Source organism: Pezoporus wallicus, unplaced genomic scaffold, assembly GCF_028554395.1.
Source record: "Pezoporus wallicus isolate ANWC-B61680 ecotype Strahan unplaced genomic scaffold, APGP_CSIRO_Pwel_v1 scaffold_7392, whole genome shotgun sequence".
Classification (NCBI taxonomy): domain Eukaryota; kingdom Metazoa; phylum Chordata; class Aves; order Psittaciformes; family Psittacidae; genus Pezoporus; species Pezoporus wallicus.
In genome coordinates this window covers 3,560,745-3,849,102 of record NW_026639923.1, presented here as the reverse complement: position 1 = coordinate 3,849,102, position 288,358 = coordinate 3,560,745, and the positions used below count along the sequence as shown (strand labels likewise).

At 40.5% G+C, this 288,358-nt stretch overlaps 3 long non-coding RNA genes across 6 annotated transcripts; 1 reads left to right on the top strand and 2 right to left on the bottom strand.

Annotated features, from left to right (window-relative positions):
- Positions 1–23,741: 23,741 nt before the first annotated feature.
- LOC130603333 (uncharacterized) lies at positions 23,742–27,725 on the bottom strand. Its single transcript, XR_008973131.1, has 3 exons — positions 27,603–27,725; positions 24,158–24,217; positions 23,742–23,996 (listed from the first exon to the last, which is right to left on the bottom strand). It is a non-coding gene; the product is annotated as an uncharacterized LOC130603333 (long non-coding RNA).
- A 58,367-nt stretch (positions 27,726–86,092) lies between these two features.
- On the top strand, positions 86,093–260,552 carry LOC130603272 (uncharacterized). Of its 3 annotated transcripts, XR_008973110.1 has the most exons (9): positions 86,093–86,318; positions 224,877–224,994; positions 232,761–232,875; positions 242,597–242,643; positions 243,538–243,687; positions 246,186–246,328; positions 257,772–257,827; positions 258,204–258,302; positions 260,382–260,552. It is a non-coding gene; the product is annotated as an uncharacterized LOC130603272 (long non-coding RNA). The 3 variants fall into 3 exon arrangements; XR_008973112.1 differs by lacking the exon at positions 246,186–246,328 and having other exon boundaries at positions 258,229–258,302; XR_008973111.1 differs by lacking the exon at positions 246,186–246,328.
- A 12,044-nt stretch (positions 260,553–272,596) lies between these two features.
- On the bottom strand, positions 272,597–286,013 carry LOC130603325 (uncharacterized). Of its 2 annotated transcripts, none has more exons than XR_008973129.1 (3): positions 285,894–286,013; positions 273,244–273,578; positions 272,597–272,734 (listed from the first exon to the last, which is right to left on the bottom strand). It is a non-coding gene; the product is annotated as an uncharacterized LOC130603325 (long non-coding RNA). The 2 variants fall into 2 exon arrangements; XR_008973130.1 differs by lacking the exon at positions 285,894–286,013 and adding an exon at positions 277,772–277,881.
- Between the last annotated feature and the right edge of the window lie 2,345 nt (positions 286,014–288,358).

Genomic DNA, 288,358 nt, shown 5'->3' with positions numbered 1-288,358 from the left:
TGTATCAAAGATGAAAACATAAGTTTGGTTGCTTTTTCCCTTGATTTAAAGGCTTACAATTTGTTGTTAAGTCTCATGCAGGCTGTGAGTGGTTTGGGAGAGTTCCATACACTTCCCTTTTTTCTCACATTCCTTTTAGACTTGCATAAATCCCAAATCCCAGACCTGTTTGGCACTGCCCAAGTGTGTTGCTTAGGTACAGATAAAGTGGGCTAGGCCTGGGACTCATGATCATGATCAAATGTTTACATACAATAAAGTTTAGATGTAATATGAAGATAACCAGTATGAGCTCTCCTTAGATCTGTAGGCTGAGTAAAAAATGGTCGGTAAGGTTGTTTCAATGGCAAAAGCAAGTATCTCAGTGTTTCCAGGATTGTATTTCTATTTTTACTGTATGCAGGTTGCCAGGTGAGTGACGGTTTTCCTGTGGGAGCTGTTTCGCTCTGTGCTTACCTTTCCCCCTTAGACATCTGCTTTCTGGTACAAATGGGCTTTTGGATGATTTGTATCTAATCTGAGAAGCTAACTTCCTCTTACAGGATTTTTTTTTTTATTTTTGTTTCTTTTTTTTTTTTTATATTTCTTTTCTCCTAACCTGGGCAAGAAGAGTTTTGCCTTGTTCAGGGTCAGATCTTTGGAGGGGAATGTTTTATCTATGGTTATTTGAGGATTTTAAAGCAGTAATTCAGGGCATATTTAAAAAGAATGTTATTTTCCTGAGAGAAGGAAGCAATGCCTGAGCAAGGTTGCTAAGCTCTGCCTTCCCAGGCCGAGGCTGCATGTGTCTTTGTCTCATTTTTGTTATTGCATATGCGTCTTTTTCAGACTTCTTTGGTAGTGATCAGTGTTTCCTGACTCAAAATTTGTTGCCCAGCCCTTAGTCATCCTTAGAAATGCAGCCCTGCCATTTAATCACCAGTGATGGTCTCCACAGTTAGTGTAAAGCTGAAACCAGCTGCCTGCTTGTTTGCATGTCAGCTTTGCTCGCTGTGATCCTTGGGCCTTATGGGCACTGCACAAGGGATCATAATGCCCTTTGGTCTGTGAGAGGTTTAAAGCAGAAGTCTTGTGTCAGTGACTGCTAAAGCAGTCTTTAACACAAATCAACAGACCACTGTTTTACCAAAGGCTGAGTCAAGTCTCCCTCAATGCCAACCCTGATCTAACACTCTGTGTGCTGGTGGCCTCAGGCAGTGCCAGACGCGAGGCTGTGAATGTTTTACACTGGTGAGCGCCTTGCTCACATACTTGGACTGGGATGGCATCCACGAGCAGTTGCTCCTCAAGGTGAATAAGGGCATCTTTCTCAGACGTGTCTGGTTGGATGTTAACTTTGCTCTAGCATAGCTGTGCTTGGCACCAGGGCGCTTTCTGCTTCTGGACTTGTAGTTTGGAAATTGCCTCACTGAGGTACACTACATGAGTAATGAGAAGTGTCCAAGAAGTCCCTGAGCTTTAAATAGGAGACAAAGTGCTTTTAGTAGTTCTATCACATACTGAAATACCTTTGTGAATCTAAATTTTGGTTCTTGAGAGCCATGTTTCCTTGAACTCCTTGAAAGACCCTGGAGCCTAGCTCAACTTTACTATGCTTCCAATGGAGCTAAGGTATTACATGCTGTAGTTTCACAGTTTCACAGTATGCTAGAGATTGGAAGGGACCTCAAAAGATCATCTAGTCCAATCCCCCTGCTGGGAGCAGGAACACCTAGATAATGTTACACAGGAATGTGTCCAGGCGGGTTTTGAATGTCTCCAGGGAAGGAGACTCCACAGCCTCCCTGGGCAGCCCATTCCAGTGTTCTGTCACCCTCACTGAGAAGAAGTTTCATACCTATGAAAGTTCTACAGGTCTACCCGCCTAAGCAGGGTATAACACTGATGATGATAAATGAAACTTGTGTTTAAAAACAACAAAAAAAGTACTTTCAAAAAGCACATTAGGAGACCTAGCAGTTGTATAAAAGGAAAGAAGTTGAGGAAGAGAATGGATCTGGTAGACAACATCACATACGTTTCTGGCAAATGGCTCAAAATGGAGTACAGCAGCATGTTCTAACCCAACAGGAGCAGAGAAAAGGCTTTCAGCTCCCTGCTTTTAGCACTTACTTACATGTTGTGGCTTGGCTTTATACTTAAATTCAAATAATTTAACATTTAGCTGATAGTATGTCTTTGGAAGTATGAAGATGACAATGGCAGCCTGCAAACTGGAAGGCTTGGTGGTTTATGCCTGATTTTAATTTGATTTTTGAATGTAATGAAGTACTCTTGATAGACTGATAGCCAGTGACTGAGCTTCTTAAATAAAAAAGATGAGTAGAGGTTCTGCAGAATGACAGCTTGTGCATGCACAACTTTTCTTTGGATGGTTTTCCCCTTTGTCATTTATATCTCACATGGTTAGCTGAAATACTGCCATTGTTTCGGAAGATGAAGAATTTTTTCCTTCCAGATTGTTCCTGCTTATGCTACTTCACTTAATTTTGCTTAAAGACATCAGCGTATTGACTTACTAACTGTGTAGTCATTAGAAAGAGGGACCAATCCTGTGAACACCAAAGGATATATCTATCACGCAAAGAAACAGGACTTTGTGTTAAAGAGAAGTCAATATGTGACTGTTGTCCTGAAGTCCATAATCCATTTACACTCTTTTCTCAACACACATTAGTATGTAGGTTTTCCTGTTGAGTCATCGGTGTTTGCCTTGAGCTGTGTGTATGGACCTCATTGTGTAGGGACGTCTGAGCAGTGCTGTCTCCTGCTCCCTGAGCGTAGGGCCAAGGTCGTGTGTGGTTGGTGTAGGTACCTGTTCCTCACTGGCTTCCTTATTTGACTCCCAGTTATTCTTGTGCTGCCTTAGTAAAACTTGAGAAGAAAATCACTGGGTAGTAGTATTTCCAATGTGACAAACTTACTTGGCAAGTTTTTATTAAAAAAGCTTATAAATTGACCCATTAGTTTTCTTAATCTCAAGGTGATGAAGAGATTCTGTCTCTATTCCAAACCCGTGCGCACAAAGAGACTGTTCCCTTGTGGAAATCTGGAAAGCAGTGGGCAAGTTTTCTTGAAAGGATTTATTTTTATAAATTCTGTAAAGGAGTTTCAAATACTCTTTATATCTTCCCTCTGCGAGGAGGTGCTGTTTATTGCTTTGTTGTTGTTCTGTTACTGTATCCCTGCTTTGCACCAGTAGCTTTTGGTATGTTATCTTCATGAGCTAGTGTTATATTCCCACTTCTCCCTCCTGTTCACCACAAATGGAGACTCTAGTTAAAAATCTGCTCACTTCTCTCCTTAAACATTTCCAGCTGAGAGACAAATCGGGCCTATGTTGGTTTCATTTGGTAGCAGTCAATGTCATTTTCCTCTGAGGTGCTTTTTGTAAACTCTGACCATGATTGTTTTGTAGCTATTGCTTTCAGACATGTCATATACTTCATCTGTCAAAGGCAGGAAATATGTTTTAGCCTAATTATAGTGTTTGTGAGGAACAAACTAATCAACTGAGTTCTAGTTTATTATTTCCAAATATAGACTTAAATAGATGTATGTACATAATCTGGTGGCTTTTTGTGTGGTCAGGGGAGCTGACAGTAAAACTTGGGAGAGAGGAAGTGGCGTGTGGATGTTACAGCTCTTGCTCTGGCTTGTATCTGGGACTGACCAAAGGAAATGGGTGAAAGGTATTTGATGTTTTGCCCTGCTTTACTTAACCAGACGTGTTTTGACCTGTGGTTTTTCTGAGGTGATTAAATTGTAACACTTGTACGCAGCTCTTTACACAGACACAGTGCTTATAGATGATGTAGTATAGACACAAGGCTAGCTTTTAATCATAAAGATGAGTTGCCTTGTGGAGGTTGATATTTCTGTTTCTCTTTAGAAATGGCTCTTAAAATGCCCAATTGCTGTATGCTGAAGAGCCAGTACTCAACGAATAGGGCATCATTTGTTAAATCGCCTAGTCTGGGATTTGGCCATTGCATTCCCTGCTATCACAGAACCTCCTTTTCTTCCCTGTAGGTCATGAGGAGTAGCTGGAGAGTCTTGCTTGGGTGACCCTTTCCCCAGCAGAAAGGAATAAATAAAATCTATAGGGAGTGTTGTCAGAGTCCTTCTGGGAAAAAGGGCTTTACAACATGGAGAACTCAGCTGGATTAAAGGATCAAGACAGCTTTATGAAATTCAAGGGCTTGAGAGTTCTTTTCTGACTGTAAATAACCTATTACAAGCTTATTACAAAGGAATATACTACATAATGAATACTAGTGAAGATCCAGCCATCAAATTACTGAATTAAATAAATAATCTCCAGAAAAATAAAAACCTGATATGTTTTCAAAGGGTTATAACTAGAAGAAAATGCTTTATCAGTTAGTTTTGTCTTTCAGTGTGTTCTTTAATGAAACAACTTTTCTGTGGAATCAATGCACTGTATGTCCTCATACACAGTGACAGTTTATTGAGCTGGAGTTGAGGTCTTTTCTGGAAATGTTGACACAAGAGTGAGTCAACTTACCAGAAAAACATGAACCACCTACATTTGGGTTCTGTATTTGCAGTGGAGCTCCGACATACAAGAGTGCCCCATATATATATATATATGAGTTCAACCTTCTTCTCAGTGTCTTCTCTTTCATTATGGATATTTCTAGTGTGTTTCATGTCTAAGGATGAGTAAGCACTGTTTGCAAAGTTCTGCTGCTCATATTTGTCTTGTGCTATTTAATGAGAACTTTTTCACATGGCTGTGCTAATTGAGTTAGCTCAGGTTCCCTCTGTGCCAGGGCAGAGTCCTGATGGAGGCTGTGTAATAAAGTGCACCTCGTGTCAAAGCTGGTCATTGGAAAAGCAGAACAACAGAACTGTGTGAGTGTCACTTACCCAAGAAAAAGTAAACCCAGCCTACGCAGGAATAAGAGCTTCTCTATTAGTGGTTATTTCAGAACAAAATTCCAGTCTGAAATAAAAAGCTGGAATATCAAGATTTTCTGCAGTTTGGAAATGGAAAAAAATGTGTCAGACCAGCCCTACCAGTTCTTATTTAGACAATACCGGAATAGTTATTCCAAGTAAAATTCTTTTGAAACACTGATTTTAACTTGTTTTGATTTTTTGTGTGTTTAACTTTTATGCTTAAATATTAACTTCTGAATCTGTACTAAAATATACAAAAATGAAACAGATCTTGCATATTGAAGTATAGATGTTCTCATAGCCTTGCACCAAATAAGGGAGGTAAAAAAATATATTCAACTCTTAACCTGTATCTCTGAAAGTGAATTTCACAATATCTCCTCTTCATAAATAGAATATGAGGGTTGTAGAAAGCTTCATTCTAAACCAGTGTCCTTGAATCCAGATGAGGTGGTATGTTGTACTGTGAGGTTATTGGGGTGTCAAGTGTATAAGAGTGATTCTTTCTTTTCCACTTTGGGGAAATGTCTCTTGCCTAACTGTCCTGGGTTCAGCAGTAGCAGTCATTTTTCTCCTTAATAGCTGTTGCAGGGCTGTGTTTTTGACTTTCGGCCTGGGAACAGCGCTGATAACACCGATGTTTTTAGTTGCTGCTCAGTAGTGTTTGCTCTCACCAAGGACTTTCTGAGTGTCATGCTCTGCCAGGGAGGAGGGAAAAGCATAGCTGCCTTCCAAGCAGTTGACCCTCATTCGTTTCCCAGCCAACACACCAGAGGGGAAGCCGGGAGGAAGCAGAGACAGGACACCTGACCCAAACTAGTCAGAGGTATTCCATACCACAGCACGTCATGCCCACTATATAAACTGGGGGCAGTTACCCGGAAGAGTTAGATCACTGCTTGGTTGGGCTGGGTATCGTTCAGCAGGTGATGAGCAGTTGTATTCTCTTCCCTTGTTATTTCCCTTATCATTATTATTACTGGTGGTAGCAGCAGTGGTTTGTGTTATACCTTAGTTACTGGACTGTTCCTATCTCAACCCGTGGGAGTTACATTCTTTCAATTCTCCTCTCCATCCCTCCGGGAGTGGTGGGGGAAAAGTGAGAGAGAGACTGCACGGCTGACTGTGTTTAAACCATGACACTAACTCAGGTCTGAACCATTTGGATCTGGTTTGTACAGTGTACAGTGCAGGTGTATGGAACAAAGCAGCAGTCTCTGACTCCTTGGCTCTGAGCAACTATGAAGGAATGTCACGTTTGGTTTCTCTGCAGAAAACAACTGTTCTATTTGTCAGGAGACACTCAAGCTGTGGACAAATTTTAAGGAATCAGTGATTTCTACACCTCTCAGTTCTAGTAGCGTTAAATAGAAAAGTTGATACTCAAGTGAAAATTGCTCTCTCTTTTCCCTACCTAGATATTTCTATTCTCTTTTCTTTCTGACTATTTCACCAGATCTCTTCCACTGACTCATCTTGGCCTTTCAAGGACTTGTGTTACAGCTTCCTTTCCCCCTTAATAAATCTTCCTGTGGTTCTGAACAATGGGAGAGAAGTGGTAGCCAAGACAGCTTGGACCATTAGTGATCACCTGTCATATTTTATCATTGGCAATTTTTCTCTGGCCTAGCTCCTTTGGTTTTTGTCTCATTGCTGTTCCCAGAGTACAGGTGTAAGCAGTGAGCTGGAAAGTCTTCAGGGGTGGTGGTTGTATTGAGTAGGAACATTCTGCTTGTTTCAGCTTCAAATTTAGGCTAAGTGGGGTGTCTTCCAGTTTTTGGCAGCCTCAGTCCCATTTTGTGAATGCAAGGGGATTAATAGTGAATGAGGCCAATATATATAAAGCTTTTCTGTTGTTTCTCCTCAGAAAACACATCTGCAGACAACAGCTTCATTGTGTCATGTCTGGGATTCTGATTAAATCAAAGTTAATATCCTTTTTTGATTCCTTACATTTAGGACACAGAGAGCCAGACCTGGCATCTGTGAACTGATTGCTTGCTGTATCTGGTGTATTGGGATTTTATTTAATGGCATCACTAAAATTAAAAAACTCCACACATTATCATCCTAAGACAAACCAAAGTGAATTCAGGCTTTCCATAAAGCAGCTTTATGAATTGTCTCTTTAACTTGATCAGACTTCACATTGTCTTTACCTCAGATTGCAGTTGGTATTTAGTGCCCCAGTTCTGCTGCTTTGTTTTCTTTAAGAATCTCATTATTTCACCTGCCAAACTGAAACTCAAGCTGAAGGGTATTCACTTAAAGTATCCAAATTCTACCACAGTTTGGACTAATGACATTGAAGATTTGCTGTGAAGTCCACTGGATAACAGCATGAATCGAAGCAGATAGTTCGGTATGGTGGCTGATGGTAATCCAGCCATATCCTCCTTTTACTTTGATTACCTAAAAATAAAAATACCCTAAGCAGGAAACATGCAGTGAATCTTCTTTGCCCAGTGAACCTGCTCATCAAATGCTGTGGACATAAATCAACAATTATCAGTGGCAATTTTTTGAGAACTGCAGAGCTTGGAGCATGTGTACAGAATTTCAAGGCTGATGCAAACAAACCTCAGGGCCGTTCCCAGAGAGCTAGGAAGGCTTTTCTCATGCTGTGGTGACTGCCAGGCAGTGGTCTATCCACCTCAGTGTTGATACTGTGTTCATTCTTGTTTTCTCTGTGTGTCGTGGTTTAAACCCAGTCAGGCAACTTGTTCACTCACTCCCAGTGAGTGGTGCCGGGCTGACAGCAATTGAGGGCCCCCCTTCCCTGGGGCTCTCCCCTTCCCCACTCCTGGAGGAATGGGGAGGAGGATCAAAAGAGTGCAACCCCCACAGGTTGAGACAAGAACAGTCCAGCAACCAATGTACAACACAAATCACCACTGCTACTACCAACGACAACAATGATAAGAGAAAATAAAAAGGGAAGAGAATACGATACCACCGGCCAAGAAATGAGTGCCACCCAGAAGCCCGTGTCCTTCCGGGTAACTCCCAGTTACCCCCCACTCCGGGCATGACGTGCTGTGGTATGGAATACCTCCCTGGCCAGCCCGGGTCAGGCGCCCCATCTCTGCTTCCTCACGGCTTCCCCTCCTCCCTGGCAGAGCATGAGCCTCACAAAGTCTTTGGTCAGGGTAAACATCACTTAGCAACAACTGAAAACATCGTTTTCACCAACACTGTTCCCAGGCTGGAAGTCAAAACACTGCACTGCACCAGCTACCACGAAGGAGAAACATGACTGCTACTGCTGAACCCAGGACACTGTGGTGCTTAAAAAAAATAATCCAAGCCCCAAAACTTAACTTTTGTTTTGGCGTTGTTATGGAAGAATGTTTTTTATAAATGCAGTAGTTCAAGGGATGTGGCTTCTGGCATGGATATGGCCTCAGGGAGGAAGAACTCAGGAGTTTGGACCTGTGCCTCTACACGTGCATTTCAGGACAATTATATCTGTGTTCCAAGCAGAAGGGAAAGTAGTAACTTCCCAGCTATCTGAATGGTTGGACCATTCTGCATCTTCATTATAACTGCTCTTGCAGCCTGACCCTAATACAAGGCAGCTGCCTGCTAGCAGCTGGCATGAAATCTTCACAACCAACCTGTTTCATAAATAGGTTTGTGTTCGGTAAAGTTGAACCAGAAAGTTTCCCTTTGTGATTTTCTCCATATCCTTGTTCTCTTTCTCTTTAGTCAGAGGAGCTTTGAGTCATGTTCCTATTTGGCTATTCTGCTTCCAGCTCAAATGGAATAGATTACTCCTTGGCATTGGGTATTTACTAAATAAGTTTCAAGTAATTCCATGCTAAGAACCAGGAGTATGTCTGCAGAGAGTGATGGTGTAATTAAAAAAAATACAGTGGGGTTGTATGACAGCAGTGCAAAACACTGCAGTAATAAGAATGCACTGAGTGAGTTCTGGGATTGAGAGTTTCTGAGTGAGTTCCCGAGTTAAGCACCTAAACCAGTGACTTCCCTTTCAAAACAAATGAGCCTTTTGACAGATTTCATTACCTTTAATTCTCCTTTCCCTCAGTTTGCCTGTCTGTCATATGAATGGGATGCTTCAGCTCACTGCTGGGACATGTCAGGGCTTGATTCTTTTGTAGTTTTTAACAGTGAAGTAATAGTCTAAGGCTAAAGCACTGGCATGAAACTGAGGCTGCTGGGATTTAATTTCTGGCTATACGACAGAGTACACAATTTTATTTAGTGGCATCACTAAAATTAAAAGAACCTACACATTGTTATCCTAAGACAAACCAAAGTGAATTCAGGCTTTTCATAAAGAAACTTTATGAAGTGTCTCTTTAACTGTCAGACTTCGCACTGTCTTTGCCTCAGATGGCAGTTGGTATTTAGTGCCCCACTTCTGCTGCTTTGTTTTCTGTTCCTGGGCAACTCATTTCATCTGTCTGTGCCATGGTTTTCAATTCCATAACAGGGTAAATCTTATCTTTTACACAGATTTTTCCCCACAGCTTTAGTTTGTCACCTCTCCAGGCCAGAGGACTATTCCTTACTGTGCATACATCAGTCCCTCATACACTGTGTGTGACCTAAATATTATTCTGCTGCTAGCAGAATAAAGGACAAACCATTTCAGAGAATCTAAAGCACTTGGGGCTTACTTTGCTGCCATTTAAGTTTGTGGAAGTTTCTCTTCTGTATTAACTGAAGTATTAACTACAGCTCACTTGGACTTTTTCAGTGCCTTGTTAGAAAGTGATTCAGAAACACAAAAGATAAACATACTCCAGTGATGAGTTCTGTATTAAAATCCCCTACACCTCCTTTCTCCCTGTTAAAGAGATCTCCATGGCTACTCTGCAACAGGCGCTCAGCACTTTTCTAAAGCTCCTTTACTTTTTTGCTATTATTTCCTTCCTCCAGGATTTTCTTAAGTTTGAAGCATTCCATTTAATCGAGTTAGACTTGCACCCTTGCTGGTGGCCATGCTAACTATGTTTAATTAAAAAGACCAGCTTCTTTGCCAAGGAATAACTTTCTGACTTATTTCCACCTCAGTGTTCATATTTTCCAAGACAATATTTTATTTACAAACACCACAAAAGTAATTTCCTTTGCTTTTGATTTTCTAGCTATCTAAATGAAAGCCACCTTTTGCCATTTTTTCAGTGGGTGCCTTTCTATCAGGGGACTCCTTTTTCTGCCTGTAGGTGGTTTATGGTGATACTTTGCTTAGTCAGAATATTTTTTCCAAGTTAGGAAAAGGAATCATTTACTAACCTGACTTTTATTGCTGCTCTGAGCCAAACATTACCCATAAATTGAGCATCCTCTAACTTTTATCTGAATGAAATGCTGTAAATCTTATTAAACATTTTACCATTTCTCTCTTGCAAGACTGTTGGAGTGCCATCCAACCCAGAGGAATAGTTTAATTTTTGTTATTAAATAATTTGGTCCTGTTTCTTTATCAACCCTATTTTAAATGAGTTTGGTTAAATTAAATGACTCTTGATAATGGCTAGCAAGAGTGGTTTAGTGCTCTGGCCTTTTATCTCCAGAGAGCTGAAGGCCATGCTTTTGGTCCAGATAAGGCTGCTTTGCACCTCTGAAGCAGTCTGAAGTGACATTTGGCTGGCCTCAGAGAGCTCTTAGCGGGATACTTGCAGCTTGAGACCACTGCACAGAGACTTTTTAAGAAAGTTCCTTTCCAGTCATATCAGTATACCAGGGTAGTGCAAAAAGCTGGTTGGAGAACTCTTGACTTACCTTCAAGAACAGAGTCTTCTGCTGATTTCCTGCTTAACGTCACAAGCAATCAGTATGTGTTTGGAATTATCTGAGTCTAGTGGGTGCTAGCCATGTCACTGGAACACGTTGCAGGTTGCTCAGTGTAGCAGCTCCTGCTGCCAGCCCCTAAACAGACCTGCCATCCTGGGCAGTGCCTGCAACTAGAGCTGTTCATTGCTTTTCACTATGTCAAACCCTAAATCCCCAGGAATTCCTTTCACGTAGAGGGTAATACGTTTGTTTTTATGTGTTGAGCCCAGTCCAGCATTCTCTGCTGGTGTTGAGGTTTCTTGACTTTAGCACACATACACCAGGCCAGACTGGGATTTTATAATGTCTATGGGAAGAGCACACGGTTCTGTTGGAACATCTACAGCACAGGCGTACAGAGGTGTAATGTTCTACACAGGTTTGCCCCATGCTAGCAAAACTTGAGTCGTTGTAAGAATAACTGAATTGCTCAACCCCACGCTCTCTGTGTTGAATATCTGTCTTGCTGGAAACTTTCGACTTTTATGAATATTTTACCAGTCTTGTGTGGTTTGATGAAAAGGCAGTTACTTTCTGGATTTTTATTGCTGTAAGTTCAATGAGAAAGTTATTTTGATAATGTAGAATTAGAAAAGTTTTAAAAAGTAGTTGCAGAATGAAAGGCTTGCCAAGAACACTAAGCCTTCAAAAATCTAGGGGGGATCTAATGTAATTGTCAGAAGTGTGTAAAGTGACATTGGATGCTGTTATATTAAGGTAAGTGAACCTGCATTTGGTTCTCCAGCGGGCAAGTATCAGTCTGTCTCCAGGAGCCTTTTCAGACCCATAAATTCAGCTGCTTCCATGGTGGCCTGGCTTTATTCTAATATTTGTGGAAGCCTTGTTGAAATTTAGGAGCCTTGGTACTGGATTTTATGTGGTTCAGGAAAAATGTTCTACTATTTTTCTCTCCCTCTGATAACCACTACAAAAGTTACTCATGCAAGTGTAGCAGAATTGCCTCAGGTAACAATGCAGTGGTTGAATGCTGAAAAAGGGCTGGGTAAGGAAGCAGTTGGATTTATACTATGCTGATATAGCAGCATTTGATGGGGACTGGAGGAACCCCCAGATCTGCAAACTTAGAATTGTCCCTTTCAGGAATGTTCAGATCTTTGGCTTCTTCCCTTTGTGTTGCTGTTGTTGCACTTCTCTGTGCTGGGCTGGACTCTGCTGAACTCAGCTGAGCCCATTTGAGGTAGTAGGAGCACTGTGTGCTCCTATTCTCGGCTCTAGAATCAAGGCTTTAGTGGTCAATCTCCAATTTGATTTAAAAAAGGAAGAGAAGAAAAAAGAAAAGGTAAAAAAAGAAGTTGCAGTTACAGAACAGTCTCAATGAACTTTCTAGCTGTCATAATAACCTCTATTGCATTATGTTTGAAATTGCATTATGCTCTAGCCTGGCACTGCTTCACCTAGCTAGTGAGAGGGTATTAAGACCAGCTTGTCAAACAGTCTCAGTAATGAAATAGTTCCAGCCTTTCTGTGGAGAGCTTTACGGAATTAAGGCTAAGGTAGTACAACCGATGAGGGCTTCATCATGCTTTATACCCCAAGTGCTTTCTGTGTGTCTCTCTATTTCACAGTTAGTATCAGATTTCACAGATAAAAGGCTAATTTTGTTGCTTTTGGGGCTTAATTTGTTTTGTCTGCTTTGTGCAAGTTGGTCATTTAAATGGTCCACAAGTGAGAGATACCTTGGGGACAAAACCTAGCTTTATGCTTCATATTATTCAGGCTCTAAAGCTCAAAGTAATTGAATCTCTACTCAGAAATGAAGATTGAGTATTTTTATTTTAAATTTAAGTGTCTATATAAACATGATGCCTCAGGGCTTTGATGATTTATAATACATGTGATTTGAAGGGTGCCTTAGTGGCTTCAGCAGAACCCTTTTCATTATATTAGTCTTTGGTAAAAAATATGCAGCCCATAATTCTTTTTTTTCCTGCACTATAATATTGCTAATGCTCTTTCCTTCATGATCCTGTGTAATGCTACTAGCTAAGCAGCTGTTCTATACCTCAGACACATGACAAAACACCTTACAATATTGGTTCCTCTGTGCACTAATGATAATCTCCATGCAGTTTTCTCCCTCTTTTTGTGTTTGCCTCCTTCCTGCCACTGCCTCTCAGCCAGGTGTCTTCAAGCCTAATGGCCATAATAATAGATGAGCTCATGATACCAGAGCCCACTAACGTCAGACCACCGCTCCTTTGAAGCCTGTATGGTATTACTGTAAACAGTAGGATGGCTGTCTTCATCCTGGAGCCTCTTCAGTTTGATAGGCAGGGCCTGAAGGCCTGTGTGATGTCTCACTGACTTCTGTGCAGCCCTGCCTGGGTCTTGAGGGTGACTGATCAGATTCCCAGCATATGGTTTGGCTGCTTCTTGCCAGAGCACAAGATCAGAGGTATGAAGCATGTTGAGTGATTTCAGTCATCCTTTTTTTGTGATGAGAACCCCATGGCAGCAGGTGCTGAGATTGTGTCACCCACAGCAGCAGTGGCTGAGGCAGAAGGTCGGTTTGATCTTTTCTATCCAGCTGGCAGTCTGTACTATGGCTTAATCTATGTCAGATGTTTCCAGACACAATGAGTTCAAAATAAATTCCTTTAAATTAAAAACCATGACAGGTTAGAGAGAGCTGCAGTTGGAATGATCAGAGAAAAGTCCTCAAGATGCCCTAGTGGGGATCAGAGTGAATACTACCTTGTAAAGACATCCACTTCAGTTTTATTTGAGACCCAAAATAAAGCTTGATAGCTGCAGAATTGGCATTTTTAATGTGATATCCAGCTCAGCCTGACTCTGATAAGGTTTCATTACTGTATTTTCATGTGAGGACCTCTTGCCTCTTCTTTCACTGCATGGATGGCCAATGGTCCGTCCTTTTAAAGGCAGCCCAAGGCTGGAATTTGGAATTGCCACGTTTAAGTGGTACTCTCATAAATGCAGCAATTTATGTACTGTAACCTGATGGTGAGACCATAGTGTTGCTTGAAGAAGTATGTTGTTTCCCCTGGGGAGCAACACAATAAATTTGCTACAGATTTGGTTTGACTTTTTGGTGCCACTGTTGATGTCTCCCGGTAATGTGCCATGAACTGGGGAGTTAGACCAGGATAAGTGCTCCAAATCACCACTTTCTATTTGGGAATTTACTCTTGTCAGTCAGGCAAGGACAGTGGCCAGAAGTGTCTAGGGTTTGGGATAAACCCCTCAGCCTCTGCAGAAATGGAGCAGATACAAATTAATTTTTTTCCTTCTAGACTCCTTGGACATTGAGATACAAACTGGCCTCTTCCTCACTGCAGGAAGCAAGAGTCCTTTTGTAAAGGATAAATTCCATGCTTTTTAAAAAACCTTTTTCTATGGGCTCCATAGAAGAACATTAATTTTGTAAGGAACTGACAAGAAAATTGGCTTAAAAATTGTTCAGACTATTCAAGAATGGTGTTTTCATTGCTGGTACTTAGATATTGGTGTAATAGGTCCCTTAGAAAAACATGGGAAAGTGAGACCTGCTATAGACAGGGGAGGATTAACATTTTCGTTGCCATTTTCCAGCATGGACTGAAAATGCTTATGCTTAAAGAGGTTATAATTTTGCATACTTGCTGCAAGCTTCTACCCAGACCTCTTTTTGAGCTCTGTGCAAGTATCCATGTAGGCATATGTACAAAAGAACCTATTATTTTGTCTTTTCTTTGCTGGAACAAAGTTAGTTGCTTTCCGTACCCTATTGTGCATATGTGATATGGATCTGATTGCAAAACAATGTGTTGGGACCTGTAGATTCTGACAGTGCAAGGTCTAATCCTATTTTAAGGAGCAGGTGCTAGTTGCTGCATATGTGCAAGCACAGGCTATTTCAGCATGCTGCACAGTGCTGCATCCACAGCTTTTCATGTCCAAAAGGGAATGCTAGCATTTGGAAAATGAGGTCTGTAAATTATGGTGTTTTGTTGTGGTTTTGTGCTTTTTTTTTTTTTTTTTGGACTCTTTCTGTGTCCCAAACATCTCTCAGACCATTTGGTATGAATTCTCCCACATTGTTGGCCTAGGCTTTCTTCATCTTCACAGTTCTACAGTTCTACGTGTTACCTAAATACACTGGATACCTCAGGAAGAACATTTTATTTGTTATTTTGGCTACTATTTCATTTCCTAGTATGCTTCTTTTTTCCTCAGGACCTATAGAGTAACAACTGGGGCACAAGATGTACTTCCAACAGATTAGTAAGTGTATATGTGGCTTTAGTTCCTCAGAAAACAAACATTTTAATTACTATTTCCACAAGCAGCCTCTTTCCACTCAGAACAAATATAATAAAGTATTTCTTGCTCTGAATACTTCTGGGAAGCCTTTGGATAGTAATTCAGGGGAAGTGTTCCCAGTTCTGCCAACTTCACAGGTGAAAGGAAGGGAAAAAGAAAGGCAATGCTGTCAATTTGAAGAAAATCTACTGTGCCTGGACTGTGTGACATCAATGAAGAGTTTAAAAAATCCACCTTTACATCAGCTGTTTGATTTCTTCACTTTGCTTTGATTTCCAGTCCCACTTTGGAGTTCCAGAAAGATGTGCCCCCTCCCACCATGCCCCTGCTTTTTCAGCAGCACAGTTATAGAAAGGGAAAATCACTTGATGAAATTAGGATACAAATGCCAAACTTTTCCATTTTGGTGTAGTGATTCGTGGGGCAGACAGATACGTGGTACTTCCTATGGAACCCTGGGTAGGCTTTCTACTCTTCCTTCCCCAATGATTTTGGTTTCTTTCTTGTGGAAGACAGATTGCCTGGTAAAAGGAATCTGTAATGTCCATGGAATGATGAAATTGATAGGTGGATTGTGACTTGTCAGTGAAGAGGTATGTGGTAGAGCAAGGCATTGCTTTGGATTGGTCTTTTCCTTGTTATTCTTTCTTGGCCAAAGTTCTTTGCTGGTTTGGCCGCATCCCATCTGCATTCTGATAAGACATCTGAGAGATGAATGAAAAATAAATTCATACAATCAAAACAGCAGTCAACCATTTCAATGACAATAAGAAAAGGTGTGTGTGTGCATGTAAACCAAAACCCCTCAAACCTCTCCTAGAATAAACCCATCACTATTCATGAGCCATTACTGAACTTTTCTTTCTAACATCTCATTTATTATTTTTTTTAATAGCTTCTCTGAGGAAGAAAGAAAATAGGATCAGAGCAGCAAAGCAAAATGACAAGTGTTTAGTTTGTTATTGGTTCCAACTAATAAATGTGAATAGTGCTATGAGCCTCTTTCAAACTGGTGGGCATAACAACTGAAATACCATTCAAGCTAAATAAGAGAGCAGTTAAAAACATCTTTATTTAGTGAGGACTAAAACAATAGAGGCTGCTGCCAAAAGCATCAAATGGTAAAGCACAGTCTGGTTGGATTCAGGCATTTCTTTGGATTAATAAAGCAAATGAGAGATTTGGGTGCTGGAGATGAGAAGCATGTTTTGGGAGATGGAAGCAGTACTAGAAAAGCTGAGGAGATGGTCATAACAATCACTACCACCCTTTGGAGTATGCCTTTGAGAAACAGGATAGGAGACATTTTTCTCGGAGGAAAGCGGGGTATTATTTCCTCTTTATTTCCAATAAATCAACAACAACAAAAAAGCAAATAAACTGAAATAAAAAAGCACACAGAACCCCCCCCCCCCCCCCAAACTACCAAACAAAAAAGCCCTCCAATCCAAAACCCCAAACAAAACCCCTGAAATTTTTGATGATTGCATGAAAAAATGGTCTTGTCTCCCAGCATCTGTTTCTCTTTTAGATATGGGTGACAGTTCAAGTTTGGCCGAGGGCTGAGCTGAAAAGGGAGGTATCTTCTAGGAGGATTCTCAGCTAATGTAAGTGAGCACAACTCTGTGCTCATGACCCTTTGTAAGGAAAAGATGTGCAGGAGCAAGTGGGAAAGGTGAACCAGTTCTGTTCTCCTTTGTTTAGGGCAAATTGGACGTCATTGGACACAGGATGGTTTCCAATTTTGTCATATTTTACTGCCAAAAAATGATGCTAGGATGAAAATAGAACTGCTGGAAAGAAGTAACATTCATCCCTCATCCGACCAAACTGCAGAAAACAGGATAATTGCAGGTGTGTGTGGGATGAGGAAGCTTCTGAAAGTTGCCATTTTCCCTGTAAACAGTAATCCCACTGAAACTCATCCAGACTCTGTCTGGAAGTAAACAGTGGGCGTTCATTGCTGTGGGGAGGTTAGGGTGTGAAAGGCAGTTCTCTGGCTTGTTTTCATCTTTTAGGTGAGGAGATAGTAACTTTAAACTGGACGTATGGTCCCCAGCTGATGTCCGCATACCATGGATGTGATGAGGTCGAGTGCTGTGGTTGGGATATTTAGATTATCACAAGGCAAGTAATATTTGGGATGAACACCCTGCTTAGAAGCATTTCTGTGGTGTTAAGTTTATGTGCATAGGAAATATTTTGAAATATTTCAGCTGAGCACATTCTGAGAAGAAACCTTGCTGGCTCCCTCAGCAGTGAGGGCTGGGAAAGCCTGGCTATTGAGTCGGAACCTCTTACCCTCTCAGCACCAGGCGATGGGGCTGTTTGTGAGACATCTCACGTTGCCACTGTTTTCCATTTACCACCTTCTCTCTAGGCTGCAGTTGCTGTTTATTTAAAATATGTGACAAATACCCAGGAAACTGTTTTGTTTCAGCTGTAACTCTGTACCCTCAGTTTTGCCCACTGCCTGAATGCTTCCTTATATGCACCTGTCATCCACATGGGACGGCTGATGAGGGACCTGAGCATATATCTTGAATATATCTCCTTCCTGCCATTAAAGGTTTGAAGAGACTGTTCTGATCGCTTCATCAGATTCAGATCAGTGAGATTGTCTGGTAGACTCTTATAGGGAGCACTTCCAGTGGGAGTCCACATGGGAAGAAGTATGGAGATCCTGCTTTGAAAATGTAAGAGCTCAGTCCTTTCAATACACCCTGCAATTCATACTGAGAAGTAGAGGGCAGGCAAGGTCTCATCTTGTTTGACATATTAATGGGTGTTTGGTGTCTACTTGCTATAAGGCATTCCTGTTGTATTCACATATTAGTAAAAGCACAGATGTTACAGACACTCATATATCCACTCACAAGAAAAAGTACAAATATGGTGCTTATCTATCTCCAGGTTTGTTCTTCCCAGCACAAATCTTTTTCTGCAATAGAAATGACTTGGCTTTGCCCTTGAGAGATTTACAATTGACTATCTGAGAGCTGATTTTGTCCTCACTTCCATTCCTTAAACAGTATTCTCCTCTACTGTGAGCCTTCACAGCAAATGTTTTCTTTCTGTGGCATGATCTTGCCTGTTTGAGGAAGCCATGTTCTCTCCTTTTGTGATTGAATAATACAAGCAGAACTTCTTCATCTACTGACTGTTGTAGTTACACAGTGTCAGCAGGAAGAGCTGTAAGGACTTGAAGGGACCAGACGCTCTGGGAGGAAAGAGTTACTGATCCATAGAGAAGTACTGTTGTGGTTAGAATAACTCCAAAGCAAGAAATTCACCTCAGAATGTGTGTGATAACCTCCATCCTTTAAAGCTTGCTTTGACTGCAGTTAAAATCTTGTAAGGTCTGTCATTATGATAAGACACAGAAAGACTCTATTATTGACTCATCTGTACTGAATTGGCTTCTTTGCTGTAAGAGAAATTGGTTTATAGCACTTCTAGCTTTCTCAGCATCCCCATGTGCCTAGGACTGCTGAATGAATGTAGGAGCATGAGCCCAGGAGGAGGACAAACATCACGGAAGAGTAGAGAGAAACTCTAGGGAGCAGGTGTGGTGTAAAGGTGTGGAAAGGTGACAGTAAACAGATCCAGGAATGTGTCTTGTCAAGAGTTATTCTAGCATCCTGCAAGTGTACTTGGCAACTTCTGCTATATTTCTAGCCTAATAAGAAAGAGTGGTGTTCCTTGTTTATTGTTTTTTTTTTGGTTGTTTTTTCTGGCTTAGGTTTTGTGGTTTTTTTTTTTGAGGCCAAGAGTTCTGTTGAACTTAAACTCTTCTCATTCTGGAGTCTTATGTCTACGTGTATTAAAAGAAGTGTATTAAAAAAACCCACATGTATCAAAAATACCCATTCTGTAATGTCAGGCCCACAGCTAACCGGGTTTCACCTCTGGGAAGAGGTTAGCCTTCCTCATCTTTTCTTTTTTTAGCCTCAAAAGAGCAACTGTTCTGCTTTTGCATGGCAGAATGTTTCTCAAAGATTTATAATAAATATGGCACACTGATTATAAATGAATAGTGCCACCACAGTAAATTCCACTCAGACATGGTTCATAAAACAGTGGGAAGTTACCTAGCCTGTGATTTCAGTCACTTGCCTTTTCCTTCTGTTTTAGTGACTAAATTCCAGACCCACGGAACCTATGCTACTGTAGTCATCCCACACGCTGTAGTTATTTCTCACTTTTTATGGATGGTGTCAACATTATTTCCTATTTGACTGCAGAGCAGCTAATTTAACTTAGATAAATGAGTTCTAATGAAACCATAGTGTCACTGCAGCCTCGTTTTATTTTTATTAAAAAAGGCAAAACCCCCTCTATTTCTCAAACCAAGAAGTGTATCTGCAGGATGTGCAATTAGCTCCAGACTGTGGAGCCCCTTGAAGAAGGTGCTGTGAGAGTTACCCATCGCTTTTGTCACTTCTCACTCAGTATGTACCATATGGAAACATTCAGCAGAGGGTTTGTGTGGAGGTAAACATAATCTTTTTGCAGCAGCTCACCCATGGAGCAAGGTTTGACAGGCAGCAGGCTCACATCTATCTAAAGACTTGTACTTCAGTCTGAAAACCTTCTACCCATCTGATTTGCTTTGCTGAATATTTGGGTTGCGTTGAATTGGAGAGGTAAAGTGAACTCCACACTGAGTTCTTTACCCATTGGAGTCTCTTACAAGGCAGCTACTATTTCAGAAGACCTGCCTGGTTAACTTGTTAACTTTCAGTTTGCTTACAGCATGAGTGTAACTGAAACACAGCCATGTCACCAGTTCTTGCAAATAGCCTGGGTTCCTTGAAAGCTTTGGCAGTCCTCAGAAGAATGATAAATCCTGGAAGATAGGTGGGTTTGGTGAATAGTTGTTCTGTGTTTGAAGGTTTATCTCTAATAGTAAAATGGAACTTACCGTAAGGGAACACACAGTCACAAGTGATTGCTTTGCCTTAGCTTAACAAGTTACTGCTTGCAGGCTGACATGATGTGTCTGAGCTCCTTGCTGGATGAAAGTGTGAAGTAAGATGCATTAGCTGACATCAACAGAGTACCAGTTCAGGGTAAATGAGTAGTAGGAGTCACCTTCTGTTCTGGAATCTAATTTGGTTTGTGTAACCCAGAGGCTTCATTATTTTTATTTACTTTTTTAAAAGTAGCATAGGTATAATAGAAGCATGACTAAAGTTTTCCTGAAGAATAGAGGTATAAGTATCCTTTCACCAAGATAAGGAACGTTTTTTTCCAAAGCATGAGTTGTTAACTGCTGTTTCCTATTTAGATACCTGTATTTATTATTCCATTGGTTGTAAAGCTTGAAGAATGGTGCTAAAGGATTCCAGGAAGCCCTCCTGATATTAATGCCTGTAAACCTTAGGCAGCAGCTTTCACCCTGCAAGGAAAAAAATTGCTTGCATAGCATCTAACTGATGTTGGGATGACAAGGGACTGCTTGGGCAAGTATCACAGTAAAAGTGAGTTAAACCAGCATTTCTAACAGAAAAATTACATAAAATACTTTACCCCGATTCATAATAAGGCAGCAAAGGTTCGAGAAATTCTTAAATTAGAAAAAGCCTGATTTAGCTTCATCTGCTTTTTGGCCAGTTCTTAGATAGTCCTGATGAGTCTGTAGTGCACAAACTCTTCTAAGAAATACCCAAGTCTTTTCCTGTGTTGTCTACACTTTTTGTCTGAAGTGTTCCTCTCACATACTGTTAAATCACCTCCTATGTGCCAACATAGTTCTTGGTCTTCTGACCTTTTCAAGCAAATTAAAAAGACACTCACATACATCTCTTTAGCCACATCTTTCTGTTGATAAGAATTTTGAGTGCTCATCTAACACTTTTAACTTCAAAGCTCTTCAGAAATGAGGGGACTGATCCAGAGTCCATTGAAGTAAGGTAATAGTATTTTGGTTAACTTCACAGAGACTTAAACTCTAAATTGTGCTCTAATTTTTGTAATTTTTCCCCCATCTGCTCTCTGAAGACCTATCTTTTGCACTTCCTTAAGTTTTAGACTCTCAGTACTAACTCTCCTTTTGGGCTCCTGTTTGGCACTGGCATAATGAGACTATTTCTGACAGTAGCTTTCTGAGAGATGCTCAAAATTGGGGTATATATATAATCTCATAAGCCCTTTGTAACTAAAAGATGTCCATATATATTAACCTCTAGCCTGTCATTCACAGCAATTTATTCATATGAGATGGCAATTAGGTCACTTTTTTGGTAACAAAACAAGCCATCCAAGTTTCCAAGTGGTTCCATGTTTCTTCCCCTAAGCCCCTCTCACTGTTAAGAGAAACCTTGCTTTTCTCCTGTTGACAAGCTGAATGGGTAATTACACTTCTTTAAGGACTATAGGAGGCTTTATTGTTGTAAAACTGTTTCAAAGGTCCTGAAACCCTTTGCTGTCCACAGCTTGGTTGGGGCTGTCTCTGTGCAAGGATGTAGGTAGAGACTGTTCTTTTAACAGCTTCACTTTGGCTTTCACAGTGCCTCCACATTGGCTTCCTTTAGAACTCTTTGGCTTCTTTCTTTCTGGCAGACTTTGCTTTCTCTGTGCTGGCAAAATGCTTCTGCATTAGTTCTTTCCCCGTTCATGTTTTCTTTTTCTTGTCTGTTGCATGCATTTAGTTTCTGTGTTTTATCAGTTTTCCTGTCTATTTGTTTGTTTATTCATTCCCAGTATTTTTTTTTTCTTTTCCCTATGGAATATTGTGCTTATGTAGAGGCGATTGGAACATTGTTAGCTGATAATGTGTAGGCAGGTGGTAAGTAGTAGGAATTACTGATACCAAAAATAGTCCTCCTGCAGTCTGTTAACAATATGCTATTGCTGCTTTCATTGTTGATTCTTCTGCAAGTCAGCCAGAGCTGTTTAAGATCTCTGTGTGACAGTCAGTGTATGCAACTTGCAGGTCTGAGGGCTCCTTGGGCACTAGGGTTGTGATTTACCTTGTTGCTGCCAGTGTTTTTGAGCACCACAGAACCCACATCCAACAAAGCACACAAGCAGTGCTTTTACATGCCTGGGTAACCTTCTGTTCCTACCACAGGTAGGCTCTCCATTACCTCCAATTATCTGTGTTTTTGCTAGGTTGGAGCTTGCATTAAATCGGCTCTCAGTTCTACTTATTCCTGCATTTGACTTCTTGGGCTATACTCAATTCACATTTTCATTTCTCCTTGAACAGCATGACCACTTAGATCTGGTACAATGGTTATTCGTAAACCATCCTCATCTTGCCATTACAATTAGATAATGCTGCAGCTGAATTACCTCTAATTCTCTGGTTTTAATGTAAGAAAAATAGATTCTGCCAAGGCAGCCAGATTGCCTTTTGCTTGTTTGCTTTCCTCACAAGTATCTTGGCACTGTCTCCCATTTCTCTTTCTTTGAACTGATGTTTAGTCCAGATTCATTACAAACAAGATGCAGGTTTTATTTGGCGACCAAAGTAATTAAACATTAGAGCATGCTGCTGTAAGAGGTGGTGGAAATGCTCCTCCTAGAAAATCAACATGCATCAGAGACTTTAACAGCAGCTTCTCTGGGTGAAATTCAGTGTTGTTTGGTATATGAAATGGCAATCTACAGGGTGTCATTTTCCCTCTTGTATCCCTGGTATGCTAGATGCACTGAGAACCATGCTCTTGTTACTCAGCGTCTAGTGGAACTGCTGATGTGAGATCTGGGCTCCTACCTCTTTCAGAGATGTGTATCAACAGTTTCTACAAGCTGTGTGGGTTTGCTTAACACACTGTTTAATGATCACTGTCTTCCACATGGTATGTAACAAAATGTTTCAGGAAAAAACAATTCAGGGAAATCTTAAAGCTGTGAAAAACATATGTTTGAATGCAGCATTTAGACTTCTGTGCTTTTCTTTAAACATCATCTCAAATCCTTTCCCAAAGGCTAGCACTAGACGTGTTTATATGTGCTGTGTATGCTCAGCTTCTATTTAAACATATACAACACTGTGTTCCAAATCTGCATTTCCTGACTGAAACTAGCACCACTACATAGAGATGGGATAACACAGCAAAAGAAATACGTATATAACATATACTATACTTCCTAGATAAAGCAGAACCCATGCACATACAAGCAAAGCAAAACAAGAAATCCATTTGCCACTTCCCATTGGCAAGGAGGTGTTCAGCCATACGCGGGGAAGCAGGGCTCCATCACACCTAGTAGTTACTTGGGAAGACAAACTCCACCACTCTGAAAGTCCCTCCCTTCCTTCTTCTCCCCCCATCTCTATATGCTGAGTATGACATCATACGGTATGGGATATCCCTGGTGTTCAGCTGTCCCTGGTGTTCAGCTGTCCCTGCTGTGTCCCCTCCCAGCTTCTTGTGCACCCCCAGCCTACTCGCTGGTGGGGCAAGAAGCAGAAAAGGCCTTGACTCTGTGTAAGCACTGCTCAGGAATAAGGAAAACAGCCCTGAGGTATCAACATGGTTTCCAAGACAAATACAAACACAGCCCCATTCCAGCTACAGTGAAGAAAATTAACTTGACCCCAGCTGAAACCAGCACAGGCTGTATCACACCCTGCCTGTAAGGTTAAAAAAGACCAGTATTTGGCTTCAAAGATTTGTTTTCAGCAATTCTTACTTATTTGTTAAACAGTGAATGTTTTATGAGCAGCTAAGGTGTTTGGCAATAGTTTAATATGGTATTTTGGTTGTGATTTGTGTTTCTTGCAGCTGCCAGCATTTTAAGACTTGTGAGCAGAAAGCTGGATATCAGACATCAGTTCTTCAGGACCAAGGTTGGCAAGGAGAGAACCTACATAGAAACAGGGAAGATGACAGCTACTGGTGTAATTACTGGATAAGTGGTGATAGACTATGGAGATCTTCTATATCCTTCAGCTTTTTTCTCATTCATCATAACGATTAATCTCAAAAGCTCTACACCTCTTTCTTCAACCACATCTCTCCTTGGTACTCTAGCAAAGAAATAGGATTTCTCTAAGGCAATTTTCTTCCAAGAAACAACACATACCATTTCTTTTTGGACTTCATTGCTGGCAAAAAAATTTCACCCTAGTAATCTTGACAGCAAATTGAAGAATTTATAACACAAAAATGAAAGCAATTAAATTCACCTTGGCATTGAGGAGCAGGTAAATGTTTTCAGTTTCCATGTGCATTCAGATGAAACAGACCTGGTAGAAAAATGGAAAAGGCCTTAGCATAGAATGTAATAAAAAGATAATTGGCTCTTCTGTGTTTTTAATAACTGTCTTGGGTTACTGTCTCTGTTGGGGAAACAAACACATCTGTCCATTACATATTTCATTGTAATCACAGGGCTCTGTGTGTGTGTGCATGTATTATATATGATTCATTTGGTTTTGCTTACTCTGAGTTGATAACCAGCATTGCATTTACAGGCATCCTATAACTGATACTGTTGCTGTTATCCCATAACTCTTATCCCATAACTGATAGTGTTGTAAGGCCCTGGTGGTATGGCCTGTAGTTTTCTGCAGACTTGAGCAAGAATCACCTGTGTCATTCTGGAAGGTAAATAGTACTGAAGTGAATACTGTGGGTTAGATCATACCTTGAATAAATTTGAGGACATAAATGGTGTCACCTGGACCTTGAGCAGTAGCTCCTTGTGCCCTAAGATACCCCTTTTACTAGCAATTATTGGCTCTCCTTCCTCTCCAGGAGCAGGATGAGTAATATCCCATCACAGCACCAAATGTTAACGTGCCCCTTTATGTCTAGTGAAAGGATATATATAATCAAGGGTCTGCATTTCCCCTACCCCTGTCAACCTCTCCTCCTGAGCTGCTGACCTGTGCAGAGGATGTGAAGAAGGAATTTCAGACTCTCAGCTCCTGTGCAGGTCAATTATGTATATTAAAAATAGTCTTAAAATGTGGTACCTTAAAGATGTTAACTGTAAGAAGTTCTAAATGGTTTGACCCTATCATAGAAGTAATTGCTGGAAAGATGGTGCTTCATCCTGGCAACATCATGTTAGAGTGAATGATGACTAAGTATATCGCAATGACTGAGTGAGGAGCGCTTATTTAAGCTTCATCCCTTGTTCCTTCAGTGTTTTATTAGATCACATTTGCTTTTCTTGGATGTTGGATTTAAACCTGAATTCTCTTGTATGAACCACAGTTTGTTCAACTCAGTTTGTTGTTTCCACTTGCAGGGAGATAGTTGGTGGTTGATTCACAGAACTAGAAGAGGATATTGCCCTCATCTACTGAAATGGAGAGAGGTGCTAGTTTTCAGAACAATAATTAATTTAATTTGCATGGTTTCAGTAGTTAAACCAGCCCAGGTATTTGTTGTTAGGTCACAGCCTGAAGAAAGAGCTGCCATTTCTTTTTTGGTGATTTAAATGTAAGTATTTTGTATGCCTCTCAACTTTACTGACCCAGTCTGTAAGTGTGCTTTTGAAGAGCATGGTACTCTAGAGCCTAAATGGGAGTGAAAATTGGATAGATGTCTGAATCACTGTGGAGGGCTTGTAACCTGAAACCTTTACGTGCTTTACAAGTTGTATTTGTCTGTCGGAGATCAAGGATCGACCGGAATCAAGAGAACAACTCAATATGAGTTATGCTTCTTGTTCATTTTATACAAATCCTTAACCCCTTATATACTATTTCTTACATGCACTTACTCTGATTTGGCATATTATGATTGGATACATGCCCTGAAGACCCTTAGTGACTAACATATAATTGGTTAAACACAGGTGTGAGAACTCGACCTCGAAAGCTTGCCAACAGTCCACAGTTCTCATTAACTCGGTGAATTCCAGCCTCTTATCTTGCTTGCTTAAGCTTCTTTGGGCCTCTCATGGCCTTGCTGTATCTTTCAGGATTATTCAGAGTTTATGTACCAATTATGCATTCTCTCGTGAGAACACTGTCTCCACATTTGTCTAATGAAAATGGACCAACTTCCTACAGACTTTGCCCTACTCCTATTGCAGTTCTAAACCTACAGCTATGTAATAGTTAGACAAAATGTTCTTTGGTCTGAGCTTGTTTCCACTCCAAGCCAAACTGAGGTAAAGGGACAGGTATTTTCTGTTTTGATGACTCTTCTGATTACTCCTGCTATTTTGTGTCATTTTTTACCATTTATTGACATAGTGGCATGCTTGACTGAAGGATGAAAAAGGTATCTTATCCTGTCACATATTTCTTACTTTGTTGGAGATGGACCTTCACTTTACTCCTGGCTCTACCTGAAGCATACTGCTTCCTGAGAATCCGTCATTTACAATGTGATTTTATAAGGTCATATGTGAAACAACCCCACCAAATACATCATCTGACCTGTTTTCATGTGAGGTGATGTAAGTCATAAAAATTGCTGTTTTTTTTTTGCTGTTGGTACAGTCACTTTAAGAGCACTACCTGCATTACCTATGAAACAGCAGTTTAACCTGTTTGCTGACAATACACATTACTTTGGGGATTTTAAGCATATCGTTACTTTCCACTCTACTTTAGGAAATCTGAAGCATTCTAAGGGATATATTTGCAGTGTGATTTCTTGGGATTTGTTGCACACCTATTTCTGTAGAGGGAAATTATGTTGTTGTCAGCACATTCATCTCATGAAAGATGAGCCAGTATTCACTAGGCAATGTTATAGAAGCACATAAGCAAAAGGGGGTGAAAATCCCCAAACCCTCATCACTTCTTTTTCAGAATTAATTATATACATTTTTCAAAACTCTTTTTGCATTGAGCAATCAGAACAATATTTAACAAAGCTTTGTAAGCAGAAAAGATCAAAATACACCAAGATATCTGCTCACATTGTAAGCTTTCCAGTGAAAATTAAAACACTCTCGCTTACAAGACTCTGATCCATATTGAGCAGGTTTAGCAATAGTGGTTTATCTAATGGAGAAAAGCTCTCTAATAATTCTCTAATGGAGAATTATTAAAATGCCCACTTATTCAGCATCACTTCTTCTAAAAGACAGCCTGTGCTTCCACAAATTCATAATTTGCGCTTTTTCAGTGCCTAAAATAATAGGATCCTGACATGTGACCTCTTATGGGACACTGCAATCTGGTAAAAACAGTCTATTTAACAGCAAAATATGAATAAATACTAATTACACACGTTACCAGCAATATCCACCTTTAAGGCCTTACAGGTGTATAAATACCTTTGGTACAGTGATGTGCAAATGTATATCAATTAATTTCATCTTTGAACAGTTCAAACCATGCATAGCTAAATTTTACCAGAATTTAGGCACAAGCTCAGGGTCCTTTGAAAGTGGGTCCAAGCGTTTTCAAATATGTTTGGGCTTTCAGCCAGTCTTGGCTGAGTTATGACTTTATAGCAAAACTGCAAACCCAGGCAAGCTTTAGGGAGGCTGTGGTTTCACTGTGAACATTTTATTCAAGCCTGAAATCTGATGAGATGAAGCTTAGTGGGGAGGGTTTTTTTCCTTCTGAAGCTTCTGATGAAAGTTATTTACTTGATCTCTTTGCAAAATCCCCATAGGTACTACACTGTAATGTACCTTTATTATTGCTCCTCTCTTACCTGTAACACAACCACGGAGGCTGCAGATTGCCTGGAGACTCCCAGCATCAGGGATGATGCCCCAGGCATTGTTACATGTCTTGTGTGTTTAAGTCAGAGGGTGGAGGGAAAAACAAAAAAGAAGCCCAAGTGTAGTGTTCTCTGTATGCAGGAATTTTTGTTAGATACTTCAGGGGAATGTGTAAGTGAGAAAGAAGCCTGTGTCATCATGTTTTAGCAGTTTAATTATGTCTGTGTTAATAATTTGAAGGGGACTAGGAGTTACAGTTTAAGGGATCTGCTCATGGATTGTAGTGAAAGGCAATGGATGGCTGTAAAACCTGGCCAGAGAATTTCAAGAACAGATCAGAAATGGCTCACTGAAGGAAAATGGTTTTGTCTTGCTCTGGACTTGGGGCAGCAGTCAGTTGAGTGGCATGAAAAGGGGCTCTGGATCATGCTGGTGGTGTGTATGTGCATGAGTGGAGAGGGTTTCTCTACTTAAACAGCACTATTAAAAAATGTATTTTTCACAAATGCCATTTTTCTAAGCAGTGAATTCTGTGCAGCCAGGATTTATCCTGGTTTTATCTCTACTCCTGTAGCCAGTCAGGTGCTAGGTACTGAGTATCCCATAACTCAGATACCTGTGTCCCTCGATCCATACAGGCAACTGCTGGAAAAGATGAAACCCCTTTTCCTTTTAATTGCAAAACTGTACAATGCTGGTTCTTGTTCTGTAGTGCCTTGCTGGGTACATTTCTTTCAATAATGACTTCTGTATCAAAAATAGCATACATATCACATAACAGGGTGCTTCTTTTGAACTTGGCTTTGACTGAATAGCAGTTTCTTACAAAATTCAACATGAATGTCTGGAATTTGTATCAGAAGTGACCTTAGGCAATAGTCTTTGAAATACCCCCGCTTTGAAATTTGTAATAATGTAGCCTCCTTTCGAGGTCAGTCCATCCCTCTTCAGCTTTGTTGGTAACAAGAAGGTGAACAAAGGTGCTATATGCAGTGAATGAATACAGATTTAATGAACAGCAGAAAAACAGATGACAAAATCAGCTGACATTTATTATACCGTGAGCTGTTTTGAACAAAGTCCTTGGAAACCATATGCAAATAAAGGAACTATTTTATCAAACGGGCTTTGGGTCAGCTGCAAAAGTGGACAAAGCTGATGTTTGTATGTTCAAGAGGAAATTCTTTGGAACAACAATCCTGTTCCTAGGGGAAGGTACAGTAATTCTCGGGAGTAGCCTGGGAGATCAAAATATTTTGCAGTATGAAAATCAGGAGGGCTTTATTGGTGTGGTGCTCTTTTACAGTAAACTTTCTAGCCTTAGCAACTGATTACTGCCGTGCTCTCAGGTTGTGCTCTGTAATTGTCTCCACTGTGACTCTGATCTTTGGCTGTATGCATGAAGAACATTTGCAATGACCACCAGGCCAAAATGTTACTGAGAAAAGCACCTTTTGGATGTTATACTCCTGCCCTTGCAGTAGGATTTGGCTTCCTGTGATGTTTCTTTTTATGTAAATTTCCCAGCAGATTATTTATTTTTTTTTTTAACTATAGAATCCGCATGAAAATAACCATAGTTTTGTACTTCATAAATTATTAATCTGGCAGCAGTTGCTTGCTAAACAACTCTCTCCCACACTAAAAGTGCTGTTCTGCAGTATAGTAGGGACTTATTTTGAGCTCCTGTTTAGAGACAAAGAAGTTCATACCAGCTTCAAAGTTAATGCATGTGACAGTACATATCTGATAGCAACTGAAATGCCACCTCTACCCACTGACTCAGTTTTGTTTACTTAGTTTGTTGGCTGTTGTAATTAGAGGGGAGCATACCATGATTTCTGCATTCTTGGCTTCTGTCTGTGATCTTTGACTCTTCAAGCCTTACTGAAGGGTTTGTGCTTCTTGCAGTGAGCTGCTGGAAACAACTGACATTCATTTGTCTTTGGAGGATTTAATGGAAGACCTTTATTTTAAAGTGGGGTTTGGAGACCTCTGAAGCTGTAAAGCTAAAGCCAACCCAACTGTTAATACCACTGAACTGAAGTTAGCCCTACAGATAGCCAGTAGGACTTCAGTGTGAAGTTATAGTCATGTGTTTTGAATAAGGTCACTTCAATTACTTCAGCAACATTAATCCTAAATTAACAAGGCTTATGTATGGCAAATGACTTATCTGTATTAAAGAGAGCACACATTTTCACCCAGCAAAATTAGGATGTTTGAAAATGATATTCTGTCAATAAAAAGGATAAAGAAAGAAAAGATCTTATTATACATTTCCTTCCAGTAGGCATTTGAAAGTCTTCCTTCTTACTACAAATTTATAACATATTGCAGCATTTTCTTTTAAGTTGAAGTTTCTTACTTGGCTCCTCTTAGTCCCAAGAACATCTGTACCCTAGACCCAGTTAAACATAGTTACGCAGGTTGCACACAATCCTGAGCTGGAAAGAAGTGAGCATATCCTGAAAGGAGAGCTTGTTACATCTACTCTCTTCCTGGGATGGGTGCTGAGTGTTGGCAGGTAAGGATAGCACTGATCAATGGATTCCAGGAGTAAGGATACAGTTCCCTTTATTCTGTTTTGGGGAGAAGTGTACAGAGACCTTGGGCTGGTCACTCTGCCAGTCTGGCTGTAGAGAATGGCAAGGTTTTTGGCCCAGTATACCAGGGATTTTTGTCCAGAATTAGGTTATAATGATTGCATGTGTGATGGTTTAGAACTCAAAGCAGAGGTTCTATTGGAGGCTTAACATGTAATTCAGAAGATAGTTTGGCCTCTTTCAGCTAGTAAAACAGAAGCCTGGAAGAGTTGTGATTTGTCTCTAAATATAGCACAGGCATGAGTACTAGAGGAGAAGACCTTGCCTGGCATAAGAGTGAAGGGTGAGAGTTGTCCAGGGGTGCATCTGGGTTTGTAATTAGAAGAGTTTTTCTCAGACCAGTGAAGCAGTGGACTCCTGCAACAGCCTTCCAGGAGAAATCATCAGGGTGAAAATCTAAGCTTCTAAGTTCTATTAAAGCTGACAGGAGTCAAGAGCAGCTTCCCATTGCAAAGGAGAACTTAACACATGTGCTCTAATAAGTTATTGAAACACTTCTAGCCAGAGTATTAGAAATGCAGGGCATCACTTGTAAATTGTTATCATGCTTATTACTATTGTATGTAAGTGTGGTTGGTACCTTCTTGGCTGGATATGCTGACAATGCAAAGAGCACTTCTGCTTCAGATTTCTTTAGTTGGACAAGACAAACCAAAGCAGCAAAGAAGACAGGCTGTGTAAGAGTTGGGGTTGTTCAGCCTGGAGAAGAGAAGGCTGCGGGGAGACCTTAGAGCAACTTCCAGTGCCTAAAGGGGCTGCAAGAAACCTGGAGAAGGGCTTTTGACAAGGGCAGGTAGTGACAGGATAAAGGGGAATGGCTTTGAACTGACAGAGTGGAGGTTGAGATTGGATATTAGGAAGAAATTCTTCCCTGTGAGAGTGGTGAGAATCTGGCACAGGTTGCCCAGAGAAGCTGTGGCTGCCCCATCCCTGATAGGGTTCAGTGCCAGGCTGGACAGAGCTTGGAGCAGCCTGGTCTACTGGAAGTGTCCCTGCCTGTGGCATAGGGGTTGGAACTAGATGAGCCTTAAGGTCCCTTCGAACCCAAACCATTCTGTGAGTGTATGAAGATGGCAGCAAAGAGAAACAAAGAAATGAAGTGACTTGCCCAAGGTCACCTGGCGTTTCTCATTTCTGTTTCTGTCTCCCTGTGCACACATTTTCTCTTCCTGGAATAAACTAGGTGAATTCTGCAAGGCATGTCTCATTTGTTATGAGTAGTCAGGTGAGAATTCTTATCTTGCCGATTCAGGAGCTGCTGCTACTTCAGTGAAAGGAACATTTTCCTTACTGCAGAACAGAAGCTATAAAATAAAAGGTGAAGTGAAAAATGGTTAAGGTACTGTAACTTACACAATTAAAATCCAGCACTGAACAACAATAGGAAGCAGAGAATTTGCTGAACAGCAGTGAATTTCCCCTTTTGTTGTTGTGCATTTCAACTTGCATGCAAAACTTAATTTTGTCCTATATACCAAATAATTAACACAGACCATAAAATTAAAGAATAGTTATGGTAATGTCTCTAATTTTAGCTGAGAAAAAACATAGCGTACATTGTCCATGCTCCACCATAAAGAAATTGGCTCCTCTTTTCTCTTCTTCCTATTGTTAGTGTCCTAAACCTACCTGACATCCTCTTACATCCTCTTTCTTCTCAGCTCTGGACCCTCCCATACGTGAAAATAACCCAATAGTCTTTCAGAAATCTTATTTTTAATTAGCTGTAGTTATACAAAACCTCTTAATATATGATTTTGCTCAAAATAGCACCTAAGTGCAGTCTAAAGTTGCAGATCTTGAATACCTAGATACTAAGATATTTAAGTTTTTTTTTTCTCTGTTGTATATGCAAAAAAAGGACATGGATATGGAGAAGTAATGTGGACTCCATTGCCAACATCACATGTAAAGTGTGTGATGGAAACATGGAAGGATAAAAATAACACTTGGATTTTCTTGTAAAGAAAGGTTCCTATTTATTTCTTCTAAGTCAATGAATATTTCATTCGGATACCACCATCAACATGCTTTCTGCTTTTTGGTGGTTTTGTTTTTTTTTTTAATGATAGTGCTTTGCCTGGAGCGTTTCATGAACAGATAAGTAGCAATAAAGCATTGTGTTCTCTGAGATATGAAGCAAACTCTTCACCTTTAAAAGATACATTCTCTGTACTGTTTTAATTACTATCACCCTTCTGGTCTAGAGATATTGCCCACATAGGTCAGGAAAACTGAATGACCTCTTTACTGTGCTTGGAGCAGTTGCACCTCTTCACAACCTGTTTTACACCCACCCCTTTTAAGTTTTCGAAATGAAATTTGCGTGTAAAGCCTCTTGACAAGCTTTGAATCAAAAAACAGCAGGCGTATACAAGGATCTGAACTGATAAAATTGTTTATTACAGGGTCAAAAGGGATGCAACTTTGAACAACCATGGCTAAAAGAATGAGCCTCTCTTGCTTTGTTAAGATAACAACCTTTCCAGGGTGGGCTTACTTCTCCAACTCTGATGTAGGGCACAGCACTCAGTGTGGACTGACTGTGGCTTGGGACGCTTCTGGGATGCATCCAAGTGTAATGTCTTACTAGTGAGAAAGCGTTCTACTCCCTGGTCCTTCAACTTTCTAGTTTCTCGCAGTGTCATAAAAACTTGGAGTTTAACTCTGGATTTCTCTATATTGTTTTTTTTCTTGGAAGATTGTTGATAATTCTTGAGGCAGGTCAGTTTGAATTACAGGTTTGCTCTAGTAACTTTCTCATTATTTTTTCTTAGAAGTGTAATTAATGATTTGCAGTGATTGATTGGTGAAATTCGGCTAAAATAGTGATCTGACTGCAAGGAACTACATCTTGCAGTTCCTTGAGCTGCAAGATGAGATGAGTGGCGTGTTTTACTATGTGCTTCAAGGTTAGTCTCAGCTTTTCTTTGGTAAAGTGGGGAAAATAAAACCAATTTACACTGGTTATATATTTTTGATTATAATTCACTATGAGGTGTCATCTTCTAGCAGACATGTTAGAAAAAAGTGAAGTGCTCAAGAAGGTCCAAATACATTCTCTAGATGGGAAATTCTCTACAAGTTGAGCAAGGGGAGGAGAGGAATGTTTTTCAAAGTTTATTCCCTAGATGAAGAATTTCCACCCGACTTGCTAAAATGAGATGTAGCATTTACTGGATACTACAGACATTCAAAGTATCTTTGTACAGTTTTCTGTGACCACAAACATGGCTCTCTTCTGTGAAGGTGCCACATCCTTGAGCTCTGCCAAGATCCTGAGCTTTCCCAAGGTAAAATTAAATGTCAGCTTTCTCAAATAATGTTACAGTAAATGATCTTTCACTTTGTGCTGAGTGTCAATTTGTGCTATTAGGGACAGTAAATGGGGCAGAGAGAGTGATAAAACTTGACCGGGTTTCTTGGTTGTCAGTTCTGGGCTCATGATACCTGAGTTTCCTTCCCTTTGCTGTACAAGGAATGAAATGATCACAAGTGCTGACATATAATTTATCATCATTGGACACTTCACTGAATTGAACAGGGCACTTTGTTTCTGAGTCATATTCCAGATGTGTTCTTGACACCTCTGAATTGTTACACTGTGTTTTTGTTAATGATCATTGAATTCCAAATGATAGAAATATACTTTTTCTAATAATAATAAATAAACTCTGGAGAGGCAGGAGAACAGCTAAAAGAAATAGCTGTTGGGGTTTGCTGATTTTAATACTAAAGACAAACTTTGTAGGATGGAGCTCAGAAGTTCCTTATATATCTCCATGCAAAGGGATCGTACTGTTTTATACACCTAATTTAGAAGTGATTTGAAAATCAGGGCTCTGTTGTAGAACCTAATGAAATCAAACACTTCACATTTGGCAATGAGTATTTCAAGAATTCCTTGGCTTGGATAGTGCTTTAATGTAAGCCACTCCATTTGTTGACTTGATACTCACTAAGGTGTGTGTAAGAATTCGTTGTTGAATAGAGAAATATACTTGACTTTTTCCTTTATTGTCTCATGAGCATTTGCTCCAGGTTTCACTTGGGGGGAAAAGTAATGCATGGGATCCAAGGAGAGGTTATATTTTTTGGTGGCTATGAGTTTTGGAGAGTACTGTGATCCCTTGGTTATTGCTTGCTGTTACATTGAGCCTTAAGCCAGAAAACCCATGAGCAAAGCCCCACTAAATTAAAAAAGAGACAGTTCTTTTACGGATAAGCCACTGTGTGCCTGGCTGAAGTTACCCGTTAGCTCTGTACAAAGGATAGCCCTTCAGCAGTCACTTATTGCACACAAGTTCCTCTTGGTTTATCAAGAAGAATCAATTGGAAAGGCAGCCGGAGTATCACTGTGGGTCATAGTAATTTAAACATTGTTTTCTGCAGTTGAAAACTTTATATTAATCAGTAACTTGTTTGATATATCCCTCCTCCCCCATCCTCCAAGTCTCTGATGCACAAAATTAAACTTAATTTGGTTTCTCTGGACACTTCTAATTTCTCCGAAGTTATTGCAATTATACAATGCCCATAGCTCATTTATTTTTTGTTTCCTGGTGATTAAAACTCAAGACACTGAAAAATATTATGTGTGTTTTCCTTTTCATCACTAATCCTTTTCTGTCCCCTACATTCAAGACACATTCTGTGATCATGAATCATTAAAGTGGCAAAATTTATAGACAGACATAATTTGTAGCTAAGTATAGGAAAAGCAGAAATCTTGAACCATTTTTTAATAATATATTTTGGTTGTGTTTCAGAGTATGTTTTACTTAACAGTGAAGGCATTCCTGTATGTCTTACGTCAGATTGAAGTAAAAATTGGGTTACTACAGAGAATCATAGAAGCTGGAGAAGGGAAGTGACCTGTGGATATAACCACACTGCATTGTGTAGTGATATCCCAGTGAGTGCCTGTCTCCTCCTGCTGTGATACTATAGGTCTCCACATGGTTTATCCTGAGGAGGGGAGACCCGAGTTGGACATTTTGCTTAGCTCTCCGGATTCAGAGAGGAATTTCCTTTTTGAGTGTCACTTAGCCTCTGTGTATAATGACTAGTCACACAAACTTGCTCTAAAATGTGTTTAGGTACCTGCACAGGACTGAGAAGAGAGTAGCTAAATTCATTAAATGAAGCATATCTATGAAGAGCTCCTAAGCCCAGAGATTCTGCTGCTGAGCTACTGCTTTTTCAAGGCTGAGCAGTGTTCCATGGAAACACCATCACATGCTCACTCTGGTTTTATCCTCTTTCTAAGCAGCTGGCTATTAGCAATGTTCTTAAAACTAGTTATTCAGTGAGCAACACTGAGTGATATGGTTACACCCAAGCAAGATACAAGGAGAGGAAAGGAGGGGAGGTAAAAGTGATGGAAACTCTTTGGGTTTCACAAACTGGTGCTAGTCTTGATTATCTCTACGTTTTCTGTGAAGGGCTAGTTCTACTCGTCTTTACCCAGGAGGCAGAGGCTGTGTTTCTACCTGGGCTTGTTCAGCCCCTGCCATGTTACCTGTAGCTGCTTGGTCAACATCCCACTGATTGTGTTGCTTTCTGGGACAAGGAACACTTCTCAGGATGTGTGTTTGGATGAAGTCCTCATGTTGCAGGTGTAAATGTCCCAACTCATTCACCTCCATCTCTAGTCTTGGCTCTGTTGCTCCTCCCAGAGGTGACTGAGCCCAGTTGCCTACTCTGCTCTGAGTGCTTTCCTGACAGTGACGCTGGCTGAGCCTTCCCTGAGTGATCTTTGTCACCTTTCCCCCACACTGACTCAGGGAACTGGGCTAGATCGTCTTTTGGTGTGAACCAGGATAGCTGTTCTGTCATTTTTATGTCAGGAGGTGTTTGGAGGACCCTCGAGGATTTCATTCTGCATAGGCAATATTTGTTCCATGCTGAGATGTTGCTTTTGTCATGTTGGTAGGTGAGTGATGAAGGTGAAGGGGGAATAATTGATACCATTAGAACAACTAGTGGTGTTTTTAGCATTAGCTAAAGCAGGAGTGAAGTAGGAGGCACAAATATTTCTTCAGGCAGAAAAACTCCCTAGATAATGCAGAACAGTGTGTGTGACAGGGCAGTGGTAGCTTTTTGGGGCAGTGCAGAGTATGTTTATTTGCTATATACTCAAACCATGTAGAGTCCTTCCCAGCTGAAACAGCAGCAAAACTATTCAAAGCAAATATATGCAGTGGCTGAACTTCCTTTAGCACTTTGTGAATGGAGTTCAAGTACCAAGAGGTTGGCCTACTTCCAGAAAGCAGGGCTTCTGTTTCCAGTGCTGGCAAGCAACGTTTGGGAAATAAACTTGCATCTGAAATGCAAACACATCCTCTAGTTCACCAGACTTCTGAAATCAGCTAAAGTGAGTTAAAACAGTTAAGTACCGTGAGATGGAAGTGTGGTACTTGAAGATACTGTAGAGCAGTAATTTGAAATGTTCATCTCTCTGGAGCTGAGGAGCGCCTTTGTAGACAGAGATGGGCCTGTGGTGTGTTTTCTTTCTGATTCTACTTGAAAAGCCCACAAAGTTCAGCCCACAAAGGTACCAATCATTCTTGCTCTCAGTGTTAACAGAGGAAATCAGTATGCAGACATTTATCTCCGGAAAGATTCATTGTCTTCTTCCTCTTCTTGTCTCTATGGTGAAAGATGGGTGAAAGCCAAGGCAAATAGCAGACATCTATTTGTAAGCTGTTTTAGAGACCTTGTTTATAAGTAATTGCTATAGGCTTTTTAGTCCAAATCTTGCTCACATGACAGCCAATGGAATACACTCCTTTTGACCTGAATAGGAAATGAGTCAGGTTTCTCATATTTTTATAAGGTCTATAAAATGTTGGCTTTCCTTTTAGATATTTTGTTGAGTGAGTGAGAAAAATAATAAAGAAGTGTTTCATTTCTGTCATGTCTTCTAGCTTAAGCTCTCTAGGTGCTTTAGAACCTGTGCGGATTTAACTTCACAGCATCCCTTTAATTCCGCTAACACTCATTTCAGCATTATAGATGGGGAGGTGAGAGAAGCTACTTGACATTCTCAGGCCAAATCTGAATGAGTACCACTCTTCTCTTCTGGCTCTGTTCCCACAAAGTTATTTTTCTCTTTAGCTATAATAGGTCTGCACCAGCAAGCTGGATTTTTTCCTCTAGTATGAGCACTTGAAACAGCTGAATAAAGTGTCTCAAAATCATAACTAAGCCTGAGCTGCACAGACTTCAGCCCTACCTAACCTTTAAGTGCTGTCAAGGAGTCTTGCAGAGAAAGGTGGTCTGTTCACTTGTGAGGCCAGTTTGCAGCAGGAAATAAAACAGGTTTTGGTGATTATTGGACATGCCACACTCTCACCAAATTCTAAGTAGCACCCCAGTACACATTCTGTCATCTGCCTGGAAACTCCCTGCTAATATTAAAAATCACTGCTGTTTAAAATATGAAACAATATCCTTTACTAGTATTAAATGAAAATCAAGACTCTCATACCTTAGATCTCCTTGATTTCAAAATTTCTTTGTATGTATCAGCCATCATTCAGCTCTCCCAGATTTTTGTCATCTTCCTGCTATCCAATGGGCAGTTCTCTTTATTTAAACACATAAGGAGAGAAAAGATGTGCATTCTTTAATCAGGTTATTTGGTGTCATTGAGGTGATAATCTGATGACAAATGCCACAGTGACTGAGCTGAATCTGGTCGCATTTCAGTTGCTGGCAAAACACATAACAATTGTGATGGATAAGGTAAAGTAGAAAGGCTGAGAGCTTGAGTTTTCAGGCTGAGAACCAGCTATGGATGTGACTGCCTACAGTGGTTTCAAAATATGACTACTCAGCTGCCTTATCCAAATTCATTCTATGAACCAATGAGGTTAATGGGCTTAAACTCCCCACCTTTCTCTTTCATTTGCCTGACAGGCTTCTGTCAACTCAGATTTTGATTGTCACTTTGTGCTGACAGTGAAGGAGAAGTCAGGCTACATTTTATATTAGTGTTGGCTGGAAAACTTCAATGGACATTGTCCACACCTGAGACTCCATTTCCTGGAAGACAGAGTTTCCAAATGCTGGGTTTTCATCCAATGTCAAAATAGCAAACAGGGTCTGCAAAGTGGCATCATCTCTTCCCTTTGTATAGCTGAACAAAGCAGCACACAAGATCTCCAGTCTGAGATTAGAGGAGCTGAGATCACAGGGCAATAAACAATAAGCTTACAAGAGGACCATGTCTAATTAAAAGGTGAATGACATATGAAATGGATGATTATGGGTGCTATAGCATTTAGTTTCCTGGAAGTGTCTAGCATCTGGTAACACATAATTATTTACAGCTTATAAAAGACCTCTGGAGTTTACACTGACCTTGTTTTTTCCTTTGTAGAGCTGGAAGCTAACTTATTCATCAATCATTTCATTGTGACTTAGCCTGTGCAGTCCTTAATCACAGGATTCTTGTAAAAAAGCATTTTGGATGCATTTCATCAAAGCATTATAATTGTGCTCAGGTGGTGGAGAAATCAATGAGCTTTATGCACCTGCTTAACTTTAAGCATGCAGGAGAGGTGATGTTTCAGAGGGGATGCAAAACCATCTTCATGTTCTGGGGAAGATGCAACCCCACTTGCAGGTGTCGTTCTTAAACTGAAATAGTAATGAAATGATTGCTGAATGTTTTGTTCCAAGTTTTTATTGTTAAGTCTTGAGTTGTTCTTTTTTTGCTATCATTAACAGTTTTCTAAAAAAAATATCACATTGAAACACAAGCTTTCAAATATGTCAGAATTCCTACTGTCACATACTGACCTTCTGGCAGCATGAGCAATCTTGAGCTGAAGCTTCTTTGTCTGGAGATCGGCCCATCTGTAGGCAGGCAGACACTAAAGTCACATGAAAGGGGTTAAATAGAAGGGAAACAGAGGGGAATTTTGACTTGCTCATGCTTCTGGAGTAAAAACTGTTAAAAGTTAAAGTTGTCCAGCCCAGGTCTGTGAAGTCCTACAACCAAATTGGTTTCCATGCAGGCAGAGCTGCCTTTTGAATTCAGGAAATGAGCACATGCATCATAGCAGAGGAGAGAGTGGGAGGATAACAGGCAAATTTAATTTCACTCTGAACCTGATCCTGCTGTGACACTGTGGGATCACTCTGTCCCTTTTTCTCCTGCTGAACAGTGAGAACTCACACAGACGACAATAGCAAAACATCTGTTAGAGAGGCTAGTGTGACTGCATGTGCAGATGCATGGTGGTTTAACCAGGCAGCTGAACGCCACACAGCCACTCACTCACAGCCTCTTACCCCCAGTGGAGTGGGAGAGAGGAAAAACGAAGTAAATTTTGGAAGTTTAATAGGACAGAAATGGAAGTGATAATAATAAGAATAAAATATACAAAACAAGTGATGCACACAATGCAATTGCTCACAACCTGCTGGGCAATGCCCAGGTGGTTCCCAGGCAGTAGCCATCAGCCAGCTTTTCCCTTTGTTTATATACTGAGCATGATGCCATACGGTCTGGAATATCCCTTTGGCCAGTCAGGGTCAGCTGTCCTGGCTGTGTCTCCCCTCAACTTCTTGTGCTCTTCCAGCCTTCTCACTGGTGGGGTGGGGCAAGAAGCTGAAATGTTCTCAACTTAGTGTAAACGCTGCTTAGCAACAACTAAAACATCAGTGCGTTGTCAACATTATTCTCATCCTAAATCCAAAACACAGCACTATTCCAGCTACTGGGAAGAAAATTAACTCTATCCTAGCTGAAACCAGGACAAAACATGAGACACAACTTGATAGAAGAAATAGAAAAGTTATTGATTCAATGCTGTGTATCCACAGTTTGCAGTGATGTGTAAAAGTAGATATAACACAGTGGTGGCCCGGGGCTGCTCTGTTTTGTTATCGCTGGTGAGGCAAAGCGGAAGGCAGAGAAGTGGGGTTCCATTTATTTTCTTTCAGCTGGAAAGAACATTCTCCTTGAAAAAAGACCTCAACACTAGATTAAAAGAACATCCTGGAAATGATTCAGTGAAGCAACTTGTGAAATAGTCTTCAGCTTGCTCTCTCACAGGTGTGTTGCCATTACAGTTACATTCAATCCCTAAGGAAGTTGTCTCCTTGCAGCAGCGTGTATTAACAACAGGTTGCTCTGGGTTAGTAATGAACATGCTTTCAGAACAACTGTGTGAGGGGAAAAAACTGTTTCAACAGTTCTTCAGAAAACCCCCATCAAGTCTCAGCATCTCCTGTGGCTGATGTACGCAGGTGTTACACGTGCAGTGTTACTGGAAGTGCAGTCTTTGGTGTATCCTTAAGGAAATGAGATTATAGTCACATTCTGAGCATATATAGGAGAGGATAATGCCTTGCCTTAAAACTTTTGAACCTAGGGATTGATTTCTGTCACATTTGATGGAGAGGTGGACATGTACAAAGTATTTAAAGTTCATACGTGTTTTCATGAAAATAGATGCTGTTAGATGGGTGAAACCTTAGAAGTACCTTTTGTATGCTCCTCAACCATGGGAAGTGGTTTACTTGCAGGTTATAAAACATGCATAAAGATTCCCAGAGGAAGGGGTGATCTGTACAGACTCCAGCCATGTGTATCTTTGCACTCGATTTGTTAGAAGAAAGGGAAAAGAGCAGCTGTGATTTAGATATCTTATTCTGCAGAGCTGGATGAGAAATGGAATGTTATCCAAAAACATCAAAAGAATTTATTTGTCCTTTTTTCTTTGAAATTCAAAATAGTGATGGCAAACAGTAAACTTCAGCTAATGTAGTTATTAAGCAATTAATGCAACTTGCTTAGCTATGCTAAGTCAAATCCTTTTTCTCTCATGAGTCCATTTTTTGGCTGTTCAGATTCATTGCTTGAGGATGATCTCATGCCATGATATGAGTAATACAGACATATCAGCTATCCAGGTCTGACCTCTACCTCATCCTTTGCTCTGACTATTGATTTCTCTGGGTGTTTTATTTCTGCATCATGTGATAAGATAGCAATCTTATTAGGAGGTGATGAGAAACTGAAATATGTTGATACACAATAACTTCAAAAGAAGCTAATTGAGAAATAGAAGTGAAACATAGAAGCCAACTCTTCACATTGACATACATCTTCTAAAATACAGAAAATCTTTTAAGTCCCTCCAAATCTTGTTAGCTAACAGAGGCCAGATCAGTCACTTTAGATGTAAGATTGAACCCGTGTCATTTTTTTTTCTGTGGTTCTTTGAGATTGTTAAGGGATCTGTTGGTTAGTGGAATACAGTTGATTCATTGTTTTTGTGCTATTAATAGCCAAATGAATTCTTTTGAAACACAGTGTGTGTTTCTGAAGGAATTATCTTTAAAAATGACAATACTTATTTAGTGTACCTTTTAGGAAGATAGAGAATGTGCCCTTCATTTTGTGCCCTCATAAAAATGTTGCTAAGGTGACAAGCAGGATCACTCTTTCATGTGTACTGACTTCCTTAAACCTACTGGTGTGAGAAAGGTGCTGCTTAATAGCTCTGTCTTTTAAGCTTTAAATAATTCAATTCCTTGGGCTACTACATAACCTACTTAAAACTTGGCAATCATAGAATCATAGAATAGTTATGGTTGGAAAGGACCTTAAGATCATCCAGTTCCAACCCCCCTGCCATGGGCAGGGACACCTCACACTAAACCATGTCACCCAAGGCCTCATCCAACCTGGCCTTGAACCCTGCCAGGGATGGAGCATTCACAACCTCCCTGGGCAACCCATTCCAGTGCCTCACCGCCCTAACAGGAAAGAATTTCCTCCTTATATTCAATCTAAACTTCCCCTGTTTAAGTTTTAACCTGTTACCCTTTGTCCTATTGCTATAGTCCCTAATGAAGAGTCCCTCCCCAGCATCTCTCTCTATATATGGCAATGTTTGAGCCTTTTAGCAAACCTGATATGAAAAGCACATTTTCTAAATAGCTGAATTTGAACAAAACTCCTCATGGTTTGATGGTCAGTTCTGGGTAAAAAAAAATAAATATATATATATATATATCAAATGGCAACATTTTCTCTGTTGTCAACTGCTTGAGTTTTTGGGGGGGGAGGTGCAGTGCTATTGCCAAGAAATGAAGCACGAAATCTAGCCCTGGATCTTTGGGAAATGCTTAGAAAACCAAATCAGTTGCATTCTCTGCTCACACTAGCAAATGAATTGCTGCCAAATCCATGAGAAATCAAAGAGACTCCACAGAACAAAGCAATGGCACTGGGAAGCCAGCACTTGTCGATGCTGTATGAGGATGTGTTTGAAGGAATATGATCGTACCTGTGAAACTGAGGGCAATGCCCCAAGGCAGTGAGAACCTGCTTAGTTCTTCAGCAATGAAGTACACGGTGAATCTTCTAAGGAGCAAGATGATCCTAGTTAGCTTTGTAGGAGTAATACATTTTCCTGTGCTTAATTATTTAAAGAAACCTGTATGGGTCTTTGGAATTGTGTGACCCACTAGTCAATCCGTCCACTTTTGCATAATGCATGTGGCATCAATGTTATTCCATTTCAAGATCACTTAGGAAAAAACTTGCCAATCTGCTCATTGCTCCTCTGCAGTGCAAATACAAACACACAGCTTGCAATGCCATTTGCCTTCTGTGCTTATTTAGAGCCAGCTGTAAATGTTCCCAATGATTAGCATTTAAAGAAAAAAGAAGCCTGTAAATTCCTACCTTTGAGTGAGATCAGGCGCCTGACCTTTGGATCTGTGAGAGGTTCCATTCATAGTGCCAAGGTACATTAGATCCTCACTGTGAGATCCTGAAGAAGAGTACTCTGAGCCTTGCTGTCCAGCTGGGGTTCTTCACCTGAAACCTTTTCTTCATCATATGTTTGGGGAGCAAACCTTTCAGACTACTGAGCAGGACTTGCCCTTGCCTTTTAAATCCCAATTGTTGCCATGTTGCAAACTTAATGAAAGGGCTACCCATACTTACTGCCTGAGCAGAGCTCAAATCCACTTCTTCCACCTTTGGAGAAACTCCTTCAAATGATTTTTTTTCTGCTGAGGTGGAAAAGGGTTTTCTTCACCCTCTGGATGAAGAAGAACAGTAGGAAAGAAAGAAGCACAAAGGAGACTGTGCTTCTGTAGCTTCAAAAGTAGTCATGTGGGCAAAAGAAATCCTATGACCTGGTCTGCAAACTGTTCACCTGCTGCTTGACCAGTGTGATCTGTACACTGGGTGCTGAGACTTTCTGTTCTGCTTACAGGGAGTCTTGCCTCCATCTGGGCAGATCTCAAGTAAGAAAGACCAGCTTGGCCAAACCCCATTGTTTCAGGAATTGCTGTAGGATTTTCCATTATACAGTCAGGATGTATTTTTATGGACAATAATGCAATTTGTTGTTATGCAAGCTAAAAAAGCTCTATCAAATATAATGCTTGAGAATATAAGCCACAGAGGACAGAAAAGAATTTTCCCTCTTTGCATGTCTATCATTATGCTGTTCTATAAGTGCTTCATGAGACTTTGGGATAAACAGGATCTTGGAACAAAATATGTGCCCCTCTAGAATATGTGCTACTGCTTTTTTAATTGTATTGTTTTCAAAGCCTGCACAATCGTACATCATAGTGCCAGGAGGCTGAGTTAGAAAATCAGCTATGGGGTGTTTATAGGGTATATCTGTTTTCAAAACTACTTGTGAAGTGTGCACATGGTTCCTGCACCCCCCTGGGAGCAGCAGAGTGTATCTTTGCAAAATATGCAGGAAAACTTATGAAGGGAGAGCCATGTTTGATGGAGTATTGTGACCCTCTTGCCAATGAACTGTTTCAAACACAATACTGGAGAGCCATTGATGTGGGGAATGGAGGAAAACTTACAACCTGGCAATCTTCTCTGCCATATCTTTAAATATGTTTTCCTCCTGTGTCTGTTTTCAAGGGAATAGTGTTTGGAGATTTTCTTCCAGAATATGATGCCTTTTATTTTTGTTTCCTTTACCTGTGTTTTGATAGTAAAGATACATTGCCATATACATTATGAGTGCTGTTGCCTGATTAAACGAGCTGTTCACACCACAACAGAGCAAATAGGAAAGAAGGAAAGAGGCTTCAGGAATGTAAGAAAGCCTCTGTGTGACATGAGGTTTGGTAATGCTCCCTGTAGTTGTTTACTGATGTTTTGAGATACATGGTGTTTGTGTTTTAATCATTGCTGTATACATCTAGGATAAAGTGAGGTGTGTGTAAATGCTTGCACATGCATATATCATTAGGGATTGACAGGCTTTTAGTTTCAGAGGGAAGCAGAACACACTGTTGTTAAAAAACTGCTTTGCTGTGGCTATTGCTTCATCAGTTTTGCTGAGTTTGTTTTCTTTTGGTGTTTCAGTTGGCTTCATCATCTCCTTCCTGGGCTCTGGTCTGTAGGAACAGACTGTTTCCTTTTCAATTAGGGTCAGTGCTGACTCTTTCCTTGAGAAGGAGTTTTCTTAATTCTTTTAGAGAGAGACGTGGTAACATGGTCTTGCCCATGGATATGGTACTTTACCTTGCGAGAGGGACTTTACACCCAAAATGGTTCACTTGGTACTACAAGAACAGTTTTGGGAAGTGATCTATCTCTGTGTTTGAATGAACTATTGAGTTTCTGTGGGCAAATCTGTCTTTGACACAAAGTGTTGAAGCCATGTTTGTAGCTGTGCAAACATGACTTATTCTCTACTGCCTCGTTTTCTGTGCTTGGTTACATTTCTAGACTCTGTGTCAACTGAACTTTGTCAAATTCTGTTATATTCTGCAAAATTTCATAAGGAAGTGTAGCTCCTCAAAGTTCTATACACAACTTTCAATTAGAGGTATATATATGTGTGTGTATATATATATATATATATATATATATATATATAAAACTTTTTTCAGTATTGCCAGGAGGGGCTGTGGTGTCAGCAGTCAGGGTAAGCTACAGGTCCCATTCATGAGAAAATGAGCATTTCCATTATCTTAGACAAGGGTGTGTGGCGGTTGAATGTGTGTTTCTGAAGTATATGTCAGCATAAGCGTGGCCTTGATAACAGTTCTGTGGCTAATCAAAACCTGTTTACTAGCAATGTCTATGGGAACAGAATAGCTGTCCCTCTTTTGGTGTCCAATGAGTTGCAATAGAGCAAGCACAGTATCATTACAGTCTGGTGCTCGTCACCTCACCTTGTGAGCACAGTACTTCCAGAGCTCTGCATCTAATTGTACCAGAATTAGGAGGAAGCTTTGCTTTGGAAAACATTTTGTTTTGAAGGATGTGCACAGGGTCTTGGACCTGATGTGGTCTGGACTTTCTTCTTTATACTTGAGGCTGGGTAAGGACAAAATGAGAAACAGATCCAACTCCAAAACTGGAGCCTCAGGCCCTACAACAGATACTAGCTGAGATTTTCTGAAGTTAAAAAGAAATTGGGCATTACCCATTCCCTTTTTCTTCCAGCAGGGCCTGCCCTTACAAATACACGAAAAGATTTTTTTATAGCAATATTCATCTGAATCAATTTAATTTTACAGGGCTTTTCAATGCTGTTTCCTCTTTAAAGAGGTTCAGATTAAGTCTTTATTGTTTTGATGCCTTACTTCAATCAAACTGAACTACACCAAAGCTTTACATTTGGTTATTTTGCTTTCTTTCTCTTTCTTTCTTCCTGCAAGTGTTATGCAGGAATGTTCCTGTTCTTCAAGTCACAGCCCCTTGGCTGTTTTCACAGTACCCCCATTTTAATGTATTTCCTGAGCACAGATGAAAGCAGAATAAAGGTACTGTACTGATGGGCCCTGTGTTAAGACTAACCTAATGAGTGTGTGTATCTTTAGGGTTATTCTATTGATTCATATAAAAGAATTATTTACTTAAGGTTGATTGTTCCTAGGTATGGACTGGATAAATAAATTCAAATACACTGACTTCCTCCCACCCCACCCCATGTGCTACAGAGCTGTGCATGTTGGAAGAAGGCTTGTCATACCAAGATGTATGTGCGATCTCACAGATGATACAAAGAATATAGCTTGATTTATATTTGTCTATGTTGGTCCATTTTAAAACTGTTGTTACAATGATTAGTTCCTGAACTGCACGTCTTCAGAGTTTGAATTATTTGAATGTATACTTTTTAATTTAAGAATATCTGTGTTGAGTAATTATTTCATGTGAAATCCTGGTCCTCACTGAGGAAGGAGTGGAGTTTTGTCATTGACTTTGTAAGAACTAAGACTTTATCCATTGTATCTAGGAAAATGATAGGTAGGTGAATGTTGGCTTTTTAAGAAGAATGCCCTGCAGGGTTTCTTCTGCAAAGCAAGACACACACAAATATATTGTAAATTTAATGATTTGTTCAATGAATGTAAAAGCTGGTTGCATAAAGGGGATTTATTTTTAAGTGATTATTACCATCTGTCACTAGGTTTCACTGTGCTGCAATAAAAGTGTGTTTCAGATTCTGAGCAGTTCAGTCATATAAAAATCCAGAAGGACTAGTTTCTTCTGATGGCATTCCCCAGCTCTGCCCTTAGAATTGACTCTCCAGATGGTGGGTATGTGAGGATGGAAATGCACAAAACATGGAAAACTATTCAGGGAGAAGGGGTTGACCTGGAATTTGGAAGGTGGGTATATTCCATATCTGACTTCTGTAGTCCCTCAGTCATCTTCCATCCTGCAAAAATATGGGGACATGTATTTGCCTGTGGCTATTGCTGCTTTTCCTCTTCAGTCTATGTTCTTTCCTAAAGATTACTGGAGAGAAAAAAGATAAAATGGAACGATTAAACAGGTGCAAGGGTTTTTTCTTCTTCCTTTCACTGTTCAGTCTTTGAGGGTAATCCCATCATATGGAAAAATGGATGTCTGCCAGAAGTGGACAATTAGACAGACAGGCAGAGCAGCTTGGAATTTGTTGGTGATGTGATTTTTGTCACCCCAAGACTACACATCAGTCAGGATGTAATCAGGAGGTAAATACAGTATGTTGTAACTAAATTTGCAGTAGTTTGTTAGAGAATGTAATGGAGCCCTTTTCTAGCTAAGGGATCATAGCATTTGTTATTCAAGCCTTAGATTTTAACCTCTTTCTTCTGTCTGTCAGGCTTGAATGTAAGTCTCCCCTCTCTTAGGAGCACAGGCTGGGTGAACGTTTCTGTATTCTCTACAACTTTGAGTCATCTCCAGTAGGAGGAGCAGTCACCTCCCAGAGTACCCTAAATTTGAAGCTTACTGCTTAGCATATAGAAGGTTCAAAGATTCACTGAATTCACTCTGATTCAGTGTATTCAGGTATGTCCAGACACTGGGAAAGTGCCCACTACCAAATCTGTTTCCTTGCTAATATAGTTAATTTCTGTGGTTCCTGCTCTTGTGAATTCCTTTTTTCTCAGTGCCTCCTGAATGAATCTATAGTTTGCTCCTTTAGCCTATGGCACCATCACACTGAATGAGTGACAGGAGCTGACATACTCCTCTATGCCCCTTTACCCTGTGAAAGCTCGAAGCATTTTACAACCCCCAAACCATTTTCAGGTAGAAGCTGAGGGGCTTCTACAGAGTTTGGAAGGAAATCTGTACAATTTCCAGGAGAATGTTTTTGCCTGCAAGGCCCTGCCTAAGCACTGCTGTGCAAAGCTAGGTAGCTGGTAGCCTGATAAATATGTTACTGTCTCTTCAGCCTTTGCAATTGGTGTGGACTTTTTTAAAGAGCCCTGATATCTATTGGCACACAAGAGAATTCTTTCCTTAGTGTTGTTGCTTCTCTTAACAGTAACTAGCTAACTTGCAAGTTTAAAGCATGTAAAAGGTTAGAAAGGCCAACTTGCTTGGACAGCTGTATTTCTCATTTTAGTATGAGAAATATCTATCTCTCCTGCTTCTTTTTGTCTCGTTGCATTGCTTTAATATTCTTTTTCCTTCCCTGTTTTGTGAGCTCTTTCTCAGAACTAAATACAGTTTAGGGTAGGAGCTCATAGCAGAGACCTGAGCTTCTGGGTCAGTCTGCTGAGCTACTCTACCAGCCCCCTTAAGACCTGCCTTCCTCCTGGTTGCCATGAAAATGTAAAACACAGAGAAAGTAAAAGGAACGGGAAGACTAGCACTGACAGGAATGACACTGTGGTGCACTCCTTATTCAAATATAGCTCTTTTGGGTTTTCCCTTCTATCTTTTTCTGAATCTTCCCCCTGTGGTTCCCTGTAGTCACTGGCAGAAATTCACCTTTCCTGAACTATGGTTGTATTTATATATTTATTTATTTGTAATTAACTAATACTCTCATTATCTCCTTTTTTCCTTCCTCTGACATGGAATCTGAAATATCTTTACTATGGCAAGAAGAAAAAGAAATGAAAATATTAACTATTTTATTTTATTATTAACTAATGTTGGCGTTTTTCCCATCTCAGATCAAAATTAGCAATACAAAAGGTTAGTATTTTGCTATAAGCAAGTGATCAGGACATCAATCATGTTCTCTCTCTGTGCCCTGGGAAAACCAAAGGAGGAGAGTCTGATTTGCAATCTTGCTGAAGACTGTTAATGAGTAACAAAAAAAAGAAACATGAAAGAAAGAAAAGGTAAAGTAATGCTAACAATGTTAGAAATAACTGACAGCAGAATGAAACAGAAACCCTCACAGTTTTCAAATATATTTTCATTATCTTTTTAGCAGCATCATGCAGGGGGTTAGAACTAGATGATCTTAAGGTCCTTTCCAACCCTAACTATTCTATGATTCTATGATTCTATAATGGCATTATTTCCACAATCACACAGTATCACAGTATCACAGTATGCTAGAGATTGGAAGGGACCTCGAAAGATCACCTAGTCCAATCCCCCTGCCGAGCAGGAACACCTAGATAATGTTACACAGGAATGTGTCCAGGCGGGTTTTGAATGTCTCCAGGGAAGGAGACTCCACAACCTCCCTGGGCAGCCTGTTCCAGTGTTCCGTCACCCTCACTGAGAAGAAGTTTCTTCTCAAGTTTAAGTGGAACCTCTTGTGTTCCAGTTTGTACCCATTACCCCTTGTCCTATCATTGTTTGCCACTGAGTAGAGCCTGGCTCCATCCTCGTGACACTCCCCCTTTATATATTTATAGACACTTATAAGATCACCCCTCAGTCTCCTCTTCTCCAAACTATTGAGACCCAGCTCCCTCAGTCTTTCCTCATAAGGGAGATGCTCCACTCCCTTAATCATCTTCGTTGCCCTGCGCTGGACTCTCTCCAGCAGCTCCCTGTCCTTCTTGAACTGAGGGGCCCAGAACTGGACACAATATTCCAGATGCGGTCTCACCAGGGCAGAGTAGAGGGGAAGGAGGACCTCTCTCGACCTACTAACCACCGCCCTTCTAATACACCCCAGGATGCCATTGGCCTTCTTAGCCACAAGGGCACAGTGTTGGCTCATGGTCATCCTGTTGTCCACTAGTACCCCCAGGTCCCTCTCCCCTACACTGCTCTCTAACAGGTCGTTCCCCAACCTATACTGGAACCTGGGGTTGTTCCTGCCCAGATGCAGGACTCTACACTTTCCCTTGTTATATTTCATCAAGTTACTCCCTGCCCAACTCTCCAGCCTATTCAGGTCTCGCTGGATGGCAGCACAGCCTTCTGGCGTATCAGCCACTCCTCCCAGCTTAGTGTCATCAGCAAACTTGCTGATAGTACACTCAATTCCCTCATCTAAATCGTTGATGAATATATTAAATAATACCGGTCCCAGTACTGACCCTTGAGGCACTCCACTAGTTACAGGCCTCCAACTAGACTCAGCCCCATAGACTACAACTCTCTGGCTTCTCTCCTTCAGCCAGTTCGCAGTCCACCTCACTACCTGATCATCCAGTCCACACTTCCTCAATTTAGCCGTGAGGATGCTGTGGGAGACTGTGTCAAATGCTTTGCTGAAGTCAAGGTAGACCACATCCACCGCTCTGCCATCATCCATCCACCATGTTATTTCCTTATAAAAGGCTAAGAGATTGGTCAAACATGATTTCCCCCTGGTGAAGCCATGTTGACTGCCCCTCATAACCCTCTTATCCTTGATATGCCTTAAGATGGCACCAAGGATAAGGTGTTCCATCACTTTCCCAGGGATGGAGGTGAGGCTGACCGGTCTATAGTTACCCGGGTCCTCCTATTTCCCTCCGTAATAGGTTCGAGGCCCTGGATCTTGAAGGAGAGGTAGGTGAGAATGTGGGGCAAGGCCAGCCCACAAGGCCACATAGGAAAAGGGGGTCAAATCAAAGGAAAGAGGTTAGAAAGTTTTGAAAGGAGGATGGTATTTTTCATTAGCTGTGGTGCTCTGTAGTTATGTATTTGTCTTACTCTTCATGAAGGTGTAGTGGAAATGTGTACATAAATGGTTTTGTCTCGATATACACTACTTGATGCTTGAGAAGCACTGTCCAGATGTTCTGTACTTTCTAATTAATTTGAAATAGTTAAAATCAAACCTAGAGAGTCTCAGGTATAGAACACACCCCCAAAATTTCTTTGAGTTGAGGGGATCTAAGCGTCTTATAATCTCATGTTTCTTTGGATGGCTGTGGCCACACTGTACCCCAGAGAAGCTCTCTGAACCCCACAGACTCCTGAGACCCAGTGTCTCAGCCCATTTGCACCATATTCTTGAGCCAATGATATTAGGGCATTGGTGACAGCCTCCAAGGCCTTGGTTCCAGTGAATGCCTAGATGAGTTTTTAAACTTCATCTCACATATTCATAGGTACATAGGACTGACTTCATTGTTTAGTACGAGCCTTTGTGAGGACGGAGTGCTTCTCTTTGGAAGTGCCTTAATTTTTATTGCCTTGAAAGTGGAGGAAAGAGAGGAAGATGAAGGACTCTTTCTATGACTAGTACAAGTAGAGTATTAATAGTATTGTTATTCTTGTATGGTCTGTTTACTCAGCTGTCTGGAGTATATATTGATTAAATATATCTTATTTTTGTTATTTGTTGAAAGCTTGTTACTATCAAAAGATGCTGTAGTGCTCCTATGCTAAGAACAGCTCCATTTATCATGCTTCATTATTTTTTAAATGCTTTAGCAAAGCTGCACTCAAGAATGGAAGGAAAAGGTAAAGAGGCATGAAAACCAGGATGGTTCATTTTTATGGAATTCTATTTTCCCTCTTCAGATACTTGTCATCAATTTTGTGTGCATATTTTGTTTCTTGTGATAAGTTTCAAGGGGCAGAGCACCAAACATTGTGCCTTTCATGTGGAAAATCATTTCTACGAAGAGCGGTCATAAAAGGTTCAGAAAAGTTGGAAGAGAAGCTTGCTCCCCCAGAATCTGCCTCTGCATGTATTTGGTTGACTTCTCAGTCAGACTAGAGCTGCTCCATTCAACACAGGCACTTTTTCACTAGCTGGAAGATTGATGTCCTACTTAATGTAGCACATACATACTTCAACCAATACCTGATTGAAAAGGAGCATGAGAAAAAGTTACAGGAGAAGGGAAGAGATCCAATAAAAAGAGAGACATGTTAAATCATTATCTGTCATCTCCCTAACCGAGAGTCCTGGTCGGTGTGAAATCGAAGATATTTTTATCTTTGAGAAAATGACAGTAGGTCAAGGGAAATGTTAACCTTGAAGTCTGTTGTCTAAGTCAGCTGGACAACGATCAATGCTTCAAGTGTGACTTAAGAAGTATTTCCAAATTGGCTTTGGGAGAATGTTTTTATGTTCCTTCTTGTTTAGTTATATTCCACCCAGGAATGCAAACGTTTCAATAGTTCCCAAATAGGTCACTGGAAGCCTTGGACACTGCCCAAGAGGCAAAAAAAGATCAGATCCTCAGCTGGGGTAGATCTCTGTATCTTCACTGTAGCAAGAGTCACAATATTCTTTGTTAAAATACTTTGGAGTTGATGATGTAACAGGTATAAGGCTAGGTAGGAATTTGTGCAAGTCAGCAATGCTAAATGCTTACATGTATGCTGGAGAATATTGTGTGTATATTTGCTTTGGTGGTTTCCTGCTGTCAAATCTGAGTTTGCTCAAACTTCACCATCGAGAAATTGCCTTTGAAAACAGTCAGCACTACCTGTCATGGTGTAGTATGTAATCCTGGAAATTAGAGAGAGAGACACCAACAAACTGAGTAGTATCTTGTTTTCTTTGTTGCAGTGCACAGCTCCACAACAGTGACAGTCAGGAAGTAACAGTGAATTAAGCTGTGGAGTAAGGTGGGGATTGTAAATTATACAAGTGTCTGATCACTTGAATGTTCTTTCTAGGTAACTCACTCTTTTTATGTGTAGACTTCCTTTGTAATCAGCATCACATGTTGGTCAGGGTTAAGTAAATATTTTTGGATGAAGCTGGCTAAAAAATGAGGTATATAGGAAAAAGGTACCGAAATGCCAGATCAGTTCAGGGAAATGTAAATCCACTATCTTGTCTCTGATAATGCCAGGGACCAGTTACTGCAGAGAAGATGGACAGTGCTATGGCAACCTGTAAGGGTGGTTTTCTAGCCCATGTCAGTTCACACTTGACAATGAAGATTGAAAGCTTATGCTCTTGTAGTGTTTTTGGATGACACTTGCTGTCATTTTTATGTTGTCACGTAGAAATCTGTAGACTTAATGCTGGTTTTCCTTCTGTTTGCTTTTAGACTTCCTGTTGATATTCTTTTTCTCTGCCTCACTCCTAAGCAATGCACTTTTCTTGGTTTATGGTATTACCATTTTGATATTTTCTTCCCAGTCACCAGCTGCATATCAAATGAGAAGTTTCTATTATATATAGTAATGCACTGCCATCATTGAGCCAGTGATGACTTCATGAACTCACCAGTGATATTCTATGGGTTTGAAAATAGAAGCTGGTGATTATGTAAATAAGAAAGTGAAAAAAAGGGCTATAAATAGGATGGATTTGTTTGAATTCTCACTTAAATATAACGAAGAAAAGGCAAATCTTTTCTACATGATACAAAGGTACTCAGTTTAGAAAAGTGGTGAATGAAATAGCTGTGCTGATCATGCTCCATGGTAGTAGTTGCGCCAAAGGGCTGTCTTTAAGATAGAGCTGGTAAGGCATCCCTTGTTAGAAATAATATGCTTGTACAATTTAGGAGCTGCAGAAAACGGATGAATAGCAAGTCACGGCTCAGTGTAAGCATCAGGTTTACTGTGGTGCCTGGAGAAAAGTTTTTCTATCTCGCATAGCAGAGAGTGATTTCTGAAAATCCTGCCAAGTGGGCTTCTGATGGCTTTTGTAGAAACTGGTTTGTAAACAGAGCCATTTGTCCAGTGGGAGAGTGTACACTGGGGGATTTCCCACTGGAACTTGCATGGGCTACAGTAGAAAATCCATTCATCAAGTAATGGGCTTGACTGAGCAGTGCTCTAGCAGAGACGTGGCTGGGCTTGGTGTGGCTAAAAGTGAGCATGAGGATAATCTACTTCAAATCTTACAGACTTGCCTGCAAGGGGTAAATGGACTTGCCATCAGGCAAAAAGAACAGAAGAATTATAGTTACCCTATTGATATTCCAGTAGTGTGTTGTATTCAGTATACCTTTGTTCACGCAGAGTTAAGCAGCTGTCTGAATACACACAGCACAGGAAAATGCTGAGCTGCAGTTTTTACTATTTGTCACAATATTTGGGTTGTAGCTCAATAGCTTTTCCATTGTACTGGAAAATTCCCACTTTGGTAAGACAGCGCAAATTGCTAGGAATATACTTTGCTTATCTTCTACACGAACAGCATTATTCTTGCTGGAAAAGGTCTCTCATTTTGAGATGTACATTTAGGTTTGGGCCAGAGATAGTTTTCTGACGGCTTTATGAAATTAATACTTCTTTATGGCAGAGCGTATTACTGCTTGCTGTATGTAATAGTTTCTTTCATTGCCACATATGTCCTTTGCAGGGAAGGGAATTCGCCTCTATATGACAGTAAGCTTTGAGTGCCACTGGCTTTCATATTATCTATTAAAAGAGATAATTGTGAGGAGCAGATCAGACCTCAAGGAGGCCTCCTGGACTGAACCCATTTCAAGGGGAGAAGCCACAGCTGTCAAAACTTTGCCTTTCTAATTCCTGAAAAGACGTTAATTCGCTTGGCTGCATGATCTACTGGGAGTAGAAATGAAGCTCCACTTGCACGACCTCTGGTGTCAATCATTATGGGAGGCATCTGCATTTATATTGTCAAAGCACAAACTTTCTTTACTTCCTGAAGCATGAAATCACCTTTCAGATGAAGAAAGAAATATAATCCCCATTCTCGAGAGATGTGGCAGTTCTGTGCGAGGCTTCAGTTACACAGAGAGATGTTTAAACACTATATTCTGACTTCAATATCAAGCAATCTCTTGGAAGTTGCTTTGCAAGTGGAAGTTATACTATGTTTTTCAAGAGATCTATTGCTACTTTGTATTATTTTAGGCTTCTAATTCTCCATCTCTAAACCAAAGGGAGGTTCATCACTGACTGACATTGTCAGCAGCACTTGGCCCACATTGTCCCACATTTTACGCCTGTATTCACGTGGCACAGAAAAAAATATGGAGGTATGTGTTTTAATGAAACTTTATAAACCAGAAGAGATTAGGTGGTAAACTGCAGCAGCAGGGTGGCTGCTAATGCATTTGATGTACAGTTGTTTAATGTCATTGAATTCGTATCTTTGGGCTGTTTTAGGGTGTTTTGTGCTAGGTCTTTATCGTCTATGCTGACTTTCATTTTGTTGGTGGACTCACACTGAGAGTTCTGTGGAATCCCATGGAATTATTTTGTGACAAAGTCAACAAGATGAGACATACTCATACATTTGATTACAGTGTTTGGCCAGAGATCATCAATTGCTTACTAGGGCAGTGGCTTGTTTCTTGCTGGTTCTGCTAACCCTCTTGACAAAGTTCTTGTCCATCACCTGAGTGAGTCAGAGACTTCATATTTAGCCGGAGTTTATGTGCAGCTCAGAAGAGAATTTCTGACCTCAAAGAAAACAATATGTGTTTGATAAACTTCTGAAAAGGTTAGCTTTTGTTTTCAAAATTGATGAGATCACAAACCAGACGTTAACTTTCTCACTCTTTGAAGTATAGAATACTTTTCTTCCCTCTAAATGTGCAAATTTAAAGCACAAACTTAGTTTGTCTGTGTTGGTACAGCCTGTTGTAACTACTTCTCCATGTCTGTGACTGCCACAGCCTTGCAGGTACAGTCATAAGATGTGTCAACCCTCTAAAAGCAGAGGGTTTTAGAACAGTCTGGTGCCTTCTTTCACCATCAGAACAGTCTGGTGCCTTCTTTCCTATCTCATCTATCACAAGCTTTACTGACTGACACTCATTGGCTTTTCCTGCAAGATGGCAAGTGTAAAGATACAGACAGTATGTTAATTTGATGAGGGTCATGTTTCCATGGCAGCAGCAGCAGCAGTACAGCACGAGCAAAAAGCAAAAAGCCAAACTGCAAACAGCTGTACCAAACCTGGATGCTTCTTTCTCATCTTAACCATCCAAACTACCTGTGTCCAAAGCAAAGAATGCTGTGAGCATTCCTGCATAACAGTTGGCAGGATAGAGCCCTACATGGATGGCAGCCTGGTCTGAAGGGCTTTGGGAGGATGCTGGAAAGTAAGGCCCTCAGGTTCCCTGCCTGGAGCATCCCAGCAGATGCCATTGTCTCTGCAACTTGATGAGCCCTTCCCATGACAAGGTTGGCAATTAAACAGGAAAAAGAAGACAAAAACCAGTACCGAAGACATTCTTGGAGGTAAAAAGAGCCAGTTTTCCTCCTTCTCTTATAGTTCATGATGCACAGAAACTGGGAGGCAGGCAGCAACCGAGAGGATGGTAGGATTTGAAAGCAGGTTGTTTTTGCCTCTGTGAGCAGACTGCAATTTTGTTTATGAACTGACATGAACCCAGTAGCACTGTGCCATGAAGCCCTTTGCAAGACCAAAAGCTCTCTGAAGCCTGGATTTCTCTCTCTACCCCAAGAAACATAGTAAAAACCTAGAAGGGAGATGATTATAATTAAAAATTGAGGCCTGAAATAAAATTTATTCTTTATTCTTCAAAGCAGCAACCAAATGGATGATCTGCTTTCTTTTTTTTTTGATATTCAGTAGGATTTGAATATAGGTAAGTGTAATCCTTTCTTTGCAAAGGTAGCATAACAAAATACAAGACAAAAAAGCATCTAGACTGCAGGATTAATGTTTACTTTTTTTCCCTGTGAGTATGGTGTCTTTCCATGCCAGTTTTATAAAAGTTGTTTTCACCATATTGCATTGCAGTTATTCTGTTCAAGGACCAGTTTCGTGCCAGATGTAAGATGTCCTGCATTTCACATGACACATGTTTTGGCAGCTCTTGCCACATTTCTGTATTGTTAGCACAGCTTCTGTTGTCTTATTGGCATAATGAAGATGTTAGCACGCTTCCCAGCTGTTCTTGGATAATTCTGTGTGTATCTTAGCCTAATATCTGTCAAGTTTAGTGTGACTCCATGTTCTATCTACATTGTTTTACAAAAGACCTATTGTTCCCAGTCAGACAGTCTTGGTTATATGCTTATTAGCACATTAAATAACCTGCTGAAAATGTCACCTGAAGCAGTGCAGAAAATTATCAATACCAACTGTGAATTTAGCCCAAATGCTTTGAACTTTTATCTGATATGCCTCATGTCTAATATGTTGCACAGAAAAATTCAGCAAAACATCAAAGTGGTGCTTTGGCATGAGCCTTCACATCCTGAAGAGCCAAGGCAATGGAAAGCAGCCAAGGGAGTTCATACTGCAAAGTCGTAACTCACTTTTCATTGAGTGATGAGTCCGTCATCTCTCGCTTCTCACAGGTTTAAGAAGCAGGAATCCTTCAGCCAGACCCCAGGAGTACAAGCCAGTGACCCTGTTAATCTCTTCTATACTTCAGTGTCATCTGTCCCTTTTTATTTTTCTCTCTCTCCCTTTTTCAAACAAAACCCATCTGTACATCCTGGCCAGCAGGAAATCAAAAGAGCAAAAAAGTAACTTGTCTTCTCAGTAAGTAGGGCACCTTTCATCGTGTGAAACAAAGTAGGGTTTTATTTAAACTAGAGCCTGAACTGGAAACTTGAACACATCATGGAGAAACTTTATCTGCTGAAATCTCTCTGAAAAGCATTTATCACACCTAATATTTGAACACCTAAGTGCAAGATGGGCTGTTTGTGCTGTCTATTGTTCTATTGGAGATGGCTGGTATATTAGACAAGAGAAATGATGGTGCACCATCTGGGTTTGAAAAACCTATAAATATGTATGGGTAAATTAATATATAATGGTACCATACAATTATATGCCTCCTCTGTGCATACTAGGAAATAGGGGTATGGCCCTTCAGAATTCTTCTGCTGGCCACTGCTGAGATCTCTTGGTAGAAGACGTGAAAAACTCTGCAAGCCATCTTTAAGATGGCTTTGAGCAGTCCCAGATCTATCTCGGCTGCAAGTATCCATTTCATAATGCTGTCTATTGCATCCAGAAGAGGGATCAAAGGTCCACACCATGTGCGGCTCACTGTGGCTTGTTGGGGGTTTTTTTGGTCATGGTAGACCATGGCTTGGGAGAGCAACGCTGCCTTATAATGTGTTCCAGTGTGCTTACTACACTGAAGATTAATGCTATGTGAATGCAAGGTAGGTGTGTGATGTACATGTGTGCCTCTATATGCATGTGTATATAAACAGTCTGAACAGCAGCATCTCAAATGCCTTCAGTAACATTGTGAGTTTTCTGATTTAGAAAGACTGTATGGTCTAATTTGCTAAAATGATTAAATCTCTTCCGCTTCTATTGAGTTTAGGAAGATTGTCTTTTGGTGTTTGAAAGAGAAAGCAAACAAAGGCCAGCTTTTATAATTAGTAACTTCTAAAAGCTGTATTTTCTGTAATGATCTCCCATATTGGTATAGAATACAGATTTGAGGTCTTTCAATGCAGTCAGGTTCAGGTTGACTACTTGGGCCTATGTTATCTTTTCAGGCCGAAGAACCTGCTGATCAAAGACACAGACTAAATACAGATTTCCTATTCAGGCCTTTTGAGCTGAGAACTTGGCTTAGCCAGTAACTGCTCTGTGACATGGCTGAAGGTTATTCTAGCACAGGCTGTTTAAAAATGCTGCAGCTGAAGAAGTAGAGAGCTGTGAGATTCTTGGAGGTACACGTTTGTAAAGGAAAGTAGGAAAGTGAATGGAAACCAAATCTTAACATGAAGGTTTTTGTGCAAAAGAAAACATTTGTCTAGGCAAGTAACGAGAAGAAACTTGTGTGTAAGAGCATGCTAGGTGCTCATGAGCTTAGTAGCACCCAGAAGAGCAAGGATACTAGCCTGATTCTTCGTATAAGTGTTTATGAAGATGGCTGCTCGTATGAAACCTCTAAATGCAATACAAAAGGCATGTAGTATTCAGAATGATGCTGTTCTTGAAAGCATATTCCTGACCAGAAGCTGAACATAAAACTTCAGCATCATCAGTTAAAGCAGAAGAAAAATTTCTCACTCAGGTGAAAAAAAAAACAAACCAAAACCATGCATTTTTCCTTCCTTTCAAAGTGAAAATGGAAAATAATTTGATGGATTTGTTTGATTGGTTTTTCTTATTCTTCAGTACCTTTCTCTCTGGCTGTCCTTTATGTACCTTTGTTTTTGCTGTTGCCTTACTTAGAAATCATAGGGATTGAGAACCCCAGAAAAACATGTGTAGTTCAGGAACCTTCCGTGCTCCTTGTCGTAATTTCCAGATGATTTTTTGTCTTTGTTAGTTTTCATTATGCCATGTAGAAGGTTCTTGAAATCGGCGAGAAAACAATAACTGGGCAAGGACTGAACACACACTTCTTAGCACTTATTGGTCCAGACTTGTTCTAGACACAGGAGGCAAATAAGGAAATCAGAGCCCCTGTAGTCATCCTCCTGTAGCCCCAGAGGCTTAAAGGTCTTTTTATGAAGATCACAATTCTGAATGTTGAAGCATGTATGGAAAAAAATTCCTGGAGAGAGAGAGAGAGAATGCTTAGTTGTAGCTTTTGTAATTAGCAGCTGATATTGTGTGTTTGTAATAGAGTCTTACTGACAAAGCTAAAACCATTTCTTAAGATCCAGATGGCTGCTTTTCTTTATGACTTGCTGTAGGGTACAGACTTTGATTTTATATATTTTGATAATCTATCCTGATTATTCAACTAATACTCATTGTTCTCCCTATGCTGCAGCAATACCCTTTGAGAAACTGCAGCATATGGCTTGGTAAGGGAAATTTCAAGGTTAAGAAAATCTTCTTTAGCTATGTCTCTAACTTCTTTGTTTCCCCTTCTCGAGGCTAGGACCTGTAACTTTTAAAATAGCTCTTTAAATGTTTCCTGGTGACAAGACTCTCATTCAAAGCAGTGTCTTTCAATGGGTGGGGAAAGGTCTTAAAACATTCCCTCATCTTCAGAAGTGTCTTCTAAAGTCAGCCACTATGTGGGATCAAGTTCCAATCCAAAACAAGCCAACGACAACAATAAAAAAATACATGGGAGAATTTGGTGGAAAGAAAATACAGAGGGCAAAGCTGCGCTTGTGGGTGGCAGAGGAAATGGAAACAGAGAACTCAAAATCCTTGTACTGCTGCATGAGATTACTATGTCAGGAGGTGAGTCGGCAGGATGCAGTACAATGTAATTGCAACACCTTCAGAATCAGAATATCATCATTATATAGGCGGAGGAAATAAGGAGCTTTAAAGACAGGTGAATATTCGACTTGTCTAGGTCATTGGCATTTTGATTTTATTCATTCTCTCTTTATCCAGGTTAAAATGTATCTAACTACCTGGAGATCAGGTTTTGCCCACAGAAGTGTTGTTTTAAGAAGAACGCATCATCTTAACAGTTACAAAGCAAGAAACATGGGACTGCACCCTCCCTAGAAACATGCCCACCTTACAGTCTCTCTGGAAAGCTGTCTTGAACAGGCTGTGGTTTGAAAAGAAAGAACTTGCCTGGTTACCCATGAGATATGTGATCTCCTTCTCTTCCCTGGACATGCCCTGTTGCAAATAAAACTCCAGTGAAACTATTTCATATTAACTGTGAGGTGCCCCAGGGTTTTCTTAGAGGGAGGAAAATGTATGGATCAAGTTACCAGAAAGCATCCACAACACCCTCTGTCTTTTGTTCATTTGAAAGCAAAGGTATTTTGTGAGATGTAAAAATGCTCCTTGCTGCAAAGATTTCCTCAGCCCTAACCAGCATTTTTTTTTTCTGGAAAAACAGAAAAAACAGTGAATCATAGCAAATTCTGAACCAAGACTAAGCACAGGTATCCTGTGGGAATTTCCTGGTTGCTGGACTGGGATGAGTCCAGTGGGCAGAATTAGTTAACCTTTTAAAAGTCAGGAGTGCTAAAAGGGAGTCTGTTCCAGAGAGCAGAATAGCACAGATTTAAGCCTCTGATCTAAATCAGAATGAACTGAGACAAAGAATTGAAAGATTTTTTGTGGTCATCTTCAGTTCAGAAGCTGTGGCTGCCCCATCCCTGGCAGTGTTCAAGGCCAGATTGGACAGGACTTGAAGCAGCCTGGTCTAGTGGAAGGTGTCCCTGCCCATGGTAGGGGATTAGAACTGGATGAGCTTTAAGGTCCATTCCAACCCAAACCGTTCTGTGATTTCACGATTCCAGTGAGCACATCAGCCTGTTGGCTGTATGCAAGGTCCCTCTGTTTATGACGGGTGTAGAGTTCTGTGCCATTTCTCAAATGTTTTTAAAAAATTCTACAACAGAACACAAAAAGAATACTGAAACTCAAAAATCTAAGTGGAAGTGGGTTTTGCTTTCTTTTGTTGGCTCACGTGACTTCTTAGACTCGTTTAAGGTGTCAAAAGAGGGCAGTTAAATTTGTCCTAATTCAGAGGTTCAGCTGTGCTTGGAGTTGCACTGATTTTTCTTTAAGATACTTCTAAATAAGTGACATTATAACAGGAAAATTATTTCTGTTCAGAATTGTCTCTATTACTTTGCTGTATTTAACTACGTTCATAGCAAAACTAGAAGACAATCAGCCTGCTAATTCTGGTTTACAGAAAATACTTGCTTGAGCTTTGTTAGCGTGTCCCAAACTAAGAAGCAATTTTCCCAACTGCTTCTAAATCCAACTGTTTCCTAATACAACTTTCTCTTTCCTCAGTGAGTTACAATGTTAAAACTATCCCCTGATTAAAAGCACCAATCGCATTACTAACAAATGGATGTGTGGTGTGGACAGACATGCAGGAGAGAGCACGCAGTGTAAACTTGTCATTTGTTTGGTTTATGAAAAATGAAGTGGAGCCAACAAGGAATGTGCAAAATATTTCTTGTTCTTAAGGTCCTCAGTGCTGCTGTCAAATTTGTTGTCAAAGCAATCAAAAACTAATGACTGTGATTAGCTGCTGAAATTGGGTCTGTGAGTTATGGGCCATATAAATATTTCGGCATTAGTTCTGTATTCATACCATGGAATAAATTTATTGAAACTCTGCACTGGAACTCAAGTAAAAGGGAACATAAGGAATGTTTTACATGGATATTGTTTTTCTTAGGGAAAAGTATTTCATTTATATCCCTATTTTTCATATTTTATACATGGTTCCTACATAAATACAAATCCCACTTCCTCTCAATTTAAAATACAGCATAAAGAAAAATAGACAGCTGTTTAAGAAAAATGTTTCACTTAACTAGGCTTAAGGGGTTGTCTTGACCATAAGAAATCAATAGAGCTATTTACTGGGGAAAGATACATTCTCTGTTGTATGGGGTTTCACAAAGCTATTCTGCACTGCTCAGCTACCATTTAATTGCATAAACTTTTGCCAGCTGTCTGCAAAGAGGAGAATTCGATTACAGAAGACATGAATGACACTGGTCATGTTACTGATGTGACTACGGTGTGGCCCAGAGAAACCTGCAAGGTTAACAATTTGGGAAGCAATTTCCTCCAAGAGAAGAGTGATAAAGAAATGATAAGGCAAGTAAAATTCAATGGCATAGGCACCATGCATTTGTTAAAATGATCTGTATTGCTTACAAGCGGGGCAACGTAAAGTGCAAGACCCCTTGAATGTTCATCACCTGTGAAGATACTATATCTCTGTTCATCTATATTCTCTAGCTGCCTTTGCCTTCAAAGGGCTGGATGCTGTGATTGTGTCTTTTGATGAGTTGAAAAGCTTCCTGCCATCCATAATTTCCATTGAGGGAACAAAGAAGTGAATTTGGTCAATCTTAAGCACTGCTTGGCTCCTGAGTACTTCCTGCTGCACTCTGCAGTAGTGCCAGCTATCAGAAAGCTGAGCCCAAATATGCAAACTATGACTAAAATTCTCTTTTCACATTGACCTTGCTGGTATTACTCTTCATTTATATTCCTGTGGGTGAAAGAAGAAACTGTGTGTGATTCATACATGGGGTAGACTAAGTGTGGACTTTCCCCAAATGACTTATTCAGAGACATCTGTGTAGCTTTGACTTCAGGAAAAAACTTATAAACAAGGTGTAAATGAGCGTGCAGTTTACTCGATTGATCTATGTGTACAGTTTAATGCTGAGGTTTTTCACTTAGTGTTCACTTCATAAATGAGAGACATAAAATGTTTAAATTAAATGAAGCAGAAATTAAAAAAAAAAAATTGATTCTCTCCTTTCCCCTCATCCTTCTCACTAAAAGTTTTTTGCTTTTTTCATTAGTGGCTGTGCTATATATTGGCATTTATGCTAATGAAAAGCCCACGATGTTTCCTAAGTGTTCCACTACAAGGACCTAGTTAATAGCTTTCATTTATCCAGCAAAAGAAAAGCTCCTGCAATCTCAAATCCATTGTGCAGTAAACTAAAGACATAAAAGGGTCATGAAACTGGAGTCTCTCCATAACTGTGCCATCTTTTATTCCACTGCTGCCAAATGCTTTCTTCAGGGAAATAAAACTTGGAACTGCAGGTTAAAATAAGCTCTGTGGTTCGTATCACAGCAGTTACTGGTAATCTCAGGGATTCCTGTGGAGGTGATACTATACTTAATACAAAGGTGGGGCACTGATTTTGATATTTGCTTTCTTAACTTGCTACTGGTCTTCATTCAAAAAAGTGTAAACCACACTACTTGTGGCTATACTGGAAGTTTTGATCTGGGTGATCTTAGCCAAGTCCAGTAAGGTTACAGCAGCAAGTATGCGTGTATGGTTCATCTCCCAGCCTGTGCTCTAATAGCTATTAAGCTGAAGAATAAAGATTCTTTTCATAGTTTAAATGCAATACTTAGTCACAAAGAATAAGAGTAATTATTTTATCTATTTTTTAACAATTTGGTTTTTGTGACACATTATAACCATTTCTGTAGTCTTCATCTAATCAGCATTTTTTAAACGGTCATTTAAATACTGTGAGCCATAAAGATTAAAAAATACAAATACTAATAACTTCCCAAGATTTAAAAAAAAAAAATCAATTGGTTGGGAAATTAGTTTTATCTCTGTGAAATTGCAGCGTCTGAGTAGTCATAAAAATACACAAATGTAATCGATGCCAAATTTAAAGCATCTTTAGGGGACATTAATATTATTTGCATATATTTTCATTAATTTGTCTGTCTTTATTATACTGCAGAGTGCAGTCTTTTAAAATCCTCCAAATAATGTTAAAGGGTTTCACTAAGATTGCTGCTTTATAAATATTTGTAATTTCTCCTTGGAAATAAAAGTAGTTAGAAATTTGAGTTCTGCCTGGCCACTGTGTAAACCTCTGTTTTCCTAAAACCAGGAAAAAAATAATTAAAGGCTCTCTAGCTTGATTTTTTCAACATAATTAAAATAGAAAGACAAACCTCTCTGTTTTGAAATTAGTCCTTCAAAGAGAGTGAAATACTCAGATACGCCACTGTGACTTCCACATTGTCTTTATTTTTGGTGTAAGCTGGGCATCACTGTGAGGTGTGCAGACACAGTGAGAACGTAGAACTGCATTGCTGTAAACTGACCTGTGATAGCCCTCTGGCTCTTCTATAGTAATACATAGAAGATTTCAATTCCCTGTCTTCTTTACTGTGAGGGTGGTGAGGCACTAGAACAGGATGACCAAAGAAGTGGTAACTGCTCCATCCCTGGCAGTGTTCAAGGCTAGGTTGGACAGAGCCTTGGGTGACATGGTGTAGTGAGGCATGGTGTAGTGAGGTGTCCCTGCCCGTGGCAGGAGGCTGGAAACAGATGATCTTAAGGTCCTTTTCAACCCAAACCATTCTATGATTCTGTGATTCTATTCTGAAATTAAATCCAAGCCATGGGGTTATTTGTAGTCAGGGGATGAGTTGGATTTTCCTGTGCTCAGAAAGTAGACAGCATTGGGATTGAATAAAGGGATGCCTGTTGCAACATCTTAAAAAAGTTTATTCATAATGTAGTGGTAATTGGCACATAATTATTTTGCAATGCATCGATAACAGTAATAAATCCTCAGTAAAAAAGAAAAAACTGCCACAGAATATTGGCATTGCATTAAAAACAGCAGGAACAATTGCTGGAAGCACTAACAGGTATCCCCAAAGATTTCCGCTACCTTCAATACATGCACTAATTTGAAAATGGAATTGATGCTTCATGCATTCTAACTCTCTCTTTTGCAAAACTATCTAAAAGGTTCATGTTTTGCTATGTATCAAACATAAGACAGCTCTCTGAGGCTATGACATTGTTTTCTCAAATCTAGTCAGTACTTCAGATCATTTAAATTAATATAAGCTGACTGTTGGAACAGAGAATTCTCTGAAAGCCAACAGAACCCAAACAGAATGAGATCTATCATGTCCTTGGATGTTTTCCGTTGGCAGATAATCTGCTTTTCTTGGGTCAAAAAGTCTTAAAGAACAAAAAATACAAAGACTTGCAGGAGCAGTCTCTTCATTTTCTACCTGCAGTAGCACTTTAACATCAGCTTTGCTGAATTGGTTATTCTTGAATGCTGCTGAAAGCCGGCTGTTTTAATAAATGCACAGATCTAAACAAAACCCCCAAACCAAGATTAATACTGAATCAGTTGAATGTTTTCACAGGCTCCTTTAGCATCAGTTTGGTCTCTTAGTGGATCTCCATAACCACTGTTGCGTATGAACGCATTCCAGACTTGAGCTGTCTTAGGGAATTAACTCTAGAAAACTGGCATTTTCCTCCCAAAGACTTGGTTGTCACCAGTTGTCCAAAATTGGCCTTGGGATACAGGAATTCTCTTCCAATTGTGTTTCTGTACAAGTGTAATGAAACATTGCCTCTGTGGAGATATTTCCACACTTGAGCTGTGTTTCAAATGCTTATAGAAGTCTCAATTATATGCAGTGTAATATATGAAATTCCTGACTATAACCCAAACAACTGTTAAGTGTGTTGGAATTAGGGTATTTTCTTGATTCGTTTTTCTAAATTGTTTTCCTGTGTTTCTGCTCTTTTTCTCTCTGTCACTCTCTTGTGTTCACTGTGCAGCAGTTTGGTTATAAAAATAGGTCACAGGGAAATAGTTTTACAGCAGCACTCCCTTAAACTCACCAATTGTACTTGCATAAAGAGATTGAGTTACTTCCTGGCTTTCTGTTTCCAAACATGCCTCCTGTGGGCTGAAAGGAGTAGCTACACCTCCCAAAGGTGCTCTGCAAGAAGAGGCACTGACCAGTCAGATAGACACAACAGGCTTGAAATAGTGGTGGCTGGAATACATACAACACTGCACTAGAAAGACCTACCAAAGTGCATTTCTTTCCTTTCTCAGGATGACCATGAGATTTTTGCTGTTCCAAATGTAGGGAAAGCACAGCAAAATGCAGGACATTGTCCTAAAGCCAAATGGTGCATGTGTGGGGAGCAGCAGGGTTGTGCTAAGGTTTTATCTTTTGTGCAGAAGATACTCTGCTGCTTTAAAGAAGGTACTTCTTTGCACATCCTGCTATATATATAAATGCAGTAACACAAACTGAGCTGAAAGTAAATTTCAGCTGGAAAGTAAATTTCAGCTGGAAGTAAATGAGCTGATTCCATTTTTGACTAGGTTAAATCTAAATCAATCCTAGCTAAGCACTAATTAGGTCAGAGCCTGTTTATCTCTTGAGGCCAAATACCACGTATCACTCTGATATGCTGACTTTAGAGTTACTGTTCCTGTTAACTGGTGAATGGGATTTGATACTCCAGCTGCAACGTTTGTCAGTGACTGCAAAAACCACTGTGAGTGTGAGACATTTATTGACTAATGAACATCCTGATTATCTCAAATACTCCATTAGTAACCTGATGGACAAGGTTTGGCTAGCAATTCAAGTAGTTTTCCCATAATATTAAACTACTTTTCAGATAGCCTTGCACCACAGTCCTGTAAAAGAGACAGAAGATTTATTTTTAGTGCAAGTAGCTTCTGAAGTTGCTCATTAGCAGTTATTGATATCATAACACTTTTTGCTATAACAGACTTCCTTTTGGTTATTAGAACTTTTTACTTTGGGTTCTCAAGAGCTTACTCAAAGCAGCCTAATGTTTTGGTGTCTCAAATGTGGTGTTTTGGGGTTTTCCTTATAATTTGTCCTATTTCTCTTTATTTCCTAGAATGTCTGGGAACCAAAAGAACTATTCCTTCATTTTTTTTCTCCCAGATGAGATTTTTTTTTTAGAAGTTTCAGTGATTCTTTTCTATAGGTAGGAATATGAAGTTCTATGTATGCTGTTTCTTGGATACCTCTTTGAAATTCTTGCAGAACTCAGAAGTTATTATGTACAGTGTCATCAAGCAGTGTGCAAATAACATACAGGATGAATCCAAAATATTGTGATAGTCATAACTGACTTTGACAACCAGGCTGTTTTCCAGATCCTAAAACCTAAACCAAAACGTGTTCAGCACAGCAGGTTTTTCCCACTAAGCACTAATCTAATCAGTAATAACTTTTAGGTTATTTTTATTTGTGTTTGGTCTGACTTCTGGTTAAAAAAATGTTTAGCATTTTCCCATCCATTTAAATGGGAACAGGGTTGGACTAATAGCTAGTGTTTTTGTAAGAAGCTTGCATACAACTAATTTGCCTGCAAGAAACCTGGCTTTTTACAAGGGTAAGTAGTGACAGGATGGGGGGGAATGGCTTTAAAGTGAAAGATGATAGATTTAGATTAGATATTAGGAAGAATTTCTTCCCTGTGAGTGTGGTGAGGCACTGGAACAAATTGCCCAGGGAAGCTGTGGCTGCCCCTTCCCAATCGATGTTCAAGGCCAAGTTAGGTTTCCATATGAACTTTCTTGATGGATTGAACCACAATTGTTTTAAGGCTTATTTCCAACTATTCCAACCTTATCCTACGGGAAGAAGTTTGGTTTTCAGCCAGCCTAACAATGAGAAGACATAAAGATGGCTTAATGACGCCTTTGTTCATCAGGGTCACAATTTTACTATGTACTGGGGTGTGACTGGAGGTGAAAATTTCACTTCTAGTTCTGTCAGACAACAAAACCTCTCTTACGAAACAGACATTGGTTTTATTTTAGAGAATGACGATGGTGTGGGATGAATATTTGAAATCCTAATAAGACTGAATGAATTGCTCATTATTGTTCAATATTTGAACAAGAGACAGGTTTTTTTGTTCCCCCAATGAAACACTGGAAGGCTCTGTAAGGAAGCCAGTGAAACATTGCCACTCTAAGGTCCCCCTGAACAATATTTCCCATTGCTGTCCTGCTTTGTTATGAATTATTTTCTTTTTCCCTGAAAGAAATTTTATACTTCTTTTGCGAAAGATTTTCTAAATTGAATTAGTCCATTACAAGAGCAGAGGGAAATTTGGGTTTGTTTTGGGTTTGTTTTTTTTTTAAATAATCTTAGAGTATTAGGCTGAGAAAGTTGGGGCTGTTCAGCCTGGAGAAGAGAAGGCTGCGTGGAGACCTCATAGCAGCCTTCCAGTATCTGAAGGGGGCTATAGGGATGCTGGGGATGGACTCTTCATTAGGGACTGTAGTGAGAGGACAAGGGGTAACGGGTTCAAACTTAAACAGGGAAGCTTAGATTGGATATAAGGAGGAAGTTCTTTACTGTGAGGGTGGTGAGGCACTGGAATGGGTTGCCCACGGAGGTTGTGAATGCTCCATCCCTGGCGGTGTTCAAGGCCAGGTTGGATGAAGCCTTGGGAGACATGGTTTAGTGTGAGGTGTCCCTGCCCATGGCAGGGGGTTGGAACTGGATGATCTTAAGGTCCTTTCCAACCCTAACTATTCTATGATTCTATTGAGTCTAATCCTTAGATCTCTGAAGTTGATAATCGGATGTGTTTCCCAGTCCACAGTACCGTCTGCTTAAGCCTTTCTAGAGAATTATCCAAATAGGGTTTGAAACAGGTGAATATTCCCTTCAAGCTTCACATTATCTAAATGTTCATCTTCTTCAGGATTTACTTTTTTTTTCTTCAGCAGCAGTAAGGCAGAGGGGAGCCCAATGCATTTCAAGGACTGCTGTATCTGTCTGGACTTTTTGAAAATCACACCTCAAGTAATAGCAGGACAAGGTACATCGGACGCAACTTTTTAGACAAGTCGGATTGCTTATTTCATGAAGAACCCCTTTCTCACATTTCCATGCGTTCTTGCCACCAGGGAACCTACTGATCCCAAGCTGCTCTGCAAACGTTTTTATTTACAGGGGACTGAATTTGGCTTGTGTGTCAAGCTTGTGACATACGTCTCTGAGAGTTTTGGTGTGAATGGCTTGCTGGCTGACAAGAAGTAGGTCTATTGCAAAAAGATTAGGACAGAATTGTTATGCCTCATGGTCCAGGCTTTTAACTACCTGAGAAAGCAACGATCTTCCCCATTCTCTAAAGGTGTTATAAAAAGTCTCTGTATCTTTTTACTTTTTTTCCAAAGCTGTCAAAATGGTACTTAGTAGGTTTATCCAACAGGCTGTGAACTACAAGTGCAGTCACTGAGCTGATCCTGTTTTCATCACTGACCTTAAGCGGAAAGAAGGGAAAGATCAAACAAATATTTTTTTCTGATCTTTGAAAAGCTGCCAAAACTAATGAAGTTGAATTCATCTGGGACAAAGGAGATGCTTTTGTTTTTCAGCCTCTTTCAGCTTAGTCGCATTTTGGATGGCACTCAGCTATTGCAACTGGAATATAAAAGAACTTGGCATCAAATCCCTCTGAAAGATGGGTCTATCTCATGTAATTACAATGCCACCAAGAGAATACTTGCTTGTGTCTTACATGTGTAGACTTCTTATCTTCTTGGTAAACAGTTCAAATTCACGCAGTGGATTTTTTGTTGTTGGGAAGGTGGTTTGTCCTTCCTGCATTTCTTCAGCTTGACCATAAGAGATTAACCTCAATGAAAGTTTGATCCAAATGCACCTACTTTTTAGAATGACAGAGGTGAGGTTTTATATACGAATCTCAGGGGGTTGGTATTGGACAGCCTGCTGACATGGAAACCCATGGAACTGTTATTTGTATCCATGTGTTCAGTGCTCTGAGTGACACACATTCACAGTTCAGCAGCTTCATGTACATACAGGTTGCACAGCCTATCCAGTATTTATGTATTCTTCAGGTTAAGTACCCTGGGAATAAACCTTAATGCAAAATCATTTTTCTTAAAAGGCCATTAAAGTCTTCCAGAGGCCAGAACTGTTGAGTAAGGTTCATGTAGTGAGTAAAGCAGTGCCACACTGGTGATTAACGTCACTTAGAAGATAGTGTTTGCTGATCTTGTGTAATCTGAACCCGTATTGTCTGTTGTGGGACTTTGCTGCAACTTTGGCTCTGGCTGTGGGCTGTTGTCTCCTCTCAAGCTAAGATTATAGATTAGGAAGGTAATTTGCTAAGACCAAGAGGTGAGTTGTTTATTATCAGAGAGGTTGTTATATTCTTTGTGCATCAGTCAGTGTGGCCCAGAATATTTTATTCAATGAATTAAAGGGGAGCAAACCCACACGAACAAAAATGAGATTGGCTGGGCCAGCTTTGTTTCATTAGGCGTGTTACTCTGTGTGCTGGTCCTGTGATAGAATAATTTGCTTTCACAGGAGTATAAACATGTACAGGATTAAATAAAACCAGCATTAACACTAATAAGTGGAAAGCAAGTAACTCCCTAGAAGTTTGGTGGATATTAAAATACAATGGCATGTGCCCTATAAGTCGTTCTACAGGGCATTTGCACTTTGGCAGTTATTTATATTATGGGCAGTTCAGAGCAGGAGTGGCCTCGCTACGGGTTCTTAGCTGGGTGTAAAACAGAGCTTTGCCACCACTGTTGTGGATGCTGGGCTGGCTCTAGAAATGGAGGGTCAGCTTGTTTTTGAAGGCGGAGGGAGAGCTCTGGAGACTGCTGCTAGGAAAGGGTGGTGACAGCTCTTCTGCAGCAGCTGCCACCTTCAGAATCCTTGAAGGCAGGTCTCCTGTCATTCCTTTAGCAGTCTGTTTCCTAAAGCATTTGCCTGCTCTGCCTTTTCCGTATATGATCTGCTGAGGCCTAGTCCTGCAGCCAGACATGCTGTCATCTTGTCAGGTACCATATTGTCTAAGAAAGTGTGTTGAAAGTGTCAATTACCCAAATTTAAATGGGGACCTTGGATTAAGCTAGGACTAAAATACCACAGTAGTAATTTCCTTATTTACCTATTCAGAAGTGACTGAATATACTTCCTCCCACCTGAACTGTAAGCTACAAGGAAGGAAGGAGAGGATTTGGATTTAAATATTAACTGGAATTCCTTCTCTCCCCTGTCTCCTTTGGGTATGGCTCTGAATCATATTGTGAAGACTACAGGGACTCATATGTAAGTCAGGCCTTTCCTTTCATTAAAGCACATGCACAGCCCTGTGTTAAAGGACAAGATGAATACTGTTTTGAAATCTGTCACATTCACCCTGAAATGTAAGGCCATTCACCAGTATTTGATGCAGGAAACAATTTTCACTCACCAAGGACAGAACTCATACACATAAAAGAATAATTTGAACAGATGATACTTCAAAAATCTGATAAAATGCATATTTCCAACTAGAATTTGGGATGTTATTAAACAAGTGCCTGCAAATTTATTCTTTTATGTAACTTTTATAAAGAGATGGAGGCATTTTTTTCCTCTTTTCTGACCTGTTCACTTTTGTTTTTATCTTTTTGTATTGCACATGAAGTCCAAACGGGGCAATATCTTTCAGTTGTATTGAAGCCAGCATGCTGGGTGATAGGTATCGCTGCTTCTTTTCCTCATATTAGATCATTTATTCATAAAGACTGCAGCTTGGGGGAAAGCAATTATGTTAGAATGGTTTTAGCTGAGTTGTATGGGGAAAAACAGTTTTTAAAAATCTTGAAGGCTTTCCATTAAAAGTAGCACTTCAGTTTTGTGAAGCTATGAACGTCTTTTCGAAACATTCCAGTGTTTGTTGAAAAGAAAATCTAAGACATGATTTTTTCACACAGGTCTGTAGTCAGATTGCTTGCCTCCAGTTGCTGATAATAGTTATTCTGAGTCTTCTTTCTAGGCTCTCCTCTTTAATTTTCAGCCTAAATATTACACTAGTTTTTACTTATGCCAACATTGTCCTTTATTAGAAATAGTTCTTCTGCCTCCATAATGCTTACTCCCCTAGGAATATTTATAGAAGGAAATTACATTATTTCTTATCCTTCATTGTGCTAAGCTAAACAAGCTAAGCTCATAGTTGTTTCATGTAAGTTGAGGTCTGTGTCCCAATCATGCTTATACATCCAGTTTGCCCTCTTCTATCTTGAAGAAGAACGAACACAACTGTTTCTCAGTATTACCAATAATGCTGTGAAAATGTCTTGCAAAACCTGCTAATATGACCCTCGTTTCTGGAAATTATTTTCCCAATTCATGCTAAGCCTTAGTTTGCCATTTCTTTGAGGCAGGGATGACAAAACTTAGTGGCTCATGGCCATTTTGATACCCTTCAGGGCCTTCTTTTCCTCTGTCATGTGGAAATCAAAATGTTTTATGGAGCTGATGAAAGTGAACACCAAATGTTTTCTGATCAGCCCATGCAGTTGTTTTGTTATCAGGCTTCTTGACTTCTCCAGATTTTACTGACTGTTGAGCTCTACTTCTGGGGCAACATTGCCAGACAGAGTCCAGACAGGTGTATTAGAGTTCCCATAATGGATAATGAATTCAGAAGACAAGTCTCAAGCAAGTAATCACCAAATCCAGGGATTCTAGTTCTCACTTACCTTGGTCTGAGGTAAACCCCAAGCCATAGCTTAGCCATCTCATGGCTGTTGGCACATGTGTACTAGGATTCTCTGTGGTCCACATTTATAATGAAATAAAATGAACTATTTCCAAATTAAATTTGAATTTCCCTTGAATGATTATTTCTTTTGTTTATTTCTCATTCTCAGGTGTTCCCCAGAACAGAATTCTTTCTCTAGAAATAGTAAAAAGCAGCTCTTCTGGAATAGTGTGTTAAAAGAGAAAGCCTATCTATATTTATCTTTGAGATTGGACTAAGACATTAGCAATGAGTACAGCCATTTCTGTGCCTCTTCATGGCTCTGCTTTTCTTAGCTGTCAGCATTTTCTTGAAGGATATCTCCATTGAACATTGTCACCTGCAGTATTTTTTGGTCTAACCACACTTTTCAGCTGAAAAGCAAGAATCAGATATTTAAGAAGAACTTTTTTGCTTCCACTCTTAACCTTTCAAAGCAATGCCTTATCTTATTTTTAATAACCTTAAAATATTTGACTTTGTTCTGTGGTAGATTGATCATAACTTTTATGCTAGTGGTGATTGGGCAAATGAGTTACATCTTAGAAACACACGAAACAGTTGTCTGTGATGAATCTCTAGTGCTTTTTCTCTCTCACTACCCTTCCCTCAAAACCTGGTTTGATAAGAAAGATCGCACTGCATGATGGTCTGTCCTACTGAGTAAATTTAAAGTTGATACATAGTACAGTGAAGCCCAGTTTAACGTTGAATGTATTTATTTTCTATAGTGCATTACTGTCAACCTACAAGAAGCGTTGCTGAAGAGTGAAAGTCAGTTAATTCAGTTACAGGAATAGGCAGGTTTTCATTTTATAGTTCACATTCCCACATTCCTAAATTATTGCCTACCAGTTAAAAGTCAGGTTGCCCTCCACTGCCTCCTTCAAGGAGTGATTGTACATGAGTGGCAAACCATAGTGCCTGCGACTGCAGAATGCAGCATCACTGGAAATGTGATTGACTTTTTCATTGCCTCATTGGGTTGCCTCTTTCATGGTTTCTTTTCTCTGCTTTCCCCCTCTCCTTTCCTCCTTCTAGTCAGCATTAATGTGTTTTTTTTAGTTAGAACCCACAAAATCAAATGCACAGCTTTCTCTAGAGCTCAACTTTATCTCTGTGTTTCATGACTCATTTATGTTCATGAAGGAAATGATTTGAACTGTCTGCTTTTATGAAGGCTTGAGCCTTTTTGTATGGCAATAAGAGATAAATTGACTCGTATAATTGAGAGAAGGATGTGATAGATTCAGCTGCTCTGTGAGAGCATAGAACTTTGCTCTCTACTAATACAGACAGTATTTTCATAATTGTGATGTCAATTTGAAAAGACCTCTGACTTTTTCAAGGGAGTGCCTGCTCTGCTTATTCTTAAATTGGGATACTTTCAAGATATACAGAACTGAGCCTCCTCAGTACCTGCACAGAATAATCATCTGTGAAGTTGGTTGTTCCGACAGGTTTACCGGGGCCAGAGAGACAAAGCAGTACAGACCATAGATAACATTTTTTCCTATACAGATACAACAAAATAATACAGGTTTCGCTGTTTTTCACAGATCAAAGTTGTTAGTTTTTTACAAGTTACAGAATTTACAGTTAAAGTAACTGTATCAAGTTCTTTTATCTCCGAGTACCAAGTTCTTCATAAGAACCTAGGCTTATGTGAGCTTGGGCTACACGTTGTATTTCCATCAAATAATTACCTACCTTTGTCTTGTCTTGTGTACTTCTGAGCATAGGGGCTGCTGTGCCATTGTACAGCATCATTCCACTCTTGTCTGCCAAAAATAGACAAAGATCTTACAATCTGGCATGAGACAAAGAGACTTCAGTTGTGGTGGATTTCAGCCTTTACTGTAACATTGCATTCCTTGGAAAACCCTAGCAATAATGATCATCATAATTTGTGATGACCACCAAAATGAAACAATGGGACTACAACAAGGGCCTCACAGCAGTAGAGAAAATTATTTAGGAAAAGATTCTAGGAAAGTAGCCAAAGTTCTTCCATTTCTATTTCTTTGGTAACAAGACCAAGCTCATTTGAGTCTGAATTTCAGCCTGATTTTTCCTGCAATAAATCTCAGTCTTGTCTCTCTGTGGGCTTATGGCAGTTGTGCAACCTTTACTATGCTAATGTTGCAAAATCTTGGGATTTTAATACGAACTTCATTAGAGTGAAGGGAAAATGATAGTTTCTCATTCAGGATTTATGGTGTGTGAGTCCTCTGTGCAGGTTTTAGTTTGGAAATTCATTATATTTTTATTTCATTTGTTGGTTAATGACTTTTATGTGTTTTCCAGGAGGTGTTTTATGAAATTTTTTAGTGTAACAAAACTGTTACTATATGAAGGCAAAGCAATATGGGCTATTTCTTAAACCAGTTATCCTTTTCCTATACATGTAATCCCACACTTGCTGGGCTCTGTAGCAATAAAATGGTTCCATATCTATCAGTGAAACTTAAGGCTAGGTAAGTAAGAGCTTTAGTGTTTCAAATTGACAAACAAGGGATTATTTTTTTTCAAAATGAAGATAGAAAATGGATGGTGGGAAAAGGATGCACTGCCTTAAAAGCACTGCTTTGCCCTTAATAAGAGCTGTGAAATGTTTACCTCATTACTTTTGCTCTGTTACTGTTGAGAGTTTGTTGAATACTACAGGAAAATAAAGCACCATCTGTTAGAAATAGACTATATATCAATCCAGGCTTCCCTATAGGATGTCCTCTTTTCTGTGACACTACACATAGTCTATCTCATAATAAATAGCACAGTGTATGAATTCAACCTGACCTGCAGAGGTCCTGATCTGGGGATCTTCTGTCCCTTCCACAGTACATGCACCCAATGACTTTACAGTATATGTGCGCTGAGCCCACCAAGCGTGCTGCATTAACTAGACCAAAAAGCACACATGGCAGAGAAAGCAGTGTCTGCTATGGAAGTAGTTGACTTATATCTCTTTTTACCAGTGAAAAAGACTAATGAAAACTCAATATACTTGGAAAGGCAAAGTACATTGGGGTTTACAGCTATACCAATGTTTTCATTTGTTTGTTCTAGAAAAAATGATGGCAAACTCTGTATGGGAATGATTTAAAACTACTAAAGATAAAGCTGCTGGGTGACCTGGGACTTCCCAGCTCCCAGTGATGTGAGACACTGTGTAGGTGCAATATCTGTATCTGTGGTACAATGTTCAGAGGCAGGATATATCAGTAGGACAAGGACAAAGGCCTGTGTTACTATTGTAATGTAACAGCTAGCTCTGTATGGCTCTGTCCTCTACTGTATGATCTTAACATCAGATTGTAGATTCTTTGTATGTTCCTGCTGAGTTTTCCCCTGAAAGTGCTAAAAAGTTATCTTTAGTTATCCTTCTCTTTGGGTATAGTGTGCAAAGCTCTGGAAATGGATACGTTGTGAACTACTGAAATTAAAGTAGTTTCTTCCATGTGTGGAAAGACCAATAGAGAAATTCATTTCACTTGCTACCCTGTGTGTGCTGTGTAATCTTGGAATGTTCTCTTAGTGCATTTCTGCCTATTTAATTGAAAAGTTCATACTGAAGTTACACATAGGAATTGTTATTGGAAAGTGATTTCATTTTTCTTGTGCTCAATAACTAAAATTCCCAAGCAATTAAACTTTTTTTTCTATTATAAAACCATAGAATCTCTGCTACAACTTCCACAGGAACATGTTGCAGCTACAGAAGAAATAAAACCTTTGAAAAATGGGATATTTTTCATTAAGGCCAACCAAATATGTAAACATTAAAAATTGTGTCTTGTCTTTGGACAGCAAACTGGGAAATATTTCATACAGGGCTCAATCTTTTTCTGAGTCCATAGAATTTGATACTTACAGGCAGTGACCTTGTTTAGAGGAATGGAAGCATAGGGCTGTGATGATTGATGGGGTTTGGAATAAGCTTGTATATCTGCAGGTATTACTGTTTCCTGAAAATGTGTACAAAATGAATGTATTTTATACACTTATTTTTGTTTATTTGTTTGGTTTCAACTTGAAAAATGACAGAAATTTAGTGACGTTCTCCTGCCCTAAATAACCTTTCCTGACATTCAGCATGGTCATGCAGTTCGGAGGTTTCCAGAATACCTATTGCCCTCATCCTTATGGCCTGCAACATTGTTTTGTTTATAAACTTGCAATCAGCTGGTTCTATTTCAAATGGTTTAAATTATGCCTTTAACATAAAAAAGCTGAGATTCTTGTTCTTGCCTTTGTGCTGTTCCAGTGGCACAAAGGGGACTTTAAACCTGTGTTACCCTGCTCAGAGGAGAAGATTTGAGTTCGTGTTCAAGTTAACTACATATCATCACTACTTAATGTGCTTTAATCTAAGACTATGTTTACACGTTTTACTGGATCATACACTTAGTGCTGATCACACGAATCCAAAGTTCTGTAAGCACTAGAAAACAGACTGAAAGCCAGGAGCACGAAGACAGTATTACAGATTGAAAAAGTGCTTTTTTTATGGTAGATTTCTGCTGAATGCAGGAATACTACAATTATTCTAGATGCTAGATTTTGAAAACAAATATGGAAAATAGTAAGTGCTGGGGTTTACACTTTTATTTTCCTTTTAAAAAGTTAGAATTACAAGTACAGTTTTGCAACTAGTTAATATGCAGGATACCTGCACAGTATTTTGTTGGGCTTTTTACAGAATACTGTATACCTTGTCAGGAATATCCATTTCCTTTACCTTGGTCTTGCTATTAAATGCCAGAAATGGCTGGAAAAGTACCTAGAGAGAGGAACTGGGATGATAAAATCAGAGTTATGCCTGAATAATCTGCCACTTCTACTTTTGTGTCCACTGTAATTGCCTCCCTGGTACTCGCATCACCCTTTTGTATCTGCCTTGTCCACAAGTCCCACCTGACATAAGGATTCTGAGTTATCTGACTCCCTGTGAGGTGCACAACATAAGAGGGTCTTTACTGAGGCTACTGGTTGCTTATATACACTGATGGTTATATGTTCTGTTCCAGAGAAATTCTTGGGTCTCTTAGGGTGACTGTATGCTCACTTCTGGATCTTCGGCATGTAGCATCAAACCTCTGCACTGAGGATTCCTGCTTAGTTCTTTACTTTCTACATTATTCTTAAAAAAACCCAAACCACATCATTAATTTAAACGCATGATCTGAAAGACTGTCTCCTACTGCTGTAAAATGTAACGTCAAAGTCTCTGTGTTGAAAATTTACTTCATATTTTAGATTCCTCTGTTTGTACCAGTGGTGGTGTTTACAGCACTCCTCCTTTTTACTTATGGTTTTCCTGAGATTTTATGACAAATAACCATGTCCTTTCTTGTTTTACCCAAGACATTACAGGGTTCTCAACAGCACTTAGTCACAGGGAGCATTTAATGTGGGTGCTGGTGTTTTGGATTAATTCATTACTTTATGAGAGTCAAAGTTTGCCTTTGGATATATATGCGTGGGCACCAAAGGAAGACAGATACATTTAAAAGAAAACATAATTTAAGGTTTGATAGAAAGTGTCTCAGGGCAATAGGAGACCTTCTGTGGATTTCAGTGGATTGACAAACCCCCAACCCAATAGGTAATTAACTAATTTTTGTGGTATTTGATCATGTGTCGTTTACTTACGATAGCTTCAGAAACTCTGCATCTGTTGGTGTTTATTGAGTTTCATTTGCTCTAGTCTATCTGATTCTTTGCTTTTCAAAGTTGAAGGGCGAACCAAGAAGTTCAGGAGTCTCATCATGAAAGCTGTACAACATAAAGAAACTGCCACCTATAAAAACAAGCAGAGTTAAACAGGATTTGACAGGTTGCAGAAAAAAAAAGAAGGCAAAAAAGATGGGAACAGTGAACAGCAACTAATTATTATTTCACTGGTCACCACAACACATTAAAACCTTCCAAAGGCTGTGAAATTAATTGCATGCAGAACAGCACTCAAGGTGCTTAATATTTTGTCTCTCTGGGACAATTTTCTGGAGCTATCTTTTGAACTACAAATACAAAGCAGGAAAGACAGGGTTCTCTCTGGCTGTGTCATTCTTCATTTTAATGAGGAAGAAATGTCACACAGAGCAGTGTGAATTTGAAATATTATAATGTGCTTCAGTTTTATGTCAGAGAAAGTATGTTTCTTTAAAAGAGCCCTAATGATTCTAAATTCTAGACCTTGTTGACAAGACATCTGCTTACTTGGCCTGTGGTTTGTGTCTCATCTATAAGCTCATTATCATATATATTAAAAGAAACTTATTAAAATATTTGTATTTTAAAATGAATTGTAACCCCCCTTCCCACCCATCTTTCAGAAATGTTTTGTCGTGCAAAACATTCCACTAGGGAGAGAGAAATAATTTAGTTGTTTTCAAGCCATATAACATTTGGGCAATTCTTATAATTACTTTTCTCTTTAATTGTTAAAGCTGGAAGGCTTCTATAATATTACTTTTAAAATTCATAGTTCAATGTAAATAATCTTTTCTGTACCCACAAACCTCTCAGCTGGATGCTGACTACAGCCCTAAGGGTGCTTATTCTTTCTTTTGGTCTTATTTATTATTTTCTTCTCATCAGTTTTCTATTATTCTCTTTCCTGCCTCTTCAGCTGTCTAGCTGCACATGTAATGGGTGAGATGGCACTTGAAGCCATGCTGGTTGTTTATTTAAACAAATCATATTGAGATGAAAAGAGCAAATGATTGCAAAGATAGAATAAATCTGATCTAGAAGCTCAACAGGCTCTTGAGAGGTCTTCACATCTTAGAAAATCTCCCACCTGGCCTTGTGGCTCTGAGATCTTTAGTGTCAGCACTCCTGGTCCAGCACAGAGTGCAGAAGGTTCCTTTTGTTTTGGCTGTCTGGGTCTGGTCCTTAGTTGTCACTGTGTCAGGACAGGCTTGGATGAGTTTGGCTGCTCAGCCCTATCTCAGCTCTAGTATGTTCCTCTGAAAGGAAGCTGCCGGCTTGCAAGTTGCAAGCAATTCTTTGGGTTCTCCTTCTGTGGTAGGACTGGCAAAAGTAAGGAAAACATTAGAATATACCCCCAGCCTAGGGGCTGCCTATTTACTGCACAAGCTATTTCTAGGTCCTGTTGTCAGGAAACCTGAACAAATGATGAGGGGGTGGTACTGCAAGTAACAAGGAAACAGCCAGCTGAGAAGATTCAGCTGCTGTCTAGGACCTACTTAGCACAAAAAAGCATCCTCAGAGCAGGATGTTTTTCTCAGAAATCTCAGCTACTGGAAACTGAAGAGGAGATGAAGCTGTCTTCATCAGCAAACCCAGAAAGGTGGTGTTCTCTGAAGGTGTACAGCAGCTCCTGTCACCTCTGCTGGAAGCTTTGCGTGGCTTGGATGGAGCGGGTCTCTTATGCTCCCTCTGTGACTACCATCCACTATCACCACACTATGATTCAGGAAACAGATTTCTCAGAAGGAAATCTGTAGCAAAGATGAGATAAATTTACTGTGGAGTACCACAGGTACTCTGAGAAGAGTATTTCTTGGTGACAAGACTAGCAGAGAACAATTTTGGCAGCTAATGTTCTCATAGCTAACAAGGAGGCATCTTTATTGCTTGGTACTCCTCTTCCAGTCTCCGCTCTTAAAAAAATATCTTTCCTGTGACAGTCTCTTAAAACAGCCTTAGTGCCTTCTCAGGCTTTTAAACCACTTTGTTGCATATTGAAAGCAGCTGAATGGGGAAAGGAAAGCTCCTGCTGCTTCTCAAAAGCAGTATGTATAACATCACAGCTGGAAATAACATGTTTTATGAACCTGATTCATCCCCTCTGCTGTGTGGTATAAATCCTGCTTCCTCACTGCATGGACCGCACATGCATTTTGGAGGGCCTCATCCTGCCAGGTCCTGAACAAGGTACAGAGGAAGAATTTAATTAAAAGCAAACATTGGTTTGGGGATTGCTAACTCCTACACACCCTCTGCTGCCTAGCAGGGGGAAGCACTAAGCAGAATGGGAGGAATGGGTAAAAATATTCCCTTACGCTGGAAAGATGAAGTACTTGCAGTAACTGATACATTATTTCAAGATCAGAAGTATAACAAATGCAAAGCAGTACATGACAGTGCCTCACTTAAGGCAGCATGGGCTGATTGTTCTGTTCCGTAACAGCTGGTGGAGGACAGAGTTCCATGACTTCCATTTTATGGTGTTTTTTCCTCTCAGACAATGCTTTTGGTTGCCAATTTTAATAGACTGACAAGTTCTTTTTATTTTCAATGGGCAGCTGCACAGTCCTATTCCCTAGAATAGCTGAGTCCCTCACAGCCCTTAGCTTAATTTCTGTCTGCAGTCCCTGTGTTAGGAAAGTTTATAGGTAACTGAAACAGAAAAATGAGGTATGCAAGCACCCTAAATGGTTGAAATCTGTAGGAGTTAAATGTTTGTGACTGAGTTGCTTGCTGTCATGCAGGACTAGAAGGTAGTAAACCCAAGATGGAGCCGTGTTCCTAGCTTCTGGCCAGGCTGCCATTTACTCTCACTTGTGCTGCTTGTTGTCTTTGGATGTGATAGACTTATTGAGTGTTAAAAGTCAGGGAAGCTGTTTCCTGTTTATTATCTCAGAAAATCTGGTTATTGATTTACATGCCCAAACATCTAGTCCTGTAACAAACATTAAATACTAAACTACAAAACCTTGAGTAGCTTTCTGCCCTAATTGTATGTACAATGTGATTATTTTTATGAAGGTAGTAGCACTTACACAGTGATCAGAAGCCTGTTATGGTTGTTACTGGACAAACCCATAAAGAGATGTCCCTCTCCTGCAATTGGAAGTATCTGAGATGTTTGAGAGGTAGGAAGCTTTGTTTGAACAATGTGGGAACTGAAGCACACTTATTAAATACTTCACCCGGCATCACCCAGGCAGCCTGTGGTGGGTCTGGAAAACACTTCTGCCTTCAGTCGCATGTCTCTATCTTAACAACAAGGCTCCTGTCACTTCTGTATGCAAACCTAATAGATATACAGCCCAGTGACAGTTACTGATTAACAAAAAATGCTGTTATGCTGTATGAAGTCTTGGAGTATTTTACCTTTTCATGTCTGCTGTGGTGTCCTTCCCTCTCAGCAAGACAGAAAGGGAGTAAGATCATCCAGATAGCAGTGTCCTTACTAATGAGAAGTTCAGCCAACCATGTGCTACTTTTTCCATCACTCTGTGCTGCAGTTATCTGCAGAAGAGGAATAGAAAACTAATGTCTAATCTTTAAAAAGGGCTTTGGAAGATTACTTCAACCTTTACTCTGCCCCAGCTGAGCTCTGCTTAGATCCTAAAATGATCTAAATAACTTTTGTTTCAAAGATGGACGTTAATGTGCCATGCTGGAACCATGCAAAAGCAGCCAGTAGGAGATAGCTGGCGAAAGAGATTTTCACATGAAAACAAAACTGGAGAGTGTTGCCTTCTCAGATTTCTTTCTTTTTCTTTTTTCTTTTCCTAACAAAGAGAAGTGGAACTGTGCATGTTGGAACAAACCAGTGGGAGCAAGTGAAGGTCAGACAAGGAGGACTGTTCCTTGAACATTAACACGAAACACTAACTCCTAATTCAGTGTAGGCTCAACTCTCTCCCTATGTCATTTCGACTTCATGGGCTCCTGAAGAATTACTTGGATCTCGATTTTCACTGAAACTTTTAGGAGAGAGTAAATAACTTTTCAGCAGTCTGTGGGGATTCCACGTGGATCAGCAACAGGCTTAATTAGTTGTGCTGCTGGAACACGTTTAGTCACAGTCTCCTAAGACACTCTTGTTCCTTCAGGAGTGTCCTGAAAATACGACCTGAGTTTAGGGTGGAAGAGGATGATACTCTATAACCTTGGGATATTGGATTGCACATACAGTCTGACACTGCATTTAAACCCCAGGAGTCACCTGGTGGGAAAGAGAAGGTGTAAAAAAGCCATTTTCCAGTAAAGAGTGTTTCCTTTGGCATTGTAGTCAGTGAGTGGGCAAAGGTTATGCAATTGGAGAGTTTTTTCTTTAACCTCAATTCCTACCATAAAAAATGGTTGATTTATAACCCTATTTATTAGGTTTAAACTCATTTACCTGAACATTCCCTTCAGTTTGGACTGTGCTGTCATACAGAACAGAACAGATGCCACATCCAGATCACGCTCTCTGCCCTTTCAGAGCTGGAAGAGCTCCCTCAGCAGGTGAAATGGAAATAGCAGAACCTGGGCTACTCCCTGGCTTGCACACCTCTGTTGTCAAGTAGTCAGGAAGGAGAAGCTGGCTTATTATTAACCACAACAAGATGTAAGAAGTGGGCTGTGCAACGCTGGCCTGCTGTAATATTCCAGGATATTTCAGTGCGATTTGTCTCAGCTGAACACAAAGTGCCTCTGGCTGCTCCACTTCATTAGGTATCTACACACAGTCTGGATGATATTCCTAATGGATCAAGGTTGCTCTAACTGTAATAGAAACTTAATTTGCTTTCATGTATATACTTTTGGATTCAAAACACTGTCTTTCCTCTTCCTCAAACAAAGGCAGTATAATGAAAATAACTACTAGTTACCAGGTATAGAGGAGAGTGGGAACAGTGTTAGCTGTTCTCCCATCACACCACAGCCCTTAGAGATAGGAACTGGGGAGTGCCTGCCACCACTCTCAGCTTGATTGCTCCATACCACCATAGGAGTCAAAGGCACTTAATACTTCACAGGACGTGTTTATGGCATCAATCTCCAGGGCACCATGTGAATTAGAAAAAGGATCAGGTGTGTACCTGTCATTGCTATTAATTACCTTGCCATTGAATAGAGACAAAGCAACATAAAATGGCCTTAGGAAATATTTAGGCTAGCTGGAACATAAGGTTAAAGGCTTCTAATTTTCTTTATGATGAATGGTCCCAGGGGTGCTTGGAGGGAGGGATGAGGCATGGAAGAGCAGTTCTTTCTCTTTTGGGTTATAATATGGCTAGCAAATTTTCAGAGTGTAAACTAACTGCAAACTTCCAGCACCTTCCCATCTGCAGTGCAGCTGCAGTCCCTCTCCCTGATGTTTGCACAATATTGCAGCATTCTCTTGTTGCTGGAAGAACAGAAGTAAGCTGAGTGAAGCAGGGCCAGATATTGTGCCTCTGTATATTTTCCTGATAAGTGTATATTGCAGATGCTTTTTTCTTTAGCATCCATAAAGTTAAATTATTCACAGCCAATTTCACTCTAAAGAGCTCTCATGTACATGTCAAAAATAGAACATATTTAAATGAAAATGAAATCTTGTTTTTAATTTATACAAGGGTTAGTGCTTCTGCTCCTAAGAGATGTCTTTGAATTACGTGAGAAGGTTACCTTGTGCCTTCTAACATGCACCTTTATCTGACAGCTGGTCCCCCTCAAAGCCACTCTTTCCAGCTCAGTGATTTCATTGTACAAAATAATATGCTATGAAAATATTGTCTTTTTTAAGACTTCATTTTCTTTTTAATTCTTGGGTCTTTATGTGGATAAATCTATGTACCTATAAACAAGCACTTCAGTAGTGAAATAATCTTCCCCACTACACTGAACTCCAGGGTCCTTGTAGATCCTAAAAAACTATTCTAAATTCTAAAATACATTAGAAATAACTGTGCAAAGAACTGGTACTCTGACTGTGAAAGTATCTAAGGTCAAGGGGAGAAGGGTCTACCAAGTAATATAAGGCAGCATTTTGCTACTCAAAATGCTTGAATATTCACAATGCAGAATGTCAGCTAATCCCTTTCCTCCTCTACTCTTTTCTCTTCCTCTTTTTCCATCAGCAGTTTTTAACTAATAATCTTGAGAGCCCAGTGATTAAAAGGCTTTTCTTGTGAGCAGTGTGAAGACATCACCATTCTTCACACTACGCCATGAACATCAGCGGCGATCATCTCTATGAAAATGTGCACATTGTGTTAAATGCTGTCATTTATTTCAGTGGTTTTATTGCCATAAAACATCAGTGACAGTTCAATTAAAAGCTTAAATTTTTTGTACTGCAAAGTAGAAATATTTATGAAGGAGCTTGTCAGAGGCAGAATATTAAAACAAAACAGGTGCTTTTGCAGAAACACAAATAAAATGTCTAACAGTAAACATTAAACAAATCAATTATTAATCACGGTTCTTTTCATTCCGCTTGAGTTGCCTTCAAAAGATTTTGTGTCTAACAGTCTATGTAACATTACCTCATCCCACCACTTGGTTTTGCTGTTTGTATCCTGTGGTGCAGCTGGATAGATTATTTGCTTCTTCAGAAAAAATCTTGGGACCAAAATAAGATGAAGGCTGTAAACCAATGGGGTCAAGTATCTGAATTCAGTCTTTGCCATTTCCTTGGTACAAGCAAATTCTTACTGTTAATGTCAGTATTTCATCACTGTTACTGACACCAAGCACAGGAACTTCATTACAAACCTTTTGGTGGACTGTCAAGTGGCATGATGTTTGCTGGCTTTGTCTCATGTTTCCTTTGTTAGAATGAAATCAGATGAAGTTGTCTATCATCAGAAATACCTTAGGTGTCTTACCCAGAGATGTCTGGGAGGCTGGAGTGAGAGGTGGGGTTGCAATGTCACCCCTTAGTGAGGCAGACTCTACCTTTTGCTTCATCAGGGCTGAAATTGCTCCCTTTGGCCCCCTTTTCCTTACCTCTGCTGGCAGATTCTGCCACGTTCAGCACTCTACTTTTATGTCAACATCTGAAAGTTTCTAGGCCCTTGACTTACTGCAGTCTGTAGGTTTCCTTCAACTCAGTTCCTTTCTGGTGATATCGTTGTGAAATTTACACCCTCCTGCCTCTTTAATACAACACTGGGGGTTTATTACAGAAAGCTATAAACTACATATTATTTATGGATTGCTCACATACATTATGCAAAAGTCTTGCTATTGGTTCCACTGAAAGACTGGGTTGTAACAGGGTGCAGGTTACAAAATCTTTGCTATATTTTTTGGAAGGAAAAATACATGTTTAATTGACTCTCAGGTTTCTGATTCTCTCCAGACTTGTGAGTGCACACCTACCTTTGTACCTAGTGTTGAGCAGCAAAGCATCGTCAGCTGTGCTGAAGTTACCTGAATCACAGTAGGTGGCAATATGGAAAGGAAGCAATCATGGTCAGTAGCAGGAGGGTGAGAGATGTTTTACTTTTTATAACTTTAAGAACATACTCCCAGGATGTCCAGACTTCCCTTGGTGAAGGGAAGCATAATGCTAGTGAGAGGACACATGTTAGTAAAACTTACAAAGAGACATCAGGCAGGAGTTGTTTCCCTTGTGCAGGGAAAGATGGAGAACCAGGAAGAGCAGGCCAGGTGTGTGCCATCACCTATTAAAAGCTCTGAGGAGGTGGGGAAGGCACCTGAATTGCAGGGAGGCAGTTTTTTTGTTGCTGTAGGTGAATGTGGGTATTTGGCAAGGGGTACTGGGCTAAGATGTTAATACTTGGTATGGAAATCTGCTTCATCCTAGTAGGGGTTAACTTACTTCCTGCAGCTAGCTGAAAGGTAATGAAGAGAAATGGATTAACCATGAGACTGTGCACATCTGTGATGTAATCAAACCAGAAGTGGATTATAGGTATCTGCTTTGCAAGAGGTGAGGGTAAAAAAAGAAGACAGCTTGTTTGGGGAGGAAGTCAGAAGTATGTCTTTCTGGAAAGCTTTTCCACATCGCTTTGGATCAAAGAAAACAGATTCATGTGGACACTAGGTGTGGCTGGTCTACTAAAGGTAAGTGAATTGTTCCTGCTGTTGTGACAACTCCCCCACCCTGCAGAGAGGAAGGTGATGAGGGCAGGTGGTTTGGCATAGTTGGAGACTGAGGTTGAACATTCGAGAAAGAGGAGTTTGCTTACATGTTGGTATGTGCCTTAGAATGGAGCTTTCTTTGAGTGACCCCTGACTTGATCTGGAGCCCTTTGCCTTCTGCCCTTTATAATAAAACACAAGATGAAATGCTATCTAAAGGCTTTATTCCCACAGTTAAACTCTATGATTTCCTGCCAGGTCTTTTCTGAAACATTAGTTTATCTCCATAGTCTTACTCTTTCCACATCTTTACACTGATGACAGTGTTATTGTTGCAAAACTTAGTGTGCCAGGTAAATATCCTCTGTTTCACTGACCTACCATTCTGTTCTACTGTAATCAGCTGCCAAGTGACTTTGTTTTCTCCCTCCAAACTCCTAATGGAGCTATTCGTGTTTTTTCCAACAACTTGTTAAACTCAGTGGGTGAACTTGGCTGGCAGAAGTCCCGTTGGTTGCAGCGGAGGCCAGATTCCACATATTACTGTTTCTCTGTTAATTAGTGGATTTACGCTTTTTCCCTTTCCAGTCTTTACAAACAATGGAAAGAACTGCAGTGGGCGCTTCTCGTGCTGTCTGCTGCCTAGGAGAGTGAGGGCAGAAATTAAACTGTTTAAAACACGTTTATTCTTTGTAATGTAAATTTGATGACTTAATTCTAGATACAGAATGGCTAGCGAGTTGGTCTGCCAGCTTTGCCAAGATTGCAGTACATGAAAATAATGAGTGCCTCAAATATAGAGGGCTCCAGTAACTCAAACAGCTGAAACAATTTTGTTGTAACTCTTTGATTAGATGCTCAACACTCTGTATCCAGTGCTGGCTGTAATAGCAATCCTGTGCATCTCAAGTTAGCAAAGAAATGGAGCTAATTCTTAACCTATGTTAAGAAGCAGAGCATATTTTCTCTTAATTCTTCCTTCCAGGGAAGGTTTTACACTAATGCTGCGACTTTTTTCTTTTGCTGAGCTCCCCTTAACTTTCAAATTATAGAAATACTAATCTTTCTTCTGCTCTAGTGCCCCAAATTTTTGCATACTGGAAGCCACAGAGAGCAAGTTGTGTGACTCAAAACACAGGCAAAGCTCTGGTTTTGCTAGTGAGGGAAGGAGGAGAAAAAAATAGCCCTTGTCAGAGTAGCCCCTGCTTGGTTAGAAATAGAACACCCCATAGTTCTTCCTCAAGTGTTCCCTCTAGCTTCTTACGCATTTTATTCATCTACTTTAAGTCATTCAGTAAACTAATGTGGAAAAGTCGTGTGCCAGCTCAGAATCATTTATCCTATGGAAAACATGATCAAAACTCCCTCAGGGTGTCATTAACCTTTGTATTGATTCAATCAAAGAGCCTCACGCGATTTCATGATTTCTCAGACTGCTGTGAGGTGTGAAAGGAGGGCAGTTGAATATTATTAATCTTGTAGCAGTGTAATTAATTCAGCAGTGTTTTGGTAAAAGTGATACAGAAAAGATACTCTGCTATAATAGGTTGTACTTTTATAATTATAGAACATTATACTGGATTTTCTTTCATCTTGCCTCTGCCTTTTAAAGTTTGGAAGTTATCATAGTAAAAAGTATGTCCTTCTCTCCCTTCCTTCCCTAATCAGCTGCTGTTTTAATTTCCCATCAGCACTTGCTTGACCAGCATGAAGGATATTTGTTCTTGTCTTGTGACATTTTGGATCATGTCTTATTAAATAAACGAATAAAGGAAAGCCTGTTGTGCATTGCAAAGTGTTGAATTCATGTCTCTGGATCCCAGCAGGAGAACAGTAATGTTACAGTAATGCTACAGGGCAAGATGTCCACTAGAATGAAAAGGAATAGTGGGCTAAAATGAGTAGATACCAGTATGTGCCTTTACTAATGCTGCTGCTGCTCCTTCACCACCATGTTTTTAATGCAAAGGCCTTTACTGGTTGCTTGAACCTATCAAATACTGTATTTAGGTAGTCCTATCTCTGTTAGAGAAGGCTTGCTTTACAAATGTTGCCTGCAGTAAAAGTAAACTCCTTTGGTGGAGTGTGCCTGGGGAACAGTGGTGTGATCTAGTTAACAGAAACAGCTGTTTCTAGTACTTCCACACACTATCAGAGCCATAAGCTATAGTGTACCCTCCTTCTAGCAGAAGATATAGCAGAGTCTAATTGGTCAGAAATTATCTAAAGTATGAATTGGCTACAGCAATAGATTTACTCCTGTAAATTCTAAATACATCATAGAGATCACTGCAGAAGGTTGCTTTGAATTTCCTGGCTTCCTTTCAGAGAGCTCTCACTTAGGGGCTTCCTTTCAAGTCCGCTATATGCAAGTTTGGATTATGGCCCCATGTTGTGTAAGAGGTGAGCAGCTACAGGTCCTAGAAGTCTCTGCCTTGCTTCTGGAAGTTGTGAGGTTTGTTGTTGTCATCTCAGTCCTCGTTGCTCTGCCCTAAAACCAAAGAACATTCCTAGCCCTGGGAATATTTAGTTGTCAGTAGAGTGTGTTCATCGTACTTGGTGGGGTTTTTAATGAGGGCTTTTTAGAGGGGAAAAAAAAAGCAACACAAAGCCCCAACCCAAACCTCCCTCACTATTGTGTGTGATTTATGGTGTCAGAGGAGCTAATTAAAAATAATAAGGAGGAGACCTCACAGAAGAGTATAATTGGAATCCAAATGGCAATCTCAGTTTCGGCATTTCTTCTACTTTCTCCTCAATTTTGTAGCTCTTATTTGAGCATTGTGGGGTGAAATTTATTTTATAATATGCCTAAACTAGAACTCAGAATCCAACAGTGACCTAAGTATAGGTTAAGTATAAACTCTTGTAGTTTGTTTCTGCAGAACTGCAAACTTTTCAAGGTGTTTTTAACTATTTGTGTACTTCTTTTTGAACTTACGTACTTGAAAAATACAATTTTACAGTAGTTTTTGTGTTTTATGACAGCAATCTAAATATTATCTTTAGAAAACTTTCTATTCCTAAATCATTAGCAATAGCTGCTCCTTACTTTCCTTGTTGCAATTCATGTATAATCTCGCAGTTTGTCTTTGCAAGCCTTTTGTTTGTGCTTTATACAGAGGAACGTTAGGTGGTTTGTGGACTGAAAAGACAAGGTTCTATCCTCTTTACTTTAGTTCTGAGAGTCTATTTTAGATGTTTTACGAACAGAGAAAGCTGTATTTAACAATGCTAGTAAAACAAACTGAGAAGCTCTCGGGCATGTAGACAGAATACCACAGGTTATAAATATCTGCCCAAGACTTATTTCAGACGAGAGAACAGTGTGGACTCTTTTGCAGTTAAACAAGAAATTCTTGTGGCCAGTGGTAAATGATCCAGCTGGCATTTTGATGAGCTCTAGATGAGAAAGTTGCAGTCATGGCTTTTATTGTCATTTATACAAGCTGTCCAAGTGTTTATGCCACATCCCCATGGTAAACAAAGAACGATGTATATTTTGGTTCTGGTGGGTTTGCTGCTACAATGAGTGCATGTGCTGGCTCAAAAAAGAAGAAGAGACATTGAAAGGTTAGTATTTAAAAACATTACTTAATAAGAATAACCCTTTTTCATCAGTACAGTAAAAGGCAATAGCGGGCTTTTGCAGTCTGTGGTCTTGTCAGTGCTTTCTCCTTTGTGATAACACTCTGATGCCTTTCACATTCAAAGATTCAGTAAAGGTGTCCATTAACCTCAAAGCCCTTTCATTCTGTTAGTTGTCCCCCTCAGCACTTTCCTGACTTTTTGCCCTAGTAAGGCTGTGTTTTGGACACAACTGGAACCCTTCTCTCATGCACTCCTTGCTCTCCACTGCCTTTGTAATCCCATAAAGGAGCAAACTCCTCTTCTGAGGACAACCCCAACTAAAGTTTAAATGTGTTACATGGATGAGGAAGGAGGAGGTAATGGCAAGCTGGCAACTTAGCTTGTCCCACAGGGTATACCACAGTGTGCAGCATGCCCTCCAATCGCCATTTGACTTGGTGTTGTTATCACCCAGGAATGGAGTGAAGGACAGTGGGCAGAAAAGAAGGTTGGGTGGGATTTTCTGAGCCATACTTGTGCTTCTGCCCTTCTCACTCCAGAAAGATTTGCAGCATCACTTGTCCACTCTGCTTTGCAGGAGAGCCATGCTGTAGCTCAGCTCTGTTTTGTTATAAAGCTGAACTTAGAAATTTACTTTTTTTTTCCAGGTTGATGTCAGAATGAGTGTGACCTGCAGTCTCCTGAGGACTGTATATAATACAGTGTGTTGTCACTTGTCTGTGAATAACATACTGCTAAAGTACCTGCTGCGCTCCGAGGCAAAACCTGGCATTTTTCCCCTTAAGCAGGGTGGGGATGTAATAAAGAATTTAACCTACCAATTTGTGCATCCTCTGTATATCCGGAGTGTCAGGTCATCTATGTAAGAGATGTGAGTAATAAAGTCCCCAAACGTTGTTACCTGTGGGTATCCATTAAAAATCCTGGGCTGATAAATCAACTTTTTGTACAGTGTGAACTGAATTCCATAGCTGCTTCCTCCATCTATTCTATCTGAACACAGTCAAACCAGTATTGTCTTGCACTGCCTGTACTCAGAAATGTACCAGAATAACTGGCAAGCAGGAGCTGAAATATTCATGCTTATTGGCTTTGAGGCAGTGAAGATTTCACTCTTAAATTGGTACTTTCTTGGCGGTGTGGTCAAAAGCTAGCTGGCCTATTGTGAAGTTTGGAGTATATCTTCCTTGTCCATCTTATGTGGGTAGCTCTCACCATTGTGAGTTGATGAGAGATCATGGGAGCGTGATTAGTGTGGTAGCTGGCCAGAACTAATGCCCCAAAGGGGGGATGATGTGCACCTGAGTACAGCTTAGAGCATAGCTGAGCACAGTTATGCAGAGGGAACTTGCTTGTGTCTGCAGTAGATGATGTGGATGCAAGAAATGACTCAAGGTTCTGGTTCTGGAGCAGTAGTCATTGAGGAACTTGGAGGTTTTCTGTTAAGAGCTGTCTAATAATAGGTGTATGTAAGGATGGTATGTTTAACCACTGATACCAAGTTGAAGCAGTTCTAGTGGCAGCATTAGGAAATGGTGTTATCTAAATTGGTTTGTGGATGGCTTCATGGGAACCCTTTCCTACACTGTGGATTGAAGCAGAAAGTCATGTTCCTAAGTTGTCACTTGATGGCTCTTCATCAAGTGATGCCATATAGTCTATATATATGCAGCAGAACAGTATAAATTATCTGTTCTAACCACTCTTTCACATTGGTGGGTGACCACCTTGTGTCAGTCATGACCATTGCACTTCTCTCTCCATAGAAAATATGAGGTTAGATGCTGTCTTGAAATATTTTTTTCTATTTTCAGAACAGTGGATAAGCTGGTATTTAAAATCTAAGACTATTTTTATTTTTTTTTGATAGCCCGGTACTCCCCAGCAGTGTGCTCAGAATGCAAATTAATCGAGGGTCCTGGGGATATAATATTGTGTGATCATGGAATTAAAACCATGTGTGTATACGGTGGGGCCAAATTGAAGTTGCATGGGCAGTTCTAATTCCAGCAATTTTTAATTTTGGAGTGCTTGGCTCAGCCATAAAATGCTATTTTATTGTAGTTCTTGGATGTAATTGGAAATATACTGGGAGATGAACAAGTGAAGTAGGAAACAACACTGAAGATAATTACAAGCAGATCTTCATTTCAAGCAGAGAAGTTAATCTTCCTTTGGGCTCTTGGGCCTGTTTTAACAGGGTAATTAGCCATAGACCCTGTGGCTTTTGACTCCCAGTCCCAGTTCAAATCTCTGTGTCCTAATAAATGAGGACACACAGTTCTGTGACTGGGAGAAGCTGTCAGAGGCACACACATTATGCATGTTTGAACCATAGGGAAAGCAGTCTGTGTGCAGCTGGACTGCTTCCTTCAGCAAGGACATACATCCAACTGGTTTCAATGAAGCAAAGAACCACTGAATCAATTCAGTTCATGTGAATGCATGAATTATATTAGCCCTCTTTCTTTCCTTTTCCTTTACATTGTCTTTTACTTGCGAAAGTATACAGTCATAGCTGAATTCAGCCTGGCAGAGCTGTAAAACAAATGAATTTGTTTTCTTCTTTAAATTTTTCCACACTTCGGTTTTGGGTCACTGTGTTGAGCTCTTCTGTTTCCTCTAATTAGATAGGCATTGCCAGAGGAGGGTCACACTCGAATGTCCTCTTGCAATGAGTCTGCTGCAGATGATTATTTGCTATCTCTTCTTCAAAAGCAGATCCTGTCTTCTAGGAGCAGGCCCTTGATGTGTTTTCACTTATTCATTCCCTTTGTCTTTTAAGGCTCAAACACTCTTCCAGCAGAGTCTCCTTCAGAAGACATTTGGGAGGAGATAGGGCTCTAGCTACCATTGCTGCTGTAAAAGGCGAGTTTATGGGTTTGCAGTAGCAGGGAAAGGTTTTCTGCTCTGACAGTGGTTTTCTGGGCCATTTCATATGATCAAATCCAGCCCTTTTAAAAACCGAAGGGGTCTAACAATGCGGGGAAATATGAGTATAGAGGTCCTGGGCTGAACTGTGTTACCGTGGGCCTGATGGCTACAGCCTGGGGTGCCAAGCCCTGCAGCATCACTCCGAAAAATCTATTGACCTCAAAGTTCTTTTCCTGAATACTTATAATAAGAATTGATAAAGATTAAACAGAAAAAGTGCAGGATAACTTGTGACGTGTATTTCTTCCAGGCAACGGGAAAGGAAGGCTTTTGCCGAGCTACTAAGATAAATAGCGAGTCCAACTTCTGGAAGTTGAAAGGGCAATCTAATAGGGTAGAAAAATAAACACTACTCTCTGCTTCTTGTGGAAGTTAACGTTTTTTTGAGGTTTACACAGTGATAAGTATTTAACACTGGATGATCCTTTCTGTGGAACTGTTGACATGAGCATGCGATGCAGGGCTTGCTATTAATGTCAGTTAGTGCTGAGCTCAAACAGGCTCAAACAGCTGTCACTGCTCCTTTTTTTGCACAGTTTCTTGGAGGGGAGATGAAGTCAATGTTAAAGCCTCTCAATGAGGCCATTGAAGTGAAAACCAAAAAAGCTGCTTGTTCTATGGGAAGATCTTTCCCTCTGGCAAAACGCGTGTGCATTGACTAATCTACAGTTCAGTCTTATTCTGTTTCCAGTTTTCTATCATACTTGCAGAGAGCTTACTGGGCTGTTCATTAACACTTTTCCTTTCCCATTTCTTTGTGGGTAATGCTGCTGTCAGTCCTTCAGCTAAACCAATGTGATATCAAAAGGTGATCAGCAATGCAGAAGCCTGCACGTCATGCTCCCCACTCTCTCTGGGGAATTTCTTACCCTTCTATTTCTTAGACATGTCAAATATTTTGTTCTGTAGGTAGAACACTTCAGCACGTTTTTTTCTTCCCCTGAAGAAGCTGTGTGTACAACTGTATTCTCTCACTGTGAGACTGCAGCAATGCCAACATGACACAGTTTGAAGCTAAAGAAGTATTAAGCTGCTCACTTGTGTCTGTGCGCTATAAATGGAGGAGGGAGGATTAAAACTTTACACAGTCTGGAGGTAGCTAAATCTGTTAAATATTGTATAACTGTCTTTACCATCAATAATTTAAACCAACCCTGAGTCCAGATGACAAAAATCTCACTTGGGCAGCAGTAGCTGCAGGAAGAACAGAAAGGTTTTGAGCCAATTGTGGGCTTGGTGCTTTGTTGACTAAAAAGGTTGAAGAGCACCTGAGGTCCCTGCGCTCATTAAAAGAAAAGAGCAGAAGAAAGCAGAATATTGCTGCAGAAAAGGCAAAGTATGTTTTAACATTCACCACAATTGTATTGATAGATGTAAGGGTGCTGAATATCTGCTGCAGCACAAGTAATGCTACCCTGAAATGCTAGGTTTAGTTAGGAATGTACTGAACATGATTTTATCCTATTTGTGTAGAGAGGTCGCTTAACCCCTGCCCTTTTAACTACTGGATTGGATGCAGAGACAGGAAGGTAGAACGTGGTTTTCTCTCACCTAGAGGATGCAGGTATGATCCTTGTGCACACAGTGTGAGCAGGAAGGAGCAAGAGTTGTGACAATACTCCAGTGCAGGACCGGAGTAACAGTACTATTACAGTTGCAGGACTGGCCTCAGTGTGGTGCCCCACGATGCCGGGCTGTGCCTTGCCTTTTGGGTTTCCTCAGCCTTTGCTGGAGGATATGATGTTAGAGCAATGACTGCCCAAACCCTTGTGGACCAAACAAACAGTGGTATGAGGAACTCATTTCTCCAAACCTTTTGGACCGCTGTCTTGGAGGCTTCAGATCTAGCACAGTTGCAGGATACTGAAAGTTAGGTCTTCTTCCACTGAGAGCTTGAGAAACTACCATGAAAAACTGAAATCACGAACTGAATTAACTGGAGCTCAGGTGAAAGTTTTCTGGTTGTGCTAGATGGAGGCTTTTAAAAAAGCATTTGAAGTTTGTGAGGGGGTTTTGATGTCTTTGCTCCCTTTTAAAATGATTTTTAGTTTTACACTAACATTTTGAGCAAGAAAACAACTCTAGTATTTCAGCAGTTCTAAGTGAATTTTGTCTGTTTTTCTGGATGGAAAATATACTGAAAGTGATTCTCTTCCTTAGAGGGGAACACCTACCCCCCCCCCCCCCCCCAATAAAAAAAAAAACAAAACAGCAGCTTTGCTCCATATCTGATAAATTTTGGTATAAGGTGCAGTTGTCCTGGGGGTCTCTAAGTTTGGTAGAGATTTTTCTTCAATCCTTGTGTTACCCTCAGGAGGATGTATTCCTGATTCTCCCTTCTTTTCAGAAAAAGAAGGTAGTTCAGGTGAAAGAGCAAAGGGGTAGTTTTGTTAGTAAAATGCCTGTTGATGTATGGAAAGAGATGTCAATCACTTTGCTTTTCACCTGCTATTATTCGTGTCCTCAAATGAATGTAGTCCAGTGCTCATGGAAATGGATAGATTTCTTTCTAAAAGATTTCAGTGACCTTCATTTGTTGTCTTTTCTCATGTAATGAGGCTCAGAAATGACTTATCTTATTTCTGTGAGGTTTCCCTAACAAGGAAAGGTGCCAAAGCCACCTTGACAGTAAGGGTCTGTTGCTTGTATTATGAGAGAAGGTGCACTACTTGTTCATGTGCCCCATCTTATTCAGTAATGTTACTGTTGAGAGTTTGAAATAACACCATGAGAAACTGAATGAATGCTAGGAAGAGGATGAAATTAATTGAAGGCTATTACTAAGGAGATGTGGTATTTTTCTGTTAAGAACCTGACCAAGATTCAGTCCTTAATGACTCAAGGACGGAAGTATTTAACTTGGGCAACTCTTTCTGAAACTGGTTATTGACAGATGCAAATTTAACTTCTTTCTCGAATGGGTTCATGAATTGGCCCTTAAAATCCTCAGGCTGTAAATTTGAGAATCTCTTCCTTCAAATTTCCTTTATTTCTAGAATTTCAAATTAATTTAGTGCCCAAAAGAGCAGAATACTCAGTTCACAGCTCTGGTCTTCATAATCACAAATTGTTCTCACAATACTTCTGGCTGAAATGAGCAGATCATAAAAGCCTCATCTCATGAGATTTTCAGCCCAGTTTTATGCTGCTTTATAGTCTGGAGCAAAAATTCTCCTTTTCTTGAATTCTTATCTGAACTACCCTGATACAAAGGCTTTTACTGACTACTAACCTGCAAACCTCTGATGTATACATGAGCAATTCTATTAAATTTAAACATCAGTGATATTACCCAGGTGAATAACTGTTAAAATATCAGTCCTTTAAAGTGTGCAGATAAAATTCTGATCATTTCTCAGAGCTCTGTTTGAACTCAGTGATGCTTCTGAGAGCAGAGGATGAAATCTTGGTTGGACATGATTGACATTTTGATACCCTGTATTGTCAGACTCCTTCCAGTTGCTGCACACAAAGCCCGTAGAAATAACTGAATCAATTTTTAGGTGAGGAGGGCATAGACCACAGACCCAAGCTCTTGCTCTGCTTCAGGCTGGGAGTGAGTTCAAATTGTTCTCCTAGAACCTGGCCCACGTCCTGTGAAGTCATTTGGACTTTAAGGAAGTTCTGTCTGTGAAAAGGTCAGGATTATGCCAGGCTGTTACCCAATGCACTCTGAGGCTAACTACTGCCTTTGCAACTGGCCCTTGGGGGTTTTTACTTTAGATTAAGAAGTAATATGTTTAAAACTCAAATTGTCAAAGCTTCTTTTTTAATGTAGTTTAGATTAAGGCCTTTACTACTGCTCACATACTGCTAGCTTTTAAATAAATCTGTTATGTGAGTAGTTAATGCAAATAGTTAGTTTAATATAAAATGTTTTCCTTTAAGCAACATGGCTAAGGATGTAAGTATATTTCCTTTAATGTGTTGTAGCTGCACTATATATTTTGCTAATGTTTTAATGTAATTATAGGTACAAATTGTTCACATTTGGTCTTATGAAGCCTTGAAAAGTTATGTCTCATGAGTCAGCATGTAATTTCCTTCTGCACAAATTGCAGAATTATGCATTGAAACTAAGTACATTGAATAATGGTAATTTACAATTGAATTCCTATGGATTTACATATTACAATTACATTAATGCCAAAAGAATCCACAATATTGTCAAATAGGCTAATAATGGTTACTGTTAACACAGAGAATACCAGTGGAATTGATAATGATTAACTACTTACTTTAAGTGCATGTAAAATTATGCAGCTACCTTGAAATTATGAGAATTACAAAAACGCGACGGAAAGGAAATGAATTCAATGTCTCTGTTCTGAAGGGTTGCCCATCCACAACTCTGTTCACATCTGAAAACTGATGGAAACTTGACACTCCTGAAACTGTAGATTTCTTTTCCTGCTTTCCAAAGGACTTTTTGTCATTTAGGCTCACAGTTCTGGTATCGGCTCCATTCATCTTTCCCACGCCTTTCTTGCAACCCACAATGCCAGACTGACAAAATTATGTGCTTATTCATGTGTACTGTTCTAAAAGTTCCTTTTCATCAGCTCTTCACTGTTAAGACCACTGTTCATGAAGCCCTGTAAGAGACTCCCAGTGTCTTTGAACTGGTTCATAAATTACCTGGCTGTCTTCACTTTAATCTTTCCTAAAATACAGCTTGTCCATGGGAGACTTCAGAGATAAGCAACCAAAAATAGATGTTGAGAAATTGGTACTACTGGGAGATTAAGCTATAAATCTAAACACACTGTGGTGTCAACTTGGGAGCTTCCAGTGCAGGCTGCTTTCACTGGCTGTTTCCTCTTGGTTGCATATGGCCAGGGTAACTGAGCCTAGACAAGAGTAATCTTTTCTGCTGCGGACTGGGATGGGCCTGCAAGTGTCTTTGAGCAGAGGTGACTGGAACCTCAGTTCCACAATTAAACGTTGTTAATCCAGCTAGCGTGTGGACATGTTCAGCCTTGCACCCATTTCGGAGTGCGGTAAGGACCTCTCCTTTGGGGGCTATGTCCAGGAGAGGAGCAGAGTCTGAGCAAGGCACAGGGGCTCCTACAGCAGGAAACTAGCACTAATGTGCTTATCTGTGTTCAAAGTCTTTAAGCTATTGTGACACAGTGTCAGCATTCAGGTCCTCCTGTCTGATCATTCATGCGTATGCCAGCAACATTAAAAACTTGGTGGTATTCTAACTGCTTATGCACTGGTGTCAGAAGCCTTACTTAGGTCTCCTCTAAGAAGAGAAGTCAAATACATTCTGGAGTGTGTGGAGGAGGGAAATAAATGGCACTGCAAATGGATGAGGCTTGTTATTTGTGTAGTCATTAATATTTAACTGTCCTCTTTCACAGGCTATTACCATTTGAATTTATAGGATGTCAAAGCTTTCCTGCTTTGGACAAGACAGATTTGATCCTAGCAGACTTGAAAGGTGCTCAGATTTTATTTGCTGGCTCACAATACATATAGTGTATTTGAGACACATTTACAACTAAGAAGCATTCAGCCCTGGGCCTTTGGCAACCTGGGCTTTGCAATGGGCGTTGTGTTTCACCCTGCCTGAGTAGCTGGAGGAAGACTTGGCCTTATAGAGAAGTTTGGAGGTGGTTTTGGTGTGGTTTTGTCTTACCCTCCTGCTCAGAATGAGTTAATGGTGTTGGAGCTCTAGGAATATGTATTCATAGTTCAGTCAAAGAAGGAACTGTTGTTGCTGCTGTTTCAGCATTCTCAGAGGGGATGGCCAAATTCACAAAACAATGAGGCTGAACAACACATTGAGACTTCACACCTGCTTTTAAAAAGAGAGAAAGAAAGAATGAAATAAAAGATGTTTGTTTCCTCCCTCTTGGAGCAAACATTTGCTGTCTGTTAAAAAGGTTGCTACATAAGAATGCCTTATGTTGGTCTTAAAAAACTAAAACTATGAATTAGCATTTTGTGAAATAGGAAAAGAATTAATCCATGACACCACCTGGTCTCTGTATAAGCAAATGGCTAATAAGCCAGGTACAGAAAGCAGCTGGTTTGCTTTCTTCACCAGGAAAACAAAAGCATGCTTAAGCTGTGATTTAGGACAACCTTTTGATGAACAAGAACAGTGTAAGAAAAAAATATTCTTCTAGTCAATTGGCACATTTTATGGGGATCTGTCTAGAAGGTGGCTGTTACAGTGAGATAAGGATTCTAATTTTGTAATTGAGTGCACTCTGAAAAGACAATTAGGAGCTAATGTGATAAGTACTTGTAAATTATAACAGCAGAAGAAACCAGATTCACAGTCCTCAGTGGAAACTGTATTTGTGTGTATTCAGATGATACATCTGTACTTTTATTTCTTCTGCATGTATGTTTCATTTAATAAGGCTAGAAAAATATTTCTGTACAGTTTTGATTTTTAGAAAACAGGAATCCAAAAAATGCTGGAATGCAGATGCAGTTCAGCCTCATGCTAATCCCAGTGCAGTACTGGAACAATGCTAGGTAGGATAATAATTTGGCAGCTTTGCCACTTGTAAGAAATTATATGGGTATGGTGCCTGGTGTCTCTAGTCTTATGGGTTTTACAGGATTTGATCTATGTCTCTTTGTCAGGGACAAATGCCCAAGTTAGTGGAGAGCAGGCGGAAGTTTTAGTGCCTTTGTTATGGCAGGAGAGCTGCACTGAGCTCTGGCTGTGTGAATCCTTATGGTACATGTTGCAGTAACAGTTCCAACACTGTGGAGCTGAAGCCTCAGGCTAAGGAAAGATGCTGCTTTGATTATAGTGCTGCCTTATTGCTTGGCAGAGATGTGCACAGTTTCTTGATATGCTCTGTGGTTTTTGCCTTGCTGTAGACTTCCCACATGGTATTGTTTCTACTTCTGATCGTTAAGATAGGGATAATATTTTTACTCCACCAGGGAAACACTGTGATTTTTAGGGAACTAAGTACTCTCTGCCCATGGGCAAGGTGTCCAATGTGCTCTAACAGTGTCCTTCTATAATTGTAGAATCACAGAATGGGTTAGGTTGGAAAAGACTTAAAAGCTCATCCAGTTCCCACAGCAGGGGCACCTTCCACTAGACCAGGCTGCTCAAAGAGCAGCCTGGCCTTGAACACATCCTGGGGTGGGGCACTGGCCCTGTGTGTGGTTTTGCTGTAAAAAGGTGTCAGTGACACCTACCTCATCATGCTTACTGCTCTAGGCAGGTTAAAAAACTTCCAGGAGCAGTGTCAAGCACCGCAGGAGCCGGCACTGTTTGGGATCTAGGTAACTGTGAGCTCTTTCTGCACTCTGCTCTAACTTCTTATTTATTTATTTATACATTCTGCTTAAGTCTATGAACAGACTACCTGTGTATCACCTCCCAAGGGGGTTAACGTAAGTTAGAAAGGTTGCTAACCTCATTTAAATGAAATCCAGCTTTAAAAAAAACCTATTTTAATGCCTTATTATGCTGATGTTAATCATCTCAATGTGATTCCATTTTAGGATCGTATTATTTGGGACTTTTCATTTCCTTGTAATGAAATGAAATACTTTATGTGAATGAGTGCTTAGTGTTAGGAAGAGGTCCATCAGAAAAGATCTTTTCCCATTGAAAAGAAACAGAGTAAAATTGCTCTGCAGTTGTCCCATACTGGCAGCCAAGTCATAATACTGAACTGTGAAATTCGTTTTAGAAAAATCCTATTCTTGGGTAGGGAAGAGGGAGACTGATTCATTTACTGCTGCTGAAATCAGCCTAGTGCTTAAATCAATCAAACCTGTCATATCACTTCTCTCAATCTCCCCATTCTACAGACTTGGAACTGCTGCAGATACAGCAATGCCAATTTAGCAGGTGCTAAACCTACAGTAATTTTGTGTATCAGCGTTTTTTCACTTGGTAATAAAACTTCAACACTTGTGGAAGCTGCTAGTACATGGAGACTTGAGTGCCACCATAAAAAAAGCATTGTAGCAAAATAGCCTTAAGCTGAGAATGGATGAGTAGTTTCAAAGTTGTTACACCATATCTCCAAACAGAGCCAGGATGGGAGATCTGAACAGAATCCCAAATGTTATCCTTCTCTCAAGTTTTGTTGATTTATGGCAAAGGACCAAGCTGTGGTTTAGTTGAAAATACGCTGCTATGGTGCAATCTGTCATAAAAAGCCAAACTTCCCGGGTATTGCATATAGTTCTCTATTCAAAGCTCACTAAACTGGTGTTTACTGGCAGTAACTGTCCTCACACCAGGCTGTTTTCTCCAAGCTTGCATCATTTGTCCTCGTGCATCCAGGTTCTCTTTTGGTAAATGTGCACTACAAGAAAAAGTAATATAAAGCTAAACCAGAACAGCAAAGCTGCTTTTGCTAAAAAAAATTTAAAGATACAGGCAGGCTTGACTAAAAGGAATCAGTGTTTATGAAGGATTCTGAAATCTGTTTGTGATTTACCCAGCTGGGGACTGTTAACCCCAATTCTGGTTATTTCTTGATCTGACCTCAAGATATTTCAAAGGTAACTAACTTATATTGTGTAGTCTGGCAGACTTGTTCCTGTAACTATTGTGATGGTCCATACTGATCAGAATTCAGTATTAACACTCCCATGGGCTTTTCAGTCTGCCCTGGGTGTCTGCAAAGGAATAAATGCATACATTCAAAAGTGCAGTTAGCAGGTTAGATGTATGCAAAGCGAATAAAACCCCATTGTCATCTTCCAAAGAGCATATTAATATTGAACAACATAAATGCTGTTGTGCTCTGGAAGTCAGGTTCAAGCTTAGATTATTTTTCCTGGAGTGTATCTTCTTTATTTATGTAGAAATGCTCAGATTTTTTTATTAAATGTCACTTTTTCTATTAAATATAAATCATGACCTCATACAATATCGAATCAAATCCGGCACTAAGTGGAGATGTCAGGTATCTGTATTTATACTTCATTCAATAGCACTCTGTTCTTGTAATGTAATCACCTAATGTGGTGACCTGCATTAAAATATAATTTTAAATGTATTTTAGTTAGTCTCATTGCTCTACTCTGAACAATGAGCTAAATGCTTTCTGGATTGGTGTTTAATATCTGTAGATTGACTGAAGAAGCATTTGGGTTTTCTCTGTTGGGGACATCAAGTTTTAGGCTTCTGGAAGGAGAGCAAGAGGCTGTGAGTAACACTTGAATTTTGGTCTGGGCCAGTAGTGGGGGAGTCAAGTACCTGAATTGCTAGGATTTCTATGTATAAGTAGAAATGCAATATAGAGGCCATGTTTGCAAAAAAGATGTGGTTGTAGCTTTGAAAGCTTCTGCATGTATTAACGCCTATGACATAACAGCATTAAGGTTTTAGATGTCTCCTTTGAAAACTGGGGACAGATTTGTGTGTGTTGATTGCTATTGAGTTAGTGTAATGAAAATTACACAAGTCTTGGTGACAGTTACTGAGTAACAAAGTACAAGTTAACAGGGCTCTCCTGTAGCTGGAGTCAGAATAAAAGTGGTAGTGGTGCAAATCTTAGTGGGTTCATAATTACATGCAGTAATGTTAACCAGAGGAATTAATACATATCAGTCTCACCTGAACTAGACAGGCAATTTAAATAAAGAACCACAAAACAACACAAACTTTCATCACATCGTTCCTGAATGTTATTCCTAATTCCTGCTGATGTGGAAATTGCGGTGTGCACCTGAGAGCTGGGGCCATCGCCTGCTGCATTTCTCAGAGGCTTTTGGCTAACAATATTTTATGAAGCTCATCAAGGAGCACTCTGCTATTAAAACCTCTCTTGGCTGTAGAGTGATTTAATTACATCCAATTAAATATCTCTTGCTTAAAAATAAAACAAAAAAGAGGTTTATCTCATTGATGAGAAGAATTGCAAATGTCATCTAAAAATGGTGCTGAATCAGATTCCTCTGGGACATTAATTTCATTCAGAGGAGCTATCTGGGTTACAGGGATGTTGTTTATTAGACAATAATGGCTCTGTTATTTCTTTCTGGAGCAGGTAAAAGCCTTTCGGCAGTTTTACACTGCTGAAATTCCTGTCACGTCCAAAACCTCTTACAGGAAGCTAAAATGTCAGTACGAGATTAAGCATTGGAATTTAAAAGCTTTTAGGTTTGTCAAGGTACTGCAATGGTGATTCTTGTGAAAATATAGATATATTATCACACACATGCTTATGTGTATATGCATATATGTGTTCACAAGGAATACCCAAATTCCCTTGTGAAAATATACATAGAAGTATAGACCTATATAATTAAAAAGTCATGGTTGAGAGTAGGTTGATTCCCATATTTCTTTTCTATACTCAAATTCCTAAAGCTAACTGCCTAATTACTATGAAACATTTTTTATTCTCTACAAAAATAATTGCTGGAGACTTATCACTAAGAATATGGCGCAGCACAAATTACCTTCAGCCTCCCTGAAGTCTTTGATGTGCTGGTTGTTTGGAGCTTGTGCTCGCCAGAGGGATGCGATGTGAATAACACATAGATGAATTTCCTGATGTGGATGGCCAGCAGCTGCTTCTCTTATGACTTTAAAACACAATGATTCACTGTCAAGCCAACAAAACCCATCAATATGCTTATTACTCAAACCAGGAGCTAACTAATGTAGAAGGTGGTAGACATCTGGCTATATTAAGCACCAAGGAGGATTTCAACTCTCCTCCCCCACCCCCCCCCCCCGAAAAACCCCCACCACAAACCAAACAACCCAGAACCCAAACAAGTATTTTTCCTTTAGAATTCAAAGATGGGGTTTATGTTTCCAGTAGCTCTAATTAATATGACAGGTTCTCAGGATGTTTAACAGCTATGATCTATCTCCTATCCCATAATTAGTTGTTTGCTGTGACTCATCAGGACACTTTTTCTTGCTGTTCACATATTTTTAGTGATATTTGTAACTGAAACAAAAAGCCGGTTTCACCAAGCTGGGAGTCATCTCTGATTTCTAACAACATGGAGCTTTTATATTGCCTGTCAGTTGTCATCAAAAAAGAGCACCAGGCTACCACGGACAAGATGGCATTAGTGCCATTGAGTTGGGTGTGAATGTACGGCGTTTTCTCCTGGGCAAAAATATTAATTTATGTTGTTTATTAAGTTATGTTTATTAACATTTATTTAAAATGTTACTTGTCATTATCCTGCTGGAGACTAGAAAGTATACGTGATCAGAAGATCTGGCCAGTTAGCAAGCTGCTTATGAAAATCAATAATAGACATTATGGATGAATCTTTGAAAATCAATCTCTTATTTGTGTCTGTTCTTCTTTTGTTTTAGCCTTTAAATTGTGCTTGGACAAAGCTTCTCTAGTTTTTAGTAGGCATCGTTAAAGAAAAGTTTATTGAAGCTTGTTAAAATAGTTAAGTTTTCTTTCAATTAGCATGCTATCTTTTTAGGTGGGGTTTTGTTAAGAAAAGGTGAGTATAGTATGTTGTAACACTGTAGTGGCTCATTCTGTAGTTGAATATTCTTTTTATTTGATACAAATGAAAGCTCCTGATGCTGTAGACCTCTATTTTATACCTGAAAGCATATGAATCCTATGAATACAATTTATCATTGCTATGAGATTAATATTTAGCAAACATGACTGTAATTGCTGTTCCTCCAATGCTAAATATAACGTCTGTAAAGGATCTGGAAATGTTAAATGTGTAAACGCTACCTATAAAATGCTTAATATAAACATTTTAGTAATGCTTTGTTATTATTATCTTTTTGCCTTTTCTCAGTTCTAAGGTTGGATTTTGCGGTAACCTATTTGCGATTGCTGGTTTGGCTGAGAAGGAGTTAAAGGGTCAATTGTGTTTCATGCTGAAAGTTCAGAGAACAAGTAGTAGTTTGGGAGATACAGGATGTGACCTGAGAGAGAACTAGAAACAACCCTATTCAAAGATAAGCTGAACAGATTTATATATGATTTTACTATTCCCTTTAGTAACAATGCCAATTCTTGCAAATTAGTGAAGTTTGACTATGCATGATGTGCAGACTCTGACAGTTGAAGAGGTCTGGGAAGCCTCCTGATTACAGATCTGGTTTGAAGTGTTGTTTTTGATAAACTGAGCCAAAGTCAGAAAGCACAGTCGCTTCTGCTTCTCTCAAGGGTTCAGTTACTTGTGTCCTGATTCAGGATGCGCTTGTGAAATGACTTTCTGGTGCTTTATGACAAACACTCAGTTACACTGTTCATAGTTAAAGGAAGTGTTTTGGTGAAAGGGATGAATTAATTATATTTAATATGATGTAGAATTTTATGAAAAGTCATCTTTTACAAAACTTATGTGCCCACACTCTGATTTTTCTCCATTTTTGAGGAGCTACGTGCCCTGTATGCAAAGCCAGCTGGAGAATAAGCAGTCCTCCCAGTCTGTGCAGAGCCCCGGGGCTGTATCTTATTTTTTTGCAAGGCAAGATCATAATAATATTGATTTGTTTTACACATTTGCAAGCTCTAGCTAAAACAATGATGTTTTGCACAACAAAACATTTCCAAAGTTGTAAATGTTTTCTAGAGAAGTTCCTTTTTTTGAAAGGAATCGCTTCGCTCTATAGTGTATAATTAAGAACGGGCTGTTGCTATTTTCAGGATTTGGTGGAATGGAGGCAGACATTTGGAGGGAGGAGGTTGAAGAGAAGCAAACGAATGTATAAATTTTCACCTTTAGAAGACAAACACTCTGTTTCCAAATCAGATGTTTTGGCCTTCTGAGGCTTATCACAGCCATTGCAGTTGGTGGTGAGAGAAGGGCACTTCCAGGAGGTCACTGCTCCTGCTCTCAGTGGTGATGAAGGGAATCCACCCTGCAAATGAAGGCATTGGACTTCAAAGTAGCTCAGGGAAAGGTCCTGTCCATAAAAGATGGATTGATTCCCTTGAGGAACTTGCAGAAGTGTATCCTGGGTGTTACCTACTCCTGAGATCCAGCAGCAGGAGGCAGAGGGGTTGATCTCTTCTTAAAGAAATCATTTTACTAAAGTAATTCTGTTCAAAGACATTAGTTTTATTTCTGTTGGGTTTTACAAAAGTATTATTGGGTACTGAGAGAGAATTATGACCCCAGTCATAGCTGCCCTTGATTTATCTAAACACAGTGGTCATCCTGGTCACCATTCTCCTTTGCTCTGTAACGGTGTGGAGTTCAGAAAAGTTGAAGTCGTTTTAAAGGAGTGAAAAATAAGTTTCCTTTAAACTATGAGAGTCAAAGCTGTAAATTTTGAGGGATTATTTTTGCTTTGTTTCTCTTTTTAAAAAGCACTGGAGATTATACTTCTTTAGAAAGTGTCGCAAAGATGCTCCATTAGGCACAGTGGCTGATCTAAGTAAGAGTTAAATCATGAGATTATAGCTGGTAGCACGTTAGAGTCCTGTGTCCATGTGAGTTGGCAGGCAGGGTGTTACAGGAAAGCCCTCTGGCCTCTTACTTTTCAGACCACACAGCTACAGTTTCATGGCAAAATATTTTCAGTGCTGTGTGAATGCCAGCGCTCTGTGATTCCTGTGACCGCTCTCAGAGGTTGTGTGTGATTTGGCTCAAGCTGATGTTCGACATGTTTTTCTATTCACACTGAGCAAGAAGGAGAGTCACCGGGGGTCAGGAGATAGGAATGCAGCTGTCCTGGGTTTCCGTGCTGCCTTGTTACTTGCGCATAGACTATGTGGATATTCTGAGGCAAAGACTTTTCCAAGCCATCAGTTGGGCAAGAAAGGCCAAACTGTGGTACTGAAAGTATGGGTAATGAAAGTACTAAGCTGGTTGCGTTGCCGAAAAAACCTAAATAATAAAATCGGTTCCAGAGGTGCCAATGGTATGGTAGGGTTTTCCCAAACAGTGGATCTATTTGTTACCAGAAAATTCAGATCAGAGAAAAAAATGGAGGGAAATAGAAGAGAAACAGTGAATAAAATGTTTTAGGTGACAACTGGCTATTCCCTACTAACACAGGTTTATGTTAACATATTTTAGTTTAATAGGTCTTTTAAATGTCAGCCAATTACTCCTTGGTATTATTAGTGGTTTAGTGCTCTGAACATAAATTAGGGTGTATTAAAATGTGAAGCTCATGAAGGGCTACACAGATTATTTGTTCAGGGTTTCATGAGCATCAATTTGGTGCACACATCTAATTATAATCATCATAAGCAAGAGTGTATGGAATGTTCCAGTGCATGAATCTCTAATATTGAGTAATTCCTTATAAAAATGAGGCAGCCCATATGGGTGAACAGATGAAACGCTGTGAAATAGAGCAGATGTATGAGTTATGCAAAAGGTTCTTCATGCCTAATATTTACTGTCCATGAGGAGAGAGAATTTGTTATAAATCTCTGGAATTCTAGTTACTGAATACAACAATGGCATATAAAGCTGAGTCACCAGAGGTACTGCTGTAGAAGGAGATCCTGGTTTAAGGCTGTATTTGTAGAGGATGGTGTAGTGCTCTCTTTAGAGCAGTCATGAATGGAGTGCTGGATTCCTGTCCTGGTGAATGCCATCTAAATAATGGAGTGGACTGTTACTTGGACAGTGCTCTCAGTAATAACTTTGTATCTATTGTTCAAAATAATTGATTTATATTGAATAATTTCAGCTAATTCATGTTGCAGCTGGAGGGAGACAGTTGCTTATTATAGCCTGATTGACTTGAAATACTAATTCTGGATGGGATAGGCTGTAGCTGAAAAAAAAAAAGCATAGGTACTTAACTGATTATGAATGACTGTTTATTTGTGGTGAGTTACTTAAGGCAAATATAGTGGCTGGGTACACAGATTCTTGGCTTGTGTGTAAAGGATAAGAGATTCATTTCAAATGTTCATGAAACTTAGGTTTTGCATGATTAGGCTTTGTCATAAAGCCCAATACTTTACGAGATGATAAATAACTTTAAGAGCTTTTTAGTGGGAACAGCATCATGATGTATGAGTAAGTGTTGCTCCCTCTTCCTCTGCCCATGACTCCCTGGGCTTTGGACTCAGGTGCACCCCTGAGCAGAGCTGAGTTTCACCTTTTATTCTTTGCTACAGTGAGGAATAGCTTATTCATTGAAGCCCAGCACCTTTGGACCTCAGTTGTCACACACTTAGACCCATAAATAAATTGATATTGGTTTAGGCTTAGTTAAGTTAGCTATATATTTCCTTGTAACACCAAAACTGTACTACCTCGTGTGACACACATAGGTGTTAAGATTACAGGTAACAGAGATGGAGTCAATGGCTAATTCTGCTGGTTTAGAGCCAGAGGAAACCCAGGCTGCTTACTGCAGCCAGACACAGGCTTCTTAATGCAGTCACACGATTGACTGTATTCAATGTTGCTCAGGAAGGCTTTGTCACAAAACTGGAAATGGTGTTTTGGCATGTAGATATTGAAAGTGTCTCACAGCACACTCAGCTAGTGTTTCTATAAGTGTTAGAGTCAACAAGATTTATTTCAAAGATATAAATTCTTAGAGAACCCCAGCCTATTAAATGTCAAATATCAATAATGGCATTTAGGAGATGGAATTGGATGTGCTGGGCAAAGAAATGAAACCTAGATTGCTATATAGGCTACGACAGGTACCGATATCTTAGCATAAATACTGCTTGGTTACTTGGGATTTGTTACTGGTTAGTTAAAATATATTGAATGAAAAGCTTGGTCTGTCCAAATGATTTTGCAAGTGAAAGAGATGAAAGTGTATCTTACTGAAACGAATGAAAAGCAATGGGCAGATGACTTGTAGTGAATAATTTATTCATGAAACTTCCTATTTGCTCAGGAATTTGTTGCAAGCAGCTGGCAATAGTCTAGAAAGCATTTGAACTTGTTCTTATTCAGAGAGGTTATAATTTAGAGAAGTTAAAAAGTTGAATTGTTCACTGGGGGCTCCCTGGTAAGTTGGACACACTTTGTATAATTCGAGCAATTTTGGCTCACCTGTGTCACCTGAGATCCTGCTCCCTGATTAGAGAAATGAAACTCCTGGAGCAGTGCTCTTCATTCAAACCCAGGCTAATTCCCTGCGGTGTTTTGCCAACTTCCTGTATAGAGATAACATTTATGTGAGGGCCAGGCAGGGATCAGCAGAGCAAAAGCAACTAAACTTGATGTGCTGAAGAGGAAACTTCTTTATTTCAGTTCTTTACAGATTTCTCTGAGGGTGAAAACAGGTGAGCAATACCAGTTTCTGCTTAATCTATACCTTGCAAAACAAAAAGGTAATCTGGCCCATCTTCCTGGGAGCATTGCATTGCCTCTTCTTCTGCCAATCAGTGCAAGATAGGTAGCTAGTGAAGTGCCTTTTATAACCTCCTTAGGTATCATAGCCCTCTGCTCCATTACTATGTGTTTGAAAGCAAATGAATCCTGGGAATATGCCAGCCATTGACTTAAGTGTATGCTTAAGTAGCTTGTAAGATCATTTGAGGCCAAGTTTTTCAATAAAGGGGAAAGAAATGAGCATACAATGTCAAAAACAACAATCAGCATTGTTGTTTGTTTGTTTGTTTTTTTTCTGTAGCAATGTGTGCACAATCAGGATGCTCTGTCATACTAGGTTGTTTGCAGCCACTTCCATATACTGTCTAGTAATAACTATGTCAATATTGCTGGAGACACATTCATTTTGTTTTCCTGGAGGCACTTAGGGTGTACTCGGGAGTAAGTAATGTTTCCATGAGCTAAAATAATGCTCTATCCAATAGGGTTGTGTCTAAGGTACATAGAATTATGTTTCACAAATTGTCTTTATTGCTATAACTATCTTTTTTATATTTTTATAGTTCATTTGCTAAGCTAAGTAATGGTGTATAGCTGCTTACATTAAGGTAATAACAATTGTTTCACATTCTTCATTCTTACAATCTCTTCCCCTCTAAATACTCACTGAAGGCTTTATCAAAAGAATTATAAGTGCCATTGAAATTCAGACCTTCAGAAAACACTAATGCCATAGGAAGAATTTGTCTGTAGTCTGAAATAAAAATTAATTGTAAGAGGATTGTCACTTTTGAAAAGGACTGCAGTAGAAATTGCTTGGTAGTATCTGACTTTTTAATTTAGTGACAGATACAAAACCTGGCGACTGCATCTTCAGCCACCATAAAGGAATCCAGCCAGTACTTCGCTTTTCTGTTTGTAGATCACTTCTATATGATACTGAGTGTAATAATGCCTGAATTTCAGAAACCACATAGTGGAAATCCTTCCCTTCTAATACAGGGTTGTTTTTTTGATCCAGTTGGGAGCTTATGAGGTTCTGTGAGTATTTCTCTGTGTCTGAGCAAGAGTGTGTGGTTGCTTGGGAAGAGCTGATGTTAGCTGCTCATTTATTCCTTTGGTTCTTTTTCCTGTTGAAGATTTATGTGGCATAAATGTTAGCTTAAATACAAGTTTGATAAAATTGGAGTCCTGAAGCTTTCAGACCTGTTAAGGCAATGGTATATGACTGTGTGATGACAAGGCACATCAGTATTGTGGCATGATAACATAGGCATCCCAAAGGAGTAATTAATTTTCTTAAAGCTTATTTTCATAGAAGAGTTCAGTCTGGTTTTTAAAGTCCTTGTGTTGCAATAGAAAAGTACATGTGAAGCCTTCCGTGTTTTTGAAGAATGCAAAATTGCTCAGATTGGTTCTTACATGGTCCTTACAAGGAAATCCCCCAGAGAGAATCTTTTACTTGTTCCCCCATCCTTGTTCTAATGCCTTTGTTTCCTCCTTTGTTTGCTGTTGTGATGAGTTACAGTGAGGTCCTTCAGATGTCCCAAACTGAGTGGCACTGAGGAGAGTAGTTCTCAGCAATTGATGCTTTCAGAATATGGTGTATGACAACAGCAATAAATATGCAGTTGCTTCTGAGGCAGCTCATGGAAACAGGAGTGTTTTAACTGACACTGTTTTCAGTAGCACAGGCCCTGGGGAGTCTCAGACAAAGGAAGTATTCCACAAGATTTTAGGAAACAGAGTTCTGTTCAATTATTCATATTTTCACTGGGTTTCCATTTTTTGAGACTGGCATAAATTACTTGTCACTGATTTGGTTTTGAGGACTTTTGTGTGATTACTTCTGTTTAAAGAATATTAGAAACACTATTTGAAATGGTAACTATGCTGCAAATTTCAAAGGGGTTGGGGACTGCCTGGAAGTCAGATGGAGTTGGGAACTCGAACCCTTGGGCAAAATCTTGGTTCTCATGTCCATCATTAAAATTGACCTGTAAATAGCTTAAGGGCAAAGAGAAGGCATATTAAGTTTTTCCATTTATGTGCTAAAGCGCACACACAATTCAGGAAGGTGATGCATAGGCTGAAAGGAGAAGTCTGGATAGCAGGATACTGAAGTTTTGTGGAAGAAAGAGACTTGTCACATATCCTGTTTTGGAAAAGACAGTTTGGGGATTGACCCTTTTCAACAGAGACATAAAAAATAAGATTAGTTCTGGGGCAGTTGTGGTGGTAGCAGGTAATAACTAGGAAATACCCATTGCCATGGCCAACATGCAGTTTTTACTGTATGAATACAGGAGTTTACTTAAAGGATGGAAGGAGAAAAATATGCTTGAGATGGCGAATGCTTGCTGTGAAACAAAGAGAGGTCTTGAGTTTCCTAGAGTTTCTAGACTGACCTTCTGTTGAATTCATCCCACTTTGGTTGAGGAGGAGAAAACCATGAGCAGTGATGTTTATGAAAGGTGTCGGTCCCTCTCTTGAGGACAGTCATTAAGAGGACTTGCCCAACAGGATGGAGTCCTGATGGGAGCAGTGCTAGATGTGCAGACACTCTGGTCTCTTGGAAAATTAAGGCTGCCTTGATTATCCCCAGGAGACTGTAATCTTCAAGTAAGAGAGACATATGTTAACACTGTCTGTTTTAATATCGTCTTTTTGTTGTCTTGCTCCTACTGGGAGAATAAACTATTTTGAGTATGAACAGATTGTTTATGGTGTGCAGCAGGAAGAGCAGCATCTATCAAACATAAAATGTGCAAGAAGCTTGCAGGATGTGGCCCAGGAGCGGTATTAGGATCAAATGCTGGCACAGCATAGTGGGAAGGGAGAGACAAGCATGGAGAGGAGTACATAACTCTCAAAAAAATTGATTGCAACCCAAACTTGTTTGCAAGTCCCAGTAGGCCTCACCCAAGGTCTCGCCAGGTGAGATGCAGGGTGGAAGTAGAGGTCCCCTCAGATCCCAAGAGTTAAGTCATTTTTGACTTGATAGTTTTAAAGCTGTTTCTCTACTTTATAAAGGGTAACTTTCAAATAACTATTTATTTTAAAATCATAGAATCATAGAATAGTTAGGGTTGGAAAGGACCTTAAGATCATCAAGTTCCAACCCCCCTGCCATGGGCAGGGACACCTCCCATTAAAGCATGCCACCCAAGGCTCTGTCCAAACTGGCCTTGAACACCGCCAGGGATGGAGCATTCACAACTTCCCTGAGCAACCCATTCCAGTGCCTCATCACCCTCACAGTAAAGAACTTCCTCCTTATATCCAATCTAAACTTCCCCTGTTTAAGTTTTAACCCATTACCCCTTGTCCTATCACTACAGACCCTAGTGAAGAGTCCCTCTCCAGCATCCTTATAGGCCCCCTTCAGATACTGGAAGGCTGCTATGAGGTCTCCATGCAGCCTTCCCTTCTCCAGGCTGAACAGCCCCAACTTCCTCAGCCTGTCTTCATATGGGAGGTGCTCCAGTCCCCTGATCATCCTCGTGGCCCTCCTCTGGACTTGTTCCAACAGTTCCATGTCCTTTTTATGTGAGGACACCAGAACTGCACACAAAATAAGGGATGGTGATATCTTAATGATGTTCCCCGGTAATTTATTCAGAAAATGAACCCAATATGAAAGCATGGAAACCTTTGTTTACAATATTTGCATGCTGACATACAGTTCAGTAGCTGTATTGTTTTGATTTTTTTTTTCTTTTTTCTATTCAAACTTACAATGTTCTTACTTCCCAGAACAGCTGTACTAAACCAATTACGGTGCAGTGGTTTCCTGGAGTTTGATTTTGGCAGAAAATTTATTTATTATGGTAGAACAAATACAAATATCATACCTTACAGTGCTGCTACCTATTTATGTGTTATGGTCTAACTACTTAAGAAACTGAGTCCAGTTCAGTTTCTAACTCAGCAGTCACTATTCCTGAAGTAACTTACAAATTATTTATTATCCCAGGAGTTAAATACTTCACTTCCAGATGGGTGGTAGAGCTGTGTAAATATCACAAGATCGTGCGTAGCCTTTCTTCTTCTAGTAGATTAGATATTCCAGTCATAGATGTGACAGAAGATTTTGAAAGACTTGAGATATGATTATGGAAATATTTCTTATGTGTAAATTGGTTATCTTGCAAAAGGAATCTTTCTTCCTGTCCACTTCAGGCAAGAACCACGTAGGTTGAGATTTATGTAGTTCCTTTGGTCTGACTCAAGTGCAGTGTAAATAGGAAGGCTCTGGGGAGTCACAAACTACACATCAAGATTTGCACAATATAAATTTTCCTGGATGATTTCTAAGTTTTCCATAGTCCAACACAAGAGACATCTCCCAGTAACCACACTGTAAAGGGATTGGGAATGCAGACTGATAAAATAATAGGTCCTATGAGTCTCTGTGAAAGCATTTGAGAAGCAAAGTATCTCGAGTATTGGCTAAAATGTGATTCCTCACAATTTAAACAGCATTGTTTCCTGGTATGAGTCTCAAAATACTGGAAGAAATAAGAATAACCCAGGAAAGGTACATCTGCATTCAACTAGGATTTGACTGCTGTGGAAATCGGGGAAATAGGATATATGATTTCTCCTATGTTACAACAGTTAAAACTGTGCTGCTTTGGATGTTAAGACCTGACAGAGTTTAGCAAATACGGGTGGGACAGGCACTGTGCAAAGCATAACGGCGATGTTTTATTTCCAAGTTAGGGTGGCCTAAGGGTATACAAGGAGCAAGAAATTGGTTTACAGCTGTTCAGTGTATGCTTAAGGATGAAATTGCGAGAGGCTATCTCCATGCGCAGATTTCTAATGTCTGAAGTGTTGTCAAAAGATTAGAACAGGGATAGAGGAAGGGAAGACGATGGAGAGATGCAGAGATGGAAGAGAAAGGGTGGGAGGGAGAGAAGGATGGAGCAAAGAAGAAAAAGTTGGGAAGCGGTGTTGAAAATTTTCTTGGTAAATACCATAAGGTGTTGCTGCATAAATACTTAATCATTTATTGTGAAAGCTGTGGTCTCTTCTTCAAGAACATGGGAGCTGAAGGGAGTATGCTGTCCTGAATTAATACTTAAGCCCATAGGCCATAATTAAATATGGAATTTGCCATCCAAATGAGTTTGATACCTGTGCCCGGAGCACCAACATCTATGAAGTCAATCAAATGTGGTGCCATTATCATACTTATCATGCTAAGCAGTAATGATGAGAAATGATGCACTGATTTTGCTTGAGGTATCCATTACTTGTGTGACTGGTACTTACTTTTTACATATAGGCAGCATCATAATCAACTTTCATTAAGACTCATGTTGACTGCTGATTTAGTACAAAGAGTATTTCGACTAAATTTAGCATTTTGGATAGGACATGATAATTATCTGGTGTTGACATTCAATTTTGTAGGCCTGAAGTTTACAAACAAATCCCACATCTTTGTTAGGTGCATTAGCAATTGAAATACCCTCCTAAATCACTGTCTGTGTAAATGGTTAATCTCTGCAATCAATCTTCCTTTTCTTCAAAAATAAATTTCTGAGAAATTTGCATAATTGGCCGTGCTTGGTAAAAGTCTGATGTATAATGTTGTCTTTTAAATGCACTGCTACCTGGAATCGTGATGAAGTGTCAACATGCAGGAGGTAAATATAAAACAAGCATTTAGTAAAAGATGCAGCTGATCTCGTGAGGTGAGAAATATGTAACATCTAGTTAATAATTTGAAGTGACTTTATATTTTGATGTAGGGCTTTCACAATGACGGATGCGAGAGAAAAGGACAGAACTCTATTGCATCAAGAAGCTTTAATTTGCATTGAACTTTGAAGTGAAATTTACACTGAAAAGTGCTTTTAAAATGCAGTGAGGGTGATGCAAATGAATGTCCTCACTTCTGTTTGCAAATATATGAAGATCACTGTAAGGAGTTAGTATGGGCTGATGCCTCTGTAAAGGCATAGGTTTCTCAGTAGCTTGATAGCTGCTGCCTGGCCCTGCAAACTGCTATGATTAAATTAGCCAGCAGGATTTTACCTGCATTTCCTCTCATAGGTTATGCTGGAGTCATGTCACTTTGCTATTTAAATTCTGGGTGGCATGGCCATCGTTGTCCCACTCTTCAGCATGTGTTCCTAAAGCTGTCCTTGTCAGCAGTGTGGGCTCACTGACACCACTGTGGTCAGGCCCACAGATCTAACTACAGCATGGTATGTTACAAAACCTGCAGTCTCAAGCAAGTGCTATGTATCATACTGCTGCTCTTTTTGTCTGAGGTATGTTTCATACAAGGTGAACATCCACTATTACCTGAGCCCCGTTAGTGGGACAAGGCATTATGGGATGACTTAAGGCTGTCCGAAGGATATGACCCAGAACTAGATCCGGAGATGTGGATTTGACTGTTGCTGGCTCTCCAGTATGTAATGTTGTCCAGCCCAGGGTGAAGTACACTCCTTGGGTGGTGAAAGCTTGGAGTCTTGTGATGACAAAATAAACCAAGGAAACTTTGCCCTGGAATGTTATTCAGTAGCTGAGTTGGTGGGGTACCTTATATCTATGTACTGTGTTTCTATATTACATTATTAGTACAGATGCAGTAGTAGATTATGATCTTGTATTTTGCAGCTATCTGAGGATTCATTCCCTTTAAGAGGGAAATGTGCAGTCATTCCTCTGATAAAATAAACAGGCATTGTTTCAATAATATATATGCATTCACCCTATTAATGCCTCAGGACATGCTTGTAGTGCCCTATTCCAATGTTCCCAGGATAGGGAGCAGTAGCAGTGATAGTCCAGAGTAGGCAGAGCCTGCTGGAGATGGCTCTCCTCATCTTGTTTCCTCTTTATTGCTTCCTTGCCCAAGCTTTTAACAACTTATGTCAGAGAGAGCCTGAATTTTCAGGGAGGGCCTATGTGTGCAGCTTCAGGTAATTTTATCTCTGAAATACAATTTAGTTTTGTCTTTTGTAGACACATGGAGTCAAACCAACAAATACAGCAACACTACTGTAAATAATAAAGAATGCAGTTCTGCTTTTAGGCACTGGTGTGTGAGACAGCACTGCTTTGCACAGGGACAGCATCTTCCCTTAAAATACAAGGTTTATGAGGAAAGAAATACTCTGTTGTCCCAGAAACGACATGCTTGTTGCAAGCTACTTCAGAATCTCTGCATAGCTCTATAGTAGAGCTTGATTTATTTATTTATTTGTAAAGTAAATTTTGAACATTGCTTTTTCACTGGATTGGAAAGTAGTGAAATTCCTCTGTTACCATCAGAGTTGTATAGACTTATCTGCAGTAAGCACCCAAGAAGTAGGTCAGTTTTGCTTCTCTGCTATGGTACAAAGAGTTCAGATTCCCTAAGACTGCTGACAGCTCTGCCATAACATAAAGCCCTGTAGTAACCCCAGGGCTGTGGAGGATATTGCATGCCCTGAAAACTACTGTTGGGGCAGCTGTGATGTGAAAATGACCTGGCCACACCACTGGTAGTGTCTCTAGCATGTCCTTCAGATGTGCAGCTTTTGTGTTTGCCTCTCCTTTCCCTGGAAATAGATGTAACGAGTGATATCCGCTTTCTAGCGTGTTCTATGCTCTGTGTGATAGATGTCTTATGACCTCATCTCTGCAGGTGCTATGATGAGGCTACTGTGATATGTCTTGGGCTTTTACGGTACAAAAACCTGTTGGTATGTTTAAGAATCTGTATTTACCCTCTCTAAATAGTGATGCTTGCTATATCGAATGCTTCCTTCATTCCAGCAGTTCCTTTGGAGAAGATAGCAGGTATATCTTGCAGCACCCTGGCCATTTTGTAAGTCATGACTCATGGGCCAGAACCAACTAATGTAATCTGAGCAATGATATGTAATATCTGCAGCTGTCAACTGGGGAGGAAAGAAGTTCAAGTGAGGGTGCAAGTGTGATGAGAGGATTGGTAATGCTAACAGTGTGCTGCACGTGGTGTCAGTGTGGATCTTAAGTTACAGAAGCATGAGGTATCAAATTTCCATTCTTCTCTATGTTCGTTATTCTTCTCTATGTTTGTTAGAGAATTTAAATTCTTGTGAATGGTGTTCACACTGTGGACAGGGTGTTCACTACTACTTGAAAAAAAAAAAAAAAGAATTACCATGTAGCACTACACACAGCCAGAGATGGGATTGTTTTCCTCTTATGTTTGAACCATGACTGTACCATTAATGACAAACTTAATTCATCATCTTTTTCTAGTTGAAAGAATTAGCCATGCTTGTTTTGTATTCTAATTCCAGTTTGTTCTTTATTTTCGATCTGCTGGGGTTTTGATGTACACAACACACTGAAGAACCGAGTTGATGAGATTTCTGTCACTTTTTTAACACAATGCATTGTACAGACTAATTTAATCTGTTTCTTCATTGTATATAATATGCTGTAAAATTTTACTGTCATCCTGCCATGGTAAATGCTGACATGTACGAACTCAGTGTTATGCTTTGGGGTGGAAGATCTTAGGACAAAAGAGTTGTGTGCAGTCAGATGGTGGGCAAAGCCCACTACAGTGAGTGCTGCTGGTTTTGGTATGCCTTTTGGTTTTTCTGTACATGTGCAGTGAGGAATCAGGAAGGCTTGTAAGTCTTTGGGGATTCTCCAGAGCCTTGGCTACGGCTTTTTTTCAAGCCCTTTCATTCTGTTCCCATGAGAATGAGACGATCCACAAGAAGCACACTGCATTTTAAAGGCAGGTGAATTTTTATTTCTGCTGAAACTGCAGACAAAACTGTCTGGACTTGGGTACAGGCAAGTTTACTTTCCTTTTATTTTTTCCCTTAAAATCAGCAGCTGATTAGGCTGGTGATGTCCACAGATATAGGTGTGAGAGCCATGGAGGTCAGCAGCACTGTTCTTCGTAGTCACGTGCACTCACATTCATTTTGCAGCTCTGTCACTTTGCCCTCTGCGTGAGCAGGGCCAGAGCATATCGAAGGGATGGGGTTTGGGTGGCAGAAGTTGTACAGTCTTATTGATCAGTGATTTCATTAGTTCTGTAGATAGAAACACTGATGGCTTCGCTGAGAATCCATTTCACTTTCTGTGGCTGATAATGGATTTGGGGAAAAGACTTATGGAAATGAGCAGTAATTAGTAGTATTGACAGAGATGCCGACTTTGACTATTACTATTTTTTTAACTTTCCTATTGACTGTGACTTGCTCTCCAGGCCAATCTCCTGATTAGTGGTCTACCTTTTCCGACCATTTTATTACTCCTGTAGGCAAGCTGCAGGAATCTGCCTTCTCCTCTGCTGAAGGCAGGGTATACTAAGGAAGCCAGATGAGTATTTTTGAAGCACTGTGTCCTTCATGTTTAAGATGGGTGCATTGGGTTATGTGGTTTCATCCCAGAAATATATTTTCTGTCATCTTGTGTGCAGTTAAAGCTGCAGAGGGAATCCATACTGCCTCAAGTGAAAGTCCTGTAGGCTCTTACCTGCCTGCAGTATGCTTTCTTTACTGGGAAGCTTGAGATGTGCACAAACAAAGGCACATCTGCTGGAAATAAGGAAGTGATCTTTCCCTTTTTGTTTATCTATTTTGATAACACAGCTGTTACAACACAGCCTCAACTCAGACCTCGAAAGTGTATTAATAGAATCCTTTAGGATGGAAAAGACCTTTCAGATCACTTGAAGAGTCCAACTGTAAGCTGAACATTGACAAGTCCACCACTCAGCCATGTCCTTCAGTGCTGCATCTATATGTCTGTTAAATACCACAAAGGTCTTTAATACCTCAACCACTTCCCTGGGCAGCCTGTTCCAGTGCTTGACAAACCTTTTGGTGAGGAAACTTTTCCTGATGCTCAAGTATCTGTCTGGGATAACCTGGTATTACTCTCCACTGGAACTGCTGTGATTTAAGCTTTCTGAGAATCTAGTCTTTTATTTCTCTGCCACCAATCTTTCATACTTCAGGAGATCTAGCTGTAAGATCAGTTGCTTTGGTACAAGCAAGTAGTTACAAGAAATATTTTATTATCAACCCAGTTCAAATCTTAAAAGGCAATGTCCTGGACTAAAGTTGAAGGTCAAAGTTTTTCTCCCTTGCCTCATGACCACCTTAAAAGTTCGGGCAACTCCAAAGGCTTCCTTTTGTTTGTGCTCTTTCCTGATTTAAGCCACAGATTCCTGTGTTTCCCATGATATGTTAACATGTAAAACATGAAGGGTTTTCTAGTGTTTTCTTCTGTGTTTCTCATTGTGGATGCAGTTTCCCACTTGATTATTTTCAATGTTTTTCATAAGTTAAAGAACTGTACAGCCATGCCTTTCACAACCCATCTTGGGAGGAGTACAGGGGAGTTCCTCAGGCATGTGGTTGAAAGAATCAGTTGTTTGTTAATTATTATAAAACTTGCAACTAAACTAAACCCTGATCTAATCCTGCAGTCAGGTCAATATGGACATTGACTGAATCCGGAAGCAGTTGATGATTTTCTCTTGATTCTTTTTAAGATGGAGTGTTATAAAAGAAATTACTCATGTACATGAGGCTCTATTGCATGTCTGTGGCCTAAGATCCACCTATAGGTGCCCCTTGTTTTCAAGCAGAGTTACAACACTCACTGTATTGCTCCCATGTGTCACGATGCTTGGTGTCGTGGTTAGGGTGGCCATGTAAATTTGGGAGCACTTCTAAATACCATGTTAGTAAGTCAAAATATTGAGATGGTGAAAGAGTTAGAAAAGTTGCATTTTACTTGGAAACACATGAGAGTCCAAAAGTTCCTTAAGTGCCTTTGTGGATTTTGCTCTTCATTTCTTCACCCTGTAAAATGCATTTGCCCTTTGCCCCTGTAAAAGGGTCTGGGAAAGCTCTGTAACCTGTTCATATTTAACTTAGCTAATGAGATACTGAGCTGGGGAATTACTGTCTGTATAATATGAAGGAAAAAAAAATGCAGCATGCTTATTCTGAAAACATGTTTAATCCCTTTGTACTGCCAGGAAAAAATTACTTTTATGGATCCTGAGTAGGGAAAGGGACTATTTCCATGTGTTAGTTTGCTGGGCTAAGACACAGTCTTCAGGAAAATATTTTTTTTGGAAGGCCAGAATATTATTTCTAAGATGATAAATAAAACCAGGAAATATGACCTGTGATAATGTTCCCAAGCCAGAGCTATGCCAGTTAATGCTCACAGAGGTGATGCTGGCGCGCTATTTTCAGAGAGCAGTTAAGAACGCTGCGCTCAGAAGATCTGTGCACTGCACAAACAGCTCGTGCTGAAAATGCAGCCAGCACACTACTTCTGCTAGCACATGGTACAGCCAAGAAAGCAAAACAGATCTTCAGGTATAGTGGGTTTGAACCTTTTTTGGCAATAGGTCATCCATAGGTGTTAGGAGCATATTGATATTACAAGAAAATTGGTGCTTCAACTTTCGGAAGAGAATTTTTATCCATTATTGCTATTTAAAGCCAGCTGCATTCAAATTTGTGTATCTGCTGTGAGAAATCACTACTGCAGAAAACCTGCCAGCTTATCTTCTATAAGGTAATGCCCTGAACAAATATTTTACTATCCAGGAGAGAAAGCTGCTGAGCTCTGAGTAGCTCTAGGCTTTAAAGGGTGCAAGAAAGGGACATGTTCTCCACTGCTGTGTTTGGCTTGATAAATTAGGATAGTTATAACATACCTGCTTTCCTAATGATAGTCAAACTGAAATTCTTCAACAGGCCTGTAAATAAGAGACAGATAAGAGGCAAACCACATTCTTAATGAACTCTATTCAGTGGTGATTAATAAGATCAACATACTTCTAAGCTTAGTATAAGAGCGCAGCTGCATAGTTTCTGGACTACAGCTAAACTGTCAACAGTCTAATTTGGTTGCTGGCTGTTCTTTGGTATTGTGAGAGAACAGCTTCGTAAGGAGATGTTTCCTGAACCTTTGAAACCTCAACACAACATTTATGTGCATATGTCCATATGAAAGATATAAAGAGTTCCTTAGTAGTTATCTGCAACATACATACACTTATTTTTTTATTTGTTTTTTTTTCTACTTTAGGATGTATTAGCTTTCAGATGGGATTGACTACGGGGTTTTTTATTATGAATATACCTGCATGTACACATGCTGACTCCCACTGGCTTCAAAGAAGTTTAACCGGGAAGTAGGAAACTTTCTGGGCCAATCCCTTATTGAGCTCAGTGATCCATGTAACAGGTCAAAAGAAGATGAAATGAAGCACATACTTTTAGATGAATGACTTTGCATTTTGGGTCTCTTTAGAATCTACACTAAATTCTCTGACTCCAAGTGACTAAAATCAATGTCCAAAACATATTTTTTGGCATAAAACATAGAGCAATGTGTGGTGGGATTTAAAAGTGGGAATGATGGCATAAATTGCTATTTATTATTGATATTCTTGGTGAGTCACAAAATCCTTGACTTTTTCTCCTGACAGATTGCTTATGCCTTAGACTGTTTCTTGCTTCTCTCCTGCATGTGCCAACCTGAAGCCTTAGTGAGGCTTCATAGTAAGCTCTATTAAGCCTTCCATGGCCAGAGGCAGAACACTTACTCATTTAACAATTTTAAATCGTGGCTGAAGATATCCCATTTTATTGTTTGCTTGGGTTTCTTTATTTTTTTTTCCTTCCCTCTTGCTTGTGTTCTCATGGAAAAACCTTTCCCTTGTGCTTAACCTTGTTCAACAGCAGGATAGAAAATCCTTAGCAAGTAGATTGATGGTGTGAAGGCCAAAGACTTTCCCTTGTATCCTGCCTGTGAGTGAGTGGTGCTGGGCATCAAGTTTGGTGGTGAACTGCCTGCTTAAGCTGCATCGATCTCCCTGTGTGTGTCCTACCAAACTGCTCTTCAAAAAGAATGCTCAAGTTTTTCTACTGTTATTCAAAGTAGTGTATATAGGAGATATGTGTACCTTCATCACTGAACCTTTTTAAATTCAGTTACTTTGACATAGTTTAGACTGGAAAGGCTAAATTCATCCCAAATGCCATCCTTGTAGGTGGCGTATTGGGAAAATAGGCAGTTCTGTCTCTGTGTGGTTGATTTGCAACTGAAGGTCTCCATGTGGAGTATCAGCACCATGTATAAAGCTGAATTAGACCCAATCAGACTGAATTACCCCATCAGACTCCTACTTGCTTGGCCCTCTGGAGAAACTCTCCCAGCTCCCTCTGTCCATTTACTGTAGTGGGAACAGGAGAAATGATAGCTGTGGCTCTGTTATGTGATGACTCCCCAAAACTGTCTGTGAAAACAAATGCAGAGACCAAATCTGACTTACAGGTAGTGGTGCATCTTAATGACTACTGTTACTGAAGTCAAACAGATACCATGGTGCTCAGTTTCAACCTATTGTAGGATAGCTCCGGGCAGAAGCAACCTTTCTTTGTTTTGTTATTAACACTTGCTTTAATAGTGTGTGGTCTCCTTTCTTGGAATAGGTCCTGTGCTCAGGATTGTGAAGCAAAGTAGAGTCAAGTGTGTGCTCTGACAGGCTTGTTTAGATCTGTAATGAAGAGCAACTGAAGAGCTGTACTAGTGCTGGAGATGGTGTAACATGGCATTAGACAGTGAGCTCTATCTAGGTGGGTTTTGGAAGGGGTAACTTTGCAGTATCGCAGTCCTGTGTGACACTTGGCATTGATGTCAAGCAGTAGCAAAGATAGACGTAGTATACTATACATGAAGCTGGTGCTACTGATTATTAGAGCTCTGAAAGGTTAATAATTCACATAGGTGCAGTTTTGGTTAAGAAGGAGGGCTTCCTGAGGTTGGGACACTGCCTCAAATGGAGTAATGAGTTCTGTTGTAGTTAAAATGGTCTTAATTGCAAGCAGCGACATTTAATGCCAACCAGCTGATCCTTTTTCAAGGGGATTCAGGAGCAGGGAATAAACCTCTCTAAGTATTTTTCTGGCAACAAAGGGCACACTTCCAGTTCTGCTCTGAATGATTGCACCTAATGATTACCCTGAGGAACCTTGTCTGTCAAAAACATGCCACTCATCCCTGATCTCATTTAGGCTTTAATAAAGCATATGACCCAAAGTCTTTCAGTTCAGTTCACAGATTCAGTGCCCTATGCATTTAATCAGGGAGCTTAAAAGCCACTGGTGTTTAATTCTCTAACCTACCTTGTCCCCGCTCCCATCTCCCAGCCTTCCTTTTGATGTTGAAACTTTTGTTGCATTGTGGGGAAAGCAGCTAGCTGAGATCATGGAAGAGCTAAGAGGGATGCTCCAGTGTGTCCCACCCTACTTTAAGGGTGAGACATGGCAGGTATTTGACAGTGGTACAGGAGAGTTGTGGAGTACTTGAAGAGTAAAATCATGCAGGAGGATTTCAGTTAAGGATTCTGTGTTGTTTTCTTCTCGGGTCCAGAATCCCACCTTTTTCATTGTCCAAAAAAAAAAGATTAAATTAACATTTAATTTTTAAAAGATTAAATTAAAATTTTAATTTAAATTAAATTTTAAATTAAAGACAGTTTGTTTAAGCTTGAATGTGACAGGCTCAAAGAGAATCAGTACACAACATGTAAGTCAAAGTGATAGAGACTTGAAACAGCCTTTGTGTCGTGAGAAACATAAACTATGAGATTCTTTTTCAAAAGATCATCAGTAGTAAAAACTTCAGGAGCCACTGCCTTGGAATTCCCAACCAGGAAGAGTTTGGAATTGCATATTTATGCTTTGGTTTTGGAGTGTTTTTTTTTTTTTGCCATTTCTTGGGAATATACAATTTAATGCCTATTAAATCTCTCTTTGAAATTCTGGCTGAGTGGCAAAATTGAGTCACAATTCTCATACATTAAAAATTAAAGACTGGGTTTCCTTTGCAGTTTGCATCTCCAGAATTCCTGTTGAAGTTCTGCCTTCTCCTTCCCCCTCCTCTTTTTTTTTTTTTTTACCATGAGACTAGAATTATTAATGGATTATGTATCAAGTTAATTATCATTTCATCCCTAACTTTGCCTAAAACTTTAGGCCCAATGTCCTAACTCCAGTAGAACTGATAGTTTCAGATGGGCAAGAGGAATGCGGAGCAGCTGGTGATGGTATCAACAAGCTGGCCAGTGTGAAGCAGCTCCAGTATCACTTGTTAGACCTGAGATCTAATGAACTGCTCATGTGCTGTTTTTTTTTTTGTCTTCAATGACAAATTGGGGGTTTTGGATTTGGGTTTTCTTCTTTTTCTATGGAACTTCTCCTTCTAGGGGAGATAGATTTCTGAGCAGGTTTGTGTGCAACTGGGCACCTTCAGAACCAGTCTTTTAGCTACTGCTGAGGCGCTGGAAAAAGCTTTTCTTTTTAACTCTGTCTGGTTCTTCCTATAGAGCAGATTATGAAGCTGTGCTAAATGGGAGAAAAACATCTGTGTCATGAAAGGAATGTTGAAAAGGGCAAATACTCTCAAGACAAGCAAATAAGCAAACTCCAGCAGTGCCAAATATAAAATCCCCTCTGTTTTCCTTTTTAAAGTCTAAAACAACAGAGAGGCTGCATTCAGCAGAAAAATAATAGTACTGTCTCCCAGGAGACAGAGCTGTGACAACTACAATGAGCACAATTTCATTCCCATGATGTGACTAGCACTTCTAAGGTACAGTTTGCCTGCCATAGGATGATCAAAAAATGATAAAGTACATGGTCAAAGCCCGTAAATCTTGCTGCCTTTCATCCATATGATGATCCTTGCTAGTAAAAATGAAAAAGAGAGAAGGCAGGAGATCTTCTGCAGTATGCCTGAAAGTGTTCAAAGACTTCTTGCCTCCTGAGAGAGCCTCATCTCCTGCAGCTGCTGTTATTGTGCTGACTTTCAGAGTGGGGTTTGGAACTGATCCCAAACTTATTCCCATTATGGGAGGCTTTTCTGTCAACTCAAGATCATTGCTTGTTGCCAACCACTGCAATGAAATGAATGACAGACCATAGGTATGGAAAACCCGCTATATTCTTGGACTTTTCATTCAGTTAATTACATGGTTTTAATGATTTCACCCACAAGAACTTGACACTTGCAACCTTAGATTTTGGGAAGTCACACAGGAGCTGAATATTAGCGGCTTTTTATTTTATAGTTTTCACGGCGTGATCTTTTTCCTGCAGGTGAAATGATTTTTTGATTCAATATCCTATGCATACGTAATGTAGGAATTACTCCACAAGTATTCTTTGAGGTGGGCCCATTTTAATATAAAATACAAAGTCCAAAGTGATGAAATCTTTATTTTTAACTTTGGCATTAGTTGCTTGAAAGGATGTAATTCTCAGAAATAGCATTTTCACTTTCAGTATAAGATCATGTCATTTTGCACCATGATGATATGAGAAGCTGCTGCTTTTGAGACAGGCAGCTGCAAAGCCTAGCTTGGTTAAAAAACACAATAGAGTAGGTGCAGAATTATCTCAACAGCCATTGCCAGCATTGAAAGGAACTGTCATCAATCCACCTCTTCCGGAGCCTTATGCACCAAGAGAGTTGGCTGGTTGGAAACTCCTTTGAGATTCTTTGCTTGCAGAGTAAACCCAGTATTAGTCACTGCTTATGAGAATGCTAGAGAACATTCCTTGTGATTAAACAGATCTTAATTCCAAGGAACTGCAAAAGAAGTCATTTAGTAACCAAAGGGGATGGTGGGGAGGAACAGTAGCAGGACTGTTTTCTTCAAGTAAGTGCTCCTTATTCCAAGAGGGTCAAAGGGACTTGGCAAACACAGGGCATGTCGAAGAGAGAACTATAGTCTGGAGGTTATTGTAGGTACCAGGACAAAGTGTGAGGAGGAACAGAGGACACAAGCATACTTGATTACATTGAAGATGCCAAAAAATACAGAAAACACAAGGGAAAACCAAGGGCATAACCACAACTTCCCAGATGGTATTAGATGCTTAGTAAGGAGACATACCAGGATGGAAGATCTCTCCAGGTATCAATCTTTAGTTTTAAGCTCTCTTGTGGACTTCCCAGTACTTTCAGGGAGGGTGCAGACCAAATTTAAACTCACTGAAGTATTGCTTTTGTTAATAATCTTTTCTGGAGCACATTCGATGTAATTTGCAGATACCCAGTGACAGGCTCACCAGCTCCAGAGACCTGATGCTGCTGTCATGCTACTCTGGGGTAGATGTGCCAGTAGAATTGGAGAAAACCTTGACTGAGGTGCAAGAGGCTGCAGCTACTTGTCCCTTCTAAAGTACAGCAGAACTGTGTAATTCTCTTTTCCCATAAAGGACAGAAAAGCATCCATTTTCCATATGATCCTTTTTTCTACAGCTGCTGCACCTGGTTAGCCTCTGCTGTACAAAGGCCAGAGCAATAACAGTGAGCAAAAGGCCAGGGATCAAATAGCTTGTTGTAGCTTTCTCCTCCGTGTCTCATCCATCAACATACTAGGGTCTAGATTTATGACATTGCTGGATACTCAAACCTTCCCATGGTTTGGGTTTGGTTGCACTAAGCAGAGAGGATGATATACTGATCTCTAACACTTCTGAAGTAATTCTGTTAAAGGGAATGTATTTGCAGCTGCATCAGGTGCTCTGGATATGAGCATCTTCTGCTGGCCAGTTGCTGGTGGGCAGGATTACAGTATCCTAAATCAGCCTTGCAAATCTGCCTCTGGCAAGATTCATAAGTGAGTTCAGAATTGGAGCCACATGTTTGGAAGTGCATTTGTATTTCATGCTGTATGGATAATCTGTACCCATTACCCATTGAAGTAAATAAGGTGTGTGCTGTATTTCTGCTTTGAAAGCAGTCTAAATAGAAGAAAACATTTGGGAAGCAAACAGAAAAGCTCATGCTGCATTATGCTGAGTTTCCACCTGACTTTATTGCTTTTATTCTGCTGCAGCTACAGAAAACTCATTTAAACTATGAAACTTCTTTGGCGTGGATTCTTTATATTGATGGAACAGAGCTGACTTTCTCCAGAGAGCCAGAATGTTATTAAAGCACTTAACCTCGTGCGGCTGTGGCTATCAATTATACCTTTCATTTACACTATGCAAGGCTGACGGCTTATTTGAAGTTCAAGAGGGGTTTTTAATGAGATGTTAATTGAGTACACCTGCAGTTGGCTAAAATTTCCACTGGACAATGAAGTGTGATCTTTTCCCTTCCCAAATCCTTTGTTTTTCTTGGTTCCTGTACTGTATTTCAGTAAATGTGCTCAGTGTAGAAGGATGGACTCTGAATATACACCAACTAGAACAGTAATTGATGCTTGTGATTTAGGACTAGAACTTTATGCTTTTGTCTAAATCACCATGTGCGGTGGGTTGACCCTGGATGGATGTTGGGTGCCCACCAAAGCTGCTCTATCAGCTGCTCTCTCCTCAGCTGGGCAGAGGAGAGAGAACAGAACAAAAGGCTCATGGGTTGAAAGAAGGACAGGGAGATCACTCCTGTGATGTCATGGGCAGAAGACATTCAAATAGCAAAGAAGGTTAATTAAGCACTAGATCATATAGCTGTGGCCTTCCCTTACAGTCTTTACAGTCTTTAAGGTGAGACTGGGTAGTTTTTGTGTGGAGGATGAATGGGAAGAAACATAATGTGGTCAACACTACAGGTTTTTACCCTGAAATGTATTCAGTAGACATGCATTAAGTAAAGACACTTAAGAATATCATTAAGTGTGTGGTAATTACTTCTGACTTCAGTTTCACAGCATCGTTATGATCAGCATTATTTTCCTGAATCAAGTTGTTTGTTGGTCAAATAGGTTGTCCCTGCAGTATTGAGCATGAGTTTTTTGTAGCCCTGTCTGACCCCCCTCATGACAGCTGTTGATCATAGCAACTCTTGTAAACCTCAAACTATAGAATCATAGAATAGTTAGGGTTGGAAAAGACCTCTAAGATCGTCCAGTTCAAACCCCCCTGCCATGGGCAGGGACACCTCACACTAAACCATGTCACCCAAGGCTCTGTCCAACCTGGCCTTGAGCACCGCCAGGGATGGAGCATTCACAACTTCCCTGGGCAACCCATTCCAGTGCCTCACCAGCCTCACAGTAAAGAACTTCTTCTGTTTATCCAATCTAAACTTCCCCTGTTTAAGTTTTAACCCATTACCCCTTGTCCTATCACTACAGTCCCTAATGAAGAGTCCCTCCTCAGCATCCCTAAAGCCCCCCTTCAGACACTGGAAGGCTGCTATGAGGTTTCCACGCAGCCTTCTCTTCTCCAGGCTGAACAGCCCCAACTTCCTCAGCCTGTCTTCATACAGGAGGTGCTCCAGTCCTCTGAGCATCCTCGTGGCCCTCCTCTGGACTCGTTCCAATAGTTCCATGTCCTTTTTATGTTGAGGACACCAGAACTGCACACAATACTCCAAGTGAGGTCTCACAAGAGCAGAGGAGAGGGGCAGGATCACCTCCTTCGACCTGCTGGTCACGCTCCTTTTGATGCGGCCCAGGATACGGTTGGCTTTCTGGGCTGCGAGCGCACACTGAAGCTGGCTCATGTTCATTTTCTCATTGACCAACACCCCCAAGTCCTTCTCCTTGGGCTGCTCTGAACCTATTCTCTGCCCAACCTGTAGCTGTGCCTGGGATTGCTCCGACCCAGGTGTAGGACCTTGCACTTGGCATGGTTAAACTTCATGAGGTTGGCATCAGCCCACCTCACAAGTGTGTCAAGGTCCCTCTGGATGCCATTCCTTCCCTCCAGGGCATCAACCGAACCACACAGCTTGGTGTCATCAGCAAACTTGCTGAGGGCGCACTCAATCCCACTGTCCATGTCAGTGATGAAAATGTTGAACAAGACCGGTCCCAACACCCATCCCTGAGGGACACCACTCATCACTGGTCTCCAGCCTAACACTGAGCCATTGACCACAACTCTTGGAGTAATCAACACCCAGGATTTCTGGCATTTTGCGGTGATTAATCTGTAGCAGGGAAATAGCACTTGTTAAGGCAAAGGGCAAAGTGACCTAGAAAGGGAAAAGAAGACTTTTATTTTTATAAATCCCCTGGTTTTATGAGCCTGTTTTCCATACATACCACTTGGTACTCTGTCTGAGATCACTAATTGTGATACTTACAAACGTCTATAGGGGAATACAAAGTTTGCAATGGCAGTGATTGGGTTGTGTAAGAGAACTGGAAATAAAGCTGAACAGCAGTTTTTGGTCAGTATCATTGGACTTTTTTACTTGAAATTGCAAACATTCAGAGGAGAACTGTATCTCAATGAGAAAAGCATAAATATTTTGGACATTAAACACTGTAGTAATGTGGTATGTACCTTCAACTTGAAGAAGGCTTAACCCATATAATTTCCCTCTGCAGGGAGATGTCTTAGCCATCATCTTGTGGGATAGCCAGAGTGAGGAGGAGAGGGATGCTGGCACAGCTCTTAAGTGATTATTCTCTTTGTGTAAAGCAAGGGAGTATTCATGAAGCCAGAAAGCAGAGGGCAGTAAGTTTCTAATTAGGCATTGAGCCTGCTTAGCTGGCTCAGTGAGGTGGGGTGGGTAGTTGTGATGAATCCTTATCTCTGGTGCTAAGGTCTCAGCAAAGTAGGGATCTCTGTTTGCTCCCCAGATTAATGATTTGGTACTGGTGACACAGGGAGGGCACTGCTGATTTTGCTTTGTCAGCCCTTTGTTTACCTGAAGATTTTTTCATTTAAGTGAGAAAAAAAAAATTAAGCTGTATAAACCTGCGTATTTTATTTAATGTTTGGTCTGGATGGCAACTGAAATGTCAATAATTTGCGGAGTCCTGTTTTCTGTATCATTACCTCTGAAGTGGGTGAGCGTGGAAAGTTGAGTGTGGAATAAGGGAGAAAAAATCTGATAATAGGTAATTTACTACTTTATCTTCTAATTTAAGCAAATTGGTTTTGTTGTGGATCTATGGATCTTCTGAGTTTTCTTTATTGCTTGTAAGGGTTTCAGGAAAATCAAGTCTACATGCAGAGTCTACAGTTGTGAATGTTCTATGCTCTCACTAGAACGGTTTTTTAGGGTCTATAAATCAAAAGATCGACAATCTTTTCTCTAAACATACTAAGCATACAGCAGTTTTCCACAAGAGAAGCCTAAAGTGATTTGATACAACGCAAACTAATTTTAGTACCAAATTCTCTGGTGTATTTGCTGCAGGCTGCTTGTGCCCCCGGAGCAGCAAGTCTGCAGAGCAGAAATGTACACGCAGCTCTAACACAGAGTCTGTTCATTTATATGCACAAGCCTCTAAACCCACAGTGCAGAACTCGATGGGTCTTCAGTCACTGCCACATCGCAGCCGTGTACAGGCCAGGAAGAGCCCAGTCTGCCCGGAGGCAGCAGTTCAAGCTCTGGAAGGAATTGCCCACTAATAAATTGAAGGAAAGCTTTGAAAAGCCTCCAAAGAGGCAAGTGTTCAAGCTGAAACATTTGCACTGTTCTCATCTGAATGACTGCTTAACCTGAAGTCTTGTCAATATAAAACACAGGGCTGAATTCAGCTGTGCTACAATGATGTGACTCTAGTACAATGATCCTAATGTCTGTGAGTAGACATCAAGATCAAATAAAGAGAATGATTTTAGTTAATTCTTCTTTTTTCTTTTTTCTCTAGAGGGGACTAATTGCCTGTCTGTTGATGAGAAAAGTGCACTTAAAATTAAAAAATGTTTAACAAATTCTATGAAGGTGCATGAAAATTCAAAATCAGACAGAAAAATGTGTGTCCAAGAAGGTTTTTTGAGAACAGGCATCTACATGAAAAAAAAATGGTCAAAAACCCTGGAATGAAACATCACCACATACATAGAAAACATTTGTTTTGTGGCTCGTGAAGGCATACTGGTACAGCTGGGATAACCAACTGTAAGTGAAATGATCTGCACCCAGCACTTTTCAGCTGTCCTTGCAAAATAGAAGAGCATGAATGCAAGCTTCCTTTGGGGCCTGATCTGAAGAATGCAGAAGTAAATGGAAAGATTTCCCTAAATGGTAGGGAGTGTGTCCTTTGAAGACAATAGTTCTACAAGCTGGGAAGTATTCCCACCATTCACATGGCATAAGCTGTGGATCATGTCTTCTGGTTCTGTTTTTGGCAATAACAAGATTCCCAAGGATTTTAGCTAAGCTATGATTATATTCTTTGTGCCTAGTGAATTGCTTATTACAATTTATAACAATCACTGACAGTTACAAGGTGACATTTTTCTTGTCTGTCAACTTCTAACAATTTTCAACGTTTCTCATTAAAGCGCAGTGAGTATTGCCTAGACCCTATTGCTCCTACTCTAGTTTTCCCATTCCCATTCTCTCGAGTGGCTCTGTATTGTCCTTTACCCTGAAGTCAATGAAGTCTGTTACATCAAAAGGAAGCTAACTGGTAGAACCAGTAAAAAATACTGCTGCTTCACATGTTATGTGGAAGGGCAACCATACCGACAGTGTTAGTTTGGTTTTGTGGGCTTGGACCAACCTCCAAGATAATTAAGTTGTTCGAGTTCCTTTCTTTAGCTTCATTTCTAGCTATCAACGTGACAGAACAAGTTATCATAAGGATGCTTCCCTTTATTCTGCATCATTCTCTAAGTTTTTACTAAATTCATTAAGTTGCAGAGTAAAGAGAAGAAAAATTGAAATCGCAACTCTGCAGGAGTTACACCAAAGGTGAAGAATAACTTAATAACTCTGAGTAGATTCAGTGGAGAATGTTTGTGCCCTTTAATTGGAGCAACACAGTTATCTCAATGTAGCCATTCTTCTAAATTAACTTTAAATAGTGTTTATATTAATGATGATCATTATGTATTAATAATAAATCATTTGTTCCTTCAGTGTTTCCTAATTGTTTTATGATTTCCATAGCAGGCAAAATGTGCCTGGTGGTGGTGATTAGCAATCTGAAAAAAAAAAGTAAATCATCTTCATAAGAACAGATCACTTCTTTAATCTGACACAAATGATAAAAGCAGAAATGGATCTTACTCAATTGCCTGATTGTAATCAGTGTTGTTGCATGTTGAGATCTAAATGGTTTGCGCCATGTCAGTCTTTATTTCACACAGAAGAGTCTACTTCATGTTGCCTTGATCCATCACTCACACCAAGTGGCATGGTTAACAACTGGAAAACAACAGCAGAGACATAAGCTTCTATTGTTGCACTGTTAACTGCTTCTAAACAAAACTTTCATGGCACTGAAGACAAAACCATTCCAAGATGATTTTGTCTTAAAGCTATTTGGCTTCATCTCCAGACCAGCATTTGCTGGTGTCATAGAAAGCAAATGGAGGATTTGCAGTGTGTCCAGGCTTTTCCGATGTGATGCTGCCTGAGCTAGATGTCCAAAGGATGTTGAAAGCTAGACAGTATGGATTAGATCCAAAAGCAGCTAATCTTAAAGCAAAGCTCCTGCTGGTTCCATTCAGCTTTTACTGAGACCCAGGAAGAGATTAGGAAAGCTTTGCTTTCCATTTCTTGCAAATGCAAAACCAGACCAGGTGATGAAAGGTTGGAATGATTTGATTTTTGGAAGAACAGAGGTGTTCTTTATTTACTGGTTAGTTTTGTGACATTGTACACTGCTAATATCGAGACTGTCATTTGAAGTTATTTATTAAAATGCAGAAATATATCTATGAAATCCTTGAAGGTGCTACTTTGAGAAATTAGAAAGGCGATGAAACTTTTTTCCCTGGCATTGTTCCCCAGCTGGCTTAAATGTATATGGCATAGGAACAGTGTGTGAGGTGGGACCAGATGCTTGTCACTGCCAGCAGCCGAGGATGGGACAGCAATTTAGCTTTTATAGATAACGTATAGTAGCAAAACATCAGTATGAGGTCTTGTACTTTTCTAAACAGCTTAATTTTCCAGATACTTCAAACCTCTGCTGAAATCCTCTGGAGAATAATTACTGCAACAGGAGCTTCAGCACTTCTTTTTTTCCTTCTCCTGGGAACAGTTTCATCTTATAAAATGGGTTTCTTCAAGGTTTTTTCTGTCTCTCCAGATGGATTAATATTCAAGAAAGCTCTTTCTTTTTTCATAATATTATTGAACTCCTAAGACGGGTACCAGTAACTGAGACATTGAAAGGCATTAGGGATATATGGGTATGTTAACTATACCTTATGGTCTTGCAGATCTCTGCCATTCACAATCATAGAATAGTTAGGGTTGGGAAGGACCTTAAGGTCATCCAGTTCAAACCCCCCTGCCATGGGCAGGGACACCTCACACTAAACCATGCCACCCAAAGCTCTGTCCAACCTGGCCTTGAACACTGCCAGGGATGGAGCATTCACAACTTCCCTGAGCAACCCATTCCAGTGCCTCACCACCCTAACAGGAAAGAATTTCCTCCTTATATCCAATCTAAACTTCCCTGTTAAAGTTTTAACCCGTTACCCCTTGTCCTATCACTACAGTCCCTAATGAAGGGTCCATCCCCAGCATCCCTATAGCCCCCCTTCAGATACTGGAAGGCTGCTATGAGGTCTCCACGCAGCCTTCCCTTCTCCAGGCTGAACAGCCCCAGCTTTCTCATCGGATCTTCATGCAGGAGGTGCTCCAGTCCCCTGATCATCCTTGTGGCCCTTCTCTGGACTTGTTCCAACAGTTCCATGTCCTTTTTATGTTGAGGACACCAGAACTGCACACAATACTCCAAGTGGGGACACATGAGAGCAGAGTAGAGGGGCAGGATCACCTCCTTCAACCTGCTGGTCATGCTGGTCGTTAACTGTGCTGTTTAACATTGCCTGTTAAAGACAGGCAGACAAACCGGATCACCTCACTATGATTGGTGCTGCTGTACATGCATCAGTGAAGTTGTACAAGTTGTGTGTTATATTGGTTAAAATTGTTCCTTGAAGAGTTTTCTAGACACTGTGCCCAAGCTATATGATCACATTAATTCCTGAAAAGGAAATGAGATTTCTTTGATCCTGCTCCAGATCTTTTCCTCATTTTCTTTGTCTTCTCTAGGTATGTCTGAGTGTGCTAGCATATATGAAATTCTAGGTACTCTGTGGAGATCTCTGAGTGTTGAGATCAGGTAACAGCCTGGACTGTCACAGACTGAAAGGTGAAGTGCTTTGATGATATAGAAAAACGCAGGGGAAACAAGCACAGCAGGTCAGGGGAAGTAAAAATCCACCCTATTTGTATAAGAACAATAATTTTTGTACCTACTGGGAGAATTTGCTGAAAGCAATGCTCTTTCCAGCCATGCTGAGCATATAATTTTCATAAAAGCTTTGTTCCCCTCCCTGCTATTGAAAAGTGGTTTAACTTGACTTAAGGCATTAACCCTTCTTTCTCTTTTGAAAATTTCTGAGCCCACATGGCAGCTGCTTTTTCTGGTCTTAGCTATTAAAAATGTATTATTTTTATTGGTTGCATGGCAACAGATAATCCCTTTGTTCTGTTTTGTTTAAACAGATGCTGAGAACCCTGCCTGTCATCATAAGTGAAAGCACTACCCTCGGGCTTCCTTCAAAACTGCAAAAGAGGGAGAGTATGGGTCTTGAATTAACATTACTTCCAGAAGTAAAACTTTTGGTTGTAGCAAACAAACCTATAATCTGCTTAAATAGTTATGCTTAAAATGCACTTTGATGCCATACCCTAATTGGCTTTGTCAGGCTTGGCTGGAAGGTTAACTGATACTGACCAGGATTGGGATTTCCAGGTCAAAAGCCATAGCTCCCGTGACCAGAATAAAGGAATAGTTATGCAGAGAAGCAGTAAATTGAGACCAAAACTCTGTTGGAAATCTGAAGCATTTTTCATTAACTTTAATAGGCCATATACTCACTGATGCTTAATGATCCTGCTGGATGGCATAAATTGCAAGTGGCATGATGAGGCAACAGTTCTGATATTGATTTCTCTTGGATTGATGTAATTTCACTGATGCCTGAGAAGTTTCTCCCGAGTTCCTTCCGCTGCAGAAAGGTAAGCAGCAGGCTGTAGGCGTGCCACAGGCAGCCAGCATGAATGCGTCAGTGGCCAATATTACCTGTTATAAAATGGATGAGGGTGTCATTTCATTGGAGGTTTTCATGAAAAATGTGACTGGAATACAGCCTTTGAGACAAAAGGAAGAAACTTGCAGTGTATTTGTCACAATAGAGCTGTTATAAACACTTAAGTTCATTTTGCCACCTTTAAACATTACTATGAGGAATAAACTTCAGCACTTCCTTTCTTCTTTTCTTTTATTCCCCTTTTTTAAATAAAATGAACACAGACATATTGCAGCCATGTGTCTGGGGTTTCTAAAGAAGATAAATGAACCTCTAGAAAAGTTATTTAGACTTTACTGTTGCTGTATAGGATGTATAAACTTGGAAGCCTATGAAGCATGAGAAGTGACTATAACGTTAGTCACAGACCCAAATTAGACTATCCCATGGAATATTTCTAGGAGGATTGGGTTGCTTGGATGTTAGCATGTCTCCAAGAAAACTCTTCTTTGCTGCTTCTATGGGGCCAAAGGATTTCATTCTTGGATTTGAACTGGAGGCTTTTTGCTAGTTTATTTAGAGAACAACACTGTAAGATGATTTGGTAGATGAGAAAAATCTCCCTTCTCTGGGTTTACTCTAAACTGAGAAATTTCTATGGCAAATGGAGAAAATGAAATGGGTCATTAGATGGCCCTTTTCAGTCCTCTCAATCACTGACAAGCATGGCATAAATACGGAAAATATGGGCAGCTTTGCAACTACGTAGTTAACAGCCCCTCAGGGAGGATCGAGGTTTTCTGAGCAGTCTCTGCTTCTGAGGGGCATGGTGGGAGTTGGCAAGGATGTGTTTTGGAAGCCTCACATCTGTTCTTGAACTTGGACTTACTGGTAAGATGTCTGTATGCTCTCTATGGCTTAAGTCTTGATCCTTTCCAGTGTGAGGATTGAAGTATGGATGAGACAATGGCTTTTTTGTCCTTCAGAAATGTAAGATTTGTTTTTCAAATGTAGCTTTTACTAATCAACTGTTCAGATGATGTCCATGCAGTACTGATACCGCTTAACATTGAATATAATTGGAATTTTGATTTTCTGTTTCCATATCCTTTATTTACAATTGAGAAATAATGACACCACTTCAATTTTCTTGTAAGTAAGTAGAGACCCTGCTATGAGTATTAATACTGTCTGGCTTGGGCCTAATGAATAATGTCTGTGTCTTGTACTAGCTCCTACCTGGATGATTTACTGGCACACAGATTTCATTCTGCTGTACTTTGTGAAATGGCTCTGCTTTAGGCATCGGGTTTCATTTTGGTTATCTACTCTGTTGTCTAGAGCCGCTGGTTTAAGCTGCTGTTTGAAATGAGAAATTGAGTAGCAAATTTCACAGTGACTTCCCTAGCTTGTGTTTATACTTTGTGTAAGGAGATTGGAAAAACGCTTTACAGAATCAGCTGTTATGCATAAGTGTTTTTTGCTGGGTGAAGGTAGCATAGTCCCAGCAGTTGATCTTGCATACAGGAACAGAAATCTGGAATTACGTTGTTAGCATCTGAGAGTCATTTAGAGCTTGCATAGGTATAAGTGAGATTGCTGTCTGACTGCTGAAGTGCTTTGCAGAGGAAAATCTGCTGTTCTTATTCTGGTGAGAACATAGGTAAGCATAGAAGTGTGGCTTCTTCTTGTTCTGCTTTCTATGCCAGATGTCCTCAACTGCTGTAAGTTGAAGTTATGCTGGAGCATAACTAAACTTTAAGCAGCTTTTCTAAGTGTAATTTTTAAAGGATATATTTTATTGTCCATTCATTTCAAAAAACTGCTACAATTTGTCCTAAGGAAATGGTTCATATGTCAGTCTTGACTCTTCTTTGTATTCCCCTAATGTGCTTATATTGTCTAATTTGCTAGGTTTTATTTTCTTTGTGCTGTGGCACTTCAAATAAGCTGCTGTCTAATTCCTTTGTCACACCAGCCATATCTCCAAAGCCTCCATAATTTTACACTGGCTCAAACACCATTTGGCCTCCATTCCCCTGTCATATCAGCAGCGATTTTGGGGTCTTGGTTTTAAACTGAGTCTGTGCCCCTCACCTGCCTAGTGCCCTGGAAGAAATAACAAAGAAACCCCTATGTGAGAGTCCGAAAATTGTCTGAAGACATCAGGTAAATAAAAAAAAAAGAGCTGATTTATTCTGGTGTGAAGGCATTGTTAATTAAGTCATACAGGGGGATGAGCATGAACCAAAGAATGCTATCTGCCATCAGCAATTATTTTATTGATGCCTCCGCATCTCAGTCAAATGCAACTCTTTCTTGACAGGTAGTATTTAGCAATGATGGAAAAATGCTAGCTTTGAGAGGAGGGAAGGTGGGGGTCTCCAGTGAATGGTGGAATATGGCGATTAGCATCCAATTTCCTGGATATGATTTTCATTGCAAAACTGAGTTAACTCTACCTGGGGAGCTGCATGATTTTGTTCTAGAAGAGTTCTTGGTTGATGCAATCCCAGGTATTGATCAAATCCCCAGAAAATGGTTATGGTTCTAATTTAATGGTATTGGATCTATTGGCATGGTCTTCTTCAATTTTGGCTTAGCCTTCTGTTTATTTCTTTGAAGTGCCAACAAATCTATGCTGTGATCATATGTGTTTCAATTTTATGGTATAATTTTTGAAGGTGTCATTGTTTAAAGCAGAGATTGTTGGGAATAGTTGCTATTTGAAGATCCAAATATCTGTCTTAGACCCTGGCAGATGAAATTTATGTTTGTAAGACCTATATTAGTATTTAATAGCCTGCTTAAACACCAGTTAATCATTACTCAAAAAAGGCACTTCTGTGGTCACCAGAAAGCAAGAACCTAACTTTCAATATGAGCTAAAGTCAGACAAGAGTGGAATGTTTGCTGATGAAATGAGCTATTACGCATATATAGGCCAAAAAAAGCATGCTTAAAACTCAGTAGATCTAATTCTCTGTTACCTAAACACGAAGATAAGAATAACATGGACTGAAATCTTTTATGTTAAGGTGTCTCACATTAAGGAAGCATGTCTTGACCAGTAGAACTATGCTGGTGAGAAAATAAACTCTACAGATCGTCAGTAGAATATATGCAGATTAATTGTACCTTAACAGTTATCCTTTATACTGTCATTCAAACCATACTATGCCATGAAAATGGAAGAATCTCTACTGTGCATTTGCAGTTTGCAACTGTAAATAAGAAGGTATCATAAATGAAGCTTCTAGTTACAGAAGTATAGTAGTTGTAGACTGCAGATCACATCAAATACTTTGCAAATTATAGCCACAGGCTGTATGAGAATAGTTTCTCAATTACTCTTTCCCATGTCCTGTGTACTCAGGATTTTATTATGTTGTACAAACAATGTGAGAAAGGTGTTACCTGCCCATACACCACGCATGGGCTCTGAGTCAACTAGACCTTACAGGCTTGGAGATCACCAGCTGGCCTCTTGCTGTGAAATCGCCACAACAGTGGCTGCTCAGGTCTTCAGGTTCTCCAGTGCCCTTCAGTATGAGAAGTGCTAATTTAAAAAAACACCCTTTGATAGGCATGTGAAAAAAGCTGAGATCCTCTGTTCATGCCTTTATTGAGCTCACATATGAAAGGAAGTCTGAAAAACTCAGTGATCACTAGAGGAAGAACCTGAGAAGGACTAATAACTTTCTGCCTGGGTCTCCACTATTTATTGTGCTTGAACTTAGTCATTGGAAGGCCTCACAGCTGTCACTTATAAAGCTAAGTTTTAGACTGAGAAGCATAAAGAAAAGCAGGGTGTTGTTTAAGGTATCCCATCACTTGGAGAACAGAGGTACTTTGGTGCTTCCTCATGACTCTATATTCATTTTTGATAGCAGGAACAGACAAACCTCACCAAAATAGGCAGCTGGGTGTACCATGAATATATTAATATCTTCTGAATTAGAAAAATAAAACATGATGCGAAATCTCTTTTTGGTTTCATAACACATCTCTGATGGAGAATCAGCAGCGGGCCAATAGCAATGAGATGTCTTCTAGAAAATCAGTTTATCCCTCTTACAAACATGTCTAGAAAGTCTTCCCTTGGTAATGCAAACTTTCAAAGAAACCTTTTTCCAACAGTGACAGATACCTCTAAGGCTGTTATTGTTGCTGGTGACTGTTAGCACCCACAAATCAAAGTAGAAAGCTTTATTCTCAGCAAGGTATTTGATCAGTGAGTCAATAGGAAGGACTCGTTCAGTTTTCACTTGCAATCTATGGCGCAGCTCAGTTTTATGATGGTGCAAATCCCTTTAGAAAGTGTTTGTCCTTACAAAGGTTTCCTTCAGCAAATGAGCTGTTGTAAAAGACTGCTTTACACCTGCTGCTGAAATAAATCATTGTAAACGGGAATTTGATCCTCGCATCATAGGTTTGATGTTATCATGGCAATGAGTGTAGGATGGCATGCATAAATAGGAACATCTCACTGTAAAAATCTCTTATCCCAGCACTGAACTTTTTAGCAAGCACCAAGTGGCATCAAATTCAGGAGATACATGTATTCTTAAACGTTGGAAATACTTGTGTTTCTATTTCCTTCAAGCATTATATCATCACTACACTGGTCTCATGGTGTGTGTGTATGAATGCACTAATTTGGAGATTTGTACTGTGGTAGTAAAGAATGATTACTATTAGCCTTTCCTTCTTACCCAGCATTTGATGTAGGCGGAAACAACTCATAAAATGTCTTACATCTAAATGCATACAGCAATGAATTTACATGTGACTTCTATTCATGCTAATAGTTGTTACAATACTATGCCTGTGCATGTAATGAAAGGCAGAATGGATCCTTACTAAGAATTAGTAAGAACTAGTTATGGCTCAAAGACTTTTTGCTGCTTTAGTTGGATCCAGTATGTGTCTATAGCCTCGTCCCATTTTTGATAATACACCCAGTAAGCATACTGGTAAATAATAACCCAAGAACATATATTTAGGGCTCACTGAGTTGCGGTTTTCATTTTGTTTGGGTATTTTTTCTGTTAAGCAATGTTCTTACCTTTAAAATTTGATAGCTCTTCTTTGAACTTTCCCAAACACACGTTTCTTTATCTGTGGATACCAAAACCAGAAACAGGATTTGGGGGTAGTTATGGCAGTGCCAGATGTGATAGAATTTCTCTACTCCTCCCTTGATCTTGTGTTTTTATCTCCAAAGAACACGAGGTGGTTTTTGCCCTGGGGCTGGGTGGGTCATATTGCACCATAACCTCCACAGGGATTGTGCTGCTAGAAAAGACTCTAATCTCTCTCAGTATGGACTTGTTTCTCTTTACTGTGTTAAACATGTTTTTACTGAAATAGCCGCTTTGTGCTCAGTTTACCAGGCAATACAGAAAGCCCCCTATATGGAATTCCTTCTTTTCCTTTTACCAATTTGTTCTTTGTTTTTCTTGGGGTTTTTTTTTTTTGTTTGGTGTTTGTTTGTTTTTTTATTTTTATTTTTTAATCATTCCCAATAACTTTTAGAGGTAAAGTCTTCATTGATATGACTGATAAAAATACTTACTAGCAGAGGAAGAAACCAGCTATTGGACATTACCATAACAAAAGCAATTATTTGAAAGTTGTTTCTGCTTCATTTCAGGTCTAAGTAGCTGGGGTTTAACCATTTAATATGACCCATGTGACATATTTTCTAGTATTTTAATCAAAACGTCACATAAGATGAGAGCTTCACAGCAGACTGTGGACCCTACATAGACACTGTTGTCTGCACCAGCTGACCATAGGAAAGTGGTTATTTTGAGCTGTTTTCCACAAGCCCACATGCATTAATTATGCTACTACTTCTGAAAGCTATTCCTGATACTCCTCCATCCTTTGCAGTACTGGTGGATGTGCCTGGGATCAGCCTCCCTGGCTCTGTATTTTAAATATTAGAGTGCCCTTAGCCTTCAGCAGCCCTCTAGAAGTGCTGTGGTGCTCTAAAACTTACTGAACAGTCTGTACAAGAGGGTCCTTTCCCACAGTTTTACCACCTATTTAAAGCTTATGTGTGTAGGAGTGGTTTTAGTTTTACTGATCTTAAAATGCCTGCTTCTATTAAAGCTTTTGCTTAATGCTTTTCTTGCCTACTGTTAAAATAAACTATTCACCATCATTATCATCAGATATGACTGTGTTGTCCAGCTTTCCTTCACGTAGAGGCAATGAAACTATTTCCTTTTCTGTGTTGTTTTTGGCCATTTGACATTTTAATCTGTGCATGAAGATTATCATGATACAGTTCCTTTATATTCCTCTTATATCTTAAAGTTTCCTTCTTTGGCTTTTTCTTTGGTTTTTTTACACAGTTGGACATAAGGAGAAATCTGTGGCAATTCTGCATTCTGATTTGTGTCAAAACTAAGAACTTTGCCTTTCTTGCATTTGTTATATGTATGTTTTATACCTGCTTCCCCCTAAATCAGCATGTTTTTTTCACAGCTACAGCTTGCTTTGACTCAGACTGTGGTTTATCTGGACATCCACAAAAATGTTTGTAAGCTGTTCCCAATTATTGTAACATTTTTCTTCTCAAATTCTTTCTTCCAACTGGTTTGGCCCTTCTGTTCCCTGCCCTCCTCCCCCAGCTTCATGAAATTGATCCTTTTTAAGCGGTGTATTAGTAGTTTTGGCAAAGTAAAGAGTCTTCTGTTTGCACTCGAAAAATGCAATCAAGTCATGATCACTTCTTCTTTGGATAATGCCTTTTTCTTTGTGATCAGTTTACTCTTTATCACACAGATGAACTCTAATATAGAATTATCTGTGTTGGATGCATCTTTTCTGAGTTAAGATTGTCATCCACAGTTTCTTAGCAATTGCAAGGACAATTTAACTCTGGCAGCTTGAGTTCTCTCTGCATAAATCAGATTGGAGTCTTTTTTCATCTCTTTGTACTTTATATGTTGTCATTCAAGAGCTGCTCATACTGATTTGTACTGTGATTTGCTCCTGGGTTTGGGGAGCATTTTTTCTTAATTACTTGCTAAGGGTGAAAACCTGATGCTTTTACTCTAAGACCATTTTTATTTTTAGCCATCTTTTCAAATCAAAGACTTAATTACTTTTGCATGATACCATGCTAAACCTAAGAAACTGGCTACGCTACTCCCTGCAACTTTCCCAGCACAAGCACACACACACACACACACACCCCATCTCAAACCAGATATCATTGACATCCTGAGACTGATATTTTCCAGAAATTAGACAAAGCTACCCTGCAAACTGGATCTTGTCTCCCTCGTGCTATTAGCTGGCCATCCCTGAAGACTTCCCATGCTGATCCTGAAACAATGAGATTCTTGTTCATTAGACGCTTGGAGATTTTTAATTAAGTTGCTCTGAGAATGGTGAAATCTAACTCTACCCAGGCTGTGTGTTTTCCTTTGTGGAGCAGTGTTGCTGCCTATCTGAAAGAAACTGTAGTCAATAAATCTGTGCACCTCCGAGGAGTTGTCTTTGTGAATAGATACAGACTGAATCCTGCAGGACTGCTCTGTGGATCAAGATGGAACGTTAACACATGCTTATTCTCAAGCACATTCTTTCTACCCTCTAATGGTTAGGCTTGTCTGCTCTTTAAAACATACTTTTTTTGACAATTACCATGTTTGTTCAAAATAAGCAAAATTAACATCAACAATAACATGAAGATTTGCATAGAAAAATAGTAACTGGGGGTCAAGTTGTAGGCTAGAATTATTGCCATGGTTATTGCTTTAGTGTGAGTTAAAGTAATTATTACTCGGGAGACACACAATAGAGTTCATGCTTATGCCTGCCTTGGAGAATGCAGAACCCATGTTCGAATTAAAATGCTCAGTAAAAATGGGTAGTTTTCATTAAATTTGAAAAGGGATTTAGAAGAAGCTGTAACAAACTGGTTAAAGAATACGGATCAGGTCATGAATGAAGGAAGACTCAGAACTGACATGACCTTTACTCTTCAAAATGATCTTATGTAATCAATCTGTGGTATTACCATCTTTTCTTTCCTTGGGGAATAATTAAGCACTCCCTTCTGATCATTTTATGGAATCAATGCTCTTACAGCAGTGTCAGCATTATTTGTCTTTGGGAAGTGCACACTTATGAATGATAATAATTTTTAAATAACTGACATTAAATACAAAATCACTCTCTTTTCCCTTGACAGAGAATAGCAGGAGTGATGGTCAGGGAGGGGTACTGCTGTCAGCATGGGCTGCCCCAGTTAGCTGAGAATGGGCCACATTTCCATGTCCCTGTTCAATTGTGCATTGATTTTGATTCACTCAGGTACTTCTTTTGCTTCTCCAGAAGGGCGGGGGGGGGCAACCCTCAGTGTATCACAGGAGTCACCCCTCAACCTGTGCAGTCTGAGCCTAGAGTCTGAAATCTGGGAGCATTGAGTGTGACCTGAGCAAAACTGGGCACGAATGTGAAATAAACTGATGGGACCAGAGGAGATAAATTTAAGCACATGGTGGATGGCAGCAGAGAAAACAGTGAGTTAGCTGCCTGGAAACGTATGCAGGAATGAAGCAGCAGAACAGTTCTTCCTTTGTCTCTTTAGTTTTCTCCTCCAAATTCTCAGGCAGATATGCCATGGGGCACATTTTTCCCCTAGCTGTTTGCTTTGTCTGCTCTTCTCAGAATCTAAACAAATTAGGTGGGTAGAGCTGGAGAAAGATGGGGTGACTGTGATGTGTATGGGGGAGTTTGAACCGACTAGCTGTTTCTGCAGTTGCTCGGGAAAATAAGCTGCTCATGACAGCGTGAAGAGTTGACAGCAGAAAAGTGGACCAGGAGGCTGGAGGGTTAATCCTGGGAAAGGTGCAGGGTATGGGTGCAAATAGCAGATCCAGTCTGGTGAAAAACTACTTACCATGTGCTTCTCCTATAAGTTAACCTTGACCTTTCCTTATGATTATGAACTTGAGCACTGTCTGTGGCCTCTCAACCTTCCAGATATACACCTCAAGCTGCAGAAAAAGCCGCAGCCGAGAGTGTCTCTGCCTTCGTCTTGTGCATGCAGTGAGCTAAGGCACAGTGTATTGTTACCATTATCTACCATCCTTACCCTTTTGTGGGGTTTCTGCCTCTTCAAAACTGAAGACTCCCCCTAAAGCAGTAGCACAGATAATGCTGCTAATCATCTCTGTACTTTAAAATACTTGTAAATGAAACCCAAATACCAGCCAGTTCTTGAAATCTAATTACAGGAATTCACTTGAGATGCAAGTTTCTTTGAATTTGCTAAGGATGGAACTGGAATACAAAACCAACAACTACCAAAGACTGCTTGGAAGAGAGAGTCACTCTGCTCTCCCCTCTGCCATGTCTCCCATGCCTAAAGCATAAAGCCAATATGTCATTGGGTCACTAGATCTCAGATACTGTGTTAAACCAGCTGAAAGTTCAAAACAGATAGTAGAAATACTGTGTTCTGCCTTCATTCCTTCCTTTGCACAGAGGCTGCTTTAAAAGTCTCCTGAAAGTAGAAGGTCTTTAACTCTCTGTTATCACAAAAGCTTTTATTTCAGTGTACTCTATTGTATGTGGAACATCTAGGGCTTCTCAAAGTGTTAACTCTGGGTCTGCTCCTGGGACACTGAGAACGTGCTTTGTGAGCCTGGATGATCCCAAACTCACCTGTGCCAGGGCAGCTTCTGCAGCAGGGATATGGGGAGGTGGTGTAAGAAGCAATAAATCTCTTCATGTGTATAGGAGCTGGGCAAGCAGATTGTGGATATTTTCTGTTCTCTACTCATTATGAGATTTAAATTACACATATTTTGTATGTGTATGTGTCCATGTGACTGGGGAGAACAGCAGGGATTTTGAGGAGTTTGGCTTTGAGCAAAAAGGAACTAGCAATATCTAAAAAGCTATTTCTTTAAGCGCATTGACATGGAGACAAACCCAAGAAGGGAGAAATTATGCCACGAATACAATAGTGAGCCATTGTTTAAGAGCTAGTGTCAAGGGAAGGGAAACTGAACTTCATGATGCTCTTTATGCTCTTACCTGTAGCTGACGTAAGAAGGATAATGAGGTGATAGTTACAGCCGCCCTAATGCTTGTGAAAGCCTGTGTCTTCATAAGTGAGGTATAAATTAGTGAGACACTTTAAGAAAAGTTCCTGCCCCTGTTTTTATGGACTGTGCTGTTAGCCTGGCATTAGCTACAGGTATCAGAGCCCCCATTCAGCTATCTCGGGAGCACACTCTGTGCTGGATTTATGAACCCACAGAAGTTGCAGTGCTAAGCATGGCTGCCTTTTTCTCCCGATTACCTGTTTCTTATTAGGATATATTGCTCTGCCAGTTCAGTTGAGTGCTGCTTCCCAGGACTGCACAGGGTGGAGTTGCTTTGTATGGATTAACCAGGCAATGTGAATAAACCCTGGACTTTCTGGGGATGGGTTTGTTCGCTACCAGTGCTCTTAAATGATCCCTCAGGCTTAGCACAAAGTAAACATGAAACTCTCACCTGCCAGAAATAGAGTCTCTGGTGGAGGATGTGATTTACCTAATCCCCTTAAATGGCAATAAAATAAAATATTAGCAGCCAATATGATCACAGGAACCCTTCCTCATTCAGAATACTCGCTCCTCTTTACTGCAAGAAGCAATTCCTTTGATAGCTGCAACTGGATGCAGCTGCAGTGTTACAGGGTGCCCTGTCCACAGCAGCTGTCCCTGAGGAGAGGAGATTTACCCATGTCTGATAACATGCACAATGGGTACGATGCTGCAATTAGCGTGCTTAAGTTACAGTGTTCGATCATCAGTGGAAACCTTTAGGCACCTGAGATAGTTCTGTAACTGCTTCTAGTCCTCTGAACAGAGCTGGCTGTTAAGATGTGCCATTACTTGCAGGGAAGATTTGTGGGGCTTGTCATGAAATTTATCGAATTGTCGTTTATTATACAATATTATGAATACACTGGCATGTGATCTTTCCATTTACAAGAGTGTACAAATTTAGTTCCCTGCTGAAAGAAACCTTTTCCAACTCAGAAAGTGTGTTTGCACAAAGAGACAGTTTATATGAATTAATGACTTAATGATGATTGTTTATTATTTGTATGATAGTAGTGTTTGAACTGAGAATGTATCTTTTATGTGTTCAATGTTGCACAAAGGCTGATTGCAAAATCAGCTTCCCCTAAGAGTTAAATGGAGAACAGATAAAAGACAGAAGAAAAATGACTTTTCCTGGATCTGAAAGGTAGAGAAAAGAGCTGCCTTGCCTGGGGTTATGTAGCTAGTAGAAGAGCTTGGATGTGAACCCAGATATATCGGTACAACTCTTCCATGCAGATTGATGTGGTATCTTGATTTTTATGTGGTACTTCATTACCTACTTAATGTTGTACAGTGAAAGCATCTGCGCTTCTCTGTGTAAGAAAGCAAACACTTTGCATGTAGGTGTAGGAAGGTAACATTTATGTCTGAAAATATCTTTGATAAACATTCTTACATATGCATGTTTCCTAGGAAAATACATCTGTCAGCAACTGCAAGTGCCATTAGTAATACTTCTTAGATATAATATTACTCTGTTTCTTGAGCACTGGAATGGGGATTGAGACAATTTGAGTGCTAGCCTGGCTCCTGCCAGGTAGGCTTTGCTCTGGTAAGGTGCTGCAAGGCATGTGGTTTTTTGTTTGTTCAAATTCTTTTCTATTACATCTTTCAGCCTCTCAGTGCTTATCACCACCACGACCATCTCCCAGAGTCAGACTAGGTCATTACAACCCTTCAGTCTTCTCCTCAACCGAGTTGTAAGAGCCTGAGTTGTCTCTCATTCTTCCTCTGTTCCTTGGAAACCATTTCAGAGGGAGCTAGAAGGGCATGCCAAAATCCTCCTGCAGTGAAATGTCCTGCAGAAGGCCCCAGGCAAGTTCTGAGCATGCTGTAAAACTGCAGTGATAGGGCTGGGTCCTCCTGGGGAGATACCTTGAGCCTGGCAGCAGTGTGGATGTGGGGGAAAGAGAAGGCTTGGCTGCAGCATGGCTGTGAGGCAGGTCCTTGCAGTTTTGGCACTGCCGTGGTTGTGAGTAGTTGAGGCATTTACACGAAGCTGGGTTTTGCCCCACAGCTTTCCAGCTTTTCCAGAGCAGGCGCCTGGAAAACAGCAATGTTCCCCTGCTGCTGGCTCCGCAAAGCCTGCGCTCCAGCCACCTCTTCCAGAGGTGAATTATTTTGTGTTTTCATGTTACTTCACTCATGGTATCTGAGGCTTTTAATTGGGTTGGGCAGCAAGAGGCAGTGAAGAGATCCTTTCATGGAGTGTTTCCTGGTGTTTGCTGACACTTTGGCTTTGCACAGCTGGCACAGCAGTAGTATCTGCTTGATGGTGTTTCCAGTCTCCGTTACTGAAGCAGGCATTTCACTGCCATTGCAGGGTTGGTGGTTTTGGTTTTTAAAAAAGAACTGGCTCGATTCCCAAGGCAGAAGTTCCTTTAAGAAGGAGCTTCCTGCCATAAACAGTCTTTATTTTTTAATGTGCTATTAATGTTTCTAATGCAAACCTGTCTGGGGCCATCCATTCACTTCATCAGAACCCTTTAGGTACTTGCATTTTCTCTAGCATTTTTGATTTGAGGACAAAGTACTGTGGTTGTGTAACAGCATTTTTCTTGAACCTCACTCTGAGCTCTGCTGTCCCTATGAAGTCTACTCCTCCAGAGACCAGCCCTGATGAACCTTTTGTTCTTTGCTGTCTAACGGGTCTGCAACACTTTCCCAGAACAAAATGAATCAGCAACAGAACATCTCCCACCGCCAGGAAATTTGTTAGTCTGTTTGCTCATTCCTGTTTCCAGTCTGGAAGTTAAGTCCAGTGTGAATTGGTAAAACCTGCGTCAGATTTGAACTCGTCTGAAACTGGACTTTTTTTTCTCATGAACACCTTTACTGTTGGATACAGAAAGGCTTTTTGTAATTTAATTTGTTTCTAGTCATGTATTGTCCTGTGCCTTCCTTCCTCCCATCCCCAATAAGCAGGTTAGACACAACATTTTACAACATGTTAACGCAACAAGCTTGAGCAAAAGACAATTACACAAAGTTGGACGAAAAATACATGAAAAATATTTAACCTTAGATACAGTTCAAGCACAGACATTTAGAAATGCGAGTATTGCATTCACTCGGTGTGATGGAAGATCAGGGACCAGACAGTCTGAAACAAGTATCCTTAAATAACTGCTCTGTCCCTCATGTGTATGTGCTGATAGGTGTACATGCAGACTTGGTTAGTGATGTCTTGGAATGATCAAAATTACATTTGTCTGCCACATACATGTTATACGTGACTGTAGCATGTGGCGATCGCAACTACAAAATCATATTAAAATGTGAAAGTGTGTGTCTCATTGTGCTGAATTCTTATGGGTTGCTTTACACATTGGCAAATGTAATGCACACTTCAGTGATGGTAGTCACAGCAAAGTCCCTGCTCATGTCCCTGTTAACATGCCGCTAACCTGGTAACACAGTACTAACCAATGCGTTGTATGTCAAAATGCAGCTGTTTGCAGAGAGCAAAGTGCATTGCTCAGAGATCCTGCTGCTGGTGAGTTTTCCAGGTACTTGAGCACAATCATAACTCCAGATAGAGCAGAAATGGTGCTAATAACTGTAGGGTTTGTTTCTATTTGTTGTGTATGTGTATGTGTGTGTGTGTTTGTGTTAAGTAGCATCTGTCATCTACAGGTGAGAAAGGAAGTTAGTTTCAGCAGAGGATGTTTGTGCTCCCTGAGTTGTGACACCGTGTACGGAGATGCTGGTCCCTGAGCTCTTAGTAGCAGAAAAGCAACCTTGAAGGGGGAATTACAAGTCAGGCTCTTCCTTTGAGTTACTCTCTTGGAGGGTCTGGCTTTCCTCTGAGTGTCAGGGAGCCTATGGAGTGATGCCTAAACTGTATGCTGTAAACTGTGTAATCTCTAAAACTGCCTGCTGTGAACTGTGTGATCTCTATCTGAGCAATGATTTAAGGATCTGTGTAGAGTACAGGTGTGCTAAAGGGGTGTGTGTGCTTGTGAAAACATCATAGAAAGCCTGCAGTCCCCAGCACATTGAGGTAATATTAACAAGGTATGTTTAATTGCATGTTCCTGGCAGCTGCCCTGAGTACAGGTGTGCTAAAGGGGTGTGTGTGTTTGTGTGAACATCATAGAAAGCCCGCAGTGCCCAGCACATTGAGGTAATATTAACAAGCTATGTTTAATTGCATGTTCCTGGCAGCTGCCCTGAGCCATCCACCTCCCTGCAGCTCCAGTAAACACTGCAATTACCTTGGGCTGCAAAGGTCCCTCTGCTGCCTAATGACTTGATATCACTATTACAGCACTCTGTCAGAGGGATTATAGTGAACCTGATTTCAGGGATTTATATTATTTAAATTACAAATATCCTGCAAGAATAGGATTTGTAATGAAAGTTGGAGATTTAATATATTTATATTAGATAACACAATTTAAAATAATTAGTTTGTGAAGAGTGAGGTAAAGAACAAATTTTAGGGGAATTAACACATTTTGTTTCTTAGTGTTGCAGCTGAAGAGGCACTCTTTTGTCTATACAAGTCTGTAGGGACAGGCATAGCTAATATGGGGTAACAGTGTGAAAAATGTCCCTGACCCTGCTATGTCTGTGCAGGTCATACTCTTTATTTGCAGCACATGTGTAGAGTGCTTTGAAAAACACAAATAGCTGGGGAAAGCCGTGACTCCTGCTGTGACTTGATCTGATGGACCTTCTCTCTAGGGAATTTGTGTAAGTGCTCAATTTACTTCTAGGAAAACCAACACTGAGCATGGCTTCACAGTGTATGGAGAAGCTGCTCACCACGGCTAGAAGAGGTGCGTGGAATGGAAGTTGTGAGCAGGGGAAAACTGTGTATGATCTGTTTTTGCACAGCAGTTGAGGACTATTAAACTAATCTTAGTTCTTGGGAGTCCAGCAGGAAAACTTGCTACCATCCTGACTGTTCCTGGACTTCCCATATGTACTACAGAGAGTATCCCTCTCATCTGCTCATTCCCCAGGTGATCTGTAGCTCTTGCTAATTTTGCTCACCTTCACCCCTCTGTCTTTGTAGGGTCATTTTTTGACCTTGCTACCTTTTTCTTGACAAAAACCTGTTGGTATTAGGACCTAAGTGGTATGAATGCAATACAGTCATCAGTGGCTTAACTGTTGAAGTGTGCACCTGCTTGGGTCAGGTGGGAATAGCTACCCTGGCAGGGGAGTAGTCAGCAAATAGCCTTGAAAACCCTTGCACACCCTGAGGATCCTAAGTTTTGTCTCTTCTGCTTTAGAATATTGTCAAAGAGAAAAACCTGTTATCTAGGATATTTATCCCTCTTCTGTACAGGGAGTGTGCCAAATGGTTATTTGTCCCTTGATGCCCCACAGTTCTCTAATTCTAAAGCGTCTTGGAATGGTGGCAGACACATATTATAGCTAGCATTCAGCTGCAAAACAGTGGAGGTGTTTGAGGATATAATCATAAAAATGAAAGGAAATAGGAAAAATACAGTGTAGCACTCAGATGACAGATATTATGGAATTGAGACTTTCAAGACACATTATTTGGTGATATCCCTTCATATTTCAGACTTGCTGTTCAGTACTAGGGTCCAGTGTTGTATAAGTGAAAGGCAGGGAATCCCACTGTGTGTTAGTAAAGCCCTTGCATGGGGACCAAATTCCACTTCACAAGCAACAACCCGTAGTGCTTTCTTAACATAGTAAGAGCATGTCTCGCTCTCACTGATGAAATCATTGGGGACATAAAAGAATGTGAAATTTTTTACAGTTGTGTGGGTCTGGGTGCATGTAACAGCACCTGAAGCACGAAGCAGCCTCCACTTGACCTTTTGGAGCTCATGAGCATTGCTGCTGGTCAACCTGTCTGTGTTACAGAGACTGTGGTTTGTCTTGAGGTTATTGTACTGCCATGAAGTTAAGTGGGGGCAGGTGTATAAAATGCTGATTTAATTGTACAGCAATGAATCATATTCTTCATACCATCAGTTTCTGGGTTGTTAATTACAGTGGGGTGTTTCATGATAGGAACTAAAGTAAAAACCATTATGGTGTTGGTCAGCATGGAAGTAATTATATCCTTTTGATTTGGTTTGTGGTGAAAAAAAGGCTCAATAAAGATGGTGTTTCTTCTTCCTTCTGAAATAGGAATGTTCCAAAATAATTAAAACTATCATCATGAATGCCTTAATGGAGGAGAATCAAGAAAGAGGCAAGACCATTGGATGGGTCAATATGTAGGGCATTGAAATCAATTTCCAATTATCAGACAGTGCTTTAAAAACACTAGTGAAAAAAATCAGAAACAGTGACCTTAACTTGGAGTTAACTTGCTCTTATTAATGAGTAACGTTTCTTCTGAATGCACAAATTAAAGCTTAGCAGAGGGCATTTATTTAAGGCTTGATTATAGGTTTTATGAGTCCGCATGTGTGCAGGGAGAGAAAAACCTTTTTATGCAATGTTGCAAGACATGGGGTGCACATGGTTCTTGGTGCAGAGTTTACATGTTTTGTCCAGTGATAGACTGACAGGAGTTATGCATCAGAGAGAGTCCAGTGAAGAGCAGTTGGTTCACCAAGACTATTAGAATAGCCAGAGGCAAATCCTGTTTTGGGGGAAAGCCAGATTAAGTGTGGATATGCAGTGCTGCTTTCAATTTTGTCTTGTGGTGTATATGCTTTCAGGAATGGCATCCAAAATAACTTATACGAACTTTCTATGCTTCAGAAAGAAGAGTAAAACCAGACAAAGTATACTATATTCAAATGAAGGCTGTAGAGCATCTGATACATGTTGCCATAGCAATGCTGCATGTAGGGCATAAAGAAGTGGAATGGTAAGAAGCCAGCAGGGTCATTAACATCATCAGCAGGCTCAGTGGAGCACAACTCTATGGCAGATAAAATGGCTTCATGTTTTCTTCAAACAGTATCTGTGAGAGTGATGTGCACAAAGAGAGAAAATGATAAAAATCATAGATACAACAAAATACAACTGTGGTGGGAGTCCTGCCCATGATGGTATTGACCCTGACACCTGTGGCAGCTGCATTGGTCCTCTTGAATGCTGTGATGAGTTTGTAAAGCTTCTGCCCTGGAGATGTCTAGGGATACACCCTGTCCTGAGGATTTCTTGTTGGTACTCTAAGGATGTGTCACACCTCTTTGGGTAAAACAACAGATTAAAAATGCTCTGCAGCATTCCCCAGCATTTCTAGGAAGATTACAGTCAATCACTGTTTCATTCTTTCCAGCAGCAGTATCTGGGATTCTTTATGAGCTCTGATATAACAAATGAAAGGAGTAGAGTGAAGTTCTATCTTCATTTATGTGGGAAATGCTGAGAAACAAAGGGAGGAAGGACTAATGTTAATACAAAAATATTAACCCCATACCACCCCGTTCCATATTCAAAAGCAACAAAGAAAGACTATAAATCCTACTCCCCACAGGCATTGAGCAGAATACTGTGTGATCCGCTACGTGGGGATACATCTGTGTTACAGGCACTTAGCCTGTGGCTTGTACCATCAACACAAATGCATGTTTCATTTCTTTTTTAGGTTTTCTCTAACACCATTTCTAGAACTTCCAGGGAGATAGAATGATTGGTCCCATATTATCACTGCTGTAAAGTCATCTCCAGATGTCTGTCAGCTTTAAATGATATAACTGAAATCAGTGTGGGCTGAAGAGATTCACATAAATTGGGATCAGTATTAACAAGACCAGATCCTGAACTGCTGTGAGGTGGGATGGCTGCCCTCAGATCAGGAAGCTTCTGCTCCTTAGTTTTAGTTTGTGACAGCAGTAGACCTTTTGTATTGGTCAAATTTAGCAATTAGGCAAGTTACTTAGATTTCAAAAAAATTGGGTCAGCTTCTGACTAAATGCCTTAATTTTTTTTCTTGCATACTTCAGTTGCTCCAAAATTCCTTTTATTGCTGAAGTGAGTGAATTTTTTACAGGCTTTCCGTGGTGTTTAATTAAAAAGACAAGTTTGGAGCTTGAACTTGCTGGTTAAATGAAATGTCACTGTTTTACACAGGTGTCATAATCGGAAATCTTTTACCGCTGAAACAAAGCTTATGTAAAAATAGCTGGATTAAACAATGATGGCTAGGGTCCTGTCTAGTTTTAATGCCAGAAACATCTTTTTAAAGCCACCATACTTTCCCAAGACAGCATCAATAAGGAAGTATTAGCACAGCAAAATGTTACACCTTGTTTAAATTTCCATAGAGACAAAATGCTGGTGCTCTGTAACAGTTGTTCAAGTTCTATTGGTAGCAGTGATGTTAAATCATAGCTGTCAGATCAGGAAGAAGCAAAGACTGAGAAGAAACTCCCAGCTTGACTTCTTGTTTTGAGTCCTTTCTTCAGCACCATGCTGTTGCTTTTGAGTTGAAGTGCATTTTAACTAAGGCTTCTGTAGTCACACGCTTTCTTCCCGCTGCTGGTGCACTTAACAGCTCTTTGGAACAGATTGCTTGCAGCCATTGTGCAGGGGTCAGACATGCAACTGGGTTGGAGGGTGAGGTAAAAATGTGTTGAGAAACATATTCTGCCTTTACTGTGTAGTGATGAAAAGGTGCAGTTCAAAACCATTACCCTTCACCTCGCGATCTGGAGTAAATTATTTTGCTTTCTGTTGCTGCCTTCCAAAAGAAGTCATGCCTCCACATCCGTCCAGGACACTGCAACTCTTCTTCCAGTAAAACAGGTGTATTTGCAGCCCAGTTTGGAGTAAACAAAGGTATGCAGGCAAAGCAGTGGCAGTGCTTTATACTGAAGGAATAGCTATACATGTTTTTGCTATTCGGTATGAAGGCCGCATCGAATTGTAGGGCCAGTGGGGCTATTATCCTTTACCTGGTAGCAAGCTGTGGAAATACAAAACAGAAAGGAGCCTTGCAAGCTTTTCACTGTCATACCATTAAGGTTCAAGAGATCAGTATTTGCACCTCTGTTCTGAAGGAAGTCCACCATGCTGATTGTTAACAACTACTGGCAAGACTACTATAGAGGTGCAGCTCAGTAATTCTTTGATTTGCAAGAGAATCAATCGAACTCTTGCAACATCTAATTAATTTGTAGTTGTTGTGAAGAATCTACAAATGATCATTATTGGTAATGAAGCTATTGATCCAAAGTGTACAAACTAGATGAAAAAAGGATAACAACTGAAGGCTCCAGGTCAGAGACCCTGTTACAGCCATCACCAGCACTTTAATGACTTCAGTGGGGCTTTGTTGAGTAACATCAACTGAGAACATGGCACATAAAATTTAATGTTCCTTGAACTGTTCCAGGATTTAGTAATAATGTAGGTTATGTATACACCTACACTGAAATTGTCAAAGCTACCTAGGGGAACTGAATGCTAATTGCAATGGAAACCAGCACTCAAAGCCCTCAAATGGCCTTCCAGATCTCAGCTCCATGGTGCGGGAAGAGTGCAGTCACCTGTTATACAGATCCATTGCTCAGCCCCTTACTGCTTTTTATGTTCCTGTCGACTTTACCTTTAACCAGAAATCGGCAACTTTCCCTTTCTTCAAATAGTCTGAATTGTAATCATCATGATAGAAATTTTGGATACTTTGCTAGTAAACCTGTAAATTATGATTGCTAAGAAAGGGCAGTGTAATATAAATTTTCCAGTTTTCAGTTTTAACATGGCTTAGTAATTTAAGAGGTAATTCAGGAAAGACACATTTTAAAATTCATTGCTGCTTGTGCTCTTGCTGCTGTTTCTTTTTGACTGTTCAGAACACAACTACTGCATGAGAAAGAGAATGATATAATTCTAGTTGCTGCTATAAATTCATCCCTAGCACTATTCCGTTAAATTAATGGAATTATATCAGGATTAGTTCTGGCCCAGTTTTGAATTTTTAGACACTAAAAAAAAATCATATTATGCTGCCTGTGAGGTAAAATAATTCTGACACCACCTTCTATGAATTCATACTTCATTCTTTATTAATGTTAGAAGGTAATGATGCCCTGCATTATTTTTATAGCAGCTAAGATGTCTTTACTATTTTAAGGGATTTTATTCAGTCTTTCCGGGACATTCACTGCTGTCCCACAGCCGATTGTGTTGAGATGTGCATATATAAGTGTGTACTTCTATAGGTGTAAACACATATATATAGGCATGAACACACAAGAAAAGGGAGGAAGCCTCTGCATAAGGAGGGGTTTTTAATTGTCTTGAACACATGTATAAAGTTTGCAATTTTTCAACCTTGTTCTAGTTATTAAATAAGTCTTAAAATTAAGAGAAATAACATCTAAACAAGTTAAATCTTACTATTCATCATGAAAGATGAATCGCTAATGTCTAGGCACTTAGCTGTGCTGCTGCTTTTTTTGGTAGGATCTTGAGAGATTTTTATTAAAATGCAAATAGTGTAGCTACAACACTGCTCCCTGATTAAATGGAAGAAGCATCACTTAGTACTCATTGAAGTCAAATGTAATCAAGATAGAATTGATTTTATATTCAGTTCATGTAAACACTGTTCATTCTAGCTCCTAAAAATCCATCAAATAACAAATATGCCAGTTTTATTTTTCAAATGGATACAAGGTAAAAAGAAAACTGCTTATATGCTTTATACATTTATAATGGAAATAATGCTAGCCTAAGGTAAGTGCAAGAATGATGCTCCTCCAGTACTCTAAATTTATATTGAAGTTATGGTTATGTGATGAGAATTTCTTAGGCTGAATAAAGCTGAGACCTTTTAGCATATTTACAGCTCAAGTTGACCTTTCCATCTGTTTGTTCCTTGCTGGGGTAGCTCTTCTTCTTCTTCCCCCATTCGTCTGAGGGTCAAGCTATCTTGAATCACCTTGCAGATATTGTGTGATAGGAACACAGAAACACTAACTGCAGATGCAAAAGCAGACACACTAACTGCAGAGGCCAGGTTGGACAGACCCTTGAGTGACATGGTTTAGTTTGAGGTGTCCCTGGCTATGGCAGTGGGGTTGGAACTAGATGATCTTAAGGTCCTTTCCAACCCTAACTATTCTGTGAGGCATTGCCTGTTGGTATAGCCCTTGGTGTCCATACCCAGTTACTCGGAAATAACACTATAGGCCCAGAGAACGTCTGGTGGTGTGTATCTCCCATTGACGCATTGCACTCCTTGACCCCGACAGTCAGTCACTGTTAGGATCAGGGTGCTACTGGCCTTCTGCAAGGAAAGCCATTTGGCAGGTGTGGTTAAGTTTACAGAGTGCTAGGGTCAGTTAAATGAGCTTGTAGTAGTGCCCATGCAGAAATGCAGCTGTGTGACAGGAGCTGTAAATCAGGTTGGTAAGACTCTGAAGCTGTGCAAATGTGCAGGAGCACTTGTCTGCCTTAAAAATGATGGGCTCCATGTATCCATGAAAATCTCTAACACTTGACACTTAACTGCACTGCTGTCTGCAGCCAGTGCAGCTGTCATTGCGCAGCAAATCAGGGTATGTGATTATGGTGGCTGGCTATGTCCTCTCAATGGCGTTAGGAGTCAAGTCGTAGCTGATTTTCCCACCTGAGAGAAGTGTCTGGTTCGTGTTTCTCTTTGCAGGCACACAGATAAAGACATGCATATGCAAAAGAAAACTTACAGTCTGCAATAAAAAAATAGGCAGTAGACATCCCTGTCTCTGCCTTTCCAACTATGGCTTTTAGGAGTCACTTTGTATTAAGAAAAGTAATGGTGTGCTTGCTAAGCAATGTATTTTGCTTACGAAGAACTCTTAAAATCCCCCTTAAGTCATAATATCTGATGAGCATGTGGATGGAAGATAAAAGCTTCTATTGATGTTGTGTTAGTACAAAAAAATGGTTCTGAGGTTTTGAGTTCTCTGAAGAGTTAGTTGGGTTTTGTGAAGATCACTCTGTCGTGAGCAATGTTTCAGCTCTGTTAATTGCTGAGGAGGAAACATGGCAGAAGGTGGAAGAGTATAGGTGGACGGTTTGTGTTTTCCCAGCCAACTATGGCACCCCACCATGATGTATAGAATATGTAGGCACTGCAGGAGGTGAGAAACCTGCTGTACATGCTGCTGAGCAAATGGGAAAATCTCCACCTGTGGTGAAGGAGGATGCTATGAAACACATCTTCAGAGTGAACAAGCCCCCATGAGCTCAGTTTGCAGGTAGAGCACACAACAAAGCTGTATCTCCCTTCTTGTTTTCTTTTCTACTGGATTTTGCTTTTTTCATATTGATCTAAGGAGAGCAATTGAGCTTTTAAGTGAGTTGCCTGGGGTTTTTCTGAGCAACAGTTTAGGTCATGTACAACAGAAACATTTGTATTAATGCTATGATGGTCTTTTAGTAGCTAAAATTGGATTCTCCAGGAAGAAAATTATATTTTGAGTTACTGTGAATTCTTGTGGTTTTATGTATTTAGTATTTTTCCCTAGATGATGACTCCTAATAACAATCATTATGCACATTTCACAGACATTACACTGAATGAATTAAACTTCAAGAATTCATGTTTTAAAAGCCAGTATCCTCAAAGACAGTCAGAGCACTGGCCTGTTTTAACTGAAATGGTAAAGTCAAATTAAAATTAATTCAGTTTGCAAAATGTGTTTTGGAATGTGTTTAAGCAAGCAGAAATCAACAAATCAAAGGTCATTTTTGGAAGATGCAGACATGTGGAGTGAGTGTCTTGATGTGCGTATCCTAATTAAATCTGGGGAGAAAATCATGGTGAAATTTAAAGATTGGAGTCGTTGCATCTGGGACAGGTCAGCACATCAGTGAACAAGATGGCTTTGACTGTCTCATTGCAAATGACTATAGCAAAAAGTGAACTAGCGTGCTTGGGAATAGCAAGATGTAATAGATTCCTAATTTCTTCTAATAATAACCTGTTTCACTCTAAATTCCCTATGGTCCTATCTAATATAGCACTCCATTTCCAAAGAAAATATTTCTGCGTCATTAAAGTGTTATAAAAGACATCATTGGAAAGAAAGGTGGGATCTCTGTGAATCCCATTCATTTCACTCTTTGCATGTCTATGCATTTCCTAGTGTAATATTTACACCATGAATATGGTCTTCTAAAACCTGTTCACCTGTAAGGAAAGCACCAGGCTAACACTGCTCATATATCTGAAACGCCTCCTTAATCCTTCTCTCCAAGACTTTCTGCTAATCACCCAGGGAACTAATATTTTGTAATTGATTTATTGTATTGAATTTCCCCTACTTCATTGTAAGTACTTGCTCCTGTTTGTTTACATTGAATATTATTTAGTGTTAGTGAAGATTATATTTAATTACATGTGCGAGGCACTTTGGACAGCTTATAGATCAAAGAGACATGGAACAATTCTACAAGAAACCTTTCAGATTTGAAATGCTGTCCCTGGGGGATCAAAACAACCCAGATTGTTTTTATTTGGAGTGGACAGGGTTTGTTTTGGTTTTAATCTCTGCAGTCTGGCAAGGGCTACTAAAGCTGTCACCATGTTATGTTTTAGTTTGGCACTTTGTTGTAAACAGGTCAGTAGTACAGGTAACAGAAAATCCACCAAGGGACTGAAGAGAAGAGCATTAGCTGTTTCACAGGCTGAATAGAAAAAGATACGATGAAATCATTCCAGAGGCAGGGAGGAAATGTGATTTCCATGCTGCTTTATAATTTATACTTTCTGAGCTGTGCTACAAAGAACAGCAATGAAAGGAAAGCAAAATATCCTCTGGTGATATTTCAGTAACACTGCAGATCACAGAAGGATCCTAGTTGAAGACTGCCAAGCTATTCTAAGCAGAACTGGCAAAGGAGGTGCTGATATTCCCTCCAGTCCATCTCTGCCAGCGTGTCTGTTCATACTGTATGACATCCTTCATGTTTGCATCAGGGTTTTTTCTTTTCCTCCCAGACCTGTGGGTAATTTTGTGAGTTGACTGCATGATTATGATGAACTGGAATTGAAGCTCGCAGCAGCTCTCCTGTATTCTGCTATTAGCTGTTGTCTCCGGTAGGTTTATCATGGTGTATTAGAGATCATCATAAAAGGGTTTTAGTGATTGCAAAGAGGAAAGGTATAGACAAAATCTCTGAATCCTTAGCAATTTTTCCTGCATGTGCAACCTGGTTTAGTGGAAGGTGTCTGTGCCCATGGCATGGGGGCAAGAACTAGATGACCTTTAAGGTCTCTTCCAACCCAAACCATTCTATGATTCTGTGTTGGACCAGTCAGTACTCAGCAGTATAAATCATCTTTATTCTGCTGAAGTCTGTGAAAACCTATGGAGGTGGAACAAGAAATAAATTAAGGCACTTTTTGGTTTAGGCAAAGATTGGAACTTTCCAAGATTGGAAAGTTCAAAGTTCTTCCTTTGTCACTCAAGTAAATAATTGTAATAGGCACAGTCCTCCTGTAAGGTATTCAACTGAGAAAAACCTTTCCACATCCTTTCATAACTTATTTCTGCCGAACTGTGATGATGGGTTACCTCCAGGGTTGCCTGATCACCAATGGTAGAATTGAGGAAAAGTCTTCTCTGGGTTATGTGTAGTGATATTCAGTGCAAACCTCCTGCCTTCTGGTTGGAGTCCAGGAGATACAAGACTCAGCATGAATGTGGCCAGGGAGAGCTCTGACAAGCATTGTCCTTAAGTGAGGTGGAAATTATCCTTAAACTACAAAAGGTGAAAGACTGCTTCAGGTTTGGCCTGGATGTCTAAGCTTGAGAAACATGTAGGTTGTTTTCATCACCTTACTGCTCCAGTTTGGTTCAGTTTTGAGCAATCAATTTAAATGTAACACCCTCAGTTAAGTGCAGAGAACTGAGACAGAGAAGAGGGAGATTATCAAATTTGCAATATTGCTTTAACAATCCTTCAGGTATGCAAACAGCCATGGTAAACTAAAACTTACTTTGTGACTTGAATAAACTCCTGCACAAGATTTCAGACTCCTTTGACATGGTCCTGTGTTTCTTCTTAATTCTTGCACTTGTGAATTTTGCACTCTTCTTCTTAACTGTAGCCAATTCAAGTCAATAACATATCTCCAGTTCGTTATGTAAATTGTTGAATGCAGCCATAAAATTTAGCATGCAAAACTCTGCCATTTCTTGCAGCTACAGTGCAGCATGATTCAAGAAATCTATCTGAAAGATGCCACATTTAATTCTGTTGGACTTTGATAATTGTTTATATTATCACTTCTGTAGGCTCCCTACATATTTTGTTCAAATGAACTTTTCCAAAATTATGGGAGTTTTACTTTTCATTTTCACTTCAAGGAAGTATGTTTAAAGCCATTCAGTCTTATGGAACTTGCAACCAGTTAAATGAAAGTTAAATGTTTGCTGAATTGGAGCGTTGACATATCCATTGCGAGGATGTGTCTCAGATACCAAGTTTGAGAAAGGGGTCTGTATATTTAATGGAGTTCTGGAAGTCTCAGGTTCACAAATTTAAAAGGGTGGTTTATTGTTGCCTGCTTTACATAGGGTATTCCTCTGTCTGGGATGAAAAATTTAAATGCGAATCCTCTGATCCACTGAGATAGATGCCAAGAGGGAAACTTCACTGCAAAGACTGACTTCACTGGACAAATTAAGATCTACAGGAGCAAAACCTTCTCATACATTTTCAATAATGTTCTCTTTCAGACTGTTGAGTATACTCAGGCAGTGGCTTGCACCACTGACAGGCAGAATCAAGACAAAGCTCTTACTCAGGCCTTCATTCTCCAGGATTTCACATCTCTGTATTTTAAAGACTTGCCAAATTTTTAATTCTGTCTGTTTTGTGTCAGGGGGATAAAATCTCCACACTCAGGCTCATCATCACTGCGCTATGGTGGAATCTTTCCAAACTGGTCTGCATGTTTGCTGAGGTGTGATGCTCCAGGCTCTGGACACAGGACTCTCACTGAAGCTGGGTAGAGTGAACGATATCATGTGTCACACGTCCCTATTTAAATGTCCTGTTACAATGCTCATTGAGCTGCAGAAATTTTATTCTATATAATCCCTTGTCCACATCCTAACTGACATAGTAAGAAACAAAAGCATTGCCTAACATGATTGCTCAGCCTGTTTCATTGAAGAGCTACCAGATATTTTTTTCCCTTTTTCTTGGAGGAACGAAGGATTTGAACCATTCCAGCTATCTGTTGTTGTAAGTGTAGGTCTGTCTCACGTTTCTTGTGTTGCTAGGGAATGTGTGCAGCTTTTGTTGCTTTTGAATTATAGCTGCAAGCGCTTATCTTCTCCTCCAGCAAATAGCATTTACAGCAAGTTCTTTGAAAGCAGTGTGGTCATTTGTACTTCAGACAGAATTGTGGCAGCAGCAGTTACAGGGAAGAGCTTAGTCCAGTGTTGCTTCTACACAGAAGTAACTCTGCTTACTCACATTCATTATTCATTTTTATAGGAACAACTTTGTGAAATTTCTGGAAGAACAGTTTTTTACTAGTGCTGGCTAAACCAGAGAGTTTCCATTTGTCCAATATGATTTCTGTGAAGCTATAGTGCTTTGTGGAGACTGAAGTATTTCAGTGATTCACTGAGAAAGCGTGAGTCTTGAAGGAATACAAGAGGATTTGGGGAAGCTGGCTTACTGCTGTGCTGATCTGGGGTGAGAAACGGGGCTTGAATTTTCCATATTGCTTCATAACATCTAAACACACTTGAATCCTCTTTCCAAATGGAAAATCTCAGATATTATTCAGAAAGTGGGAATTTTTGCATGATTTTCTTTTTTCATGGCAGGATTTTGAAATGGGTTTGGTTTTGTTCCAGTGCAAAACTGAAAACATTTGGAAAATATTTTCCTCATTTTTGTTGTGGTTTCATTGAAAGTTCTCAGAAAATGGAACTGTCACTGTCTGGTCAACTTTAATTTGCTGGCATTCAGAAGCTATACCAGGCAATTCCACGTCCCCATTCCTGTTCTATGGATATCTTGTTGCATAGTCTAGCAATATGTGTTGTTTTTTTTTCTCTAATTGAGGCAAAAATGGATTGAATGAGAAAAGTAATTTTTGTTCAAAACTCCAAAGGTCTAGTTTATGCCAGGGACATCAGTTGTGTCAGCCTGGAAGTCAACTGAAAGGATCTCAGTAAAGAAAAATTAGTGCTAAGAATTGTCCTAGTGAGGTATAGATTAAGTTCTCTTTTCTCCCTTTGTGTTATTATCTAAAACTTCTGGGGAGACAGTGAATATACCTGGCATCACCCTGATGAAGAGAAAGAGCTTTGTGACAATACAGCTAAAGTAAACCCATGTGTTTAAGTGAAAGTTTTATTGCTTGGGGTTTATATTCTTTCCAGCCTTTTGTTTTTTCCATTTTGAAATGCTAATCACTGACTTTGCCTGTTGAATCTGAAGAACTTAGCGTTCTTTTCAGAAAGCCATTCCAGCATTGGGTGCATCGGGTATTTAACCTGTAGGGTGGAAATCAAGAGATAGTGTAGGATTCTTTTTTTCCCTCTCCAAACTATAAGAAAAACAAGCTATCCCCTTCCTCCATTTAGCCTAATACATTAGAGGCCTGTAAACATAGAATGATGTATGTGTTCTGGGGTTGCTGGTTTGGTTTTGTTTTTAAGCCATCTTGGCTTTGTGACGGGACGTCAGAAAAGTAATTTCTCTCTATTGACCTGATATAATTTGGATTTGCATTTCAGTGGTATAGATCTGTAGTCACTTTTTGTTCATTCAGACCTCAACAGTGATGGTCATGATGTAATTTTGGAACTCAAGCCCTAATGGAGTGAAGATGAGTGTTTTCTTCGTGTTTCTGCCTTTAAAATGGATGAAAACAGAAAACTGACTGATGAAACCTCTCTGAAATAGAGGTGTTGTTGGGCTGGGTATTCCAGAACAAGGAGCAGTTCTGTGAACAGTGGAATGAATTCCTTTTTGTAATGGGGCAAAAGGAAAACTCCAGGTTGTCAATGTATTTAGCATGTGATTTTTCTTTGCTCATTTCCTTAAGGAAATGGAGTAGAAAGTTCCTCAATTAACCTAGACTCTAGTGGGGAAAAGCAGGGAAGAATCAGGCGGTGTGATATATGATCAGAGATATTAATCACAAAATCCTCTTGCTGATTTCATGAATCTTGATGCCTCTTGCACCGTACTGAAAGGAATTGCTTTATCCCACTAACTCGAGGAGTAGAATGAAACACTTGTGCTTATCTCCCTTCAACCAGGCCCTGAGCGCAGTAACCCAGAGTTGCTGCCCATTGAAGCATCTGCCGTTATCACTAGGGAATTGTCTTTGGCTTTGCTGGAGCATTGCTTCTTCACATCAGTCCAGGCTCCTGGACTTCTAATGACAAAAAGAATAGCCTGAGTTTGCTGCCAGTAGCTTTTTACTTCCCTTTAGCACCCAAACCCCCGAAGAATTCAGTTTTCATTCTAGCAAAACACGCTAATATAATTTTTTTTGTCATTTTATGTGTAGCTCCTGCTGTCTTATGAGATTGGAAAATGAAACTAGCTTGAAACCAGTGTGTAGTTCTCTGTGCAGTTAAGTGAAATAAGCTTTCTAATTAAAGGTGTTTATAGCTCCAACAACATTGGAACTCAAATTTCTTCTCTTTGAAATAAACTTTTCACCATTGTGTTGTTTATTCTGAATATCCATGGCTGTATTTTGCCTCTGTGGTACTGCCAAGAATTAACAGTACGCAGGGCAGAGCAGCTGGATTCTCCATAGTATTATGTCTATAGTAGATCCCCATTAACTCCGTAATATTTTTATAGCAGTTGCAAGTCTTGCTCTTGATTTTGTTCTTCATTTCTACTGTTCCGTGATGCTTTGGAGGAGAATGTGAGCTTCTGGAGATACTCAAGTCCTCCAAAACAGTAATGCTAAATAGGTATTTTCATGCTGAAGTGCTTCTTTTTAGACTCTGCTTGGAGAATATATCTTTAAGAGTGTCTTAGATCTAGAGATGCTGAAGTGTCTTTTTTTTGAAACTATCTTTGAAATCTCTGTAGGCCCTCCAGCACATGCAGTGTGTTATCTACAGCTATTGCTTTTCCCCCGGCTTTTCAATTCACTACTGTGATGCTTGGTTGATGTGTTTCTACTTGCTGCTTTCATTCTGTTTCATATCATACATTATTCATACGTCCCTGAGTTAAACTACAGGTCCTGCTATAAGCTCTGAGCATCACTGTAGTTGTAGTCCTTGCTGTGGTTCTCTGCCAAAAAAAAAACCAGGAGGTGATTTTGCAACAAATGACCCTAGGAGAGAAGACTTAATGCAAGGATTTAGCACTCATTTAGATGAAAGCAAGTATCTGATCAGACAAAGGAGAAGGACAAAACACTCTTTGTCTAACCTAATTTTTAGTTTTAGGGAAGCTGCTAAAAGTGGTCACCAGGAAGGGTGAACTTGAAGTCTATGAAGGAGAGGTTAGCTGTTAAGGAGGTTGCAGAACCATAAACCTGGAATATGCAGGCAGTAAGGGGGGAGGAAGATGACCTAAATGCTCACCCTTTTCTGCCCTTGATATGTGAATTTAAGGGGACAGGAAGAACGTTGCCTCCACTTCTCTGTCTGTCAACAGGAGTAGGGGGCCCAGGCTGCAAAACACAAAGAGCTGATAGAAGAGGTGGAGTGAGCCAGCAGTCCTCTCACTCTGGAACAGGGGGCAGAGAAAGGGTGAGTGGTGGCTCTTAGCCAATTGCAGCACTGTTCTTGGGGCACTTCATTGCTTATGGCAACCAGAAAAGAAGTTAAAATTAATTCGTACATTGATCCCTTATCCTTGTCTTATCCTCTGAAAAGAAAGGCAGACAAGGATAACCATTTTGGACCTTGTCTGTGACTAAGCTGTGAGCCTGTGGTATCACTCATTGATGTAGACACAGAGGCTGGTTGAAGTGGACCAGTACTGTCATCTTATGTCATCATCATCACATGTTCTGGCATCTCAATTACTATTCTGAAATAATGAAAGGAGCTGTCAGGTCAGGTAGGTTAGATGAATTACCCAGCTCAGTTACTCCTATCTAAAATAATCTGTATCACTTTACTAAGCGTCAGCATGTTGCTTACTTGAAAAATTGCACTTTAACACTAGTTTCCCTCAGACATAAACAGTCATTAAAGAATTCTTTAGGGTTTAGGTCTCTTGATTTAGTACACAGCAAAGAAAATGTCAAACTATAGAAAATACTCTTAACGTTGGGAAGACATGTAGGAATATAGTAGAGGAAAAACACTATGGAGAAAATAAATCTGTTAACAAATGAAGGATTTTAAGGTGGACATACTGATTTGATAAAAATGGATGACTGTGCAGCTGAAAAAATACAATTCAGGTCCTGAGCAGGAGGAGCCCAATAGCAGTAATGTTGTTATAGTTGATTTTCGCATTTTATTGTGTTACTATTCAATCCTGTTGCAGCAATGCTAAGCTCTGTATGGACAGATAAGACAATGTGCTCACAGGTCTTCCAAGCAATCCTTAGTATTGCATGGAGAATCCATGTGTTCAGGTGGTTTAATTTTGTAAGATGGCCATTGATTTCCCAAATTGTGCTAAGTGGAATTTTAATTTACATTTACGGTTTCTTTTTCAGTTGTTGTGTTAGCAAGCTGCAATAGAGCAGGAGCACCGAGTTGGCTTTGTGCTGTACATACCCAGCAAGCCCTCAGTGTGGCGTACTGGTACGTTATAACATGCTATAGAAACCAGCTCAGCTGGAGCACAGTTTGTCTGAAGGTTGCTGGTGATAAGAGATGTACGATGAGAAACATCAGTTAGAGCTAGATGGGATTTTATCCTCATAATGGAGACAGCAAAGCAAATGAACTTCTATTTTTTATAAACCCATTTTTTTTTAGGGGGGAAAAAACATATAGAAGAATGTGTAAGTAATTACAAGTGGATTACTGTTGAACTCTTGATTAAAAATAGAGTAGAACATTGAATTTAAGAATAAAAATGTGTTTGAAAGGAAAAATCAGTGTTTCAAAGACTTTTTCCTAAATCAGAATTTCACCAGAATTTATACTTTCCTAATAAGGACACTTATAAAAATGTTAGCTGTAATAATGAGCCTACAGTTATTGATAATGAAGCATTTCCCTAGAAGTTTGTTGTTCTGCTGTGGTTGCTGGTAAGAAATTAGGCTTCCCCCATCCGAAGGCTGTAGAGGGCAGAGCTCAAACTCTGCACAAGCAGCATGTGAGGGTAGGAGGATAGTTTTAATCCCAACTTCCTTTCTAATAGGATGAAAGATAGATGTGTGGGCACTAGCAGTCCCTCCTCTGCTGGGCCATGTGGTTCTAGAGCAGAGGGTTGGTTCAGTGACCCCATCTTCTCCCATTTTCGCCAACACAAGGGCTTGGTGGATTAAAACAAAACAAAACACGGGGTTTGGTTTAGTTTGTTAATATCTTGTAGTCAGTGTCTCAGTTGCTTGAACTTCTCTGTCCCTGGCAAGCTGTCCTGCTTTCTGTGTTCACTTCCATATGATATCCCCACAGAAAAGCACCTGGAATGGCAGCCCATTGCATCCTTCTTATTGCTAATTGGAAAAACAAAATTGATCTTGTTTAATTCAGACCTTGGTGGCTGTACTGAAAGATAAACCATGCTTGGCAGTGATGTGCTTTACCTGAGTTATCAGTTGATCCGAATTCAACAGCTGCTAATCTTGGTCTCTGCCTGGGATTTGTGCTGTTGTTTGGTGAGGCTCAAATATGTGCAGGTTTTAGTCTGCAGTATATAATCCAAAACACATAACAAAACAACTTTGTGTTAGAGGGAGAGGGAGAGGAATTCATAAAACAATCTAATGAAGTAGCACTCTTCCATTTCCAGTTAAGTGTTGTTCTACAGTAAAGCTGCCTTTGACTTCAGTGATAGTTAGGAAAAACTTAGAATATATGAATCCAGAATATCAATAATGCTCTGAACTGTGTGGGATGCCTAGAAAATGAAAACCGGAGTAGATTAAGTATTGGTCATGTGTGGATGAAAGAAGAGCTATAAATTCCAAGAGTAAATATGACCAGATACAATGACATAATGAATCAAGGTCAATTGTTGACTAAAGCGGTTTAGTATAGGTAAATGAAGAACTCGAGACTTTATGAGACTTTATTGCACAAGTCTTTAAACCATTTAAATAATTGAAGGTAAAGGGGTTATGAGTCAACAGGCCAAGTTGGCATTTCATGTTACTGAGTGATAAGGAGTAGAAACACAAAAGATAGGTTTTCACCTACAGAATAGTAGCAGGTTTTTAGTTCAGAGTTTACTGCTTTGAGGGTATTCATGAAATACAAAAATGTAAAATGTCAAAAGATAACCAATTAGACAAAGCAGAAATAAATACATGTGTCAGAGACATCTTGTATGTGAGGGAGATTTGAAAGCAGTAAAGCTGCTTGAAACACAATGGTACTGCATATATTTAAGAAACCTGTATCAGTAACTAACCCACCCTTGTTACTGCTTTCAAAGCTGGACTCTAAAAGATATTTGCTTGTTCTTCATGACACACACATTCTGAATAAAATTCAATCACTTTCAGTTGTTTAAAAAAACCTAGTTAGCCCAGGAGAGTGGATGAATAGAGGCAGCAAAATTCTATTAAAATAAGATCAAAGTATTGCTATGCTTTCATTTTTCCACAACTATTGACTTCAATGGAATCTGTGTTTTCAGTGGAGCTTATTATAGTTGCAAAGTGTTCGGTCCTGATCCAGCTTGGGTTGTGATAATGGCCTGCATTGGGAGTAATAAGACCAATTTTCAGTGCTTTTGAAAATCCTGTCTTCCTGTCAGCTCTTTAGCAGTGATATCCAGGTGTCATTTCTTTTCACACAAGCTGTGGAAATGGAGAACCACCTCTCTGCCTGGGGTGTGACAAGTATTTCAAAATATTCTTCTTTGGATTTTTAGTAATGTGCCTCAAAATTTACTCTGCTTAGTTTCATCTCGTAATATTCACTGCAGTTTTCTTTCTTTCTTTCCCTTTCTATTAAACTGGAAACAACTTATTTGCAGCAAATATTGTAAAAAATAATGATCTATAAATCTGAAAAAGCCAAGTCTGTTTGGAATGAGGGGCAACAATCAGTTAAATTTTCTCCTTGAAGTTTTTAACACAAAATGGAGTTGAGCTTCAGGTTTTGAAGCCCTTTATGTGACTGGTCCCAAAGCCTACATCAAAAGACTGTCTTTTTTCATCGTATTTATTATGTAGCAAATATACTGTATTTGTTTTACACATAGTTTGGTTACATTTTACACTACCGTTTGCAATGGTTTGATGAATACTGGAGAGAACAAAGCAGGAGTCATCAAGTCTACTTTTTGCAAAAGTTAAATAGGTTTGGTAACATATGAGAAACCAAACCTGAATCTATTCTTCAGTTGGCTAGACAGCTTGGTAGTTAATTTTATTTGTTTAATATGTACAAGGAACGTAGCTGTGATATATTAATTTCCTCCTATAACAAAGTGCTTTCCTACTCCAAGAAATTTTGATGTAGTGAGGCAAGAAAAAAGGGGGTAGTAGTGATTGCTAAGTCTGGTGAGTGATTACAGAGATACCTGTGTCTCTCTGTCTTTGCTGACTTACTCAGACTAGTCCAAACCTCCCTATTTGCACTTAGCAAGCTTCTCTCCTTCAACAGGCATTAAGCTGAGCAAACTTTGCCCATCTGACAAAGCCAAGACTAGAAAAAAATCCCTGCTTCTGCATTCATATCCAGCCGTACCTGAGCACACTGACACAAATGTATTTACAATTTGTAGTTGTACCTTCTTATAACTGCATTTTTGCCATATGGTGTGCACCTGCAGATACTTGACAGCATATTTCAGCGCAGTCTGACAATTCTGGGGGTTCAAACTCACGTTGTTAGTTTCCCCCAGCTATGAACAGCAAAAACATGTAAAAAAATATGTGTACAAGAAAGATTTTTCAGAGGGAAGGGAAAAGGCTAATGGATTTTCCAAATAAAAACAAGTGGGACATTATCCTTAACATTTGCTGATGTATTCTTATACAATAGGATCTAGCTCCTCAGAGGTGATCCGGTAATGTTTCATGTCAGCTAGAATTATGACACTTTATGCAGGTGACACAGGGTAAAAAGTGACTTGCCCCAGGACACCTGACAAATCATGCCAAAACCAGAACTCAGGCCACCCAAGTCTGTTTCCCGGGCAGCCACGCACCCACAAAGGGGGGCTGTTTAAAGCACTATTGGTAAAGAGGTTCCCCCCCTACACTTATGCTTTGTGGTGGTCTTTCTGTAATAATAAGTATGTGGAGGGACTGTGGAGCTTAGAGAGGCGCGATGTGCTCACTGGCATGGAACTTGGCTGATGAAATAGCATGGTTGCAGCAAGCTTGGGAACACTGCTCATCCTGGGCTCTGTCTGCTGGATCTGGGGAAGATAACAAGAGTGGTTTCTATTTGAGCTTGAAGGCCATAAACCAAGGGCAATCTCCTTAGTGCCTTGCTGTTCACACTGTGACAGTAGCATTATGCTGTGAAACATTAAAATTTCCAATAATCCTGCTTTCTCCTCTCTGGCTGGGTGCAGTGATGATTGTGTGCTAGATTGTGGGGAAAATCATATAGATTAGTGCTTCAAAACGATCATAATGCTTCGTTGCACTGGTTTACAATCTTCTAAAGTGCTTTACCAATACTCCTTACTCAATCTCAACACAGGGATGAAACACAAGACTATTAGTATGCACATCTCACAGGTAGATGCATTTAGGCTAAAAGGAATGGTTTGGTATCTGGTATACTCTCATATATGTTCACTTTATGTATTTGTGACTTGCAATTTTTGGTCTGATTGCTCTAGCAGCCTGGTTATACCAGCCCACCTCACATTTGCATATCGCAAAGGATTGTCTTTGTATAAATCCAGTTCATCTGTAAGTGAAGCCAAGTTACAGGACTATGCCCTAACACAACAGAGGGGTAACTACTTGTTTTACTTGAGCAGCTACACTATTGGTAGGAAACAAAGAATGCATACTGAGAGAGGAGGTAGCTCTCAGCTTGCTGGAGGAAGCTATAGCCTGATCTTGCCTGTCAGCACCTATAGGATGAGTTTGGAAAACCTGTCAGCAAAATTAATTTGGGCAACCATATGTGTCCTGTCCCATAATAGCATGATGCCTCAAAACAAGAATGCATGCTGTTTACTGAACAGCATTTCAGCTGGCGTGGGAGGCAGCTCTCTCTCCAAATTAAGTTGATAGAAATACTGCTTTCAGGCCTTTTCTGGGGAAAACCTGATTTCTCAAGCATTAATTCAGTACAAAAAAACTTTGTCACTTAGCCCCATAACCTTATTTTTAGCTCTAAATATGAAGAGCACACATGTGTCTGACTGCTGCACAGCTGCAGTCCACTAGGGAAAGTCAGGAGGCAAAAAACAGAGCGGGGATTTTGTTTGTCTGAGCAGATGCGACAGATTTCTATGTACAAGCTATTTATAGAAAGGCTGCAGCAAGCTAATTAATTGTTTATAGGGAGAAAGTTAAGGAGCATAACCTGAGATCTGACACTCTGTGTAATAATTATAATTAGAGATGAGCTGGAATCAAAAATCAGGATGCGAACACAGATACATTTTGGGAAAGTTTTGAATCTGATCCAGGTCTTGACTGTGCAGCTTTTTGTTGCCATTAGGATAGGCTAGAATGAAATCCTGGGTTGGAACTTGGCTGTGTTTTGGTAAAGTACAAGTCTGGATCCACATTATGTGATGAGGGCCAGCTCCGAATTAGTGTCTGGCATACTGGGAGAACAGAATTCAGTGGGGTTGCTATGCATTTAATGGTGCATATTTATTTAGTGGTTTGGTAGTTGTTTTGTTGGTTTTTTTTTTTAAGTAACTTAGAAAAGCTTACCAAGTTATGCATTAGGATTGTGGAAAGCTAATTCATAAAATGATTGTCAAACTTCTAAATTACTTTAGAAATAGCCTAATTTCTGCGAAGTCCTGCTGAGCCTTACAGTAAAGGAGTGGTCTACTGGTGTCTTCCAGGTTTTGAGGAGTTAATGGAAAAGAATTTGAGTGCTGAGCTTGGGAAGGCAGCTAAGGCAGAGACATGATTTATGACTCCGGTGCAATAGTACCTGAATATCTTGAAACTTTGTTCTGATTCTAAACTAATTGGAAGTCAGTTGCTATGTGCTGTATAAATATATATACAATAGTAAACCAGATGAAAGATCAGTTAAGGAGCCAGACTTAGAATTAAATCTCAGTCAGATGTTTATCTTAGCCAGTGCATCTCAGTTTATAGAAGGTATCTCTAGTCAAAAAGAAAATGCATTCAACGAAAGACTGCATCCTGCCTGTATAATTCAATCAGTTAGCAAATACACAGCTGAGTTTCAGATTTTGTTTGGTTTTCTTCCATGTACTGAGGTAATTGCTGAAGAGTTTATGATACTTTTAATGGGATGCTGAAGAACTTGAAAGACCTCTTTATCTCTGTGCAGCAGCTAATTGGTTTCTCAAGGTAGACCCAGAAGAGCCTGTGGCTTAGGTGATCACGTTTGCTTCTGCAGCCAGCGTGGCCAGTGGATTGCCAGATAATAGGGAACTTGCACATAGTCTCAACAGGTTTGGGTCAAGTTAGACTCTGTATGAGCAGTTCTGACCATGGCTGGCCAGTGTTCAATATCGCAAAAGAAAGGCCCTCATGCACTGCAGTGCTCTTAAATTAGTAGCTACAGGCATGGTTCACTGCTGATGCTGTTTTGCTCTTGTTTTCATCCTTTTTATCCCAGACAATTTCTCCAATCAGGCTGCTGTGGCTGAGTTTATGCTGTCTCTTACTTTCTCTCTTGATTTCTTCTCTTTTTTTTGTTATGTACCTACACCTTTTTGTATGGAAAATGTGGGACTGTCTTCAGATTGCTGTCAAAGCATTTCCAGGTAAACCTACTTTCACTGGACCAGTTCCTGAGCTGCATCATCTTCTCCTCCAGGAGTTGCAGCTGTAAGCAGGCAGAATCTTCACTTGTAAGTGAACTGCTCCCTTCACATTCAGCACATGTTAGAAACTGCTAGTTTGAACTAAAAGATGATACTGTTTTCCCTCATGCTTGTCATAGACAGTATTTTGTGCCTTGGGGCAGCTTTTTCAACACCTAAATATGTTGTTATGAAAACATTGTTCCAGTACAGTGGCTTAGAAGGGTGCAGGCAAGCTTTTATGCAAGGCAAGCTAAGCTGCAGACCAGAGCTAGCTCTCTGCAGAGCAGTGCTGCTAATTCAGTGCTGTTTGAGGAACTATTCATCATTCTGGTCTTCTTCACTGAACTTGCAAGTCTGTCTAATAAAGACCACACACATAATCTTTTATTTATGTAATGGTCTATTTATCAATGTGAGGTGAGAATTTGACCTTATTATAGAAACTTCAGTATTCCCAAGACGTGTCAAGGTTCAGTTTCCTCTTGCAGCTTAGCCCTTCCTAACCCTTTTGCATTTTCATTGCTTTTTTCATTGTGTAACTAATTAAGCCATGCTCCTATATAAACACACAGTTAATCAGCTAGTGAAAAGTTCTCATACAGTGATATACAGTGTATGGTACATGGGATTTATTTTTTTTCTGAAGTAGGTTGTAGTTGTTTCAAATCAAAATGACATTTTACTAATGGCATTGGTATGAAAGCAGATAATACAGTCTGTGAGATGATTTCTCCCTCTGGAAACAAAATGAGAGTGAGTGAAAACACACGGTAGTTCTGTTCCCATTGCATTTTGTGCCTAAATCAAAACTTCAGAAAATTTAAAACAGCCAATATAGAACATAGAAAATGCAGCTGAGCTTGGGTTTAGCTATGAAAGTCAAACCATAAACAGCATCTCATCTGAGCACACAAATCCATCCTGACTTGGTATCATATTATAAGATCTTGTCCTCCATGTATGTATGTAGCCTTTGCAGAATCTTTTAAAGATGGGTAGAAAATCTGTCTTGAAGGTGACTTGACATGCACACCTACATCTTTCAGTTAAACCTGAGCTGTTCACATCTGTTCCGTCCTGCATCATATCACAGCAGCCTCTCCTTGTCTTACATAGGAATTTTTAATTCACTGATTTAAATTAATCAAACTCGACTCTTCAGGCAAGAGTCCAAGCCCTGAGAACAGCAAAACAGAATTTAGTTTATGAAGCCGCTGTGAACTGAAGCATGCAAGGTTTGCCTGGCTTTAGTTACCTGTTTCCAGGGATACTCAAAGCTCTTTGAGTAAAATTCCATGTTTCTAATTTTCACTCTTCTTATCAGAAGAATTGTGCGCATTAGGTTTCTTCTCCTGGCTTCAAATACTGCTTGGGAATGAATGACAGTGAGGTTCAGATTCCGTTAAGGAATACGCCTTGGTAAAAAAGTGTATTTTACATATTTAATTGACACTAAGTCATTTATTTAATTCATAAGAGGACAAGGTAGAAGGCACAGAGCTGAATGCTTCATTCCAAGACCAAAATGTGGGAGTAGTCTGTTGCATTTGATGTAATGTATTGTAAATATAGGTCACTAGACTTATTCATTAAAGGAAATAAAACCAATGTAGGTAATTCCAAGTACAGAACAAGTATCTTTATGATATTGTCAAGTCATTACTCACAGTATAAAGTACATGTAACAGATTGTAGGACAGGGACATGTATTATGTTTTCCCACACTGGTCGTGTATTAGAATAATCCTTTTTCATCACTGCATGCTCATGGGCATTAATGAAAGAAGCCCTCTACTTTAACAATATTCTACAACTTTGCCTCAAGTCCATATTTTGTTCTGGCATCTAAAAACATAAATAAAATGCACAGAACAATTTCTCATCACCGCTGGGACTATCTGCCAAGATGATTTGTCAGAACTCCAGCTTCAATGCCTTTCCACCTATTTCTTCCACCTTTCCCTCCTTTCTTTTATGTTTAACTTTCAATTTATTGTTTTTAAATTCAATGAGATAACATAGCTACCTCCGGGGAGGAATTTCACACCGTTCCACAGTGTAAATGGTATTCTTTCAAAAGTTATGCTATTGCTTTACAGCGTTTAAGAAACATACATTCAAAACAAATGTAATGAAAGTTTTTAACTAGACCTTATAGTTTTTAAATAACCATGGAGCAAAGTCCTGGCTCAGGCTTCTGTTACCTGTCTTCCTCCCAATTAATCTGTATTTCATTAGGAAATAAAGGGTTAGATTGTAACAGTTCTGCTTTAGACGGAAGTATCAGGAGGATGTGAGAGCTCTTAGAACTTGATTCTGAGGGAGACTTGTCTCAGTCTGTTATTGAAGTTAAAGTTTTTGGTACAGGAACCAATTTTAGTAAATGCTACCTTTTCCGATTGGTGAATGGTTTTGTAGAAAATGTAGAAAGAGCCAAAGAAGAAAATAATTTCATCTGTAGAATTCACTTTTGGCAGCTGTTCAGAAATATGGAAGATTTAGGATTTGGGGGGAAAAGGCAGGATTACGCATGTTATTTCTTCCTTCCAAATTCACTGAGGTAATATTTGGGACATTAGATTTCCCTAAAGTATTTTCAGAACGTAACAAAGACTGGAGAACCAAGACAGGCGGTCTTTACTGTGGAAGAACGTAGTAAAACGTTCATCAGAAAGCAGGGTAAAACAGGACGAGAATTTGAGGTTTCTTTGAGATAATTATAACAAGGAGGGAAAAAAAAAAGTTAATTGTCATTATTTTGGCAATTTTAGAGTTTCAGGGTAAATGCCTCCCGTGAAATACCAATATTTCAATAGAAAAACCCCAGCAGTTGGGGTAATCATTGCAGCAGAACTTCTTCCTGGATCCACATTTCTTTTGGGTACTGATAGCATTCTGAAATTTTATTTGGCCTAAAGTGTTTTGTACAGTTGACTTCTATCAAAAGAAACCAAGTTTTTAAGTTTTTTTTTTAGGTTTGCTGTAATTTGATTATTTGTACAAAATCCCTTCTACCGCTTAGGAATTATGTGAATATGAAAAACAAATACAAGCTCTTTGTTATAATCCTAATTGAGTTGTAATACTCTCCCATTGGGTACTTCTCTGTTCCTTAAGGAAATTAAATCCGTTAAAAAATCTAACCCCTAATCCACTTATTTTCTTTTGAAACTCAAATAAGGCAGCCAAGCGTACTCTTGGATACCGAAGTATCTTTGTAATCCAAACCCAGGTCTTTGTAATCCAAACCCATGTTCTGCAGTGAAACTGCAACTGCACCTCCTGCTTAGCCCATGCTTGAGCTGTTACCTGGCTTGGGGCTACCTCTATGTGGTCATCTCTGCCTCCTTTCTTCCTCCCTCCCTCCTGCTGAAGACCATACCTGTTCTTTATCCTGAGCTGGTCATACCTATTAGAGGGGGGGAAGCTATTTTTCCCTAGTGAGCCAACCCAGACCAGTGCTGTTTTCTTGTGATGTTGCAACAGTAATAGGGCTTTGGTGGCAGTGATGGTCTAAGCGACAGAGGAAAACTAAGGTTTGTGGGCAGAGGTGCTATCTTTTATTAGACATAATTGCTATAGCTGGAGCCTGTAGTGTGTTTGCAGGCTTGCCTGTTTCTGTATATCAAGTTAATGAAAGTTATTGCCTCTTCTTGTTAACCTGACCTTATTTTCTTCAGAGCTAAATCAGCAGGGATGGTGGCACTCAGAGCTGACGTTTAAGCTCACCTGCTTCTATTTGAGGAGGTCCCTCTTTCCCTACAGAGCAGCCAGCTCACTGAGCTGCAGTATTTGGACAGTAACTCACTACCTGCCTATAGATGTTCTGTTCTAGATAGATGAATTAAAGGTTCAAGATTGGGAAGGAGGGAGGAAAATCATGGTTTGGTGATGGTGGGACCCTAGCTTCCAGCCTGCTTCAAGGTCTGTGTAAGTTGCAAGAAGGTCTTCAGAGTGAATAGAATGCTGAGTGCCCTTGGGTCTTTTCCTTAAGCTTTTACAGTTTTATTCCACCCCTAAATATGTGTGGAACTAAATCCTGAAGAAATCTGGAAGGCTACAGTGAAAATGAGCCCTGCTACAGTGGGAAAGGAGTGGCTTTTACTGATTCCTTTCTGTCGGACATCTCAATTAGACACACACTCTTCAGTTGAAATGGAGACGGGAAAGCATGCTGCCACTCACAGGTGATGGTCTTTTGTATGAAAATATCTGTTAACCTTTTTCCAGCCATGACTGCATGGATGGGTAGCTCTGAGGGTTTTGGAGTTGTCAGTACAAAGGTCAGTGATGTGAAAACAAATGAACAGAACCTTTCACCTGGAGTTCTTAGATCTGTGCAAAATGTGTATGGAAGAACTGCTAACTGCTCTGCAGTTGAAGGTAATGTCAGTGTGTGAATCTGTCTGGGCTCCCTTAGCAAGAACAGTCCTTGTCTGACTGAAAGGTCAGAGTTGTATTTCCTCGTTAGAGTTTGAATTCCCCAGTAAAAGAGGAAAAGGCACGTTGCATTTTGGCGGACGAGGTCTGGTACTGGTGCTGGCATGCATCCAGATAAAGGGGCTTGCTGTGAGGCTGTGTCACTATGATATGCAAGTCCGTTTACCGACTTACTGGTGTCTGTATTGATAACCTGACTGCAAACCTTTCTAACATTACCAAGCCTGAATGAGCCCATTCATTGCAAATGGTAGATGTGACATTTAGCATTCAGTACCGCAATGTCTTCCACCTATTACAAATACCTACCCGATAATCTCTTTACATACAACTGAGCTCATGGTATTTGAGATATTTGTCCTTACACTGATCTTCTGAGGCATGTGATGCTGTTTTACAGTTGGGCTGAGATTTGTCTATTGCTGTCTGAAATGCTGGTGTCCAGCCTGAGCGAGTTGCTCAGCAGAACTGTTTGTTGTAAGAAATGCTCTTCCAGAAAAGAAGATCCCTCCTGTCCTAAGGCAGATGGGGCAGTCACCTTTTAGAAGTATCTGTCTCATTAGTGGCTACAGGAATTAGTGCAATAAGATTGGGCAATGCTAACACCTACTGCTTGAAAATGGCAGCAGGCATGAAACTATCTGTAGAAACTGGTCCTGTGTTGCTTTTCCAAAGCAGTAAATGAAGCATAAGGGAACACAAGCAATGTGGTATCCCGTAGGAGGCTGACCAACCTCCAGTCCACTTTGGCTTTCATCCTACTTGAATAAAAACATATTGGTAGTTATTACAATATTGTGACACTGCTTTAGTGAACCTTATTTTCTTTACCTCTTTTCTACTTTTCATAGTGAGAAGGAAAAATAATAAAATCTGGAGGTGTGCCCATGCACTAATGAGGCTGTTTGTGTCCTCTCGAAGTGCTGTTTTTATCTTTGTATTGGAAAAATATTTATTGTATTTCTAGCTGTGGCCTTACAGCCCTCTGCTTTTCTGACCATGTATTTAACATAAATTACCAGCCTCAGAGGAGACGTGATGGCCTGTCTGTAACTGCATTAAAAGGTGTTTTGTGTTTAAAGAGAAAAAGGTGAATTTTGGCAGATTTAAACAGAAAAAGACCTTTTACATAATTTGCATTTCAATACCAAAGTAGTCATCTTGGCCCTGAGTCATTCTCGTGTTTACATAGCCATTTCCATCTCGGGGAGCACAGCGGTGCCTCCAGAAGTTAGTATTTGCTTGAAAGACCTGTCATTAAGCTGAATCACCTCCTGCCATTAGAATTTCAGTAGTCAAAACTCAGACTTGTGCCCAATGCAAAACCTTCGCGCAGGGTTTCTCCATGCAGGAATCCCAGATTTAGGCAACACCCTGTGTGCTCTGGACAACTACGCCAATTGTTCAAGTCCACTCCAGCCAGACCCATAGGCATTTCCTCTGGGGATGCTGGGATAGTTTCTGCTTATCCACCAGCCCTGGGGACATCTTGCTTCCTCTTAACCCACAGAGGTCCAAACAAAATCCCTGCTTCAAGAGGTGTCAGACCAGAACCATTAGGGAAATATTTCTGCAAGGTTTTGTGGCACACTTGGACCTGGACTGTTTCCTTAAGTTTCTGCCTTGTTTTCCACAGCTCCCTGTGCAGGATGGGTCTACTGCCTTGAACAGGGTTCCCTCCCAGCAAATGCTGGTGATAAGGCACCAGGGCAGGGGAACCTGGATCATATACTCACACAAGCTCTCATTACTTTCTTCTTATTATGATTGTAATTAATTATTTTTTTAATCTGCAGAGATTATTACAATTGTATGGAGATTTTTATGTCCTTTGTGCATACTTATCCTTTGATGATCTATGCATAGTATTAGCTAGCTCTCCTCTAATTACATCTGCCTGATTCTTCAGCAAATCTTTTAAGGCAACATTAATCAACTGAATTTGGAACAGAGAGAGCACCTGAGGTGTCTCAGGCAAGCCCTCACACTGAATTTCAATTGTGCTCTCAGAAATGAAAGGCAATTTCCCAAAGATTTTTTTGCATTTAACTTCAAAGCCTCCCAAGTATATTTTATTTTGATAGATCTCAAAAAAAAAAAAAAAAAGAACCTTTTTTATTACCAATATATTCTCCTCTTAGATATATTCAGTTTACACCGGTAAGGCAGAGAAGAATCAATACTCCATCAAACAACATTTAAGGAGTTTTCAGTAGCCACCTGAGAACAATAAATAAGCTACAAGCTTCTTGTGAGAGAGTGTATTTTATATATCCATAGAGAAAAGCTCTTTCCTAGCTAAAGTGTTGTGTGTTTCAATACATACTGCTTTTTTCTTTCCTTTTTCCCTCTTTTCCCCTGGAAAAGAGGCAGTATAGAGATTCCCTTTACAGTTCGACAGCTGTTCCTCAGAAAGCTTACAAGAAAAACCTCATATGAGATGACATTACAGATTCCAAACTCAGGAAAAAAATTGCAGTCAGGTAGTTCTGAACCATCACAAGATTCAAGAGAAGTTGCCCTTTAATTGTAAATCAATCTGGATCTGCCCTTCTGCAGATTTTGGCTGGTTCACCTTGGTTTACATCAGATTTGGGGAAATCAGATAGAGATTTAGAGTGAAATGTACTTTGCATCAGACATTAAAAAGCAATCTGAGGGTGTCTGTTGCAGGAGATTTGAAACTGCAGTGGAATTAAGGATGTATTAAAACATAACTTAAAATCACACAGTCCAGGACCTTTCCTTGGCAAGATCACTCTACTCCAAAGAGGGAAACCCTGCTCTAGTTTCCATCCATCTTTGCTAATTCAGTTTTTTGTGATAAGTTGTGAATACCACAGTTAGCTTTACTTTTCCTTGTGACAAAAGGGTCTTTAAAGTGCATGCAGAGAGGCACAAATTAAGATTCTTTTCAGACTGGTGCCTCATATAAATGTCAGAAAAGATGGCCTGGAGTACTCTGCTATAGCACATCTTTCAGGATGGCATGGGGAGGGCTCATGAGGCTGGCTAATGTGGTTCAGTTGTTTCCATGGAAGAAGATGATGAGGTGCAAAGCCCATGAGCGGAGAACGTTCATACCCTTTTATATTGTCAGACAGGTAGAAGGGATCTTAACATAGATGTAATTCAGTCTGAATGTATTGACAGTGCAGAACCATCAACGTTTCTCATCTGACTAGTTCCTCCTTTGACAAGTTACTGTAGAAGTTGAAGGTTTTGCAATTACAAACCCTTATTGCTTGTACTGAAGCAGAGATGTCCACTGAAATGAAACCCACCTTTATTTCTTTTTTCTTAGCTCTCCAAACCTGGTTCTCCTGGCCACAACAAAGCTGTATATAAAATACAGAGGAATAGAAAACTGAAGTGGTATTAGCAAATTTAGTACCAAAAGTAAAAATAAGGGTGGAAAAAAATCCCTTTACTCAATGGATAGGTGTATTAATGCCTAAAGGATTTTGGAGCTAGAGGTGTTAATCATAGGCCATGACAAATATTGGTGTGCCTGAGCATCAGGCTACAAATATTAAACCTGGCATACATCTTAGTTTTATTCTGACTACTTAAAAATGGCAAGTTCATGATTCTTCTACACTAGGCTTAAATAATGTGTATTAATGAAACACTAATTCTTCTGCACTCTTATCATATGCGTGCCAATGGATTCATAAAGAGTGGCAGAACAAATCCACGTGTATCTGCCTGACACAGCTTTTTTCATTACTCTTTCTCTATTTTCTTCAGTTTATTTTTTTCACTCAGGAGTGCATTAGAGCTCTAAAAATAAGTAGAAAGAAACATTTTTGTAATGGCTTCCTGGGCTTTGGTGTTTACTTTTTATGATATACTTTCCTTTTGCTAGAGGAGTGCTAAGCCCATGCTTTCAGCACCCTTGATAGTTTTTTGAAACCACAGTAGTAAAGTTGGAGTAGCATCCAGGGGTCTGTGGGCTGTGTCTGCTGCCAGATACTAGCATCTGCTAAGCGAAATGGGAAAAGAGGGTGTTCAGGAGCTGAGCTGGGACCTAGGCTCAGGGATGGTGCATCCAAAGATTAGGAGGATTGTGCCTATGGTATTAGAAATGTATTGACATTTTCAGAGATAATTCATAATGCCATTTGTGTTCTTTAATGGTCCATAAAGCCAATAGATACGTTAGAGCTGGCACATCTGTGTGCTTCAGTAGTTTTAGATTAGAGTATGTTCTCTTTGAAATGACAGGAATTATATGGTTTGGGGAAAACAAGGGTCTTCACGTTTTAGTGGCACTATTACAATAATTTGTATGTGTTTATGCCTTTATTACTTACCCTCAAGATGCATGTGGATTGTAGTGAAAAGGTGGCATGGGTGAATTACGCTAAAAGCTGCAGGCTTCTTAAATCTAAAGTATAGCTTCTTATTAGATATCCCCTGTACGAGTCAGAAATGTTCTCAGCAGTCTGTCAGCACCTTTTCATAGAATGAGCATGCAAGAAATGCAGGTTAGATTTCATTCACATTTATATTTGTACTGTGGCAAAAAAAAAGCGCTTGAATTTCTGTGTGAATTTAGACTTGTGAGTGCTTGTGTTTGTTTCAGTTCAGTTACTTCCAAGCACATGGAATATGGGACTAGCAGCAATTTCCAGTCCTGCACACCAAATCTACTCATACCTCTGCATTCTTAAAGTCAGTAGCTGGTTGCTTCCATAAGATCTTTTGTATGATCATGAATGAGGAAAGAGTTTTAGCGTAAGGAAAACTGAAGTGTTTCTGTGCATTGAATACTACCAGCAGACACCACTAGGTATTGATGTATAACCAAACAGCTGAACAGTAATAGACACACACGTGTTTGTATATAGTAAAAAAAGAAAAAGCTTTTAAACTATATAAATAACCAAATAATTGAACAGTAATAGATATGCACATGTGTTTGTATGTAGTAAAAAAAGGAAAATAGCTTTTAATCTATATAAGGCCTTAAAACTGGGAGTTCATTTAAGTGCCTTGACTTGAACTGTCTCAAATCTGAGCCAGGCACTGAGCCCTGGGGCACATATGCTGGAGTGTAGCTTGCTCTCAGCTCAGTGCTGCGCTTTGTCAGCTTGAAATGTGTTTACTCCAAATTCACATGTTTATGCAGAGATGTTTCATGAATTCTGCATGCCAGGTCACACCGTCTATGCACATTCCCATTGTAAAATGCAATTGTGCTAGTCAGTGGAGGGAATCAGATTCTTTTAGGACTGAGTTCAAGATTTTTTATTTCCATATTTTTCTTTTTCCATGTCTTTTGTAAAAGCCAGGAAAAGAAGCCAGTTTTAGCTATGCCCATATTGTGTCTCTGGCACCAGAGAAATAAATCAGTAGCATTTTACTGAGACAATATTTAAATACAGCTCAACCTTCCTCACACTGATCACTTGGTTGCCAATTTGGCCTCTGTGCAAGTACAGTGTGGTAGAAATGCTACTTCTTTAAAACTCACATGCCACTACCATTCAGCCCTCCATATATTGAGCATTTGTTCTGGTTTTAATTAGTGACTTCAATATTAAGCCAACTGGCAAATATTTATTTGATGAAGATTCTCTATTCATTTGCAAAATGAGAAAAAATGAATCCATAATAGCACATAACTGCCCCATTAAGCAACATTAGCTATCCATTTGAGAACTAATAATGTAAAATACAATTTTCCGATCACCAGATGTTGATGAATAAACTGATGCTAAATTGGTGGCAGTAAAGCAATAAACAGGTCAGAGGTCAATTAGTTCCACCAGAAAGAAGTAACCCGCTGGGAAATGGCAGCAACGCTGTGATGGATGCTGCGGGGTGACTGACTGGTGCTTTATTCAGAGCTACGCACAGCTGAGAGAGACTGAGATTCAGGCCAAACTGATGTTTTACTTTTATGAATTAGTGTTCTTCTTGTGGCAAAGCCAGGCGGTCTCACCCAGGACTGGGGGCTGTGGCAGTGCTGTTCCCTCCCCAGGCAGCCAATGACTAAGCTGGCTATGAGCTGGCAGCATACCCTTGTGACCAGGAGGGCCAACGGCTGGCTTTAGAATCATAGAATCACAGAACAGCTAGGGTTGGAAAGGATCTTAAGGTCATCTACTTCCAAACCCCCTGCCGTGGGCAGGGACACCTTACACTAGACCATGTCATCCAAGGCTCTGTCCAACCTGGCCTTGAACACCGCCAGGGATGGAGCTTTCACAACTTCCCTGGGCAACCCATTCCAGTGCCTCACCACCCTCACAGTAAAGAACTTCTTGTATCCAATCTAAACTTCCTCTGTTTAAGTTTTAACCCGTTACCCCTTGTCCTATCACAGTCCCTAATGAATAGTCCATCCCCAGCATGCCTATAGCCCCCCCTTCAGATACTGGAAGGCTGCTATGAGGTCTCCACGCAGCCTTCTCTTCTCCAGGCTGAACAGCCCCAACTTTCTCAGCCCATCTTCATACAGGAGGTGCTCCAGTCCTCTGAGCATCCTCGTGGCCCTCCTCTGGACTCGTTCCAATAGTTCCATGTCCTTTTTATGTTGAGGACACCAGAACTGCACACAATACTCCAACTGAAGTCTCACAAGAGAGCAGAGTAGAGGGGCAGGATCACCTCCTTCGACCTGCTGGTCACGCTCCTTTTGATGCAGCCTAGGATACGGTTGGCTTTCTGGGCTGTGAGCGCACACTGGGGCCGGCTCATGTTCATTTTCTCATCAACCAGCACCCCCAAGTCCTTCTCCTTGGGCTGCTCTGAACCTGTTCTCTGTCCAACCTGCAGCTGTGCCTGGGATTGCTCCGACCCTGGTGTAGGACTTTGCACTTGGCATGGTTAAACTTCATGAGGTTGGCATCAGCCCACCACAGAAGCATGTCGAGGTCCCTCTGGATGACATTCCTTCCCTCCAGGGTATCAACCGAACCACACAGCTTGGTGTCATCAGCAAACTTGCTGAGGGCGCACTCAATCCCACTGTCCATGTCAACGATGTTGAACAAGACCGGTCCCAACACCGATCCCTGAGGGACACCACTCATTACTGGTCTCCAGCCGGACATTGAGCCATTGACCACAACTCTTTGTGTGTGGCCATCCAGCCAGTTCTTTATCCACTGAGTGGCCCATCCATCAAATTGATGTCTCTCCAATTTAGAGACAAGGATGTCATGTGGGACAGTGTCGAATGCTTTACACAAGTCCAGGTAGATGACATCAACTGCTCTACTCCTGTCCATCAGTTCTGTAGCCCCAACTGGTCAGGCAGGATTTCCCCTTAGTGAAGCCATGCTGGCTGTCACCAAGCACCTTGTTGTTTTTCATGTGCCTTAGCATGCCTTCCAGGAGAATCTGCTCCAAGATTTTGCTAGGCACAGAGGTGAGACTGACTGGTCTGTAATTCCCTGGGTATCCTGGGGTGCATAGGGAAGAATGACCAGGAGGTCGAGGGAGGAAATCCTCCCCCTCTGCTTGACACTGGTGAGGCCACATCTGCAGTACTGTGTCCAGTTCTGGGCTCCTCAGTACAAGAAAGATGAGGAGCTACTGGAGAGGGTCCAGTGGAGGGCCACAAGGATGATCAGGGGTCTGAAACATCTCTCCTCTGAGGAGAGATTGTGGGAGCTGGCCCTGTTTGGCTTAAACACTGAGAGGGGATCTCATTAATGCATATAAATATCTCAAAGGTGGGTCCCAGAAAGATGGTGCCACACTCTTTTCAGTGGTGTCCAGTGACAGAATGAGGAGCAGTGGCCATAAACTAAACTCAAGGAGTTTCACCTCAACATGAAGAAGAACTTCTTTATCTTTAGGATGGCAGAGAGCCAGAATAGGCTGCCCAAGGGGGGGTTATAAAATCTCCCTCCCTGGAGACATTCAAAACCCACCTGGACACATCCCTGTATAACCTGCTCTAGGTTACCCATGTTACAACCCTAATGATTTCGTGGTTCTGTTAGGCCCTGCTGGAAGTGAGAGTTGAACAAAATCCCATCTGCCTCACTGGGACCGAGAGCCTCCTGCAGTGCCTCATCCTGTACAGATATTTGGATGTATTCAGCCTTGGCATGTTCAGGTAAAAACCACTGTGCCGCTCCTTGGGTGCCAACCCAAGAAAAAAAGTATTTTTACATGTAATTCCATCCTTATTGAACAAAGGAAGACTAGAGGTACAGGATGAGACAGCTGAGTTGGAGAATCCAGCAAGGGTGTGTAGGATGAGAGCTAAAAAGTAGCCCCACATTACAAAAATCACTGATTGTTCCACCAGCTTTGTGCGAGTAATGCCTGGTTGTGCAGGGAAGATCACGGCTTCAATGTTGTACATTTCATTTTGCATAATTAAGATATTTGGAAGGAATAAGTCAAGTGTTCTGTGCCAATATATCTTTTTGAAACAGTGCTATAGAAATTAATCAACTTTTTTTAATCATCCACTTTATTTTAACCTATCACCTTCCCTTAACACTAGCATGTAAATCTTATGCACACTGTGTTAAACTATGTTAATGTATTCTGCAAATCACTCCCAAGGTTTGCTGCATTATGTTGAGCAGAAATGTAATGTGACAGATAATAGAGAGGAGGGAACACACGCACCTTTCTGGAGACACACTCCAACTCTAATTAAGTGCAAGTCTTGGAAAATACTCAGTCTTTACTAAAAGTTCTGAAATCTGTATGGTGGCCTTGATTTTCATTTCTGCTTGTCCCTTACAAAGTGCTGTCATCGAGGACAGGGTTGGAAAGCAGACTTAAGGCATGAGAGAAAGTAAATATCCATCATAGCGTGCAAACTGCAACCGGTCATGATCTGGTAGCGTTCAGTATGTGTTACCTGGCAGATGAGAGATGTCAGTGATCCACTGTGCTTTTTGTGCTGCTGATCAGCTTTGTCATATTCAGAGTTTTATTTCTCTGGAATAATAGATCACTGTTTTTCTGTCTGAATAGCCATTTCCTCCTCCTTGTATACAATACAAAGGCTGCTGCTTAAGTATAAAAGCTTCTCATCAAATCTCTGCAGGATGTTCCTTGACCAAATCTGCACTTTAAAGACACTTTTTGCAGTGCAATATCTGAATTACATCAGATATATGCAGCTTTTTTCCTGAAAATAGCAGCTCTGAGCAGGATTTAAAGTGAACAAAAAAAAACTGTTGGAAGTGGCTGAGTAGAAAAACTTGTGGAGTTTTCTAAGTAAAACTATGTGGGGTTTTTTAAATTCAGACCTCTACAAAGTCTATGTAATGTGTTTTTCTCCCCTCCAAAATAAAGCTGTACTTTCAGAAAATTCCACTGGGTGCAATTAGTAGAGGTGGTAGCAATACTCATAGTGAAAGCTGAAGCTGCTTAAAATCCAAAGGGGTTTAATTCTGAATTAATGCTGTAATCCTGCAGTAACTGATACCTGTGCTTAGCTTTAAACACATGGAAATCAATTCACCCCTACTGAAAAAAACCCGAACTAGTTATGATTGTAGCAATATAAATGTTAGATTTATAAGATATAGGTAGTTCAATAAACTTTTCCCCAGCTGTGCCCAGAGGTATGGGTCAGGAGCACCACAGGGACCCTAAGCTTGTGTTGCCAGGGGTTAGAGAGGCTGCCTGGCATTGCCCTGCCTCAGTCTCCCTTTGGGGTTGAGCTGGAGCCACTTGTCCCCAGCATGTGAGAGGCCATGCAGCTCACATAGATAAGGAGATAATTTGATGTACACATGTCACAAAGCATGGATGGATGTGTGCAGATGACACGAGACATGCTGGGTTAAGTGGCATGAGGAGGAGAAGGCAGGCTGCTACACGCAGCTATTGATTTTGTATTGCATTGTGCTGGAGGCACTGAGTTTCTCATGGGAGGTGCTCAGGGAGCCCAGGACTCGGTTTTGCTTGTCTGTGCCCATGGCCATGCCCACCCCTGTGCTCCCACACAAGTACCTGCATTGAGGTGTGTAACCATGGGGTTTAGGGGGTGTTTATGCCTGTGGAAGTGGGGTTGGAAAGCATTGCGCTGTACCTTGGGGATGTCTGATGTCAGCTACAGCTTCTGATAGGAAGGTCGTAGGGTGTGCCACTTGCTAGCACACAGAACGAAACATAATCAGATGATGCATGGAGTGTCAGTTCCTCTCACCTAAACTTTACTGAAGAAAATCATTTTCACAGTCTTGGTTTGAACATCATCTTCCTTTTCTGTCTTTTCTGTCTATTATTGTCTCTCTGCTGTGATTTACAAAAAAAAACCAGGTAAATATTTAATGATAGGGCCAATTTTATTCTCTCTTCTCTGCCCTTACAGAAAGCACTGGTAAACGTTGCTTTGTTTTTGATTCATCCTCTGTAATAGCTTTCTCCCAACACCAGAAAAATCCTACAGAGAGACACACACACACAATTTCTTTCGCAGAAGAGAGATATTGACTTCTTAGTGAAGAGAATAATCTTTTTTTCTTTTAAAAGCATGGTCTTGTGTTGTTGTCTGATACTAGCATCTTCTTCAGTGAGATGGGCTTGTTATTGTGAGTCAAACCCAAGGTGAACAATCACAAAATTAATTTAAGACAAAGAATTACGATACCTATGGTTCCATTTTCTTCCTTTCCCTTTTAAATGACTGTGTGCTTACATGCATTTATGCATATACATGTATACACCCTAATTTTAGGCTGTATGTCTCAGCAGATACACATGCAGAAAAATAATAAATGAATAATTTGGTGAGCACAGTTACAAGTGGATGTTTGTTTCTGAGAGCCTAAGAACTTGTCAGTTGCATCCCAGATCCCGTTGCTTCCTCTCCTGTCAGCTTTCACACTCAGCTGAGCTGGGACACATAACAAGTAAACCTTGTGGAAAATGCAGCCTTCAGTTAGGGTGTGTATTTTAAACGAATTGTAAGAATCTGTCTTTGCCATCCGCTGTTCTGTATGGGGAGTGCATTTACAGTGAGCCAGCAGTTCTGTACCTGTGCCTTGGCAAGTGCCCTCAGAGCTTTGCTCTTCCAGCCAGGACCCAAGTGCCCTGGCAGCTCACTTACGCTGTCCTGTCAATTCATATATGTCAGAGCAGCAATTTTAAAGAAATGGCTGGTGAGAGCTACCTCTTGGTCATGACATCTTTTGCAGTCTCCTTGAACTCTATTGCTGAAAATTCAAGCTGTTCCCCTGCCCCTCACTCTATTACTGATGTGGAACCAGGAGAGGAAGCGGGGAGAGGGGGAGTCATTAAAAGTATGTGCTTATTCTTCTCTGTCATTTTTATTTTTAGTTGTTTCAAATCTCCGAAATGCAAGTTCAAAGAAAGGGTAATTACTTTCTGCAATGGCCATTCATCTAATGGGAGAGTCATTTGCAATGAAAATATTTTAAGACCTAGGTGAAATGTTGCTAATGATTAGCTTGTCAGGTCATTAGGTAGCTTTTTGGCTTCTTTGAAGGTAGCAGGAGTTCATTCTCAGCATGACCACCGAGGAAGCATTGTCTTAATTTTGTCTCACATCATACTTGTTTTTTATAACATCAATTTATGATCATAATCTCATCTCTCTGTGGGGCATTGCGATGGGGGAAAAAGGTGCTGGATTGTTAGAATCAGAGCCAAAGCACAGGATTTGTCATTGCATGTGCAGTGCAGACGCACCCAGAGCAGCCACTTGCTGTATGCCTGGAGCTTCTCCTAATTTTTCCTTGTTGCATTAACTGACTTCATAGTCCAGAAATCTTTTCTTTTTTCCTTGTTCCTTTTTCTTCTTTTTTTCGGTGTAAAATGCTGTATCTTCACAGGCTGCGGCTGGTGTATGCGCCAGGGGGCTGTTTATACCAGGATTGTTTCCCACAGAGTATAATTCTGTGTCAGACTGATGGTGAGTGCTGCTGGGGCCTCTGACAGACAGTTGATTTCAAGGAACTCACTCTATTGTAAGAATCTCAGTTTGGGCTATCTGCAAAGCACAAGGATCCCTGCGTCTTTATGAAAGAGCTGGTTGCAAAGAGAGACAATCTGGACACTTGGGAGTGATGCTTTACCTGTCATTTGCACCTCTGCAGTTCTGCACACAGCTCAAACCCATTTAAGGCAGGAACAGAGAGCATTAAGACCTGTCTGACCCACAGTTTTTTCCTGGGAGCGGAAGGAAATTCTTCTGTCTAGGGTAAAGGACTAAAGACATAATAGAATTGGAAAACTATTACAGGTGCATTATTAACATAGGTACAATATGATACTAGTCTTTCATAATTCACACACTACTGCATTTAGGTGTTTCAGATAACGAGTACAAAACTGTTCTTAAAAATATTTTACTGGGACTTTTCACCTTAGCTTCTTTAACCTAGTTAGATACCTTTTGCTGTCATCACTACAGTCTGCTTCTTTATGGTTGGTTCAGGTGGCACTGTGAAGAAATGAATGCTTTCTCACAAGAAAAATTTCACACAGAAGCAAAACAGCATTTAGTGCCCTGTAAGGAAATACAACATTTTTTGCCCCGTGTTCTTTTACTTCCTCCTGTTTCCAAATGAACATTCAGATCAGGGTGGGTATAAAATAATTCAAATGCTATACTCACTTATTTAATCTCTTGTCAAAGTTGTACCTTAATATCTTATCCACAACCCTGGTAGAATTAAAAATAGAGTGTTGTCTGGTCCGGAAATGTAGTTATTTCACTTGTCATTTCTTGTTAGTCCTTTCTTTCACCCATGATTACTGAGTGGATAAAATATTTAAAAGAATGTGCTGCGTTCTATCAAACAGAGTTGAGATGAGCAACAGGGGCTGTCAGCAGAAGAGGTCATCGGGCAATTTCATTCTCTGCTTTCTTTTGAGCTTTTGTAAGCCAAGTGTTATGAAAACAGGTCAGCCACACTGAAGGATCTGTAGTATAATACATAGTATCTGTTTTCAATAAGAGAATTTGGCTTGAATCCCAGGGATTATAATTACTTCTTTCTGATGTGTAGCGCTTCAGGTTTCTGGGAAACTGGTAGAGCATAAAAAGTCATTTGTGTGTGACCCAATATAAGTGATAATTTAAAAATGGGCTCAGATCTTTTGTGATGCAGGTATATAGCGCACCCGCACTAACTAGGGGATCTGTATCTACAAACCAGCAACATGCCAACACAGGGCAGCGCGAACCAATAGTCTAAAAGGCTGTAGCTAAACACAGGTGGTTCAGGATGACTTTGGTCTGATTCGAAGAGGTCCTGAGCCCTGTTATTTCAATGTTCAATCAAAGATGCTCAAAACTGAGTGCCTCAAGATGAGAAGTCACCAATAACTGGGTTCTTTGAGGTGTTACATTCTTTCCTGACTGTTATATGTGGGTAGAGCTTTATTGCACCAAGCTCTACAGTTCATGCACCTGTTCTTGGCCTTTCCTCAAGGAAAATTATGGCCCTTCTTGGTGAGCTGCAGGACTTCTGTGTACCTGACTGGACCTGCACATCTTATCTACATAAGGAATTCATATACACTGTAGGGTCTGCTCCTCATCACAGGCACAGGAATGTGAAGTATAGCTGGTGTTATCTGTTCTGCATACAAAATAGGTGTGAATGCCATAACTGCTTATCTTAAGGACTGTTGACAGCAGTCTCACTGAGGTCAAGTCCAATGATCTCATCTTGTGTCAGAATGGACACAAATCTACATTCCTATTAACAGGGATGCTAAGTTTCAGGTTTAACTCAACCTGCTACATACTGTCTCATAAATGAATTCTTTCATCATTATTCTAATGCTGTGTTGGAACCTTGGTGGTTTGGTCTTTGAATAGTGTTCCGAGAGCTCCCAATGGGACTGCCGTTGTTGACAGCATCATTTCCATTCACTCCTTTCTAAAGAGTTGGGAGGTTGCTTTTTGCTTTTAATCAACTGGAAACTCATCCCAGCTGAATCCTGTCATTTTAAAAAGACAAACACAAATCCCTTTTCCCTCTCTTCTCCCCAGTCTCCCCTGAAGGTCATGTCTACCTTTATCAGACAAATCTCAGCTCCTTTTTTTGACATCGTGTGAATGAAACTCACAACAGCACTAGGGCACCCAAGTGAATACATCCCAATCTGTTGGCTGATGTTCAGATGGATGATGACAGATGTCAATCTAAGTACAGAGGGAGAAAATGAAATAAAAGACATGAAGTAATTAATCCAACATCACACATCAACTCATTGGCAGAAATAAAATCTGTACCTTTTTCTTATCTGTCTTTGTTCTTGTTTCGTACTTTAAAATGTAAAGCATCGTAATATGGAAAGGTTTGTATCTCTATCTTTCTCTTCCTCTCGATATTTGAGTACAATTTTGGTTTCATTTTTCTTAATAGGTTTTTTCCACAAAGACAAAAAAATTACTGGTAATGTTTTACATTTCCAAGCAGCCTTCTATATATTTGAGAAGTTTAGTAAGTAGACAAAATTCAACCTTTCAGTTGTCCTGCTTCCAGTATGCGTTTGATAACACTAGACAAAGATGTTCTGCAGTTGTTACAGGTACTTTATTAACTCCCATTCTTATGCCAGCAGGGCTCACTATCCAGCCTTGGAATGGAAGGGTCACCTCAATGCTAGGTGAATTGTACTCTGTTTTATCTCTAAATATTAATAATGGGAAATGAAAGAGTGCTTCTAGTTCTTTTATACCTGTCAGTATGTGTCCTGCCTGCCCTAAAAACGTTCTCTGTTTGCTAGGATTTATTTGATGTTGCAATTATGCAATTAGTGTATTTACCCTATGCATGTAATTACACAGTTACTGTAATCATGTCAATATGAGATAGGGAAAGAAAACCCCTGTGTTTAATAAGTCCCAGTGAAATTCAGATGAGAAACTCTGCATTAAAAGAACTTTAAGGGCTTGATACAGCACCAAAATGCTTCGTAGTCAAATGTCACACAAGAATATGGGATTGCCAGAGAGCCGCTGGTCTTAAGAATTCGGGTGTTTGTCTTCTAGTGTGAATTTCCTTGACTGTGTACGGTTCATGGCAAGGTTTCGTGAGAGGATAAACTGAAGTGCAGTGACTAACAGATTTGTACGCATAATATGCAAACACAGACACAAGAGGTGTACTTCAGATGTTCTGAAAGTGATTATTCTTCAACTACCACAAAACCATAGCATGTCTGGATGAAACAGTGCAACAGTTCAGACCTGCTTCTTTAATATGAAGTGGAAGAAAGAGCAAACTTCCTTAGTTACCACTCTAACCTTGAAATCATGTAAATAAGTAGCCTAGGATGCTATTTAATAGCACAACTTATTAACTAATTTATTTATGTAACTTATTAACATTATTGCCAAAGTAGAAGGTGGTACTGACATTGAATTGTTCTTCCCAACTTCTGATGGTACTGCATGTTAGGAAAAGCATCATCGTAGGAAAAGGTCACATATAGTTACCCCAGGGTATAGCAAGGAGACAGTCATCTAACTAGAAAAGCTGAGTGAACCTGCAGGGACTTCATGTGAATGGGAACCAGAAAGGATAAGCTTGCCAATGTTCACCTTCTTTGTTCAGAGATGAACTCATGGTTTTGATTTTTTATGTTGTCTAAGGAGCCCTCAGTGGTCTTCTGGGAAGAGAATAGATGTAACAGTTGTTTTTGAAAGAGCAACTATGCGAAAGAATAGTTACAGTTGTGGTTTGCAGCTGAATCGCTGTATTTTGAGGCTATAGTTAAGTTTCTTATTCAGCAGATAATAGCGCAGGAGGGAACATTCAGAGGTCACGTAGCCAGTGTCTGTGTTCCAGGGAAGACTCAACTGCAGCTAAACTGTACGTGACAGGGAGCTCCCAGCCTGTTCTTCAAATCCTTCAGTGATGCAGAATCCCCAGTTTCTAGAAGTAATAGAAAGGTATTCTTGCTATCTAATTTAAATCTATCTTGTTGCTATTGTTATTTGAACTTGGTATTTCTTGTCCTCTCCTTTCTGTAGTTACCTTGAAGACTTTTGTCATGTCTCCCCTTGTGGGTAGAAAGTAGAAAGCCAGCAGCAGCTTCCAGGGAGCTGGAACCATTACCTGCTTCTCTTTTTTTTTTTTCCTCTCCATCCTTTTGATTGCCTTTTTCAGTTATCTCAAGTGTCTACATTGCATGCTGTAAGTCAACAGGGTTATAGAGAGGGTAAAAGGGCCTATCTGGGGCACTTAAGCCACTTGCTACAACTCTGAATGGGTAGAAATGTAAGTGGAAGTGCAAAATATTGGTTCTTCCAATATTTCATCTTGGAGATGGGCAAGGCAAGCTCCTTTGTCACAGAGGAAATGCAGTGAGAAGAAGAAAGTGCTCTGTGAGTCATTCCTGGCAGAGGTACTGAATCTCAGTGGTGTAGTCAGATTACTGTCACTCAGTTTTATGGGAATATATCCAAGGTGAAGATGAATATGAGAATTCCCCTTACAAATGCTTCCCAGAGTGGCTTGCATCAACATGTATATGCCAAGTGGATGGTGAGTGCACCCCTAGAAATTTTAATCTTCCAGAATTCAGGTACAGGTTTGAGATTCCCCTTTAATGTGTACCAGTTTCCCTGCAGTGGAGTGTAGCTGTAACTGACTTTTACAAGATTTACGTGATTTACACCATATTCTGCATGCAGATACACCTGACATAAGCTGTTGAGAGATCTCCTGGGTGCTGAAAGCAGCGTCTGGGATGCTGTAGGCAGATCACAAAAATTTTATGAGTGACTGCTTTTAGTTAATGCACTGATTAGTAGAAAGCAGCCGGCTCTTTCCAAATCTTCCTTTAGGGATTTGAATTCTTACTGTATAAATGTTAAACTGAATTCCACATTGTGTGTCCAAAACAAGCTGGCTCAAATATATAATACATGCTGTGCCAGCTCTTTTCCTACCACAGACCAATCAGTCTCCCATCAGGAGACACCAGTCCAAAATAATACAAAGTCCTGCCTATCTTTTTTTATTACCTAATGACTTGTCTCCAAAGCAATAGCTGCATCTAGAGGCTGTTACCAAACAAGGTTGTACAACCTGGTACCAGCCACTGGTTCAGCATACAGAAACATAGCCCTTGAACCAGAAACAGTAGTTTTGTGACTTCAGTTGCGAATTAAAGTATACTTTGTGTTCTGTGACCTTGAGACTAGGCATTCAGGTGCTAAAACATGATTTCTGTTTGACAGATACTGTTCTGCTGTGACCTGTATTTCACAGGTATGATTTTAATTGGTTGCTAACACTTAGAGCAGCATAAAATATTTTTTTCCTGATTCTCATTCATTGACTAATGTTTATTATGTCATTTATTTGTGTGTAGCTGTGTTGTATTGTTTGTGAGGTTTAGATGCCCAGAATTGCATTATTTTCCCCTTGAATATTTTGGACATCTCAAATTTTTGCAGGTTTAGACTGGTTAATTTATAGGAAATTACAGATATCAGAGAGAGGTTAATTATCACCAAGGGTCAGATTCTGAAAAGAAACCAAAGGAGTTTAACCATGGTTAATGCATGCAATATTGAGGCTTTACTGTTTTGAATGTATTTCATAGGCTGATGTGTTGAAGACTGTGCTTCATTCTGATGACATCTGCAAAAGCATGCGTGTATTCTGACTTTGCTTCTTCTCTAGTGCACAGGCCTTTTTTTCAGTTATGACCATCACTTAGATTGGAGTAAGGCTTCATTGCTGTGAAAAATGCTAAGTCTGCTTTAGGTGATATAAAAGGAACTTCATGCTTTCAGAGGGGAACGCAGCACTTTAAAGGACATCCTGTGATATCACAGGTTGTAGCTTGCCTTGATGACCAGCTCTAATTTGGACTGGTTTAAAGCAATAACAGGTGGTATCCCAGAATACCAATGAATGTAGGAAAAAGTGGGGCAAGATCTTCAGCTCTTATAAATGTGTACGCCCTGTAGTCGACTCCAGTGCTCACTTATACCAGCTGAAGATCTGAATGTTGACTGGTAAAGAGGAAGACAAGAAGTTCTCAAGGAATTTCTATGGAGCAGGTGAGTATTTTTCATCAGGCTGCCCAGCGCACTGAGCGTGAACAGCAGCTGCCTGGGGAGGAGCTCTAAAACTGCAGTCTTGCAAGTCTCCAGGAGCAGACTTTAAATCAGAGAGCAATTGCATGTGGTTCAGCAGCCAAGCAGAAAAGTATATTTAAAAATCCCTATTCTGTTTACTGATTACCTTTGGGAACCCAGGAGAAGAGACATTTCCACAGAATAATCAGCAAAAAAGTTCTGTGGTCTCAAGCAGTTTTGCTGAGTTGATACAGTCCTAGGTAAGGTGGTTTTCAGTGCAGATTTCTTAGATTCCTGCTAGGAAGAGAAACAGAAAAGTCTGAAATCCCTCCTGAACTGAATTTTCTGATTTTCAGTATTTCCACATCATCCGCAAGGTTCAGGACCTGACAAGTCAACTTCTTACTGCAGCAGTTTTCTTGTCAGGACAGCCAGGAGTGAAGCTGAACTTGGAGCCTGGCGTAACAGCAGGTTTCTGCACCAGCCATAAAAGAAAATAAGAAATCATCTTGATAAAATTTTTACTTTGCCTGAATTTTAAAGGGGCAAAGCTCACAACAGAGTTGAGTTGAGAACATTTGCTTCCAAATCCAGGCAACTTCAGCTCCTGAGAGATAGTGTCTGTGATTGCAAGATGAAAGGTCAAAATGAACAGAAAAAGTGAATTTGTTAAGAAATGGCTTCTTGAAAAGATAAGGCTGTCTTCCTCCCTATGTACTTATCATGTATTTTAGTGTCTACATAAAGTGTCCTTAAAACATTCACTTTTACTTCTCTGTTTGGAAAACCAGATTCAGGATTTCTCAGGAAAGGGAGGTGAATCCCTTCTCCCTGCCGCTCACTTTTCCCATGTGTAAAGCCAGATTAATAACGTTTGTTTGATGAAGAGCTTTAGGGCCATGTTGTTATTTCAAACACTTAGTAACTGGAAACATCTAGTTACATTTTTATCATTACTGCTAGTAATGCTAGAAAAAGAAAGGGAGCAGTAATAAGACAGCCAGCATTTTCCTTCAGCAGTGCTTTGTGCCCGACTCTTCATGCCTCCTCATCTACAAGCACAAGAAACAAGGAATGGTGCGTGCAGTGTTTCTACTAAGGATTTCATCTTTGTGGCTCTGCAGTCCAGCTGCCACTTGGGCTCGGTGACTGCAGCACAGCCAGGCCACAAGAGATGGGAATTGACCTGATGACATGAAAGACAAAAAGAAGGGAGGAAGGGAAGAAGAAAGAAAATTTTGGTGGAAAAGGAGAAAACTGTTTGCTTTCCTTGCCATTATGACAGTGATTTGTGGGGACATTGGAACTGGGGATCTAACAGGAGAGAAATCGATGGCTTCTGTGTTGTGGCACGTTAAACTTGAGTTTGAAGAGCTGTTGCAATATTTCTCTGCTAGGAGCACATTTTGGGGGTTTTATGTCAGAGTTACCTTTAAGAGACTTTTTAGTGTCTTCAGTCATTTTTTCTCCTGAGCTGTGGTGTGTTCTGTGTTGGGAAAGGCCATGGTTTTACAGAGTGTGTTAGAAGACAATGTACTTTCAAAGAGTACAGCTGTGAAAGAGCTGGTCCTTTGAATATTAGTTTATGCTTTGTTGTTCTTACACACTTTTCTGTTTCATGGGAGAAAGAGCACCAGAAAACAAATGAGAGGTTGGGAACTGCTGAGAATATTTTTATCAAAAAAGACTTGTTCAATTACAAACCCATTTTCTCCAATATGTGGAAAATCAATTTGGATTACATTTCTTTTTACTAAAAAAAAATAAAAAAATCTCCCAAGGGATTAAGTGCTTTAATTGTGTCAAAAGCCTCTTTCAGTTTCTGGGGGAGGAACACTTTTAAAATTCCAGATCAACAATTTAGCAATGAAGTATAAACATAAGTGTTTGTACATACATAAGTATACTCTTATGAGCTTAAAAAGCTGAAGACCATCCCCCAAGATAGTTGGATCTTAAGCCAAAAGAAAAAAGAAAGCCCAGAAAATGAATTACTAACATTGTCATCATAGCCACTGGTAAATAGATGGTGCTGGTTTTCAATGACTAGAACCCTTTTGTTTTGAGCTGCCTGATCCAGCACAAATACTGAGAGTGCAGAAGGGTGGCTGCTGTCAGACAAAGCCTTGGGCTGCTGTGGAGCTTGTGAGCATGTGGGATGTATCAGACATATTTACTTTGAATTTGTCTCCTTCCACATTTGTTTCCACCAAATGCATTTTAGATGCATCCCAAGAAAAAAATGCAGTAATTCCATGTGCGAAATTCTGGAGTCAGTAATTTCTCTGTAACATATGTTGTATTAACGTTACCAGGAGAAGTCTGATCTTTATGGTATATGGCGTGAAGAAGAGAGGGAGTGCTTTATTTCTGCTTGTATCTCTTGCTTTCTATTTCATAGAATCATAGAATGGTTAGAGTTGGAAAGGACCAATCATCCAGTTCCAACTTCCTGCCACAGGCAGGGGCACCTCACACTATACCAGGTTGTTCCAAGCCCCGTGCAACACAGCCAGGGTTCGGGCAGCCACAGCTTCACTGGGCAACCTGTGCCAGTGTATAACTACTCTCAGAATAAAGAATTTCTTCCTTATACCTAACCTAAATCTCCCCTGTTTCAGTTTGAACCCATTACCGCTTGTCCTATTGCTGCAGTCCCTGAGGAAGAGTTCCTCTTTAGCATCCTTGTAGCCCCCTTCAGATACTGGAAGGCTGCTATGAGGTCTCCACGCAGCCTTCTCTTCTCCAGGCTGAACAGCCCCGACTTTCTCAGCCTGTCTTTGTATGGGAGGTGCTCCAGTCCCCTGATCATCCTCATGGCCCTTCTCTGGGCTTGTTCCAACAGTTCCACATCTTCTTATGTTGAGGACACCAGAACTGCACCCAGTACTCCAAGTGGGGTCTCACGAGAGGAGACTTAGAGGGCCAGTTGCTGCCTTGCATGCCTGCTCCCCGTTTCCCTGCAGCTTAGGTCCAGGCTGTTCAGCCCTGAGGCTGCAGTCTTCTCGGGGATGCTGCTGCAGCTGAAGGCTTTCAGTGGTGTCTGGCTGCTTTGTGCCTTTGCTGCGGTCATCTCCCAGCTGCGCTCTCTGTGCTCAGTGTTACAGAGGGTGCACCATACCATGTGTATGTGCTTGGGGTTTGTGGAGCAGATGCTGCCTGACACTGGCTTTCTGAGTTTTGTTTAAATTCTGATTGAGGGGGGATTTCCCCTGAAGTTCTGTTTTCCTCTTGCAGTCAATCTTTCCTGTGCTTCTGTGCACTGCACACTGAGACTTTTCCTTCCAGCATTGCAGACCTGCTGATAATTGCAGTTCACTTGGTTTTGATGCAGACTATGTCTGCCTCCTCGTCCTCCCCCTCTCTGTGACAGTTTTGCCTCAGGAAGCAATCCCAGCTAGAGCCCACAGTCTGTTTTTGTCTGTTCCTCCATGTACTGGGAGGTTTCACTCTTAACAGTGTGAAGCTCTTGCATCTGCCGGCAGCTGGGATAAATATTCTTTGCAGTTTGTTTTCTGGATACAGCCTTTCTGTTATGTCTTCATTTGAGAAAGAGAATCTGTAACTTCTGTGTGGTAAGTCTTGTTGCTGCAAAATTTTCCCAGTAGAGAGCAGCTGTATAGGAGTTGCATCTGGATGCTGGTAAGATGAACACTTGACCGCGCAACCTAGTTGCATCTGAGCTCTCCTTTCCAGAGCCATGTGAGATCCTTGCTGTCCATTTCACCAGAGACCAAGGTTTGAGCTTTCTGACTCTGAGCAGAGACAAAATGCTTCCTGTTTTCTCAGGCTTGGTTTTGGGGAGGTTGTGTATTTACCAACAACTCTTATGTGTCACCCAGCTGTGTTCTTTGCTTCCACAAATGAGATTTGATTGTTATGTAGTGCAACAATTTATAGCTGATCATTCCAGTAGCAATTAGTCCTGACTGTGTAGTTTATCTCAAAGTCCTGGTTGTCTTTTTTAGGGTATTTGCAAGAAAAGGCCAAAAGCACCTGAGGAATTTAAGCCTTGTCTATGTGTCCTGCATCAGGAAATCAGCTGTTGCTCTGTTACCCAAATGTTGTGGCTGTGCTGTTCCAGAGCCCATCACCTTTACTTTCAGTGTCCTTGTTGAACAAAGGCATCTACTCAAACAAAAGAGATCCAGTTTCTCCATGGATTTATTTTGGAATAATCATGACAGTTGTCTCAAATGAGAGACAGCCTTTGCACAGAAAGTCTGGAGACTGCTGGGTACTAATATTTGTAAATGCTTTGGAAAAACCTTCATTTTCTGGATCTCACTGATTTGGCTGGAAACCTCTATCTCAGTAAACAGCTGAGGACGGAGTTGGGAAGTAACCTGGGTTTGTATTTTCTGCCATTCAGAGGTTGTACTTAAAGGTAGAAAAACCAGATCTGTTTCTCAGCCTAATTTGACCCATACTAAATCATTAACCATGTTAGTCTCATCTGCTCAGTTTAAACGTTAGTGGATGCTTATTAATTTCTAAATATAGTTTTGCTTTTACGTGATTCATATCCCATTTTTGCCAAGAAAGGTTGGACCAGATGATCCTTGAGGTCCTTTTCCAACCTGCTGTTCTATGATTCCATGATTCCGTTTCATGGTTCTCATTGCACTGTATAGAAAGTTGGCAGAGGCCTGAAGGACCTTTACTCTCTCCAGCTTGTCACTCCAGATGGCTTTGCATTTCCATAGCAGATGAAATGCTCTGGTCATGGCACTGCAGTTGACTGCATTTCCTAATCCGCTTTGCCGATCTCCAGGACCCTTGTAGGATGCTTCTGTGAACCACATTTAAAGAGTTTGCATTTAAATTGGGTTTTGAAATTCATGTTTCATTTTCTTATTTTAACTACTGTCCCTGCTGCTCTCACAGTTAGTTATTATACTCTGCTGGGAATACTTAGGGGCTATTCAGGTTTCTTGTGATTCTGGCAATAAATTTAGGTCAGATATTACTGCTATTATACCAGGATCTAAATATCTAATTAGTGTCTCCATAGTTTTTTGAGTAACACAAAACATCTACAGTAAAAATAGGCAAAATAATAGTATTTCCATTTTATTGATGGTGAACTGAACCCTCTATAGGATTAACTGATTTGCCTCAAGATGTTCAAGAGACTATGGCAGAATCTGGGACCTCCGTTCTTTGTGACTTCTGCTTCATAAATTCATGAAACTTTATAAAATGAGATTCCTCACAAGTGCAGTTTCATTACAACAGTGGGAAAACGTTTCTGACTATTAATTTACTTTTCATCCCCATGAATATATTTGAGTAGGAAGTGGTGTGAAATATTGTGCCATTTTCAACTGGAGCTTAGACTGTGCCTGGGTCATTCAGGAATATTGTACTAGGCACACTGAGCCAGTGTATTTCAGAAACTGTTACTGGGTGGCAAACATGTTTTGTATTCATCAAGGGTTGTTTTTCTGAAAAACAGTCCTGTTCTGTTACTCTGAAATACATTTACTTCAAATTATAGTCCTATTGTGTTTCTCTGAGTCTGCCTTTGGGTAATTCTCTCTCTTTTGCCTCAGGTCTTGGTGCATGACAAGTGAAACCATGCTCTGGCACTGGTGGCTTCAATTTACTACCCCTGTTTTGTAGTACTCAAAAGTAAAGATAGCAAATTGATTCCTGCTGTAATTAGCGGGTTTGCTATTTTTGAAGTGCTTCTGCACCTTGGCAGACTGCATCTCATTCTGCTTGCAGGACCAGATGCCTTTTTCTGCTTGCTCTGCTTTGACCTCTCATGGGTTGTTCAGTCCATTACACAAGCCATGTAGGAAGGGGGAAAGGTAGAAAGCATTCCTGAATTTTTACTTTTGCAGGAAAGGTCTTTCACAATCAGTATCAACAGCTTGTGAAAACAACAGAGACCTGGTGCATGGTATAAAGAGATCTAGTAGGCTGTCTGAGACCCATGGCTCATATCCCATAGGCATAACTAAGTAAGTAGACATTGCTGAGAAGCTGTAATAAAAAGGAGACTTTGCTTGAAGTTTTTGGTTATACTTAAGACTTACTTTTGGCTGTTGAGATGCTTAGAAGGGGGAAATGCGGTGCTCTCTATTTTTCATCCTGCTTGTGCAGGAGCTGTGTGGAGCCAGCTGGGAGCAGCTGTTGTGCTTCGTAGTGGTTCATGCTGCAAAAAATAAATGTTTAGAAATCAGATGCAAGTAAGGAGACTCACAGCGATTAGCATGGTTGAGAAACTACTTGGCTCTTTCTTTTTTGTAGGTCCTTGCTGATGCTTTGTGAGTTCAAATTTAGTGCTAGAATGAATTATTCACCACTGAAGCCAAAAGAAGAATTTCCAGCTCAGTTTCAGGCTGTTTTCTCTAGCCCTGATAGCTAGAGGAAGCACTAGTTAGATGTGTGATATATTCATTTATAATTAACTCAGGGCCAGAAAAAAGGAAATCCAAGTATCTCTGGGAAAAGATAAACATGGTGGGGATCTCAGACCATTTTCTCAATCCGTTGTTTGTGTAGTATGAAACTTTAAAGAGGATTTCAGTCTTTATTTCGTGTATTGGATGATTCCAAGCAGAAGGGTTTTAATTCTGTAGTTGCATTTTTTACTAGCATGTTTCCTTGATACCAGATGCATTGAAGTTGCCACGCTCCAAAATCCTCATTCCTCATCCATCTCCTCCTGGAACACATGAACCTGACAGAAGATTACAGGTGTACTAAGCTGAAGAGTATATGAAAAGGGAAAGAGTTTTAGCCAACTAGTTCCAAAGCTCCCTTGTTGCAACCTGTAGCAATGCCATTATGGTTGGATCTCATGTCATGGCTCAGCCTAACCCTTCAGTTATGCACTTAGAAAGTCATAGGCTGTCAGAATAGCATTAGTGTCATTTCCAGCACCTCGCCTACCCACTGCACCTCAGATCATGTCTGACATATTAACTCACATGCTCTCTTGTAGTGGTAAAGTGAGGATGATCAGATACTTGTCAGTCAGCCTTTCAATCTCAGCCTCTAGCTTGCTCATGAATGATACTACCATTAGCTAAAACAAAGTGGGTGGTTTTTCTCATATTTCTCATTTATTTTCACTTTGGGGAGAAATCCAAGATGACATACCAATGCTCTGAGCTTAGAAATGCTGCAGACTGGATTGCAGAAAACCTTCCTCAGGTTTGGGTGGGTGTCTGCTCACCAGTCTCTGCCATGGCTCTCAACCTTTACTTGTGCACATACCCATTTAGCAATGACATCCACAATGTTGCTATAGAAAAGGATACATCTCCATGTAATTAAGCTCTCTGTATTTCTCAGCATTCCTGCTAATTACTAACAACAGAGTCTTTGTCCTAGAAGATCAGAGTGTTTTAATTTGCATTTTCCTCATAAGGAGGAAAGGTGACAATGAGGGAGAAGTCCACTCTTTCAAGACACCTACCATCAGGAAGAGCAATATTTCATGACTGTTATAAAACATACATAGCACTCAAATTTCAGTCAGGATGTTGGTTTTGAGTATTTATTTCTTACATAAAGAATGCAAACTGATTTTAAAGTTACATCCCTGGGGGACAATAGGGATACGCAGCTTATTGTTTGCAAGGAAATCCCTTTGCTACTTGGGCAGTTTAAGGAAGCCTCAGAGTAATTGTAAAATCAGGTCTCTGTCAGGTGCCTGTGTATAGCTTCTTAGCTAAAAAACCAAAATATCTTAAGGATATCTTGTAAGCAGCACATATAATGCCATACCATTAAAGCCTGGAACAGTGTAGAGATACGTTTCTTGGTCAGGGCTTGTGCTTTTATAGGTCTTTTCTGAATTAAACCACAGCGTGCAAATCAGTGCTCCATTGTCAGAACTTGTGGGATATGCATTGTCCTACTCTATCTTCTGCTAGCAGGTAGCTCAGAGCTGATCACCTCTAAAATGTAATGCTGATGTACTGGGACTCTGGGAAGTGTAACAGTGTTTCATAGGCTATTTATAATGCTCTTGATTAATTTGATATCAATTGCCTAGTGACTGGTTTTTGTACAAATCCAGGATTTTAGACATTTGGATTAATTTTATATAGTTGTGCTGTAATTTGCATGGTCTGTTAGCAAAACACTAAACAAAATCCTTCAGGTCAAGTTTTCATCAGACTAATCAGAGTTTCTCTTCAGTCTGAGACCATAGTGGTGGCTGGCACCATCGCAGAGAGTGGCTTACCTGGGAAGGAAAAAAACAAGCTAAGAATCATGAATTGGGAATCCCTAGTCCTAGCCTGCATTTGTGTGGAAAGAAAGCAAATACTCTGCTCTGCCACAGCCAGTCCAGAGATTTTTGAAACTGGAGCTGTTTCACTGTTTCACCCTCATCAGTTCTGTCTTCTTGATAGTAAACCTTTTGAAGTCAATGTATGCTTTATTTTGACTTTACTTTCTTTTGGTTTAGAAATTTCCACCTAAGTGTAAATGGTAGCATTCCTGATTCTTCCAGGCTAATTTGCAGTCATTACGGAGTGAACTGAGGTGTATTAATAACCGAGATCTCTTGTACTCTCTGCTTTATTTTACAGTTATTTAGAAGCAACTTATGGAACAGTTACCATAGCCACAGCCTAAAAAGGTAGGGGCAGTAGCAGAGCTTGTGTGCTAAAATCCAGTATTGCTACATGCATGAAATCACAGATAAGTGTGACAGGATGTGACAACTAAGATACAGTTTGACTTGCCAATGAGGGACAAAGCTCAGATATGACATAGCACCTCTGGAGGAGAGGGGAAAAAAAAAAGGAAGAAAGATTCACTGTAGGAATTATTTTGATTTTTGAAAGAAATCACAACGCTTCAAAATGATTGTGCTGTAATGGTTGTAACAGCAAAAGCAAGGATAAACTTCTGGAAAACTGTATTTGTGGTATTTCTGTTTAACCGTTTCATAGAATCATTTAGGTTGGAAATGACTTCTGAGATAGAGTCAAACCATTAAACCAGCACTGCCAACTCCACCACTAAACCATGTCCCTAAGTGCTACATCTACTTGTCTTTTTAATCCCTCCAGGGATGGTGACTCCACCACTTCCCTGGGCAGCCTGTTCCAATGCTTGACAACTCTTTTGGGTTGGATATTCCTAATACCCAGTCTAAACCTCCCCTGGTACAGGTTGAGGCTGTTAGTTCTTGTCCTATCATTTGTTACTTGGGAGAAGAAAAAAGTGGGGCCTTCATGGCCACCTGGGCACAAGCTGGCTCATGTTCAGCAACTGTGGACCAACATCCATGGGTCCTTTCCCTCTGGGCACCTTTCTAGACACTCTTCCCCAAGTCGTAGCATTGCGTAGGGTGTTGTGACCCAAGTCCAGGAGCCAATACTGCGCTTTAGTGAGCCTCATACAGCTGGCCTCAGCCCATCAATCCAGCCTGCCTAGATCCCTTTGCAGAGCCTTTGCAACCTCAAGCAGACCAACACTCCTGCCCAACTGGATGTTGTCTGTAAGCTTACTGAGGGTGCACTTGGTCCCCTTGTCCAGATCATTGATAAGGATATTAAACAGAGCTTAGGGCTGCAAAACAAAAGAAAACTCAAAGAAAAGGCAGCTTACAGGATGACTGAAATTTTGGTGTTAAAACTGGTGTGACTGATACACATAGGAATGATTTGACTCCACTGCAACCAGCAGAAGGCCCCACTGACTTTGCTGCAGGCTCTGGAGCAGGGTCAGTCTGAGCACAAGCAGGCTGATACCTGTGAACACTGGTCAGAAAGCCAAATTAGCATGCACTTTTGCATGAGCTGTCTTTTGCTGCCTGGACATTTTCCCACAGTGCTTGGAGCTCTGATTAAGGCAGTCAACCATAAATCACCAAGGCACATGTCAATGAAGCCCTCCTGATGCCACTGAGGATAGAGGAATCATATCCTCTTATTGCTTTAATTGCGAGGCTGGAGTCCATTAAAAATCCATTTAAATCTGTGAACTGGTGCTAGTTTTAAACTGGTAATTTATGTCCAGTGGATATTAGCAGCATTTCCCCCCCCTGTATCTGAACTATTGCCAAGAGCTGCTCTAACTAACCTATGCTATTCATGTTCAGGCTTATACAATATAATCTCCTGCATTTTCTGGGTATATATCAGCAGGAAGCAGTAATGGGTATTGTCTGAATCAAAGCCTCTTATAGAAATGTTGCAAATCAAAATGAAAAGACTGGAATAGCTCATCATTAGCACGTGGAAATTATTCCAAACCAGGAATTGATCAGTGACTTTTCTGCCATCAACTATCTGTCAAACTGCATTTTGACATCAGAAGAAACTCAGTAGTTAGGTACCTGATACCCAACATCCACCTACCAGGATGAGCTGTGCAGTAATAATAAAGCAGATGCTTGTCAGGGCAAATATAGTCTAGTTAATTATTTTGGTTTTTTGGGGAATTTGAGTATTTCAGAGGCACTCTATCCTTGTACTCATCTGATTTGCAAGATGAATTGCTCTGCAGGGTAGGAGCTCACATATACACTATGAGCTCTTCTCGTTTTGCGTGGTGGCTTTCAAAGGTAGATGGTCAGCCCCCTCTTCTAACCACAGGTTCTACAAAGAGGTCCATTTGAAACAACGCAGAATCAGTACATATTGTACAGTTAATGTAAGAAATACTAAAGAAAAGCAACAGCAGCGTCACAGCTGGCACATATATTACTGTGTTTTCAGGGAAACTGCAGAAGCGAAGACAACTTGGGCAGATGCATCCTGAGGCTGGGATGGTTCTGGAAGCTTCTGGGCTGCAAAGTCTGGGCAGGGTTCGTGACCCATTTAAAGAAATATGACTTTTCCCCTCTGTGCTGTAAAAAGCCTCCTTATAGTAGTTTCAATGTCAGTTTTCCTGCAGAAATGGACTTTAAATCACAGAGGTCAATGTGTACTCATGGTGTTGAAAAACTTGAATTTAAAACAAAGGCTGTAAAATCTTTTGTTCCTGTTGCCCATTTTTCACTCTTAAATGATACTCCAAAGTCCTGAGGACTGCGGGTAGTTCAGCTATAGCATCCATCTGTCATTGCTGGGCCTTTTCGAGCCTTGTCTCTGGTCACTGCCCACCTCCCCATGGTGCAGTGCCTGAGCTGCCAATAAAACACAGGCAGACCCCAGTGAGGGCCGCTGGGGCAGGGAAGATGAGTACATATTCACAGCACGTCTGTCTCCAGCTATTTTGTCCATCTGTTACAGTTCTTTACTCCTGGCAGGTGAGCACCTAGCACTGGAGAGCTACAGGAGTAGAAAGGAAACTGGCACTTGAAGGGTGATGAGATAAGCATAATACTGGATGTAAAGGTGTGGATCGCAGTTGGAGATCAATAAAGGGATGCAGGAGCAATGGTGAAAGGTGTGGCGAGGGTTTGGTTTTTTTCCCTGCATTTAGAATGAGGCAGACAAAAGAAACCAGCTGAAAGCAGGCAAAGGCTCGAGTGTTTCTAAGCCCAGGTTGTGGTCTTTATTTTTTAAAGTGAAGCTAATTAATTCCTATTGGAAAACTACCAAACTATCCACTTTTACTTCTGGTAGCAGTAGCTCCAGAGGTAACCAGAAATCTCTGGGAAGTACAGGTGTTCGTTAGCAAGAGCAGCTGTTACTATTAGAAAAAACCCAAAAGGTTCCCTTCAGTTTCAGCTTCATAACCCAGATGACAAGTTCTGAACTGAAATGAAAAAACCTCATCTCCAACAGACACTTCATCAAAACCTGGCTCATTACAGAGCTTCACTTGCAGCTGCTTTGCTCCTTCTGGGGTTTGACACAGGATGGCTGTTGTGGGAGCTGCATTCACCCTTCTGCATGTCCTTTTACTGACTCACCTTCTATTCAGAAGCCAGCTTCTTTTTCCCCCCTCTTTTTTTGCTCAATATCTCAAAAGAAGCAACTGTGCTGCTGCCTGAGCTGATGCCTCAGACAAGGGAGAATGGCTTCCTTAGGTGGATGGAAGACGTGTGGTTCTTATTAGGTGGTCTCTTGGGACAAAGAGTAAACAACAGAACTAACCTGTTCCCCCATCCTAACATCTTTGTTAGATTTTTGAGGTTCTCCTTTGAAGTGGCAAGGTTCATTGGCTGGACTTGAAGGCGTCCAGATAATGCCTTAAAAGGCAAAATGGTACGGACGGCAGCAGTGTTAGGGAAAGTTAAAGTTGTGGATGTAAGCAATCCAAACCAAGCCAGGAAGTTTCTGTTTGATTCAGATACCTTATAGCTGGCTGTCACTGAAGTTTGCATTTGACAGATGCACAACTCTGTCCTTTTGATTTTTCATGTGGAAAGTCCCACAGCAGTTCAGAAGTGAGGAGCAGGATTTCATGCATGTGGCTGAGTAGACAGAGCCAGAAGCATTTAGAAGTTATTCAGCACAAGTTCTGTTTTGTTCTTGATGCTTTTCTTTTTAGCACCAGAAATGGGTGCTGATGTCATTCTTATGTTGGTTGCTTAGTTTAGAGAGAATAAAGTACAGCTAAATTGGGACCTTGCAAAACGCAACACCCAGATGGCTAAAAAGACAAGTGAACAAGGTGCTGAAATGAGCAGCTTTGTCTTGGGTTTGAAAAAGAAATTAAAAAGAGTCAAGCAGCATATGAGTAATACACATGACCATAGACAGAAGTGAAGTTCATTTTGAGCCTGAATTTTGCATTCCTTCACATCAAATCAGGCAGTGTTGCTATACTTATTCTGTGTTAAAAATGGAAGCAAAAACAGAAGCAGAGCAAGGCAAAGAGAATCAGACCTCAAAGGAGTCTACTGGCAGGATTTCGGTACTCGGAGATAGAGCTGGTGCAGTGCATTTCGCAACCTCTGTGCTTGCCAGGTTGTGTTAAGGAACACCTGTTCCTATAGTGATCCTTTGCAATGACCAACTGCTCAAGTGCAAGGAGCATCTCAGGTTTTGTTTCTATCCCAGATCCTGGGTATTTCACTGAGTACATTTCAACCCCTTGTCATTGTGTTATCACTGCAAAGTGACAGCAGGCTAAGCCAGTGAGTTAACCTGGATCTTGCTGCAGGAGATGTTGCACAGAGGTGAGAGTAATGGTTACAAATTGGAGGACCACTAATCTATTAATTATCAGGTAATTACACAACTACAGTAAGCCAGGTTATGGCTGCTCTTAGAAATGCCTCAGGAGGAAATGAAGTGGAGAGGGAATTACTCTAATATATGGCAATTTATCAGTTGCTAACACCAGCGAGACTTTGTTAGAAGATTCCCTTAGGGTTTCCTATGACAATGTTATGGATTTATAACTGGTGATGAACATCTCTTTGAGCAGTGCAGAGCAAAGTAAAGGATTACAGGCTTCTAGATATTCTGTGATCTGGGACACAGGTGAAACAATTTCCATCATAGCAGGTATCTTCTGACAGAAGGCAAAATGATTGCTGGTAGTCAGAGTGGTTGGTAATGTACAGTATTATTTGCTTGGATTCTTTCACACAGGAACTAGAGAGAGAGTTGGTAGCCAAAGGACCCAAAAGAAACTTGCTTAGTTTATATTAGGAGATACTTATTCTTTTGATTTCTCAATTTTTCTGGTAGCACCAGTTATATCAGCCGTAGCAGTATAACACACTAAATTACCAGTGCTGTGCTGTGAAAACCTCTCTTAAAAATGGTAACTAACTGGTGGGAATTGCTCAGCAATGAAACTGAGAAGAAAGGAGGAGCAAGGCGTTGTGGACATGTTGGCAGAATTGTTTTTCAAAATTAGTTGACAAACAATATTGATTGCTTTAGGTAGGGCAGGGATCAAGTACAGATTGGATCTTCTTTCTTGTGAAAAGTGCAGGATAGGAGGTCCTGCAAGTGCTTTCAACCCAGTGGATTTACATCACTAGGGGGTGGGTTACACTGCAGGACAGGGGAAGGAGGATGTCCCCAGGCTCATCCTGGCTCTTTGCTGGGAAGACCAGAGATTCTGTGCCAAAACCTGCCTTTTCTTCAAAAGGACAATGGAAATGTGGGCAGGAAAGGTGCCTGTGATGCTCTCTGCTCACCTGTGCTGGGAGAGCAAGTTTGCTGCTCATTCTGTAACTGGAGCAATATTCCTTGCCCACTGCAAGGGTACGCTCATTTGTCTTTTCCTCACCACTTGAGAAAACAGTGTCTTCGTGTGCGGTGGAGTTGATGAACTGATGTGATGTGACAGCATAGGTACAATTGCAGAAAACCCAGGAAGAATAGCACATTTTTTTTTCAGAATGCTCCATCTTGTTCTGACGTTTATTTGGCATGCTGAAGCAGTAATGTTTCATGTGCTGCAGTAACTGACTTTTGATATAGAAGTTTTGCTAGAGAAAGCGTTCTAGAGTATCCAGTGCCAGCAGGGTTTTGGAAGAGAAAGAGGGTAGGGGAGGAGGAATTTTGTTTTTAACAGAAAGCAGTAAATTCCATCATGGGATCTTGTACACCAGCTGGGCCATTTAAGAGTTAGTTTCCAAATACCACCTGATGATGATGAAATCATTCAGTGTGTGACATTCGTTTGTGTCCTGAACAGTCACCTGGTAGAAGAGAGCCCAAACTCCTTCAGCCATGGATTGAAGCACCATCTTTCAGCAGGTTTCTTAGCATAAAGTACATGACATTTAATAAACCTTTTGTAAGGGTGGATTTTTCCAGCCTTTTCTAATGTATTACTTTTAGGGGATTAAAGGACTTAGATCTCTGGCTGCCTCTTAGATCCTCTGTGCATAGGAAAGGCAGGGAAACTTCATATAAGCCAGTGTGTCTAAGCCTTTGGTGATGTTCTTGGTTGTTGATCGGACTTTTTTTCTCCTTGTATGAAGACTTGACCACAATGAATTAAGCTAATTAGACTTGGTTAAGCTGATAACACCACTGCAAGAACCCAAAGCTGAGCCCTCCTTGTCTCTGTCAAAGAAAATCAATATTTTCATTCTTCCATAACCTCATTGCTCTGTTTAGCAACACCAAGGCAACATTATGCTGAGGCTTATGCACATAATTAGGGCTTTGGGAATTCGGAGGTGTTTTACCCGTAATTAGGTTACGGATGGTAAACTATGAGGTTTGAAGGTTTTCAAAACCTTTTCCAAAACCTAATGAAGGTTTTCAAGAATAGGGATTTGCTTCCTATGGTTTTCTGCATTCTTGTTAAAAAAAGAATAAACCCAAAAGCATAGCAAAAAAGAATCAGCCCCAGATCTAGTAAGACTTCCCTGGAAACTGTCATTGCATCATGTCAGTCAGCCTCTTGTGTTGGCATTTCCAACCTTCCTGTAAATGGAAGGACGCAGAGGTGCTTCAGTTTTTCTAACAAAAAAGGAGGCATCAAAAGAGAGGAGGATTCCAGATGAAACCAGGATAGCTCTTCCAGTAAATACCTCACTCTGTAAACAGTCTTAGTGGGATCAGGGCCATATCTCCTGGAGAAGAGTAATACCCCCTGTCAAAAGGGAATTATAAGCTGCATTTATACACGTTTAGCTAGGTTTAATTGCTGGCACACTTGAGTGAACTGCTTTTGGGTGTAATAGTTACATGATGTTCTCTGTTGTGTAATAGATTAAATGAAATGCTGGGAAAGGTTTCGTTCTCATAGTGTGCAGCATCTCCCACTGCCTTTCGGGCTGGTAACTGACTGCACTTTTTTAGGGCTTTGACAGCAATAGAAATCCAGCCCCGGCTTTGGATAATTGCCATAGAGCATGCTGAAACACTTCCCTCCCTGGACAGGCAGCCCTCTGCTATCCATTGCATTTCCTTGCAGCAGTATTAGATGAGAAAGGTCAAAACAGCACAGAAACATACCTGTAGCTGAGTTTTCAGTAGAAATACTGGTAAGAGCTAGAGCTAAGCAATTTGACTTGGCAAAATAACACTAGAATATTTTTAGTGCTATTCAGAGCTGTGTTCAGTCTCTAGTAATATTTGTGTTAATCCAAATCTCTTGATTTTTAGTAAGAGCAGGGTTGTCAGAATGGAGCTAGGCTATTGAGAGGGAAAGAAATTAGTTGGAAAAGTGGTAACAAGACCTAGTTTAAGCTAATAGGTTTTACTACAGGTGGGGCATAGTACAGAGAATGGAATAGTGAACATATTCTCCAGTTTAAGCAGCCTCCTTCAGTGATGCAACTGCACATGTGGGCAAATACATTATAAACAACTTTGGTGAGAAGTGTAGTATATCTTTGGAAGGAAAATACCAAAGACAAAATTCACATCAATACCAGCAGTAGGTAAAAGTATTCCTATGTGCTGAGGAACAAAGGAGGTTTTAGGATAAAGTTCAAGCAAAGAGAGTTTACATCTTATCTATATTCATCCTTGGTTTCATTTGCTTCAGTGTTCTCTGTCTTACAAAGGAGATCAGCTTTTGTGGGGACAGCTGGGACTGGGATGGCTTATTGTCAAGTCTCAAATGTCAATGACTAATGCTGATTTACATGCAGATTGCCTCTGAGCTTTAGTTTATTCGATTATTTATTTATTTCTCAGAAACACCGTCATTCTCTTCTGAGGAGCAAATCAATGAGAGGGCAATACAGAAGACGTAATCTTATTGCCAATTCAGGAAAGAGTCAAAAAATAATAATAGAAAAAGAGGATGAGAGAAGCATTTCAGTGAATGTGTCACCGCTGGTAGTTTTCCCATTCAGGTGTTTGCCAGATGTCAGTCTGTGAGGAATTCCTGTTGCTGTAGATCTAGAGCTCCAGTTGAGCCCAGACCCTGTATTTAGTCTCTGCTGTTTGGGTTAACTTTAAGTTCTTTACTGTTGGTATGGAACAAGTACCATTCCATTAGCTCCGCTCCCTGGCAGCCAAAAAAAGAGAGGTCCTGTAGCTCTCACCATCTGGCTATGAGCAGAAAAGGTTTGTTTGTTGGGGTTTGTTTTCAACAGGAATGCCTTCTTTCCAGGGTGTCCCAAAGTATAGCTGTGTGCCGTACTGACAAAAATTAAACTCTCGTGGGCTGCCTGTCCCCTGGATCCAGGGCTGTAATTTAGTTCATTATTTTCTTCTCCTCTCCAGTCCATCCCTACCACTTGCTCTCGAACACTTGATAGTCTGCAGGGCTAGAATCAGCTCTTTGCAGTGACTTTACAATTCTTTCTTCATCCCAAGAGATGTTTGTTAGCTGTGTTTATTTATAATCAGAAAAAGATTTGGCTCGGTATTTTACATATTACTCGTTGAGCTTGGCAAGTTTACATCTGTGGAAGTTACAGACCTAATAGCGATGAGAAAGCCTGAGGTACAGCCATTGAAATTGAAATGTTATGCACCACCAGATTTATTTTGCTTGGTAGTTTCCAAAATACAATTGCATTGTCATCAGTCCTTGTTTGTGTTTAACTTCCACCGACTTCAATGGGAATTTGGTCTCTAAACCGTTCAAAAGTGGCAAACTGCATACCAGAAGTAAATGGTTTTGCATAAGTAAGACACTGGATGTAATGTCAAGAGATCTGGGTTCAATTTCTTATGTGCTGGCAAGCCTCCAGCTTTCGATCCAGCTTCACCTAATCCATTAAAGATGAGCAGACACACGTACAAGCCTTAGGACCACATGTTCAGCTCCTTGCCTCATGTGTGTGTGCGCATCTGTGAAATGGTGCTAATAACAAGATAGTCAAACTTGTAGTTACCCAAACATAAAAAAAAAAGGGGAACATAAAAAGTCTGGTTAGGCTGGGGTAAATGCTTATCTCTTCAGATTTATTATAGTCACTCATTCTATGCACAGCCCTCTTGAGGACTCAAAAGAGTTAGGAGATTTATAAATAAGAATTCAGGACTAAGACATAAAGACACTGTGATGCAGCCCAGATCTGGTGGATTTATAGCTAAACCGCATGGATTTTTATTACCTATTTAAAAAAAAAATAATAAAAAAAAAGAGTGGCTAAGGACATAAGAAATGATCAGAAATTGATGGTGACCCTGAAAATCACTTTCTAATGGTGATGAAAATCACTTCTTAAAGATTTATGTGGGGAGAGGAATCAGGTGAAAACTATTTCTGGTGCTGAATGTGCCTCAATAAGTAAACATTACTGATGATATGAATGTTCTTTCTTGAGAATTTTTAATGATTAGAGAATTTGCTTCATTATAGTCAGATATCTAACCACTAATTACTCTGCTAAGCTGTGTTTTGGTAACAGGAGAAATGCTACAGCAAATTTATTTACCTATTAAAATCTTTATGTGTCTATTACTGCCACCAGTCTGTGGCGCCTCAGAAATATAGACTCTTATTGATGAGAACCCAGATGCTAACTAGAATTTAATTTAGTTAAATGGTTTATACTACAGCTTGTATTTCTCCCTGGATGTGCACAAACAGAACAAGGTAAAACCAATTACTTAGGATTTAGGGTTTTTTACCTATTTGCACCCTTCTTTCCTTACATTGTAAATATAAAATATTTACAACTACTTCTGTAAAATACTTATTTATTTATTTTGAGTCAGAAAATCTGCTCCTAATGCTATTAAGTTGCTTTCAATGCTGTTGCTCCAGTTGCAACTGTCCAGCAGTTTAAAAGACACTACATCTGGTTCTACTTATCTTTTTAGTAGATTACGCTAAAGTGAATCCTTAAGGCTAAACCCTCTAATTTACTAAAACACATGCACATAAAATTACAGCTGTCTTACAAAGGCTTTCATTGATTTGAACAGAACTGGAATTCATTTAAGTGATTCTGAAACTTAGATAAGCCGAATTCTTTTAAATCCAGAGGAAAGAAATCCACAAATATCAAACCCAAAACACCCTCACCCTGCCAAATAGTCTTAATTACTGGTTTATTGGTTGGCTCGTCATTGCCTTATTCTTTATTTCTGTGTCCACTGACACCATCACTCCCGGATCCCTTGGTTCAATCCAGTAGCATCTAGGTGTGCTTCCCACAGAGGGACAATTTTATCATCAAAATATGACGTTTCCTGTCATTAGAGCACAGCTTCACTCTTAAAAGTAACTATATACATTGTGCAAGGTTCATGTCTTTGAACCTTAGCTGTGTGAAAATTAGACGCCTAACCTAAGCTGAAGGTGGGGATATCATTTATAGCCTGTAAAGTAGAAAGAGAACATAGATGGACACCTTAAGATACAAACGACTAATTTTTAGTTGGGTAGGAGGTTATTACCTCCCTGCAGGTTTCCTGCTATTAAAAGACCCCACTTTGACTTTCTGCACACACTTTGAATTAAGGTATTTTCCCTTAGAAGTCTATGGGAATATTTTGAAGATATACAGAGGATGGAGGAGCATCCCCTTTTGTAACTGGTGTAAATGTATTCAGCTCTACATATCCTCACTGCATGCATGTGCCAATAGTTTTACATCAGACATGGAACCTCTTCAGCATCCTAGATAGTAACTCACAGGAGCATGGGGTTAAAGAGGAAATGTGTGTGTGTGGGAAAACATGGAAAACATTGAGGAAAAGGGAAGTGAGTTGTCTTTAAAGACTCAGCCAGAAGCTGTTCAGTTACCTTCCCAGGAATAAATGCCCCCATTTTGTATCTTAAGTCTCATTACCCAGTTATGTCACCCAGCTAAGCGTTTCAAAGTGTTCAGGAGTTATTGCTGCTGAGTGTCGGGGCAGACATCAGAATCCAATTTAACAAAACACAGCAATATTAGAAACACAAAATTTTCTTTAGAGAGAGAATAGTTACAGCAGTTTGCCTTGGAGATGTGTTGCATTTCCCAGCCACCAGTCCTCTTTTTGCTGATGGGCCCTATTTGCATTCCAAATGATATCTGTCAGTTCAGTCAGCAGTTACAGAACTGATGCAAGAATTAGTGGAAAAAACTTTCCTGCTCATGTGATAAGCAGCCCTCAATGATCATAATCCATAACCAAACCCTTTCTCCTCTCAGTTTTCCCCTGGGAAAGCCGGTAAGAGAACAACACATGGCAGATGTTTGCTTAATACCGTGCTTCGCATCTTGCGGTATATGTGTCTGCGTGGCAGGTGCAGGAGTCTGCCTGTTGCTAATTCCTTCCTGTGCTTCCACCGATAGCACTGGGGAAAGTTGATTATTTCAGTGAAAATGGCTGAGAAAACCTATTTTACACTGGATGGTTGTAGCATTATGTACTGCTGTAATGTTGAGAAGCAGACGTTGTCCAAGGCTTCCCAACAGTGTGTGCAAAATCAAATTCTCCATTGACAGGACTGCCGGATGAATGTTGGTCATTCCTGTTATGGGAGGTGAGATCAGAGCTGGGGGAAGAATACAGAGGCAGGAAGGTGCATCGCTATTCTTTTTTGCTCTCTGGACAGGAGGAGTTGAGGAAACAGCTGTCTTGAAACAAGTCAGCCTGCAGCCTTTCTTCATCATTGCTGCTACCTTGTTCAGCCTTTCTTTGCCTCAGCGGTTGCCTCAGCCTGGGGTTTTGGGACTGGGGCAAAGGATCAGAGACATTTTGCTGACCTGGCAGTCTGCTCTGGTTCATTTTAGTGTAGGACTGCTCTAATTTAAAGATTGAAGTGGATTTTTACTAATATATCAGATGGATACATATATATACATGCGTTGGACCTGACAGTGAATTTATATCATTAGGTATCTTAGGAGGTGCATATGTATCCATATGTGCATACAGCATGTGTAACTGTAGGATGCTGGCTGCAGCCATTTGAGCAAACTCATGTGGTGTGTGCCACACAAACACGGAGTAAAGTGCTCAGTGTCTAACCTGCAGCCTGGGAGTTTCTCTTTCACTCCTGGGGGCTTTTGCTGCATAGGAGAAACCTATCCTCTTGTGCCTGTATTGGGAGCACCATTTTTCTCTCCCACTGTTTCTGTCATTTCTCCTTTTTCACAGGTTAAAGTCTTGAAACCACCCAAATGACTTGGGGGCCCAAATGGTATTTTCAGACTGAGCTAGGTACTGTGATCTGCCTGGCCTCCTAAATCGTGTTGAAAATGCCATGGAGGTGTTCAGGGAACTGGGCTGGTAATCTTGCAATGGCATTTCAAGCCCTGCTTCAGCAGAAAATGTTTGAGGATTTATTAAAGTGTTGTGCAGTTAAGCATTTAAGTGTTTTGCTGAAGCAGAGTGTGTTTAGCTTTAAAGCATTTAGATTTGTTATATTTTTGTGAGTAAAAGTGTTAAACTTCAGTGGTTGCATCTATGTCTCTTCTGGACAGCTTGGAGTGTTGTAAAAGAGCCTTAAAGATGTTGGTCTAAAGTTTGCTGTCTACATCAGAAATGTTTGAGAAAGCTACTGAAATCATAAGGAGAAAATTGATCTAATAGTTTTCTAAAGAGATGGTAACTTGTTGGCAGAAGGTGGTGCTGTTACCTGATACTGGAGCAGATAACTAACTCTCACGTCAGCAAACTGCTAAGCTAAGTCCATGAGTAGAAAAGAGATATTCTTTCTCCCCCCAGTCATAGATGTGATACATTAATAGGTACAGGTGAGGTTTCCCAGTCTCTCAGATATAAGTCGTCTTAATTGGAAGGCAGATGACCATGTCACTATTTCTTCCAACATAAAGCAGAATATCAGGTGAACTTTGCTCTTTAGAGAAATAAATGCTTTTTAAATGGAGTGGTTGATTTCACCCGGAAGTACATGTGGACTGGGTTGAAAAGCAAAAGGCAAAAAATGATTGATACATGGGACAGCTGAAAGTTTGAGAAGCTTTTTTTCATGAGCAGCACACTGTCACACTTCATAACAGCAGAAATCAAGAGGGAAAACTCGGAAAAATCCAAAGAGAGGTTTTGATTGGGAAAAGCTCCTTTAAATTCTGTCTTGTGCATTGATAAAATAGTCTGTGCGCTCAAGCTGACAGGTGAGGCGCAGCAGCAGGTTGGGTATATGGATCAATTCACATGTGTAACACATAAATCACTTCTTGGCTCTTCAGAATGATCTCAAGCCTCCCAAACCATCTAACATCTTTTTGAAAAGAAAGGATGAAATGTAACTAATGATGTAATAGATAACAAGTCTCATTTCTGAGCTTTCAGAATATTCATAGATCATATTTTCAAGCTTTACAATATAATAATAGAAGTGAGAAACTTCTTTTGTATTTAATAAAAGATTTTTTTTCACCTAATCCTATGCCTGTGGGAAGGCACTGGAGCAAGACACAGATATAAATAGAAATAGTTATTGTATTGCTTCTTATGAAAGATGCTAGCTGAGGGGTTAGAAAATGTGACAGTGGAATGGTTTACCTATTTCTGGATTAAAATACACAAAAATTATTGTACTTTTACTCCACTTGCAATTCCTGATTTACAAAATCTTAGAACGTGAAGAAGGCTGTTCCGAAATGACTCACTGGTAACTAGGGGCAGAAATATTAATCTGTGTTCCAAAGTGTTTTGATAAATTTTCATAATCAAGAGATTTGGAAAACTTAGATATATAGATACAGAATCATAGAATCATAGAATAGTTAGGGTTGGAAAGGACCTTAAGATCATCCAGTTCCAACCCCCCTGCCATGGGCAGGGACACCTCACGCTAAACCATGCCACCCAAGGCCTCGTCCAACCTGGCCTTGAACACTGCCAGGGATGGAGCGTTCACAACTTCCCTGGGCAACCCGCAGTGCCTCACCACCCTAACAGGAAAGAACTTCTTCCTTATATCCAATCTAAACTTCCCCTGTTTAGATTTTAACCCATTACCCCTTGTCCTATCACTACAGTCCCTAATGAAGAGTCCACCCCAAGTATCCCTATAGCCCCCCTTCAGATACTGGAAGGCTGCTATGAGGTCTCCACACAGCCTTCTCTTCTCCAGGCTGAACAGCCCCAATTTTCTCACCCTATCTTCATATGGGAGGTGCTTCAGTCCCCTGATCATCCTTGTATCCAACTTTTTATCCTGAAGGAAAACCGAATTTCAAACATTTTTAAATCTCATTGTCCATTGCTAATCCTTCAGTAATTTAGGATCATTTTAAATAGAAGATTCTATAAAAGAAAAATATTTCACATGTACTAGGAGGGAAGATTAAACAGTGAAAAAGAAAGTCCAGATCATGAAATAAATCTGCTGGGACTCATGTTATCTGCTAATCTAAATCAGCAAGAAAAGCACTGGTGGATTAGGAACAGTGGAATATGTTTGTTTTCCTATGGAATAATACCCTTTGGGGGATGGCAGCTGTAGATAGGACAACAGGTAACAGGTTCAGACTTAAACAGGGGAAGTTCAGGTTACATATAAGGAAAAAAGTTCTTTACTGTTAGGGTGGTGAGGCACTGGAATGGGTTGCTCAAGGAGGTTGTGAATGCTCCATCCCTGGTGGTGTTCAAGGCCAGGTTGGACACAGCCTTGGGTGACATGGTTTAGTGTGAGGTGTCCCTGCCCATGGCAGGGGCGTAGGAACTAGATGATCTTAAGGTCCTTTCCAACCCTAACTATTCTATGATTCCATAATGGAGGCTTGTCATGCCCTAAGTGCCCTGAGGGACTACATGAACTCTGAATTTCAGAGATGAAGTTGTACAGTTGCCATGTGCATTTTTGGGCCATATTTTCAAAATTCAGAGGGCTCATGTTTGATCCTTTCGTTGGGATAGCTGCATGGATGTGCAAATAGCCAGCAAATGCCTTCGCTTTAATGGGGTGTGTATGCTTGGCTTTGAAAGCCTGGCTTTTAGAGACAAGGCACTATCCCATACCTTTGGAGAAGAGAAACGCAGCTGGTCAGATGCTGTGTAAGATACAGTTGAGTCTGAGACTGAGAGGCTGTTGCAGGATTTTCAGACCTTGAGCATAAGGCTTCTTTCTTTTTCCAATTGGATTTCACGGTCAGAACTTGGGGTAAGAATCCTGAGACTCGGGAGCAAATAGGTTTTTATGGAGATTTAAATTACATTTTACACTTGAAAAATCAGTCTGAGCGGTGAGTGAAACGGCCTGGCATTTTGTCTCTGTGCCAGTCCTCTGTTGCTCTCTTCCTGGCCAGAGCAAGTTACATTTACAAGGTACCTTGAGTGGTGTGTGGCAGTGTCAGGGCAAGATACAGGTGAGTAAATAGAAAGAAAACATTAAGAGCTAATATTTTCTCCTCCTTTGAAGCCCTCCTTAAAGCCTGTTTTAAAAGCCTGTGAGGATTTTAGCTCTCATTTACCCTGGCTTGGTCAAGTGATATACAGCAAAGAGTTGTAGGCTTGCTTATAGCTTTCTCCTGCCAGCTTTTCAGCGTGAGGTGTGGTATCAGTCCAGTACCATTTCTATCACTTCAGCTGAAGCCCCCTCTGCTGACAAATAGCATCACCACGTTAGTGGACTATTTAGAGTCTCTCCACTGATTCTTATTGTTCAGCTGATCAAAATCACATGGACCATATCCCTTCTGTATGTAAAAATCCAGCAGTTTTCCATAGCTGGTGTTGGTTTTGGAAACACATTTTCAGATAGTCCTACATTAATTTGCAGTGTCCAATGCTTACATTGGAGTAATTCACTCTGAATTCACTACAGTTTCCGACAATATCTGCTGAGGCTGGTATCTATTTGATTCCACTTTCAGCAATATTTATCTACTACAGAGATTAGTGAACATAACTGCCAGTCAGTTTATGAACTGAAGAGCTCATAAGGTTGATACTTTTATGCTATTATTTTATGACTTTTGGTGCATCTCTGGATAAATGGGTGACTGTTATTTTCCCTCAGAGCATAACTGTAATTCAGGGCCCTAAATGAGGAACTGTAAGCACAGAGCTCCAAACCCTGAATTCTCACTTACTAGTGGTAGTGGCGGGGGGGGAACCAGTCACCTGATGGCACAGTCTAGCCCTGTAAATAACATCTATCCGGGTGAATTCCCCTCCCCTCCTCCTGTGGAAAGCAGTTACATGTCAGCTATGATCATCTCTTTTCCCACTGTTTTTGGCGTGAGTTGCTGAAAAGCAAATCTTTCCCACACCTAATGGTATCTGTTAATTACCTGTGAAAAAGCAATTACCTCCAGGTGATACAACTCTTTGGGAAGGTTTTTTAATTGGCATAGATGGGGAAAAAACCTCTCTGCTATGGATGTTGTTTTCAGAAAAATCTTCTCAAATATTGTACCTGATGTATCACATTAGACACATCAGATTGGGTTGCATCAGCAGTGTTGCATTACATCACATCACCACGGTAATGTGCTGTGACAGACTTGCAATGCAATGTGTCAGCTGGAAAATGGGGAAAGATGTGATTTCCTGAACAAAATGCTGCCTAAGCTTTATGGTATTTTCCCGTCCTCCAAGTAAAGAAGTGGCTGTTTATATTTTGCAGTATTTTTAAAAGACTCAATTGCCCGTTGAAGAATTCTAAGCATTTTTTGTTTGTTTGCTTCCTGTTCTCCATGGATAATGAACAGGTCTAGAAGGAAAGGTATTTTTTGCTACTTACATTTCCATACCCAGATAATAATACATCTGCTTCCTCAAACTTTTAGTAAACTGAGAAAGCATTTCCCAGGAGAGGGAAGTTTCTTACCACTTGTATAACACTTTGTCCAGTGCCTAATTTTTTACCTTAACTCATGCAATATGCTTCATGTGAGGAATACCAAGGGGTAAGTTCTATATAAGTGAGGTTCAGGATCACAGTGGTAAGGCTGCAAATACAGAGAGAAAACATGGCAGCAATGCACGGGTGCATCAGTCAGAGCTGTAATTAGAAGGCGATTTTATGGAGCATGACTTATTTATAGTGCCCATCTACAAGGATAACATTGAAGTACCTTACTCTGCCTTCCTTCATGACTATGACCTTCTCTGTAGGGATGGGAGCAGGCAGATAACTGCAGACTATTGTCTGTCTGTTGGAATGTCATCCTTCTGTAATATATTGAAAGACACAATTTGCATCAGGGAAGGTATTTCTCAAATCCTGAGTTAGGGTGACCTGGCCAGATCAGGATGGAGAGGAGAGTGCAGTGTCCACTGTGGTTACCAAGAGTGACGTGTGCCCAGCCAGCCTCACAAAACAAACAGTTCCCATGTGCTCGCTGTTCTTTGCAGGAGTTTCTACTCTAATTCAGTTGATGTCAGTTAGGCATCTTTGGCAGCAGACTTGCTTGAAGTCCTTAAAGGGACTCTGCACAGAGCAGAGAAGGCAGGAATAGGTGCACTTCCGCAGTAGCTATGGAAGCAGAGTGCATAGAGATGAAACAGCAGCGCTGGTAAAGGAAATAAACTTGGAACTGTTAAGCCCTTTAGGAAAAGAGGAGCTATGAAATCCTTGCAGAAGCAAAAATCCAACTATTTTCAGTATCTCTTCACAATCTGCATTGTCAGAAATAATGTGCAGTATCAGTTTGCTTCCTTTCCTAGCTAATTTTTTAAGAAGTTGTCCACTTTTTTATCAGCTACTCAGCTTTGTCTGATAATGAGCCTCCTTTCAGGCACACATTGTGCTTCAGTAAACCATCAAAACCAATATACAGAGAATTTCTGAAAAAAGAAGTGCTATACAATAATGATGAACATATTGTCCTCAAGCTGTGGAGGTTAACAACCCAGAATTGCTTTGGTATTTGTACATAGTGAAATAAAAAGAATTTATATGTTTGCTCTCATTTTAGTGGGCTCTTGTGATTCATTACACTGGCACTTCAGAGTTGAGAATAGTCACTTGTCTCCTGCAAAGCAGCACCCTTAACTGTGTTACTATTTGGTTGCTCATTATTGTCCTAACTCTTTTCTTTTTTATTGCTGCACAAATACACTTTGGTCTCACAGTAAGTTGCCTAATGCTGCTTTCTGTGGCATTCATTGTCTGAAGGATCAGGGTTCTGGTGTACTCAGAAAGAAATCAGCTAAGTAAATCTATAGTAGCATTGTTGTTTAAACGGTGTCTTGGATCGTTAAAAATAAAGAAAAAAAAGATAAGTTATGTTCCTATGGGTACCTTTCATTTAAGTTCAATAGGTTTTTTTTTTATAAAATGGTAGCAGCTATGTAGAAAACCTTTACTTACCTTTTTGCTTACTTTGATTTAGTCTTTAAGGACAATAGAGTCATTTTACAGTCTGTCCTGGGTAAGGGAAAGTGCATAATTGCTGTGCCCTAAGAGCAGCCTGGGAAATAAATTATGAGTTGAAAGGCTCTAATCTTTCCCTGCCAACCTACAGTCCTGCTTGCTTTAAGCAGGTATTAAGACCATTAAGAATAAAGGTATTCAGGGGCCTAAGGATGCAAATACGCTCACAGTCTTTTGGGTTATTTTTTTCTCCAGAAATGGAAGGTAGGCCACTCATGTTCGCTGAAACCAAGAGGACCTGCACACCTGTTCCCTTCTAGCCCTCTGCAAAAAGTGTTATATGCCTTATTGCATCCGTAAGTTCCTCCAACAGTCCTAAACTGGATCCTGTTATTTTACCTGAGGCCCTGGCTCCATACCCAGCAGTATCCAGGTAGCATGAGACCATCCCATATTACCTACCTGGTGCCTATTTGGTCTCTACTAACCATATGAGAATTCCTGTGGGGCAAGCTCAGAAATCGTTGTTTCTATTCTGGCAGCCACATTTGCTCAGGAGAACTATACTTTAAACAAAGGGGCAACCTTGGTGCTTCTGTCACTTGTTTTCATCAAAATGTTTGTTTTCTATCCCTCATTCTATGTATAAGTCATTCAGATCAATAACCATTCTTAGTCTTATCTTTTAACCAAATATTAACTGTGTTTTCTGTTTACCAGCTGAGATTAACTCACACTAGCTTTTTCCTGCATTCAGAAATCCTGTTCTCAGCTTTTTCTTTAAACCTGTTATTAATTCTGCCTTTTATGTCTAAATCTGGTACAGCAGCACAATTAACTGCTTTCCTTTAACATGCAAGATTATAAGCGATCTCTGTGATACTGCTGACATTAAGAAAGTAAATGGGGTTAAACTGATTCTCATTACAAGCTGATCTTTATACAGTCTTTGGTTGGCAGAACCGGTAACAGATGTGTATTGCAGAATTAATTTTAAGAGAGTTACAAGAACCATTGCTACATAGCAGTGACATCAGGTGATATCAGATATCGGAGAATGGAAGAATCCACACAAGTGTTTTATCTCCCTCAAGCCAAGATATTAGTTGTGCTTTATTCTGTCATTTAAAAGAAATCCTTAATGACACTGTCAACATCTTCTTTTGTGCTGTTTCCTTCTGATTTTAATACGAATCAGTTTTCCCTTTAGCAAGACTGGGAAGTAGAGAAGTTCAAGCTCTGCTGCTCACAGTGAGTAAGAGCTACTTTTCCTACTGCAATAGGAAGACAGTTATCTCAGTTCTTTTGCTCTATGGTCTCAGACTTTGTTGGTGGCGAGTTCATAGAAACAGTGTGTCAGGATGTTTTGTCAGATATAGCAAGAAGTGTTCCATGATGAGACAGAGAGAAAAATGACTCAGCAGCTTGCGAGAGAGCAAGCTGGTGATACATGTGGGTAAGTGACTGAAATAGTGACTTTCCCCTGCCCAACAAGACACACGTCTGTTAGAGTAAAGCAGTTAAACAGGTAAGTCAGCTAATTCTGTGCTTCACTTTGTGAAGAACAGGAATTTAATACAATTTTAAAAGAAGCAGTAGTACTTGAGACAGCAAAAGACTAATATGTGACTAAGGTTTTTACAGATGCTGTAAGGTGAAGTTAATGCTCAATTCTGGCTAGATTTATAAAGGCTGTGATCAGCAGGTGTGCCAAAATGGAGCTATGAGTTTTGAAGTTTAAGGCTGAATTCCAGGGTTTCAGGGCAGATACCATATGTGAGTGAGATTTGTAATAGCAATGCCAAGGACTTAACAGAATAACACTAACCACCCACTCCCCTTCAGAAAGCTTTCTTTTGAAACTGGATGCAATAGGCACTCAGGAAAGCACTGAAAGACTCCAGCACACAGAATAGCTGCTGAGAAAGCTGTGAGAAATCACCTTTAGGGAAGCAAGACTGCAGCTAGCAGTGTGACATCTCAGGGTGGGGAATGGAAGAGGAAGAGATTAGAGAAAATGAAAAGTTTCCACCTGGTGTGAAAATATTAATGTGAAGAATGCAGCACAGCAATATCTTGTGAGCACTTTCTTAGCACCTTCTTTTCAGTAGGTTGCTGGAGATTTGCTTTGCTAGTTTGCTCCCTTGAAAGTTCTTCAGGCTTCCATGAAAACAGGCAGATGTATCCTTTCAGGGCAAGGCAGTAAGGTGTTTGAGTGATCTTACCTTTGTGTCCTGAACCGTGGATGTACTGGATGGCTGGATGGGAAGCCTTGGGGTTCCTGGATAGAAAGCCTAAACTTGACATTCACTAAAGAGAGCTAGTTTCTAACCACTGTATCCTTGATAAGCAGCACATCGGTAGGAGGGCAAAATAAAAATTGCTCTAGGCTTGGAGAAGCTTTTGCATTACTGCTAGTCCAATTATTTCCTTTTTTACACATGTTCAGCAATCTCTTGCCTCTGTAATTACTGCACTGAACACTGCTACTATTAGATACAGCCACTAGACTTTCAACAAGCCCTCATTACTTGCACTTGCTATCTTATAATTTAACAACAGTGTCTTTGAGAGCAGTGTAGCTTCTCCCTCCTTCACAGCAAACTCACACACTTGCGTATGGACACTTGTGTAAGAGCTGGTTTGCTAAGGAACAGTGAAGAAGCCAAGGGCAGAGCTGCAGAACATGGAAGCAGATGCATGCAATGGTCCTAATTTTAATACTCTAGTGAAAAGTCATTCATTATATCAGTGTTGGGCAAATTTTCCCTTTCCTTGAGGAAGAGTGGCAAAGGATGCTGTCCCAGTAAAATCAAGCTTTAGTGTCAGGAAGTAAATTGCCAAATTAGAAAGCATGTAGATACCTGAAAGCCTCTGAGGTCTTATATTGATGTCAGATGTGAGGACAGCTATGTGTGAGTTGGCCCTGAACATCTGAAGAGATGGGGAAGGCAGGTTGAGAAGGTTTGCCTTTTCCCAGCTTTTCCTCAGCTTGGCAGTTTCTTTCCTGTACTCTGTGCTCTTGTAATAGTGTTGAATACTAAACAGAGGTAATTTTGTGTACGTCCAGGCAAGCAGGAGTTTGATGGGCCTGGCTACCTGATTAGCTGGTGTATTTTCTATGCTGACCTCAGGTGGCCAGGCAGAGCAGGCGTTTAAAAACTCATCCGTCTCTTGTCTTCCTATCTTTGAATTTGCATAATTAAAGGTGAATTACTTGCTCTATTTTTAATATATGCAGTGAAAATGCATGAAAAGCTGAAAAATTACAGCAATCCAGTAATTCATTTCATGTCCCATTCAGAATTACAGCTTTCCAGTGCCAGCTCAAACACTGAAGATTCCCTGCCACCATAAAGCTATAATTGCTGAATTAATAACAGGAGGTTTTGGAGAGTGACTGCACAGAATCTCTGACCCAGGTAATAGAAATGCTCATGTTAAAGTGAAGTTGATACATGTGACTTAATCTATTTCATATTGGGCTCAAGTAGTGAAGATCATTGCTCTCCTTACTATAGGACGTTATGGGAACTGCAGCAAGGTATTACTTTTCAGACTCAGTTTAAGCCAGCTGTGTTAGCCAACAGGGATTAGAAATTAACATTTCAGGGAACAGCCAGGCTAGTTTTTCTTCCATCAGAGGACTTGTACACCAGATCTGCTAGTCTGCTCAGCACTTCTGGGAGGTAGAATTCTCCATCTGCTGCAAAGGCATGGAGAACAGGATGTAAAGGGAGATGGTGAAAGGCTTCTGCTAGCATTTCATTACTCCAGAATATTATTAATAACTAAAAAACCAATCCTTCCCCTGCACCTTCCAATTCGGGAGCAAATTCTGCAGCTGCTGCTTTCCACAAATGTGTTGCCTCATGGCCCACGCAGATATGGTGCTCATAAGGACTGGGATAGTGTGAACTTTGTTTCTAAACAGAATAACAGGAAGTTAACCAAAGCAGTGTGATTTGAATGAAGAGGTACCTTTTTTTTAAAGGGTTACTTAGGCATTGGAGGGAGCTGGTAACCATTTGCCATGACTTCCTCATGTTGGGACCCTGATGCAGTGATCATTTGTACCTGTGGGACTCTCCGTTGATTTCAGTATATTTTATGATTCTTAGACATCAATATAATCTGATTCAAGTCATTAGAGATCAGCTGGCCCATGTCAAGTGGTCTGGTTGCACCAAAGTATTGATTTAATGAACTATTCATGTTGCTAAGCTCATCTGCAGAAAAAAAACAAGAGGTATGACCAGGCAGACACTGGACTTCTCAGCTCAGAATTATGTGCAGCACTAAAGATCTTTGCAATAGTTTCATTGAGATTGTATGTTCATTATGGATAAAAAGAACTGGCAGTTTCCAGGGCTGGCAATCTGGTTCCTTTTGTAAGAATTACCATCATTAATTAAAATCTCTTTTTCTGTCTAATTATTTCAGCTCTAATTCTCTTGCAGGTTCATAAATAGTAACTTCCCTTTGTCCTGGAAAAAAGTTCATTTTTTCTCCTTTTCTTTGTCATTGCCCTCATTCTCTGCCCTCTCTTGGTTTAAGGTAATTAAACTTTCAAAGTCTGGTCACCTCTCTGAAATATTTAAACATAATCAAAGAAATTTTCATGGGTGGTTTTTGCCTGCAAAGCTCCATGAGATTTTTGAATGCAAAGGCTGTGCTTTTCCCTTCTGCAAATAACTGCAGAAGAGGGGCCAGGCTCAGGAAGGGATCAGTTCTTTCCACTCTGGCTCACTAGTACACAAACCCTGTGCTACCAAGTGCAATTAAAAAAGCAAATATTTCAAGCCTTGCAGGCATTGTGAAAGGTATTTAACCTGATCTCTGTAATTGCTTCTTTGCCATTTAGCACTAAGATCACAGCATTTACTGTTGGATGTTGATAATTCTCTCAGCTGAACTTTTGCATCCAGCAGATGATTTTTGCAGAATATTCCCATGGAAGATAACTGGAATTTGTACATGCTTGAATGCCTACACGCAGAATAGCTTGGACTAACGAACATTAATGGAGAGGAGAAAAATCTTCCCAAAGCCAGATATGGGCAGCACTATTACCCAAAAGAGCTGAACAAGAGACCTTTCTATTTTGAGAAGAAGTCAGTATAAAAAGTGTTAAGGCAGAAGATCCTGCTTTGGGCATCTTGAGGTTGAAGTAGGAGAATCTTTCTAGGCTGTCAGCAAGGCAATCATTTTTGAGGTCTCTATAAAATCTGCCTTTCCTGTGCAAATATTTAGCTTGCTGGCTGGTGTTTTCTTGAAATTTCCTTTATTAAGTGTCAAGTTTTGGTACCAGAAAATATCACACAGAGCTAAAAGTCAAACTAAACCATTAATTAAATTTCTCAAACTGATATACAGTGAAGGATAAACCAGAATGTCAGAGGCTAGTTTACATAAATACTATCCCTAGATCAGAGGCCATCCATACCTGTCCAGGGAAGCCCCTGTGCTTACACCTTAGAGACACAGGTCTACCAGCCATATAGGCTAGGTTTGGAAAATTACTGGTATGCCCACTGGTTTCACCATAAAAATAGAAAATGGTGCCTGAATCACCCCAAGGACTTGGGGAAATTCACTAAATGCTTTTATTTTAAGAAAAAAATATCCAGCTTCTTCGTCCAAAAACATAAAAGATGCCAGTGGTACAAGGTATCATGTATGGGACAAATCTCAGGCTAGGAGGATCCGTCAGGCTGGATGTGGCTCTGGGCTACCTGATCTAGTTGAAAATGTCCCTGCTTATTGCAGCGGGGTTGGACTAAATGGTTTTTGAAGGTCTCTTCCAAACAAACTATTCTATGATTCTGTGATTCAGCACCACCTGCCAGTGTTGGAGTCTTGCCTTGGCCCAGTATGCAAAATCCTTCTGGTTTCCAAAGACAGTCAATACAGTTTCAGCCAAAGCTTGCTGTTTATGGTGCATTTATAAGCGAGACTTCCAATAGCAACACTTTTAATAGCAGTTAGGCCCCGAAACAATGGTGTCTATCAAACCAATTGAATTCTGCTTAGAAGCAATTAGTTCTATGAGCTACAAAGACAACAGCATTTCTAGTCCCTGTGTCCTGCATTTATCTCCGGATAAACGGACAGCTTATTTGTCTAGTTACTAAGATGTCTTCTTCATAAAATTTGTAGAAATGTTAATACCCTGACTACACACAGATATACGTATTCAGAGAGGCTCTGTGATCATATAAAACTTTTTAAAAGCATAAAAGGAATCATTTTTTCTGGATATTTGCAGTGCCAGAAAGGAGCGGCAGAACTGGAGAGAAGGAAAAATGCATGTCCACAGATCACAAGCAGGAAAGTCGGTATTTTGAAATACTTCGATGGTGACAAGAATGTTGTCTCCTCTCCAATGCTGGGTTTTTTTAAAGCTCAGTAGGCAGCAAAATGAAATGTTTTACTGTTTTATCAAGTGCAGCAAAGTCACTGCTATTATACTTGCAATTTCATGACCTGGTAAACCGATACCTTTGTGCTTAAGGGTCTAAGTGTCCGTGGTGTAGAAAACTGATGCTGCTGCTGCTTTGTGAAATAGAAACTGCATCACTTGATATTTGCCCTTGTAGAGCATGACCTTTTGGCTAGTGTTTTTAGTAAAATCAAGAATGAAGAAAACCAGTGAACAGTTAATCTGGAGATATATTTATATTTTTCAACGTGGGCTGTATGGAATATGTATTGCCTCTTCAAATACAGTGATTCAGCACCATATGCCAGTATTGGATTCTTGCCCTGGTCCAGTGTACAAACTTTCTGATTTCTTCAAGACAGAAAATACAGTTTCAGCCAAAGCTTGCCATTTATGGTGCATTTACAAGAAAAACTTCCAAGAACAGCATTTTAGCAGCTGGTAGATCCTGAAACTACAGTGCCTGACAGACCAATTGAAAACCTGAGTTTTCTTGGTGGGTGCGTTAAGCCATCTGCAAGTACTATAGATCCGGTGTAGCTAATTTCATAACTTGATCAGGGATATGAGAGAAATCTGGTTGTAGGAGAAGGGACCCCCTGGCTGTGAGTTTCCACAGAAATCTCTTTGATTTCACCAGTGAATGGTATCTTTATGCTATTCTTGCTGTGTCTTATCTAATGTGTTATTGACGTTATTGCATTTGCTTTCAAACACAGTCATTAGAACATTTAATTTGCAGCAGCTGTAATTTATATTTGTAATTTTGTCTAAGATCAATAAAGGAAACTGAAGAGATTTATAGCCCTAGTTTCAACTAAGATAAATTGAAACGGACTCTATTTCCCTTAAAAGCTGTATTTAAACAGCATTTTAAAAGAACAAAATGAATTAGATATTTGCATACGTAAATAATCCTTTGTGTCTGGAAGAAATGTTGGAAAGAGTGAACATGGTCAGTGTGTTCTTCTTTGAAATACAAATAAACTCCTGGGAGATGTCACCTTAGCATAGGATCTAACAGGGGTCAAGTAACCATTCCCAAATGTTTCTGAACAGCAGCAGTCAATAAATATCCTTGAGATCTGTTGCATTAATGCTCCATAATAAGGCTGTAGCTGCATGGTTTAAATACTGTCAGGATCAGTCTGAGAGTGGAAAGCACAGACCCTGAAAGCACAGCTTGCTCTTATTTTACAGCAGTCCTTGAACATGCATTGCAGAAATGTGTTAATAATTTTTGAGCAGTCTGTATTCAGTTCTGAAATATTCATGTTCCAAGCACTGACTCGTGCATGGGGAAGAGCTGCCTCTCCCATGCAGCAGTTAGCTGAGGGATTACGCTGGGCAGAAGAGACGTGAGCAGAGTCAGGCCAGCTCAGGGCTGCAGTACATTTTCAAGATGAGTCTTACAGAGGGAAGGAAGAAATGCCTAATGAACCTTTGGTCTCTTGCACAGCAGCAGCAGCAGCATGGGATACCGAATCAGTGCCCAAAAGAGCTGGAGGCTGGGGATGGGGAGGATATCTTTGCAGCTGGCCCAGTTTAGCAGCTTGTGGGTGTGCTCAGCCCTCAACTCTGAAGCCTTTCAAACATGGTGTCCTCGGGGAAGGGTGTATATTCTTTCTCCACCCAGCATTAATCTGATTGATGCCTAATCCAGCTGCCTTTTGCCAATAGATTGCTGGGCACATGTTACTCTTGAGATGTAGAAGGCTTGAAATTTCAGCTGTTTTGGATAAAGCTCCATGTCCTACCGTTCTGTGATCACCTGAAAGTGACACAAGTTGTACTGAAGGAAAAGATAATTTGTACTTCTCTGTGGCATGAAGAAGAAAGTTGCACAGTAAGACCTTGACCTCCTCTACCAGGCAGTTAGCTTTTTGATAGATTTTTCAATATCGTGATGGTTTGACTTGGGGATTTGCCAAACTGCTTCACCCTTTCTGGGTTTCATTTAGCTCAGAACCTGTGTCCTGAGCCCCCACTTGTCTCAGAGCTCCTGGATTTGTGGTATTCATGGGCACATGAATGTGGTTGGTATATGGCATGGCGAAAGGAAGGGAACAAGCTCATCTTCTGGCATTCTAGAAACATGCATGTCCAAATGACACTTGAATTCTGCAGGTGTTTATCCCTGTGGGAAGCAGTCCAAATGGAAACTGGGGCTTCTAATCTGTGCTGTTCTTGGATTGCAAGTGGGTGGGGGCAGGACAGGAAAACTCCCCATTTACTACATTTCCACTTGTTGCAGCCTGTGAAGGTTACAGAGCAAGCAAGAGTAGAACCTGATCCACCTTTGTGCGCATGCCACATTTCATGAAGAGGATTCATCTTTGCATGCTGTCAAAGGCAGCTAAGTACTGTCGTGGAAGAGTCTCACTTCCTCCTTTTTATTATTGTGGCTGGTTGAATTCAATTAATTTAATACATTTTTAATAGTGCAGTGCTGCCATCTCTACAAGTGCCTTGTAAACAACAATTTTTGCTGTAAGCAGTCAACCAAAGTGTCTAGTCATCACATGCATTGGATGTTACCATTATGATCTTGGACTTCGTGTGAATAATGTCTGAACTGCAACAAATTGCTATACAGGCCACAAGACCATAAAACCAGTAGTTATTTCTGCTCTTATAACTACTATGCATTATAATTGTATACACTTTAAGACAATTGCTAGATATGCTGACAAGGGATTATGGTGCCAGGGCCAGAACAGAGATGGAGAAGTCGATGGAAGACAGGCCTTCTTCTGAGGACCTTCTTTTGCAGATGGCTAATGTAGAAGCAACTGTGTCAAGGAGAGGAAAAAAAGAGAGGCAAGGAGACACGCTCAGCATCACATGGTGAATCTCTTACAATGGAGTTAGTAGCCTGTAATCCTGAACCACTGCTAGGCTCACACCATTACCCTGTTCATCCAAACAAACAATACTGAAGCCCCAGACACCGTTTATTGTGTGCTATCAGTTCAACTTGTCACTTCATCTATACTTTCTGTTACCCAGTGTTTTCCTTAGAATCTTCTAACAAAAGATTCAGGTGAAAGATTCCTTGAAAATGAATAGCTATTTGTGAGTCAGTGCATGCTATTGGATTTCACCTGCCCTGGGTTTTGGAGGAGAGAAATTTAGAAGGAGCAATAGATAACACAGTCGTATTTAAATGACTGGTAGGTTAGTTTGAGGGCTTGCCAATACCATGCAATAGCCACGTATTCTGTTGTCAGCCTGCAAGACACTGTCTTCAAGCTTGAAGGGCTACAGCCCACATGGAGGCAGAATGGTCTGCACTTTTGTCATCTCTGACAGTGGGGGAGTTGATTTCCTTGCAGAAATTTGTTTGTATGTCCCTGGTATCTATCCTTTTGTGCTGAATAAATACTGTGTGGGAGTGCAAGAAAGGATGGCTGACTTTAACTGGGGTAAGAGAGTTCTGGTAAAGAGGATTTACTTCTACTAAGAAGGTCCTCTACTAAACATTAGCAGAGATGCTTTTCACCCCATCCCAGCACAGTCAAAGCATCTGGAGTGTCTTCTCCCCTGCACTCCAACTGATTTTGGGGGTAGAGGGTTGATCATGAATAAAACACTTCCAAATGTAATGCTCCCCTAAGATGTACTGTGTTTTTTTCTCACCATTTTCAGGGCTTTCACTGGTGGGTGAATACAACTTGGAACTGAGCTTTGGAGCCCATCACTTTATTCTGCTGAACAGCAGTGTCAGGAGTCACAGCTGCAATGTGGAGATTGGCAGCCCCCCTTGCTTTCATGCACCTTTCGTGTGGGGAGGGTGGCATAGCAGGAGTGGAGATATCTATCCTTGGCTTTTTCCCTGGGGTGAACAAATGAAAGAAAGGGGTGTTTAAGAGATGTGTGCTATTAAGCCAGCATTTCAAGTTCCTAAATAATAGGAAGCATTGTGAAGCTTCTCCAGGGAGGAGGCTCCTGGTGGTAGCTCTCTCTGCCTCCCTGCTGTGAGTCATTGTGCACTCAAGTTCAGAGGAATTGGTACTAAGGAAAAAAGCACTGAGATAATAACCTTGAAAAATCAGAAGAGGAAGGGGGGGGGGGGAAGGAAAGATTTATACACTGAAAAGAGCAGAACTGCCTTACCCTAAAAGCATTCTGTAAATGAGCTCCCATGCTTCCCAGCCTTTATCAAAGCCACTATCTTCTAAGGGTGGAGAGACCTGTGCATTGAGAATTAAGGACTTTACATGTTGTGCCACACAGCCTAAACCAGTGGTTGGTATGCTGCCAGTTTGCAACATGACTCATTAAGGCAATAGGAATGTTTTTAAATCTTATGCTTGCAATTATAAGAAAGAGTACTTTGTACTGCCTCGGGAGAAATGGTGTGCTGTGATTGTCTTTCTCTAAGTGTGCAGGTCTCTAGTGTTAAGAACGCTAACCTCCATTCAAGCATGTTTTACCTTTCTAAGAGCTATAGACAATGCCATGGTGTGTGGGAATTTTGTGGTGTTTGCTAGCTGCTGGGCCTTCTTTTCCTGGAGATAAACATCCTTTATGTTATAAAAAGAGCCCTTCAAGTTGCTGTTCTGATTTCTATTCCCTTCTACAGTGTTGCATGAATTTATTGTTTGTTAAAGGCTAACAGCCTAGAGACCTAAGCTCTTTGTTTATCCACAGAGTGAAATTCTTCTTGCTGTAGAGGGGAAGCCAAAGGCACTAATTGTCAATGATAGTGTTGCACTCAAGAAATATCCTTTCTCTATTTTCCAGCCACAATGATTTTGCCATGTGAAGGAGAACTCCTGGAATGGAAGTTGATTTGTACAATTTATCTGACAGAGACAGTGGGACTTCAGCTTGAGAACCTGGATGAACCCAAGTGAAGGTGAGGGGAAGAATGGTGGTTCTGTCAGATAGAGGATTTTTTTTTTATGCCTTACCTATGCTCTAAACCCAAATGCTCTTTGCAGAGCAATCTTGAGAACTGGACTGTGCAGTGATGATCAGTATGATGATCAGTGACCTTTATTTAGATTGGATATAAGGAGGAAATTCTTTCCTGTGAGGGTGGCGAGGCACTGGAATGGGTTGCCCAGGGAGGTTGTGAATGCTCCATCCCTGGCAGTGTTCAGGACCAGGTTGGACGAGGCCTTGGGTGATATGGTTTAGTGGGAGGTGTCCCTGCTCATGGCAGGGGGGGTGGAACTGGATGATCTTAAGATCCTTTCCACCCCTAACGATTCTATGATTCTATTTTGTCAGTAGGACCTATATAAACAGCTTCCTTGTGGAGTGAGTTCAGAGCAGTTTAAAACAGGGACCCCTTGTATGCACACACCTCCACATTAGGCATCATCACCATCAGTGTAGTACTCAAATGCCAAAGATTTTTTGATAATTTTTTCATTAATCTCAGTCAGTTTAAAATTATCTAATGTACTCCAAATGAGCTGCTTTAGCTCCCTGCTTTCCTCAGCTCTCTATGGTTTATTGATAGGTATAGCTGGTATCTGCTGATAACTCATACCTCCTATCCTTAAGCAGCTAAAACCGTTGGTGATCCTATTGTCATTATCTTAAGGACATAAAGAAAGAGAGGGAGGAAGATCATGTAACAGAAAAATACTTTTCTAACCCTACATTGTTGGTTTTGAATATGGTCCTAACATATGACTCTATCACAGCTTGCAAAGCAACCTTCCAAATGCGGAATTCATAGGAGATAGAACTATTTACCAACAGCTTATGAAAAGTGATATTGAAAGGCACTTTTATTTATTCATTTCTTTCTATAAAAAGAAGGTGATGCTGGGGGAGGGGAAGCAGAATTTAACAAAATAAGATAAATTTTGATATTTTCTTTCACGTTCTTTTAACAACCATTTAAGTAGACAGCATCCTCCAGCCTTACTCGTCTCTGAAACCCCAGAAAGCAGGAAGCTTCCATTTAATCTGAGGAAAGGTAGTAACATAGGCAGTGTTTATTCTGTGGTAGAGCTCTACATGAACGGCTACAAGGCATCTTCTTGAGAAACGTGAAAAGCAGATTTATTTTAATTACATCAATTTATGTTCATTAAAAACCTCCTCAGTAACTGGCCCTGGTATTGAATTGTTTTCTATCTCTTCCTAATGCACTCAGACAATGTTTATTTAATTTAATTGACAGTAAGGGTGAATTTATAGGACTGTAATTCACACTTCCAGTGAAAAGAGAAAAACATTGTGGAACTATATTATTTGCTGCAAAAATGAGGTAGAGAAATTGTCTATTCAATTTTAATAGTTTCCCTCATCAGGGTCTCTTAATGGGGTTTCTTTTGCAATTACTCTAGGGCATTTGAAGCTGGCCATTGTGAGAACTTGCCAAATGACAATGAAATAAATCCAAATGTTAGAGGAGTTTTTAACAGTGTAACCTGTTCACTTCCTTCTCTCGTTGACACAACTTCTTCCAGAGGACAAAATACTGAGTTTTGAAAAGATCTCTGTTCCCTCGTTTTTTTTTAACTAGAACTTCTGTTTCACCATTTCAGCACATGTTGTGGCTCTGGAATGAGTAATCAGAACACGTGCGTTTCCTGAAGGGCCTGTCTGGATCACAAGTAAGAAAGGTGCCTCTAGCTAAACTGTTCATAATTCTTGCTTAGCCTTTCTATGCTTGAGCCTATGGAAAATGAAGTCTTCAAATAACTTGATCTAAAAGCAAAACAAAGAAAAAAAAAAAACAAAAAAAGGAAGTCCTATCACCCTTCACCATCCCTCCTATTTTAGGAGGCTTTGATGCATGAAGGTGCTATATCCCAAAGATAAGGGAAGACTGGTTTTATCACAACCCACACCACACAGTGGCTTCTGAGAAGCCTTGTAAGGCTAAAATATCAGTGTTGCCTCCTTCCACTGAAGGGCAGCAGCTGTCTTCTTATCACTCTCTTGCTGGTGGACTCCCATGACCGAGGAGGCAACTGGTTTCTGCCCACTTCCTTCCCAGGAGCAGCCAACCTCCCCTTTTGGTGAGTTCATCCTATGGTGCACATCACAGGCGTGGGACTGGCAGTGGGTTAACTGGGACGTCTTCCTCCTGCTCTCTCCTCGTGGGGTGTATGAGCCCTGCCACAAAGTGGAAAATTCCCCCCAATCCATCATGTACAGAACCTCAGTGAGCAGGAGACAACAATGTGTAACCTTTGAGTTGTTTCTGTTAAATCCTCCTGAATTATGAGATACTTTTTTGAAGTCCGTGCTTTCATGGATTGTGTAGCAAACAGTTTAACCTGGACATGTTTCAAAGTGGTCCTGATCTTTACAAGGAGTGAGCAACCAACCACAACAAAGTCATACCAGTTTGAGGACTTTCAGGAGGGAGAAAGGGAGGAAGGGAGAGAGGGAGCGGAAGATATTTCTATGGGACAGTGAATTACATTAAGGAATAAAGTGGGATCTGACCACATAACCTACCTGCTCATGGGGAGGCAGTCTGTACTTAAGCTCCAGGTTTTAAAGAAATTGCCCTTTGCAAGCTGAGGTTGTCATTGAGATGACAAAATTTCTTCCGGTACTATAATAAATAAAGGTAAGTATGACATTAGAAGTTAATAAATGGAGTTTATTTGTCCAGACAATCACCCTTCAGTGTAGAAATCAAAGGCACCAATGAACTTTAGCATCACTGTGTGAAGCTATTACAATGCACTGATTATTATCACATCTCAATAACTTCCAGTAATGTGTAAGTAGCATCAACAACAGCTATCACACAATTTCACTGGGCTTTCAGATAAGTATCTAGAAGTATAACCAGGTTTTAGAGGTATAAAGAATGCAATTACCATTTTAATATCTCTGCACAGGGAAAAGGAAGATTAATTTTTGTAGGTCTATTTTCCTGATTTTTCTCATAGGCTGGGAGATAGGTAAAAACCTGGTAACAATACACTAGAAATAAATAAAGTGCTGCTGATATCTAATTAAAGGGGCACAATTGGATAACAGAATTATTGGGAAAATCAAAATCTCTCATACTTTGAAATCATGCTGTACTTTTGTTTGGGTTTCCAAAAAGAAAGGTGAAATTTTGATACTGTTGACTCTTGTTTCATAATGAAGTTTCTTAAAGCAGCATTTCCATAGCAAGTCAGACAACCAGACAACAGGAAAAAATATTCCTTTCCTGTTAGGCTCTATTTATTGTTATAACACTTTTTTGAGTGTATTTTTTACCTGTCAATTTCTGTATTCTAATACAGGAATATAATGTGTTTTATAGCTTGATTTCCAGCTCATTCGCTGCTTCCTGATGAGGCTTGCAGAGTTGGTCCAATAAAAAATGAATTTAGTTTCTAAACACTGTGAATGCATGACTACTTTATTGAGATCCAGTGTAAGAAAAGAGGTATAACCTGGCAAATCTACCAGAACTGGGCTTACTCTGGGAAAAGCAGTAGTGTTTTGGCACAGAATCAGCAGGAGATTTGCTGCAAGCGGCTGGTGACCTTCTCTTTTTCCTTTATAACTTGATCTGAGCTGAGCATTTGTAGCTGTGCTACATCTGGGAGGTGGAGGGGGGGAAGATGTATCGTCTGCAGTCTGCACAGCAGTGTGCAGCATCATGTCAAAATCAAGATGGACTTGATAACTCTAATTAGTATTATCTCCCTATAGCAGGCTGCCAGGGATGTTGCTAAGATGCTGTGTGAGTCGGCAAGGTGGCAGAACAACAAACGGCAATCGGCAAAAAGAATAGAAACAAACCCTTTAAAGGGCACGTTTCACATCTTTCCTGTGTCTCAAGCATTAGAGATATTGAGCTTATATTTTAGACTGGAGATAAAGTCATGGAAAATCCATGACTTTTAGATCTTGCTACAAATTAATCCATTCACCAGGCAGCAAGTTTTAAAGTGGGTTCAGGCTTGAGGCGACAGACTGATCTCTGCAAGCAAGAGAAAAATCACAGCGGCTGTGCTGTCACATTCAGCCCATCACACTTCTGACAGCTCCCTGCAACAGGAACAGATAGGTGGCAAATCTTAATGACCCATTAATATAACTGGCCACATTTATATAAATGCTAGGAGCATTGACATCTCCTGTAGCATGTTCCTGAGGTGTCAGGAGTTGTGCCTAAGGTGTTGAGATTGTTAGAGGCATTGCATGGTATTTTCTGGTTTGGGGTATATTGGGGTGGGTGGGAAGATGATGGGTGCAAGATAAATATACTTGAGGACCTCTGGAATATTTATCTATGTTTGACCAAACTGGACTTGTCTAGGGGTAATATAAAGGCCATAAACTTCTTGCCAAGATAACCTTAAAACTATAAATAGTCACAGCTGAATGAAGTCCTTCAATATATCTGCATGCAAAAAACCTCTGTAATTTAAAACCAGTCTTACTCTATTGTCTCTCTTTGAGGAGCTAGATTTATGGCCACTCCATTGGCATCGGTTGTAATGACAAAAGTATAATTTAATGACATAAAATTAGTTTTATCTTGGCTCTTTTTTTCCCCCTTTATTTTTCTTCTAACAAAGAGGATAACACCAGGTTCCCTTTTACTAGTAATCAACACCCACAATTTGAAAGATGGTATTTCTTGGCAACCTTTTCCTGCTGTTGCTTTTTCCCTAAGCATTGATATTAAATACTTAAGAAGAAAACTATTTCAACAGCCTGTTTTCCAAAGTGAAGTGGGGAAAGAAGGGATTTTTTTTTCCCCACGTGTTGCCTTCAGAAACATGATTTTGTTTAAAAGCATGTATCCGAGTTGCCCAAAAGTTCATTTCACAGTATCAGGGGTCAAAGAGACCTCTTGTGAGAGCCAGAGTTGCAAACCACAATGTTTCTGAGAAGGGTTAAGGCCCCAGTTACTCACCCACCCACACCTGCACCACCATATAGGTTGTCCCATAGTTCTCTTTCATCAAATCAGTAGGGAGCCACTGCCATGCCTTGGGTATGCCAGCAAGGAGCTTGTTTGCATCTAACTACCAGGATGGTGTGAGTGGGATGCTTTTCCCATAAAATGTCCTAACTCTGCCTGTGGGTAGTCATCCTGCCCTGACAATTTCGTGTGTTAGCTCTGCTGTCTTGCAGCGAATTCCTCTCTCTGCTGGTGCCACTGACGAGCTGCCTTCTACACAACTGCATCTCCATACATCTTTTTAGGAGTTGGATTTAGTGATCAGTAACAGCCCCCTAACAGGGCTGACCATCACAGGCTCCTTGTGGAGCTCACAATTACCTTATGCACAGGAATCGGAGCTGCCAAAGCATTGCAAGGTGGGGTGGGGCTAGTGAGAACCACAGACTTTGGTGTGACTTTGGATAAGTCCCTTGCCAGGCCTCCCTGTCAGCTGAAAAGTAGAAATAATACCATCCTCCTGCTCTACAGAGGTTTGCTCATGAATGCCTCTTCCTTTCAGGAACTACTTGAATTTTACTTAGTCTCACACAATTACCTAAAGCAGACAGACAAAAGCTGATGGGTATCCCTTGCATGAGTAGAATTACATGTTTTGGTAATGCTGAGTACTCAACAGCCCAGTCCAGTCACTTGCATAGAATAAAAAGAGCTGGTCTTAACTGCTTGCACCATAGCTAGAAAAGCAGATACTGGATATGCTCAGCAAGTCTTTATTTAAAAAATTAAAATTAGAAAAGCTAGACATACAAGAGGAGTATGTAATTTCTATTTAATTTAAACAGACCTTTAAAATCCTTCCCATCACCGGTATTGGGGTTTTAATCATGACACAGATCAGCACTGTGTCACTGAGGTTTTCCAGTCGGCACCTGCCCCTTGGGGATCTCCATCACCCCTAACCTGCAGTATGCAGCTGTGGTACCAGTACTGCTGGTGGGAGCTGCAGCTGAAGCACAGAACTGCTCTGCTATAAAAGTATGAGTAGTGGGATTGCAGCTGTATAGCCCTCCAGCTACCCTGCCCATATGCATTTAAAATGCATTTGTTTCCATCATATTTGCGAGTCAAGTTGATGGCATTTATAGGGCAGTAGCTAACCAGGTACTCTCTGAAGCAGGAGGTGAATGGAAGCATATGGTCTCACCTGTAAATATAAAATCATTATTCATTTGAAAGGGGCAATAGTCTTGTTACTGATAGAAAGAGGAAGGGTCTTCTTGCAAAGGAAAAGGCATTGGTGGGTTTTTTTTTGAAGGACAAGGACCAGAAGGAAAGGAATAGATCCTTCTGTTTTATGTGTGTTGCCTTACAGATGTGGGAAGTGTTGGCATTCCACAGAAAAGTCAGAATTTTATGCCAAAATCCAGTACTTCAGTTTATTTATTTACTCAAAACAAAAGCTATACATCAGAAGTACTTCTGGTAGAAATGCGTCTTCAGCTATCGTCACATGAAGACAGGAGATAGAGATGAAAAATTCTCTGACCAAGTGTGTTTTACTTTTTTACCTTCATAGGAGGTTGTGCTTTAAAGAGAGCTTTGACTTATTACTGGAACAGAAAATGCGTTTGTTGAAACCAAAAAAGATGGGAGAGTAGGAAAAAAAACCTCAGAAAACTCTTCCAAAATCAAAAATTGCTCTCTGTGACTGCTTCTGTGGGCCCCTTTCATGTCCATGTCCTCTGGACATTTGAGCAGAGAGCGAGGCTGGCACAGAGGCTGGGGAAGAGCAGTTTATGCTTGAGTTTCACATCACTCAGCACTGTGATGGAAATCACGTGTGAGTGGGGCTGGCCGGGTTCATCACTGGGCTGAGCGTAAGAGAAAAGTGCCACGCAGCTGAAATAAATAAGCATGGCAGAGCAAATTCTGACAGTTACGCCACAGCAATTTGAATTAGACAGAACTTTGATGTCTACAAAGCTGGACTTGATATCCCGGTGGGAGCAGGTTTTCCCATTATGTGTTCATTTAAGAATTTTTTTACTTAAGGTTGGGCAGAAAAAACACAGAAATGGCTTTCTGACAGAGTCATGTGCCCGCTTCTGAACTCCCAGGGAACAGAGATCTAGCCAGACAAAAAATGTGACTCTTATTCCTTGCTTATTTCTTTATTACTTAGGGGTGCATTTGTGTGGAAAAGGTTCATTTTTGAAAAGTTATTCCAAATCCTCACTTAGTTACAAACCACAATAAATACAACTTATAAAATGAGGAGTAAATTTTCAGATGATGCAGAGGTTTTGCTGCATTGTACATGTGGAGGTTCCGTCTTAGGTGGATGTAAGTGCAGGTAATAATCTGTGAAGAAGGTCAATGTAGAGGAGGCAAGGTACTTTTTAATTTACACACTTATGTAGCTTGTGGCAGGTGTTGAAGCTGGCATCACTGATGAAGGGAAAACACAGAAGAAGTGGGAAGATGTCTGGTATAATCAGTTTTAAGTCATGCACTTGAAAATGATACAGCGTGAAAAGCAGAAACTTAATACAGAGAATTTTATACTTCAGCAAGAATGCTCCTACCCCTGCTGGTGAGCTGACATTTGCGGTCAGTTATTTCCCAAAGGTAATGGCAGTTTTATAATTAGGCCCTCAGTTAGCAATGCCTTGCTGCTCATGCCTCACCCCATACAGATTTGCAGTGTGGAGGTTTTCAGTTGTGGGTGTGATGTTTGACATGCACTGACCAGAAGTAACTGGAGTAAAGGAAGACCTGGGATTAGGGCAAGTGTGTTTGTTCAGCACTGAGGCTTTTTGAATTGGGCTTCCGCTTCAGTGAATTCTTCAGGGTCGTGAAGTGTTCATTAGATGAATGGGAATATGTATGTTTGCAAGAAGACCTTTGTCACCCTGGGATAAAGCGTGACCATGTTGCCTGGGGATGCAACAGGAATGGCCTCTTGCCTCCCAGCTCCCCTGTTGTGCTGGGAACACTCACAGGGAGAAGTGCTGTCCAGGAAATGCTTTCTCATCATCCAGAATTTTCATTCAGCAAATGGCTTGTGTGGAGTGAAACCTTGCTTTCCAGTGCCACAAAACAGAAGTGTGTCAGGAGGTCTCAATTGCAGAGTGCCTGGCACTGCAGTGCTCCTCTCTGACACGGAGAGTCAGCAGTGGTAAAGTAAGATGGAGTGCATCAAGGTGACTTTTCCCTCTGTCACCCTTACAAGTGCTGTTTCCTGCTAAAGTCCCATTCTTGGTATCTTTTTCAATGACAATATGACCAGCTTAGTGAGGTTTTCTCCAGGATACTTCTTATTCTGCCCTAATAAGACTCTTTTCCCTAGCTAGGGCATGCCATTCATGAGTAGTGGGAAGACTGTTCTTCATAATCCTCAGTAGCAGAGAAGCTCTTTGGACTTTACTGACCAACAGCAGAGATAGAATCATAAATGCATTATCAGGCAGTGCCACCTCGGTGAAGCTCATGATAAACAGAAGAAAGGGAAACAGTGAATGATTTCCATTGTTTCATACTTAGATTTCCAGAAAGACTCAAACAAAATATGCTGCTGCTTTTCTAATTTTCCTAAATTGTTTGTCAAGTCGTGGTAAACATAAAGGCATGCAGAGGTAAATTATTGGAACATTTTCTCTACGTTTGCATGCAGAGATGTACATTTAAATGAGTGCACATATGTTTGTGCACATGCATGCAAATATATAGACGTATATGCATGTGCTTGTGTGCATGTATACACACATATGTATGTTCATGCATACAGGCAAGAAAATAATTTTCCATAGCCTTCTCTTGTTTAACAATAATACTGAACTACTGGCATTCAACAATCTAAATCCTCAAATGTGTTGAAGAAAGGTAGATTTTAATGGTGTTAAATGAACCATTTAGCACAGAAGGCCTCTTACCTTCAGTGGCACACTCTCAAAATGAAATCCACTGTTCAGATAGAATAATAAAAAGAAGAAAAACAATATTACCTGTTTAAAGAGAATATAAAATCCAATTAAGTTCTGAATTTTAATTTGCTTGCAAGCATGGGTTTGTTGCTCTGTGAAAAGAATGAAAATGGAAATGACATTTCTGTGTGTTATCTACATAATCCAGAGGCTAGAATATCCTGTCATGCTTATTTTGTCTAGTGATGATAAAACTAAACAGTTTTAACTGAATTTCCTGTAAATGGGCAAATAATCAAAAATGAACATCTTTATATTTTGATCTATCATTAATTTATGTATAAATGCTGTTATAAAGAGATTAGCTTTTACGAAAAGAATGATTTTTGCCTGGCATCCGACAGCAATGATGGGCTGTAGCATGTGAATAGCTGTGGATGGAAGAAAGCTGGACTTCTGAACCGTGAATTTACCAAAAGAGGAGAAGGGGGAAGCTCCGAAATCAAGAGGCCCATATGGCACCAGCCATTGATATGCAGACACAGACCATTGTGTCAAGTGTCACTGCGACCTCCTAACCCCTCTTGCCCTAAATGCAGTGGATCAGTCATGGTCATTTGCTAAGTTGTGTGTCTTACACGAATTGGTAGTACATACTGAAAGGTGGCAGAATGAAGAGGTGGTGACCTGAGGATGTGGTAGGAGGCTGCACAAGTGAATTTGCTTCTGTTCCAGCCATGGTTGGGGCAATAATGTCATTGCAGTAAACTCGGCTTCCCATTACCACTGACTATTCCTGCTTTTCCTTCTTTCGTTAGATTCACTTTATTTAGACTAAACCTAGAAAAACATCTGTACCTGGACTGTAAGTATCCAAATCAGCAATTACATTTGTATTTACATAAGGCTGTCACCCACTAGTTGTGCCGAGCAAAGAGAATATCTGGGGATAAAGTAATAGCAAACCATACCTCAGTTCCACCGTGCCTCTGAAGCCTGGTGTTGTCTAGCCATGCCTCACCCTGTACCTATGTTCTTGCCCTCCAAGGAGCATTGCTGCTTCCAAAATAAGTCAGCACAACATCAGATACCGAGAACTCAGAAGAGTTCAGAGGCTTGGTTCTTTATTTGGGTATTAAATAGATTGCTAGAGAAAGATATTTGACCAAACTTGTAATTGGGTAGCACAGGATATACCTATGCGAGTGGTACCTGCAGAGGAGTAGACAGTATATCCAGGCTGATGTAAATCGGGTTATTCTCAGAGAGTAACTTTTTGTAGGGTTAAGAAAGATAATTTAAAATAGGCAAAAGGCAGAACACCCAAAGCCACATTATTTTAACAGACCTTTGTGCCTAATGGTGTGGGATTAAGCATTCAAACAAAGGAGTTTGTTGGGTATTGAGCAAGATCAGAAATTCTTGGTGCCTGATTTTTAAATAGCAGTCTCTAATGGTGGGTGTCCAGTCTGGAATATCCAGCCCTCCAGCGTCTGGGAAATCTGCTCCTTCAGAAACAGAGAGGCTGTTTACATGAACTCCAGGGTTTTATATTAGATCCAGAAGAAATTATTAAGTTGCTCATGTGACCTAAAATTGTACAGAAAACACGACAGTAAAACTACCAGACCCTTCCCTTATCCTCCCCCTAAAGCAGATTTATTTGGTTTTCCACTTTTTTTACAAGCTATATGTATGGCTCCCAGCCTTTAATCTCACTACAGATTTTGCCATCTTTGAACTGTTTATTACATTGCAGCACTATGGCAGGGATGAGAACAGCATTACCTGAACCCAGATTCTTCTGCACTTCACAAAGTTATGCACCCTGTTCTACATTGCTCCAAGTTCAGAAAGGTGACAACTATTATGCCTCTTCATGCTCTGTAAAGTATTAAAGGACAGCCAGGTAAGTTTTAGATAGAAGCAAATACAAACTTGTCTGTATCCAGGATTGCTTTTATATTATTTATATTGTCACTACCATAGTCTTACAGCACGTCTCTTATTCAAGGTCATGTTGCCTCTGAAAATGATAAGAATTAATTAAAAGTGTATGCAGAGATATAATATGAAACATGTTTAGCATGACAAAGCTAACACTGGGGGATTTTAACCTTGCTTCATTTAAAGCCTCAAAACCAATCTTAGAGCTTCATCTCAGTTTCTCACCAGCATTTTGTTATGCAAGAAACATCACCTTCAGTATCTTGTATGAAACCACCTGCTGTTGTTCAGCCCTTCCATATTCACCTCCTTCATGTCTCTTCAAGGGTTGCCCAGTGTCTGTCTCAAGGCACTACATGAAAATTAGCCACATAAGTTTATAAACATTATATAAATCTGTTTCCATAAAAATAAGGGTATGAAAAATCTGAAAAGCTATGATGATGCAGATACAGTTTCCCCCAGTACTTCAGTGCTGTTTTTTTTCTTCTTGTCCCTAAACGTGGTGCATCGCAGCAAACCCAACCTGATGCAATCAGTAAGCAAAACTGCTTTGCAAGCACTTCGCCACTGTTTGTGCTGCTGGAATTGAAGGGCTTTATCGTGCCTTCATTTTAAAAGCCAAACCCTAAATTCAATCAACAAAAGATTAAATGGTGCCAGTGCTTTCTGATACTGCTAAAAAATGTCATCACTTACGAGTTATTTGTGTTTGAATATTGAATCCCAAAGGGGTGGTAGCTATTTTTTGTAATTCTGTGGAGATGGAGTAAATGGTTATGAATAGCACAGTCATAGAACAGGATTGATTATTAAGCTCCATTCCTTTAAAACCACCTCAGTTTGACAAAGGCTCTTGCAGCAGGACTAGTCCATGTACCATTACTTTTGAGTCCTAACTCAAATACTGCACAGAAACAAGAAGGTCTGGAAGGATTTCAGAAGAGCTGTTTGCTGTGTACTGCCTCACATACTGTTTTCGCTACAGAGACTGCAAGTCCCCAAACTGTTTGTGATGACACAGCTTGTACAAATGGCATCTCAGTCCTGAGCACTTGCTCTGCAATCTTAATGGTCCTTTCCAAGAAAGAGCTCTAATAGTTCATTGAAATTGTGTTTAGTCTGCAGGCCCCCTGGAGCTATTATGAATGCAATTAACGTCTCCAGATCAGGACAAAAATGCGAAGGACTCTATGCTGTATTGACTTAATATATCATAATGGCTCTGTCTGGGCCTGGATGGGCTATTATTCATCCAAGAGGTTTGGTGCATGCTACAGTTGCACCGTGCAGCTTCTGGCATAACTTCAGGTCCTGCAGGAAGGACAGGCTTGCAGTGTGCCTGCTAGAACAAAACCCAGGAGATTCATCCCAGCTAACAGCACTGGAAACAGCGGCTCTTGTTTCCCCGTAGCCTTTGTGGGTGAGTGGTTTTAAAAGCAGCTCTATGGGCAAAGCCAGCTCCTAGTGCATCGCTGGCTCTGTTTGTTTGCTGGTCCTGGGCACTTGCCCATTCCTTGCTGGCTCCTGGATCCCTGTCGCTGCCCACAGGAGCACACGTTTCTGTTGCTTGTGGGTACACTTACAGATGCCACACAAAAGTCTGCTCAGGGTGAGGCAGACCTACTGGCATCTCGGCCCTTCTACTAGCACAGGTCCAGGCTGGCTGTCCAGGATCTCTCTTATAATAACTGGGCACCTCTGGAGTGCCCAGTTCTTTATCTAACCTCAGACTCTCAAGACCTGCAACCAAGATACACATTTCAGTGCTGATGGAGGAGCCGTTTCACTGTCACACGTTTTGATTGCATGCTGGGCAGTAAATGCAGAGCACTCCATGAATTGTGATTATTTCCAACCAGTGAAGCCTGATTTCAATCACGTATTTTCCTGATTTTACAAAATGAACACTAAAGCAAATAGATAAGCTAAATCTATGTTTTATCTCACAGTCTCCCAAGTGCCTGAGGCAGTTTCAGGTCCAGTGGCTGAAGTTAAGCTAAATATAAGCACTGTGCAAATGCAGAGTAGGCAGGGAACAGCTTCTCTTCTGAAGTCCTACCACTGCAACTGGCTGTGCAAGGGGAAATCCTTTTAAATGCCAAAGAAACAATTTGCTTTGAAATCTCCATCATCTGTGTTACCTGCTCTTTTAACCCATCTATCCATTCATTTCCACCCTGGAGTTTCAGTGGCACACCATATCCTCCCAGTCGAGTTCAGGTGTCAGAATTGAAGCATCAGCTTCTGAGTTCTGCTGGGGTTTTAGCTGCTGGTTGTTTTGGTTTTTGCTTAGGGTTTGAGCTATTTTGTGTGTGTGTTTGTTGGGATTTTTTTCCCCAATGAAAATTGAGTTATATACATGTAAACCACACTGTGTTCATATATAGTACAAGAACAAGGAAAAAAAGAGGTTCATTCAATTAATTGTTTATACGAATGACCTGTCTCCATTCACAGTGCTGCTTTTGATATGAAAACATAGAGTTAACTGAAATATTGCTACAGCTACATTTCAAAGAAAAATGAAGCAATCTGAGGTCTTTGCTGCTCTTCAGATTCGCACTATTTCAGGGCTAAGTGCTATAAACATCTATGTGAAGGTAGGGTGTGATTACAGAAGAAGTCTTTTCCACGTGAGTATATATACTTTTTTTAATGCCACTTCAGTGGGTTTTCACTTTAATTCTAGAGTTGTACTATTTAGGCAGAACTTCTGGAATTTATTTCGAAAGAGCCATGTGATGCCTTGATTCTAACATACCTAAGAATATATTTATAATGTTCAGCTTAACAATGTGCAACTTCAATCTGAACATTAAGCTCACCTGTCTCAGAGCTCAGCACATCCCTAGGTGAGTGCAAGCTGACACAGTTTTATCTTCTGTGAAACACCCTTATTTTTCCTTACCAAATGCAGACTAAAAGGCAGGCTTCCCACAGAAGTTGTGATCAGAAAGGGATGTGTCAGCTGTTATCTCCAAACTTGCACTGTTGTAATCACAACTGCTTGTACGTGCCAGAAGAAATAGGGATATTTACAGCTTTTTAGTGCTGCCAGAAGGAAACAATTACAAGTGAAATACAAACATACAGTCACATACACAAATATATGAAAAAAGCACAAAAACATGCACAGACATGCATGTTCATACTCATAGATAAACAATGCCAACAGAAACAAGCAGAAAATGTGACTGCAAGCAGAAAATATTAGCAAAGAGGCAGAAAATAAATCTGCATAGAAGGACTCGGGACAAAGCAAGTGTCTCGAGCAGGAGTCGTAGTAGCAGCTTTTCCATTCCAAGACTGAGAGTAGGCATGTAAAGGTAAACCTACACCAACAGTTCTGGTTCTGGGCTAGGAAGTAGCTATATTTACCCTTTGTGCACCGCGCTGTCTCTCACTGAGACAGATAAAGCCAGGAAGAAGGTTTTGTGTTGATGGAGAAATATTCTACAGTGTTTTCCTATTTCTGATAGGAACAAGGTGCTGGGAAATGCTGCTGTGTTCAATCGCATTAATGCTGGAAGCAGGATGAATGGGTCTAAATGGAGACCAAATTTTGCCTTCTAAGGGTATGATATCAGCTGTGTGTGTGATCTCTAGGTGTTGGGACTCTCTGCTTCCATCCTTTTTGCGAGTTCACATATCCCCTTGTCTTATTCCTGAAATCTCACTGACTGCATCATTACATGGTCTGACCAAGTCATATTCCTTCATAAGCACAGTAAATACCTGCATTTCTTCTGACAATGAGGATAGTCTGAATTGCCTAGGTTTATTCCTGCTAGTTTTTCTTTGTCTATATGCTGCTTGAGAAATCAATACGCAAAGGAGCAACCTGTGTATCTCTGGCTTACATGCAGTTCCAGCTGAACGGCATTCGGCTTCTAGCAGAAGGATTGAAAGAACAAAAGAAAAAGGTTCATTTAATTTACCTTAAGGGATAGATAATTTTTCAAATAGAGACAATCTGAAAAGCACAAAGCACTATGCCAATATCTTGGTCACTCTCAAAAATAAAATTCAGTCTTTCTTGGTAGGAAAATAAATGTCAATACTATGTATAATTACATCCAGGAGCAATTCTGCAGCTAATTTTGTAGGAATTGATATGCTGCTATATTGCATTATTATGAGTATTGAAGCGTTAAACATTCAGGCCCAGGCCAGACTTGGCCTAACACCAGAGTGGTCATTTGCCACGTACCTAGCAGGCTAACCAGTACACAATAATAATCAGAGCTGGCACAGAGCTTAAACACTGATGTTCACTGGTGGCCTGAATAGAGTTCACAATATTATGGGCCAGAAATACAAACTTACACAGGGCTGCAGGTTTAATGAAACCAAGAACTGAGCTGGACAATATGAAACAATTTACATTAGATATTAGGAAGAAATTCTTCACTGTGACAGTGGTGAGACATTGGCACAGGTTGCTCAGAGGAGCTGTGGCTGCCCCATCCCTGGCAGTGCTCAAGGCCAGGTCGGACAAGGCTTGGAGCAACCTGCTCTAGTGGAAGGTGTCCCTGCCTGTGGCAGGGGGTTGGAACAAGATGAGCTTTAAGTCCCTTCCAACTCAAACCATTCTTAGATTAGAAAAGAAGCTGCCTTCCAATCTAAAGGCCATTAAGTAGCTGATAAATGGATGTTTCTATGAGTAGGATTTCATGGTGGATGCTAAATTCAAAGCAATGTCTTTTTTTGAGTGATGATGAAAAGTACCTTCATTATGTACAAAAGTGACTGAGAGTGACTTTGTGACAAATATGCGTAATGGATTACCTGTCTATCAAAAGGATGTGTCCAGGTAGGCTTTATTCAGACACGTGTGATAACCTCTTTGTAAGTGCAGTCCTACTCTATCAGCTGGGGTATAGTGGATTATTTTGATTGTCCTAATACACGTCAACTAAGCACTGCTGTTGCGCAGTGTCAGTTGTGGCCTCTGCTCCAGGAATCACTCTCTAAAATGAGCAAACAGTGCTCCTGGCAGGCCTCAGAAGAAATTAGAGATACCAAAAACTCAACAGGAAAAGGGTGTCTGCTGCGCTGGATGACCCCTATTCAGGCATATTTACATGTAAGCCACAGCTAGTTATTATAATGACTCTTTCATGTGCAGAAACTGCCTGCCCTGCATAGACTTTTCCAGCCTGATGCTTCTGGGTACTGCTGCTGTTAACATCTGGTCAGAGCGTACTTTGTACGTGTGCTGCTCCTTTAGTGGTCCTTTATCGGTGTGCTCTGGTTGTGCAATGCAATATCTGTCTGTAGTATTTGCTCTTTCCACTTACAGCTCCTACAAGGTAATTCACTTATTTATTTCTGCTTGTACTGCTGGGAATGAGGACTAATTGCTATCAGAGGATCTCATTACTCTTTCTATAGCACATCAGCTGGACATCCCAGACTCCGTTACCTAGCAAAACCACCTGCTGATGAACTGAACCTTTTATGTTAACAAGATGGCTTCGTAGCAACACTCCTACTGTGACTACAGTGACAGGGCATGTTTAATGTTGGGATCAAAATGGCACTGGGCCACTTGGTGAAGTCTTTGCTCAAGTAACCACAAAGTGGACAGTGGGGTATTTTCCTTGTAGGACTGAGAAAGACACAGGAAAAGAGACGTGTGCTTTGGGCACAGGGGGCTGCTTGGCTCCAGCTAGGCTCAGTGGGGGGGCTTTGCCAGACACTACTCAGAGCACTTCCACTTGGCTTCTGCTCTGAGCCAACCCTGAGGGGTTTGCTGCTCCCCCCGGACTCCAGTGGAGTCCATGCCCTAAAGCCTTTGAGAACCTTCCTTGTGACCTCTGGCTTGAGCAACAGGGAGTGTGTAGCTAAAAACTTACATCCGTGGAGCCTTCCCTGAAACCTGGAGCAGCAGAAGGATGGCCCATGGGGTTTTGTTTCACTTGAAATGTGCTCTTCACCAATTCACATAGTTTCCCTTTGACTTAGCATATCCTCTTCAGCTCTCTGCAGCAAGCAGGTGTTTCTCCATATTTCCAGTCTGTGAACTTAAAGAAATTCTAAAATAATTCATCATTTTATAAATAAGTTATACAAGCTGTCACCACAAATCTGTCACCATGCAGACAGGTGCAAACATGTGCAGTATGAAGAGAAAGATACTGACACTCAGATCAGAATAAAGGCCATCTAAAAGCAATTACATTTCCAGGTATTAGGCAAACACAATTATTTAAATTGCTAGTCAAAAACAGTTGATAAAATAGATAATTAAAAAAGATTGACCTGAAAGTTGATTTTAAATTATTCTGTAACGTGCACACAACTCATATAATTGCTCTCTCACGATCCAGCCTCCATTAAAAGGAAATTTCACCTTGGAAAAAAAATTATATATGCAGCACATGGTGATTAAAATAAGTGTTTATTCTCTGAAATACTGGAAATGATGTGAGGAATTGTGTTGGAAAGTAGGGGTGAATTAGCCCTGCATTGCAAACTGTAGTGTAGTCTGTTGTTTTAACACTCAGGAGGTATTGAGATAGAAAGTATGATAATACAATAAACCACAGAAAGAATAGATGATTGTATGCTGATATACAAAAATTAAGCTGGGAAAAGAGTCAAAAAGATCATAGAATCATTTAGGTTGGAAAAGACCTTTAAGATCATGGAGTCCAGCTGTAAACCTAACGCTGCCAAGTCCAGCACTAAACCATGTGCCTAAGTTAATACCTCCAGGGGTGCTGTCAGTACCTATGGCCAAATATATGCATTGGTAACAACACCATCAAATAAAAAAAACAGATTAATTTGACCTATGGCTATCCACATATACACAATTCAGAGAAACTGGCTGAAGAGACGGACAGGACCAAAGGACATTTTCTGAAGGAAATCTTGTAAGACTCCAGTTTTAATAACACATAGCCCTGCCAATCTCATTGCAGAAACATGAGAGCACCCGCTTTCAATTTAAAGTGCTCTCCTCCACACGTAGCACTTCTCTGAACCCATCACTTCTCAGGAGGCTCTTTCTCAGGCAGTCTGCATTTTAAATCAAGCAGTTATGACAGTTTTCACTGCAAAAAGCAGGCAAATTAGTGAAAGCAGCATATACAGAAACGTGGTTATGATAATGGCTGAACAGTAGTAGTCGGGGTTCCTGGGAAATAACTAACTGCCTCAGATTTTTGCAGTGACCATCCATAGACAAAAAAAGTAAGTCATGTAGGACTAAAACTGCTCGCTAGCTTTGGTGCCTAAAGTAATGAGTTACAAAATGGTGCAGGCTGAGATCATTAATCCTTGATTTATTGACAGGTTTGAAAGCTCTGGGTAGGTCTTTGTTAGAAATTCAGCTGAGAGTGCAATCTGCTCCTGCATCTATAATATTCTCAAAACCCTCTGTAATTTTAGATATGTTTGTTTTCCTGTGATGTCTTTGAGACAGAACGATTTGGGTAGTCCCATTTTTGTGGATGGGATGTTGAAGCTCAGAGGTAGCACATGTAAGTTATGGTAGCTTAGGGAAGTTATGGCTTGAAACCAGATTATCAGCACCTCACCTGCATGCCCCTTCTCTGCATAAAACTGGAGTTGCAGACAGCACGCTGCTATTTTCATGTTGTGTGAGTTCAGGCACAGGCTTGTGACTTCTGGAGCAGCAGTAGAGTGGAGTGGGTAGGAAGGAGCTTTTTTACTAATCTACTTTCAGAGTCCAATTTTCATGTATGAGTCTTATGATAGGAGATCAAAGCCCCTCATTAGGGACTGAATCCAGTATTTAATACACTTAATGCCCACTTTATATACTCATAAGATAGCCTGGTTTTTGCATAAAACAACATCCAAGCTCCTTTTGACACTTAATGAAAGGACAGAATGAATGTTTTTAAGACCTCATTTTTCTATGCCGTCGCATGGAGGTGGAGCAGGGCTGACTTCAGTAGTTATACTGTCATACAATCAGCCTGTCAAAAGCAGGATCAGTTTCCTATGCTTTACGTGAGGGGATACAGAAGTATCCTTGTTAATGCATCTGTCTTTCAAAAACTATTCTATGATATCGGGCATCATCATTTTTGAAGCATTGTGGACTTGGGGAATGTCAAAACGTAGGCTACGAGGGCACACTATCACTCTGAGTTGCATTGGGAGTGATGAACTTAGCAATCTCTATTATCCAGCTACTGGAAATAAGACACGTATTTCTCCTGGGGGTTTACCTGGAGTGAGATCAAAAGGAAGCTGCTTTCTCCCAGGCCTGCATGAAGGTTCAGAATTTGTTTTGATGAGGGACATTAAAAATAAATAAATATACGAAGTGACCTGAATAACTTGAGCGATTCCCTTGTGATTAAGGCGGGAAGCTTTTGAAACATAGAAAGTTGCCCCTGTGTTCAATTCAGAGAGGTCCTAGTTAATTATTTAGAGCAGCCGAAAGCTCATCAAAAATTTAACTAAGATTTATTTCTCCATGATTGTGCAGGCACCACAATGTGCAACAGAGGCTTTAACTCTGCTAAATGCAGCTCTTGAGTTTTCACCTCCCAGCTTGCCGGTGCTGGCTCAGTGGGGCCAATGCATCCTCTTCTCCCATCTCCCCTCTTCCCGAAGCACCTACAGAAAATTGCCTGTGACTGTTGGTCATGCACATTAGCAAGGTGGATTTAAATAGCATACCCAGGCAAACAGATAGCTTAAAGCATTTGAACTACCACTGTGGAGGAGTTGCATTGGCCTACAGTAGACTGTAGCTGTGTGTTTCCAGGCTACAACTATTTTCCTCTGGTAGACAGTGTCAAGTACAAGCCAGCCTGCAGCAGAGCCCCACACCTCCCCCATTTCTGGGGAGTTGTGGCTTCGAGCCCTGAACCTGTCAGAACTTGAGGAAGGGAAAAGAAAGTACAGACCACCTTCCCAGTACCCTGCAGACCAGTTATTGTTCATATTCCCTCCTCGTGTAGCACTGGCAGGAATATAAACATTCTTGGCGAAGGTGAAGACAGGATTTTACAGGTCCAGAATAAGACCTTGGGATAAGCATGGTTCCTTGGTCATCCATCCATCTTACTGGGATAAGCGTTGCATTGAATGACATGCCTTTTCCATTCCATTTCTCTTCTTGGGACTGTATTTTTTCTTGGTTTCTTCCACTGATCCTCAATTCCCAGACATGAGAGGTCAGAGCTTGGTGCCACACAAATCTAAAATCTCCAGTGCCTGAAGCTTCACCATGCAGAGATGAGTGCAAGACCAGCTTTGCAGCCCGGCCCCTTGCCATCACTGGTGAGCAGCAGGTACCCACAGACCTTAAGTCTGTGCTCCCTTAAATATCCAGTGCTGCAAAGCGGGAGCTGTTTTTAAGCAATTTAGCTCAGATCTCACTAATTTTGTGCACACTGCCTCAGAGCTAGGTCTGGGCCATTGCCCTTGTCTTTGAAGTCCATTGCATTTGTGATTTTCTTTGATCCTTGCTGTGAAAATGACTGAAATGTTTTTCTCATAAGTTTGTATGCACACAGGCATAAGAGGCCTGAGAACTTCAGTAAAGGTGAAATATCTGACCTTATCTTGACTTTGTTAGGATTAAAGTAACATTAAATAGGATGAAATTATGTTATAACTACCTTGAGAGACTAATGAGGAGGGAGGAATATTACTCTACTGCTTCTATCAATATACTCAATACATTAAATGGCTGTGAAAGAGCTTTGCTAGCAAGCTTAGTGTGCAGGGATCTGAAAATGCCAGACAGTACCTTAGGGTTTCTAAGGCACCTTCTTTCGCTGAGTTTCCAGTGGTGGCACTTGATACCCAATATCTCAAAAGGGACAAAATGTCCCTGAAAAAAAAACAAAATGGAAAAAAAAAAATCCATTCTTTTCCCACTTTTTCTGAGCAGAAAGGTCACAAAAAAGGGAAAATTTGGTTTTGCTGACGAAATTCTGTTCTTGCTGCATTCTCCCTGATTTCTGGAATTTCCCAGAACTGTTCCATGCACTGAGCCACAAGAGAGAAAGAAAGAACTCTTTGCCCCACTATACTGTGCTGATTATCCTGGTTTGGCTGATTTCTTACTCTACATGGCTTCATTATAAAAACTGACTTAGGAAACAGATCTCTGAGTCACTGCATTTAGTTCTTGCAAAAGCCATCCAAAGTTTAGAGGTGATCAAGCAGGGGAACAACGCTAGGAATAATGTGGAAACTGCTGAAGAATAAAATAATGGCATTTCTTCATTTTGATTATATAAGTCTGTGATAAACCAGTTGACAAACCCCACTTGTGATCATCTCCTCTGAAATAGTTAGACGGGAACAAGAAAGGATGGAGAGCAAGAAAACAGGAGTGTGGTCTGGAAGGAATAAATGCTCCATACGAGGTAAGCTGAGCAAACATTGGACCCATTGGCTATCCTGCTGGGCTTTCGACTCATGAGTGATATTGAAAACATAACCAGGGAACAATTACTCATCCTTGCTCACAATGCACAAAATATTTTCTATACTAAAAGATTTTTTGGTGAATAGCTAAAATAAATCCCCAAATCAAGCTGAATATTTTGCTGCTTTGTAAGTGGTAACTAGGGAAAGAAACTGTATAAGGCTTGCATTTTCATTTGAAGTATTACTGTATGTTTTGATTCATTTGGCTCAGTTCATGATATAATGGAGCATAACTGATGTAACTTGGCTTGATGTGTCTCCTTGTTACACATACTGGAACAATATCTGCAGAAACAGTTGAAATTACAAATTTTTTCAGACATCTATTTTAAGGATCAGTAACTTCAAACAAGCAGAGCACTTAGGCATATTTTAAAGGCTTATTTCCTGCAATCATGCATGGGTCATGGCTTAATCCTCATCAGAAAGCACACATTTTGGGATCCTGATTACAGAAGGAGCAGTGAAGGAAAGACACAGAAAGAAAAGGAAAATTATCAGAGTTTTCAAAAAGAGCTCAGAGATCTTGCACCCAACCAGCAAATCTTTGATGCTAATTTAAAAGAGAGCTGATTATTTAAAATTCTTAAGGAGGGACCCCAAGAGGCAAAACAAAGTTGATGATTCAAAATATCTGTTAGGAGAATTAATGTCACTGCTCAGCACTGTGTGTCCATATGCGACACAAAGGACAGGCTTTGGAAGAATCAGCTATCCTGGCAGGGAACAGACAGCCTAATGGGAGGAGCAGCTAAATCCAATATTTCTTATTGAATTATGGGATTTCTTATCACTTTGCAATAAGGTTTTTAACAGTAAAGCAGGCCTGTGAATTATTTTTGAGAGAAAGAGTAGGGTGGCTTTGCTTGGCCTAAGCACGGCTTTTGCCAAATGAGATGGGAGGCAAAAGGATCTTGGTGTTTTGCTTAAGAGAAGTAAAAATACAGCTTTCTGCAGCAGGTAAGAACTGGATTCCAGACCACTTTGAATAAGTTAAGCAAATAATTACGTGTGAATAAATTATTAAGAAAAATACTAAATACATTTCTTAATACATGCCATATGGTTTTTTTGCAGCTTCTTAACAGAAGGCTCTTAAAAGAATACACATTGTCTGCATATACTTTCTACAATCACCTCTTAATAGGCAGAATACTCATTTAGTGGATATTTTAAAAACTTATAAGCATCCCTTTGAAGTCTGCGAATATATGGTGGAAGTCTGTTTATTCCTTTCTCTCATACCTAGATGAAGTGGCAAACATCCAAATTTCTTAAGTAATTTAATTTAAGGAATTTGGATATTTGACAGTTGAAAAGGTTTTCATATTTTAAAAATGAAGGGAGTTTCCTTTGCAACACTATTTCATTTACTTTCACATGTCATTAAAATGCCAGTATTTCTGGAGTATAGGAATTTTGAAGATATTCTGTTATTACAAATTAATGTTATTCTTGCTTTTAAGAATGTTTCCAAATGTCCTGAGACAGAGCCTCGTGTTCATTGGAAGCACTCCCTTTCTCCTCACACCTTTCTGTTCAAAGGTTTTGCCAACTGATGTGGTTTACAGAAGCCTCCAGGCTGCTATCATTTGTGCTAGCAGAGTGACCTTGGACTGATCAGGCAAAAAATGAAGGGAGCACAAATCATGCCAGTATTCATCTTCATTCCCACCCTTTATACTCCACTCATTGTCCATAATCTCCCAAGATACTCCTCCAGAAACTGGGTTATGGCTGTCCTACCCCTCCACATTTTTACCTGATGCCTGGTGATGTCCACAGCAAGACAGAGGTGTTTCAGCTCCACGGGCATAGGATCTGGCTATTGGCTCTGGTTCAGGTAGATGAAGTGTGGCAAGCTGAGGCAGGATTTTAAGGCCTATTTAATCAGTCCAGTAATTCAAAATTTGATGTGAGCTTGAGTTGTTTATGTACCAGAGAGGATTCTGCTCCTGGAGGGATTCTGACCTTGCTGCACTCTGTGTACACTGATTATTGGAAGTGCTGCAACCAAACAATGTCTTGAGCAACAGCAGTAATAACAGTGTAAGAAGGATAAGAGAATATTTTAGGAGATGTTTCAGCTGTCTTGCAGGAGAGAGCTCCATGCTGCTGTGGCTGCTTCTCCAACAGTACCTGAACTGTTTAGGTTTAAACCCTGAGACCCACATAATGCCTTGACTATGGCGCAGGTATTTCTATGGCAAATCCTGTAAGAAATACTTGACACCTTTTCTCTCAAAGCATCACTGACTGGTCTGCCTAATCTAGCTGATGTATAAGGCTACATAGGAGCCTGGATGCTGTTCAGGTGCTACATTCTCTAAACTCCATCATGATACAAGTCCAACTGTGGTGACTGAGTCTTGCCTTACTGGGCAGCTGGTGGTTGTCAAGGGTGTTTTCAAGCCTTCTGTTGGTGGAGAAAAAGCCAGAAAGGCCAGGCTGCACATTTTGTGAAAACTGGTTTGTAAATTCCAGATTCAAATATTTTGATTTTTAAGCTCAAATTTCATCTCACTACTGTGAAAAGCCTGTTACTCCCTACCTGTTACACTCAGAAGCACTTCTGCAGATGAAAACCAACTTTCCATCCTGCAACCTCCCACAGACATATGCACACACATTATGTTCCCAGTTTAATTGCCTTTCAAAACTGTCTTATCTTGGCACAAACTTGTCATTGGTTTATCTCTGCTCAGGATAAATGTATACCTAATCTTATTACTGGATGCACTCAGAGCAAGCAATCTCATTAATAGCTACCCTTAAGGGATTTTTATCCATGGATCAATTTCATAATTGGAACGCAGCTACATAATATATAAATATATCCCTTCAATGGCACAGCCGTCCTCATGCTGTTCAGTCTTGCACATCTCATGAAAAAAAAAAAATCCAGAAAGAAAGAATGTATTTTAAACCCAGAAATCCTTCTTGGAAGCTTGTTAAGTTTTCAGATCACACCACAGGCTTACAAGCTTGATTTGTCGGGTTCATGATTGTAACTGGCTATGTGAGTTCTATCGTATTTAGCCTGGATAGTCACTAAGAATAGTTTCCCCTATTCTTGGTGGCAGTGCATTGAACTTTGTATGCTCTTTGTTGTAGCATATAGATTTCTATAATGGGAAAAACCTAACTTGTTAGCTACATCATTTTCAAAAGCAGCAGGAGCTGTCTAGCTTTTAAAAAATTAAATTATGTTCATTATCCCATGACTGCAAAATACCCTACTAAGAGTGTAATAGCTTAAAGGCTTCCTATGCGACTTTACTTCATCATTAAATAATTATACTTTGTGTACCTGAACTACACTTTTGTCGCATCTCAAATACAGGATAGTTAGTGAGTAGGAGTCTCATTACTGAGGCTGAGTGAACTATTCATAATTAAACCTGAACCAAGCAAAACTTAATTTTCCAACAAACGTCCATTTAATTCTATCCAAGCCCTAGCAAAATAAAATATACGTTTATTGCACCCAAGCCACAGCAAGCATTACTCGCTTTGGAGTCTGTGGGCTCCCAGCCCCTGCCACACTTCTGCCAGGATCATTACATTTCTGATAAAAAGGGATTAATTTTGTTTCTCCCTCCCACTCTGTAGGCACACAGTGAGGATGGGCATTACCGTGGCTCTTGGAATGCATGCGTAAGAAATTAGTCAGTATTTTACAGTTCTACCTATTTGTAGCTGCAAGCCATGCAACTGCACACAAGGTTTTTCACAATGACACCACTGGGCATTGCCAGCCAGCCAGTTAAAATGTGAGAGAATTATTGTTATAATTCAAAAGGCGGATAGTGGTTTCAGTGATAAAGGTGATAAACTGAAAAACAGCCAGAAGCGTAGAGTTACTGTGTTTGATTATCAGCAGATCCCAAATCGCTCAAAAAAAAATCACATAATCCTCACCCAGCTGCCCATAGTCATCTTACCCAAGGCTGCCAACAGCAAAATATTCTGTCTCTGCCAGTGCGATGGGAAACGGCTTGCAATGAAAATAGAGACATTCATGGATGTGTGTTCTCATTGCAGTTAACGTGGGACTTGGCTGCTGCAGGGGCACAGGACAAGCTGGACTGCACTGACTCCACAGGCAGTTCTCATGAAGAACTGAAGTGTCCGGGCACTCAGGTAAGAAGCAGGAAAATCCCTGTTTAGATGGAGAGGTCAGAGCCCAGAGTGGGTCAGCTCATCTGAGGCTGCTTGCATCACTTTGCTGTTGGAGAACTCTCCTGCAACTTTATAAGCGCTACCAGAGCTAAGAAAGGGAAAATAAAATGGCCTCATGTTAGTAACAAGACACCCAGTTTGAGTCATGACGGCAATTCACCAGCAGACCTTCTTCCTGAGGGATGTGATGGATTATCTGCTGCTTGCAGTCTTTAAATCGAATCTTTCCATAACACAAGCTACATTTCAAACAAAATAGCTAACTAAAGCATGCAGGAAAGAAGGAAGGGTTGGAAGGGCAACTGATTGATAGGGAGATTTCTTTTGAGCATGCCATTCAATTGCTTCATTTATATTTCATTAAGCGTGAAATTATGTTTATAATTATATTAGACAACTGTGTGAGAGATATTAGCTCATAAGCCCAGACTGAATTAAAACAATTATTAATTAATTATTATTCTGGGCTTTCATTTTTAATGAAATTATGCTTCTGAATTCAAAGCACTAGTGAAGGCATGTTATTTTACTTTGGAAAAATACCACTCTGATTGGCTCCTGAGTAACTGAGAAAATAGGAGTAGGTGTTATTTAATGCAAACACCATCTCATCCAGGAATGCACTTTGCATGATATATAAGGAGAAAAGAAGCTCCAAAATGGGCAAAAGGAAGAAAATCCTGTCTAGAGGTTGTGCTGCAGGGAGGTGGTGCAGCACACAGGGACAGCAGGGGTGGCTATGCAACACACAGGGAAACCAGTGAGGAGGAGGCCAAAAGCACAGGAGGAGTTAAAAGAAGAAAGAGACAAAAAAATTATTCAAAGCAGAAAATAATATGCAGCCATGGGAGGTGTGAGAAATTAGCACAGAGCATCACAGCCAGCATCACATGATAACCTGAATGTGTGCTTGAGCCCCTGCAGCATTCCCCTGCTTAGCCATGGCTTCAGCCAGCACAGTCAGTCCTTGTGACACAGGACTAAAAGAGACATAAAAGACCGGCCAGCAGCCAATACTTCTTGCTAGGATCTGGCCTCATCCACAAACCCCTGTGCAGTGGGAGTGATGGCTCGAAGCAAAATGGGACCTTCTCTGTAGTTTGTGCATATGCAAAAATCAGAGCTGAGAAGGTTTATTTCATCTGTAATCTATCAGGGCTATGCCTCCCTATTATATTTTCTACTTCTTCCTATGATACTAATACATATGCAAAAATCACTTGGACTTCAAAAGGACATTCTCAGCTGGTGTAAGAGCTGAGGATATTTCCTGAGGTGTCGCAGATATGGGCAGCTTTCATAAAAAAGCTCATATCTTTAAGGCAGTGCTGTGGCTCACGAAAAGTTCTTCAGTTCACCTTCGTGTATTTTTCTATTTCTTTCCAGATCTCAGTTATTCTGTTAATGATTAAGGATCTCAAGCACTTTAAAACAAAGTTTTCACCTTCAGATACTTTTCCAATCTGTGTGAAAAGAACAGGCTCCTTGCTGGCATTTATCTTACAGTGTGCTCTCTGGCACTCCAACCAAAAATATTTTGAAACACGTTTCTTTTCAGCTCAGAGCTTTGTCAGTGCCAGGCAACCCACTTTTTAGTTTATTTTTAAATGCTGGTTTTTTTTTGGCTTTTCCTTTTCTACTTTCTTTTCCTCTGTGTGCAGCCGACCACATGGTTTCATTCACTGCAACAGCTGATTGCAAAATTAGACAAATACTTTGACTTTGCCCATGGCTTTCATGGCTTCTGTACCTCTGAAGACTCCATTCACCTCTAATTACATGTCCATTGAAATCATGCAGAGAAAGAACAGTGTAAATCGTTAGCCCCCTAAACGAGCGTGCAGCTGAGTAGCTAACAAAGGGATTAACACTTGACAGTAGAAGCATTGCATGCTGAAGGAGAGGGTCATCAGGTGACTGCCTATTACACAGAAATAATTGCCATCCAGTGCTGAGAGGAACTGATGTCCACAGCCTGTGTTTACTGCAAAGATGCATTTTCTCTCAACTCTTACCCTTCTGCTTTATCTGTCTTTACAGAAAACAAGGAGAGCCATTGCTGGGCAGGGAATGGAGAGATGAGAGCTTGGGCAGAGGGAACCAGTGTGGACTGGCTGGGGAGCATGAAAATGGGCTATGGAAATGCAAGGTGATTTGAAGCCCAAGGACATTCAGTAAGAACCTTCCTATTGAACAGAGGGCTTCTGCCCCCTAAACAAAACCCATATATTTTAGTTTTTTTTAATACTGCTTTGCTTAATCTTCCATTGCCATAGTGTGGTATCTTTATACAAAGTTGTTTGTATTGGGGTTGGATTTGGTTGTGGGTTTTTTTTTTTTTTAGATCTTTAATAAAGAGCATATAAAGACATAATAGAAATATTTTTCTTCTCCCCTACCTAGCCTTTTGTTATTTAAAAGCACTTTATGATTCAGGACAGTAACCACATTACAGTGAGAATTTCATAGATTAAGATATCCCCAGACAGCTAATATTTTACCTTTTTTAGAATGCAATTCTTATTCATGGATCTTAAAAGATCTGTTAATTCCGTGGTCACTATGAAGAAGTACCTATGGAGCATTTAAAAATGCAGTAACAATTACTAAATAGAATAGGAGGCTGAGTTAGAGGATAGTGGTCATCACTGTCATCATGTGCTGTTGATGGATTACTGGATTGTGCTTGCTGAAAACGTGCTACTGCGTTAGCATAATGTGATATGGAATATCCTGTTATGCAATAAGAGTGATCTTGCAGTTTGGAAAGATTTTGGGTAAGACTTCCTGCTGGAATATATACTCATCACTCTGTTGAAGTCATTGCAGCTGTTATAATTCAAATGGGCTGAGATTTGTTCCCTTGTCTTGAAGCAGACAAGGACAAAGTAATGCCTAATGTTAGGGCAGCATTCAGCACATGGTTGAAGTTGAGCAGAAAGGGGCTTTATGCTGAATTTCTGAGCAGGATGTTTTTTTCCTTTGTGCTCTGTCTTGAACTGTTTGCAATGTAAAACTTGTGTCCCAGTGCATGGCTGGGATTTCCCTGTGAGCAGTGTCTGGGGCTGGCATCTGTCTGATTGTTTTAACCTTATCAACAACACATGCTGGAAAACTTTTTGTCCTATTCTGGAAAAAGGTGCCATTCCATAGCAAGTTAGCTCAGCCAAAGTAATTTAACTGGACTATACACAGATAAGTAAGTTTGGCATTTTTAGCCCAATTTAAAGACAGCAGATTTTGTGCAGGCATTTTAAGTTATCTGATGAGCCACTGAGATGAAATATCATAAAGATACATAACTGAGGCTGAGAAAAGACTCAATAGCAGTGGGGTGTATTGTACAATGTGAAAAGGATGTTTATATCCAAACATCACACGCACAACTGAACATGAATTCACATTAGATCAACTTGAACTTCAAACATACATTTATTAGATACAGATTGAACAACTGCTTTTTAGGTAGTGAAGTACTGATATCACAAAGGTTTTAATCTGATGAAATATCCGACTTCTAAAAACCCAAACATGGCTAATATTTTCAGCAGCTTTTTGAACAGCAACACCTGAGCACAGGTGATGATACTTAATAGTCTGTTATTATTAATGTCTTTTTTGGTCTTATTACTTTCTGTATCTTTAGTGGCATGTCAGTTTTGCCATGACAAGCCCTGTAGAAATTTGTAATGAGTGAAGCTGAAGACATGAATCCACTTCTCTGCTACTGACATTGTAATACTTCATTACAGAGCATCGACAGAGCATATGAGGTGCATGCTGGTGCCCAGGACTCAGGGTCAATAAGCGTGTACACAGTCACCACATTCCCTGTGCACGTGGCCTCTGCCCAGCTGAACAAGTAGTTGTCACTCACATAGCAGCTCTTTCCACCAAGCACAGTGGAGGAATTCATGAGCAAAGGCTGAAGGAAAAGCTACGGAAGAAGTGACTATGGGAATAATGGGAAATTTATGCATGAGTCAATGGTTATCCCACAGACCATCTTCCATTCACTATGGAATACTTCTTTCTCATCTGATGAAGTGACATCTGGTTAGTATATTTGCCGGATTATTTAGTTCTCTGCATCACTTGGAGCAATGTAATCTCTCTAATTGGTACGCAGAATTTTTTCCAGTATGGTTAAAATAGCAGATTCTGTGTTTAGCTTCTTTTATGGTTGTTTTTGCTATCAGCCCCAGAAATCATGCAAAAGAAATGATTTTGTCTAATTTTGGTTTTATTCATTCACAGACTCACCATATTTGCAGCCTTTGAAATAATATTTAGGTCTACATATAGAGGAAATAAAATGCCTTAATTAATTTTCTGCATCACTGAGATGGAGTTTCAGTCAAATGGGGAAGGCGGATGTCAGAGCAAGCCATCCTAGAACCAAGCCTCCAGCACTATTTGGGAGCAAAAGGTAAAATGAGACAGTAGATGAGATGCAAATGCTAATTATAAGAGCTTTTTGGATGAGATAAGCAAATCTCCTTGTAATCTTAAATAAATCTGAAGCTTTCATGCTGTGTTCTCACCCCATCCTGAGTCCATCATGCATTTGCATTTTATTTCTGAAAACATTCCTCACTGCATTTTGATGCTTCAGGCAACAGGAGATGAAAAGACTTTTCTTTAGTGTTAGTTGTTAAAACCCTAAAGGTTATTTCCTGAAGATAAGAAGGTGGTCTCTGCCTTCACAATAGCACAGATTTTCTTTAGTATAAACAGACCTGTTTTTAAAGGCTAGCTAGTAATGATCCCCTCAAAGATGTCTGGGTCTTTCAGAGGTAGACCTACAAATCCATCACTTGGCTGGAAAAGCTCTTCATCAGGAACATGCTCCAAAAAGGAAGACTTGGAGACTGAGTAATAATGTGAGTGTGCTAGAGGTAAAGTAAGCAGGGTGGTATCATGGGTTTTCGTTGGGCTTTTTTTGTTGTGTTTTCCTTTTTTGCTATAAGTGGCTGTATTATAGCATGGATACTACTGATGGGATTAATATTTCTCAACAGATTGTATATGCAGTGTTAGACTTTCTCATACTCTACTTTAATTTCCTCAGGAGGCTTTTATTCCGGTCTGTCTAAACAGTTTAGCAACATTCATTAGGCCTCCTGACACCTCAGCTATTGATTAAGAGAGCTTTCGATGCCCACTTCACAGAAGCGGTCATCCTGAAACGCATTTAGTTGGTGAGAAGTGGGCAGAAAGGGCTGAAGTATCCCAGGTTCCAGGACAGCAACAGACATCATAAAGAGGTTAAGAAAAAATTTCCTTTGCATAAGGACAAAACTGAAAGTGGTGATTTTGAAGAGCTTGGAAATAGAAAGACATGACAATAGTTTTCTAATTCTCAAAAAGTCTGCAAAGAAGGGGTGTCTGAAATATTGTCCAAGTCACCAAAGGGGCAAGAAAAGTGCCTGGCTCCACATGCAGCAAAGGTTTAAATTAGAGATTTGGAAAAGCTTCCTAACGAAGGATACTTAATTACTGAGTCTGGCTGCTGAGGAAAGTTGTAAAGTCTAAGTTATAAAGGACCAATTAGAGTAACACCTGTCTGGAATGGGCACAGCAGGATTCTGCTTCCATGCAGTGAAAATGGACTTAAAGTCTCTATCATGCTGTGGTGCTATTTTGTATCCCCCCAAAACCCCACTCTGGTCCCAAGATTTCATTTTTGCTAGACACATATGTTCCTAGACTGTATGCAGGTCGTCTAAGCTCAGCTGTGAGTGCGTTCAGTCTGTCTCACTTCCATAGCACTAGCCTGTCTGGGAAAAAAAAATCACACTGTAAACCCAAATTATGTGAGATCAAAGTCATCTCATGAGGAAGTCATGCAGATTGAAATTAATTTCATTATTCTGAGTAGAGCAGCCAGTGTTCCCTAGGGAAAAATGCATCTTCTTGCCTCTTGAGCTGGTACCCTAGCTGACCTAGGAATGTTGGAGAGAGGGTATTTCCCTACAGTCCTCAGTGAGGTATGCAAACGTTCTCCTGGTTTCCACAGACACTGTGAATGCATTAACTTTGAATGGTTCCCTGAACTGACTGATTCGGTTTCTTGGTGCATTGTATGAGATGTTTGGATATGCATTCACAACTCTGGATTCCTCTCTGAAAGCCAGGATCCTTCATGCCGAAGTCAGTGCTGCTTCCTAGGGTTCTAAATCCCTGAATTTAGTCTTAGTCATGAGTTGCAAGAATGCTATCCAGCATTGTAAGTAAGTCAGCAGCATCCCCCAAATAAGATGATAAAGCAGCTGTGTTGGCTCTAGAGCAGCTTAACTTTAAGCTTCTGAGTATGATGAATTATTGTTTAAGGAGATGTATTCATAATTCTGTTCCTTCCAAGCAGGTGGTTGATATTTTGAGAGCCCTGCTGTATCAGCACTATGTATATTTGGCACAGAAACTGCATGAATATTATAAATTCTATGTTTAATTGGGTCTCATAAAGAAATCCTCTAAATCATAGTCATCCCATCAAACAAAACAGGAAATTGACATGGTGAGGTATTCCGTAACATCACTTCTTTTTTCCCCTAAAGGTTAGACAAAACTTTGTTATTTTCTTAGAAGAAAAAAAGATGAGAGAGTCAAGTATCTTTGATGTAGTCCTATTTATCTGAAAGTAACAGAAAATCCTAATTCTTAGCACAGAAATCAAGTAATGTGAGAAAGTACTTTTATATACAACACCAAGCCTCCCTGAGCTAGCACTCAGCCAAAAAAAGCTCTCTGTTTAGGCTTTCAGCAAGACCACAGTGCCACTATTCATTCAGGTTGCATCCTATCTTTCCAGCTTCTTTATATCTTCCTTGAAATATTTCTGTATCTCTGTCTCATGTATTTTTGGCATAAAATACCACAGTATCATCGGCTATACATTAGGTGGTAATACTCCTTCATTGACATTTGTGAATGTTAGGTGGCATTGTATGGTGGGGGGTGAGAGTTGCTGTTGTTTCAACATACTGGGGCTGCAAAAATCCTAATGTGCTCTGTTTTTCCTGAATAAGAGTTCTTTCCATAGAACTATGAGGCTATGATAAAGGGACTAAGTCATAATAAATAATAGAGAGACAGCTCAAACGTGTGTGAGTCTTACCTAATAAATAAGGGTAAAATACACGTACCAATGCAAGTAGAAGGAGATTTATATTTAGTTTCCTTAAGTGGTTTTGAATCTGTACATGACTGAAAGTGCTTTCATTGTTAACGTATTGACTTCTCCATGCCATTTGATTCAAGTGAAGTACTATTTGCACCTATTTTATCTATAGTACCTCTATTACATCAAATCAAACCAGAGGCAAGAGACTTGTACTAAAGGAATGCAGTTCCTTAGTCAGCTGTATCTGGCAAACTGAATAGAGGGATTGGGGGTTGATTTTGGCACCTGACCTGCTTTGGCATCTTTTGCCTGCAGAGAGTTTGTCATGGGAGACAATAGCTTGCTACAAGGAGCAAGAGAGAGGCCAGTGAGCCTGCTGGAACACTCACTAAAACTTGTGCATGACTGCATTTTCTTGACAGGCTGCTTCAAGTGCTCTCTAGAGTTATTTGATCTGGTCCTCCACACCCTGTTCACACAGCTTCTCTATACTGCTCTTACTGTGGAATTCATCACAGGCTATTTTATCTGGGTGACAGCTGAGCATACACAGGGTTTCGAGTCCATGCAGTGCATCTACAAATAGTCAGACTGCTGTACAAGGTCCCTGGCCTTGCTTATCAGAGTGGAACGTCTGGGAGTGCCTTTCTTGATAGGCCAAGGTGATCCTGAAGCATTGCACCCCAGGCAATTGTGAGTCCTAGCATGCAATAGGCAATCCGTGCACTTACTTGTCACATGTGAGGGAAAGGTCCTATTTGAGATTGTTTGCAGATCTGTGTTGAAAAAGCCTCTTTGATACAAGCGGATTGTCCAGGTATGGCAAGAACTGTGATAACATTTGAACATGACAACTGTGTTGCACAGTACAATAGCAATGTTAAAGAAAAGCCACTCACATTAGCAGCTCTCATGCTGAGTGTAAGGGAAACCCCAGAGCAAAGAGCGATCTTCACTCCATCTGCCCTGGTTTTCGTCCTCTAGCACAAATGAAAGCTAGTGACAAGTTGCAGTTGTGTCTTTCAGAGATGTCTATTTTGATCTTGTTCAGCAGCAACGTGTACCCCAAATCCATAAATCTGCAGAACTTTCAGGAAGAAAAAATTACAGGGGATCAAAAGGAAGCTGGCAAGAGGACAAGCAGGGGAAATGATGCCTGCTGCTGGCTTTCAGTTTGCTTAGGGAAGTGGGAAATGGGCAGCACAGTCTGAGAAATGAATACAGTTACACTTAGTAATATATGTGGTTTACTGTTTTTTCCCTCTTATCCAAAATGATCCAAGACAAAAATTGGCCCAACAGCTCACTGTGGGGGAGCAGGAGTGCTGTTTCATGCACCAAAGGGTTCACTGCAAGTATGAATAACTATAAAATTAAGTAATAGTGACTAAGATCCTTTGAGCAGGCAGGATTTTATGAACATGGGTGAAGGAGAGCTGAAATGTATTGGAAAGACCATGCCCAAATGGAATTTTCACATTTTTCCATTACACAGAAGAAAATATGTTGGCCACCAGAAAACAGACTGAGCTTTATTGCAATAGAAGTCAAGAAGTAACACTCTGAAGTCATTGGTATAAGCTAATTAGGTATGAATATACTTTAATACGCTAACTAATACCTGCGCATGGTTTCCTGTCGATTTCAGGGGGACTATTTGTACAGCAAATTACTGCTGTGTGGGAGTAAGTCTATGAGTATCCAGGTTTCTGCTAAAATAAGATTTCATGTCCATTAGACTATCCAGGAACTACAACATTGCAACATACTGTATTACCATGCACTGAAGATAGGTCCTTGGGAAATTATTCAATAGATATATGGAGGAGACCAATTTCCTCAGCAACAGGAAATCTCTCAGGCGCTGCAGTTTAGGTGAAGATTCAGCTCTTGGAGTAGAATCCATTTAACTTTGGATTTGGAAAGGACAATGCTGGAAGTTAGGGAGCAGCAGATTTATGTGTCACTGGATTATAATGTGGAGGATATTTCACAAATAACCTGTCCTCTGAAACTGCTGACTGTAAGATGCTTTAGGAATAGTCACATTTTGCCACAAGTACAGAAAGCTCATCTTATCAGATGACTTAACAATGCATCTCACTTGCATAAATGAAACATTTATGTTCTCATTACAATTATGAGAACATCTTTCAGTTATTATGCTACCTGGCAGCAAGGTGAAGGGTATTGATCCAGGCCTATGGTTTGTTTACAAACCATATTTATATCATGACTCTTAGTGAGAGCCTTTTTGGGGAAAAAACAGAGGATATGAAATGCTCTTAGACATTTGTCCTGGGTTCAGCAGCAGCAGTCATTTCTCTCCTTCTTAGTAGCTGGTGCAGGGCTGTGTTTTTGACTTTCAGCCTGGGAACAGCACTGATAACACCGATGTTTTTAGTTGCTGCTCAGTAATGTTTACTCTGATCAAGGACTTTCTGAGTCTCATGCTCTGCCAGGGAGGAGGGGAAGCCAGGAGGAAGCAGAGACAGGACACCTGACCCAAACTAGCCAAAGAGGTATTCCATACCACAGCACATCATGCCCACTATATAAACTGGGGACAGACACCCTGCTCGACTCAGGCTGGGTATCAGTCAGCTGGTGGTGTGTGGTTGTATTCTCCTCCCTTGTTATTTCACTTATTATTATTGGTGGTAGCAGCAGTGGTTTGTTACACCTTAGTTACTGGACTGTTCTTATCTCAGCCCATGGGAGTTACATTCTTTCGATTCTCCTCCCCATCCCTTTGGGAAAAAGTGAAGAAGGTGGAGAGTGAGCAAGCGGCTGCACGGTTCTGGGTTGTTGGCTGGGCTTAAATCACGGCAGCATTAAACAAATGGCTTCATAAAAAAGAAATGCTTTGAAGTAAAATGTTTAAAATGTCTTAAGAACAAGGAAAAACAAGCACTTGGGTCAGTGAACTGCTCTGAAGCAAACTATTTCATATTGCTGTCATAATAGGAGCTGAAGCAAGGGGCAATCTCCCTTAAGAAAAACAAAATGAGAAATCATGGGCGGCCACTCCTACTCCAAAGAGTTTCATGTGGTTTATGCATGGGAAACAGAGAGGCTGAGTTTTTCCCCTGTGAATCACAGAGCCCTGGCTGGCATTGGGAACAGATTCAAGATTTCCACATTCTCTATTCAGTCGTGCCATTCTTTCCCCAAAAGCTAGGTCCAACCCTGGGTCTGTAACTATGCTAAAGTCTCCAAACTATAGCTTTGGTAACTTTTCCAATGCTATAAAGCATTTACTCCCGACCTGTTCTCTTACCTTCAAAGAGGCAAACCAACAGTATGCCCTGGGACACCATCTTCTCAATTCTCTTTCCACCGTTGCTCTTCTTGCAGCCAATTTTATTGGTATTGGATGGAAAGAATTGTCTGTAAGCAGGGACAACGCTATTGCAGGTAAATTTAAAGAAGGAAAAAAATAAGTTTCACAGCTGGAAGTACTGCTGAGAAACTTGAGATCTGTTACTACTTAGGCAGAAGACCTCGCACCAATATCCTTTTAAAATACTGCAAAATGCATGCTGCTCTGCAGCCACCAATTCCAACAGCAAGTGGGCAGCCATCGAGAACATGACTAAGTGCTGCCTGCCTCTTCTCAAAGGGTGATTTGTTTCCACTAATGCAGAAAATGAGTATTGTTCTATTTTGTTTCTGTGTCTTTTCATGTATGCAGCTATCAATGGACTATCTGGGCTCTTTCACATCTCAGAAATGGTTTCGTCCTATTATCACTCTATAGCATTGAATTTTAACATCATGATTTCATTTGTTGCAGCATTTATGGCATTCAGTTGTCCTCTTTTTCTGAGGTTTAGAGAGTTGTTTTATTTCCTCAAACTCAGTGACAAAATCTACCCAAAGCCAGAGCTGTTCCTTGTGTTCTAAATACACACATGAAAAATACCAGCCAATTAGTGCTAAATTCAAATGCGAAAGGAATAGCCATTATTTTTAGGTTATATGTACACACCACTTGCTTCCTTTACCATTTCTGAAGAAAGATCAGCCGCTGCGTGCTCTTAGTACCACTGAGAATACTAAAAAAAGCTGTCACAAAATGATATCTTGATAAAACAAGACGACCTTTAAAATTGAAGCTGTGGAAGCAAACCAGCTAAAAAATGGTTCCAAATGCACACAAAAAGCTCTGCAATGAAAGGAAAATTGATTACTCTCATATTCTTAATTATATTAAATGATTGATACAATTAAAGTAGGTATTTTAAAACAGAGGGACTTCAGAATGTGCTGGCTACACTATTCATTTCTGAGTGAACTTTTGTTTTTTCCATATAGGAAACAATGCTGGAGGTTTTTGATTTACACATGCTTTTGATTTTCCCACACCTACTCTAGAGCCAGGATGAACATTTTCACAGCAGTAATTGATTACTAACGGGTCACTTTAAGCCATGTGGTCTTCCCTCCATGTAATTATGGAGTGGCTCTATGTCCTTATCCATTTAAAAGGTTTCTAGCAGCAGACAACAGCTGGGGGTCATTCTTGTTACTCCTGAGTAATCTTGTTTGGTACAAAATATCAGAATCTGCAAAGGAGCCATCCACTATTTCAAGGTTTCTGTGCACAGAAGCTCTCACACAGAAAAGAAGAATCATTAAAAAATCATGACAACCCCCAAATGTGTGCTAGCATCAACTGTATTTTCTTCTCTCCACATTCTAGTCTTGATATTGCAATTACACACAAGTGGACATAAAGAGTTTGAGGCAGGGTCAGATTTTAGTTATGTTTTTGCATAGTGCCTTAGAAAATTAATTCCTAATCCCTGATTCTGGCTGGGTAGGTCATCTGCCCTAAATATAACAAATAACATGAAAATTCAGGCTTTGCTGCTGTTGAAAAGAAATGAGATACTGTGAGGATGAGCAGAGTTGAGGGGAGGGTGCGTGACCTTTTCAGTAATCCCAGTTTGGATCTATAGATTAGTTCTATTTTTTTTGAATATATTACCACAAAAAAAACCACCAAACTAAAATGAGTCAGAAAATTCACAGCATCAGAATTACAGGGTTAAAATTTGAATTAGGTAGTGGAAACAACTCAGTGGGAGGGGGGCTGTTGTTAATTGAATCGAAATCCTGCTCACAGCTAAACATCTTGTGAAACATCCAGCTATGTTTTAAATGTTAGTCACATTCAGGAAGGCTTTCTTGGCTTGCATGGATTGGAAAGGCAGGTGGAGGGTAATGAAGTGACTGAAATGGGAAGTTAAGACCCCCATCTGTTGACAACTGCAGGCTTCCCATGGCCAAGGAACTGAAGCAGGAAAATCTTGCCCAGAGTGTGACATGGCAGGAAACAAATAAGGTTTCTTGTGCACTCCACATTAGTTACTTTTGAAAGACCTGGGATTGAATCACAAGTAACTAGCTGATCAAAATATCCATTATATCCTACCTTCACATTCACTAGTATTGGCATAAAGTTTTTTCTGGGAAAAAATAATTAATATTGATGTCCTTCAGTTGAGCTGTTGGTGAACTGAAATCACCATACTCTTTCTGGATTCAGGGAACTCCTTGGATGAAATCCTATTGCTTGCTTTCTTTTTCCTGGAAGGATTTCTCCCACTTTTCCTCCCTCTGAGCCCCATGCTATACCCTGAACTCCTGCTTAGCCAAATGAAACTCACCAATGGGATTGCAAAGGGGAGAAAGACAGACTGTTTATCTGAAAAACTACCTAAGAAAAGAGTAGGAAAATTCTGGTTTCTCCATTCCAGGGCAATATGGAGAGGAAAAGAGGGTTCCCACGACCCAAAACTGTACAAAAGATCAATTTTTACCTCAACAGGAGGGAATCCCTGATGTCTCTTTTCCTGCTGGGCTTTCTGTTTCTCAGGGCCACATGCAAAATCATTTGCTTACCTGTCCCAGGAGACTGAAGGCTAGAGCAAACTTCCCATGCAAAGGGGGTCTGAACGTGGTGCTATTTTCCTACTAAAAGGGGATTTGAGATTTTCAGCCCCCAAAACTTGGTGGTTCCCACAGTCCTTTGAATGTGGGACAGTTAGCAGGCAACCAAAACTTAATCTTCCTTGAAAGGCCAAAATTTCCACCTTGAATTTCTTTCTTTGTCCCTATCCTATTTGTATCTGTGTTTAATAGCAAAGGGAAAACAAAGAGAGGGAGTTACTTGAAGAATTTGAATTGGGATGTCTTTACTGTCTTCAGCTTAATCCATTTAAGAACATCAATATTAAATCAGGGAAAAATCTCTGATGAATACACAGGGATTTCCAAAGCAAATGTTGCATGCACAATTCAAGATTTTTACTCAGGGTCTGATTCTGAGAAGTATGGCAAGCATCCAGTATCCCTTTCCAATACAAGTTTAAAGTGAAGGAGTCTAATAAGCAACTCTGAGATGATAACATTAACTTTTTGATGTTAAAATTCTGATTAACTCTTCCTGTCTGGGGACGAGCAGTTTGTGTTGCCTTTTAGTAAAAAATAAGTAATGTTAAAGAAGTATTTGTTATTAACATCATTGCCAGGGAGCTCTGGAAATACTGAAGAATAAATGGTCCTTGCCATGGATACTACTTTGAATTAATAAATTAGGAATAGGTTTTCCCAGGAATTTACTGACAGTCTCACAGAAACACCCTCCAACTTCTTGGATAACCACAACCCATATAACTAACCTGTTTTTCTTAACCTCAGAGCTGATTGTGTATGGCACACAAATCATCCCTGAAACTAGACTGGTACATACTCAGATTAATGTATTTTTTTGATCTATGTACCTTAGTGCTTCATACAGCTCCATCTTCTTTATAAAACTATCATTAATTTATCTGAAGTAGCAGCTTCTTCTCTTTTGCCAGTGCTACCTGTTCGCTATGTTATGCTATCAGATTGACTGACTGGAGTGCAGTCCCTTGGCCTTACATAGTGGAAGAAAATAAATGGTTGCCTTTGCATGAAGAAGGAAACAAAATGTTCTGCTTGAGGCTTATTTATTCCTTGTTGAATAAACTGTCCACTTTTAAGGTGTATTTACAAGTGCAGCCTGTGCTTTCAGAGGGTTGTAGGATTTGGTCTGCCATGAATACAGGAAAAGGCAATAATTCTTTGCAACCTGGCAGCACTGATTCAGTTGAAACTTTTAAGTAGAAAGAAACTGCATTTTAGAAATGGCCCACCCAAAGTAAAGCCTTTGCTGTGTGTCCATCCTTCCTTCAGCACTTTGGAGCTTAGTTCAAAGGCAGCACTACAGTTCCTAGGATAGCCCAAGTCAAGTAGATTAGTGAGCAATGCAGGTGGATTTGAAGCTCTGAACATCTCTTTCTATTCATTTTATTCTATTTCATCATGAACTTGTAAATTATATAAAAAAATATAAATAAATACACTGTTCCTACAAAGCAGGACTTGTCTTCCCATCTCTGCCTATCTGAACACACAGCCTGTGTGCTGCAGCTCTCTGTGTGTTCAGACAATTAGTGCTGTGCTTTGTATCTGTGTTTGGACCGTATGGCTAAATCTCAGCCCATATGTTACAACAATGTTATTGAAGGTGATTTGGAAAGGCACCCTAATTAAACAGCACAGTTGGCTAGCTAGGAAATTCACCAGTGTGACTTAATATCACAGTATGAGTCAATTTGGAGAGGTGGTTTTATCTGGGGGAGCTCAAGGCACGTTTGATTTTGATTGCTGAATTAAGCATGCAAAATGGAGAATCCATAAGCATAGGACCATGTATAAAAAAAAAACCCCAAAACTTACCTGTGGGATTTAAACTTCAGTTTTGTGTGCAGACCATCCATAGATATGATCTAGAGGAAGACATTCTAGGTCTGCGTATAGTTACCTATGGCAACTCTGACAAGATCACTGATCTGAATTCAAATTCACATCAACTTGCATTGCATAAATAGAAAATCCAAAAGAACAGCTTCCAGTGCAATTTGCTGCTGAATGTACTTCAGATATCACATAAACTGGCTGAAATGAGGCCAAAAGTTTGCAGAAGATTTGTACCTTTGATGTTCTGGTTCAACAGGGGTGGCAGAGTAATCCAGGGAAATGCTGCACTGCGGTACCTCTTCATTGCTGAGGACCTATAAAAACTAGGACCCTAACTACACTACTGCTTCTCTTGGAATTGCAATAATTAGCCCAGTCCGGGTCACAAATGAAAGCTGTAAGCCATCTTCTGCAAGATAATGGGTCATCAGGTCAAGTCCAATAAGCATTAATGCACAGTAATTTTCTACTGCCCCAAATTCAAACTGATAGCACAGCTGACTCTCGACTGTAATTCAGAGGTATAGAGAAAGCACAACATTCCCCCACTTGCAAGGACAAGAAAGAAAACAAACTGCAAAAATACAGGGGCCGCTGACCTTGCAAAACTATGGTTGCTCCAGTCAGCCTCTTTTGACTTGATCTTCACCCTCACCTTCAGTAGGAGTGTTTAGAATCAGGGCCCACTGGCACTCACAGATATTGGTGCTTAGCCTGGTTTTGGAGCTTTCTCTTTCTGAAGTTACTGAGTAATATCTTAGTTCTATTTATTAAACACTTTAATTCTTTTAAAGGAAAAGGAAAAGCACAATAGGAACTATTACAGAAGTAACCTGGGGTGACATTTTATCCTCCTTCTGTCATGAGCAGAGAGGCAAAAGAACCAGAAAAGAGAGAAATGAGCCATAAAAAAAAAAATGAGCACAAGATGACACTTGGATCACTGCATGTCGGAAACGCCATACAGGACCAGAACATCGTCTTCAGTCAGCAATGATATCAGTTTGTCAGCGTCTTCATCATTGTTTAACTGGACACAGCACTGCTCAATTATCACCTGTCCATCCCATCCTAAAAATGAAGTTAAACTGTCATCAAATTATTGGAATTCTTGACTATTTTATACGCTGGCCACCCTGTCACTGTCATCCCCTACATCACCCCTGTGCCCTGTGGGATACAAGCATTTCAGGTAAGTTGCAATGCAAGATCTATTGAACCCCAGGGACTGGATAACTGAGGGAGTTTTGGTAATAGCTACAATAAATATACAAAGAAATTCTGAAAAGGAAGATTCAACCAGCATGTGCTAATATGAGGGTTTTTCCATCCTTATAACCTGCTTTGATATTCCCTTTACCAAAACCCTCTTACATTTTGCAAAAGATATGCCCAACATTTTACCTCATCCTTCTAGATTCCAGCTGGGATCAGACACTGAGGTTCTCAGTACAGCAGCTACATATGAAAACTTGCCAGTCCCTGGAAAAACCAAAAACACGCCCTAGAAACAGCCTGGATAAGTTTCTTCTTTGCATTTTTTCTATTGCAGCCTTTATTAACCTGCAGCAAGAGATAAATTATATGTGTATTTTACAGTGATCTTGGTATCCAACACTTACTTGCTTGCAAAAGTACTAATGAGTTGAGGGGACCCCATCAAGTGGCATTACACTCATGGAGAGAAGGTGGAATTAAAGTAGGTGGAAGGAAAAAGCTCCTTTTTGAAGCCTGTAGCAGCTCCACCAAGGAGAGACTGATGAGTGGCTATTTGCATTATTCTGGAGGAATTCCCTTGAGATTTTGGTTGTACACAACCAGTTTAAAGGGTGACAGTTTGCTCCACTCTGTTTCTTTCCCCTTCTCACAAGTTCCTAAGGAAGGCACCAACTTCAGCTGACTCCTGCTGGTTTGTGCAGCAGGAGTCAAATCCCACAGCAGCTTGTCACAAACCCCAAAGCACCCACAGACATCTGCAGAAAAGACACTTGTTACAGCCAGCCAGAGGTGGGTAGCGTGGATAATCTTGCCAGAAGCAAAACTCTTGCTAATTCTCCTATTTCACTCCACACATTATTAAACATAAAATATCAGCACAACACAAAGCTCATAAAAGAACAACAACACAGAGACATTTCTAAGATGCTGGGGGGGGGTGGGGGTGGTGAAAGGGCTTTAGGTTCACTTTAAATAATTACTGAAATCCTGAAGGAGAAGCAGTATGTACTGTGTCTCTACATCTATCTATTATTTCTGTCTCCTGTGCCCTTGGTGAGCTATCTAAGCAAGGTAGCAGAAGGTTCAGCTGAAAGGCATGGAAGTTTTGCATCTAAATTTCCCTTCAATATGAATTTGTGAGGACTGTGTCTTTGAACAACACAGTCACCTGGGTTTATTTATTTATTTATTTTAATCTGATTTCTTGCTTGCTTCTTTATGTTCTCTGCAACAGCTGGCAGTACTACTGCCAGATGCCATCAAAGTCTACAGAGTATTAAACAGGCTAGCCTTAACCCTGGGCTTGAAAGAGTGATGATGTCTCAGCAGAGGAAATAAGTGAGACAGAAGGAGCTTGTCAAAGAGTTACAACTTCAAACTAACAAAATAACAAACCTGAGATTCAAAACACTGCTTAGTAGCTCCAACACCAAGCAGATGTACACACCTACATTTTTGTAGTTTGTGTTCTTTCACGGCAATTAATTTTCTTAAGCAATCCCTGGACTTTGCAAAAGACTTAGCTGAAAATATCCGAATTGTGTAGGCAAGGAAAAGAAATGGGTCTGGACAAAGATTTGTTATTTTGATGAAGAATCCAGTGTGGCAGGTAGCCATGTCCACATTGGATATGTCTTCCCTCTGCCGAGGATAAAGCATGCTTTTCTAGAACAGAAACACCCACATTAACATCCCAGGTTACACCCTCAGGTACACCCTCTCTTAACCAGATCAATGGAATTGCAGTCTTCAGCCCAAGCTCAGAGCAAGGCTCAACCACCACCATAACTATGCATCCTAATGTCTTCTCTGCTCCATCAGAAACTGGTACAGTGACACCTATCAGTGCCAGTAATACGGTCTAGCAATATCATTTTCCAGCAGCTGATTCACAGTGATTTGCACTCCAGAGGCTTCTGGAAGTTTCCACAGGGTCCTTGTGGAGTTACCCATTTTGATTCCTTCTCTCAGATGCATCTCATGGAGCACTATTGAAGCTAAGTGGCTTGAAGTTAGCAGAGGATTATTTCCAGGATATTGGCTATTCACTAAGAGTTAAAGCTGATGCAGTGGCTGCTGAGAAGCCAACTGGAATAGGTAATGGTAAGGAGCTGAAGCCAAAGCAATGCAAGCCAACAGGATCACTGGAAGCCAGCAAGAGCTGTCTCTGAGGACTGCCCCACTGCACATACATTTGGAGCACAAAAAGGGAAAGGAGTAGCTCAAGGGCCATGAATCAGCCTAGCTGAGCGACTCTGGGAACTTAAACACTGCTGCGCAACCAGAACTTTGCCTTATCATATCCAAGGCTCATTAAAGCAAAATACTGCAAAATGGCAGAGAAACAAAGTCTGATCCAAATCAATATTTGGAAGACACTGTTGACAAAGAGCATAATATATAGGCCAAGCACCCTCTTAGGAACAGACCAATTTGGTGCAAACATTCCTGAATAAGAGATAGATACATTTATAAAAATGTCACTGGGTTTCAGAGCAGCACGAGAACTCCTTACTTTATCAGTTTCCAGGCACAACTCAATCCTCCCCTTTCTCTCTTTTGCCCCCTATGACCAGTTAAGAGCAGCCACCCCTCCTCAGTCTCTCCACAGGAGTTAATTCATTCATCTGTTTTATGCAGACATTGGGATTGCCCTGAGAGTTTCCAAGGTAGACAGAGAAAGTGGAAATAAAAAGCAGCTCCCTGCATGATTTGTGAAACATGCAAAATACAATAGCAATAAAAATTGTAATGAGTTCATTACAATAGAAATGGTCTCATTAGCAGTGCAAACGCCAGTCATAGACGTGGCCAGGTTCCTGATGGTGCAGGGAGTCTTTTAAACACTGCCCTTCCCTGCTCCAGCAATATAAATCCAAATTAAAAACATATAAATCCTCAAACTCTTGGGATGCTGTCCATCCCTTTGCTACCCCAAAATGTGACTGTGAAACAGCACATGGGGTTCAGATGCTCAGTGAGGTAGTGATACACAGGGAAGCGTGCTATCAGCAGAGGTCCTTTCTGTTCAGGCTTTCACTACCCCAAGAGGAGGGGAAAGAGAACTCCATTTGCTGGCAGGAGATGTCTGGAGCAATGCAGTGGGAAAATGTATTTGGAAATACTTTAAGTGGGAGAAAACCAGTTTTCATCAAAATGCTGGTAATGAATTCAGGGCATTTGCAGACGGATGGTAGGAATGGGAATTATAGAACAGCATCAGAGGTGTTAGGCCAGTGAGTTGGGGTGCAGCATACAGATTGTGCATGCTCTGCTGCTTGACACATACCTCTCAGGAAGATGCAATGAAGGATGATGGTATTTGCCTGTGGCTGGAGCATGGCTTCATCTCTTCACCACAGCCAGGTGGTGTGGTTTCTTTGCTTGCGAAGTTACAGGCAGAAGCATTGCTATAGCTGAGAACATGCTGTTCAATGGTCATACTGGGGAAGAAAGAGCAGCCAGCAGATGGGACAAGACTGGGACAAGCATGGGAATGGCATTACTCTGGGGGCCTGGGAAACATCTGCAAAGGAAACTCGGTCACTAATCCTGGTTACTCCTAGATTCCATATTGTGCAGGGACAGAGAGTGCCCAAGCTTGGAAAACAGACATATTAATTAAAAAGAAAACATTCATTTTACTCTTTATCTATATAATGTCTACATATGCACCACTTGAAAGAGAGGGCTGAGGAACTTGTATCAATGCACTTACCTGTGTACATAAGATGATCTTCTTACCTTAATTTTATAGATCAGAAATTGTACTGCAGGAAATGCAGAGCTCAGTCACAACAGGGCTTAGTGGGCTTTTGGCTGGAGGTGCCAGAAGTAGTGCAGCACCTTTCTCTGGGCAGCAATGGAGCTGATGTGTAATCTTTTCTGCTGGCTAACATCCATAATTCTGAGCCTACACAGCCTGTCCTGGCTCACACTTTTTCCTCATTCCACATTTATATGCCTTAGGGATCAGATGTCACAGGACCAGGGTTTTAGGGGACCTGAAACAGTAGGTGCTGCAGTACTATAGTCCCTCCACACACAAACCTATCCATGACTCTTCTATGGCCATACAAAAGCCCACAGCTACCAGAAATGTACAACTCCATCAAGATCTGCAAGGTAATAATGAGCTACACTCTTCAAAAATGTACTTAAGGTTGAAAGTGATTAAAGATGCCTCAGCCTGCAATTACCTATTACTCACTGGTGTTCTAAACGGTTCATTTTTCACATCATTCCAGGAAGTTGTAACTTCTTAAAGCAATGTTTCTGGTAATTATGGGAAAGCAGCAACAGCAGCCACTGAGCATTATCTAATGCTGCAGCAGAGCCAGAAACGCTGCCTTCTGCAGAGGATATAATAAGTGCAAGGACATGGCAGAGAGAGGCAGCGTGTGGTCTGACTGCTCAGCATCTCATTGCCGAGGACTGCTGACCACTTGTGAGGAGTTCAGGTTGTTTGAGAGAAACACTGGTCTTGGGAAGGCTTAACCCTGTTGGTCTGTGTTTCTGAGACCAGCTGTGGCCTTAGGACAAGGGAGCTCCTGATGCAGGTCAGTAATGTGGAACTTCCTCTTGCTGGGTTAAAGTCCTGCTTCTCTGAAGCTGGTCCAGGAATAAGACTTTTAGGAATGTATTTTTAGGCTTTCTACTTTTTTGACATGCAGTTAAAGTAGCTACAGGAGACGCATCTGACCCCTAAACCTCAACAATCTGCCTTCACCTTCATGGCTTTCAGTCTGTTACAGTTTTATTTCCCAGTTTTACCTTGCAAACAAAGTTAAATGAGACCTAGTTTTCTTGTTGCAAAAATAGTGCCACTTTGGCACTACGCTGATAAATACATGGGAGAGCTACCACATTGCTTACATAAAAATAGAAATATAAATAAATAAATGAAAAAAAAATATCCCAGCCACTTGAGACAACCACTCCATGCCAGACACTGTAATTGCAAAACCAAACACTGGCTGTCCTGGCTGCCTCCACACATTACCCATGGCAGGGAACGAGCCCTATCAAAGGCTATATCAAGCTCAACAGTTTGTCACAGGGGAGAACATAGCTTTTAAGGATATGGGCTCCTCTAGCTGGATGCTGCCCTACTTTAGACACATACCTGCAATAAGCAGAGAGCATTAGTTGTACTCGTGCTGTAGAGAACAGACGGGCATTTTAAATCTTGCTTCTGATTTTGCTGCTCAGCTTGTCACTGGGACATCACCACCCACCTTTCCTCAGGTGGCTGTCACCTCTGACACAGCATCACAGGGACGTACATCCTGAAGAGAGAGAAGGAGAGAAAGGAGCAGTGCTAGCAGCCCAACGGTGGGTTGGTGACCCAGGGCTTCCGGCTCTGCCTCTTGTGCCTGGGTGCATCTGGGCTGTGACATGTTTCTGTATTTCCAATGCAGACAACCCTTCGCTTCATTAAGACAGCCTTCATACACGGCCATGCGGTGACTCCCACTGCTTTGGCTATGGAGTTGAAAGCATAGGAAGAAATTAATTATTTACTGCTGGTTCTGCTACACGTTTTGACTTGGAAAGGAAAAAATGTGCAGGCACGTTCCCATTGCATGTCCAGGCTCAGCACTGAGCTCCAACCTGCTCCTCCCGTGATGTTTTCTCACTCATTCATTCTTACTCCTTTATACTTTTCAAAAACCATGGGATTAAGTGTGCTTCCAGGACAGCCTATATTGCCTTACATGTGCCTGTGGCTTGGAAAGTGGCATGATGCTTTGGTTTAGTTTGGAAGAGGATATTGGTTTAAACAAACTTTATTTCACCCTGAAAGAGCAGGCAGTGATCATAGCTGCTGACTTCATGATTTTTTTCCTCAATAAAATAACAGCAATAGTTTGTTGCTGTTTGGAACTGTTTGGAAGGTACTGTGCACACCCAACACTGTATAAATATTCAATGACTCTATTCCTAATAACCACCCCAGTTACTAATGACAGGAACTTATCTCAAGAATAATAATAAGTTTTCCCAAGATAACTTCAGCCCATATAATCTGAAGAATTTATCTCAATAATGAGGGGAAAGATACTAGAAGTAGAAATACAGAAACAGAAAGATGTGCAACAAGGATCACAGAACCGTATGTCTTCTGTGATAACTGCAGTGAACAAACAAACGTACCTTCTTGCTCAGGTATGCATCTGGAAAAATGAAAACATAAACCAAACCCTAACTTATATATGATGTATTTATGCGAGTTAAAAAACTGGGAAGGTGAGGGTATTTGGCTTTGCAGTCAGTAACTGAGCTACTGGGCTGGTGGAGGGTAGGCTGGAACCCCACAGAACAGCAGTGGGGTTACATGGCTGTAAATTTGGGCAGGTGACAAGTTTTCAGCTCAGAAGCAGCATCCCACCACCGGCTAGACTGTCTGCTACAGAGACACCCAAACTCTGTGAGGGGTTAGTGATGGCTGGAGCTGCTCCACATCTCAAGTGTAACTAAAACCCCAATGGGACCAGCAGGACCGCTGGCAGCAGGGGCAGGTCTCCCTTCCCACGCTCTGCCTAAGGCTGCCTCTTATTCTTCCTGCTCATACAGGTCAGTCAGAGAGCCCTCTGCCTTTAAAGCAGAGAAAGGCAGCTGAGAACACAAGTTAGCAAAAGGAAATGAAAGAACAGCAACTACCAGATGATTAATGCTACCAATATGAACCTTGCTGACAGCTCAGAGCCTGGGCAACTCTGCTGAAACAGACAGACTTAGTCTTTCAAAACACAGGAACTGAAGAAAAAGAAGCTACCCACTGGGTATGTCTAAACCCATAGAAGAGTGATGAGCATGTCTGGATTGAAGGAATTGGCTGGAGAAAATTTCTGGCAATGTTTGCCACTCTTTATCTGGGTGCTCAACATCCACTCAGCTCAGTGAGCAGACTGAGCTACCAGTACAATGTCTACTGGCTGAAAACGCAAAGGCAGCAGCACGTGAACTGGTCTTCAGTTTTTCCGAGTTGTATTTTTTCACCCTGACCTGTATTTCGAGTGATGAGTAATTTTTGTTTTCTACTTTTCCCCTCAAAGAGCAGCAGGCTGCAAATGCTTTGCCCCAGCTGGGCTTTCCAACCCTCACTGCCTATTGCTACATGGCAAAAAGGCAGCACCATGTACCATGATCCCACCCCGTGCCATGATCTCACCCCACAGGCAAATCTCTCCTAGACCACCAGCCTCCCATTTCACTTACAGAGTCAGGAGATGCTGTAGAAAACCCAAAGGCATAAAGAAGAATCAAATACACATTGAAATACTTGTTGCGTGAGTGCATGAGAGCACAAGATGTGCTCAGTTTTCCATTACAGGTTTATGGCATATTTATTCATATCATAAAAACAGCTCCCGAGTGGCAGGCTGAAGTCATTGGCGCATTAGCCCTAGTGTGAAACTTCCCACAAAAGGCAAATAAAGGCTTTCCCCAGGCCTTGGGGTTACAACAGGGATCTGCATCCTGCTCTGCCCAAGAGCTCTGTACTCGGGATTTAAAGTTACCTGAAATAAAGATCTGTACTCTGCAGCCACGTGGTTTTCCCCATCATGGCTGCTGCACAACGTGCACTTTACAAGCGAGGGACTGGTTTCACTCTGTGTGGCCAGGGCACATGCACCCCAGCAGAGACAGAAAAGTAGTTTTATTGCTTATTATACTTCCTGCCCACATTACAATCCCAGGTCACTCTCCTGAAGGGATTACAACACCACTACTATTGTCTCAAAGCACTTGGAGACCAGCAGGATGGGGGGGGCTGATTTGTAACTCATAGGAACATGTAAGGTGAAGTCCCAGTTTCCTCATGTTCTTTTTCTCATCTTTACATTTGGGGTCTGGTCACAGTTGATTTGCTGATAAGCAAAATAAGAACAGCACAAGCAGTCAGACATCAGGGGTATCCTATTGGGCCAAAGCAGAAAAAGGCTTACACAACATCTTCTAAGATTTATAATTTGGAGAGAAGGAACATCACCTCTAGGAATCCAGCTTTATTGGATACTCTAATCCAGAGGAGATAAAAGCACTTAGTAATTACTGCTGGGTTTTCTTTGAAGAATTGGGTTAAATCTCTTTTGAAAGTAGATGTCTGTTTGTGTTCATTAGATGTATAATTTAATTTATTTAGGATCTTTTCCTCTTTTAAGGTTTTGTTCTAATGATAACTGTGCTTTCCCTTCCCCTTTGCCTCTCTTTTCTCCCTAAAGATAGGAACTTTTCATTCATTTTAGATTCCTTAATTTAACAAGGAACATCTTCAAGTTGATGCATCTTCTTTGGGGCCTATTTTTGTCTCCCTATTTCCCCACCTTGAAAATGTATTGCCTTTATTAAAAAAAAATAAAAAAATAAAAAAAAGGATGCTCCTCTTGCTTGCCTGTTTAATAATTCTGAGATTTATTTGCTCATGAACATCTCCCGTCTGAACCCTCTATTTATGTTATACATTATAATTTATCTGCCAACCACTACTATGCAACATTGCAACAACATAGGAAGTTGGGCTGAAAGGGAACTTGCAAGGCCATGTGATTCATATTTCTTCCCCAACTCAGGACCAACTCTGCCTACAACATTCCCGACAGATGTTTTTCTAACCTGCTGTTAATAACCTTCATGACATTAGGTGCACAGCCTCCCATGACAATTTCTATTAATATTTAACGGTTCTCACTGTTAAAGCTTTTCCTAATGTTTAACCAAGATTTCCTGAGAGGCAGTTTAAGGCTGTGATTTCTCATCCTGTTCACATGGATTTGATCTTGTTAAGTCTATCCAGCTGAGTGAAATAGTCCAGCTGAGCTCCCAGGAGCTTTCTGCACTTGTGTTCCCCTGCAAATATAGAGCTACACCCAAAATTCAAATAGAGATCAGCTGTTCGCCTTGCCCATGCCTGACATCTATTGAGATTTTGCTATGTCCAAAGGAAAAAACACAAACAAGAAAACAACCACTGAAAAGTCCCTTATACATCACACACTGCTCTTAATTGCACAACTCCCTTCCCCTTCCACCCCACCATGTAGCATGACAACATTCTTCACTCATGCTCTAGGTTACACACAGAGGTCTTTGAGTATTGACCAGTTACTTCTTCACTGAGCACACTAATATTTGGATGATGATAAATGAGCTCTTCCCCCATGCTGAAAATGCCACCCAAAAATAAGTTATACCTCTAATTTGCTATACAAATAAAGAAAAACTTTGGATGTCCTGTATCTTATCTGTAAGATGAGAATATGTACAATGTTACTGACTCATAGGTGCTCTCATGGCTCTATAAATGAAGACTAATGTCACAGTCAGCTTTGCCACTGGCCTGGTGGATTCATTTGGGTCAGCCAGTTAACCCTTCTTTTACATGACTACCTATGTTAAAGTGAAAGATTAAAAAAAGATATATTTACAAATTGCATATGAGGGATGCTCTGTTTTACTGTTCTCATGTCTGACGATTATCATGCGAGTCTTTAAACATCCCCAGTGCAAAACACTGCATAAGTGGAAGCAGCTCAAGGCTTCACGGCCAAGTAGACAAAACAGTTTCTTACTTCCCTTAGGCAAGAGGGCTAGGAGGTTTCACAGCCACTGGTGCTCCTCAGCCTTTCATCTTTCCCTCTGAAGTAGCAGCCCCAGCAGTGTTGGCTTCCCAGAGCTTCCACAGGCAAAGCAGGCATCTGCTAACCAGGGCAGAAGCCAGCTGGGTCACAGCTACTTTGCTGTTCTCAGCAGTTGCAGTAATTTTTCCTGCCCCTAGCACTGGCCTTTATCTGATTATTAATATTTGTTTTCATCATTATTAATATTGCTACTACTATTTCAAATAACAATGGATCAAATTCCTTCTCAGAAATACTTTTTTATTAATATATAAAGTTACTACATCCTACAGAGATGAAAAGAGAAATGTTTCTATTGTATTAGTGGGTGAGATTCCTTCATGCTGGGTGATGGAGGAACTATGGTCAGAACAAATTGGGTATCAGGGTCAGACAGCACTGAGCCACTGCCTCAGGCATCTGGAAATGCTGGCTTCCCTATTCCTAGAGCAGTTGTAGCCTTGGAGGCACAAGCCCTGAAAACGTGGAGGTCCCACAGTGCAACAGACCAAACTGGTAGGAGAGCAGAGGGGATATATCAGACCACAAATGATCAAAGAATTGAAAGCTTTTTTCTTTTGTTTTGATTAATGCCAAATTATTGCCTTGCTGGCCTCAAGAAAATGAAATCCTGAGCAGCACAACACATCCTTTGGGGCTAATCAGAGATTCCTTGTTCAGCCCCAAGCTGGAACACTTTTTGGTTTTTGACCCTCTGGAAAAAAAATAAATATCATGGACACAATTAAAAAAAATGGTGTGTTTTGGACTGGAAATAAAAGGACTCAAATACTTTGTTTTCTCTTCCAAGTTTTGACCAGTTCTCTTGTGTGAAACTGTTTCACAAATTTGCCTCAAACAGTTTTTGTCTGAAAGAAAAATAAAAAAAAAAAAAAAAAGCAAAAAACCAACAATAACAAAATCTTTTGCTTTAACTCAGACTTTTTTCTCTTTGGCACCACACCATAAATACACCATAAGGGCTGCATTTCCACCAGACACTTCACTCCAGTGAAGCAGATGCTGATATTGAAAAGCTGCTGAGGTTGGCTCAGTGCTCCCTGCACCTGGGATTGGGGGGTCATGTCCCTGGCCAAGGGGACAAGCAATGCCTCTGCTGGAGGATGTTTCTGAGGACAGATAACAGAAACAGCAGTGTAGATACAGCTGAGCAGACCATTAGGCATCATTGCTGACCTCTGGATCAGTCTTGCAGCCCCTGATCTCTTGGTTATTTAAGTGATGCATCGGGCCCCCAGTGCATACCGAGGTCTGTGCCCAGTCCTGGACAAGTAACAAAGGAAATCCCAGTCTTAAGGAGCTCACATTTTGCTTTCACTGCCTGTTGAAAAGAGCAGAGGAGCTTTGGCCTGGGAACCCTGAGACTTCTCCAAGAAGACATTCGACTTCTGCCTTTCTGCAGAGGACACGACTGCCCAGATGCTGTGCTGAGGGAGCCAGAGAGATCTCAGCTGGTAAGAAGGACAGCTTATCACTTCTCTCCTAACTAACAAATCAATAAAGGCTCTTCAAAATTAAGCCCTGTGGGTCATACTGCATCAACAAGTCTGTAAGCACAGCCATGGCTCTGTCTCACAAGGCAGGACAAGGGACTCAGCATCACAACACAAAACCTCAGAAGCGCAGGACCAAACCAAGAAATGCACTGTGATTTCCACAGAAGTAATTTAAAAAAATCATTGCTTTTTTTGTTCCTCAGTTCATCCTTAGCAACACGCAGAGTCTGCAACAAAATACATCCGAATATACCTGCATTAGCTCTCTTACCTTATGCACCATCACACTTCACAGCCTCCACCACCACTCAGTTTGCAGCATACCTCTGAAGCACAAAAGTGTCCAGACACCTAATTTAGGTGTAGAAAACAATTTCTATGAGGTCCTGACCCTGCACAGCTGCCACCAACTGCTCTCCTTGAGGCTGGCAGAACACAGTGACCAGCTAAACGGCAGTCTCAGAACAAAATACCTTTGCAAATGGAGGACTTTAGGCAGCTGGGCCTGAATTTGTCAGAGCCCACCTGAGCACAGTTAGGAGCCTGATTAAGTCCCCTCAAGGAGGCTGAGGAGGTTACTGGTACAGAGTATGGCATCTCTCTTCTACCCGTATGGCTGTGCCCCACTCCAAACAAGCTGGCTTTCCTGAAATTGGACTGTATAACAATCCCTCTTAAGTACTGAAACAGATCTAATTATTCACATAATCAGGGAATAGACCCCCCCTTCTGTTTCCCAAAAAGCAGGTAAAATGGCCCATTGCAACAATGCACGAGAGAAAGGCACGTGCCACCCCAATCCCACATGGAGTATGTGCAGTCTCTCACTCTGCAGTCTGTTGCCAGCCCCACAGCTCTTTTCAGAAACGATTGTACAACACAGCAGAAAATCAAAGGGTTTTTTTTTGCTACTCAATAAAACACAAACCCAAGCCAGTGAATTCTCCACATCCAAATGGTACTTGTGCAGAGCAACCCAGCCATAACCTCTTCCATCGGATGCCTTAGAGCAGAGCAAATCACAGCTGTGATGAGGTGTCCGGGCAGCCTGATTCTCCCATCCTCCCCTCACATTGTTTCGCTCCTCTGGAGCTCATGGAGCTGAAAATAGGAGTGATGGCAGCATAAGCAGCATTGCTTTGTGCTCTGTGGCTTCCCAGCATCTCACTTAGGCAGTAAGGAATGGGAAGTGAAAGCTCCTTGGGCTGACAACCCCAAATCTAAACTGTAGAGTTCAAGATCTCTCGTTACCTCTTAGAACACACAGGAGAGTGCAAAGACATTGTTTTAACCACCTTGTGTGTTACCTGATCCCCTCTCACTTGCACAGGGAAGATGGATGTCTTTGGGTCACCAGCTCCTCTCCTCACCCTGCTGCCATTGTTTCTCCCTCTCAAGCTTCCTTTCTCAGTTTTGTTTTTCTATATTTCACCGTTTTTTCTCTTTTCTCCTTGCTGCTGTTCTTGCCCCAGGGTACCCCTCCTGCTTCCCCAACATGCAGGGACAAGTTCTTCGCTCCTTAAAGAATAGCCTTTTCCCCAGGGAGCAGCACGTCCCCTTGGGAACACCTTCCAGCCTGCTGGGGAAGTACGAGAGCCAAACCTAATTTTTTGATTCCCATTTCCTCCTCCTTAATGAATTCTCTTCCAGCTCTTGGGGGGTTCAGGCTGTTGAGCATCCCCTTGCCATTCCCTCTTGGCGTTTTGCTTTGCCAGTCGTTGTGTGTGACTTTGTGCCTGCAGGTGTCCCCATGCCATGCCTGTGGATTCCAGGCTGCTCCCTGGATTGAGCAGAGCAGGGGGAAAAGGAAGCACAAAGTCTGAGACATGCCATCTGCCAGGACCATGAGGTGGACGGGAATTCCCCGAGCAGCTTACAGTGCTGTGCATCAACAGTTAAACCACGGTGGGAGGCAATAATGATGTGCAACTCTGCTTTTTAGATACAGCGTGAGTCAGCTCGGTCACATCGAGGAACAAGGAACAGTGGAGTGGTTCCAGCAGCACGAAGCACAGACAATGGACTCACCTCTGCAGCAACTGCATTAACTCTTTGTAGGTTGTTTTCAAGCTCATAAATAATGAATAGAAGCTATGGAATGTACTCAATGATGGTTTTGTCGTGTTTCTAAAATTATGTCCAACTTCATAAGCTTGTTGTCAATACCAACTGCCAGAAAGGCAAATGAGCAGAGTCAGTGACCTCTGTTTCAAGAATTTGACCATCCCCAAATTTCTCTTGAAGCCATGAATTGTTTTTAAGACAAACCAGACAGCCTTTGGTTCCTTTGACTTTTTGTTTTTGTTTCTCAGCTTCGCAGCTCTCCATGTACCCCCATGTCACACTTTCAGACCACAAAGGTAAAGCATTTGTGTAATGGCAGTTTTTATTGTGTGCTCCAGAAATGGGTGCTGTCAGTCCATACTTGAAAGTTCGTGGTAGGTTTGTGACAGAGCTATCCTGAATCATCTCCACTTACGCAGGAATTCAGACTGTGTTTAGTTTACACACATCCAGCAAAATAGGTGTTGTTAGGAGTGTGGCAAACTAAAATCACAGCTGATAGGTGATTGTATAGTTTGGTTCTGGAATCAAGGCTCGATATTTTGCTGGTCACCAGCCTGGGCTGGTGTTATGGGACCAGCTCTGTGCTGTTGCAATTCGCAGATGCACGCAAACTCATTATGGGTTGGATCAGAGTCGAGTCCCAGCCAACACCAGTTGCAGGAGAGGCAA